The sequence below is a fragment of the Thunnus maccoyii genome, chromosome 10 (assembly GCF_910596095.1).
Source record: "Thunnus maccoyii chromosome 10, fThuMac1.1, whole genome shotgun sequence".
Classification (NCBI taxonomy): Eukaryota; Metazoa; Chordata; class Actinopteri; order Scombriformes; family Scombridae; genus Thunnus; species Thunnus maccoyii.
The window spans coordinates 18,305,498-18,548,046 of NC_056542.1; the positions used below are offsets into that span (position 1 = coordinate 18,305,498).

Below are 242,549 nucleotides of genomic sequence, written 5' to 3' on the forward strand. Positions count from 1 at the left end.
TTAACCTGCCAAATTTTTACCTTTAAGTTCGTTTTTAAACATAACCCTCACCTTAACCCTAACCTTAACCTCTGAGGAGACGTCTGAAACCTTTCAAAGACAAGGATCACATTTTTCCACCAGAAGGCAACAAGATAGACTTTGCTACGGATGTAAGGCTTATTTCTTGTGGCACAAAATGCGTTTAATGCAAGTTCTGTTGAGAAACTTTGGGCCTGTACCACACATGCGCTTTTTTGGAAGCTATTTTCATATATATAATCTATTTTTAAACGATTTTATCATTGAGTACATGGTAGGAATTAATTCCTCGTCTGTCAGTTGTGTTCAATATAGCTCCTCTGGCTATATATAGACCAATCTGGTCCACAAGTGGCGGAGTAATGTGAGTCATGCTGCACTTTTGTCAGGCATCAGTCCAGTTTGGCACCCAGGGACAAAAAAGACAATAGCCTTTAAAGATAGGCTTGGTTATCAATCTTATGTGGTTGCTATGTGTTTGTCTGGAACATAATTTTCAGGAGCATTACCGCATGCCATCTCGACTCAGGTGAAAACGTCATTATGCCCAAAAAATGTTTAATTGCGCGCCGGTTTGTCTGTTTTACGCGTAAAAGTTGATCAATGTCCATATGGTTCATTGTCACGTGTGCTTGAACTGAACCATCACATTCATGCAAATTTTACTTTTAAGACTAAACACATGGAGGATTGATCTTGTGCAATTCTAAAATGTTGGGATAAAAGCTAGAAAAATGGCCACATAGCTTGAATGAGGGTAATCGGCTGACATGTACGCAGTCACGACAAAACATGCGTTTAACATTTATTGTAAACATACAGGTGTTGTTTATAGGCTATGAATAATAAAAGTATTTGCCGAAGGGGCTGCAGCCTTTACATCGCCCGCTCTCTCTATGCAGTGCCCAATATAAACCCTTGGACACGGGCTATTTCCCACTCTACAATTCATTTTCATTTGTCATCGCTGCTGAGTAAGTGGGTGCATGTGTCACATATCACTAATCCTGTTATGCAGCCAATTTTTAAATTTAGTCCAAATCTACTTTTCATACTTCAAAGACTGCATTTGTCATCTGCCGGGAAGCATTAAGAGGCTGCGTAATATTTCATTCCGCCCAGGTGGTTTGCTGTTTGACTTCAGCGGGCAGGGTGTTGTTATATAACTGCTGTTTATTTGGCGATCAAATTTGTCTTACATAATATACTTTTCTTTTTGATTCCTATTTTTATTCCTTTGTGATTTTTTTTTTCAGTCATATAAGCTCAGCTCAGCCTTTAGGCCGAGGCTGCAGGAGTGGCCTAGTTTGTCACATTAAGCCTCCTTCGTCCAGGACGCTTCTCAAACAGCTTCATCCACAAACATTTGGATGTGTATTGTACACAAATGTGTATTAATACATTCATCTAAGTGAGGCAGCTTCATTGGGATCATGTTGATAATAAACATGTAGGCTGTAAACAAAAAGCCTTGACCTCCAGCCAGTTATCATAATAAGGAAAACTAATGCGCAAAAATATATTTCCATTAGCCCTTTAATTTCGTTTTCTTCTATGGATCAATTTTAGCCTTTAAGCTTAAAATTATAATTTAGCCGAATAAAATGTGTCGTGGATTAATGTCACTTTAAAAGGTGGGTTAATACTTTACTATAAAAAGTTAATTGTACTGACTTTACATTACCAAAACATTAAAAGACACGCATGTACATTACACTGACACAAGCACATGGAAGAGCTTCAGTTGAAATAAAGATAGAAATTCAAAAAAAAAAGTCCTCTGGCTCTGTGCCACAGTACCACCCTCTGGAGAAATACATGATATTTATTCAGTTTGTGCGGGGGAAAAAAGTCAAAAGCTCAACACATTGAAATATATTTATCCCAGTGGCGGCTGATATGGGTGTCAGGAGGCAGCTAAAGGGGATGTGAAAATAAAAACAGTCTTCTTGCTTTCACAGAATTTTTTTGTCGATACTTGAGGAGGAATGTGCTTCAACTTAACTGCCTGAGAAGCTGTGCGCCTTCTTCCTTTCCTGCTCCCTGAGTTGATTTCACAAGGAGACACTTTCTAATATTTTAGGCAAACGGTGCCACTTAATATGTCCAATTAAAGGGGAATGGGTAATATTTTACTGAATTAATTACACATGTATTCATATAACTAAATCATTTGAGTAATAATTGAAAAAGAAGCTATTTTTGTGCAGCACAAAAGCTCATCTAGTGTAAAAGGGGGGAGGGGGGGCTGTTTATTTACAAGGATTGCTGGTGTAAACAACGCCTTTACCAGCAGCAGAAAGCATTATCAACTCAAATATAGTTTGCCTGTGAATTTAAACAGCTGTAAATCAATAAAGCATTGTCAGCAGGTTTCAGTCCGGTGTTTTAAATGTGTTAATATTCCTATCATGGACAGCGCCTTTGAAGAAAAAAAAAGTTCCAGAGGAAACCAAACTGTGTGGCAAGAAAACAAGTTTGATATATCTTCAATTTTCTGGATTTTCTGATGACTTGAGAGAGAAAAACAAATTGATTTACTACTTATATTAAAGCGTATTTGTCTCGTGATTCTTTCAACACAATTTGTAAATGTTTATGTGAGGTTGGGATGAAGAAAAGCACATTTATTTATAAATGACTGAGAAATAGTGACCTGATTGGCTTCATTAATGGAGGTAATATGTCTTTAATTTTCCCTACACGTGTATGAGCCTCTATGTGGACTCTATGAAAGGTACACAAACAATCTGCTTACCAATGAGGTGAAGTGGATGAGGGGGAGTTTGTGTGTGTGTGTGTGTGTGTGTGTGTGTGTGTGTGTGTGTGTGTGTGTGTGTGTGTGTGTGTGTGTGTGTGTGTGTGGAGGAGAAGGAGGAAGAGGAAGGGGGCGAGGGGGGTTGCTTTTCCGGAAGCAGTGTGCTGTTGGGGGTGTTTACAGTTGAAGCTGTGGTTGTAAAATACAACCACTTAAAAACCTTAATTAAACTTTGATTCACAAATTCAATCTCGCATATGAATCTCAGGCTGTCGAACATTATGTAACCGAATCGTGAGAGGCAGCAGTTGTAATAGCTTGAAATGAATCACACATTAATCACAATACCTGTCTGTCTTCACTTTGACCTGCTCTGCTGTTATTTTCCATGCTATAATTGGCTAATTCAGTTCTGCGTGATCTTATAAAGCGGTGACAGCTCGGCTATATTAAGAATAACAATCGCCAATCGTGTTTGGCTTCAACAAATGTGAAAAAAGTCATTTAAAGAAGGGGAAAAAATCATTTAAAAAAGCTTTATTTGTATAGATAAAGGGGAAATTATTCTGCTGACATCATGTGAATGCCTACTCCGACCAATGGGGGGAGAGGGGGGGCACTTTGCCTTTAAGTTTATTTGATTCATCAATTAAGATTTGCGTCTTTGTCTGAAGTTCAATGAACAACGTTAAACACACACACACAAAATACACACACACACACACACACACACACACACACACACACACACACACACACACACACACACACACGCACACACACACAAAACACAAAAGCTACCAGTGAAAACACACATACAGAAGATATTTCATGATATAATTTTCAGTTTTGTGAAGCTTTAATTTCCTCAGACTGAGCCATTCTTCGTTAAGTTGTGTCATATATTGGCGCTTTCTTTGCATAATGTCAGTTTAAGAGACAGTTAACAAGAGTACAAATTTTCACTTATTATGATTATTAAATGATATTTATATATTTATATGCTGTTAGAACTATTATGGTGATCCACTCAGGCCTGCATAGGACATTTTTATAATGAGATGCATTAACTTGTTCGGCTGTTTGGGGGACCAGTTACACAGAATAACAGAAGGGTGAAAAGTGATCGACAGTTATTTCTAACGGGACTCTTTCTCAGTAAGGTAGAAGAATATTAACACCAACATGATCGCTATCATTCCCACCAAAAAAGTGGAAGAGTGAAAGCAATCAAAGTGCTTAGGAAACATTAAGAATGTCTTAAATGATGAAATTATCTGTCAGAGGCCCAACTTGGCCTCTCCAAGTGCTCTTGAGCAATAAACTTGTCTGCTCGTTTGCGAAACTATCCTGCCAGCATCTACATGTATGACAGAGTTGAGGGGTTGCTGCCTCTTACTGAGACAATTGTTCCCTTTTGAACGGTACAAACCCATCCTTCCGATCCAGCCAGACAGAGGAATTGAACTCGCAACCTGCCGGTTATTGTTTGGTTCTGGTATTCTGATATTTTTTGTTTGAAACAATTCTGTGAATGAATCCAATACGTTGATATCGCATGTGTCGATATTAATGTGCTCAATTGGATGCTGTTAACACCATAATACAATTATGATACAGTATTTCATAAATTATTAGGCGGAATATCATTACAGAAAACTAATGAGAAGAATTGTGTGTAATAGTCGAGGGATTGTTGGAAATGCGGCCTCTTAACCCAAAAAGTTATTTTTGTTTTAAAAAGGCTCTTTTTGGGGGCCTGTTTATATCTAACTCTTCTAAGCAGATTTTCTTTGTAAAATTCGAGTTTTTGGTTTCAAAATGTGACACCGTTTATTTTCAAAAATCCATTAGGCACTTTTTATCTTGAAGGACAAGTCACGTGTGGACTTGACGAATTTATGCAAATAGATGCACCTTTTACATGTTACAGACTTCGATTGAATTGGGATGAATTAATATCAGTATGAATAACAAAACAAGCATAAAAAAAAAAAAAAAATCTTACATTGCACTGTACAAAATACACCCAGTGTGCATTTTCATCAACCTAACTGTACCGCCCACCAGTCTAATGTTATCTTTTTGAGGATATAAGCATCAATGGAACATTAATTAAAATGAATGATCTGTCAGCTGACTTTCGATTCACGTTATGAACAAATAAAACGTAAATGCTGAATGAGATACATTATAGTAATAATAACAATAATGCCAATGGTGTTTAGCCTATGACGAAATAAATATAATCATCATCACCGTCATGCTCACAACGTTTCTGTTGTGCCATTATTTCAATAAAGTCTATTCAATTTAAATATCTTATTACTATAATACAAGCTATCCCTTTATTTTTGTTATAGTATCCTAAAGAACAGATAGAACTATAGAGATAAGGCTTTGAGTTCTGACCTTGATTGTATAAGTTGACATAATTGACACAAAAAAAGTAGGCTGGTAGATATAAATTAATAGGTATTTCTCTCTCTCTCTCTCTCTCTCACACACACACACACACACACACACACACACACACACACACACACACACACACACACACACACACACACACACACGCACACTCCACCCACACATTTTGAGCTTTTTTGAGAGGAGGGGCGGATACACAGGAAGATGCAGAGACAACAGTCTACGCTGTGCTGGCGGCGTTTCGCCACTAGATGGCGACATAAACTCTTAATGGTGGAAACACAGAGAGGTTTTGAGTTGGTTCCCTCCTACAGGCCTGTTGGCCTAAAAGCCTCCTGTGTCATCAGTTGAGGGAACATTTTGTAACCATTTGTAAATCACATTTACCATTAGAGGGACTGACAAAGACTATCCCCGTTCGATAAAGCATCCATGTCCAAATTGGACTAAAAAAAAAAGGTGAAATTAAAAAACTCCACAAGCTTACAACGCGTCTCTCAAACATTTATTGACAAGAAACTTCGGCTATTGCAGTCAAAAAAGGGAGAATATATAGAGTTGCAGTCTGATAGTATTTACACGTTTAAATATGTCTATGATTTCAGTATTTTTCTGCAAAATCCTGAATGACTGACAGACAGAAATTGCATAGGTGAGCCTGCTGACAGGCGAGTTACTCTGAGAAAAAACGCAGTGTTCAAAAAAAAAAAAAAAAAAAAAAAAAAAAAACAGTAATATGGACAAAGTGTGAGCCAACGAAATTGGCCCACAAAATTCAGACCAGTCTCATGTTTGATAACGTTTCATATGACACTTACAGGGCTGATTAAACAACTCTAAAAGCTTATTTTAAACGGATTGATTACATTTCTATAGGCAGGGATGTAGTGTAAACTTCCAAATTGTGGGATAGAGTTTATCTAACAATAAAAATCAATTGTGTATCTCTATGCACCAAAGACATGCGACGTAAACAAGGATTTTTAGATTTTCTTTGCTGAAAACATAATTCTCGATATACATTTTTTGGTTATTTCGTAATTATGTTTCACTCAGTCTGTTTGCTTTGTAATAATCACTAGCTGAAGGTGACAGTTTGGCCACCTTTCTGTTTCCCACTACATCACTGTCTAAAGATGAAAGCTGTCGTAACTGATTCCAGGAGCCTTGATTTCTGTTCTGGATTAAGTGGAATAAAAAAAAAACGCAGGGCTGCAAACAGTGCACAGGCCTCCGAGGCAGTATGTCTTATCTTTCGGTGAATATTATATGGAGATCATGCATCCCACGTAGAATCACCTTGGTCAACATGTTGCAAACCATTTCCGATCCTCTGTCAACAGGCCGCATCGACTGTTTCCAATTAAAATGTGAGGAAGGAGGAAATGTGTAGGTCAAATCAGAGCCACTCTGGCGACACAGAAACCGTTCATAATGTAATAAATTATAGCACAGTTTATATATGGATTTGAGGCGCATCCATGTCCGCCTTTTCTAAAACAGGAGTTTGTTTTAGCATCGTCAGTGCAGAGCTAACTGGAGCTCTTGAATTTATTGACGACTTTCTTCTCCTTAACGCGCCTGTTCTGAAACCAGATTGTCACTTGTCTCTCTGTCAGATTTGTCTGAGCGGATATTCTCCTCCTTTTGTCCTTGGTGATGAATTTATTGGTGGCGTACTCCCTTTCCAGTTCTTTGAGCTGCACCTTGGTGTATGGCACACGCTTCTTTCTCCCACGGCGGATAGAGTTGTCTCCACCAGATATAGTGTCTGTGGGGTGGGGAAAAAAAATAAAGCAACATCTTATCTTAATCAGCCTGTTTGCAATAGATTGAAAAAGAAATTTATTTAATTCTGTATTTTTTCCTTTTCATCTTTCACACGCATTATTTCAAATACAGCTGGAAAAGCAAAAATGATGACTTAGATTACGCAACACATGCACATATTATTGCAAGTTATTGCACCTCTCAATAAGCATCGCGTTTATATATGTTAATAAAACATATAAAATACCTTGTAACGAGGATTTCCACAGAGGATTCGACTGTGACTGCTCCTTGGTGCAGTAAACTTGGCCACTCCAACCATTGGTGATGGCCCATGGCTGGTAAGGCTCCATGGGCAACAGAGAGTCGTGTCTTGGCTCAGATGGAGCACTCAGGGCAGGGACGACAGGGACGTCTAAGTAGCTGGGCTGATAAGGTCCCGAGGAATAGCCTTGATAAAACGCAAATTCTTTCGCACGAGTCGAGAACTCCTCACCAGAGACCGATGAGTCCATGTATTTATCGCCATAACCAGAGGGCTGCGCGCAAGCCTTGACGCTGCCGTGTGACATCCTGCATGGGTAATAACTGCTGCCAAAATATCCATAGGGCAAAGATGCATTGGGCGAGCTCTGAGTGGCAGAACAGGGGCTGCATTGTTTGCCAGGCTCCCCCATGCCAGAGACTGGCACCTCACTAGCAGTGTAGGTGGTGCTCGGAGCCAGCGAGGTTGGATGCGCTAACAAATTCCTGCACTGGTTTGCAGCAAAATTGCCTCCAGTAAATCCCTCCATGTTCTTGCTTCTTTCATCCAAGTGGTTGTCGTAGAGAAACATCACCGGGTCAATCCAGTGCGAATGGAGGAGTAATGAAGCGGTCATAGCATGCCCTATACATCGAGACGACCAACTCTTTTTCAAAATCCCCTCGACTGAACAGAGACAGGGACTCCGGCAGAGTAACGATACCAACACGCCTGAGTACATAAAGATCGCAAGGTTATTGGCCGGGGCCAAACACGTGATATGCAAAGGAGATGATAAACGTCTGGACATCAGATAATGCAGATCAGGGCTGTATATTTGTGCAGATGCAATATACATCAGCATATCTATGTTTTTATACAAAGAACTCTTATGGGTATTTTTCCCTAAACTCAGTGATATTGGAATCTCTAGCTGGGTGAAACTGTGATGTGGAGACATATTTGACTATCATGTTTTGCTATCAGAACAGACTTGTTTGATGAAGTCTTTGATACATGTCGTGACAAAAACTAAAAGTGAATTATATGCATATTTTTAGAGCGGAATGAATGCGTAATTACGCGTGCCATTTCAGTTGTATATGCTCTCACTTTAAGGGTAAGGCAAAAAGGATTTCGGATATCTGGATTCAAAATAATTTGGGTTATATATTTTAAGAATGGACTTCTTTACGCGCTTTCAGTCAAAGGTGCAGACTTTAACTAAATGTATTATCGTGTGCTTAAATGATCTGGACTTATTGATTGGTTTTGGAATGAGGGTTTAAGCATTGTGGTTATGCGGGCAGGTTTAACAGAAAAATAAATACAGATACATCTATAATGGATGTTTTAAAAATAGATATTAGAACAACATTAATAAATTACATCATCTTAATTTGGCACTGCAACGTGTCAATGTAAATACAGGTTCACTGTCCGCAAAATACCAAAAAACATGACATATTTGGCTGCACTCTTCAACATACTGGTTAGACGCGGCTGGAGGCCAAGGTCAAGTTGAAAGTTGCAGTCTGGCCAAATAGGCACTTCACGCCAGGAAGCCCGAAGAGAAAACACCGCTAAATGGCAAGGAGGAAATTTCATCGCCAGACTGGTTGTTTTTTCAAGACAAACTAACCCTCAATTTGTTTTCTACATTTCTTTAATTCTTCCTCTCAGACTTCTGAGAATAAAACATGTTCAATCGACATTAAATGGACAAAATCAAAGACGAAGATGAATTATTGTATCTTGCTAATCGACTTAAAAAGTTAATTATAGGAAAATAAATCATTACACATCCTTTTATGTTTCTTCATTCTGCGTAAAATATCTCCATAGGTGGGCTCTTTGCAAGAGCGCAGATTAAACACAGTCCAAAACTGGGACACATTAAATGTATAAAAATAATCCTTTATGTGCGTGAGTCTGCGGTGCAAGAATGGAAATACAAACTGTTTACGGTTTAGCCTAAAAACTCTCTGTTGGCTGTGTTGCGATAGACTTGGTGGAATGAGGGTCCAATTTTGTATCAGACAAAATAGAGTTTTAACTTTCAGGATTTATTTTTGTTTTATATTTTAAGATGAGACCACAGACGCAGAGGAATGCATACCCACCAAAATCTGAGCACCTTTTTATTTTTAATAGAGTTTTCCCACCTTTTGAGGCTGTAAATCTTTATGGCCTTAGTTCATAGCTCGTAGGCAAGAGTGAGTAGTTGTCTACATTTCAGGAAAATAATGTTTTATGTTACTGAGGAGGTTTAGTGTCGGATTTTTGTTTTTAATGCATTGTCAGAATAACTGCCTTTTAGATAGACACATTTATTTTATCCAGAATATACTAAAGTGCATTTTCGATTAAATAAAAGTCTATACTTTCTTAAATGTTGCATGAACAGGAGCCACCTTGTTGCCACATTAGAAGGCGACTGCCTTTCTAAACTCTACATTAGCAGCTGAAAAGTCTTATAAGCAAGTTTAAAAGAAAATGCAAATAGAGAAAGTAATGAGGTGCTGATAAAGAAGAATTTCAATTAGGGCTGTAGAATATCTAGTCAAAACACACACACACACACACACACACGCAGTTGTCAGGCTCTTATCTGCATACACACAAATGACAATATTAAACTTTATGTCCTTGTTAACTTCGTGTCGATTTGTTTAAGAGTTACAGAGATTTTGTTGTGTGCAGTTACGGTGAATAACAACAATGTGGTGCATTTAACAATTGTGATTCAATTAATTATGATACTCAAGTTGCCTGATTTTCAAGACAGACGAAACGCACCTGACGTGAAATACAACCAAAAACACGATTACTTGTGCGTAAAAATATCCCACATTACCATATAAATAAAACTGTATTGTTGTTGTAATTAACTTCATCCTTTGAAGTTAAAGCGCTAAACAGACCAGGGTGAAATAAATATAAATAAACACAATTGCTGAGTCAGTTTTCATTATTGTATTTTGACGATGTATTGATTATTATATACTGCGAGAGTTACAGATTACAAGAGTGTCTGCTATGAGTAAAATTGCAACTATTTCACAGTTTTTTGTTTTGTTGGGAAAACTGGATTTCCACACACAAACTTGGCTTTAAAACGGTGAATATCGAAGCACCATCAAAACCACAAGCACAGGATAAATTACGACAGAGCATCAGCAGCCAACAAAAAGTTGATGTGACCCAATATGTTACATAAAAGTGCACATAAAACATAAAATAGATTTCATTACCATTAACGATGAATGTCGTTGAATGCAGTTTTATCTGAAGTGTTGAAGAGTGACGTGCGCGCTGCAGCAGATGATGTCAGGATGTGTGTATGTGTGTGTGTGTGTGTGTGTGTCATAGTCTGCTGGAGGCCTGAGACCAAAGTGCTGCTCTGTTTGCAGTACCTATCAACTAGATGACAACACAGCTCTTAGCCTATAGTGCTTAATGGACTTTTTATGTGTTTGTCTTGTGATCGCATGACCTATGGCACCTTGGCCCCTCAGTGGCTCTTGGTAAACCAGATCAGAAACATGCCGCCCTCTTGGTCTAGCCTAAGTGGGGATAGAAAATAAGTCCAGATCCCAAAAGTTACTAAATAGGGCGGGGGCAGAAAAATGCGACTTCGTTTCATAGTTGTGAAATAGGCATAAATTGAAAACTTTGTGGAGAAATTTCAAGCATCCGTTCCCGTCAAGAGGAGAAAAAGCTGATGCAGTTTTAAGATTAGCGACTCATTTAGAACAACGTGTGCAGTTTTTGGCCCTCATTTTTCTGCCCCGGCGCTTCGCATCCCGCCACTGCATCTGCTCTACAGTCAAGCTCCTCAGGGCAGATGTTTTTTTCAACGTTTTACCGAGACTACTGCATCAGTGGGGCACACCGTGCAAACTAGAACATTTGGGAGCTATTTAACTAACAGTATTAGTGCTCAGAGTCGTGGAAGAAAACTTGTGCAGTATGCGTCCACGCACAAGGCGTTTAGAATTTAAATTGCCATTTTCATCATGAAAGTCTGCATCTTTCTGCCTCTGTGTCTGAGGTTTGACTACAATTAAATGCAAATTTGTGGACTGCATAAATTGAGTTGAATCCACACAAAACTAATAACAAATACAGAATGTACTGCTACGAATGAGCTGTAATCATTGAATAAATATGCTGCTATTGTTTTCTTTTAAATTTCTGTTAATATTTCAGCCGAGCCAAATCCAGGGTGTGAATAGATGGTACATTCATTGTTAACCAAGTTTAAGACATCACAATTTGTCTTTATTTCCTAACAGGATATGATATGACACTCTTATCCCAAAGTAACATTTCTGATGTCAAGAGAAAAAACCCCAATGAACAGAAAAAAAAAACAGAAACATACAAAAAATGATCACAAACAATAGATAAATATGTGGAGACTAAACTGTTATTTGCAGCTGTTTAGCTTTGACAAACAGAGCTAATGAGTTGTCTGCTTAAAACCAACAATTCCCACCACATTCTTTGCATTTTATGTAGTAAGATCTGCAGAGCTGTCATTTCTCGACAGCCTGCTGATCTGTTGAACCCTCTTCGTAACTGACAAATCATTTTGCTTCTAAAACTGACCGGAGTGTTGTATTTTTAAAAGGCTACGTCACACAGGAAACATGATTTTCAAACAGGAGAGAAGTGCTCACATGATCTGTCACGCTGTGTTGGAGCTCTTGTGGCTTCATGTCTTTCACAACCTTGAAAAAAAAGACTGTCCTTGGGGCGAAAATGCACCCTAACTACACTATGTTAGTCCTGTGCAGGGCCAGGCCTGGCAAGGCTTTGGACGGGGTGGAGGCTGATATTACTGGCCCTCCTCCTCACGCAAGAACTGGAATACAGAGGAGAAATCTTTATTGGCATAACCGCGTGCACACATCATACGGTAGATCTGATGGGCCAAGGAGCCGAGAGGGACAGGAGTCTTTGTGTTGGTGGCTGTGTTCTGTGCGAGGCCTAGATCCTGAAAAAGAAAAGCAAACATACATTAGAGAAACCAACAAAACTGAAAATTTTACTGTAAAACCAAAACCACAAGTCCACACACACCGCAGAGAATTTTTCTTTATGTTGTAAGAACATCAGCTTTATTTCCTTTTAAGAGGGATGTAAACTACTTCTGGCGTGTCACCAAAGAGGTGTGACCTAACAGAGAAATTCATTTTTTTTCTCCCCCCAACAACGTAACTGAAGTCTCTGTTAGTGATGCATATATGAGACACAAATTCGTCCCTCGTACATATAGCATATGAACGACTACTTGCTTTAAGCAAAACATGACTGCATTTAAAAGATATATTTTTGGTCTAGAAAATTTGGGTCTAATACCAACATTTTATTTCTCTACATCAATAAAATTAAAATTAACTATTCTGGGAGTGAAATGTGTTTGTTTTTTTTTTTTTTGTTCCCATCCATGACGACATGGATCACAAGTACAAGCCTAAATGTCACATTATTGCGGAAACACTAATGCTCAAACTGAAATGTAGGCCCAGGAAATTAAGTCCTTTAAAGTGTAACGGGACATTAAACTGACCTTTGCCATCAGCTGAGTGCCAAAGCCTCCCTGGTAGTTATTTCCAGAGGGGACTCCCTCCATGACTCCAGGCACGGGGTTGTAGGTGTCACTAGACCAGCAACGGCCTGAACTCATGTTCAGGATCTGAGCCAACAGTTTTGGATCAAGACCGAGTCTGGGAGTGAAGACAAAGTTTGTATTACTTACAGAAAGTGTACTGCTGCTGTATCTACTGACATGATTTATAATCAGTTTCTTGTTATTTCTAACTACTGCAATAGAAAGTTTACCTAATTCCCAAGTTCATTGTCTCTGATGTTCCAATCATTCCGATGGCTAGGAGCATGTTGTTACAGATTTTAGCAGCCTGTACCAAGTTAAGAGAAAAATAATATTCAATAGCCTGAGCATCAGATGAAGTATGCATATTTTAGAAATATTAAATTCTTCATTTAGCATACAGTTAACTAGCAAGAACACACACTCACACAAAAACTACCTTTATACATGTAACTTATGAGTGAAAAAAACAAAACAAAAAGAAATATTTTTATCTGAATCTTCACATTTCATGGCCAATATGAAATATCTGCTCATACCTGTCCAGTTCCAACTTGACCACAGTACACCACATTAGCTCCCATGCAGCTGAGAAGTTCTTTGGCTGCAGTAAATTCTTCCTCTGCTCCTCCTACCATAAAAGTTAGCTTACCCGAACTGGCAGCACCCACACCTGGGAACGGGAAAATCATGGTTACATACAATGTATCCATATGTACGCAGACACTTATGATGGGTAAACAGTGAAAGAATGTCTCAAAGTTTAATCAAATGAAATTAAGTGAACAAAAGGCAAATTGAGGGCAATCAGATAAATTAGTGTTTTGTACCCAGACAACTGCCGTGTGGGTCCATATTGTCTCTCTCATTGTCCACAGAGACAAAGCTTTCTTTGGGACACTGAAGTGCATTACAACCAGAATACTGTCAGTGAAATACAATGCCGGAGATAATGAAATAAATATCAGTTTTATGTCAAAGAGTAGTCAGTTGGGTATGAAACATCTGTTAGTTAATACTGCCCAAGCAAAATCCAACAAATTTATTTTGAATTATTTTCGGACAAGTCTAATGGATGTTTAATACTTCAGAAATTGAAAAATGGGTCTGGGACCAACTCAGTGAATTTAAGGGACCTTTGAAGCTATTATCGTTACTAAGCACTTTTACAATGTGCTTCACATAAAAAGTAATACAAGTTAGAAAATGGAAATGCACACAAGGTCAAAAATAAATAAAAGCTTTAAAATAAATGATTCTAAAAGCTGTAATAAAACCCTCCAGAAAAACTAAGGTAATATATGATAAACGATCAAATGTATTAAAAGCAGGTCTTTAAGAGTATGTCTTTAAAAACGCATTTGAATCAGCACAATGAGCTAAATCGCCTGTTCTTGTGAGCCAGCGTTTAGTACTAACTGAAATGTAGAAAGACTGTGCTGGTGGAAACAGGTGGGAGTAGCAATTGTCAAGCTGAGAAATAACAGCCTGACCTGGCTTCAAAATTCATATAGAATAGCCGTAATTTAAAAAAAAAAAAAAAAAAAAATCAATTGAGATGTAAAAAAGCAAAATTTAAGAACTGAGTTAAGGGATAGGTTTACATTTTTTCAAGTCTGTCTTAAAACAATACTCATATGCCCATATAAACATTAAAATAGTTTTTAGTTGCTGAAATAGTTCCTCCTCAACATACTAGCTATGAAGAAACCCCTTTATAAAGTCTAACTGAAATTAAATTGCATTTTTTTTGTCTACTACAGCATATACATCTGCTTTGTGAATAACTTGTCCTGTGTCCTCCTTTGAGAAAGAAAAAATAAAAATAAAATCAGAAACCAAAAGTTCTTTGGTTCCATGATGGTCCCTAGTTTTGCATTAATTCAATGAAATACTGTTCCGTTATGTGTCTAAGACCGTGCACCACGAAGACCTAATACCCATACAGAAATCAAATCTTGCGTAAAGCAGTAACGTGGCACTCGTGGATGGTCGCATTGAGCCTGATAGCATCTGGCTACAAAACAAAAGAGACACAGACACTGAACACACTGTCTGCCCATGACTTGTAGCTACAACAGTTTGTTCACTTTGTCTCCTTTCCGGCAGCCTGCCAGCTACTGTCAATCAAACAACACATCCACACACCCCTCCAGCTGGCTGAGACAAAAAATTCTGATATTTCCACAAAGACCATTTCCCTTCAATTAAATAAAACAAAACTATTAGAAATATATTTTTAAAAAAACATGTTGACATTATTTTTGACTGCAAGGGTCTGGGAGGCAGACATCCTCTCTACATTTAAGGGTAGGTTAAAACTTTCCTTTTTGATAAAGCTTATAATTAGGGCCGGCCCAGGCTTGCCTTGAACCAGCCCCTAGTTATGCTGCTGTAGACCTAGACTGCCGGGGGACTTCCCATGATGCACTGAGCTCCTCTCTCCTCCTTTCCCTCTCCATCTGTATGCATTCATGTACCATTAATGCCTGTTACTAACTTGGCATCTTCCCCAGAGTTTTGTGCTTTCTCATCTCACAGGTGACCTTCAGTTGCGGACCGCTTGCTGTCCCCTTGGTCTAGCTTGACCCCCATTGTACTATTATTATTAGTCACATTTTTATTATTATTGTTATTGTCGTTGCTGTGCTTCTCTGTGTCTCTCTCCCCTTTCCCCCTTCCTGTTTCTCTCTCAACCCACCCGGTCAAGGCAGATGGCCGCCCACCTGGAGCCTGGTTCTGCTCGAGGTTTCTTCCTGTTAAAAGGGGAGTTTTTCCTTGCTGCTGTCGCCAAGTGCTTGCTCATGGGGGAATGTTGGGTCTCTGTAAATTAAAGAGTGCGGTCTAGACGTGCTCTATGTGAAAAGTGCCCTGAGATAACCTCTGCTGTGATTTGGCACTATATAAATAAAGTTGACTTGACTTGAAAGAAGGATGATTAAAGATGATTCCAATGGAAGAGTTGGGAGACAAAATTGATAGTCTCCGTTCTGTGTAAAACTACATTCTTAAGTTTTTCTAATTTATTCTAATATAAGGCTTCAAATGGATAATCATCCAAATGTAGGCTTTTAGTTCCAATATCCCCCTTTTTATTCTTGTCTCTGCACTGTAGTTCAACAAGGAAACAAAAGGGATGACACAAAGGGAATTTTGTCCTAAAAAGATTAACTTTGGATGATATCCAACTGATATGTCTAACTCAAAATGATGAAACTCCATATTAGCTTCAGCTGAATCTCAGAATGCATTTCTAGACAAGGACTGTGGATGTGGTCACCCATCAATTACATTGTCATTGCATGATTAAGGGATCTCTTGACAATCAATATAGAGATGAGGAATGATTACAGTAACCTAAAACTCTTTCAATGTACAGTACCAGTCAAAGGTTTAGACACACCTTCGGTATTAAGATAGACCTTTAAAAGGTCCAGTGTGCAGAATTTAGTGGCATCTAGTGGAAGGGACTTGGCAGGAATGGAATATAATATTCATAAGTATGTTTTAATTGGTGCATAATTCCATGAAAATAAAAATCGTTGTCTTTTTGTTACCTTAGAATGAGCCCTTTGTATATACACATAGGGAGCGAGTCCCCTTCCATGGAGCCCACCATGTTGCACCACCATGTTTCTAAAGTAGCCCAGAATGGACAAACCAAACACTGGCTCTAGAGGGCCTTCCACATTTTTCACAAGTTTTGCGGCCAGGCGTAGGATCTCCTACCCGCTTTGAAGGGGTGGGGGAGGGGAGGGGTATTCAGTTGGTTGCAATCTGCAACCTCACTGCTAGATGCCACTAAATCTTACACACCGGTCCTATAACATATTGAAGTTGACACTGAGATCTTGAGCCATTAACAATTACAATAGAGTCAGAGATGCAAGATGTTTCACAATATGATCAGTAGCTGTATCAGGATGGATGAACTGTTAACTTCTGATTTGATTACATTGTAGAAGGTTCACAGACATCCAGTCTGAGAAATATAACTTCTAGTCATCCAAATAACACTGAAAACTCTGTGTTTGTGGATGATGTGTCTAAGAGTTCACATATATCATAGATGGAAATTAAAGAAGTTAAGATTACGTTCATTGTGAGTGGTTAATTGCACATGTGGTTCAGTCTTTACTTAATACATTTTAACAACTCATTGTCATAGTATTGGAAAAAATATTATTTGATTATTTAATTTACTTAAATATGGACTAAGAATTGAGTCTCAATCTCATCCATTTTTAAAGCCAGTGAAAAGCAAGATACAGCATACCCTCACAGCAAAAACAGGAGCTGTAACAAATATCCAGTCCATAATTTGAAAAGCCAAAATGAGTATTTCTTTCTTGAGTGGTACAATTGTGCTGAGTCTGCTGAGGTCTGAAACCTGCCCTTTTTTTAAAATACTGAAACTGTTGGAAAGCAGGTTTGTGGATTTTCTCCAGTGAAAGCATTTCAAACACGCAACTGATAGTACTTTTGTTTGCAATCTAAGGAAGCACAGACAACTACCTGGAGAAGAAAAATTAATAATTTGTGTGAAAAGTTAGCCATTTGTTGTTCAGGAATGTCTTCTAGAAAAAAAATATGCAATCCTTTTCTGTCAGAGATGTCCCAAATACAACCCTCACCCAGAGAATTACTACACACACAAAACGACTTTTCTTAACACATATTTTTCTTCTCTACAATAAGAGTGTTATTTCTGTTATTTCAGAGCATTACTCAAGCCTTTAGTAAGGTAAGCCTTCCTGTCTGGGGAAAAATGAAAGATGGCAGTTATCTCATCTGGTCCTTACATTTTTTCACATGAAGGACACATGCTGACTCAATTATCCCCACCACCATGTGTGCTTTAATGTTTAAGCTTTAACCACACTGGATTAAACAGTCACTGCCATGCCACTCCACTTCATTTGATTTCTGTCTGAAAAAAAGAAAAGTTTCATTTAGGGGCTACAGCCTGGTGATTGACATCACGTATTAAAGTATGACATACACTTAAGTTTGCACTAGTTAAACTGCTGCCACCACACACACACACAGATTCAAGGCGGAAAGCTGAACGACTTTAATCCATGTGCACTACCACAGGACGGAAGCATATAAATCATTACTAATCTGGCCGTAAAATGGACCAACTTCAATTCAAAGAAAGTGGCTGTCTTGACGTTGACGAGGCCAAGTTCAAACAAACTGCGTTTCTGTGTGGACCCCCAAGAAAGTCAGAGAGGACACACTTTACAGCGACCAACATTTATGCAGTCAGAAGCTGCTTCCTGGTTGCTGTTGGTGCTCAAAGCGGCATAAGTGGCAACACTGGATTTGCCAACATAAGAAAAAGTGCTGAATTCTATGTTAAGTTCAACTTAATAATAACAACAGTATTTCTTATAAGTTTTTCTTATGTATTTTTTTGTTGGAATATGCTTCAAAGCATATCTGGGCTTCTATAACTCAGACCCATTGAACAGCCTGGCAGCAGTACAGAGAATTCCCTTCTCAAGTTTTAAGCCAGCCTCGACCTTCTAACCAGAGAAGGCCAAAGCCGGGGGAGGGAGCTCACAACTGTCTACTACTACTCTCATTCTGACGCTCCAAGCTAGCAATAGCAGCTGCTAGTAGATTTCGCTACAGCTTACTCACAGGCTAGCTAGTTCCCAATACCTGCATTAGTTGAATCAAAGAGCTCCATTATTTCCAGAAGAAAATCAATACATCAGGCGCATATGATCACAAGGATGCAAGTGAAGGGCTAGATGGAGTGCAAAGAGCAGGGAGAGGGAGGAGTGGCTCTAGAGTCTCATGCTAGTGCTAACTAGCTAAGTGCAATTTCTTAGCTTTAAAGTAGCTGGTGAGTACAGTGAATATGTCATAAGAGTTCATTCCCTGCATTGTATACATAAAATACACATCAGTACTTTAGGTAACACAAGGTTAATTGTTCAATCCAGCGTCTCAATACTGTAAAATTGGAGGGATGCTAGATTTGCTAGAACAACAATTTGCTGACCAGTAAATTAATGTTTTAATAGATATATACTTTTCAGGAAGGTTGAAAGTATAAATACAATTGCTATTTAATTGAATCTCAGTTCTGGTCACCCAATTTATATCAATGAGGTTTGACTAAATATTTTTAACACTTCCCTGTATGAGGCAATACAGATCACAGCACCTAAACCAAAACCTCAAAAATGTCCATAAAGTTGAATCAACACCCTTCTACGCAGTTTAAACAAAAATTGAACATTGTATACTTCATTAAGGGGGATTTATTGCCCGGGTGTTGCATTAGACTGCATTAGTTTTAGCTAGGCATACCTGAAAAAGGTAACAGAGTATGTACCTCTGGATTAGACAGTAAATTGTATATATAAACTATATTATAATCAAAAATATAAAATTCACCTCCTGACACAGGTGCATCCATAAAAACTGCTCCCATCTTCTCAGCAGCCGCAGCCATCTCTTTTGAAACAGCAGGGTCAATTGTGCTGGAGTCAATAAGTAGGGAGCCTTTCTTCACTTTTCTGTTAGGAAACATATTTAATGGTTAGTAGATTCTGTGATAACCATGTGAGTTTATTGTGCATATATTGAGAGAAACCAAAGTATACTTGAGAATGCCATTGGATCCAGTGTATGCTTCTATGACATTGGGACTAGAGGGAAGCATGGTGATAATGCGGTCTGCCTTGTCTGCTACCTCAGCAGGATTATCCACGATCTGAGAAAACACACAAAATCACAGGGTAAGAGGAAAACAAACAGGTAGAAACTGTTTAAAATTTTTAAAAAGTTTGTGTACATTTTACTGTCCCACCTGGGCACCCAGCTCTTGCACTTCCTTGCAGGACTCCGGGAACACATCAGTAGCAATAACTGGGTATCCGTGCTTCAACAAGTTCTTTGCCATTGGGTTTCCCATATTGCCCAGACCAATAAACCCCACCTGGGTCTTCGAGGCCATGGACCTTGTGGAGACTACAACATAATGGCCAAATGGACATTCATACACAGTTTTTTTATTTAGTATATAATCAAAATCAAACATTATCATCTGGTCCTATTAATGAAAAGCCTTGTTAAGATGCAATATCTTATCATGGCGAAGAGTGCTGTTCAAATTTCACGTAAATTAAGTGTGATCGCCCTTCAGTGACAAAGTCACCTGAGGTTATGGTACCAAGTCTTTTCTATGTTTACTTAAGTATGCCTTGATAACAGACCATTCTTTCATAACACAAGCAACCTTATTTTAATATAGATTCAAATAAATAAGTCATAGAAATAACTTTCATTCCTGGAGTTTATCTTCAAAGTAATAATAAAAAGACAAGATAATATATTTCATTCCTCTCAGAAGCTCCTCCAACTTCTGTTTAAGTGGCTACAAAGAGCCACCTCCCATCTTTCTACAAAGTGCATGGTGACTATTACATAATGTGCCTTGATAGAGTGGCACACAAGAGTATATGCTATCAGTTTTCACCCTTCAGCGTGTAGTACGAAGCTCTGACGAAAGACCCCCGACACGCATACAAGACAGACTTTTAAAAGAAAAAACTATTTAACTATTTGTTAACCGAACAGAAGCCCCTGCTGTAACGGCTAAACCCAGTCTGGCGAAAAATTAACTCAAACTTCTCTTCCAACATTTCCAGCAAAACTTGATGTTCGTGTAATAAAGAGCCTTCCAGCAACAATTTGAATTTTTGAAGTAAAGTGCAGCGGAGTGCACAATGCGTACATGGTCTCAGATTGTTCTCCTTACCAAATGCAAAGTCAACATTCTTGTAAAAGCTTCCAACTAGGTACCGAGACCCTCTTAACACAGCGGCCATGCTTCTTTCCTCTTGACCTTACGTATGACGTAGGAGTACGTAAATTAATGACAGCCCTTTCCTCCAATCAAATAATATTCCTGCGCAGTACGGCCTCCCAAATTCAGCCAATGAGCTGTGGGGGAGGGCCTAACATATTTCGTATCAGAAAATTTGTGAAATTTCCAGTGTGGATATTCAGGACTTTACTTTCTTAACAGTGATATGAATGTCTAAAGCTTACTGAACGATGATTTCTTTGTTTCTAGCAGGTTTTCTAAAAGCTTATCTTATCTTATCTGTCTTATTAACAGTGGTGGAAGAACTATTCAGATTACTTACCAAATCATAAGAAGCAATACTACGGTGTAAAAATATTTCGTTGCAAAGTCCTGAATTCAAAATGTAAAAGAACATAAGTATGATCACCAAAATGTAGCCTACTTTAAGAATAGAAAGCAAAAGTACTCGTTATGCATCAGTGTCATATTATTATATAGCCAGTTTTATCATTAAGTACTGAAGTTTATGTTTAAATGACATTTTACTGTTGTAGTTTGTCGTGATTGAGCCGATTTGAACTAATTTATGTAGCTGAATCTACAGTATAAATTGAAATTAAGTTAAGCTTTGTATGTAAAGTAACTAACTGAAGCTGTGATAAAAAATATATATAAAATAGAGTCAATTATATAATAAAAGAGTAAAAGTAAAATATTTCTCTCTAAAGTATATACTCAAATAAAGGATAATTACCTAAAAATTACAGTTTTTAATAAATTACACCATTAGTTTTCCAATAGAAGTTAATAATAAGATCTTTTTAATGTAAGTTGCATTGAAATTCTAATTGTAGTTCTATTCTAACACGTTTCATCGTCGAGTCTGTATTTGTTTTATATGTATAATTGTTTTATTCTTTGTTAAATTGTCTCGCCGTCAGACTTCAGATTGTTACATTGTTGCGTTTTTCGGACTGGTGGGATTCCCAGGCAGCAAGTCCCCTTTCCGGAAATGACGCAATGTTGTGATTATTCCAGGAAGACGGGAAAGCACTGAACTGCGTCAACAATTGTTTTCATGACACATTTGGATTCCAGCCGCTGTTGAACATGGCAATCGGGTATGTTTAAAGCTTATTATACAACTATGGCGAATAAAACAACTGTTGATGAAATTTCTATGTTTGACGTGTGTTTTAAAGGGTATCTCGAGAGACAGCGTTGCTAACTGTTTACGTTAGCTAACCTTGTCCTGCTCTGTTTTTCGTCGAGGACGTTGTATCAGTACTAATATAGCGTTCTATATTCAAGTATTTACACCTAAATATGTTTTGTTCAGTAGTTTTATACATTTCTTAGAAACTAACATCTCTTAATCTTATGGTTAAAGTGTAATTGTATATTTTAAAGTATGTAGCTAACGTTAGCCGGCTAGCTGCATAGCTAGATATGATCTCTGTTATCACACAAGGCCTCGCCTCGTAGTTTGTACTTGCCAGCTGACAATTTCAGCCACTAGCGTTAAGTTTAGCCTAATGTATATGCAGCGTTAAATATCAGTTTGACGACTTTTGATATTGCTAAGAATGGCAACCATATTCAGTGAGTTACGGATCATCACCGAAGGAAATATTTTGACTGTCACAGGCCCAGTGATGTCGGGGAATTTTTTTTATCAGCTCAGTCCCTAATGGAAAAGGAAAGTCCAACCTGAAGCAGAGCTCATATCAATCATGTGGTCCTCTTTTTAAGCAAAAGTCGGTCATGTCGAAACGAGTCTGTCTCTGATGTCAAATAAATTTGTGAATAAGGTGGAGCTGTGACAGTATTCAGCATTAATAGACAGGGATATAAAGTGGTCTAAAAATAAATTCAGATGTATTCTAATGCTATTTAAGTTAAAGCAAAGATATCATGCGGAACGATGTTTAAAATAATAGTGATTTTCATTCATTACAAGTTAAATTCCTAAAGTATCAGGTGTAAAGTGTGCTCACTGATGATGTTAGCTTCATCCTTGTTTACAAATTCATTTTTTATTACCTTGAAAGGTAATAAGGTGTGTAAGTAATGGAAAAAGTTTTATCTTTGTTCACAAATGTGTTTTCTTATTTCCTTAAAGGTAGCCTATATGGTAAAACTGGAAGAAGCCAGCATCAGAGATAAAAATAAATACAAATAAAAAATTGGCATGGGAACACCAAACCAAAATTAACAGTTATTGTTGAAATTAAACCACATATTTGCCTTTTCATAGAGAAAAACAAATTTTCCATGTTTGGGGAAATTTAATGAGTCAGAAAAGATTCCTACTTTCACCCAAATTTGAAGGATCCATCCAGTAGCCCCCAGTAGCACACTATCCAGTTCATCCAATGCATATGTATCAGTGTTTAACTCGGTTTTCAGGGGTCCCCGTCAACTTGTAAACTAGGAAAATATTGCATAACCATGTATGACTTCTGCAAACTCATCAGGTGGTCATTACTTCTTTGTTAATTCACCTGGAACATTGAAAATGTCACTGCAATGTGAAGAAAAATGATATGGGGTGTTACAGATAATTGGATGTAATTACCTTCAATTTGTTGCGTAGTTTGTCTTGTGTTTGCAGTGACAAACTCTGACTTATACTGTAAACTTGGGTATTATAGTACCTTGCCTAGGTTTATCACTGACAAAGAACCATTTTGTTCATCATCTGAAAGCAGCTTCCTGGTTGCAAACTTGGACATTTTTTGACTGTACGTCATGACAAGGACTGACAGATACCATGAGTCAGTTTTCCCTTTGTAGACAAGTTCTTTCAAAGCATTGCCTGTATTTTAGATATGTCATCTGCTCTTGTTGATTGATCAAAGAACCTTGGACCACAAAAAAACTGCCTGTTAGATATAAAATTGCTACTCATTTCCTGAACAAATTTATCTACACTAATCAAATTAACGGTGGTGTTACAGCATTTTGTCCATGAACTTGTACTGTCATTGCAAGTTATGCAAGTTTAAACAAAGGGAAACATATCTCATATGCAAACACCATATGGCACTGTTGATGTTTTCTTTCAATTTAACATAGAAATGTCCATTCACTGGTTCAGGCTGAAATGATTGACTCATAGGCCTGAGTTTCGATTTAGTGAGAAACCATGACAGATGGTAAAGGAACGGACTTCGTAATATGGGTGTGAATTGAACATTAGTCAACCTTTGTCCTTTAATAACAACCATATGTGCCATCTGAAAATCTAAACTTGGATATATATTTGAATATCAAATATTGTCAGCCTAAAACTGAGGACACGCTTTTCATATTAAAATGTATTTTATCAGCAAAGTATAGAAGTATGGTTTAAATATACAGTTAATTAATAGGATAACTAATAACTATGTAATTGAAGTCTCACTTGTCTATTGAAATAGCAAGTTTCGCTGAAGCATTAAACATTGGGTTGCTGCTTCAGTCACTCTAATTTATTGTAAAGAGTGGTATTTTAGATTTTTCTGTGGTTAAAGTTGTCTCTAATAGTATACCCTGTTGCTTTTCTTTTCCTGTATAGCCAGTGCTGAGTGATTTATGGCACTGTTCCTGGACGGGACTTTATTAGGCAACAACATGGACACATCAAACTTTGCCCACGTCATCTTCCAGAATGTAGGGAAGAGTTACCTGCCCCATGCTGCACTGGAGTGTCATTATACCCTGACGCAGTTCATTAAACCACATCCAAAGGACTGGGTTGGCATATTCAAGGTAAATAACCCTATTCAATGTATTATAAAAGCCTTTGAGTTAGGTATAAATTAATGTCGGTAGTCGTAGTATAAGTAGTAGTAAGTCTGTATTATCTAATGACTAGAGAATATTGTGTATGATGTATTACAAAATAAATCTCTAACATAATATATGATAGCTGCAGCCCCTCCCCCAACCTCCCCTCTGCCAAGCTCTTGGCAGAGGGGAATGGAGCTGCTTTTTGACCCCACCACACCACACACTTGAGTGTCCCACATGGATCTGGTTATAGGAGGACATTAAATCCAATACAGTGGCAGTAATTTATTTTAGCTTCATCTGTAGTGAAAGATAGATGTAGGCAGAGGCATATGGCTCCAGGCTTCTCTAGACCAACATGCTTTTTACTTCCCAGGAATGAATCAGGAGCTGGGATTAAATCAGACCGGATCACGAAAATCAGACTAATGGTTTTCTATTTGTTGTGTTCTGCTTGAATGTGCTTCTAGTATTAAGAGATTCTTTGTTGTTGTCATTACAGAATATGGCTATGTTAAACATTTGAGAGAAATTAATTGGCTGGCTGTTTTTGTTGCAACAATGTATTTCTACATTTGTTATAGCAAAAGCATACATGAAATTACTGAGGTTACCAGTTAAACCTGTACAGTTGAGAAAGAGGCTTTTCTAATATTCTGACCCCTTCTTTATGTATAGTATATATGACATTATATATATAGATAGATATAATGCAGTCCAGTACATCACCACCTCTAACTAAGGTCTCAAAATTTACGGTATCGTTTAATGCAGGGTTAATAACTGTTCTTGTTTTTAAACGAATATTCAAATAATATTTTATAACTATTGGACAGAGTAAGACACGTATAAATTGCAAGCACACACTTCATGACTGCACATTTTTTCATTGAGTGGAAGTCAGAAATAGACTTGTATCACTTCTTCTGCAGGCATAATGTAATGCCACTAAGTTAGCTCAGACAAAATGTAGCAATTTTGCCTAAAATGCCTAAGATTTAAACTGCTGATGTCCTTGTGACATTAATGAAATCCTTACATTTATTTAGTGTCTGGAAAAATTAGTATCCAGGAAACAGTGTTCGTGCTATTTCTAAAATGGATGTACACAGAGTTTTTTGGCTGAGCCTCGCTGAGAAATGAGGTCATGTTAGGCTACTGGAGGTGGATCAGGTAATGTCTGGAGGCTGTTGAAATACTGCATTCAGCACTCTTGTTGTAGCTGGATACCACCCCACATTGTGTTTAGCCTTAAGGAAGGCACCAACTGGCAGTATAGATCTTAAAATGACTAATTTCTCGAGCCTCTAAAACACATAGTTGAGATGGAAAAGGCTGAGTACAGGGTCATAAATTGTGTAAATGTTCCTGGCAGCGCTGACAGATGAGACGATCGGTGCCAAGTTCTCGTGTTTGCATGTGATACCTGGACACCCTGTGTATCAGTGTTAGCTTCTTTACTCACATTTAGTTGCTACTGGCTCCCAGTCAAAGAGAGTGGATTCCTCTACTGCTACTTCTGATCTGAATATAGTGCATGTTTCAGATATGCTTAGTTAAATGACACAGGTCAGACTATAAAATATCATACGGTTCAGTCAGCTGAAATGTGACTTGTCAGCGCAAATGTCAGTAAGTTGGTTCAACGAATTATAAGTTTGAAGAATCCTTACTAGATTGAAAAGGAATTAAATTTAATGAATGCTTTAACATGTCAGCCTAACATAATTTACAAATGTTTAAATTACACACTTTTACTTGGCACGTCAAACCTAAACCAAATATGCCACTGATGATAAATAGATGGGCGACAGATTCTTGCTCTTGTCACGTGGACAAAAGCAGCATTTGGTCCTTTGAAGTTGGAACATTTACCATACTGCGTGATGCGAGCTGTTCTAGGGTTCAAGGAGGAATGTTGTTGGCACAGGTTGTTAGAGTGGCCTAGGAGAAAGCAAACACAGCTTTATAATTAACCTGTCTCCGAGCACAGCCTCACTGTGTGATTCATGAACAACTCGCCCCTGAATTTATTCAGTCTGACTGGCACATGGACAATACATTACCTCCTGCCGCAACATTGCCACCGGCTTCTGTCAGCTTTCTGTAAAGTATGACTTGGTTGGAATGCTGTTGAAATTTCATGTTTAAACTAAATACATGTTGCTCTATGATCATCTTGTAACTGCTTGTATGCTTTCTGAGATTTTAGTCTCGCAGTGTGGCCGGTGTTACGGTTTAAGTCACCGGTCCTGTTTTTATTATGGTGGCTCTACAACGTCTCTCTCCTCCTTTTTATACACATTGTAGGCCAGTCGGCTGTAAGTGAAAGAGTTCCTCAGAGTTTTCACCCACCACCACCTCTGCAGCTCTAATGAGTGGACTGGTGAAGGCTAGCCTTCAGTAATGACACTCACTAACTAGGTGCATGTTTTAATTGCTTCCTGTTCTTTACTGCTGGAGGCTGGAACTGCACTGGTAACAATTGGGGGTTTTGGAGCACCAGGGCCTTCTATCTCTGGCTCTGATGAACACTCGCAGTATTGTAGCTGTAGGCTGTTTGTACACGGGTGAGAAAGTAAACTGCCCAGATAGTGAAAAAACACCTGCCTACATCAAAAGCAACATGTGTTGCAACAGTATATTTAAACATTATCAGTCTGCATGAATATTTAAAAGAGAATTTGCAAGTTTTCTAAGTTGCATCACAGTTTTAACTATGATTTGTGGCAGATTGCTCTTGATTTAGTCGGTTATGACTTGTTGTGGATGCATTCGTGTGCCTGAGCGTGCACACCGAAAGCCAGCCAGCTCGATGTGACTCTGATTTTGTTTGACAGTTTTATGGCAGCAGGCTGAAGTCATGGATGTATTTTCTGTTCTCCCCCCTCATCAGTCATCAGTTAACAACACATAAAATACGTATAATTACATTTTGGTTTTCATTTTCAAGTCGCCTATGTGTAAAATTTTCACCTATTTCCCTCTTCCTGTTAGAAGTGAGTTGTAGCTACATTTCCACGGTTAGGCTTGTTCATGACATGGGCCGGGCGACATGCAGATGGTGACCAGGAGTTGGAGTTGTTCACAGAAATTAATCCTCCTCTTAGAAAAAAAAGAAAATCACATTTGGCATGTTCTTACGCTATCATACCAACATATATTGAAAACTCTGTGATTACTGTAATAAACAAGTTTGAGATATTTTGGAAGTGGCACTGTGTGGATTCTAGGAAGTCTCCCTGTTAATCCTCCATTGTTATTATCTTACACTGATGTGGTGAGAGCGTCTGGTTGAATGGATTCCCCACAATGTCTCATAGGTTGGTTGGAGCACAGCGAGGGACTATTACACATTCTTGTGGTCGCCTCTCCCCGAGAGCTATGTGGAAGGCACCGCAGTCAACAGAACAGTGGTCTTTCAGGGTAAGATCATACCATAGTTTTATATAACTTTGACACCTTTTAATAACCGCATGCCACAGGGCCATTCAGAGGATTGTTAAAATCCATGAATAGAGTTAAATGAGAAACTTTCCGCACACATCTCTGTTCAGGTGTTAATGACATTTCAGTTTATGTATTTTTTTTTAATATTGTTTTTTTAGTACTTTATTATAAAGTAATGGAAAGTGACACAAAGGGGAGAGATACATGTCTTAATTGCTTTTTTTAAATTTAAAACCCACAATATCACAAATTCTTAGTGTTCACCTAGCTCACTTAGACACTACAGCACAACTTTTGTGTACTTAGTTCACAATCTTGGTACAAAGGTCTGTGTTTATCATTATGGATGAATATCTTTACCCTCACTCTTCTGTGCTACTATACTGAGTTCACTGGTTGTCATTCTTCCCCAGGATATTATGTACCCAATGACGACGGTGAGTTCTACCAGTTCTGTTATGTGACCCACAAAGGGGAGATCCGGGGAGCCAGCACTCCATTCCTGTTTCGTGCCAACAGCCCTTCAGAGGACGAGCTGCTGACAGTGGAGGATGAATGCAACTCTGACATCCTGGTGGTCACCACCAAAGCTGGCTTTCTTGAGGTACAGCATTCCTCAGCAGCTAATTTAATCTCTAAGCTCATACACTTTGACATGTACACAATGCTCAGCTGTGAAGAATATATATTATTTGAGCTCAATGGTGTACTTTGTTAGTAGATTATTAAGTGATTGGCCTAAACAGCTTGAACTATTTTTCTGCACAGCAAAAGATGGAAGAAGCCCAGAGAGAGAAAGACGAGCTGGTCACAAACATGGCTCTCCTGCAGCAAGAGAAAGAGCAGCTGGAAACAGAGAAGGAGAGCCTGCAGAAGGAGTGTGAGCAGGAAAAGGAGACTTGTGCCCAGCTGAGAAGGGAGAACCAAGTAAGCTGTGAATGAACTGAGTCAGCTTTTGAAGACAGTAGTGCCAGCAGTAAGGAGGGGAAAGTCATGTTTGTTGCTGCTTTACTGAATGAAACAAAAGAGCCTGTTCCTTTTTGTTTAGTTGTACTTAGTTCTTAATTGAACAACACACAGTGGCTAGTAATAAGTCATATTATTGTTTCTCTTTTCTACAGCTTGTAGTTCTTCCAAGGCCAATTTTACATTTGGCCAAATAGTCTCTTAGCACCCCCTAGCGAAGGACTGCGAATATGCAAAGCTATCCAAACTCGTGATCCACTAAGGGAATAAATCAGACTCTGACAGATATGAATGTCTGTATTATCAAAGTTGTAATTCAGTTTTTTATGGCATAACATTAAGTCTTAAAAGCAGTGTCAGTAATAATTCATTTTGCTGTCCTTTGCCATAAATCTGCTGGTTTTAAAACAGCTTTCAGATGAAAACATGATTACAGATTTTGTGGCTGTTAATTTTATGGTTATACTTTTATATGTTTTTTTTATGTGGTGTGAATATAAAGATTCCAAAATTCTGCCTATAAACAAACTGTAAAAAAATCATTTCCCTTTGCTTTTTTGATGTCATCTTTAACTCTCAAATCCTACCAACATATTTAAAATACAAGGACTACCGACCAGAGTAAACAAGAATAAACTACTATAAGAAACAACAGTCATAGCAAAATGTTAACTTATTTCTTCTCAAAACATTACGTTATGTAATTGTCACCTGAAAAGGAAAAAAAAGATTTCTTATTTAAGGAAAGTTAGTTAATTTCCACATTGTGTAAAATGAAAATATTTACTTTTCTTTAATACAAATTGCAGCTTCTATCCGGAGTACAATCTCTCCACAAAGTCTTCAAAATGACTGACAGAGTGCGTCCACCCGCCCTGATGGTGTGTGATACTTAAAATGGGGACCCATGGCAAACATGAACTCAATAAATAGTTCCGTCTATTAAAACTGCAAAGGGGGAATTGGTCGCTTTTGAATGGCGTCCCCCAGGACCACAATACATTGGTATTTTTAAAAAGCATTAATTAAAACAGAAAAAGAAAATGATATGGAGCCATCAGGAACAAATTGATTGATGGAATAAAGCACCTGTGAGATATGACAAGTATAGCAAGCATGACAGTAAACCTCTGGGGTCTGCGGGTACCCTAGCTGGTAGGATTAAGGTTCAAGTTTTAAAACCTTGCATAATGTTCATTTTTATTCAGACTATAACTTTTCTGCACACATTTTCTGCAAGCTTCAAAACAGACAGAATTTAAGAAGCTAGTATTTTTTGCCATTTCAGACATTAAACTCATCCAGACCTCTGTAGGTCTTGGTGCACTCTGATGTAATAATGCATATCAGATTTAAAAAAGCAAAAATAAAATAGCACCTGCAATACTAATGTGCACCATTCATACTTGAGTTAGATTGATGCACATCACCAAACAGAATCATTCCTCTTCAGTTTTTCACCTCTTTAGCATCTTGATAAGTCTATTTTTTTACTCCTCTGGTTCCCAACAGTATATTTTATTGTCTTCCAGGAGTTGCAGAATTCTGCCCAGGCCTTGCAGGAGGAGAAAGAGGAGGTTAAGATGAGGCTTGAGGAGGCCACAGCCAGGGTGTTACAGCTGGAAGAAGACTTGATTGGGGTCACCCAGAAGGGTCTACAAAAGGAAACTGAGCTGGACAGGTAAGTTCAGGATTTGAAGAGTGGTTGCAGATTCATTGAGTCGCTGGTCATGTTTTCATGCACAGAGATTTATGTTTTAACCTGGTTGCTTGAGACTTTGGGGTTATAACCAGGGTGAACTAATCAATTATTCCAAACATTGAATGTTAACGTAGATATTGTAAAGGCTGATACAGTGATGACTAACAATTTTTATGACCTGTTCTTTAGTCTGAAGGATAGAGTGAAGAAAGTTATGGCGGAGAAGGAGGCACTTGAATCTCATCTCAAGAATGAGAAAGATGAGAAGGAACTATACAAGGTAATGTACTAGTAGTATTAACACATTTCTTGTATTTATTTCCTTAAAAGAGTTACATTCTGATAATGTGGCTCCTTTTAATCTTAAAAAGTCTTGTGTCATCACTCAAAGATTAATAACAGCATAGGAATGGCTAGGTTCAGGTTTGTAGCAATAAGGAACTCTCATGTGACTCACATTTTCTCAACGGGTTGGTTGTCAGCTTGGGGGGTAATGGGGTTAGCAGTGGTTCAGTTACAGCATTTTTATAATATTAAATTCCCCAAAATTGGATGTCCAGTTCCTTGATGTTTCCTGTTTTTTTGTTTTTAACTTTTTACTCCTGTGATTACTTTGCATACTTTTGCCCAAACATGTAGTCTAAACAGGGCATGCCTTTTTCTGTCTTCCTTTGGTCCATCTGGTGTTTCTGTCTCTTTGTTGTGGTGGCACTGCACAGGAACTGGGAGTGCCACATATTTTACTGTCGCCACGGAAATTGCGTCAAACACCAATACCTAATTTAACTTTCACCATAACACTGGGGCTGTTGCGCCAGGAAAACTTTATGGGCCTATCTCAATCTCTGTTTTGTAAAGGGGGTCATGCAACATTTATTTTAATAGTCATATGCCCTTTGGTACATGATCGTGACTGGTGTTGTATAAATAATATATTTATTTTTATAACTTCTTCTGCGTGTGTGTGGCCATGTGTTTGCATCTGTGGGTGTGTGTACGCTAGATTCACCTGAAAAACCGGGAGCTGGAGAACACTAAGTTGAGTGCGGAGCTGCAGATGCTTAAGTCTGTGGATGTGAACAAGGAAAACACCATCGCTCAGTTTAAAGAGGAGGTGGGACGCTTGCAGGCGTGCCTCACTGAGAAGGAGAAACAGTACAGAGAGATCCTTGCCAAAGTTTCCCCCTTGGTACAAATATTTCGTTTTAAAGCTTAAGAGTCACAACACCTACATACTTTTGTCATATACAGTGTTGAATGTGATTAATCCGTAGAATATGAAATTATAACAATAGGGGAAAATCCTTGCCAGGCGGAAATGGAAACTTCATCTAAAACGTGTTTATTTCATGCAGGGAGATATGAAGGCTCTGAAGGAACAGCTGCGGCAGAAGGAGGAGCAGCTCCAGGCCAACCAGCAGCAGTCCTCTTTGTTGGCTGCTGAGTTGAGGGATGCCTCTAGCACCCGCGACCGCACCATGTCTGAACTGTACCACATGAAGCTGGAGGCCGATGCCCTCCGACAGGCCAAAACTGAAGCTCATGCCCAGTGTGTCCGCCTGGAACGCCTGGTAGAGCAGATGAAGGCAGATGCCAAGCAAGAAGCTGTAAGGATGATAACAAATCTGCATACCAAGCTTTATTAATATAATTAATTTTATATGAAACATTACATCACTATTGGACATATTTAATGTCACGGTAGGCAGAAGTAGGTCATGTGTGAGTGTAGAAAAACTCTAGTATCCTATGAACCAGAGAAGTAATGCACAAGTAGATAAAACAGCTGAATTCAAAGTTTTGATACTTGGTTACATGTACAAAATCACTTCTTGAATGATCAAATAGAAATGTTTGGCCATAAGTACAATGAAAGCGTGTATAATGAAATGATATCTCAAATAATAATAATAATTATATCCCAAATAACACATCCACAAGAGCCTTTTACTGATGGCAGACATATGCCAAGTTAACCAAGCTTTTACTGAGGAATCATTTGGTGGCACCCCTTTTGAAAACTGACACTTACAATTAAAGACTTTATCGATTAATCACTCACAATCACAAGGGAACTTACTGGTGATAACGATTATATTTCTATCTTTACAATTTAAAGGGGTCTTTGCATTTGGCCCGTTACTGTGTTTGGTGTCTGAACTTTTCTGATGTGATGTTACCAGGCCAAAGCAGAAGAAGAAGCTGCTGCAGACCCAGCTGTTTTAGCAGAGCTGCAGAGGGAAGTGGAGGACCTGAAGCTGCGTCTGCACATGGCTGCAGAACACTACAAGGAGAAATACAAAGAATGTCAGCGACTGCAAAAACAAGTGCTTAAACTCTCCGAACAGCAAGGGGTAGGTCCCACCAGATACCGGCCGACGTGCTACAGTACATACACACCCCCGACAAGTGAAAGACCAGAACTTGCGATAGATTAATACACCAGAATACGGATGTTTTGATAAGAATTACCTGTGAAGCACACATACTAATTCATCTTTATCAGCTTTCGATGTAACATTTACACATACACTTTTTAATATCTCTTTGTAAAATGAATACACTTTTAATTTAATTCGCAAAATCTCAGTCACTTACTTTTGTTATGTCATTTTTTTCTGCACTAATTCACAATTTCTTTCACTGTTTTTCTTATTATTACATTTACAACTAATTATCAATACTCAAATGAATTTTATTTCTTCCTTTCTATAGGATCAGAAGAGAAGCTCAGCACAAGAGGCCACCACAGTACCTGCATCTGTGAGTCCAGACACATCTGTACCAGGTACCCATGTTAAATTATACCAAATTTTAACATTTGACTTTATAATGGACTCTGAACTTTTGATATATTGGAGTGGAGTTGGGTTGTAAAGACATGATACATAAAAATCTGTATCCATATATTTTCAGTATTGTTTTTTCATGCTGTTCATACTGTAAACAAGTCATTTAGATTAATTTCTTAAACAGTTCTGCTATTCAAAAGATGAACTGAGAACAAAAAAACTTAGGTATACATTTTGTTGCTTTGCCTCAGCAAACTGTCTGACTTGCCTTCATTGTCTTCATAGGGAGTCCAGGTTCTGCTGATCCCATGCTGGAAGCCATCATCCAGGAGAAGCTCAAAGGCATCAGCAGAGAGGCGTCCGACAGGAACGATAAATACAGGAAATGCAAGCAGATGCTGATGGTAAGAACTGTATTTTTTTGCATCCTGTTACTGGTTCATGTGTCCCCAGATGAGATCTTGACAGCCTGTTATGAAGGACTCATGTAGTACAAAGGTATGATATGTGTGCTCTCTGCATTGCAAGATAGAGGAATCTGATGAAAAGTGGTTTGGTTGATTTCCATTTAGGAGGAGAAGGAGCGTAGCTGCATGTTTGCTGATGAGCTGGCCAAGACGGAGGTGAAATTTAAGGAGCAACTGAAGACCAATGAGAACCTGAAGCTGCAGTTGGCGTCAGAGGAAGACCGTTACAAGGTTGGTTCATCCTAAAGACCGTTGAGTGTTCGGACACTTAGCACAGCACTCAGGCTGCCTTTGGACACTTCCATGTTTTTAACCGCTTTGTATGGCTGGTCTAGCTCAAGGATCAAGCCTTTGATGATATCTCTCCCCTTGAACAGAGTCCTCTCTGACAGTGTTGTTTATGAGCAGGCCTATCTGTGAGACGACATTTTACTGCTGTTTATGTCAGGCTCTGGAGACGAGCTAAGCCCAGCTCGGAGGAGTCTTCTCCAGTTGCCTGGCTAATGCTGTGCTTGGCTCAGGTCAGGCGGATATTTGCTTAGTGTCTCAGAGGAATTCAAACAGGTTGTTTTGCTTTGAGCGGTATTGTACATAAATCAGTCCTCAGCAAAGGGAAGCATTTTATGGCTGAGATCAATTAATGTCATGCACTGAAGTCTGCGAGTATTTCAACAATGCATTTTTCAAGTCAGCAGCACATGTCAGATGATTGAGAATAGAAAACATGTCTTCATTCCTTTCTTGTTTGTTCTTTTTTTTTTTTTTACACCAGAGCCAGGTAGCAGAGAAGGGACGGGAGCTGAAGGAACTGAAGGACACACTAGCACTTGTTGTGAAAGAGAAGGAAAAACTGGAGGGGGTTAGTGACAGCTTTCATTTTCTCTTTTATAGACTTCTTCCACCCAGAAAATTCCCAGAAAAGTGCCATTCCCCTGCCATTTTCCTTCTCCCAATCTGGTCTGTGTTTAATATGCCTCTCTAATTGTAGAAGCAAAGTAAATGAGTTCTTGTTTTCCATTCCATTACTTTGGACCACAGCAAGGTCCTCTCTGACCTAAAATATTGCTTCGAGGTAATGCTGTTACAGCTAAGAGGAGCAGAATGACCCAATTTGAGGTTTAGACTGTAAATTAAATTGGCGTCTGCAACTAACATCAATAAAACACCCGAGTCCCGTTCCCTTTGAAAATGAGAAGAGTTTCTTTTTTAATGAAGGCGCTAATTAAACTGTGTGAGCAAGAGAAAAAGCAAGGAGTCACAGCTCAGGAGCTGCTGTGTGATTATGAGCAGTGATGCATTACTGGGATGCATAGAGATGTGGAGCTCCTTACTAAATACATTGATGCCCATGGTGGCATTTATTTTTTGCCTCTGGTCTTTGTTGTAAAAATAGTTTGAATTCTGCCATTGCTTCCCCAGGAGCTTCAGAAGGGCAGCAGCAGCAAGAAGGGGGATCAGGGGGGCAGTGAGAAAACCAGCATGGAGAATATCCAATCCAGTGTGCCTTTATTCCTGCAGTACCCTGTCCCTTACACCCCTGATGCCCCCACCCCTCTGCTGGTCTCTCAGAGCCCCAGCAAGCTGCATTTTGGGAACCCTTACTCCATCTCAGACTCAAAAGGTTGGTTTCCTTTTTCAGAAAATAACATATTCTGTTCTGTGTTTTTCAGAGAGTGTTTCAGAATCTGTCTATCCAGTAACAATTGCAGAAATTATTGATTTTTGTTTACAATAACTATGTCTCCCCATGCAGATGAGGCAGATGAGGAGTTCTCAGATGACCAGCTGCTTAGACTCCCCCCTGTGGGCCCGCCTTCTTGGGACAGCAATGTGGTGTGTATCCAACCCACCCGCAATCACAGCCGGCCAGAGGGCCCCGAGGAGTCCGAGGAAAAGCAAAACAACAATGTAAGCCTCACTCCCATGCTCAGTGTGCAGTTAAATACTTATGAACTGACTTCTTTTTTCTGAGTGTTTGTGGATTTTTAAAAAAAAAATGCTGTTCACCTTTCTTTTCAAGGGTAATACCAATGAACAGCCCACAGCAACTGAAACTCACAGCCCATTTGTGAACGATGGACAAACTGCCTTTTGCTTTGATCCCAGGTAACACACCCTCACTTGTTCCAACTCTCATAAATGCAGTCCAAGTTTGCTGCACCCTACAGTTTCTAAACCTGTGCATTGTAACATGTGTAAAGTGTTTGTTCTGCTGCACAGCCCCCTTTTGTCAGTATTAGTTGAGCAGCAGGCCACCCACGTCGCACTAGACAGATGCTCTTTATTAGCTTGTGCTCCTGGTTTGCCCACATCATCACTTGACTGCTTATTAACATTTGCTTTCTCTCCCTCTCTCTACCTTGTTTATCCTCTGTCTTCCCTATCCCGTGGGCAGCATGGACATGAAACGATGTCCACTGTGTGAGGTCATCTTCCCACCCAACTACGACCAGAGCAAGTTCGAGGAGCACGTGGAGAGCCACTGGAAAATCTGCCCCATGTGCAGTGAGCAGTTCCCGCTGGATTGCGACCAGAAGGTGTTCGAGAATCACGTGCTCACCCACTTCGACGGCCACACGCTCAACTTCGACTAGAGAAACGGAGAAATTAGCACATCCAGTCTGCCTACTTCCTGTCGCCACCGAAATAAATCACTCTGCACTCTTTTCTGCATGTAATGGTGTGAAGATCTTTAGGACTATAATGACTTTCGCTTTGTTACTTCAACTTAGAGAAACACTTTGAAGTGATGTGACATTTTAAAATGGCATTCTAATTCTGTGTATATCGCAGGGCTATGGGATCTGTTTGCAAATCAGAAGTTTTTTTTTTTTATAGGTGAAAGATTCATTTGGATTTGAACAAGTTATTTAGGGGGATAAGACTGTTGTACGTACATATGCTGACTTAAAATTGACTCGGCTATCACAGATCTGTTAGACTACAGGACGTAACGAATCAGGGAAAGAGATAAGTGTTTACCAAACTCACATTTGACCCCTACAACCAAATGCTTCCCCCTTAAACATCACTGTACAATTCATTCTTGCTCATTCTTTATAGACAGCAGCGTTGGTGCACTATATGCAGTCAGGGAGAAATCTTGTGTGATTACATCAAGACATGATTATACAGAATATCATCAGATCATCTATTTTAGAATAATTAAAGCCAATGATATTGTGAAAACCTTGATACTTTGTGTATGATATAGATTCGTTTTCTGTTAGGTTTCCATTGTTTTGACTTTGATTATTTAGTTGGGGTATTGTGTCAGAAACCTTAAAATCTTCATATCATGGACTAATCAGTGCATGCTGAGCTTCTGTTCAATTTCCCTCTTTTTGTTCTTTGCTTTTACAGTTCGTAAGTTATTTTATTCATAGATATGTTTCATTTGTTAAGTGAGTTTCATGTATCTAATATTAACTAATAAAGTCTGTTTGAAACTGAATTGTGTCCAAACACAGTTAATAAGACAGGAATCTTTAGGCACACATCAGAGGAATTTTTATTCTAAATGTAACAAAAGTTTACATGAAGCAGCTTTTTTGAAGAAATACAGTACATCACCATGAGTTTCTCCAAACAACCTCTGGTTTTGCCTCTACCTCATACACATTAAAGTATTGTTTGATTCTTTTTTTATTTCCAGAAACATATGAAAATATAATTTAATGCACTTAACACATAACAATACATTCACTGTACACTATATCAAAGACTTCACCTCCATACTGGCAGTACAATACTGTCACAATTCTCAATTGGTTTGTAGTTCCTTAACACTAACATCCATGCAGTGAAGATGTTATTTAATGGCTCACTGTTGATAAATCAGCTGTCTGGTGGCAACTTGAGATTCTGCGGTTCATTATTAATGATTCAACGTTTGCTCAACTGACATTACATTGTTATGGCACAGCAGGAGCCGAAGTGTGTCTCTTACAGCCTAACAGCACAACTGTGAGAATGCTTACAAGCCCCCTTTTTTCTTTTATCCATGACAAGGACAATCACATAGATTCACATGACCCGGGGAATAATGTCTGTATTCGGCTGACTTTGTCTGCACTTGTCAAAATAAAGCCATAGAAAGATCTGTACTGATTGGAATGGTTTACAATTCAAGGCAACTACATACAGAAATATAACAATACTGGAAACACTGGAGGTTTGGTGTACATCTTCCCTTGGTGCAATGTAGAACTTGCAAACTTTCTGCTCTGAAGGCCTTTTGCCTCGTTTCGGCAGCTACTGTACATACACCGGAAACGAGATATTGACTAAAATGTTTATTTGTTGGCAACTTGTTACAAAAAGTGCTTCAATTCCTCACTTGTAAAGTAGCAAGGAGAACTGCTTAAGTCTTCAGGAAAGTGACCGGGAGCATTAGGAACCCTGAGTTCCCATGATCCTTGGGTCAGAACACTTGGGCAGGATTGTGGTGCTGAAATGCTTGCAAACATCACCTGAGATCATCCTTTGGTGCTCACACACACGTGTTTGCAGTAAAACAAATGAGAAAAAAAAAGGTTTGGAATATTTGTGATATGAAAGGAAAATTCCAAAAACTGATTATTAACATTAAATCTGATTAAGAATCAAACATGTACATATTGTTTCAGGTTGGATTTCTGATGTAACACACTTTTTTTTTGTTTGTTTGTTTGCCTCTGTCGCATTTAAGCACTTAAATGAGACATTGTATTACAGCCATGGTAACGGTGCCTCCTTCCTCAAATAAAACATCCAAATCTTTCCTCAGTTTCGTCTGACTTCACACTGCCTTTAAAGCAGGACGTCCTACATGCTAGGCTACCTTGGTGTGGACCATTCTCTACTCTACGACATGCTGTCATCACCAACGAGCACCATGTGTCAAAAAATAAATTCAAATAGATATGATAGCTTGAATGTGCAAAATACAAAACTGTGAACTACATAATAAAGATTTAAAATTCTGAATAAAAATTAAGCACGAATAATAAAACATTTATAACATGCAAAATATGAAAAAATAGTGTCATAGCATAGTGGGATAAGAGAAAGAGAAAGAGAAGGACAGGGGTTGGAAGATGAAAGGAACAATGTGGGAGAAGAAACAGCCTTTGCTGGTGACGGTGGAGTTCAGATGATTGGGGAATGTCCTAAAGGAGAGTGCTGGTTGCTCACTCCATCTCTACTGCTGCATCTTGCGGATGATGTCAGTAGAGATGGGTGGGTGGAAGTTGATGGTGTGGTGGCGGAGACCCTGAGATGTTTTGTAGCTCTTCCCACACCGGCACTTGAAGGGTTTGCGCACCCTTATTTGGGTTCGGTGGCCGTTCTTGGCATGATACTTGATCCCGTTCACATTCTGTAATGAAGCAGAAAGTTTGAATAAGTGTGCAGTACTCTGGGCAGGTTTTCAGTTGTTTTTATCGTAGTAGCATTGGCTGAATTTCCCACAACTACACTGCATGGCCAAAAGTATGTGAACACTCAAACATTACAACCGTGTGATTGTTGAATATCTTATTCTACTGATAAGATCTGGCTCACAGCTGGTGTTCCAATTCATCCTACAAGTGTTTGATGTGGTTGAGTCATACACTGTATATGGGTCAAGTCAAGTTCTTCCACACCAAACTCAACAGACCTTGCTTTGTGCCCAGGGGCATTGTCTTGTTGTTTCATGAATTCCCTGAGATCTCAACAAAGGATTTGAAAGCACACTATCCAGTGTACTGCTTGCTGTAGCTTTAAAGGATTTTCAAGTCTGTCCTAAAACAACAGTCAGGTGCCTAAATGAACATTGAAACATGTTTTGCTCACTGTAATAATTCCTCCTGTTTATACTGGCCATTAGAAGATCCCCTCCTAATATGTTTATAATGTAAGTAATGGGAGACAAAATCCACAGTTCTTGTTTTGAGCGAAAATGTATTCTGAAGATAATATGAGGCTTCAGCTGTCTGAATTAGTCAAATAAAGTGAATATCTTCCACAGTTACAGTCTTTTTAGTAAAAAAAAAAATCCCTGTTTTCCAGTTTAGCTGCAGTGGAAGGATTGTAACAAGAAGAGAGCACTAAAATGACTGTAACTGAAAGAGTTGACTTGATTTGACTCATTTGACTGCATATTAGCTTCAAATAAACTTTTAAATACACTTTTTCATGGAAAGAGGGCTGCGGATTTTGTCCCCCATCACTTACATTCAAAGTTCATTATGAAGGGATCTCTTAATGGTGTGTATGAACAGGAGGATTACAGCAAGAATTACATGTGTCAATGTTCATTTGGTCACCTGACTCATGTTTTAGGATAGACTTGAAAAACTGTGAACTTTCATTTTAAGATCGAGTATGTTGATTGGGGTGTCCATATACTGTACATTTGGCCATGTAGTGTATCTCGTACATAACTTCAGAATAAAAAGAGGACCTCATTCAACATAATTCTGAGGAAAGGAGAAATAAAATGTGCTCTAGTTACAATCTAGTTCTGCCACTGAACAGATGCCTAGTGCTGCTGCTGCCTCAGACTAAGTCATCGCCTATAACCCTGTCATTCACGTCAGCAATGCAATTTTCTCAGGCTGCACATAATTTATCCCAAACCACACACACCAGATGTGAATGGAAAATCCAGTAAAACCCCGCATTATTGAAGTGGACTAGATGTATGCATTTATGTTGACATGCTGTAATGCTCAACTAAGAACCAATTTTCCATTGTCAAACACAGGATATCTTCTACTATTTTGATTTTACATCCTTATTTCTGTGAGCAGATAAAATTACATGTCTCACTTTGTTCATTGCAAATGTATCAAGTATTCATTCTGTCTCGGTGGACATGGTGAAAGTATCTCACAGTTACATTATGTTTAAACAAAGTGATTCTCAAACTTGGGGACTCCCTAAAACCCCTTCAAGGACTCCTGGGGGTCCCTGGACCCCATTTTGAGAACCACTGCAGTAATTAATCTAATAGGAAATGTTGAGTTAAACTAACCTTGTATCTCTTTTTACAGCCTGGGACAGGACAGGCAAATGGCTTCTCGTCTCCTCCGTTCATGCACATGGAGCTGAGGATGGACTCAGAGCTGATGGCGCTCTCTGTGGTCCACGACTCATCACTGTCTGACTCCTCAAAGTCTACCTCCTCTTCATCACACTCACTACCTGTGGGAGGTTGAAAGACAGACAAATGGTAAATGACTCAGTCTCAGGGCATGACCACCAGGGATGCAATCCTACCCACCAGTCTCCAAGAAGCTCTGATTTACGCACATTTCATGACTAATCTTTGGCAAGGAGATCCTGTCCTTTGGGTTTTGAGGATGACAAGCGTGAACCTTTCTCAACATGTGTTTCGGGGCAGTGTTCCCATGAACTCCATTTTACGTATGTTATGGTGCCCAAGTTTTGGGAAAAACTGAAATATGCCAATCCTGGGAAAGAATTTATTCATTTTATTGAGGTCTTGGGGTCAATCAGCTGCTGTTGTGTCATCACTTAATTAAAGATGTTATGCCGGAAGAGTAGCTACAAAACCACAAGAGCTAAAACATGACAGAACATTAAAAAACTGCATACTTTACAAAACAAGGGCATGACATTAAAATATTCCAAGGAAGCAACAAAAAAAACTTATTATATAATGTACACAAATTAGCTGGACTATGAGAACAGACCCTGATTCCCTGTAGCTTGGATTTGAGCTGTGTTAGAAATATGTTTCCTCAAGCCCAGCATTCATTTGCAGTTCCTCATAGTAGCAAACATTAAGACATGTATTGACTTTCACATCAACAAAGAAATGCACAATATCTGTGAAATGTTACCTACAATTTAACAATGAAATATCACACAATTCGGTACAAGGATCAGTATCAGGAAGATGAAGAGCTGTTTACAGACAATACACAATAATATCATTTCATTTCAGTCAGTAAAATACATGGATTTTAAGCCCTTAGATCTGAAAATATAATGAGTAAAGGGGTGAAAATTTGCCAAATGCAACATTCATTTCAGCTGTTACAGCTAAGACCAGTGCTTTTTTCACCATCTACAGTGAATGAGCCACCTGTTTCATGCTATATAAGCTTTTTCAGTACATTCAGGACATTTTTATGTGATTCTTACTTGATCCCTGAAGAGGACAATCACTCTTTGCTTCTGCCTTCATACTTTAAGACAGTCAGGACACTAGATGAGCTGTCTGGGATTCATATTTCCTTCAGCAGTGTGGATGTTTGCTCTTATGGTGTCTTGGAAATGAACCTCCAGACTGGAAAGTCAGTCTCCTTACACTCTCAGAGTGACACCACTCTGTTGCTGACCTTTGCTGAGTGTGTATTCCACTGCCACGAAATGCGTGGTGAGTGTGTCGAGAATGGTTACCTGTGGGCGTGCTGCTACGGAAGGAAGAGGAAGGGGTGATGGGTGGGGTAACTGGAGGGGTGAGGTTTCCACTGGTATGGCGAGGCGGAGTGGAAACACTGCTGCGAGACAGATTGCCTGTCAGAGACAGAGACAATTTGGGCTGCACCTTCTTCTTCAGAGTCTCGTGCTCTCGCCGTGCAGCATCTGTCATGAACCTGCAGCGTGGGATATGAAGCTGGTCAGGGTTTGAAAACTTTAAATGAAAAGCGGGGTCTGTCATAGATTTGACACATCACACTGTCTTGATGTTGCAAAAATTCTCCTATTGAAAATTTACTATTAAAAAACACATGCTTGGAAAAAAAACCAATCATTCCATTCCCATCAAAAAAACTTACACAAGGGTTTATGATGGATAGCAAAGTCTTTGGTAAATGCATATCATAAAAATTAAATGTTAACATAGACATTGTTAAAGCAGAAGTGGAATTAACAAATTAAGCGATAACCACATCAAGATGTGTTTATGAAGGCAGGGAGACAGCGGCAGACCTTCTTGTATACTGGCTTGTTGCATAAGGCTTTTAAAACTACTAGTCAAATCACCATATCAAAGACGACTGGGATGCACCCAGTGCAATAAAAAAAACCCAACTACCAAATACAGAGGCAATTCATCTAAGCAATCCACCAGATGACATCTGAAATCGCTGGTGGAGCCTCATACAAGCAAACACATTATAGGGCACAGTGGTTATACTCACTGATGTAGAGCACTTTTGTATAAATCTTTACAGGCCCAAAGACTAATAACGTTAATGCCATAATTATTTAAATGAATTTATGACATAGATTTAAATAAGAGCGAAATGTGCTGTTTTCTTGCTTTGATGATACCTTACAGTACATTTCTTTACCTGTTGATGTAGCTGAGGGCAACATATGTAGGCTGCTGCTGCTCCTGCTTCTCCAGCAGACGGGGGTCTGTGTCTGAGCACATGAGGGAGACAAAGGAGTGGAAGAGTTAGACACATACTGTGCGTATAAACAGTGGTACAATGCTCTACCATTAGAACAGAATAAAGACATGTCACATTACTAAATATCGAGAACATCAGTGTGCTCAGTTTTCTTTTTCTAGCATTCTTTGTCCCAGATCCCATCTTTCTCCGACAAACCAGAAGTTAGTGATGCAGTGACAAAGACATGTCAGACCCTTGAGCTCCTTGAGGCACATTTGTGATTTGTGATATTGGGATATATAAATAAAAATTTGACATGATCCCTCACCAGCTTCCCACCCACAAACTCTACTCTTCTTGTTTTCAAAGAAACACCTGCACTGGTGTTGGCAGCTTTCCCAGGACCCCTCAGGCACAGAGGAAAGGAACGGTGGTGCTTCCTCAGGAGGGTTTATTCATTTTGATGGGAATTTTATTATTTAAATATTAAAACTGGGTTAGAGATAATGAAACACACTGATCAATACAAACTTTTCAGGTAGGTTTTCAGTAAACAGACACCAGTAATACTCCTTACTTTAAACTTGAGAAAAAATAATTCAAACCTCTTGCACTGGATTACGATATGCTTCAGTTGAAGATTGCCACTGTACCTTTAATTTTTGCTGAATTGATACAAATTTGTGCCTTATACTATCAGAGGCTACTTTTGCACCTTTATGTACCTTAATGGTAGATAAAACAGGTCCACATCTGGTTGTCAGTACAAAAATGGTATCGTTTCTTATACTTCTATTTTTAAGTCTTGATGAAGAAGGCTGGACACATTATAATGACATTTCGCACTCTCCTACTTTAAAAACTTACATCAGTATGTCCCTGAGCAGTACACTTATCCCCCATCTGCTTCAGCTAAGCTGCTTGGTGGCAAACAGTAGCAGACTGTAGTAAAACTGGGTGAGTCCCAGGTATGAATGCTCATGAATGTGATGAGTTGTGCTGTGAAACAGCATGCATGCCAAATAGTTGAATAAAGGCTAATAAAAATTACTTGGTGAAAGTAATCAAAAAGGCAGGATATTGTGCAATATGCACTTCAATTAGTTCAAACATGATGTCATGCACCACTGTCTAGACTGAAGTCACTGTGGAGTAAAGGGCTGCTGGAGAACCTCCGCAATCTTCACACTGACACTGGTTACTGAACTTAAGTAAGGTTAAAGATGCAGTGTGTAGGATTTAGTGGCATCTAACAGTGAGGTTGCAGATTGCAACAAACTGAATCATTTCCCCCTTCCAAGCATGCAGGAGAATCTACAGTGGCCGCGAAACTCATGGAAATGTGAAAGGCCCTCTCTAGAGCCAGTGTTTGGTTTGTCCGTTCTGGGCTACTGTAGATACATGGCCGTGTAACATGGTGGGCTCCATGGAAGAGGACCTGCTCCCTATGTAGATATAAAGGGCTCATTCTAAGGTAACGAAAACACAACGATTCTTATTTTCAGGTGATTATACACTAATTAAAACATACTTATGAATATTATATTCCATTTCTGCCAAGTCCGTTCTGCCACCAAATTCTACACACTGCACCTTTAAGTTGAATTCATTGCCTTTGCACTCTTTGCTGTATGATTAGGCTACTTCCCTGTTTGTAACACTGTTGTTTTTAAAATAATATATAAATAACAAGAAAGTAACACATTGCATTTCTGAAAAACTGCTCTGCAAACACCACATTTCTCATACATGACACATAATGTGTTTTTTCATGCTGCGCTCCAGACATTCATCTTGTTCAGTGGTGCTAAATGTACAACAATCGCCAATCCCCACACCCTGAGGTGAGGCGGGCCTGACTTCAAACGCTCTTCCCACTGCCATCCATGTGGGAGAAGAGAGATGCCCCATAAAACAACATTGTCTACCACTTACCAGCTGAGCCTCCCTGTCTGCCTCTGACAGAGCTGTGAAAGACGGCTACCCCCATGTGGTTAAAAATATTGCTAGTTTCCATCCACAAGCTCATTTATAGACAGCCATTACACCTAAGGCTGTTTGTGGCATTAGATTATAAATTATGCAACGACCAATAACTAAAGTGCAGCCAAAACAAAACCTGTATATTCGGTGAGCAGTGAACATGAGTCCACTCCTGGTTGATGCAATTTAAAAACTACTAAGGCAATGACAAAACACATGGAAAAAGTGCATGCAACACCTTTGTGAGCTTGTAATAAAACCCTGAGTCATACACAATTATTACTTCCACAAGCGGTGTTGGGCTTTTACTCCTGTTGGTTTGTTTGTCTGGAACAAAAAAACCTAAAAATAGACTTGTTGGACAAAGACAATGTACCAACGACTAATTAGATTATGGTGTTGATCAAGATGAATATAGTGGAAACAGAAACTTGACTCCAAATCACCTAGTTATGTCTGCAGGGACATGACTAGGGTTAGGTATCAAACATCAATACTTTCTGAGCACCAAATGAAATTTGTCTGTACCGTCGATTATCAATAACTGTCAAGTATTGAAAGTTGGCATAAAATACCTTGTCATAGTCATGTTTACTTATGTTTTGTTGCTTTGATCAGAGATTTCTGAGCTAAATCAGGAAACAGCTCATTTTAAACTTTATTTTTGTTAAGTAAAGTTCTTGAATTGAGAAGTAAAAATGAAAATGAAATGGAAAGAAAAAAGATTTAGTAGAAAAACATGCTAATATTTTTGTAAAATAAGGTGTCCAAAAAAGTAGTAGTTTGCTCAGGTACTGGCACCAATATTGAAGAAATTCATATGGGTGTAATCAAGACATAAGTTACAAATTGGATATTTGAGGATATATTGTGTATTCTTACAATTCAGTCTGTTTCTGATCTGGTTATCACACAAAATTGGTCTCTCTAAGCTGTTTTTCATTCATTTAACTTCTCTTTGGGTGGAGCAAATCACTTTTTAACCGTTTGAAAGATACCAACGTGGTGTAGATTGAAAGTACAAACTCACACGTACACACATAACCATCCATAAAGGAAACACACAGCAGACTGCACTCTGTACACTACTGGCTTAATTCTGTCATGACGGAGGCGAAAGGTGATGTTGACCAGTTAAACTCAAAGGAAGCCACATTGAAGTGTACATGAGAAAGCACACATTTTAAAGGTCTAACAGTAATCTATGACAACAAACCAATGTCAGCCTTCCTTTAAGTAGACATGGGTTTGACAAGACACAGGGCATCATCCACTCAGTGCCTGAAGCCAAGCCGCTTGGTTGACGCTAAAAAAGTGGCAAAGTTTTATGACACTGGCAGGTAAGCTCTAAGAACAGCTCGAATCTCAGCGCCTAGAGACTCAGAAGGTTTCTCTTAAGGCCTCAATCGTAAGCAAGTGTTTCATTAACAGTGGATTTATCCCCTGTGAGAAGGATAGCACACCTCTCTCTATTCTCCAGCCAAAGTCGTGGAAACAGAGTAGGAAAGACACGTTCATAGCGGCAATATTCCCCTGCCAAAAGCCGGAGGTAGTGCAGAGACTATTTTGAGTGCTGTGTGTTGGTATGTGTGTGCGTGAGTGCATAAGAAAATCCCTCCTAAGATCCCTAATGAGCCTCCAGGAGTGGAATGGCAGCCTGCTCATGGACCGCTTAAACAGCAGTGGATCAATCTGTTCCAACACACTGTAAATCACACACACCTCAGGTGGGGACTAGGGAGAAGGAGGCCTGCAGGGGCCGGTTCCCCGCAGCCTCCGCTATTCTTTTGGGGCCACCAGCAGTCAAGGATCAGGGTGAAGGCGCCCCAAGTAGAGATGGGAACCCCTCTAATCAAACTTCACAGGTGGTCTACCTTGGTGGCCAAATATCAGAAACCTTCTGGGGAAAAAAAAGGGTCTTTATTTACTGTTCCTTGTTTCAGAGGCAAACAGTCACTTCCTATACGCCTAGGTGATTGTTTACATACATGGTGCAAAGTCAGGTGTGGACAAGCAGAACAGATGTAGTGTAATACATCTAATATGTTCTGTATATAACAATGCTACTAATTTTCTGATTTTCACTGATGTCTTAAGCACATATGAAGCAATGACTATCATTAGTGTCTATGTGTGAAACGTGTCTACGGGAGCTTATGCTGGCTGAGTGAGTGGCTGTAGTGTGCGAGTGTAACAGGGGACTATATTAGCCTCACAGTTTATAATGGAGGCATATGTTACACAAGCACAGAAAACATACATGATGCAATAACATGTTCTCATTAGGGCCCCTATGACGACCTGCAACAGGAAACCAAGGGACGATCACACAACAAACCTTCCTAAGGCAACGGGGGAAGTGACGCCTCCTGCCCTCTCATAACGCCCTCCACGACCCTCACACACACACACACACACACACACGCCCCAGACGCACAGCTCCCTCTCTCATTTCCACCATAGTCTGGCTCTCCCATCCACCCTCACGGCCAAATGCGCTGTGGGGTAGAGCAGAGTGGCGAGCATTATGGTGACATGTTTATGGTGGCTCTGAGCCGCAGGGGACATTACCAGGAGTGGTGGCACAGGTAATTCATTACGATGTGACCTCTAAGGAGGAAATGAAACGGAGTCAAGCTCCATGTGTAAGCTGTCTTTGCAGGTTGATAAAAAACAAAACAAAACATGATCCATCAAAAAATATGTGTAGTACAGGCAGCGATTTAAACATATACACATGCATTAATTCATACACATATCCACAAAGACACGTTTGTACGAACACACAGATAAACACATGGGAACATGTATAAAACACACACATTCATAGCTGCTCATTGTATACATATGGTGCTAAGGTTTCGGTGATTTTTAAACAAGTCTGCCATTCTTTTTAAGCTGACATTGGTGATATCCAATAGCCAATATTAGAATTTGTACAATACCAATACAGTATTTGGTTTATGTTTAAATTACAGGTACTCAGTGTGAATTTCTGGAAGGCTGGAAAAGCCCAGTGACACAAATAATAATTATTAGAAGTAGAAGAAGTAGTTATATGATCAGATCTGTAAGTCAGGGCCACACTTATTCACAAATAGAATTGGACCAATAAATAGGCAATAAATCAGCTAATTATATTGAAAGACAATAGCTTATTGCAGAAATATTGGTATCTGTGTTTATTTCGGTCGATAAATAACAGTACAGAAATGCCAAAGATATATTTGAGGTAATTTAGGAACAGCATCACTATCCAATAGTTTGTCCAGCAAAGAGCACTGGCAAGTTCATTAACTGTACAATGTAAATATTTTAGTCACAATACTTAAAAAAAATACATTTAAGTTATCTTTATTAAAAATGTTTTTGTAAAAAAAAAAAAAAGACTATTTTTTAAAATTTCAAAAATCAAATATCTAAAGGTGGGGGTGTTTAATACATTAGGCTTCTAAATGAAGATATAATATGTGAAACAATTCAAAAAGAAAAAATACTACTTTATATGTGCAGCTGTAGTAAGAGAGGAAACCTCAAACCAGCAGAATTGGAAATGACTGGAAAATATCTGATGATTAGCAACATCATCCTTTAAAGGACAGGTATGTAAGATTTAGTGGCATCTAGTGGTGAAGTTGTAGATTGCAACCAAATGAATACACTTCCCTTCCCTTCCCCCTCCAAACGTGCAGGAGAACCTACAGTAGCTGCGAAACTTGCGAAAAACGCAAAAAGTCCTCTCTAGAGCCAGTGGGATCCACTCCCCATGTAGATATAAAGGGCTCCTTCTAAGGTAATGAAAGCATGATTCTTATTTTCATGGGATTATACACTGATTAAAACCTACTTATGAATATTATATTCCATTTCTGCCAAGTCCGTTCCGCTAGATGCCACTAAATCTTACATACTGGTCCTATAAAGTAATAACTAAACTCTTAAAAGAACTTTTTTAAAAGAGGACAAAACTGGCACATTTGATCTGCATCAAACTACACCCCAATGATGTGTAATGTCAACATTGGTAGTACATTATTATCTCCTATGAGGAATGTTTTATCGAGTACAGCAGCCCCTCATCTCGCAGTCACTGCACAGGAACAGGAGCAGCGGTGTCGGGGGATGGGGAAATGTAATTAGGCCCACCAGGTGCACAGATCAGGGAACTAGTTACTGCTTTTCAAATTTATTACTTCCGCGCAGTTTTTGGGGGTGCATACCAAAATCTCCTAAATGAGCCTCCAGTGAGGATTGGCAACAAACAGACCCATTGTTACCGAGTCTGGACACTTCAGGCCATCGTTATGCCAGGCCCCGGTAGTACACACATGCACAGGTCTAAATAACACAGTCGCTATTTGCTTCTGGTCTATGGAGGCCTGGTCGCTCAGTGACAAAGTAAACATTTCATTGGCTTAGTGTGTGCAGTTTTTCATACCACACAAGAACACCAGACCATTGAGGAGATCTTTCAGTCTTAACAACACAACTTAGGCTCAGTGTTAAAATTTTCCTCTGGTTCCGCTGTTGTTTTCTGGGGCTCATTAGCATGTGCTCTCTTAAACTTTGCTGAATTTGTTGACAAAGGTCTAAGTGGACCACCCAACACTCATATCATCACCTTAAGTTGGCTGTCACGATGCTGGGATGTAAGAGGATGAAAAATAGCTGATTCATTATAAAATTTTTGAATCATAAATGTTAAGGGCTGGAAATTGATCTGTAACCGGATTTTATGTGATATCAGGTTCAATCTTAGCTTTCAGAAAAACAAATAACTGTTACTACACATTGCTCTCTGCATTAATGAGCATTTTAAATGAAAGATGAAGCTGGTCATCATCAACTGCAACCAATAAAATCTTGGAGTTTCTTCTAATACCCTCCTAAAAGTACAGTAATGTTTAAAAATACAATATACCGTATTCAAGTATAAGAACTAACTGTGAAACACTACAATACACTGTGCTGTTAAATGTGACTGGGAAGTGAGCTTTGGTCTTATAGTGCAGGCCGGCTCCCTTTACCAACAGCAGAGCAGCGCCACCTCTTGTTCACAGACCTGACCAGCAGGCCGGCTGGGGAAAACAGGCACAAGAATGTTTGCTTGTTTTCCAGGCGCCTAATTATAAAGGAGAACGTGCTTTAAGCAGCAGGCCACCAGATGAGGAGGAAGACAGGCCAAATCAAGCACTCTGTCTGTAATTATGCTTCACAGGCACTTGGCACAACGCGCAAGATTTCGCACTTCTCAGAGTGGGCACAGGCCAGCGGACAAAGGAGGGGGGCAGCAAAGTTTTTCCACTCTCAGCCAACTAATTGCCTCATTATACCCCAATAAGTCATTTGGAAGCATTTTTTTCTACAGCTAACACCTCGGACACATGCACAGCACACAATCAGAGGGCAGAGGATATTAAAGCCAGTCAAGCAACAAACAAGAACAACAGAGACAGCTGGGCCTTGTCAGCTTCAATAATAAGTGTCTGAAATATTAGATTGGGTAACAGATGCAGGAACTAACTCAGTGTCAAACTGTGAGGAGGGGAATTCACTTTCTAGACTATAAGCTTAGTTAAAAGACATAAAAACTTCAAGCACTTGGAGCTAAACATCTCTGCAAGACTAAAGTTGTAGTTTCTGACTGACTTTTTGTTAAGCTTTATTAAATACAGGGATAAAACAATATAGTATGGAGGATTGAAACAGACAATACAATGATAATAAATATATTTCTGTATATTGATTTTCTGTTTTAATTATGTGTCTATTTTATAACAAGTGATTCAAGGGAGCTAAATACATTGGCAATGTGGCACTAGACACACAAACACGAAGTTCTTATATAAACTCAATACTATTTAATTTTCATGTATCACTGAAGTAAATAAAAACATGATACATTATTTTCCAGATATAGCTAGAAATACTTTTCCACTTTTCACTTTCACACAGAGGTGAATTATTAGATCAGCATATACCTTTTACACACATCCGTTCACAGCTTCTCAGAAAGTTTAATGATAAAACAACTCAGACAAAGTTTTTATGTCCATCCATCATGACTGCCTAGTCATCACCCACTAGTAGTTAATGTTCTTGTTTAGCCTAACAAAAACTAGGGGTGGCACTGTTTGTGGTCAAGAGGACTGTTAGTGTCTTGGTTTAGCATATGAACTGGTGAAGTAAGACCAACTTTCATGTGGGATTTAATACCATATAAATACATTTAGATATAAATATAATACATTTTAATTATTTTAATGACCATGTTGCACCTGCACCATGTTGTCATATGAGAGTCACCAGTTACACCATTGAGCAACACAGTCTACAGTGACCTGCTCCAGAGGTATTTATTCCAACTAGTGACACATGTCTGTCTTTACAGGTTGTACTTTTTTCCAGATTTTCAGATGATCAGATATATTTTGGGATGGCCTGCCAGTGAACAAGAACTTCTTTTTAAGTGCTGCAACAATTTTAAATTGTGCATTATAGAAGCAATTGTTTCAATGAAGTTATAAAATAATGGCACACGTAGTAGATTGGTGATCAACACTGATGACATCATAAGTCTGGCCTATAACACAAGAGTGCATATTTAATTGACACACCAAAAAGCCCACTGCTGCTGAACAACCCATGCTTGCAAACAATTAGTGATGAATCAATGTGTTTTTTAAAGCCAACACCAATATCTGATATTTTTCCATAACAGCTGTGAAACAGACACCGTGGATTTTGTAAGTCTTATGACAACTGCAGCTGTAACAAGTTTGTCAGACACGCCTGTAATAATGCAATTACATGTGTAACTGTTGTGTTGCAATTTCACACTTGTGTTGGGTAACATACTCTTACTTTCAAATGATTATAAAAATGCAAATTCAACAACTGGCTACTAAATCATTGCACGCATATAGTACACTGTTTATGCAGATACCACTATGTAACTATCAACATAATGGACAACACTACACACCCCCTACACAACCTTCTGGTCAGACAACAATGTCTTCAATCGGAGGTTCCTTCAGCTCCACTGCAATAAGAACCAACACAGGAGGTCATTCCTGCCCAACGCAACAGTTATCTACAGTGGTTCCCCTCTGTGCCGGGAGGGAGACTCCTCCACTGAGTGGCAATGCACAATGTACATTTTACATTTAATTTGCACATTAATAAAATTTGTACCTTAAAGTTCTATTCTTAAAAGAGTACTTTTATGCTACTTATTCTGTTGCTTATTCAGTATAGAACTTTTACCTGTGTTTTTGTAAGCTACATGGGTTTTTTGTCATCTATATGATAGCTGCTGTAACACTGACATTTCCCTTTGGGGATAAATAGTCTATCTATCTATCTTTCCATCTACTACCAAAACAAAATAGTCTGTTCTACCATTAAAAAGTTGCAATAGCTGAACAGGATAAACTACATCATGCAAGTAGAGTGTTTGGTTGCATCCAAGCAGTGTCAGATCCCTGGTGGAAACTAACACTTCTTAAGTGATAAATAAAACATAACATAACAGTTATTTGCTTTTAAAAGTGAATACTTGCTTCCAGTAAGTAGTATAATATAACTAGTCTACAGTATGTTGTCAAGTGGATGGAAGCAAGCACATTATAATCAGTGTATCTTCACTGGCTCATGTTGACCACAAGTTAACTCGCGACGCTTCAGGGCAGCTCAGCGCGCGGGCCTCGCGCTGCAATAATGTTGCACGGGCGACCCGACGGGGCGTAAAGAAACAGTCTTCCTGTCGGGTGTTTCAGGGCTGGTGTTGCAGCGACCTAAACAGAGATACATCGTTTATACAGATCCACGGGTGTTGAACAGGAACTGCAGTGTCTACACAGAAACATGAACAGCCACCACACCTAGCAACAGGGTTGTCAGGACGCAGGAAGTAACTTGCTAGCTCGCTAACTTAGCCACTTCTGCTAGCTGCAAACCTCGGCCATTGCAGCCTGCGGCGCTCACTACTTGTCGGCTCTTACCGATGTGGTTATCCTCGATATGCACGATGAGCTCGGCCAGAGTGTCGAAGTGAAGTCCGCAGCCCCCGAACCTGCAAGCGTTGGAAAAGAAAGAAGCAGCGGCGATGCCTGTCATGGTCGCTGCTGCATTGGAAATGAGGGCAGGCGGCGGCAGCGGCAGCAGCAGCAGCGAGCAGCGGGGAAACAGCAGGCGGACAGCGGTGCGAACAGCTGGAGCGGCAGGGGCGGTGCGCGGTGACTTTTTCCGAGCTGCGTCAAAACAGCAGCTGGAGAGACACGACGAGATCGGAAGTAAAGAGGCATCGCCTTCATACGAAAAGTGTAAACTGTTTTTGATAAGATTGTATATAAGTATACACAGATTTGATCTAATAATTGTGAGTTGTATACACATAATCTTACATTTGCAATCAACAACTATTTTCATTATTGATTAATCCCAAAACCTCTTTAATAAACTATTTTTTTAGCTAAACATATACAAAATTCTACTTATACTAGGTTTAATTATAATAATGATTTTATTATTAAATAATGATTTTCTAGAGCCCAAAGTGGATTCTTACAATTGTTTTTTAAGGCAATTGTGGCCACGTACCTGCCTAAAAATCCATTTAAATTACCCCTGAACACTGCAACCACAACATATGACTAATCAATTGCCATCATTTAACTCAATGAAGTTTCACATTAATCTAATAACTAATCAATTAAAATGGTAAACCAACCAATCAATTAACTATTTCAGCACAAGTTACCTAAATATCACCACTCCAACTAATACTCATTAATTTTGTAACTTAGCAACCACTCTGTTAAGCTGCTTTTTGTATCACTCTGATTATAAAATATAGTTAATTAAATAATGTACATTAAAAAAAAAACATTTTTAAGTGATTGTATTGTCTCTCAATGTATATTCTCAATCAAAATAGTGAATTTATGAGATTGATAAGTGGATAGAAACCATAAAATGTGCTCCATTATGCTCCATAGTATTGAAAAGTAGAGCATTCATTAAAATCTCAGCCATTGCACAGTTTCCCTAAAGGCCACAGAGAAGGAAATCCAGTGCCTGATGCCAAAGTGAAGACAAAAAAAAAACAAAAAAACAACAAATTTCTACATCTAAATCTGTTTCCAGAATAAGATTGTTACTGATTTTAATTTGTAAAATTTTGAGGGGAAGTTGTTTTTTTATGTTGTTTTTTTTTTAGATTTTGTCTCACTTGACACAAGTACTGTGCAGTTTAGTACAGTGTTGACAGGATGGAGGAGAGAGAGGGAGGATCAGGAACTGATTGGCATCATCACTGCAAACTACCTGCTGAATCCTCTCATCTTTTTTGTTTCCTCTGTCATTCACACAACAGTCTAACAAACTCTAAAACTGGTGTTATTCTCAGTTCTGTCTAAATCTGGATTTGTGTCCACTTTTAGGCTACATTCACATTGAAATGATCTATTAATTATTTAGCTGATTATATGCAATCATCAGTAATTATTTTTTGCAGTTTTTTAAATGTTACTGATGTAGTTGTGGCATGAACTTGGAGACACGTGTCCATCAACAAGTAGATTAGAAAAATGTTGTGGCCACAGTGTGGCAGTGTTGGTCAGTAGATAAATGTGAGTCATGCTTGTTTCGTGTGTTCAGTTCAGGTTCAGTATCACTAAAATCTGTTAATCTATCATGAGTTGATGAAAGGTTAAATTTATCATTCAAACCGGCTGGAAATATTGATATTATGATATGATTATGATAGTCATCAAAAGTGGCCAATTTCTTTCATTTCTATTATACATGTAATGTATTTTCGATTTTCAAGGGTCACAGAAAATAAACAACCATGTGTTGTGAGCGCAGATTCCTCTCAAACTATGACTCAGAGCAGCAGATGTAAAATATTTAGTGTCACGTTAATTACAAAACTTTAACTTGTTCTGGTTTTTTTCATCTGCTTTCAGTGGAAAGGAGGGAGTGGGAGTGATGCACAACATATATGTATACAAATGCATATCACCGGTATGTAGGAGGTGAGTAATAATCTTTTGTACATCTATAAATATAGAATGCCTTTCTAGAGGTGCAGATCTGCTGCAAATGGGCCAGAACTCCATTATAAAAATACAAAATTACAGTAAGAAGATTTACGAACTTTAACTTTCTCCAGTTACTTTCTTTTTTGCATTTGTTGGCGTGGCTGTAACCTTGAGTCTGTGCCTGGTTATGCTGTAATGGGTCATCACTGGGCCCAGCCCATTTTAAGATCAGGCACCACAGTGAGGATAAAACTATTTTTCCAGTTATGCTTGACAACTCTGTGGGATATTACTTTGAAAGCATTACATCACACACAGCCCCTTGTTTGAGGAAGTTGATGGGTCTGTTTTAAATGCTGGCATCGCTATCAATTATTTATCAATGCTAGTTCTTGACGAGAGTAGCTGCAACTGATCATTACTCTTCAATTTGTTATAGCCCATAAACATAGATGAGGTAATAGATGCATTTGTGATTTCCAGCGCTAGAGATTTACTGAATAGACTGTTCAGTGTGGACACACACGCAGGCAAACTCACATTTCACAGCTGCTGGTAAGTGACTAAACCCCGTTGCCCTCTTTGAACTACCCAACAAGTTTGAGCTATCCAACAACTGAAATTCTCACTGTTAAATAGTTATAGGCACTCCCACATGCTACAGTAAAGAGAAGCAGCTGAATCCTTCTTTTATAATTTCTCTGATCCAATGTTTCCCTGGGCTTGTATTCAAATTCAAGCTGTCATTATGTTTATTTATACATTTTTAACACAGACATTAATAGAACAGAAGAATTAGTAGCTATAAAGCTGTTCTTACTATCCATGTATATAGCATGTTTCAAATCACAGTCTCAGAACATTTTCTATTTTGCACATCAGTATTATAAATATCCCTCTGCAATAATCTAGACAGATCACATACAGCAGCCTAGTTCAGATGTCAAAAGAGCGATGTATCTACCCACAAATAGTGAGCACACAACACATTATCCTGCACTGTTATAAATCTACAGAACCGTCACACAGGCAGCACCATTCACCAGCCACCTAATGTAAATGTTACAGGGTTGAGTGTTTGAGTGCGGCAATGTCACTGAGGTTATCTACTGGGAACCTCCCAGCATGTTTTGTTGAATTAGGCTCACAGTCCCACTAGAAGGCTCAACAGCAATGTTTTGGTGTTCCAGGATCCAAATCTCCTGCACTAGTGTTTTTTCAAACTTTGGACAGTTTTTACAAAGCTTTTTTTCTGGAGAATTAAAGTTATAAAGATATTAGGGGGTAACAAAAATATTAAACTGTTAAAGTACAAAAGCTAATTTTTATTGTTTAAACAAAGCATATACACAGTTCTCTGAGTTTATGTCAAAGTTAAATTCCAAATGATTTCTACAACCTCAAACAGAATATTTATGACTGTACCACTGTTTTGCAGTATAGCAATCAGAGCATGAAGAATTACTGAAACATCTCCAAGAACTAAAGACAAGTCCTTAGTTCTGACTCATGACGCAGTGTTTCCTGATCTCTAACTCAGTTAACACTTCCTACTCAGTACAGCCTCTTCAGCAATTCAGAAACCAAATTACATCAACTATAAGCAACAAGTCTTGGGGATTTCTGTGACTTGATAAATACTAGTCTAAGTCTATGTCAGACATTTTCTCAGCCACCCTACTCCACTGATAAGGGATGTTATAATAACAGTGACAGCCCCGCAGGTAAGTGGCTTGAAATTGCAGGATGATCAGTTCTTAAATTTGCAAAGAATCTTAATTAATTACCCAGAAAGTACTTTTTTTTTTTTTTGCTTAATTAACAAAGTCATTGAAGAACTAGATAACTTTATGCAACCAATGGACTTACATGTCTCTCTGAAGTCAGACTATCTTTGTGAGACCATATTGTTTCCCTTCTGCCACTAGCAAACACCAAATCAGGTTGCAAATCAGTTTTGATAAGATGTGTTGCCTCTGCTGAGTGAAACTTTTAATGAAATATAGAAGAAAGGATCGTGGCATATATCTTTTAGGAAAAACAAACTTGATGCCACTGTGAGTAATATTTGCTCTGAACTAGAATTTGATTCAAATTTACTAAAGTCACTTACCTTAAATTCAGAATTTCAGAATTTAGTTTTTATGTCTGTGTCTCTCTACTCCATCTGGAATGTAACTTTGCACTTTATACACATAAATAAAATTATTTGAAGTGACGATGGCAGAAAACAGAATGTACAGTCATATATGTAAATCTTACTAGCCTTGTCGAGGCACTGTAATGAGAAATGGCACGCAGCGTTACTGAAAGTCCAACACTAACATTTCCATCTCTGTAGGTGCAGTCATCTCTGCTCAAGGTATGGAAAAAGGAAACAAGACAGCTACTTTCAATTTCGGATGGTTGTATAAGTATTTTTGTAGATGTTTTTTTAATTTTTATTTTGTTTGTATGTTGTACTGTATGAAACTACAACATTTTTTTTCGGCATTTTGTTTAGCCTCCTGTCCCTTTTGTACCTGCTGCAACAAAGCATTCTCAGAGGTGCAAATCCTCCCAAGGTGATCTTACTCAAAAGCATTGCACAAAGGCATAATAATAAAAGGTTTAGTATAATATAGATCAAATCTGCTTTAGTGTGGGTCACTGACCCAAACTGTATCGGCTCTCTCCAACCTTAATAGTCTGCTCCTCTGGGAGCATAATGTTTGGATTGGTTGGGTAATATATTGGCAATAAAGAGACAAAAGGATGTCATAAACGTTGATTAAAGCTCTGGTTAAAAGACAGAGGCGGAGAAGCTCTGAGTTATGAGGGCTTTTCAGACTGCGTTATTGTTTCAGTGACAGAGCTCTTAGTGCGTCTAGTGGAGTGGTCGCAGGCCAGTGGTAAACATCCCTCAATGTGTGAGGAGTCATTAATCCCTGGAGCCAAAGATGGCTTCACTACCAGTGTCTGTGGCCCAAGAAATCACAGCCAGTTGGCACCAGCAGGTCACACAGAGTGTCAACATAAATGGTTTGTACTCCAAAGCCGTTTAAATCTCTTCTAATGTGCTGTAGCTAAGGCTCACATTTCAGAAAAGACTGTGTGGAGCAACTGTATGTTTCACACGTCTAATTTATTTGCATGTGCAGCTGTTAATGATGCATGGAAGGTGTCTGTTGGGTTATGGCCTTTTATGAAAGATTATTTTTGATAAGAGAGAGAGAACAAATAAGTACAAGTTAGATATCAGAAAAGAGGCAGATAGTAAAATTAACAAAGAAAACAAGCTGTTCAGGCCATGACAATAAAGTCTAATAGTACAGCTTTGATACTTTGAAATATGAAAACTGTCACCAAGGCTGGATTACCAACATGGAAAAGGGGACAGCTGCTCCAAACTATCCAGGCTTAATGTGTACCCAGTGGTTTGTGCTGCTTTAAATTTAACTAAAGCATAATATCGGGTGATATGATGAGGACTATACTGCTGTATTTTCAAATCAATCGTAAAAGAGGGTGCCATGTATCAAAATCTACTTTTAAGACCTCCATTATCTTCAGTTTTGTGCTGACAAATTTCATTTTTTTTCAATTAATGTGTTTGATCAAATTACCACACAGGAAATCTGGGGCCAGCTAATATCCCAGCGTAGAGAAAGTGCACACATTTGACAGAGAAAGGGATGATGGCTGTCCAGCGGTGGACATACATTCATCATAGCTTACCATTGCTTGAAACTCCCTCATGACATGAGCACCTTGGAGAGCAAGAGAAAAGGCAAATACTTTTTTTTCCTTGTATCTAATTAATCCAATAGACTTTTTTCACAGCAGACATTTGGACATGTCACAATAGGAAAAGCACAGGTATAAATGATAAAACTTAATGATGGTTGAATTCCATTTAACTTAAGTTTCACATACCTGGTGTTGTGCGTGCTGGACACACTGTCATGCTCTTACTAAGACACTTGATTAGAAAGGAGCCATCATTAATTTTATGAGTAACACATGTGCTTTTCCCCAAAGTGTCTGCTGTGAAAATTACTATTTTACAGGGAAGTTAGGTAAGAGTGGCTCATTTGTTTATTATCAAGCGGGGAGTATAAATAAAAAAGGTGCATTTTCTCATTAGCATGACTCAAAATTGGCGACTGACATTTCCAGTACGGTGCTCGAGGATTGTTTAAATGTTGAAAGTGATGACATGTGTGATTGAACTTTTCTCATTTCACACCCACACACAGTCTACTGATGTTGCTTTGCATATATAGGAGACAGTTTTCAGTCAGATTAGTCGGCACAGTGCAGTGCAGTTATTTGCATGGCTAATTGGTCAGATCTGGAGATCCAGTTTTTGCACCACACCCACTCCCGGGTCCGGCAGTGTCCGTCCATGCCTCGTGTGCGTGTATATGTGTTTGTGTGTGCGTGTGTGTGTGTGCGTGTGTCTGTGCATTTGCAAACTCCGCCCCGCTCGCGCCGCCTCCAAGCGGACCGCAATGATTTAGAAGTTCAGGAATCCCACGTGACGTCACCCGGGGGTGACGTTATGCTTCTCTAAATAGATCGTATTGTAATCTTTTCTCAGTCCAACGTGGTTTCTTCTGAGAGACTGCTTCACATTTTCTACACTTGTTTGGTAAGTTGAAAACCTTCTACGATCATTGCAGAGGACGGGTGCACGCGCCTTTGCAGGTTTGCTGGGTTTATTAAAAAAGCGATCCTTGTTACTTTTCTCCTCCTTTTTTTTCTCCCTCATGCAACAGCTTGTTTTGTTGTTCGCTCCAGTCTCGGGACAAGATGTTTTTTTTTCTCCTCTCTCACTCTCTCTCATTTTTAACTTATTGATGCATGCAGCTACAAGAGCAAAAAGTGTCATGGTACTTTTGTTAGAGTGGCTGCATTGTCATGTCACTTTGCTGTCGTTTGGCCTAATCTGTTGACTGTTGTTGAAGTTGAACGCGGAGTCAAGTGGCCGCTGCTGCTCGGTCTGTCAGGTAGCAGCGGAGGCAAGTCTGCAGGAATTCATCTATCTCAAGCTCCGACTGAACAACCACAGAAGCGGTTATTGCAAAGGATTTTCATTGCACTCCACAGCACTTGTTTATTTCCTCCAGTTTTTCTAACTTTCCCAAAGCTCCAAAGCTGGCTCTCCGCATCATTGTCATGCCTGTCCCATGTCGGGATACGCAGAGCCGGTGTGTGTGTGTGTTTATGTGTGTGTGTGTGTGTGTGTGTGTGTGTGTGTGTGTGTGTGTGTGTGTGTGTGTGTGTGTGTGTGTGTGTGTGTGTTTGTCCCGGCTGTGTTGCGGTTCACCAGTGATCGTCTGGAAAATGATAGCCCGGTGGTTTTTGCTGTCATGCCAGTTTAAAAGAAGGGACTGATGCCCCTGTTCACAAGAAATTTAAGGTCCCTTTTCTCTTGAACAGCAGTGTGACCAACATTACGTCATTCTGCAGGCCAGTCGATATCTGATTAACCGCTGAGATGTTGAGGGTTACTTTCAGGAGGGTTGTGCTGACGAGGCGCGCTTTGTGGCCGCGGCTTGAAACAAACACAACAAAGATGTTTTAATCATTTGATTAGTCTCCGCTGTCATTATGTTTATGTGGCACACTATCAATAACCACTTGTTTCCCCTGAACGCTGCTTTAGTGCTGATGAATTATTGTGTAGGCTTCCAGTTTTATTCCTTGTGTCCCTTTTAATTTGTCGCAATATTAATAGTCTAAGACATAATAATAATAAGAAGAGCTTTCAGTTTGATGATAATATTGTGGTTACTTAAAATAGACTTAAAAGGAGTTTTTTGGGGGAAAAAAGATAAAATTAGCAACTGTACTTCATTAGAATCAGGTGAATCTTTATAAAAGTATAGTTTGAGGAAAAAGCTGAAAATAGACGGAGCCTTGGCAAAAGTTTTTTTTTTAAATGATCTTTTCCTATAAGAAGTTAACAAATGCAACTTAAAATTTCCCTTAGAAATAAATAACTAATTATAATAAACCAGTGCTTCATTCGTTGACATCTTAAACAAATAAAGAAAAATAAGTAACAAATAATTAGATAAGATAAATAAATACAAAATAGAGAATTCTATAAAGTTACTGGTGCTACATCAAAGTTACTGGATAACTAGTATTATACGGTAACCTTGATGCAGATCTAATTCTTCCCATATTTCCCACAAGCATTCAGTTTGAATACGATCCAACTGCTCATTGCAGCAATGAAATGTGACCTGCAGAGAGTTTATTTGTTGATGGTTGTTGCATGTGCCCAAGGTGAAACATTCCTCTGGTAATGATTGCACTAATGTAAGGAGGAGGAAGAGGGGGGGGTGGGGGTGGGGGGAGTTCAAATGACAGTAATCATAACACCAATCACACAGGTCAATCAACAGTTCGGCTCATTTCATTGTAAACAAACATGTTGCATTCATGTTATGGTTTTGCAGTGAACATTTTGAATGCAAATACAAATTTAGACATCTCTCTTTTCAAGAAATTCTAAGACTAGAGCAACAGTAGCCCTGTGAGGTGACATTCTTGTATTTCTTATGAGTTTACATGTTGTGGAAAAGAGCAGTAATTGATAGCTATCGAGGTTTACGTTTCGACAGTCTCTCTGTCACGCATTCGGTTCAAGAGCAGGAGTTCAGGGCAGACACAGTCTAAGAGAGCCATGTTCCCTGCCTCAGGGATCGCTGTGATCCTACCTTGAACTTGTGCTGTCAAAGGCCCAGGCTATGGGGAGCTGGAGATTCCAATTGCTGCGCATGTTTGCGCTTGCTTTAACCCCATATGCCTTTGCACCCCAACCCCTCTTTTACTTACCATATTGTTTAAATTCTAATATGCGGTCTACCTGGAGAATTACTCCCCAGTTCCTCTTGAAATCGAACTCCGGAGCCCTAATCCTTCCCCTCGCTCACATCAGGATATAGTTAATGTAAAGTGTAACCAAATTTCCTCTGCTAAACTAAAACATCTATATCAAATGAGAACCAAGTGCCCCTTCCAAGGAAAGGGCGTTGAGTACTGATAATTGGAAGTGTGAAAGCTATTGGATATTTCACAGAAGGCGTTCACAGAATTAATGGTTAAAAGTTTTATGCCTCATATGGTTTGAATTTCCTAGTAAATGTGATGAAATGATCAAGTCCGATTTGAGAAACAGGACGGTAAAAGTTTAATTTCTGCATCTGTCCTAATAGTCATGGAAACACTTTGGCTCTTTTTTCAATGCTTTTTAGTGTTATCAGGGCTGGAGATTTATTGTAAAGTTTTAGATGAAGTGACTTATTTTACATGCGTTGAAGGAGAATGCAAGAAAATGACTGTGGCAACAAAAACTGTACAAAAAGCAAACTGCATTTGAGATGTGAATGGAGCTTAAAATGTTGATTCAAGGTGAAAAAGTTTATGGACTTTTGAAGCACGGTTCTAAATACTTTACATCATTGTCGGTCTAGTTTGGGCTCAGAGTTAGGACCAGCAATGTTAGCCATGTTTGTTGTGTCAAAGGAGACCAGGTGAGTTTTTAGGGGCCCTTTAGAGGAGACGAAGTGAACTGGTGACAGAAAGAGAGACCAGGGCTCATTTGCTCTCTGACAGAGAGACCCTGTCCAGACCCTGTTCTGCAGGCTCAGTCATGAAGTACAGCTTGTTAGGAAAACAGCACTGCTTAGCATAACACAATATTTGAGTGTTTTGACTGTGCTTGAGGAAATAGTCTGTACCCATGAAAAAGACACACATGTACATAGTGTATGAAGGTATTCATGTTCAACACGTGACACGCAGCGCTGACTTGAATTTCTGTTGCGTCTCAGTATTCGTGAATCGGTAGGTAAAGCAGTAATAAACGTTGTGTTGTGTGGAATTAATGAGAAATGTTGAACGTAATATAATTTCTGTAAATACTGTAGATGTTTCAGTCATCACCAAGAGCACACATGATAAATAACCGTTCACCTTTGCATCACATAATGCTGATGAATAAATTATTAGTCTATTATGATTAGTTATAATTAGCAGTATTGTTGTTGCATTCTCTACTAGCTACTTTATCTCCATTATCTTCTTTTCAACCTAACTTTGAGGTGTCAAAATAGAGATTCACAGTGCTTTTACATCAACTTTTCTAATGAATCCAGGCACCTTTTGAATTGACTGTAAAGGCTTAATTTATTTATTGGAATACAAAATGAGTATTTAGAATAACTAATTTACTTCTCTAATTGGTCCTTGGCCAACTGGGGCCCTCCCGTTTGGTGTTTGAATGTTCTTTACTTTTTTGCACGTCTCACACCAAAAGACATGTTCATATTTAAGAATATGCTTGTTACTATCGCTGGTTTGGAGCTGCTGTTGGTTCATAGCTGCTGTGCTGTAGCTGTTCTTAGAGGGGGATTAATAGAGACTACCCTAACTCTTCTCGTACTTAACATCCGTTAGGACATCTGTCAGAATGTAGTACTGGCATGAGGTGACTGCTTGCTTAGAGGTTGTTTGTCAGTGATAGTACAGTATACAGTACACGTCATTATACTAGACAATCAACAAGCAAAATATACGACACACACTGAGGCACAACAGCCAGCAGTAACCAAATATGATGTTAGAGACAAAACCAAGGGATTCAGTTAAAAGAATACTCAAATATATTTTATTTCCCTGTACTTTACTTTGCTGAGTATAATCAATATTTTCAACAAAACCCATTTTTAAAAAGTAATTTACTAAAATAAGCCAAACTTCTTAAATGCATCAGTGTTTAATGTTGTTTTAAAATGAACATCTTAATAAGAATTTTGCTTAAATTAAATGCAGTATTCAATTATTATAATAATCATTATTCAATTATTCAAAATGTAATGGAATGATTTAATTTAGGAAATCAAGGATTAAAGAATAAGTAATTTAAGAATCTGACCAAGCTTTACCAGCATTCAGTACTGGACAGCTTTATGTATTCTCAGTATTCAAAAAGTACACGGGTCCCTACCAGGAAACATCTCAATAATACTTTTTCCTCTTTAAAATTATGTAAATATATGTCTACTTTTTGTCTAAAGGTTTGAACACCAGTTGCTTTGGCTATCAGGAACAGAAACAATTATGCTAGCTGTAAAAGTTTATGATTAATATATTTAAATGTGAGTGAAGCATCATGCATGCATACATTAAATGCAGTGACTGATTAAAATGCACATCAAAGCCTTTAAATGGCACATCGTTGGCCTTGGTTTGATCTTGGGAAGCTGTTAAAATGCACCTGTCATTTCTGTTGTTTTTCTCACTGATGTCATGCCATAAATATAATCAGGGTGTTTTTTTGAATATTTTTAAGGTGAATGCAGAATGCATCCTTTGTGTGTATGTTTTGCTTTCTGTAAGAGAACGGACAGACAGGATAGTTTTCACAGAATTTGTAGGTTTGTCTTTTGGTTTCTGGATTTTACATTTTTTCAACAAATCACAGATACGAGACACCCCTCTCCTCTGGGGAAGTTTGTCCTCTCTTTCACTTTGAATCATCAGAGCATTTAAAATAATAAACGAAGCTATTGCATATTTGACATGATGCATGGCTATGGCTGAAGTGTAGTGAGCAATTATTTATAAAGCACACATTTGGCAGCAGTAGCAGGTAAACAAATATATTGTCCTTTTTATTTGTGGGTTTTAAAACTGTCTCTTGTGTTTAAAGCTATTTTTCAGAAAATAAAACTGCACCTCCTACCTATCCCTCATGCAGTGCTGCTCTACCACTGCTTCATTTTCTTGTTCTCACCATGAGATGTTCTCCAAATTCAGAACAGAATAACTGAGTTAAATCTTTAAATAATTGCTTTATGATTGAAACTTGAAAATATCACGGCGACTTTTAAAAACAGTTTTAGATGAGACTTTAATTCAACATTTAATTCATCTCACTATATAGGCAACTTAGAGAAATTGGGTGTTTTCACATGTAGTAGGCAGACCAGTGGTGACAATTAACATTTGATGACAGGTCTTTGATTAAGAATTTCAACTATTCTTATTGTTCCAACCCAAATTTAAGCTAAAATCCATCACAGTTGCCTCGGAGGTATATATGTACTTCTGTTGGCCAGGCAGAAATTAATGTTGAATGAGTTTAACAACATTGCTACAGTATAACAGTACATTGTTGTTGTTGTTGTTGTTAATATATGAATGGCTTTAGAGCAAGTTATAGTCTATTTGTGTAATAAAGTAAATAATAAAGTAAGTAATAAAAAGTGAAACTATTTAAGTATGTTGGAATGTTTAAATGCTTTACTAGTGCATGAAAGAAGTGTTTGTTTGTTTTTTTTGCTGAAGCGTCTGAATCCAGTGTCACTGAAAACACAAAACTTTAGCCGTTTCAGTGAATCCCAGAATACTGTAGTGTGAGAAAACTGAAACTGAAAATAATAACCGTGCAGCTGTTTCAGGTGCAATGGTAATTTTGGTCATGGGGGAAACAAAGAGTGTATTTTTCCTCTTGGATGCTGGTGGGGAAACTCAAGTCATTCACTTCCTCTCTTCACTTTCTGCTTTTTTGTTTGTTTGTTTGGTTTTTTTTGTAGTTTTATGAGAAGTTGACCAGAGTGATGAACTCAGACCAGGAAAGGCCGTTTGTGTGCAACGCTCCTGGCTGTTCTCAGGTGAGTGTGTCAAGAAGACAAAGCAATACCACTCAGTACGTGCGTTTCTGTGTGTGTGTGTGTGTCTGTGTGTGTGTGTGTGTGTGTGTGTGTGTGTGTATGTCTGTAATATGAAGAGGAGTACATTGGGGTGGCCTGAGGAGTAGGTTACTGCCTCACGCATCAGCGAGAAACAGAGGAGCATCGAACTGAGTGAAACACAAACTGTAAATAACGCTGTAGGTGTAAAAATAACTATAGAACAAAGTGCTCTTTGAAGTCAACACCAAAGCTGATGCTTTTTTAGAATGCAGTGTTTAAATGGATGCAATGTTTATATTGGAATAAGTGTATAGGTTCATTTTTAAGTTTCATAATGGATTAATAGAACATTTATTTTCCTTTGTACATATAATTGTTACAATGCTACTTTAAAAAAATCTCAACAGCGATTCCCCACCGAGGACCATCTGATGATACATCGACACAAACATGAGATGACCCTTAAGTTCCCCTCCATAAAGAATGACAACATGTTATCAGGTGAGTTGCGGCTACATCAATACAGATTCACCACTCACTACCTCAGCAGGGCTCATGGGGCGCTTGTAGTTCATTTGCAGGTGTGTGCCTCTGTGACTCATACTCAAGAGTACTTGTCTGTCATCAGAAAACCTTATGGCGTGTCTATACTAGTTGTTTACAGTAATGTAAATCATGTGACACACCTTTACCTTGCAGCTCAGCTATAATCAGTGCAAACCACTTAACGCACACTTCTGCAGGAAGAAAAGACGCTGACGTATGACTGAGGAAATTAGCATGTTAAGCTAAACATCTTGACATTTCTCCCCCTGTGATTTGCATTTCCCCATCGTCAGAGGTGTCTTTAGTTAGTTTTATCTTATTACAGAATGAGTGGGAGATGGTTTACAACAGTTTTATGGATGATGGCATGTATAAGTCATAGATGACATGCTGATCTGCATGTTAATCTACTGTTCAAAGCAACATCAATTTCTTAGACTGCGAGCTGCATATTCAAGTGTCAACCCAAGGCCAATCCATAAGTCTAGATATCCATCCCTAGAAATGGCCCTGTCACACTAGACAACAGTATGAACCTCTCTAGCCACACGGCTGAGATTGTATCTTCTTTATTATTTACACTCACTGGACAGCAGGATCGGATTTTCTAGGCCGGGTGTCCTTATTGCCTGTTGTCTGAGTTACAGCTCTGACCATTTCTCTTATTTGAGACCTTGAAGTCAAGATAAAACTGTCAGTAGTTATACTGTAAGTCAGTGGGGTCAGGACCCCCAAAAGGGCTCATGGGATGTATCAGGGTAGGACAAAATACTATGACATAAAGCTATATTTATTTTTCAGGCTTTCTCTAATCATTACTTTTTTTGTTGTGAATTACTATAAATTATTTTTATGAAAAAATCTGACAAGGGAAAATCATTCTTTGGTTAAGACCTACATCCTTTGATAAGGGGTTTCAAGTAGTCACTGCTTTTATTACATGATTAAAAAAGTTCAGGAAACACTGCTGTAAGTCATATTACTGTCAGCCACAGATGGTAAAATTCCCCTAGCTGTTACCAAAGTCACCAAGTTTAAAACATTTAGCACTGTAATTGCCGGCCTCATCTTTATCTGTTGTTGCTAATTTTTTCATTGACTCATAGGTGTTAGCCCCAACCAAAAAGTGACATTACTCGTGTTTTTATTTATAGAGCTTGAGTTACATTCTCAGCAAAATGGAAAAAAACCCTTAAACTGTATTTTGGGTACATAGGTCATCATGAAAGTTTGAGTCAATCCCCAGTCTAGCCAGAATGGATAAACACACCATGAAGTATGCTTTTAGCCTTTGAAACAAGCCTGATCCCAAAATCACCTTCAACTGTCTGAAACCTGATCTGTGTGCACCCCCCACAAAGTCAAGTTGAATACCACGGCTTGACGGAGCTCAACAAATGAGACCCCCACTCGGTAGGTGGGATCTGTACTTTATCAGCTGAAATGGGGCTGTCAAGAATAGTATCTTTCTCTCCCTAACTGTGTGGAAGTAATGCTTTCTTAAAATCATTGCAAATACATTTTATTTATGTATATTCTGTATTCTTAAGTCTTTATTTGGATCTCCATTAGCTTCCATAAAGTATTAGTTTTCATATAAACAAATAAAAATAAACAGCAAATTAAAATCACGCAAAATCAATGTAACAAGAAATGCGAAACAAACTAAACATAAATATCTTAAAAGAAGTGAAGAGATTTAGAAAGTTCAAGGATAAACAAAACAATTTGAAAAATAAAAAGAAGCTCAAAAAGAAAATAGAAAAGAATGAAAAAAGTCCCAGTCATCATGCAGTGTCATTTGTCCTTTATTTTATACGCTGCTCTATTCTTTTCTGCATAATCGTGGTGTACGTACAGCCTAACAAACAAGCAATAGTCTATATTCAAACTGGACTTGTTTGTTTTCCCTGATTTCCAGACCAGACGCCAACACCAACACGCTTCTTGAAGAACTGTGAGGAGGTGGGCTTGTTCAGTGAGCTGGACTGCTCCATTGAGCAAGAGTTTTGCAAGGCCCAGGAGGAAGAGGACAGTAAACAGGTACTGCAGGAATAGATATAACAAAGCCTCAGGCTGAAAAAACAAAAAAACAAAAACTGGAGGCAAACCTAAGCCACAGCCAGCCACAGGGGTTAGGTCAGGCGGTTAGGAGCTGCTCTCTGCTGCGATCATCAGTCATGTCACCAACAACATCCCACATGCAATGAGCTGATACACACTCTTTAAATAGATTCAAAACACCTAGACCTCATGTAACCACACAATTCTCACTTGATAAAAAGCGGATAACCACAGGTATGTATACACCTCTAATTATTTTGTCATATTTTCACCTTTTCACTATGTGTTGTATGTCCCACCCTTCTTTTGCCACAAAGCACACTGCACGCTCCCCAGTTCTCATTAGTCTTGTTGACAGTGACAGTCAGAGCTAGCAGGTGGAGCTTTGTCACCCACCACAGGTGAGGAGAAGAGAGATCAAGTTCTCCACCTGAAACTTCAAACAGCTCTCCAGCCATACACTCCGTGAGGGAGTCCTATTTCTTCCCAGACGTAAAAACAGACCCCTGAGACAACTTTTGTGGCAACAATAAAAGACCTGGCCAGACATTCACGCATGCAAAGAGAGTTGCAAAGCTTTGACATTTGACAAAAGACATGATCATTTATGCATTATAGATCTGCCCTGAGGCACCTTCACCTGAAACATGGGTACTAGTCAAATCACCACAAGACAGACTGCTTATCTAATGTCTGGAAAGATGTGCATGCATGCTGCAGCTAAGCTTGTCATCTGGGTGGTTTGGCTCTGGAGCTCGTCTGTGCTCAGGTCAGCCACGTCTAGCCTCCCCAGTCTGTGTGGTTTACGATGGGAGGCTCTGCTAAGTCAGCAGGAGGCGAGTCAGAGCAAGACTCTCGGGGAGTGAAGAGCACAACAGTAAGAGATAAGGAGGGAAATCATCGAAACTTCAGGAAAACAGCAATTGTCCCATTTTAACAAAACACATACACTATATCCACATGCAGACACTAATACAAATATGGAGGATTGATTGCTTTAGTTCTATAGATGATCGATGAATTTCCTCAAATATGTGTATTTTGCAGTCAGTACCTGATCTTGAATCCAGCGTCTGTCTGTATTCTTTTCTTTATATTTGCTCATTTCCTGTGGCTGTTTCACATTTGACTCATGCAAATCACTTCAAGTTGCTGTTTGTTTTATGCCAAGACATGTGAGTGAGGTTTGGAAATATGTTGTTCCTTGCGGCACTGGGTTATTTTTAAATGTACTGTATATGCCATTACATGTAACAGGAGGTAAAACAAACAAACTGTCCTGCTGGGTAAATAACAATAAGAAACCTGGTCTTCATTACCCTCCACTCAGGAGAAAATAGTTCCTCATTACTCATTCAAGATGGGTGTATGGAGCCCAAGGGCAAACAGTTATCTTGCTGGAGTTGTGCTGAAAATACAACTTCTTTGCAAGAACGTAACACTCTTGACAGATACCTAACTTTGTATACTCTGCTTTCTATTCTCTCTTCTCTTCCCCTTCCACTCTGCAGAACATCTCACTGCACGGCCAGGCAGGCCAAGGCCAGCACCAGCAGTCCCACTCACGAATGGGCAACCATGATACCAGCATAGTGATCCAGCAGGCCCTGCCTTCTCCTCAGTCCAGCTCCGTCATCACTCAGGCTCCATCCACTAACAGGCAGATAGGGTGAGTGGGCCACACAGCTGGAGATTTAAGTAGAGCACTGGCAAGATTTAGTTAATTAACAGTTGCAGAGAATATAGGTTTTATGAGAAAGGCAACACAAAGAGGGAAGAATACATTTTATATTTGCACCTCTTGCATTAAGTGAGTTTTTATTCTGTTACGAAGGCGTACAAACACTGTTAAGAACTGCTGACAGACTGAAAATTATCTACGAAGTGCAATGATTAGAGTGTATCCTCTCACCTCAAGTGCGACCCTGTTGTAGCGACAGCCTCAGGCTTGGCCTGGTCCCTTTGTGTCTGTGCCGATTGTCATCCCTCTGTAGTCTCTGAGGTAATGTCAGAGTTTTGTTACATTTGGACCAGTGTGTGTTGGGCTTGAGATTCATGTTTTGCTGTTCATTCAGTATTGTCCCACAGTAGAGCATGTAAAAGATGGTCCCAGAGGACAAGATGAGATCATTGTCAGCCGTGACTGCTTTTACAACGGTTTAGCATTTCATGCTCTAAAATAGTTCCTTTCAATGTATGGGAATGGCAGCCACAACCTTAGAGCTCTGTTTCTCTGATACATTTGCACTGCCATGCCACAGGTGTATAATAACAGCAGTCTGTATGGTGTGCTGCTTCATCATTTACCTGCAGTATTTAGTGGTCAAGGAATAGTTCATCATCAAGTTTAAAGCATTTTAAGTCATAATCAGTCTGCTGTCCTCAAGGTTTGTATGTTCATACTATATGTAGTGAGGCTGTGTGGGGCATTGATTGTATAAACTCTACCAACCTATCAGCATTTTGAAGGTATTGCCTTTCTTGAGATTGCCTCCCTCTACTGACATTTTGTCTTTATATATCAGTAACACAATCATTACCACATACAAACATATGTACAGACTTTTCTGCTCTTATCCTCATGAGGACCCTCCACTGACCTCTTTCACTCCTTGTCCCTTAACCCCAACCACCTTCAACCTCGTGCCAGGTCTTTGTCACTGTAAACCAGGCCTGTGGCGAGCAAGTGAGACACTGAGATGGCTCAGTGTTAGGCCTGCGTTGTGTCGAGGTTGTCTTGTGTAGATTTACAGCTAGAGGAGCTAGTGAATATTGGATGGGAGGCCCATCACTAAGCCTGACTGACACCCCGTCAGGCTCTTTGTCGAGGACAGGGATGAAATTTCATCCCCTTGGAGGAGCAGCAATCACTGCCAGTAACAGAGACTTTGCTGGGCCTGCTTCACCTCAGTTTACCTGTCATTAAAAACTCCTCACCTCGCTCAAGCACAGACTCACTACTTCACTTCCATTCACAGTCGTTTATGATCACAAATCCTTCACTGATTTGTTGAGAGACTGGTGGTTTTACAGCTTTCACAAACAGAAAAACACATCACTTGAAAATCAGACTTGGTATGCTATGTAGTGGTGGTTGACAGCCACAAAATGGCACTTAAACATAAAAAATGGTAATTATGACACATCATTTGAGGCATTCCCCCAGCAGAGGCCTGTATGTACTGAAACTGTAGAGGCGTCATTTGTTTATTGGGGTGGTGAGGTCCTAACACATGAATAGGAAGAGTAGATTCACACAAGAGAAAACTAATCTGGAAATGTTCACATCAGCAGGAAAATGGGTTGAGGAAACCCCTCCACAGAGGAGCAGGGCTTCCACAGGAAACCATTAGGGCTTACCAAAGGCTCCATGCACAGGGTCTCTCCACAGGAACTTCCTACACACAGAACAAGCCGGACACTTTACAGGCTAACTGTGCTCTGTCCAGCCTACTGAAGGTCAGATCAGTGGCTGTGATAACTCGCCTCTTGTACTATTAAGGTCCTATAATTGTAGCTGATATATTTTGGATTTTCCATGTCTTTGTGAAGACAAGCCAATCATGTAAAAGTAGTTGTTTTGAATCCATAGTGACATATTTATTGTGCAAATGTTTATACCTAATTTTATCCAAAATAACTTGACATGTTAGTGAGACAATAAAGAAACTGTTATACTCACCAACAATGGAAAGGTTTGTGTATGTAATCATTGCAAGCCTATGCTGTACAGCTTTTAATCTTTACACACTTTATGGAGCTCTGTGGAGAATATATCTCTGAATGAGAAGAAATCACCAAACAAAATCAGTTTAATCTCAGTTCCATCTGCTTCCTTGGTCTGTTCCTCAGCTCTGCTGAACGCACAGCGTGAGCATCCAATGAATTAGGATAACAAGTCATTTTCATTGCTCCACAATGTTTACTAAAGAGCTTTGAGGCTTGGAATCAATTAGGATTGGCTTTCCTCAAGTCCATTTACTTTAGGGTTGAGCTGGGCCTGCAGCTGTGAAACCTGAGGACCTCTCTCTCTCTCTCTTTTTCTCTCTTTCCTTCTGCTCTGAGTCCCTAAACAAGGTCTTTGGGGAACTACACTGACACAAACCAGTGTTAAAACCAGGCATATGAAACCAGCCAGCAGATCTTAATGTCACGGCTATCATTATCATACAAAGGGAAGCGGCGTCCAACAGATTTGAATGCTCTCTGCTTTTCAATTATAAACATCTGGCACTGAGTTATGTCAGAGTTAAATGTGTTGGACGTTACTAGTCAACCATGTGAGATACAACATTCTGTGGAAACCTCAACCTTTTGACTCGTAAGAGGAGATGTACGGGAATATGGGTGTGGGCACAAGGAACTAAAAATGACATTCCTCTATTCTGGCTCTTTAGAGAATTCCAGTCCAGTCGTTTCCATTACATAGCACAATCAACCTGAATGCAGCTGGGTTAAGTGAGGAGTGATTACAGTACAGATGTGGTATCTGATCATCAATTTATAATCATGCGGTATTTAAATACTTCTCTAAAATTTGGCTGTGTATAAAAACAGGTGCTTTTATTAAATTGAGGCACGTTCTTTAACAACTTCAATGCGTAACTCCTAAGAATGTTGAGGACTGTGTTAACCTAAAGGGTGTGATCCTCAAAACCACTTATGTGAGACGGTTTCAGTTTGTCACCATCTATCCTTGATCGTTTTGCTCAGTTATTCCCGGAGAGCGATTTCAAAATAGAACTACGTATCATTTTATTCTTGTACAAATGTGTCACAAACAGTTTCTCTTCAAAGTCGTCGGTCAGTAGTAGACTGTTGTCTTTTTTCTTTCTAAATGGAGGATTTATCTCTAAACTTACTCTAAAATCGGCTTGTGTTCCACCCAAACCTGTGGGCAAGCGTGCAGCTTGATGCGTGGCTGTCACATCACCCTGCACAGCTCTGAAGGAAGTCAATTTGTGGTTTTGTTTCCCATGCTGCTTAAAATGCACATTATTTTTCACACCTTAGAGCCACCAGCAACTTGTGGTCCTTGTTTTTGCCTTAAAAGGAAGTAGCACAAATAGATGTTGATGCCTTCTTAACAGCAAGGTTTCGTGCAAAACCCAAATGTAGAGCGACACGTTATCTGTGAAATTACTGTTTTCTCAAAAGGATTGGAGAAGACATGCTGATTGATCTGTGGACCACTAGGTACAAGATTTCACGTTTCATATTGATACCTACCACTCTTTGTCTTTCAAAGAATCGGTTTGACCAAGCACATTTACATGTCTTGTATCCTAATATAGACAGTGATCAACATAGAAGTCCATGATCTTTGCTTTCTCTCTCTCAGTTTACATATAGTACTTCAGATGTTACAGTGGTACAGATAGATTTGATGATTTAATTCCAGGATGCAATTAATATTACATTTTCATAGATTGCATAACACATTTTCCCATGCTTGTAATGAAACAAGTGTGCTCATAGTATTTCTCCACCCGTTGCGCCAGTGCCAGAACAAAGAAATTCTCTTCAACGGAGAGAGTTATGCACTTTTCATGTTTCCACGGACAAACTTTGACCTCATGAACTTCACAATTTAAACAAAACTTCCTTTATTATTGTTTATGATTAGATTGCATTCAGACAGCGGTGATAAGGAGAGAGGTCCGCCCTGAGTGCAGGAGCGCAGGACCTCTGCAAAATGCCTGAGGTGCCCTCATGCTCCAACTTGACAAATGCCCTTTTCCATAGACAAATATGGGCAACAGTCAACCATGTATAAATTGTAGGGGTAGTGCAGATAGAGCAGTACCAGGCAGAGAGAGCAGAAGAATAAATAAACAAAGCTACAGAAAAACAAAGGTATACAGTGCAATCAATTACAAAAAAGGAAAGAGAGAAAAAGAAAGACAAAATGCAGGATGTACATCTGACCTGAATTAAGATGAGCTCATTGTGTACTGCAGTGGGTTTAATAGTGCGTTTGTAGAGGAACGCCCAGACTCTGTTCCCTCTCATTCCAGCGGGGCTGTGTCATCCCTGCCCCGGGGCCACCACACATGCAGGCTCCTGCACAAGCAACTCACACACAGGGACATGCCTCACAGCTCTGGGGAGCGCAGGGATCACAGCGCAGGGAAGTGTGGAAAAGGGGGATCAGAGGTGGACAGAGGAGAGGAAGAAAGGGATCAGAGGTGGATGGAGGAGAGGAAGAGGGGGATAGAAGGTAGATGGAGGAGAGGAAATGAAGGATTGCGGAGGGTGGAGAAGAGAGGCATCAGATGTGGAGGACATGGTTTGATGGCTAGTCGGGTGCAGGAGAGGATAAGAGACTTGTCTGCACAAGAAAAGGAAAAGATAGATCATGTTTGGATGGGAGTATGGACAAATGGGATCAGAAGAATGAAGGTGTGGGGAAAAATGCGCTGAGATTATGAAAGGAAAGTGAAAACGGAAAACTGAATGAAAGACAGAGAGATGAGACTGACAGTTGAAGACAGGAATGAGGTGGCAGGATAAGAGGAAGAGAAGTTGGTTACGGAGGAGATGGACAAAAATGCTAATAAACAGTCAGGTTTTAGTGGGTGAAAGATGAAGTATCATTGAATGTGAAAGGGGCAGTACATGCCAAATGTTACAACGCTAGTCAGGTGCTGCAGATAGATGGCAGGTTAAGTTGTAGTAAGATGACACAGTTGTTGCTTATGAGTTTTTCTGATCCAGCAGTGATAGGAATGTACTGACATACTTTTTGCTTTCGTTGAAAATAAAAGACAACCCATCCTCATTGTCCTTAGCCAATGGCATATCATATTTAGTGAACAAATCCTGCAACACTAATTGGCATCAGACAAACATTCACCACCATTCCTCAACTGTGCCTTGGCATGGCTTTACTCAGCTTGAGGCTCCCTAATGAGAGGACACCCCATCCCAGATCCATCCCACCAACCCTTGGAGTGTAGCACCCTCCCAGCATCCATCCCTCCCCTGGCCCGCTAATAAAAGTCAGCCTGTGTCGTAACCCATTAGGGCTGATTTATTTGATCAGATTCGTATTATTTCCTCAGTCCAAACCCCATGGCACTCTCCTCCCACCAGTGATTAAAGGCAGTAAATCAGGGGCAGGTCCTGTGTAGTGTTTACTCAGAGAGCCAGGCAGCTGCAAGCTGTTTGAGGCCCTTGTTTCTCCCTCTGTTTACCTCCGTTCCCATGGCGACTGCACCACCGTCTCCCGAACGTCTGGAACTTGGCCCTGGGCTGTTTTGGTTACGTTCGAAAGTTTTTAGCTGCTGTGTCTACCCAGGGCTCGCAGTGACTTCACCCAGCAAGGAGTGAGCGCAGCGATGTTGGACGAGTCAAGGAGGGAAAGAGAGGGAAAAAGCAAGAGGAGGAGAGGAGGGAGGGACGAAATCTGAGGGTAGGCAGGCACAGGGTGGGGGGAGGGCGAAAAGCCAAGAGCATTACATCATTGCTGGAGCAGAGTCAGAAAGGGAAGGATATGAGTCAGTGGACTGACTGCACCCTGCACCTCTCTCTCTCGCTCTCTCTCTCTCCCTCTCTCCCTCTCTCTCTCTCTCTCTGTCTCCTCTTGGATGGCAGCCAAGCCCCTTGTGTTAAAGTCCCCCAGTACTCGAGCTGGAGTTGGGACTGTGGGGATTGGGACAGCAAAGCTTTGTGTATGTGCAGACTGCAGGATTTGTAGGTTAGAGCAAGCAAGTGTAGAGGGGCTTGAGTTGATGTGTGGGCACCCTGCGGGGTACAGAAGAGAGTTATAGAGGATTAGCAGGACAATGAACAGTTGTCAAATCTGCTCCATTGGGGAGAAAAATAGCAGTGTGAGGGGGGGATAACTCTGAGAAATATACTATGGAGCAAGAGATAAAAAGCAGAAGGAGGACTCAGGGATGGAAGAAGGTCTAGCAGTGATGTCATGGTGGAGTGAAGGTGGGCGGGGGTTGGAGGGATGGTGGTTCTGGGGCGGGGATTGTGGAGGAGAGCTGGGCTGAGAGCAAGGCACTCAGTAATGTGAGAGTGCAGGGTCAGGACTGCAGAGTGTCTACCTGCTCTCCCCCGGGGCCCACAGCCCAGGCTATTATCAATCCCCTCAGTGGAGCCACAGCCTGTCATTATTCACTCACATGCATACACACACACATGTTCACACACAACTCCAGCACATTCACACACTGGCACAGAAAGTGGAAGAGTAAAGAAAAAAAAAAAAAAAAAAGAAGAAACATGTTTTGTGAGACGTCAACGAAGAATGCTTTTATCGTATATATGGAAATTAGAAATCCTGCATCACAAGCTAAAGCTGAAATGATGCATTACAATGTATAAAGTATGTTGATACTTAGGACTGCAGCTAAAAATTATTTTGATTATTTGGTGTTAACTTAACTTAAAGGTTGGTTTATTCTTTTATGCATATGCATATACAAATTATAAAATATCTTTTCATGTACACAATGAAAATGTACATATTCAGAATGCGTAAGAAAAACCTCCACCCTGGAAGTGGCATTACGCCAGTTATTTCTTGTCTTTATCAGTACAGTCTGAGTTAATCCCCAGAGGAAGTGCTGTCAGATCTTACTTTGTTTTTTTACCTCCTGCTGGACAAGCAGGTTGTGTTTTTGGTGTGTGGGGTGGTGACGGATAGTGTTTGTCCTCCCCCTGCCTTGCTGCAAGTGAGCTTTGCTAACAGACAGACACAGCAGCACAACCTGTAGAGGCTTCAAAGGAGCCTTTCTTCTCTAGAAAGCAAGAGCCTGACCTGCCACAACCAGCGACCTGCTGTGTACTCACTTCTGCCGGGTTGACTTCCACAAGTGGCTCTGTGTTAGTGAATTTCATCGTCTTATCGTGAATGAGGACAGGCATAATGAAAAAGAGAGAGTTTATCTTTGTCCAGAGTTGCTAGTCATTCGGCTGCAGACTGATTTGACTTTTCTAGTGAGAATATCAGCATCTTTGGAGCTTTTAATTTGTCTGTTACCGTTAATCTTCAGGAAAGCTTCATGCACATGTTCTCGCTGTTTTCTGCAACACGTGACTTTATATGGTTACTTACAGTCACTTCCACTAACCATCTTTTTAGTTGGTCTGGCAATCTGCACCTAAAACCAAGTACATTCCCATAACTCTTCTTCTATGGCTCAAGTGTGAATTAAATCAGCATCATTAATCTACTACAGTTTATAGCGTGCACAAGGTTAGGATTGTCTTGGACATATAAATGTATGAATATATGCATGTATAACATACTGTATGTATAAATACACACAACAGCATTGTAATGCATTTAGTTGTATGCAAAATTAAGTGAAATATGCTAAATAAGCCACTTTTGAAACACTGTGAATGAGCCAATTTCAAGAGTTGTAGGCATAGATTTTACAGCATAGTGTTATGTTCAGTGAAAATGTATTACCCTGTGGTTTGAGGTAAAAAAAAGCATCAGAAAATCTCATTCTACATCTACACTGCGAAAAAAAAGAGCAGCTATGCAGGCAGTCATCATACTGAACTGATCCAGCAAAACAGTTTTTATCTACAAAATCAACAGCATGTCACAGCCACTGCCTTGTGACTGTTATTTCATCATCTTGAACGCTGGCAGAGGGAAACGGTGTTGATGTAGAGCACAGCTACACTGCATACCTCATTGTACTTTCATGACTTTTCCCATGTGGAAATGTTTGGATTCGCCGTGTTGCTCAGATGTCATATGTGCAGTTAAATGAGTGTGATTGTGATAAATTGGGATGTTAGACAGAAATGACACACAGTCAGGATGGTAATGGTTCTGTGTGTGCGGAGCAATCTAAAATGTCTGGAGCGTAAATGCACATATTTAAGGTCTGGACAAATACAGGTATTTATTCAGGTGGGGGAACATTTGCTCTGGTACACCCCCATTTGGCCATCACTCCTTCACCACTCACCATTACCGTAATCCAGGCTATGATGTGGTCAATTGATTACATTAACCCGTTGAACACAGCTAACCTTAATGCTTCTAGTTTGCACTAATTTCTAAATGCTCAAGGAAATGGAGCTTTATTGACTGATGAGAGGCAGCATTCATCCTGATGATACTGATAACTGGAGAATTATTGATTCTCCTGATACAAGGTTATTGAAGAATCATGTAGTGAACGCTGGTGATTTTTTTAGGCTGCGGGAACTGTATAGTTAATGTATGCTGTATGTTTGGGTGTTGCAGCACCCGCACAGCTGGGAGTCTGTGTTCTTACAAGCAGGGATTTGGTGGCAGTTGTATAAATGATGTCACCGTGCGCAGATGGAGCAGTCTGGGTGTTTGGATGGCTGTAGTCCTGAGCCAGTGATGGAGGCAGGACTGCTGTCAATAGTTTAAGCACAGCCTGGGCCTCATCTGTACATGTGATTTATTGATGTGGCCGTGAGTGTGGATAGGTCTGTCGGTCCGCACACACTTTTGTGGTCACCGAGGGAGATTTTCCCTACAGGGCTTCCACCGCTGTAGCGATTTCTAAATGCAATTCTCATCATGCACATCTCATGTGGTTGTTATGACAAATATTATTCATTCATCACCACAATCATCATTACTCATCCATTGTACTACATGAAGTGTACGCGTTTAAAGTGCATCCAAAAACTCCCAAGATGCCTCAACTTTCAACTGCGGCATGGATGCAGCAACCACATACTCTGTTTTCCATTGTGACTCTGTTGCAGCAGCAACATGTATAAACAAAAAAACAAAGTTGGGGAAAACATAAACTAAGCTAAATAGCACAAATGTGAAATTAATTGATGCATGAAATTACTTAAGATGCTAGAGTGATTTTCTTTTGCAACCTCACACAGAAAGAATTGTGATAGTCCACCAGTTCTCCTCCATTAGAGTAGCCTCTCCCACAGTCAGGGTGATAGAGCCTCTCCAGAGCTTTGTGAAGAATCACATTTTTCATTAGAAATGTTAAAAATGCTTTGGGTGCATTGTGTTCATAAATATAATGACTTTGGGGTATGTTCATTATATTTATGAACAAAACAATAATTATAATTGTTATATTTATTGATCAAGTTTATTTATGTACTACTTATTCTTCACTCTCATGACAACTGAGCAGACTATCTGCTGATGAATGCCATAAGATGAAAGCACCAGAAGAAATTGGTAGAAATTGGACTTTGAGTTTAAGACTTTTCTGTCAAGAAACAAATTTCAAGCATCAGTTTTGAACACATCTTATAAACAGTTTTAAATGTGCCTGTCAAATAGATTTTTGACATGTGTAACCACATACCATTAAATATGATTACAGCTATGTTATCCTGCATTATCAAGCAGTCATTATCTGTTATACACCAGTTATGGATGCATCATAGGAGAAATTATATGTAATTAGCGCCATAGAGGTGATAGTGGTAGTTTGGTTTGATGTTATATGACAAAACAAAGAAAATGACTCTTATATTATCTATAACACAGTGTGTGTTTGTGTGTGTGTGTGTGTGTCTCAGGCCTGTCCCCGGCTCGCTGTCCTCGCTGCTGCACCTACGAAACAGACAGAGACAGCCTCTGCCAGCCTCCATGCCTGGAACTCTGCCAGACCCAACCATGCCTGGCTCCTCCGCTGTGCTGATGCCCGTGAGTACACAACGAAGCACAGAGCACACTCAATCACTGGTGCACTCGCACATGCATGAGCAAAGCCACTTGCTCACACTCTCACATACAGTAAGTGACAACAGTGTAACATGTAGTCTGCACATAAACTATGTAGGGTTGCAGTTTGGGATGTGTTCTTTCACCATTAAAATGACTTACTACATTTTATGAAGGAAGTCGTCTCTTGTAGAAGTGAAAGATTTTACCTCTGGGTTGAGAATACAGACTTTATTGTAATTAAGCTAAAAAGATTTAGAGGACCCACATGAAACAGGGAATGATAACAACTCAGAGAAAGCTGCTCATATCAAGATTCTAATGATACAACATATGTTCTCATTGTAACACAAGACAGCCCGTGTTTATGGTATAAAAAAAGCCCTCCCATGTTTATTAAATTAAGAGCTAAGCCATTTTGGGGAAGATTGACGGCTCAGGAAAGGGGTGCAGGTTTGGGTGATATTTTTACACAAAACACACTTAGTGCAATTAAGGCTGTGTGTCAGGTTCTAGGCCTGATTCTCTGTGGACGGGGGAGGGGGGTGGAAAGGGGCCATTCCCCATGGAGATCCCCACACCACCCAGAGTTCAGCAGCTGGGAGGCCACAGCAGCTCACATACACACGTGTATGCATGCAGACGCTCACACAAAGGTTTCTTCTTTCCTGCATATACTGCTCAGCAAACACCGCTCACATCATCACCCCACGCAAGTGACCTCTCACCCCTGTCGGCTTACCCAGCTGATTTCCTCACCTTCAGCCAGGGGCACTTGAGGGACAAATGAGGACAGATTCTAATGAATTCATACAACTCACAACTCATATAACTTATTAAGACATCCTGCGTCAAGAGCGGCCGGGGTTTGGTGTTTTAGTCTGACTGACACTCATCACACTATCATCAAAAACTCACATACCCCTGTTGCACTGGCTTCCTGTGTTAAGTCCCCCCCGTGCTGGCTTCCTGTTTTGGGTCAGCTCCAGTTATCATCACACAGAGCTGTGCACAGGGCAGCCTGTCATGTGAAATCAGGCTCTCATGCTCTCTCATCTCATCTCCCATAGCTCACTGTGCAGGAGGATGAGTCTCATGCTTTTGTGCTAAATCTGTTTTTTTGTAAAAGCAGTGATAGTTTCACATCAAGACATGAAAATCCCCGTAAATAACATATGTCTAAAGAGTCAGTGTGTATTGACTCATCTTGTATGAAAAAGCTCTGTGGTATAGGAATAGTATGTCTATACATATGAATATCACTGTTCCCATTGTGTTGTAATCTTCAGATGGAGAGACAGATGTCCATGGGCTCCAATATGATGGGTATGCAAGGTCCCGCCCACAGCAGCTCCTGTTCTTCCACTCACATTCCCTCCATGCACTCAGAGGCCAAACTGGTGAGTATATATATGCATGTATTCACATGGATGCATACACATTTATGCACATGCATACACAAGTGTGCACGCACACACCAGCTCAAAGTGTTGCAACTCTCTTTTCCACTGGACTGTGCCAGCAAAGCTATACTCTTAGGTCTGTGTGGATTTCATCATTTGGTGTGTAATCAAAGCTGTGTCTGAACCTGCCAGTGCAGCACTGGAGACTGGCTAGAATAAAGGGCCCTTTATGTGGTTGTGGCTCGGCTGCCCACCGACTGCCTGATGTATATCTTAATGTACAGAACATGTTCTGTAGGTCCTACAACTTGTTAGCACTAGTTTAACACAGCAGGGAAAAAATCAAATGACCTCATCCTTCACAAAGCAGGCAGTTAGAGCAGTGGGAATGAGCCGAAGCTGAAAGTGGAGAGAGACAGAATGGAGACGGATTTTGAGAGTTAAGGAAGTGTAGAGGATTATTGAAAAAACAAAAAAACTGAAGAGAAAGAGACCTTCCACTCACTCCGACTTTGCATACTTGTACTGCTGTAATACTAATGCCAACGACCGACAGCATTCCTCTGATTAATGACAAATGCACAAACAGTTACACGCTTGGTGATATGAATTGATTAATACTGTAGCAACATGACCATCATCCAACCATTGTTTTCAAAATAAATAACTCTGAAAATGGAAAAAAATGCTCCGCAGAAATAAGAGCAAACTGTGTCATGACTTGGAAATCAAAAAAATCACAAACCATAATGAAAAGCATTTGCTGCTCTTCGTGTTTGGAAAGGTTCACTGATAGCTGAGTTTGCTGGAGAGAAACATCTTGTGGAGGGAGCGAGAGAGAGAAAGAGAGAGAGAGAGAGAGAGAGAGAGAGAGAGAGAGAGAGGAGGCAGCAGAGGTCATTAGAAGAGTTATTGCTCTGATAGAGGAGAGCGGGAGCATTCCCAGGGCATTTAATTCTCTCTCTTCCTCCTGCTCTCTCAAGATTGATCGTCTTTGTAGTCTTTTGAATCTCTTCAACTGTTCCTATGGTAACACGCTGGGGTAACACAATATTAGTGTATTAGGCTTATCTCTCCTCTGGCTGTTGTCCAGACACATCTTACCCTTTTTTTTTCTTCTCCTATCTATGTAATTGAATTGTAAATGCTCTGTTAGGCCTCCCATAAACATATGCAGTCATTAAATGGCTACAGGCCCCTCGACCATGCAACTTTCTGGTTAGTTGGCCATTCAGACACGAGGCACGGCAACCAAATGTGGATCAATTGAGATTCTGCTCCCTGATGTCTGAACGCGACTGATGGAATTTCACGATTGTGGACAGAAAGTGAGAGACTAATTGTGTTATCAGGGTGCGATCTCCAGCGTGGGTTTCATAAGCATAGACGTGGTCTCTAATGTCTGTAATATCCGCGCCCGGGCCGGGTCGATAAATACGGCCTCGCTATCGGATAACTGAGCCATGATCAGGCCCATGTGTCCCCTGCGACGTTCTCAATCCGGCTCTAATCTCATTACCCCAACCATGTTGACTTTCCGCCAATGGGAAATCTCCGCACTGTAACCCCACACCCCCGAGGCACGGACCTGGATGCACTCTTTCTGCTCAACGTTTACATTGTGAGAGAAGAGAAGGGAATTGAGTGGGACTTTGATAGACATAAAGGAAATAGATAGACAGACAGAGTGAGCAGGGAGTTGAAAAGTGAGATACGGTATTGATATTCTCAGACACCAAACAGCGGACGAGAGCATTGTTTGTGAGTGACTTGAAAGGGCTTTAGCTCATCCTAGTTTCCTGTGTCTCTCTACATGTGTGCATGTCTACATGTTTGCGCTTGCGATTGTTTGATATTTTGTAGTAACTAGAGGCCATAGTAGCAGGATTAACCCTCCCCTGCCAGAGAGAGTATACTGTGGGTCCAGAGCCTGGGCTAATGAAGGCTAATTGATTTTGTGGTGGGCCAGAGCAGCGTGGAGGCCTGTCTCTGGTGTAAATAGTTAATGAGCCAAAGGACTGCTGTGGCCCCTTGGGGACTCATATCTCGCTCTAAGCTCTCTGTTTGTGCTCTGTGGGCCGAAGACTGTATCTCTGCATCAGTGCCCATCTTTGTTCTCTTTTATCTCCTGATTTCTACTTAAGTGCCATCGTTTAAGTGGTACAGCAAAGCCCAGTGGTGTAATAACTGACTTGTATTTTTTCCCTTACTGCTTTTAGTTGGTTGTCTGGGAGTGTTGCTGAGATTGGAGTGTTTTATTAGTTTTGTTTTGTTTTTTTCTTGTGAAGCACTGGGTGCTCATGGTGCCGGGTGTGGTTGTGTTCTGTTCTGTTGTGGTCTGGGGAATAGAATGGTGCGTGTTGTGCGCTGGAGGTTGTGGGATAGTTGACCCTCGCAGCGTGGAGGAAACGCTGCAGAGAGGAGGCCAAGTTCCACAGCGTGCCGGCCAAAGCATTACGTCACTGCTCAGAGCCAGTTCTCCACAGGGCCTCGCGAACAGTCGCGCGTGCACACACACACACACACACACACACCCACACACTCACACACTCACACACTCACACTCACACACACACCCCGTCTGCTCCAACTCTGTGTCATTCTCTTTGCACGGTGTCACATAGTTAAACAGACACACATACTCATAGAGAGAGTCAGGTACTTCCAAACATGTGACAAGTAAGTATGCATATTTGGAGATGCACATATTGTATAAACACACTCACGTGTGTGTACATACGCCGTATTCTTCTCAATAAACTCTCCTGCTGAGATGGTTTGATATATTTGTTTGTATGGTGAAAGATATGCACTATCATTTCTCTTCTGTTACAAGCTCTTATCAAGCTGGCTCTAAATAACATCTGTGAGTGCCAACTATGGGACATGACTCAGCTCATGTCACTGGGACCCTTTTCAAAGCGGTGGACTTCGGCATTGTTTTTGTGTTCCTTTTAAATGAGCTCCATGCTTTCCACATCCCGCTTGCCTGCTAATTTCAGACAGCGGGGTCTTGAAATGGTTTTGTGCTGGTGCATGAAAATGTGTTATTTATTATCTCCCCATTATCTATTGTTTACATTGTAACTAAGGACAATAAATTTGTCACTAAGCATTGGTCTAGGTGCTGAGTTTTTTATGAGGTAAACAATACTATATGTTCCTTCATTGCAGCTCTCTTGGCTGTGGAGCTGGCACTAGATGGGTGGATGACATAATTCCTGGCATGTTCTAAATGTACTCCTTTTTACTTGAGGAGGGAAAAAAAAGCGGTGCGTCTCTTAAAGAAACATTTCATAGTACACAGGAGGGCCAATAATCAAAATGTTTCTAGCACACTAATGTATTTTTTTTGCATTTCATTTACACAACCCTTACAGTTCTAATGTTACAGTATAGTCACAGAATTGCAGCAGGCATTTGGGTTAATAGGTTTAAAGATTGCTAAGTTTTACCCTAAATAGTTAATAGTGAAAAACTTACATACATATTCTGTTCAGAAATGCCAAGAAAAGAGAACTTGTGAAGCAGCCACAGATGTGTCACTTTTCAACTCTGCTACGAGATGATTGATTGAACAGTTAGCTCAGTATGAAGTCATTTGTAAGCAGTTTAACCATTAGAGTACACGGCAACCCTATTACGTGTTCCATTCATTTTCTACCATCATAGTAGGGGAGCACCTCTGGCTAAACCTCTTGTTGTGAGGAGGAGCAGCAACACACACAATAGGAGTCTAACTCCAGGTTTTGTAAGCAACATCTGTATGAATGGTGGCATTGTCAGGGTATGATGTCATCGGAGAAGGACGGTGAGCTAAGAGCACAGCTGAATCTGTAGGCTGCTTCACTGAGCTCTAGATAATGTGTATGTGTACTCTATATGTTGGTGTGTGTGTGTGTGTGCTTATGGTTATGTGTGCAAATAGCTCACTTTCATTGGCATCGCATTGGCACCCTTACTGGTAATCATTGTCCTCAGAGTTAAAACACATTTGTGGACTAAGTGGCCTTAAACAAACCATGAAGTTAGAATTTGCACATAGTTTTTGATACAGATCTGTTATGTACATATGTGTGGTTAGTTAAGTAAACATGTGGATGTGGAAGTGTGATAAATAACAGTCAAATAGGGACACAGGACACAAGACACATGGCAAGATATACTGTAATACGGTGTTACTGAGAGAGAGTGGTCAATGTCAGTGACTTGGACTGCAAAGAAAGTTTTTCAGATGGCCAACATATGATTCTCCCCTTTGCCATAGAGGTGAGTGGATTTCAGCAGAGTGGAGCGCAGGACTGAGGAGCTGCTGGATCAATGTGTGTCTGCCAGTTTATCAGTGTTGGACACAGACCAGCGAGGGGCCCCTCTCTCACTGCCTCCTCTCTCACTGTGTTTGGTTTGTCTGAGCTAGAGACATATTGTTTAAAGTAATAGTCAAATGTAAATAGACATGTTGTGTTGTCTTCAAGATGATGCACCACTCGTTTGACAGGCTTTTTTGTTGCAATGATGAACAATGTGTTCAACCACAATTGCCTGTTACAGCTTAGTTGCTGTTCATACAAAACTGGGGTCTGCACCTGCTCAACCATGGGTTTATATGAGACGTTGTATAGATATTGAAGTATATACAGTTGGTGAGATTGCTGCATTTTTCAGAGTTGAGAGTGAACCTGACAAAAGGTGCAATTTATAAGATTTATTTTCTGTATTATTTAGCTGCTACTTAATACAACAGCTTACACCCTGTGATCATGCTTAAGTAACTCTGAGACTGGGATGAACAGAAGTTATGTTTGAGAAGTTATAACTAACCTGTAAGAATTCTGAAGTAACCGGATAATAATCATGTTGTTAATATAGAAAGCCATGTTCACTATTTTTAGATTAGCCAGTTCTTTGACACACTGTGTATACTGGTACATTTATATTTGAGTAGTTGCATGTGTGTGTGCACGTATGCATAAGCCTGTGTGTGTGACTGTGTGGATGGGGTTATGTACGAGGGTGGCAGTTGTGGCACAGAGTGTCGCATCTGTTTGTCTTTGGATGACTGCTTGTTGTTTTAGCTGTGCTGATGGGAGGTGTATGTGAAGGCCATTTGGTCATGGTTCAGGGCCTGTGAATGGGACGGGGCTCCGGCAGAGCCAAGCTTGGGTAAACCAGCTGCCATCACCACACGGGCCAGACTGGGTTGGTCCAGTGACCATGAGCCCCCCTGGAGCCTGAGCATTGAATGAGATACTCACCAGACTCCAAAATAACCACTCACACACTGGAGGGGTGATTGGATAAAGATCGTTGGGTCAGAGATTTTCAGTCTGATAAAGTTCAGTCAATATTGACCAGTTAGGTCACTATCAGATCTCTCAAACCATTTCATGCTTACAAGTAGGACCCACTTCTGTTTTCTTTTCTTCCTTTTTTCCCCCCAGCATGGTGATCAAAGTTGATAACTTCTTCTTTTTATACTTCTCCTTCTCTTTTAAAGGAGAATGGATTGCTTCTCAGTCATTTTGACATGTTGAAGCACAATGTGCTAGCTTAATCCAAATGTACATAAGCATGGCTTAAATATTTTTGTTACTACAAATGTAAGTATGTATGATATGACATACTCCTAATGAAGACTCCAAACAAAAGAGCTTTTTTATTATAAGTACACAGGCTACAATTTCCATATTTGCAGTAAGAAGCATGAAAGTTAAGAGTCCAGTGTCAGCCAAGAAATACACGAGCATTAGACACATGTTATTTTAACAATCTTTTAAATTATTTTTGATTCAAGTCGTCGCACTTCAAGTTACTTTTATTAACATCATGATGTATAACTTGCCTGTTGCCTATTGTCGTTTTTTAATGCCGCAAAAAGATATACAATATGTCAGTGTCTATTATTATGCACTCTGTTTTGGTCTGTCTCTCTCTGCCTTTGTTATTCTTAGGCATTCTCTGTATTCAGGATTGTGGCAGTGGGTGTAGTGATAACCATGTAGGCTGCACTGGAGCAGGGCTTTACAAGAGAGGGAACAGTGGGGATATACAGACTGGAGTCAGAGGCCCATCCATTAACTTGACAGGGTGGAGAAGCTGCCAAGAGTATGAGCGCATGCTTTGGAGCATGCTCTCTCAGTGGGCGTGTGTCTCGCTGCGCCCATACCGCCGGTTCCTCCGAGCACCACCAGAGCGCCTGGCCCTGGCAGAACAGCCAGTCTATGTCCATCTCCCCGTCTGCGTCTGGAACCACAGGGAGTCTCTGTTCGGGCCCAGCTCTGATCAGCTTGGCCCAGAACCCAAATGAGGAGAGAGGGGGCGACATTACAGCCCAGCTCCCATCAGACTGTCTGCCTTGCCGTTCCCTGAGGAAATCAGTTTAACAGTCCCCAGCTCTTGGCAAGCAGAGGGAGAGGGGGTGGAGGAACAGGGAAGAGGTGTGTGTGAGAGAGAGAGGAGGGGGGTGGATGTTACTGCCTCTCTGGGCGAGAGGGAAATCTAATAAAATTGAACTAATGGGGGTTTGGAGTTTTAGGGGACAGAGAGTGGGTTTTGCAGGCAGGCACTGGTGGGTAGTGGTGGAGATGAGGAGGATGGAATTAGATCCTCTGAGTGCTTGGCAAAGCACTCAGCAGAGCCAAACTCCTGCTTTCAACTGCAGATGGTGAACCCATGTCGGGTTTAGAGTGTGAGTTAGAGGGCCGAGGCCCACAAAAAATATTGCCAGGAAAGTTACAGCTATGATATATTATGCAATTAGAAATACTGCTCACATACACATGATCCTGAACTTGCTGCCATGCTGGTATAGTGTTAACAAAAGGCTGACAGAGACAGACGGAAGCTTTAATGCTTCACTTTGGACTTTAATGTGAAGTGTAAGATCTCCATTTGAAACTGTGATCTTTTTGCACTTAAACTATGACTCCACAGACTGGTTAAATCTTTCTAACCTGCTTTAAGGCGCCAGAGGGCCACAGGTCCCCTGATAGTACACTGCTCCACTTTTAAGGGGAATAAAAGTGCTCACCCTGACCTCACAGGGTTTGATTTACCCATCCTGAGGCAGGCGTGGTCTCTTCCCTTTGTACCTGCTCTGTGCTCTTGCTTTCTCCTCCCAGGGTTAATAGATATGAAGTCATCTGGCGAGGAGAAACCTGAGTGTGTTCTCAGGATGTGCCCAGAGCACTCACAGGGACATCACTCAAAGCCCCCCTGTTGCAGAGAGGAACCAGCCATTAATAAATATCATTAATGGGTGATCACCTGGTCTCCCTGAAACCACATAAATGGCCTTAAAAAAGGAGTGGAAGTCGAGAGGTCAGGGGGCAAAGGTCTGTGAGGAGATAGCTCCCCTCTGGGCAAAAGATGGCTGAATCAGGGATGGTGTTTTAACAATGGAAAATCAATAGGCTTACTGCTTTCAGTACACTGTCAGAATGTATGAAATGTAGTGTCAAATGCATGTGATTACAGAAATACAGGCTGCTAGTTTATAGATTTATCCAGGGTGAATCTGACCATGTCTTTATTATGTCATGGACTACTCATCTTCTTGTTTCTTTGCTATTTTTTCCCCATTTTTCAACAACAGCAGGGCAGACAGTGGCAGGACAGACTCTGTGCCATCCCATCTGTAAGTGCCCTGTACCGCCACAGGCTAACACCTGCACTGATTTAATGACTGTTTTCTGCGGCAGCCATGTTGCTGCAGGAGAAATGTATATGTATGTGTGTGTAATTAGAGATAAAAATGCACGTGGTGGTTAAGTTCTTGTGCTTAGCACAGTCTGGGGAAATACAACCATGTGTTAAAGAGGCATTAGGGAGCCTGATGAAGGTGTTTGAGAATCACAGCCTGCTCATCATCGCTCTGCTAACGTCCCTTAGTTGCGTCACTGTGGTTCTGGATACAAAGACTTAAGTTTTGGCCGAGGTGGCTTTAACTGAGCTGTGTCTCAACTCCAGACGGAGCAGTAGCAAGCACTTGCTTGCAGAGATAGCTGTGGGAATAAGCTTGTATCACGGTAAGCGCTTTCTCTTTTAAAAAAGTCTTTATTGCAGATAATTCTTAAAACTCTATTTGTGTGTGCTGATCTACCTACCACTTATTTGGGTTGTCTGTTTCTTTTCTCGCTGGATGTTCCTTTATCTTTTTTATCTGTTTGTTATGTGGGATAGGTTTTGCTAGAGATATGCTTTCTTGGTTGGAAAGCACATATCTAGCTTAATATTAATATTATACAATATTGTGTCGCATCACATTTTGTTGGGTGAGAATAATGGTGTAACTGTGTGCGTTGTGTTGGTCTTCTTATCTTATTGTGCGTGGTCCTTTTACTTTTCTTTTCAAGCCCCTGTCCCGTTCATAACCACCACCAGTGAGCATCCCCGCAGCTCTTTGACCTGCCTCTGTACTCTGACACTCTTGGGCCTCTTCGGATGCGGGCTAATTCAATTAATAAACAGATAGCACTGCACTGCCAGCTGGACGGCTCTCAGAGACACTGATAAATGAGCACTCGCTGTCTTGGGCTGATGGTGTGTGGGGAGGAGACACTAGAAGCCATCTAATCTCCCCCCACCCCTGGTCCCTCTTTCTCTCACTGCCCCACTTCACCTCCCTTTACCCTCTCTGTCCTTCTCCCTTGGCGCCTGGTTGGCAGGCAGCTCCAGCAACCCCAGATGAGCATCTTAACCGCACACAGACAGCGTCAGTAGGGCCACAGAAACACAGAGGTAGACAGGCAGCCAGCAGATTCCTCTGGCTTCTGTTCGTTCAGGTGATTGCCTGCTCTGTGACTGAGTGGCAGGAGATTGTCAAACTCTGATTGGTTTTCTCTTTCACAAGAAGGGTGGGCCTCACCTCTCTTCTTCAGCTGAAGGGAAGGTGTTTTGTGAGGGTTGTCAGCCTCAGAATTCATGCTGTGAATCATGGAAGATGTCCCTGTCAACACCGGTGACTATGATTGATATCTGTAAGCTCATTTAAATCCATTTTCTGTTTTAGTTGCATGTCAATTAGCTGTTTGTTATTTCTGCATTTTAATACTATGTCCAGATAGACATCCAGTACAAAAATGTTGTAAATACTGATAATTTATATTGTAGATAGTAACAGTATATTACAGCATAGTACACTTGTTACCCTCAGTAAGTCTCTTATGATTGTGATGCTGTGGACAGCTGCAAGCCTGAGGCCGCCCGCTGTGTGTTAGTGTAGACTGTAGTGGTATTTTAACCCCTGTCTGGCCACAAAGAGGAAGGGCTGTGGCCCCTGGGAGTTGTGCTGCTGAGGCAGTGGTCAAGGCGGTTTCCAGGGGGTTGACTGTGATCAGACAGAGATAAAGATTAAAAGAGTAAATTTAAAATAACATTGTTAATGAGGGACACCAGAAAAAAAACAAAATCATGTAGCTCTAGTAGTGTAGTATTCTGTCACTATGTCAGGCATCCCTTGGAATGACAAACAGAAACTTTACTCAGCCAAAACAGGCTTAGCAAGGTCATAATTTCACTGTGCCGGTTTCATGTGCAGCTCTCTGTATCACAGAAACACGCTGTATAGTGAAACCGTAGAAAAGACACCTAGACTCTTGAATATGCAGTAAATGCTTTGACATACATATACATAATTTGTAACGCAAACCAGTAAAGCATGGTCTTTTTTCACAGTCCCATTTCTGAAATGATTTAGTGGTCTGTGTCTCCACCCTCCTGATAAAAAGCTTTCCACTCATGGACAGTGTGAGAGAGGACTGGAGGGCTGATGTTGTGCTCTGGTCATGTCTACGCATTGTGATCCAGACCAGCTGGATGCCATTCCCTATGGGAATCATGAATGTGAAGGTTGTTAAAAGATATGGAGCCCTGGACACAGCGTGGACTTACTGACAGCAGCTGGAAGAAGGGGGAAGGGAGCGCAGCGAGGAAAAAGAACACTGGGAAAGAGAATAGAAAACTTTGTGGAATTCACAACAGTAGCTTTGAGATGAATGCCTTCGCTTTCAGTTTTGTTGCAAATGTTTTGCTCAAAGTAACCTAACCTAAAGAATTATAGACAGGATTTAAGTATTTCCTGAAAGCGTTCATGCACATTAGCAATGCTCTTTTTTACTAAAAAAAAAGTGCATTAATCAAAGTTTAACAGACTCAACACTCTCTCAACCTGTTATTCCTAAAAGCTGTTAACATGTAAATAAGTCATGAAAGGGTGCAAATATATATTTTTTTAGTATGTCTATGTTTGTTTGTGTACACCAGATGCAGCCTGAATACATATTTTGGCACTTGTATGTTTGGATTATGATTTTTTTACGATCTTGAGAGAGCCTCTCTCTGGTCTCGGTCCCAGGCCGCTCAGAGACACGGGCTCAGTCAGAGCTAAGTAGACCACACGGTTAAAGCAACAAACCTCATGCTGGGTCAACAGTGAGGGAGCAGTCTGAGGCTCACACCTTGTCAGAGAGCTCATCCTGTGGGCAGACATCCAAACACACACACACACACACACACACACATGCACAGAAAAGAGAGAGGCTATTAAGAATATGAAGAGGAAGGACTAGTGGGATGGGCAATCATGGAAGGTAAAGAGGGGGAATGACAGGACTGAAGGAGAGACAGAGGACAGCCTAAGTGGCTTTGATTTGTTCTCCTGACATATGGATTTATGAAGCCATTCATCATCTCATAGTCAGCATATGTAGCCGCTCTGTAACTGTTGATAATCAGCACACTGACAGATGAGAACATGCACAAATTTGTTAATATATATTAACAGAGAATGATGTTAAACGTCATGTTTCGTGACCATTTTGTCCACCCAGAGGCTGAAGGCTGCACTTTCACATCACCCGGGTGCCATCGCCAACGGAAACATGAACTCCATGGGCCACATGATGGAGATGATGTCATCGCGGCAGGAGCAAAGCGCCCACCATCACATGCACTCACACCCGCACCAGCACCTGCAAGCCCCTCCCCACGCGTACCAGCACCACGGCCATCATCACCACAACCAGGGCCACGGCCAGGGTGGACACCACCACCCGCAGGGACACAATCCCCATCACAACTCCCACAATCCCCACCTCCATCCTGGTCACCCACACCAGAGTTCACCGCACCCTCCAATGCACTCTGCTTCACAGGTAAGCAATGCATTTTCCCGTGAGAGTAGAAGCTTTTAGACAGCTTGAAGGCAAAGCCACAAGTTCAATAACACATTAACTACACTGCACATTAAAACCTCTCATATAGGTAGCTAGAAGCCATTGTGTATGTACCATGACTAAAATAAAGTGCTTTAGTAGCACTTTAGTTAGTTTTGACTTCAGCTATTAGCTATTAGTGGTTTGGTGCACAAGTAAAGCTGAAATGATGCTTCAAATTCACAGTAAGTCACTGGACAAACACATTTTCCCTCGTCGCAGCCATAATGCCAAGTAGTTTCCTGGCAACCGTCTCAAAGGTAATTTTTTCCTTTGAGGTTGGTCAGCTGCAGGTCAGTGTCGGAGGCCTGCCATGGAGGGAAAAGGTCGTGAGGAGGCCATAAAGTGGCCATTATAAAAGATGCCCAAGACTGTCTTTTGGAAACTGCTCCACGCCCTCCTTCACTGCCATTATGTGGCCACAACATGCTCCAGGTGCTGATGTTGAGTGGACAACCTTGGCTAATAGTCCTGGAACATCTTAGCTGTGAATATATTTGGTTTAATATTATGTAAAGGGGTGAAAGTATTGCTCACAGCATTGAAAATAACATGATGTGAGACACTTTGTCCTTGCATTATCTAAGGCTGAGCATTTTGGATGAAAAACTGTCCAACATCTTACTTGAAAGAAATGCAAGTCACTGTATGTTCCAAATGTGCCATTAAGGCATTAAGACAACACACACTGTATGCACAGCGGCCATTAAAGCAGCTTGTATTTTCCGTGGTTCTCATAAAAATGGTAATGATCTGAAGACTGAAAACATTTGGCCTTGCCAAGTATATGTCAAGATCTGTCAGTGCACGTACAGTTTTAGAAACGGGCCTTTTGACTGCGTCTGATGGTGTTAGTCTGAGTGGAAGTGGGCGGTGGAAAACTGCCTCCTGACACCTCTTTAACAAGGTGGGCAGGCTGGTGAATCAGCCCAGTCACTCACTCACTCAGTCACTCCTGACGCCCACTGCCCGGCACACAAGGCACGTGGCACGACCAGATGTTGTTTTTGGGGAAGTTGCCAGACATGCAATGGCTGCAGGTGGTAATGTATAGATGCTTGTTTAGAGGCAGAAGGCTTTGAGGGCAGTGAGGTGGTGACGGCAGACAGGTGGCTGGCTGTTTTCCAAGTGTTTCAGAATGGATACATGTCTGATTGGAGGGTGTCAGACAGACACTGTCTCATCAGAGAGCTCAGTGATGCTGATACCTTTTCCTCCGTGTTTCAGATGTCACCTGCAACCCAGCAGATGCAGCCCACGCAGACAATGCAGTCTCCACCCCCGAGCGGAGGACGACGCAGGCGAGTAGTGGACGAAGATCCGGACGAACGTCGGCGGAAGTTTCTGGAACGGAACAGAGCAGCAGCAACGAGATGCAGGCAGAAGAGAAAAGTATGGGTGATGTCATTAGAGAAGAAAGCTGAAGAGCTCACTCAGACCAACATGCAGCTTCAGGTACAAAATAACTTCAGGTGTGAAAAACAGTGATAAACATCCAAGCTTGAAATCTATGCACAATCCTCATTGCCACCTACAACAGTCAGCATGATTTTTTGTTTCAGTTCTTCATTTAGAGCTTCTTGATATTATATGATTTTGCAAGTCCAACACTGATGAAAAGCGTGTTTCTGTGTTTTCTTTTATTTCAGAATGAAGTGACCATGCTAAAGAACGAGGTGACCCAACTCAAGCAGCTTCTCCTCACACACAAGGACTGTCCCATCACCACTATGCAGAAAGAGTCCCAAGGTTACCTCAGTGAGTAGCTCAAACATAAACACAGACACACACACTTGGAAGTTTGACCAAACACACCCCATCATCCGTGTGCCTTAGTCCTGCAGCGCAGATAGCACTGCTGTGGAAATGCTTGCTAATTGTCTTGCCAGAGGAAAGATATAAACTGTACTGACTGAAGTGTGACGGACACACAGTTCCTGCCAAGACTCTTCGCTCCTACGTGCTGGTATCCAGCTCCCACGCTCGCTACAGGACTCTTCCTTTGACATATGGGTGTTGCACACCCTGGTAGCAGGTCTGGGCTGGGAGTTGGTAGTCTGAATCCCATATGAGACCTATTTTTCCATCCAACAGCACCTCGGCACTCAGAGGCTGCTGAGACTCAACGTGAGAAATATGTCACAGGCACAAACTCTCATGGATGTCCCAGGATCGCGCTGATTATTGGACTGCAGCACGGCTCAGCCACGCATGACATCAGAGCCCCACCCTTTGATACGGATACGAGTGACATTTCCATGTAATTAGGATAAGGCACCTCCCTGTGCGGCTTTAGCACAGGAAAATAAGGCTCACATCCCTGCTGGCTGAATGGTTCTTTTATAAAGAGGAGAGCCAACTCCCAGACTGGGCTGGGAGAGACTTTCATCGATGGGTCTAGCTTGTGTACAGATGTCACCTTCAATGTGTCCAGTGCTCATCAGGCGTGTTTACGGAGTTGAGTGATTCACTTTTCCATTTTTGTGTTATCCATTTATTTTGGGATGACAGGTGAGACGTCAGGTGTAAATTTAGTGTTTGGTTTGTTTGAAATTTATCTCTTTCTGCTAATAAAGCCACCCTTTTACAATAATGACATTTGGTCTGTGTTTATTTTGATATTTTAACTATCACACTGTATTTTGAAGCCAGCTTGAAGGTCGTAGCATTTACACTTACACATACACACACACACACACAAAGTCAAACATGTTGTCCATCCTCAGTGATGTCTCTTCTGTCTCCGCAGGTCCAGAGAGCAGTCCGGCGGGCAGTCCAGCGCCAGCATGCTCCCAGCAGCAGGTCATTCAGCACAACACCATCACCACCTCCACCACGACTGTAGGGGGCAGCAGTGTGCACGGGCAAGCCAACCACCGCACAGACATTAACCCCATCCACTAGGGACAAGAGAGACTATAACCCCAGTTGTAGCCCCAGCCACCCCTTCACTCCCCTGCTTTTCGAGGGTAACCAGCTGCACATGCTGCCCCCCCCTCCCTCCCCCCACTCCATCAAGAAAAACCTCAAAGGCCTGCGAGGCTGTTCTTTATACAGTAGCTACAGTATGTATTTTTATAGACCAACCCTATTAACGCATAAATGTTTTACGTTTTTTTTTTGTTTTTTTTTTAATCTGCTTTTTTGTGCTTTTAGCAGAGAGGGAGTTTTGCTAATCTCATGCTGCATTTGAGTGACTTTTTCTGTTGTGTAGTGGTACAAAAATGGACCACAGTGGTCATGGAACCAGAGGAAAGAGACATAAACCTCAGACTGTCATCTCTATAAGCAACTCTTACATCTCTGTATGCCCAATGGACTGAATAATGAGTCGAATCATTCTCTGTGTGTCACTGTGGACAGTATGTCGAGTGTCATACAAGGATTTTGTCATAGAAAACTCTGAGCGGGATGTTGCTGCCTTTAAGTTGTCTTCTGGAACCAAGTCAAACTGTCGCCATGATGTCTTGAAGACAAGAATATGCAAGCAGGTGTAATGATCCCTTTCTTTCCTGTATGACTGTTATCCCTGTCAGTGGTGTTCTTAAATAGTGTTATGAAATACAGCATGATGGTGAAAATCTGATCAAATGAAAGCAATACATCCCAGTATTGATCATCTACTGTATGCCCATGAAATGATCAGCATGGCCAAGCCGATCTGATCCTGAGGACATACGATGCTGTTACAGCTACAGAACTGTACACTGTGATACCAGTGAGGCAGCTGAGGAGTTGAAACAAACTCCTGCGCTCTCCAGGACCAACTGAAGCTTTAATTATTGAGGCCTCTTTTTGTGTGTTTGTGCGTCTGGATCCATGGTTTTTGGATTCAAATTCCAAATGAGTATAACATTTGATTGCGTGCATCTGCACAGTTTTGAGTGCGCATGTGCATATGTATAGTATGTGTTTTGCCTTCTTTCCTCTGCAGAACAAAGTTCGGCGGGTGCGTAAAGAAAGAAGAACAAAAAGAAAAATGTGTGAGACAGTGAGAAAAACCGACTTTTTTGACTGTAATTTCGTGACTGGCATAGTGTTTTAGGATTTCTAAAGAGGAGCGGTTTATGCCTGTGCTTTCCAAAACGTCACAATGTGCCTGAAGTTTTCTTAAAATGTTTTGTTGGCTTACTTTAAGCAACAGAATGCCACTTCTTTTGATCTCCTTAATCATCATCATCGCTATTACTTCAAACAATCAAATCCAGTTGATTCTCAAAGATTCGGGATACTATTGATAGTAGCTGTTATTGGTTTTGTCATTGTTGCATGTTAGGGCAAAACCAGCTGACCAAGGAGAAAAATCCCCTTTTTCCATTTGACCTCTTGACCTCTTGATCAATCTATCTTTCTCTCTTTCTCAGGCCTCCTCTGTATTTCAGATGGGTGATGGATGTACTTCCATCTCCTTTCCAGCCTTTGAAACTTCAGCCTTCATTGTTGACCAGAAATCCTCTTTCTTTCCTCTTTCTGACTAGGAATGTCAAAATTCATTAGCATGATGACCACAATGCACTGTGTTTTACAGTAGGATGGATGAAATACATCGCAGCGATCGCGGAGCTGTCTATGCACTTTTGTCCTCTGCTGTGCCAGAGGGTGGAATAGCCATATTAAGGTCCGAGTAATTCTCAGCGATCCCCCCCCCTCCCTTTTCACACACCAGCGAGAGACGTGTCTGTGTTTGGCTATATGGAGAGACTGTGCCTGGCATGCATCACATGTCTTTCGATAGAAGAAGCTCGTATTGTAGGATGAGGACCCAGCATCATTTAGTTTGTGCCCTTTTTATTCTGGGAAAAAAAAACAAATTCAGCTCAACTTCTGTCAAAGATGAAGAAAGCTTATACGTGAATTGAAAATGCTCTTTACTCATAATAGGTTATATCAAAGTTTTGTAGAGGCTTTCAGACTGTTTATGTCACATGTTAACCTTTGCGTCTGCGTGTGCAGGATAGTATGTGTGTTGATGATGATGTCTGTCTTGAAAAGGGCTTTGTTATACCAACCCTATGGAATAAAGCTTGCCTTATTTTTGGTTGTTTTTTTTAAAGCCACATCTTGACTATTAGACCATTCCAAATTAACCTCTTGCATGTGAAAATATGGTTATGACCTCAAAATACTTTCAACTGGAATCATTCGGAGGATGTTGCTATTTTAGAGTTAGATATGAGAGTCTCTAGTTTAATGTTTGACAGTGGATCCAGGTTGTGCTTTCAGAAAAAAAGACATTTGTTACTGTAATGGCAGACAAAGATGGAAGGACAGTGTGAGTGTGTCTGTGTGGATTTGTGTGAGAGGAGAACAATTCCTACACATTAATGATGTTATAATTGTATTATTTTAAATCTAAAACTATAAATATTGTACATAATGTCATTAATTTCTATAATCCTGTACATGTAATGCAACCACCTTTCTTTTTGAAGGGAGTCAATGTGTGGTACATGTGTAAATAATGTTTGCATAGCACTTGTTGCCTTTCGTTGTATGTCGAGGCTCATTTCAGCGCTTAAATACATTGTTTATATGTAATGAACTGATGAATCCATTCTTGCCTGCATAACTTTGTACATTTGTGTCTGTAATGACATTGTCTCCATTTTTTTGTTTTGTTTTGCATTTGTACAGATGTTAAAGTTATCACTGCAGTTACATTACGGTATGAAAATAAAGCACTTGTTCTGTAACATACAAACCAATAAGGTGATTTTAAATTTGAAATCTGGTGACGTCACAACAGTTATTTTTATGTGCAGATAATCTGAGTCCAAATAAAAATAAGGCAAGAGACATCAAGTATTTGCATAATTTGATACAAGAAAGAAAACTAATGTTCAAATCAAATGATCCACATTATTTCCCGACGCTCGTCCTTCAGACATTACTGCTCATTAAATAGTTAGATGCTTTAAAGGTTTAGAATACTCATTAATTATTGATCCGTCTAGACATCTTGATAGTTGTCTGATGACACAACTTGGCAGTTAACTTCAGTACACAAACATCTTTCTGGAAATCAGTCAAAATGCCAAATAACTGTACAAGACACTGCAGTGTGTTCAATTAACTTTAGCCACAACATTAAAATAAAGAACAAGCACTGTATTGTTGCAAGTTTTGAACATTTAATGTCGCAACATGCAAAGTTGTATCTATTTTTTCTTTGAAAATAGTGAAGTGGAAGAGTTTAATATTTAATAATATCCTGAGTTGTGATTAAACCTGACGGTATAACACTTTTAAAAGGCGCTAAATGACCGCAGCAGTTTTATGAAATGATGATCTTACAGTATTTTTGAGTTTGACATTGAGAAAGACATTTCTTTGGAGCACAGTGACCCCTGGTGTGCATTTAGTGGATTTACCAAACTTTCACAATGGATATCCCACTAAAAGGACAGAAGCTGCCATATCTGTAAAACACACTGCAACAAAGGTCATGTAGAAAAGGTTGTCAGACTGCAGTCTGCTCCAGACAGTAAGACACTTGTATTTAGAAAAAGGGTTTTATTTCAACTCAATTCTCTGGTTTCAAGGTATTTTCTTTACAGATCATCATCAAGCATTTACTTATTGAATCAAATATACATTTCCCCCCTCATACAATCCCAACTGAAACATGAAACGAATCAAAACATATCACAAGAACTTAAGGCCTGATAATCAGACTGTTTTCACTCCATTATTACCATATGAATTGCTGAAATGATCAGAGATGTGAGCAGCGATTTGAGAGGTCTTGAGGCAGGCCGAGACAACTTGTCATTTCATTTGCAGTGCATCAGAGAGAAATCCAAAGTCCTAAACCAAATGCCACTTCTGCTAAAAATGCTAAAAAAATAATCAATCAGCAGCAAAGATGTGTACCAAATGCAACAATGTGCTGATTTACATGTGCTGAGACAATCAACGGTCAATGATTGACAATATGCTCTTCAAAGTGGAGTTGGTATTTCAGTTGAAACATCATTTCATATCCAGCCCTTTGTTGAGAGAAATCTGTCGATCATATCAAAGGACCTTGCAGGTTGGTCGTAAGGCAGAATGTGTCCCCCTCCTCGGATGATGACCTGCGTGATGAGAGGACAGTTTTTAAAGCAGCTGTTTGAGGATTATCCTCACATTGTTTTAGCTGTACTGAATATCTGCTCACCTGGTAAAACTCCTGCACTTGTCTTACATATCCTGCCACCTCTGTGTCGCTGGGCTGAACCTTCCAGTGGAAGCGAGGGGCTTGTTTGTAATCAGCAGCCCCGCTCCAGTTGACAGTAGGCAGGAACCTCTCAGTCAAAGGAGCAGCTACAATTACATCCAGCTGACCACTGTAGATTAAGACCTGGACATACATAGGAGCAGCCCAAGCAAAGATAGATGGTTAGAGGGGGACATGCTACATGAGTCTCTTTATATGTATGCAAGAGAAATTTGCCATTCCTTTCCCATCAGGCATAGTTTTCAACCAGATATCTCAATGTCAATAATGTTCCTAATAGGGATTTCAAAAACATATTTACACACAAACTTTTGAGACAAGATCATTCACAATGGTGGATAGTTCAGCAGCGCTCACCCTATAGTTGTCCATCAGCACACCCAGCCACGGTTTGATGCTCTTCATGACATCCTGCAGGAGGTGCTTCTCCACCTCCGAGCCGTCATGGAACGTCAGGTTGCCCACATGGATGGCGCGTCGCACCGCCGGCAGAGTCACAAACTGGGAGAAGTACTCCTGGTCTTCAGGCTCCTGTGATGCACACACAAACAATAAGTAGCGGGTTGGTCACAGACTGTTTTAAGTAATAACTAGTTTATTTGTATATAATGTTAAGCACAATTGTTTCAGAGATGTCTAAAAAGCATGGATGGACAGGCATTTCTGTGAGTGTTTTCAAAGTACCTGGCATGTCATGTAGTTGAAGTAGTTGGTACAACCTGTAGCATTTTGGAAGAAGGAGGGATATGGTGCCACATCACCATTCAGCAAGCTATCGAAAACCTGAAGAGACATGAGTAAATGTCAAAAAAATCAACTGGTATAAAGTAGCCAGCGAACACTGATTTGGTGCTTTGCAGGTCAAAAGACAACTGGACTAAATGTGGTTACATATAACTGTTGTTTCATCAGAATCTGGTGGATTACTGTATTGTAACATTGCAACCCTTGAATCTGCTAACAATTATATTACAGTGTGTTCTAAACCATTTATTAAATGTTTGCATACTGCTTATGAATGCTAAATAGGGGGATTTAAAGTGAAGTGTTACCCTCTCCAACTTCACTCCCATTCAAGGTTATGAGCTGCAAGAAGTAGTACAACAGTTTAGCTCAGCTACATGTGCTCTTGACCTATTGCCCACCAAGTTGTTTAAAAGTGTTCTCAACTGTTTGGTTAATGATGTACTTGAAATTGTTAATATCTCTTCTCTCTGGAATCTTCCCCACAGCTCTCAAACATGCTATTGTTACACCACTGTTAAAGAAGAGCAATCTTGATCCATTTGTCCTAGAGAACTATAGACCAATCTCAAATCTACCATTCCTGGGGAAAATTCTTGAAAAGGTTGTATATCAACAATTACACATGTATCTGTCATATAACAATTTCTTTGATGTTTACCAGTCTGGTTTTAGAGTTAACCACAGTACAGAAACTGCCTTGGTTGGAGTTGTGAATGATCTTAAAATTAGCTCTGACAACTACAAAGTTACTGTCTTAGTACTTCTCGACCTCAGTGCAGCCTTTGATACGGTTGACCATGTGATACTTCTTAAGCGCCTTGAACACTGTTTAGGCCTTAGAGGCACTGTTCTTAACTGGCTTTCCTCTTACCTTACTGGTAGGTCTTTTTCTGTTGCTGTTGGTAACTCTGAATCAGATGTAGTCAGGGTTCCATATGGAGACCCTCAAGGGTCAATTCTTGGCCCTCACTGTTTATTTTGAATATGCTCCCACTTGGGTCCATCATTCAACAATACAACATATCATATCAGTCCGATGCTGACGACACACAGTTATACATATCTGTTTCTGCCAACCACCTTAACCCAGTGAATGATCTCATCCAGTGCATTACTGAAGTTAAACATTGGATGGCCAAAAATTTCTTGCAGTTAGATGAAGACAAAACAGAGATTTTTTTAGCAGGTCCGAAGGCTTTGAGGCACCAGATAAACTCTTTGTTAAATCCCCTATCAGTAAAACCCTGTGATAATGTCATAATCGTGGGTGTGATCTTGGACGCTGATCTTAACTTTCAGAAGCACATTTCCAGTATCTCTAAGACTGCTTTTTATCATCTTAGAAACATATCCAAAGTTAGATCTTTCCTGTCACAGTCTGATTCTGAAAAGTTGGTTCACGCATTCATTTCCAGTCAACTAGACTAGTGTAATGGACTCTTTGCTGGACTGGCAAAGCAAACACTTAATAAACTCCAGCTTATCCAGAATGCTGCAGCCAGAGTATTAACCAAAACCAGAAGGTGTGAACACATCACTCCTGTTTTAATCTCTCTTCACTGGCTCCCAGTAAAGCAAAGAATTGATTTTAAAATACTTCTTATTGTTTTTAAAGTTATGAACGGCCTAGCTCCCACCTACGTTGTTGACATGCTCTCCGAATACACACCAGATAGACCCTTGAGATCATCACATAAAGGTCTCCTCACCATACCTAGAATAAATACTAAGCTCATTATGGTCCTACTCTTCGGAATTCTCTACCACATGAACTCAGGTCTGTTACAACAGTGTCTTCCTTTAAAAGCAGACTAATAACAGATCTTTTTTCACAAGCTTTTAGTTAGGTTAATGGGTGAAACCTTCTTTTTTTAAAAAAATTTATACTGTCTTATATGTTTTTATTTATGTAACATCTTCTTATTTGATGTTTTATCTTATTTGTTTTATATATGTAATGTTAATGTAATATATTTGTTATGTATGATCTTTACTTGTTTTTAAGCACATTGAGTTTACGCTTGCCATATGAAATGTGCTATATAAATAAATTTGACTTGACTAATAACAAGAACAACTTCATTCAAAACTTTTGTTTGTTTCAGAAAAATATAACATGGAGATATAAGTGAAAATGGCAACAATTAGAAACTAGTGTACTTTGATAAATGGTGATAAATAACCCAACTTAGATTTTTTTATAACTCTTGGTAGCATCCAGCATCTCTTACCTGAAAAGCCTCCACCCACTTCTCCTGCTGGATGAGCTTCACCCCATAGTCTGTCTGCTGGACAACATACTCTCTTTGGAGTTCATCTATCATGCCTGTTTGGTACATGAACTCACCGTAACCACCCAGCATCTGAGAAGGAGAAAAGACCATAAAATATTGCATTTATCTCACATCTACACTGACATGATACTGTACACTACTATACCAGTAGTAGTTAAGCGTTCAAACAAATGAACAAAAGAGAGCAAGAGACTTATTAACTGACATGATGGTTAATACAAGACTTAACAGTAACCAGTTTAAATAATTGAAATGTCAGATTGTTTGGATGAGATGCAATGAAATGAAAGATGAGAAATTACATGATTTCTTTAGGGTCACATCCCACAAAACAACAAGTATAATCTGGGGAGCTGGGACATTCCTGTTCTAATAGATACGCACCAATTCTGGATCACAGAGCCCATCGCCTATGGCCATTCCCTTAAAGTTGATTTTCACCTTAGCAGTGGGGTTGTTTTTGTGGATGTAGTAAGAAATGGCAGGAACATATTTCCCTGCATAAGACTACAAACAGACAGAAAGGTTCACATGGATGAGGACTTCATCTTAACAAGGCTATTATAGTGTTGTATGTGAATCTTAGCATTTCTGTATAAAACTAGTATATGAGAATAAAACAGTTATTAAATACATCTAAGGGTCTTACGAGACACAAACGTCATCCTACCTGTTGTTACGTGTACAAGTTAAAAAAGCCACATGTGTAATGCTGCTTCTTACATTTTTAAGACAATATCAATTCGCAAAGATTACAAAGAAAACAAAAACTTGCCTCTCCAGTTGCATAGAACTCATTGGACTGATACTCAGGGAAGATTTGGAAGAATTGTGTTAAAGCACTTAAAAGAAAGATAGAAATAATAAAAGAGTTAGTATACACTCAAACATCAAACTTAAGTGACTCAATTACATTTGAGTTGGACAGCAGCATTTTACCTGTACAGATCTCTGCCAACGTCATCCTGGTTCTGAGCAAAACCTTTGTCATCATCAGTGAAGCTGAAACCGGTTCCAACCTGGAAAAATAAATATTCTCCCTCAAAGTCTTGTCTTGTAAATCATCATGCGTGTATGACAAGATGTCAGATAGGCTGAGAAACCTTATATGTGTCTCATGTAATTTGATGTAAACAACACTTACCGGATTGTCAATGTACAAAACGGAATATCTGGTTGTCCAAGCGTAATCCCTCAAACCGACTGCAAAGACAAAAAAGTTGAGCACGCAATGCTCCAACACAAACTATATAAAGGCACACTTTTATTAAACAGGGATTACAGTCCATCAGTTTCTACCTGTCATGTTCTTATAAACCACATACGGTCCATGTTCCACAAAGAGGCCGAACATGGAGGTGCCACCAGGCCCGCCTTGCAGCCACAGCAGGACTGGAGCTTTCTGTTGGGCTGGCTGTCGGTCAGAGAACACAAAGTTAAGATCTCAGCACCACCTTGTGGTGGTTTTGCTTTCTCGAAAAAGGTGAAAAAAAGAAAATGATGACACATTATTTGGGTACACCTGTGTTGGATACCATCTTACTATCCAGTGATATTGTACATAAGCCTAGTGAAGTGTTTATAGCTGAATATTAACATAACAATAAGGGAGTTTCCTTGCTTTAATACGATATGAAAACAAACTGGAGACACTCAGCACTGCCAATTGTTTGTATATTGGCTGCTTTAACACAGCAATTTCCCATATGGGATTAATTAAGTACTCTACTGATCAGGGCAAACATATTTGTTAAAAAAAATCCTTTGCTGTTGGCTCTGCACAGAAAATTATTCACATCACATCCTGCATCTCTGCATATTACAATTTTTTCTGAATGCTTAAACACTAACAGTGATTCTTGAAGCACCATTAACACTTGTAGCCAATACATTTACCAAGTGTGCCAAACTGAACGCACATTCTCTCAGTTTGTAATTTATTACAGTAACACACTCTACATTGTTGCACTATTTAGCCAATTGCCTTTCTAACATTGACACATGTGAAAACACTTTTAGATAATGAGTTCACTTACAAATCAGAGCTTGAGCATATAAATAGGCCAAAGGTAAACATCTGGTTTGGACAACAATGGAGGCCAATATTGGACAGAGAGAAAGAGGAGCGAGAACTAGAGGAGGATGAGGAGGTTAAGAAGTAAGAGGAGGAGGAGGAGGAGAAGGTAGAGAGGTGAAGTAGGAAGGAAGAGAAGAGAGGAAGGAAGTCAGTCAAACTGCTATGACATAAAAAGAAAATGTGTTTTTCATTAACACTATCAGTGCGTAGTTGGTGCTTCATGTGCTTGTTCAAATGATGGATCGTGTGTACTGTCTTGATGCAAAAACACTTTTTTAAACAAAAAAAAAAACAGTTTCAGGAGTTTTGCAAGAATAGTTTGCTTTTGCAAGAGATGTATAATGTTTTGCTGGTTTGAAGTAGGATTTTGTGGTTATTGTGTGGAGTTTTGCAAGAATAGCCTATAGTTTCAAAGATAGTGCCTAAGCAATCAGAAAAAAACTGTATTAAAACATTAACTCCTCTTTTTGTAGCTATCACAGAAAAGCACCTTCACACAAGATGAACTGGAAGAATGAAATAAAGTGACTTGGACTGAATGAAGAATTATCATTGAGGGAGATAAAAGGTACGATTTCTACAAAATGTCGTGCACTATAATGTGAAGCTAGGTGGAATTTAAAAAAAAAAAATCTTAAGGCTTCAAGATTGATCTTTCGTTTAATGTCATGGAAGTGTTGTGTGTCTTTACTACACTTCAGAATGAAATCCAGATATGAGACTTAGCTACTGATAGATTTAACAAAAAAAATGCCAAAAATAGCTTGGAAAATATTTACTTCTTGTTCAGACCTGGGTCAAAAACACCTCCTGTCATAGCTGACATTCCTGTAACTGCAGCTGACTAAATACACACGGTACAATTTCTTATCACATGTTGACTGAGGGACTAAAGAGCTGAGTTCCACATAAAAATGTCCATTTATTTCACAATGACTGTCTGCTGACTGTGACCTTCTCCCAAACTGCAGAACTGACAATTATGTGATTCTGTCTGGCAAACCCCTGATTTAGAGAAGTTAAAGCCTACCATCACTGCAGGGAAGAACCAAAAGAAGAGGTTGCTGTTGTATTTCTTGTTGACAGTGAGATACCCAGAATAACTCTTGACATTGGCACCTGGCAGATCTCCTACCAAACTGAGTTTCCTGGCTGGAACAAAAGACACAAACTGTAAACATACTACAAAATCCCGCAGACTTCTAAACGTAATCATTATGAAACTGAAGTATTATGGCGGTGTTCTGTATTGTGGTGTACTCATGCCTTCATCTACGGCGCCCTTCTCCACGTAAGGAGTGAGATAGAGAGGAGACCCGGGGTCGACTCCATTGAGGCCGCTGACACGGTGAGATTTTCGGCAGAAAAACGACGAGCAGCTCCTCGAGTGTGCAGAGTTCAGACAGGCCCACAGTAACAGGAGACCCAGTGTTTCCCTCCACAGCCTGCTAGTATTTACACAATACATATTAAACTACAGGTCCCGGTCAGTGGTGTGTGTGAACCTCAAACACCGCATGACACTCAGATTTCATCACAGCCCGATCACAAGCACCACTGATCTGACAGCAGCCGGAAGAAGCGAAAAAAAACCCAAAACAAACACATTTTAATTCTGTTAAAAACTCACCTCGTGTTCACCGCCGTCTCCATGGTAACATAAGAAATGTCAGCTTTCAGACAGCGAGATGTGTTTGCAAGTTGGTTGGGACTGTGTAGACTGAGTAGATAGTATGAACCATGGGGGGGAAGGCTAAGTCACATGATCAGCTCAGTGCGGATCATATGATACACAATGGATCACGTGATCGTTGTTGTGGCGATTTGGATTAACTTTCCCCTGAGCGGGGTCTTGCAGGAAACGAGTTGCCTGACACAGAAAGAAAGATGCTCTAGGTTATTTGGGCATAAATTACAAACTGCAAGACAACTAAATGGGAGTTTGGAAGCAGTTTTCAGACTAGTGAGCCATTTGGTATTAAACATATGTCTGCTTAGCATTTTGTGCATGGAATTTGATGTCACCTTTGATGTCTTGTAGGGATTTTGTAGGGATATTTGCTTTATTTGCTTTATGCTTCCCTTAGGTCATGCTATTAGCAAATTTGGAGATATATCCCATCACTGTTACACTGATGATATTCAGCTCTATCTCTCTTTTAAGCCTGATAACCCCAACAGACTGTCTGTGTTGCACAACTGTCTGACTGCCATGAAGGACTGGATGTCTACCAACTTTTTACATCTTAATACAGACAAGACAGAGGTTCTTATCATAGCCTCAGACAGCTATAACTCCCAGGGTTGTTCAGAGTATTGGATCCCTTTCCTCAGCTGTTTGGTCTAATTTAAGAAATCTCAGTGTTATATTAGATCATGCTATGCTATTCGATCAGTATATTGAATCATTGACAGGTATTTGTTTTTTCCGACTAAGAAATATCTCACTATTATTATTTTAATTCCCTTTTCACCTACATCAGCAAGTTATCTCTGAACCATCTACAAATGGTCCAGAATGCTGCTTCAAGGCTGTTAGCCAGGTCCAGCAGGACAACTCACATCACACCCAGTTTAAGTTCTTTACATTGGCTTCTCATCTGGTTAAGGATTCATTTTAAGGTTCTTGTTTTCATGTATAGAGCCCTGCATGAACCTTAGTGAATCTGTGACCTCTCTTAGGTCACTTAGATCTTCTGACCAGGGCCTACTGGCTGTCCCTTGCTCTGGACTAAAAACAAAAGGCGATCATGCCTTTGAAGTAGTGGCTCCAACACTATGGAACTCTCTCCCTTTAGACATATAGTCTGCGGCCTCTGTAGAAGCTTTTTAAAACCAACTGAAGACCTATCTTTTCAAATTAGCCTTTGTCTCACCTTAAAATGTCTAGTGAAGCCTATAAGTATGTTGAAAGGTAAGAGAAAATCATAATAGACAGAAGGTAAAAAGTGTTTAAGATGGTTTTATTGGTAACAGAGAGGGAAATGTCTAAAAATATATGACCAAAACTATAAATAATAATAATAATAAATATGAACAAAGGACATGAGAACTCATGCTCCTGTTTTCGCTTTTGGTAAAAGCGCCAACAGAGCCAGAGCAGGGCTGCTGCCCCTCCTAAAGCCAGGACAATGGCCAGCCTCTTCCACCAGCTTTGCTTTCCAGCTCATCTCGGACTCTGTCAAATTCTGGGATGCTCAAAAAGTACTTTGATCCATTAGAAGGTGGTTTAAGTTTGAGTGTGCCATCTATGTCCAGAACCAGCCAACCAATACCAGTAAGAGTTGTACCACCCTGGAAAAAGAGGGATTGGGATCAGTTTATGTTCATATTTGCCCTAGTGATTTGCAAAAAAATGCTTATGTTTCGTCAACTGAATATGAATTAATTATTATGTTATAAAATTTAGCAGAGTTAGTATTTCATCTAAAAACTGGCTTTGAGCATTTCCTCAGTCTCTAGTCGCCCTATTTAGTTCTGCCAACTGAAGAATTGTAAGAACCTTTCATGAGTTGTCTCCAACAACACTCCGGGCACCTGCAGAGGGCATATGACTTGTATGGTCTCATCAGATCCAACTAAAAAAAGGGCACTGTATTCACTCGTTGGTGTATTAGGTACTAAGTGTCCGTCCTGCAATAGGAAGATAGAGGAATAATAGGTCTTTTTAGTTTACACATATGATGATACAGTAACAAATATCAAATAAACTGGAACTTTGGGGTTACCTCATTGTGACACATGCATGTATAACCTCAGATTAGGCTACTATAAAGTTTGCATCACAAATTGGGGCTGTATATTTAAAAAGGCACAGGCATTTACCGGTCAATAAAGGATTTAATGCTACATTCATGTTGTAAGGGAGTTATTGTAATTAGTAGTTTCTGACTTGTAACTCCAAGTCACATCAAGTCGTAATTACAACTGAGAAACTTCTACATTTCAAAGTTCCAATATGTCCAAGGTTGCCTTCTGAAGCACTTTTATTACAGCCAACGTGCTTCATTCAAGGTAATTCGACCCAAATTTAATGGATTTAGTGTTATATTATAAATATAGTAAAAAATAGTGGCGCGCACAGCTCTAAGTCTTGAACAGAGTATCGGGTGCACGGTTGTAGCAAGGATGAAACAAACAAAACACCAGCACTCACAGATCTATCTTCTTATTATTTATTGTGGACAGAAACGGACACATTCCAGCCAGAAGCCATCATCAGCGGCACATGGAGTGGAAAAATCTGTCTCTTGCGAGTCCCTGAATTTTACAGAAGTATTTATGCACAACAGGCTTTCAGTAATACTACAGTGTTACTGTGCCATTTTATTGCCATTTAAATGTGAAATTTAGTAAATGACAATATAATCCAGGATATTTGATTTGAATAGTAAAGCTAGAAGGAAAACATTTTTGAATTGCAGCATAACAACTGGTCTTTAAAAATGGATCTCTTCAATGGCATGTCTGAAAAATGGCTCATCTCCACTGGTACAAAAGGATCACTATGCAAGGACTGTACTGATGAGATCTAAGTTACATCCAAAAAATGTATTTTTGTGTTTTTGATAATAAAAAGATTAAAAATAAATAAATAAAATAAGTCTACCCTTCTGGAAGATCTCCTTCTCTAATCTTGTAACAGCTGGTGGATGATGGCAACTATTGCCATTGCCAACCATTGACTGTATATAAAGGTTTATTATAAGTATATAAATATTTGTATAGACACAATGCTCCCGACAGATGCTGATTGGAAACCAGGATGACAAAAAGTTGAGACACTTCCTGTTACCGCTGAAGAGAGTGCAGTTTGTGCCAAAGCTTGCCGCTGTATTTATACCCGGCTACTTTCAAGTAAAATTATACATTGGACAGAAATACAATTTGCCCATGACATATAGAAAAAGGACACCCATCAACACTTGCTCATAACAGTTACTTTTTCTTTAGCAGTAGCAGCACATCTGTGTCGTTAGCTGGAGGCTAAAGGCTGCTTGTACTGAAGGCCGCAGCCCAGCAATAAGTTTCATATGCTCACTTCTTCTTGTAAAATACACATAACGTGCACATATATATGCACATATACGCACATAATCCAACTGCAAACCCCACTTACCATTAACCCCCTCTCAGTGAAATCCCAAATATCTCCCTGAGAGTTTTCCCCTGTTGTAATGGTACTCAAAATAGCCAAGATGGCGCCAGCTGCCTTCTTTCTCCTGCTCTTTAACTTACCTGGTCTGGCTCCTGCTGCTTCTGCTATTGCTCCTGCTCCTGTGCTGGTGTTTTTTGGTGAAACTTTCTGTCCATTTTGGCAAAAATACTCAAGTAAATATGCGACAGCGTTTGTTCTGTCACAGTGTACAGTGATAATTTGAGTATTACATGACAGGTTGTGACAGGCTGTCAGAGGTCAAAAATTACGTCAATCACAAAATAGGTTTATATGTGAGGACAGGGCCACCATCAGTGGCTCAGTTTTTTCAAAGTAACAGTGGGGGTTGTTTTTAGGAAGGTGTTGCTGAGCATAAGTTACAAATTGGAAGACAATCAAATGGGAATTTTGAAGCAGTTTTCAGACAAGTGAGCAATTTGGTATTTAACATATGTCCGTTCAGGATTTTGTGCATAAAATTTGATGTTACCTTTGATGTCTTGTAGAGATTTTGAACAAACTTACTTCACAATGTTATTAAAATTACCAGCCATCACATGTGCAACACACTTATTTATCTATTCACCACTTATGTGCAATACCACACCTGTGCATCAATGTGCAATATAATGTATATTTGTATATTTCTTTTGCATTTTATTATATTTCTCTCTTATTTTATTACTCTAATTGAAACTAGAGCTCGAAGAAGTCAATTTCCCCGCCTTCAATGTTGCCGTCTTCTGTGCTCCTGTGCATGTGACAATAAAACCTCCTCAGTCTCTTGAATGGAAAATTACAATATGAAGTTTTATCCCACATTGCAAAATGACAGTTACGCAACTTGAAATAAGTGAAGTGTAAGTGACAGCTCTCAAAACAAATAAATGATCTTTTTTCAACTTTAATTCACAGTTGTGTTTGTAGTTTAAGTTATATACACACTTAACATTATTTCCTGATAGTACAATGTTTTCTTACTTTAAACTAACTGCATAAAAAGGTCTACATACCACTATTATTAGGTAGTATGAAAACTGGGACACTACACAAGGGATTGCTGCCAGTAAAAAGCCAGTAAATACTGGAATTACATTCATCACAACTTCAGATGACAGTGGTATTTGCTGGATGTGAAAGAAGCTTTGTTAGCTTCAATAACTTCAGAGTTAATCTGCCCCCTGGTGGTCACAAATTCAGAACTGCAGCTTTAAAAATGCCAGCATGACCACTAAAATCTCTCCAAGCAGAGTGTAATCATTATAGGCTGTTTTTATTATTTAAGATGTTTTTCACTGCAGACATTTTGATTGTAATGGCAGAAAGGAGCACAGGTGTAACTTATTACATTAACGATGGCTCCGTCCCATAAAGCCAATACAGGAACTGCAGACATAAATGGATTCATGTTCATTCATATTCATGTCATTAATCATACTTGTGTGTTTCCTGCTTTGACGTGTCAAGAGGTTGGCAGCAGTGTGAAAGCTCAGGTGAGGAGGAAAAGGACTGCGACACCACTCATCCACTGCTTACAAAACCGGGTGAAAGATTAATATAAGTGGAAGTTGATTTCACGAAGTGTTTCTTGGTGTGCATTTTAGATATCATATATATATCCTGGTTGTATGTTTTGAGGCATTTTTGCCTTGATCTTGATGAGCCTCAGGTTTTCAAACTCTGCCTTGGTGCTGGCTCAACTCTTTTTGTTTTGTTCTATTTCTCAACATTTTATTTGCTTATAGGTTTAGTTGCGCACACTCCTGGAAACTGGCCAGTACAAACACACAGTCTTATTTGTTGGCCACCTGATCGAGCAGCTCCCTTGGAGCAGTTGGGGATTAACAACATTGCACAAGCAAACCGAGGTATTAGTTAGGGAGAAGGGAGTGTAGGTGTTTGACTGCCCTGCCCAGAATTAACCTATGACTCCAGGCATTAAACCTGAGACCATTTTTGGCACAAGCAAACTATTGGCTGAATGGCAGTTTTTCCTTGACTCTTCTACCTTGTTGCATTTCTTCCTTGGAGGGGAGAAATAGTTACAGCTCAGAGAAGTGCTCTGAAACCTGAGCATGTTGATAAACTGTTGTTACTGCAGGAAAATCTGAAAACATGTTAAGCCTTAGCTGCCGATACAAGGCCTCTTTGTTTGTTATGTATTGTTATTAATATTATTTTTATTATATTATTGTAATATTATTTTATAATTAATATTATTATATAATTATTTCATAATATTATTTTTTATAAAAGAACTGATATGTCAGGTGAACATTCTTACAGCAAGTAGAAGTGCACTTAAAGTCAAGTCAAATCAGAATATTGTTGCATCAAAAAACTAAAAGCATAAGAGACAACAGAAAAGGCCATTTTAATGTTGCATTTATTAATAACTCTGGTATTAAAAACAGAATATTTTATTTTACTTTTAAGATCTCTGTGGGCCTGAATTCTAAGTGTTTTAAGTTGTGTGTTCCTTAAGACTTTGCCTTAACAGAATAATAAAGAAGAGCTCTTGTAGTAAATTCTGTGTAGGACATGGTGTAGTGACCCCGTTGCCTATCAAAAAAGGCCACAACGGTTGCTGATTTTGTTTTGACACATGCAAAAATGATGAAATGTCCACTGTTTCCAACACAAAGGCAATTTATTACTTTTCCAAAACAGAGTACATTCAATTTTCTCTGTAATAAGTTAATTCCCCAAATATAGACAAAAGAAAACGTAATATTCATTCACAAACATTACCGCACGGTCAAAAAACTGTTCGCTTCTCTTAAGTCAGCAACACCTGTTCAAGTAACCCTTTGATTATATTAACCTCTGCCTAATTGACAGCAGCCCTGCTCTCCCAAGTGACAGGAGGTTTACCAAACAAAACAACAACAATGGCTCTTACACATGGTCATTTATTCAAAATCAACGTGTATTACAATACGTATCATATCGTGGCCTCTGTATCGTGATATGTTATGTATCGTGAGGTTGTAGGCAATACCCAGCCCTATAGTGATGAGTAAGACATACACTGGAGAAAGAAAGAGGCAGAAACTGGGAATTGGGTTTAAAACCCCTCTTCAAATTCTGTAGACATCCATCTTCTGTCTGTACTCTGTGAACCCTTTGAAAGGTGAGGTGAGAGAGCAGCCCCACCAGATGGCGCAATACGCATCTTCTGATTCATTCTGGATCATATCACTTAACATGACTTAACATGACATCTGATGAAAGATGCCATAGCTGGAACGGTGTGGTTCAGCCGGTTTGGCCTTTGTATGAATCTAATGTGTCCGTGCGTTTCAAGGGGAAAAAAAGTAACGCCTGTTTTGGATTTCGCACAGAACCTATAAGTCGTTTGTTTTGGGGCTGCTTTTGCCAGTCGAGATTGCTTTCATCTGGCAACCCTGCTCCAAACTTTCACTTTAAGAAGGCGCGTCTCTGCAGTGTAGTGTGTTTATTACAAGCCTTAAAGTGGCACATGGAAACCATAACTGATTTCTACATGGTACTATAGAATATCGACCTATATAGTCTGTCCGGCGTGAGGAAACGCTTTGGAGAAACTGATCCACGGAGCATATGTCCCTGTTGGTTGCCTTGACTATTTTTATCTGTGGCGGCGGCACCTCCAGCTCCTCAAGCCGAGGCGCACGGCAAAGCGAGGATCGACGGATTCAGACAGACTCGGGACGAAGCGAGACATGAAATAGTCACACCGGTGCAGCCGTCAGAGGTGAAGCACATTGGGACGTGAGTGAAATGGAGGCACCGCCGCCAGGGACGAGCTGCTGTGAGCGCACCTTGGCCAAACGGGAATAACCGCGAGCCGTGAAACGGGCTGGGATGGCAGCATCCAGTAACTCAAGCCTCTCAGGTTCATCTGTGTCCTCTGGTAAGAGTTCACATAACCCAGACTCTAACTAGACACCGAGACTAGTACTGAATAATGATAATAATTCAAATAATATCAATAATGAAAAGGCTTTATAATTTCATGTGTCTGTGTATTTGCTTGTATTTGACTTAAATCAAACTTTTTTAAAAGCCCTCCCTAACATACGCTCATCATATATACATCAGGAAATGTGACATCTGTTTATTTCTTTATCCGCACTTGCAAATTGAACATTAAACAAACATATTGTTAAAGTAGCCACCAGTGACTGCTGTGGTTCAGGATTAACGATAAATGGAAAGCATCCCCATCTGTTAACAGCTGCATGCAGCGGTGGAAAACATCAAGAGGGGGAAGGATGCCTTGTTTCGTGTGCAGAGGGATTGTAAGGTTGTGAGACGCAGCCAGTGTGACGTTGGGTTTTGGATGTTATCATTAGATTGCCAATCATCTCCATAATTTCCTCGTTGACTTTCCACTTGGCCGGCTTCAAGGATTATCTTTGGCATGTGTAGTCTACCATTTTCCAAAAAAACGCAGCACCAGGCTCTTTAGTGAAATTCCTTAATATGTTATAGCCCAGTGACATAATACAGTTGCATATACTGCTATAGTGTGCACAAAACTCCTATAAAAATCCTCCTACAGTTCAGCAATTAGCACCAATATATTTCAATTTCAGGGTTCAATTTTCCCCCGAAGAGAACAGAAAAATATGTCAGCAGCTGTTTAAACAAACCCAGAGTGATACAGTATAGCAGCTCCATGCTTGTTTCAGTTCTGTGTTGATAAAGCGTGTCATTCATGTTTGCTAGGGTATAAAGTACAAACTCCACTATCACAGCGCTGTTTGATCTGGAAGCCCCATCAACAACCAGACGCTTGTGTGTGTGTGTGTGTAGCCTATGTGTGTGTGAGAAAGAGAGAGACAGTGTGTGGGACGAGTAGGGAGAGGCTGTTTATAATACCAGGCTCAGCACTTTGGTTTTATGTTTGCTGTTTCCACCAATATTAGTCACATGTAGAAAATGTGCAGAGCTAGAGTACGTTTTCCCACCTTCCAGCATATTCAAACTTAGCACTTCATGGTTAAACTATAGGTTGATTACAGAGTAAGAACATAGTATATACAGTGTTTGTTGTACTTTCTTTCTCTCTCTGCTTCCCAACCACACCACACCACACCACACAGCGGAGTCACATTTCCCAAGGTACTGCCCAACGGGACGGACAGACAAGTTGTTCCAAGCTGATATAGCCTGCGGTAACCACATGTTTCACGAAGCATTATCTCATGTGTGCGTCTCAGAAAGCAGCAGATTGTACTGTTTGACCACTGCTGCTTTAAGAGGAAAGTCTTTTCTCTCTGTGGCAGTGGAGGGTTGTCATTACTGTTGGGCTCTCAATATAATTATCAGAGGTTACAAGCTGTGCTGCTGCCAGGGATGAAGTGGTTGTCACAAGGGTATTATTATTTTCATGCAGAGCTCTTTGGCAGTCAGACACAACATTTGAATAATCTTGTCTATGAGGCGCGCTGTATGACTCGAAAATGAATCTCGCTGCAAAATTTCTGCTCCATATTTGGTCGTCTATTCTGGCTGCAAAGAAAGTGCTGTTTCTGTAGTTATTTCAGCTGCTGCTAATGATTAGTCTTGTTTTGAGGCTGTTTTTGGGGGGAGAGTGTGTAATAAAGTTCATCCAACTTATCTGGGGGGACTAACGAAAGGCACTGAAGGCAGGTTTTTGTGCTGATTATGATGGTGATGATGGTAATAATATTGATGCATCTCCGCAAATAATTAAAACAACAAGGGCAGGAATGTGTAGACAGCGCTATATGCGCACAATCTTTAGCTACAGCCTTAAAACACAGGTGACAAATAATACATGTAACCTGTATTTTTGAGGGCAGTTCTAACTGCCCAAACTGAAGGGATTGCAACATGTTTGCAACATACCTCTTCCTTTCCCTGGAAAGAATAATTTCTGGCTACTCGTCTAGATCAGGGAGATCCCTACACATTCTTGGCATGGGTGGGCATAGAAGCATGTACTGTACCAGCAGCGCACCATTTGCCAGACGGCTCCAGGAAATAAAGCTTTGAAATTAAATTGAGGGATAGAGCATGAAAGTATGCCTTCTGCTCGAGGCCTTAAATGACAAAATTGGTCAGGGCGGCAGAATTACAGCCATGTATTACAGAGAGGCTGTCTGCTCAACACGATCCTGCGCATGTTTCTTGCAAACGCTGCTGTTCACCTCAAAGTCTTTCCACTACCTTCATTTCCCATCCTTCCCACCGTGAATCATGTAGGATTAGTGACAGGAGCACTGAGTGACTTAATGAAATTATTTGCATGTTTTGCAGCATCAGTGAGGGGGCAAGTTTGTCCCTCAGTGATTTAGATCTGGTTGTGGGTAGTATACGCCACTAATCAGTCCACTATTAATTACAAGAGTAGACTCTCTCAGACAAAAGGCAAGGCCAGAATCAAATTACAGAATTACGCTCTCCCTAATGTAAACTCACCTACAGTTTATGTAAACAGCACACAGTTTGACTAAGGGCGTCCAGTAGTAGCACACAAACACACTCCAGAGAGGCACCCTCATACCTGTCACATACTATCTGGTCAACACAAACACAGTGTTGAAATGCTTGTCTTGGACCAGGGTGAGACACAGATGGTTTCCCTGCTGCAGCTCTGCTGCATCCCACTGACAGGACAGTCAAGTATGTGTGTGTGTGTGTGTGTGTGTGTGTGTCTTTGCGTGAGGGTCTGCATGTGATGCTCAGATGTACTCCAGAATGTGTTTGTGTCTGTGTGTCATTTTGTGACTAAACCTAACATCTAGGTTACATTGAGCCTTTAAGATATACATTAAATTATAATTAATTAAATTATAATTTTGTGTTCATCGAATGGCCAACTCAAATCAGCCATGTTTAATCACATTTGTAACTTCACATGAAAATACTGAAGATGTAGGAAGGACTTGGGAGGAAAGGAATCCTCCTCTCAGGACAACCAAGTATTGGAAATTGGCAAATAAAAACGCATTGGCACATAAGTCTGTGTAGAGTCATCTAAATCATCCAAGTAGCATGATAGCATGATAGTAGCATAATCGATCTAACAGGAGTAACAGGACTTTTTTGTGAAGATGAAGGTATTTCACCCATTCCAAATAGCTTCTTTAGTTCTAGTAGAGCAGAAAAAAACACATAATAGAAACAGTAAAAATTCTGGGGTGAAATATTTGGTGGTCTTGCAGCACATCAATGCCATCATGGTTATTATCATCATCATAGCTTCATCAAGGTCATGTTAAGAATGATGCCTAGGGTCAGTGTCAGTATTCAGCAGCGCCTTCACAGTCACTCTGGACAGCAGAGAAGAGTAACAAAAGATGTTATTGCCTAGCACACTCATAACCTGAAATGAAAAAAATAAGTTTGGAGACGCACCAATACAAATAAAAGACCATAAACTCATTCACCCTCTGCCACTCAAACAGCCCCCCACAGATGAACAGGTGCTGGTCTTACTTTATTCTACACGAAGAAGACTCAAGTGTGTGAAGCTTTGAGGCTGACAAGGTGATCAGGTTTTCAGTTTGGATTTGAAGACGTCTGTTTTATACGTTTTTTCCTTTCAGCTGCTAGAGTAGATGCACGTCTTGCCAGCATCTCGCAAAGTACACAAGATATATGGTGCAGTGACAGCTGCGCAACTTGCAAGACTGCACTTCATGTGTTTGCAGACTCACACTGACATCTAGAATGAATTAGTAGCAAGTACTGGGAACACAGGATAGATGCTGTCACTTAAGTCCAGAATAAATTTTGCATTTCAACATATTGGCAGACGTTTTAAGTGAGCTTTGTGTGATTTTCATTGTTAAAACAACAGAAAACAACTCAAATGCACAAACAGCGATGAGGTTTCTGTGTCTGTGTTGTTAAAAGAGATGTAACCACTAATTACCTCCAGTCTATCCTGTTGGTGTAGTCTATCAAAAAAATAGTGTAAACACCTTTCCCTTTGGCACCATTCAAGTTGTTAGAGAGAGAAATCTCCGGGCTCACACTCAGAGAGCCTGTCTCACCGCAAATAAATATGCATTATGACATTTCCAGCCATGTAACGTTACTCTCACAAATACCAGATGCTCTTGTTTCTGCTGGTGTTTGTTGTTTTTGTGATTATTTGGATGTAGGGCCACAGCCGAATAGTAGCTTTTTAAGTCTAAATAAAACTTACTTGTTTTGTCACCTTTAAATAGAGCAGTTTTATGTACATCACACATCATACTATCTGGATAAATTAGATATATCTACACAGACACCTGCTTCTCTGGTGGCAGTTGCCTTTTTTCACTACAATGAGCCAAAATGATCCTGCATAAAATGTTCTTTATATGTGTTGTCAGCCATCTACCTATTACCATCTCTACACAGTTAAGTGTTTGATGTGCTGAAGTTGAGTTTTTTTTTTTGCATGTGCACAGACTCTAGAGCAGACGTTATCTCAGGGGATAAAAGTCGGGGCAAGCTTGATCTTTATTCATCACATATTCTCTTTGTCACATGAGCAAACACCCGCCGGTAATTATTTTATTGAATTCCTCTGACTGGTGAGTAATGGAGGGCACCACAATTAATAGCTGTTTCTACAGGGGGGAAGAGCCCGCTGGCTGCGCTAGAATTATAAATTTTCCCTGATCATAAGACAAACTCTGAGCTACTTAGAAATTCTTTTTGATGTTCTTTGGATTTCCGTGTGTGCTTATGTGCCTGTGTGTGCTCGCGGACGTATGTGTGTGTGTGTGTTGGTGTGTGTGTGTGTGCGTGTGTGAAGGTATAGTGTAGCCTAATGTATTTGCTCGTGCGTGAATGTTTGTACAAGTGTGTGCCAGTGTTTTCATCAGAATCAACCCTTAAGAGCTCCCTTTTTCTCAGCTGAAGCTGCTGCAGAATTCCAGACCGAAATGCTATTCGTCATTAAAAAGAATCAGATCGAAAAGAGAATATTTGGCAGCCAACCAGATGAAATCACATTCTTTATACAAGCCGCAGTGGAATAAATCTTTCAGACTGTTGCCCGTGTAATGCACAGCGACAAAGCCTCAATGTTAAAACAATACATTTTCCAAGGCAGTTTGGCCACACGTCTGCAAACGGAGCCTGAAGGCTGTTCAGTTGTATGTGAAGGCAAATATTCTGTGGAGGGTTTTAGCAAACAACATTTACCCTTAAAACATCCACCTCTCAGTTGAGCTGCCTCTTCATCATCCAGTTAATTAGTCAGTATCTGATCATATGCACCTATGTTTTGTTTCCCTTGTGATAAAGTCATTTCTTTCCAAAAGGAATCATTTTATAATGAGGAGCAATAATGAGCGTTTTTAGTATGTTTGATAATGTTGCAACCAACTTCCAATCAAGCTCCTGTTGTGGCAAGCAGAGAATAGAGAACAGCAACATCAATAGAGAGAACAGCATGAAGCAAATACAATAATTGCCAACTCTTAAAGTGTCATCAGTTAGATAGCCCAAAATAGCACAAGAATATATACAGAGACTTTAAGAGACGGTTAATGATACAGTTTTAACACTGATGCTATACATGAGTCACTTTTTTTGCTGTCTGTACCTCAGTATACACAACCAACAAGTGCTCACTGGTTTGCATCAAACAGATTCAGGTATGTTTCATTTCTTCCCCTCTGGCCAGAGGGGTGTGGTGCAGGTTTGCTGATGAGTGCAAAGGAATGTTTTAGATGAACAACATGTATCTTTTGGACCGATGTGATTCATTGTTCACACAGTCAGTTGAGGCTTTCAGCGGCGGGGCTGGCACTTTAATGAGAGATATTACACTAAACTTCTGAGAGCCCAAAGAATAATTTACTCTCATAGCAGCTGTTATGTGCATTTGGCATAAAGCATCATCAGTTTATCTGATAGCAACACGCCACCATGACTGATGTGATCGGGTTCACCCAGCCCATCTCACAGTGTGAGGCATACTGAACGTGCAGTAGATGTAGTGACTTTTAGATAAGCAGTTAAATCTTTCTGTATAAACCTGTTATGAAATCTCTGAATACTTTTAATAGCATTAAATTATTACTAGTAAGTTTCATTAATCAGGTATTTATAGAGCAAAAGGTTATTACTTCATATCTATATCCAGTGTAGGATTTTTTAACAAACGACAAAATAACTGCAATGCAAAAGCTGATGTTCTCTTCAAACTCATATGAATATAATATTTGTAAGAAAAACAGAATCATGAGTTTGAAGGTTTATTCTTGACCTCGGAAACAACAGCTTGACAAATACTTTTCAACACAAGCTCCTACTTATTTGCTGTTCATGAAACTTTCAACCACATCACGTGGCCTTCCTCAGCAGATGGAGTTGATCAGTGAGATGTGGTTTTTAAAAAAAAAAAAAAACTTCGGAAACAACAAGTAAGTTGGACCTGGAGTAGAGAAAGTTTTTGTCAACATCATTATTATATTATGCATAAAAATGTTTTACACCCTTTGTGTCATGACGAGTGCCAGGCATTTTATTACGTTACTGACAATTTAGTACAGCAGAAGTCCTAAAGTCTTTAGTTCACCCAGTGGGCACTACAGTAAATTATCAGCTGCTGCAGGGCATTCTGCGTCATCACCTCTCCTCTCATATCAAGCTAATATAACATCCATCAAATATTTCAGGAATGTTTTCATAATCATAAATCAGCCACCATATCCACTGCCTGTAATTTTGATCAGTGTGTTTGTAATCTTACCTCAGAGCAGAGATATGTTTTCGGGACCCCGCCGGTGGGCAATATAGATCAGGTGTGAGCCGACACAATGTTTAGCAAAACAAGCAGACATCTGTATTGATTGTCCTTGAAGCAGAGACACTGATTAGAAGTGTATTTACTGGAGCATCTCCAGCGGCAGCTGCACATTGTGAATCCATATTCATAATTATAACAGAGAGATAAACAATAGTGACATAACCATAGTGAAGGGCTCACAGTCAGTCCACTGGGAAAAGGATAGAAATGCAGATTTTAAATGAGAGAAAACAGGGCACAGTCTATTAACACCACAGTGAGTTCATTACAGAAACCTGCTTTGTTTTTGTGTTTTACAGACCCTGAGGATTACCAGCCGCCCATATGGAAGTCCTACTGTGAGTAATTAATCAATTTTCTATGTTGATTAGCAATGTTTAAACCTGACTTTGGCCTTTAGTGTGCGAAATGACAGCACGGTTATATTTGTGATCTATAAATAAGAAGGAGACATTTTTCCATACATGGAAAAATTGGGTTTTGGTGTTCATAGTACAATTAGATACGCTGCAGTTTCCAAAAAGCTCCACACACAAGCACAAAAGGCAGACAGAGACCCACTCGCCCACACAACACATTCACATACCCACAAACGCAAAGCGTCTCTCTCAGTAAAATAGGTTAATATCACCCAGGAAAATAAGATTTTTTTACCTGTAAAGAGGTTCAGCTAAAATGGAGTCCTCAAAACACCCACCTCATTATACAATGTTTTTGCCATGTGGGAGGAAATGGGTTGACTCCTCAGAATATATTTGATGGGTGTGTTAAAGCAGAGCACAAATCGTTTCTGCTGAAGAGCTAGACGAGTGAAAATGGAAACTGTGGCGGTCCTTAGAGTGATAACATTTTATTTAACCAATTACAGTTTATGGCTTTCATGTTTTCCAGTAATTAAATGTCTCCTCTGTATAATTTTCCAATAACGCTGTTTTTATGAAGTCTCCCATCTTCTCCTGAATTCTCTGGTTCTCTACTGAGGTATTTTTAGAGCTCACTGTGTCATAGGAATGGATGATGTCCAGATCTTGCTGGTTGGCTTAAGTCAGCCTGACAAAACATGAAAATTCACAGTCAGGAGTCTTCCTTCCCCTGCCTGTAGAAGCTGCTGCGGCGAGGACTTAGCTCAACCCCACACAGCAATTTCTTCGCTGTTGTACCGGCTGTTAGTAATGAGGACACACTGTCGTAGTCATCCATCCTCATCCACATCTTACAAGGTTATGCACTGCCAAGCTGGTATCCAAGATGAGTGCAGTACAGCACAAAACAGTAAAGACTGCTATTCTATTATTATTGCAGGGTTTTTATATAGGAAGTAGAAAGGAATTGTGGCATTATGTCAAAATAGAGATAAATGACTCCAGTTGCAGACACATGAAGGATTAAAAAATTGATTTGAAGAAAAAAAAAACACACACAAACACACAGTCACGTATTCTTGTTCTGTGGCAATATTTTCTTCTAGTTCTGGAAAGCAGCAGCAGTATTTTCCCTCTCTCACTTTTTAATCAGTAATTGTAAATGCGCTAATTCTGTGAGGCTGCTGGGGTGTTTGTGGTGATTACTCTGCCTCCTGCAAATCCCTCAATTCCATTTTCACTTTGCTTCACTGATTTCCTTCCATTTCTCCTAATACGTGCAGTGCGTCTAACAGAGAGGTAGAGTAGAGGGCTTTGATTTGCTGCACGTGTGTATTTCTGAGTGTAAGTATATGGGTTTTGCAGTCAAAAGGAACAGTGTGCACTTGTAAGTGCACATTAGGTACACACACAACAGGTCTTAATTCGCACAAATGGATTGCAGATATATGGCTCTCGTCGTGTAAAACACTGACTGCTTAGCCTTGCACACACAAGCTAATGGCTACTTTTGTACCTTGTTACCTTTGCACTGAGTCAGAGCAGTATTTTCAGTACAGGCCAGTGAATCAAAGCTGTTCTGCATCATTTAGTTAACTTCCTCTTAAGTGTGCATTGAGGGTGTTATTTTTGGACAGAAATCCATTATGTGTACGTAATTACAACTTACACTGAGCTGTGTGCAGAGCTCAAAAGGGCAGCAGGCCTTAATTAACATCCATGTGTTTCTCTAACAGTGTACCAGCTACAGCAGGAAGCCCCGAGACCAAAGAGGATCACATGTCCTCAGGAGGTCAGTATATCTGTAAATCTGTATAAAATAGGCTACTGTAACCGGCAGAATGATTAATGATTAGTTTCATATTTTCGATTTACCATTCTGTCTTTAAAATTTCAAATATAATATCAAATGTCAGTTCATCTTTGCTGTTTCCAAGGTTCAAACAGAGAAAATCTCTAATACTTCATATCAGAGAGCTGTATGCAGTTGAAATTAAATACACGAACCGCAGACACAAAAAGTCACATGAGAATCAACTATAAAGGTTCTGGTGGAACATGAAGCTGGAATATTCTCGTAACATACATGTAATGAGTGAGCACCATCCTGTGATGGTGTTCATTATGTTTTTATGATTGTCAAATGTCAAAAATAACTATTGGATATGTGGGAACCTCCTGCTGGCCCCATTTATATCTTCTTAAAAGCAAGAGGGTTTTTTTCCAGCCTTAAAACCAGTTTACCAGACTATTGCCCCACTATATCTGTCAAACTCATTTTTCACTCTCAGGTTTAAGCCTGGAAAACTGAGAAATGATTGAGCCTGGCAGCTGGAAGTCGGACCAATCAGTTGAATATGGAAAGTGAGCCGCTGCTTACTGAAACTTCCAAATGTCATGAACAACTACTGTAGGTGGTACTTATTTCAGTTAAACAGATCACCATGTCCAACACTCACCATGTCTTTTTAGTCTACTATGACACCAATAAACTAATTACAACATTTGTTTAGCAGCAACTGGTCAATTTGTTCATCAGTCATATGTAGGAAGGGTCTGTGCTGATGGATAGAACGGTCAATCATCTGATGTGTTCATAGCACCAAGTATAGCAACTGGATGCAAGAAGCAAGGGCACTTAAGAATTGCAGACAGTGTAGACTTCCCTCAGCTGAAGTTTCATCTGCTAATGGAACAAAGTTACTGCCCTAACTGAGAAAACTGTCAATCTCCAACTGTACAGCCTACCAGAAATGATGCATGTCCCATCCTATTTTGAGTCTTGCCACACTATGGGGAGCAAAGTGAATGTCTGGGACTGGCTATGTGAGGTTAATGGTGTTTTACATTTTACCAAAGTGTTCTCATAAATCAAATGTGATCATAACTGAATTTTACTGCACACACTATCATCTGCGATGACGTTTTTCACTGTCTTTGTATTGACAGAGGGTCTAAATGATGAACTTGTCCATTATTCAGTATTTTTCTTTCAAGTGAATATGTTAGTAGTGTTAAACATTGATAGTGCTCTAAAACATTAACGGAACAAAGCCAGAGAAAGTACTTTCATATGTACTTTATATGTTCATATCGAGTACAAGAATCAAAATCATTTTTTTAGCCATATATCCTGTACAACATTTGTAATGCAGACACATAACACACTCTGTTGTGACACAGTAAAATACTAAATATTAACACTTTACAGCTGGCAATCTGTCACCAGCTGTTTTCTTGCACTGCCTCTAATTCGTCTCCACACTCTGTGATTTGGCTTTATGGTTTGGTAGCCGTGAATATACGTGGGAGCACAGATGGAGATCATCTGTCCTGTGGTGGCGAGGCCTTTATCTTTCACACAGTAATTGCAAGAACAATTTGCAAAGCCGTTTAATTGAGCTTTCATATCATATCGCTCCAGCAAATATGTCTTCTCTGGTTTGCAGATGGAGAGCAGACCCAAATACTATGGCAGAGAGTGAGTGTAACTTAATTACTGTCCTCATTTTTATGCCTTTTCTCAAATATTACTGTGCAGAGAATGGTTTTATTTATCATTATTGCCTTGTATCAGATGTGGTTAGGGTTTAAGTGGGTGTATTTTATGTGTGTCTCTTTGCCCTGGTAGGATGTTGAGATTAAGAGCCTAAGTTTAACATCTAAAATGTAAATCTCTGTGTGTTTGAGGACAGACTATAACGGGAGGGTGAGTTATATCCCACTGTGTCGTTTTTCACAGATTTCATGGCGTGATCTCTCGAGAATATGCAGATGAGCTGCTTGGGGGAGCAGAGGGTTCATACCTCATCAGGGAGAGCCAAAGACAGCCAGGGTCTCACACCTTGGCCTTAAGGTACCAGCACTATCAGTATGCAGCACAGGATCTCTGAAAGGTCGGCCCGGTGCTCGCCTAGTCTCCTGCTTCTTCACTTTTACTCAGCCACTCAACCGATTCAACCTCTGCTTATCTCTCCTCCTCACTGTATTCACCTACATCCTTGTCTATGTGTCTCAATCTAGATTTGGACACCAGACCCTCAACTACAGACTGTTCTACGATGGGAAGCACTTTGTCGGGGAGAAGAGGTTCGAGTCGGTCCATGACCTCGTAACAGACGCCCTCATCACTCTCTACATCGAGACCAAGGCTGCAGAGTACATCGCCAAAATGACCACAAACCCTATCTACGAACACCTCGGCTACACCTCACTGCTCAAGGACAAGATGGTGCACAGGTTGAGCCGCGGACGCACAGAACCACGCAGGGTCACCTTCCAGAGGGATGAAAGGGTGAGGTTAATGCCTGCACATGTCACAAGTTCTATTAAGTGTACTTTTTTGGTGCACTGAAGGCGGTGTAATGAATAGGGAACCTGTTTGTCAACTGGAGGACCGGAGTTCAAGCGTCTACACTCACTCTTTGAGCAAGACACTACGTCATAGATGCTGTTGTGAAGCTGGCCTGCTCTTCATCCAGAGCTGAAATGATAAGAAAACGAATTGGTTAGGCAGAAATTTTTCAACAATTTTGATAATCAGTTACTTATTTTAATGATTTAACAAGCTAAAACGCCAAACATTTGCTGGTTACAGGTTATTAATTTGCCTTTCTCTCATTATTCAAAGTCTTCAGTAACCTACAATACTTTAAAAAGCTAGTCATAATAGGCCAGAATCATTTTATGATTAGGTGTTTTTATGTTTCTAAAGCAAGACATTTTATTTAGAAAAAAAAAATCTCAGTACATGCACACTGTGCTTTGGTACATGTCCTTGGGCACTTTAATAGACCCTGTATAATACCATGATTGTGATCTACTTCCATGCTGCTGAACATTTTTAGTACATTTCCAGTAAGATGAGAGTGTTTCTGAGAGGACACTTTGTCCTGTGAGTGAGATATACATTATCCCTCTGTAGCCCCTGGGTGTGTTCACCGCTGCCATGCTTCGTTGCCTCCTCTGAAAGGTAATGATGACCAAGGGGACTGGGACTTTGCTCTGCGTGCCACGCATATCAGACACGCTGATCTTGGGTGAGACAAATTGCACATTGTATTCATCGGCACTCGTGATGTTGTTGTCAGATAATAGTCTGCAAATAATTTACCAGTAAAGAACGAGGAAAGTCTGTTTTCTTTCTGGTGGAAGAATCTCAACTATCCCTCCACTAGGTGGCAATCTTAACTTGTATCCTCCTCCTTTTTGGGTTTGATGATGGTACTTAGATTCACACCAAGCCCCTCTTATTAACAGATGTGTTCTCTCAGCCTTCAAAGACATTTTATTTCATGAGCTGTATCCTTTATTTGTCTCTCAACATAAAGACAACAGTCATTGCTTTAGGGGTACTTTGTCTTCAAAATGTCAGCCCACAGTTTGTCATCTTGACAGTCAGTGCTTGACAGACACACGACAGCCCTGTCAGCAGGAACATCAGTTGCAGTATTATTAACAACATTCTTCAGTTTTGTCTCTGTAACTTGAGACACAGGCCATTAATGCAGCCATTTTTGACCTAATGGCCATCAATCAGTCAGTAGTCCATTGACTTACAGTGGTTTCTCAGTGCTACACATGCCACTATTAACCTCTAGGGAGCCTGTGAAACAGAGAAGTGCCCTCACAGACATGTAAACTAACTTATGTCTGCTTAACATACAATGCTTTATTTAAAAATACCAACCAGTGTTGCTCTCTGTTTGATTTGCAGCTATAATGTTTGAAATTTTATGGACTGCAAACTACATTAACCTGCCTTTGGCAAGTAAATCTGGAGCATGTCTCTAGCTAAATGTCAGACAGTCAGTTATCTAGGCGCTTTTGAATTTGTGACTTCATACTCTTCTGCCAAGTTTTGTACACAAGGATCTGAGTCAGAGACAGCTGTGATGATGGTAAGCTTTGTCAGGCAGCATTTGAAAACCACCTGCCAATCACTTCCAAAAGAGCGAGAGAAGGAAGAAAAAAGTTTTCTGTCTGCTTGAATATTATGCATCTGAGGAGCAGAGGCCTGGTCTGATGGCTCGAATCTGTAGTGGCCTTTTGAATTTCGTGTTTACCAATTACACCAGCCACGCCCTGAGGCATTAGCGGCACAGTGGCTTCACTGTAGAGTCAACATATGCATGTATTTACTCAGTGTCAGGTTGATACCTCCATATTGCCATGACTGCAACTACTTGTGTAATTAAAATGCTCAGAAGGTGAGAGGAGTACTTGACTTGACCCGTAGATCAAACTCCTGAGTGTTCTTCTCTTTGCATGTGTAGGAATTTGCTCAGTTGCCAGACCTCTTGCCACATTCCTCCTAACACTCACCACTCTGGTTGAATCGCAGCGGGGCGATCGACAGGCTGGTCAGATTGCATGCATTGGAAAGATTTCCGAAGAAATTGTTGTGTTTTTTGTTGGGATAATTACCTGTTCTACCCGGAAATAGCTGTTTTTGCATTTTTTCATAGCATGAAATTGTATAACAATGCAAAAACAGTTACTTACATCTTTCAGTTGTAAAATGTTAAACATCTCCACATGCAGTTTTGTAAGTTTGCTTTTTTTCCAGCCCCAAATACATGAAAATACTACAAATACAATTCTAGTGTTCCTATTGAAGACAAAAGTGTCAGTTTCTTCCACTTTTGAATAATGGGATATCTTCTGCCTGCTATACCCTTCACAGTGTGTCTATTTTTCTGCTTGTTAGAGATGTTGTTAGGGCTGTTTTGTTTAGGATGTGAGTATTTGCGTCCTGCTGTCTTACTGTGTCAATGCCCACTGTGCTTTTTTCCCATGATTCCAATAGTCACTCATAACAGAGTCCAATCAGCTGTGCCCTCACAAAGGCTCGCGGGAATAAAAGAGCCAAGCCAATGAAAAGAAAGCGGAGCTTGTTGTGTGACCACCTTTTGTGTCCTTTCTTCCACACTCTTCTTTAAGAGACAAGAAGCCATCTGCCTGCAGACAAAGAGCGCTGAACTCCCATCACCCTCCCTCCTACCTCGCAAGGCTAAAATATCTCTGAGTGGTCCATTCCTCATCTGTCCCCTCTGACTTAGCTGTAGAGCTGAATTGTATGGAATGGGATGGTATGTGTAGGTCTTTTCAAAGAATGTCAACCACAACGACAAATATCTTCACCTGTCCTGTCACTCATGCAGCTATCAGCCAGTTTACTGTTGCCCAGGACATCTGAGACAAAAAACACATAGCTGGTACACAAAAGGCCCACAGCAGTATTTTTACTTTGCTTCTGTGTCTGTCAGTCTGTAAGCTGCCAATCCTTTCATTTTATCTCAGCTTTGCAGTTGCCCTTTGGGGCTTTTCCTCTCCCCACCACTCTGCTTTCACTCCAGCTCTGTATCAACACAAATCCAATACTTACTGGCTTCCTGACCTTTATTCACTGTTTTATAAATCAGTTCAACCTTTGTGTGTGTGTTTGTGTGTGTGTTTGTGTGGAGTTTGCACTGCTGTCAGTGTCATGTTACTCTGTTCAGAGCTTGTTAATTAATTAGAAGACTGCCATGTGGTCCTGTTTACTGTTTGTGTGCAAAGTAGAGCTAATAGGGACAAATAAAGCATGAACATAGCAACAGCCCCCCACTGACAAAATACTTCATGGCTGCAGACGTGCAAATGAGCTTCCTATAGGATTTTACTTGGATTTGGGCACTTTGGGATTATTCCCTGTGTTAAGGATTATGGCAGTAATCCCTCCCAATCCAAGTCGATGGTCTGGCTCTGCTGGTCTTCTGAGACAACTGATTGTGATTGGCGGGAGTAGTCTGCAGTCAGAGTGTCTGGAGGAGCCCGTCTGGACATCAGTGTGGGGAATTCCACCAGCCGACTGACATAGCTGGAGGTCAAGATCTGTTTTTGAATTAGGAGGACATAGCTTCAGCTCTGTCAGGCCAAAGAATCTTGAGTTTGTCTCTGAGCAGGCCAGTGACCCGTTTAGGAGACCCAGCGCTGACTGAGAGAATTATCTCCAGTTAAGTGGAGTGTGTCCGGAAGGCAGTGTGCTAATGGGAGTGTGCTCTCCGTTGTAAAGAGGGCGTATGCACTATTGATCCTGCTTTACAGAGCTGTTGAGCTGTGTGAAGTGGTCCTGACAGCACCCGACCGCCCTCACTCTCAACCTTCTGGCCCCTCCCCATCAGGGACCCTGTTCTCTCTCGCTTTCCTTACTGGGCGTGTGAAAGAGGGCCATTGTGTGAGGCACACTCCTGCCGTCAGGCCGCCCACTACCGGTCCTGTTCCCCCTGCTCTTCTTGCTCACTGCTGCCACTGGATTCAGAGCAGATGCAGAGCCAACCCCGTGCAGGCTGTCATCAGTCGCCCTCCTGGGTCAGAGGGGAGTGGAGTGTAGCTGCTGCCTCTGCCCTGGGCTGTTGCCGGCAGCGTCTGCTGCACAGCGCCCACGTCTCCCCACCACACCTTTCACAAGAGGAGATGGAGAGTCTGTGGGAACCCGAGCAGTCGAGCATGGAAGCTGAAGAAAACCGAGGAGGTTTAGGAGGGGAGCTGATAACCCACAAGACTAAAAGACAAGAGAGGAAGCGACAGGAGCTGCTGGCTTTGGCTCTGGGAGTCAAACTGGGCAGCAAGGGAACACTTTTGTGGAAGCCTATTAAACTGTTGGCCTCCTGTCCACAGATTTCCTCACCTCTGGTGCGGCGGAGTGCCTTGAAAGACACACAGGAGAAGCAGTGCTCCTATGAGAAGATCCACAACTTTAAGGTGAGTTTCTTTTTTTAAAGTTTGGTCGCTTCAGCGCTGCTGTCCATAATTTATTACATCTTTGTTTGCATTTCTCCCTGAAAAATGAATACATTGTCAGCAGTTTTCTATTAGCTCTCACAGTTTTCTGCAATGACAAAACAATCCCTACTGATGTGGTTTTGCCTGCCTCAAACATTTGCTGTGTTGTTTTGATGAGAACACATACAGCTGACACCCATATGCACTGAGGGCAGCTAATGGATACACTGTACCACAACCCATTAACAGCCGAGCACATTGATTATCATTGATTTTAAAGCCCTTAGAGTCTTTTTTTTAGGCTGCTGAATTTTTAAAGCAGTTTTAGAGTTGAAACATGTTATACAATTGCCATTGCAAGTGCATAGTTCATTGTAGGAAGCAAGAGAGAGTTATGTCACAGAAAAAAAGAATTTAATATACAGGGATAGCTTGCCCCCAGGAACCTAAACATTCTTGCAATTGTATCTTGGGTTTCAGTTAACAGGCAGGTTATAAAGACCCCCAGCTTTTTGTATGCTACCCCTTTGAAAAAGAACAAAAACCTTTCTACTCACCACCTGCCATATGCCCACTTCACTCATCAGTCTCCTACTACCTATTGAAAGTGTGTGTGTGTGTGTGTGTGTGTGCTCACGTTCACTGCACACAGGTGTGTCTCCATTTGTCATCTCATCAGTGTTTTTAGGGTACCCAGTGGGTGTACATCTGTTATTTTGACTTGCAGGCTTGCCTCTTTGCTGGGCAGCATGTATCCGATTGCCCAGGAGCAGATGCCAGACACATTATAGTAAATCCCTTAATCTGCCTTGTATATACAAATGCTCTCATTTGGCGAGGGGGTCCCATCCACTGTAGCTTGGGATCACAAAGTAATCTCTGTCCAAACCATCAAAAGGGAAGTTCTCCTGTTTGGATTGGACATAGCAATGTCTTGCAATACTTGCTGTGTGTTTGTGTGTGTGTGTGTGTGTGTGTGTGTGTGTGTGTAACCGTGTCGACTCTATTTCCAGGTACATACCTTTCGAGGGCCGCACTGGTGCGAGTACTGTGCCAACTTCATGTGGGGCCTCATCGCCCAGGGTGTCCGCTGCTCAGGTAACTATATGCTCTGACCTCAAAATTGCATGTTTGATTACACAAAGAATGTCATGTAAGTCATGGATTACACAAGTAATGAACGATCTGATGTTTGAGTTGCATAATTTCTCTGAAAACGTTTTTTTTTTCCCCATTTGAATTGGTGGTTTGATTATGTCCCTTTTCATGGTTATTTAACATTTTCCTGTTATATCTGTGACAAACAAGTTGAGATGAGTCAGTGACTCATCAAAGCACATTCTTGAGAGAGAGACAGTGAGGCACAGATGCATTTATATAATCGAACTGCTGTCACTTGTTTTGCATCTTCTTCCTCTTGAGAATATTTAATTGCAGTCACACCAAAATCAAAGGGAACTTGTTGTTTTTACATGCTTTTTTCTAATTCCTTAACGCACTATGCAAGCGCCAGTATGCTGAGATCATTTATATCAAAATTTAAGTTATGTTTCTCTATCAACAGAAATCACTACAAATAAAACATGTAAATGTCTTAGCTATGATGAATGCAGGCCAAACACAGGTCAGATGTAGTTGTTGACCAAATATAGCAGCAGAACTAAGTGATTGATTGCGTATTAGTGTTCAGTGGGGTTTTCAAGACCTCCTTGGTCACAAGATTTGTTCACTGCACAGAAACAGTCCTGAAACTGATGCGCACATTGGTGGACTTTCTTGCTTTCTCCCTAAACAGAGTGTTTGTTGTTGAGACATTTGCCATGCTGATAAGCCAGAGGCAAACACTGGTATCATCAGACACCTCATGTGCTATGGGAAGCAGGAGAGACTTCTTTGTCCTCTTTCACTCTCTGTTTAGCCTCTATTTTTTTTTCTTATCTCCTTGTACACTCTCTCTGCGAGCTCTGACTGAGAGCGAGGACCCCAATCAACCGACCAGCGTTAACGTCGCTCAGGCAGTAAAAATGTCTTTGTGATGAACGATTTACCTCAGATACCCCCATCTTAAAGGGTAATTTCAGTATCTATCAACCTGGACCCTATTTTCCCACCATTTGGGGTCTTAGCGACTAATGGGGAATTGGTCCAGAATTGAGCGAGATCGCTTCAGCTGGCAGCTGCAAAACGGGCTGCAATGTAATCCTTGGGGGCAAGTGCGGCCGTCAGAGTACATCCACTGGACGAATTCCAAAGATTTTTGTCCCCATTAAAAGTACGGCTCCTTCTAAACCTTCACTTCAAGCTGTGCTGCCACACAAGCAGGCGTACTTCTCACACACACCCTGCTCTCACCTGCTGTCCAGCACACTCCATGTGACTAAAACAACAAGACACCCGCCCATGCTGACATGTTTGCTGTTATCTACCTTTGGCGCAGAACACTAGACTGCTGTCTGACAGTGCAGTTTATCACTGACTCTTGGAAACCTTTTCAAACTGCTGTCTTAAGCCTGCTGTGATGGTTGTGTTATCAGTCTGAAGCTAATCTCTCTCTCTCTCTCTCTCACTGTTTATCTCACTTTTGCTCCTCTAGATTGTGGGCTGAATGTACACAAACAGTGCTCCAAACTGGTTCCCAGCGACTGCCAGCCGGACCTGCGCAGGATAAAGAAAGTGTTTAGCTGTGACCTCACCACGCTTGTCAAGGCTCATAACACGACTAGACCCATGGTGGTGGACATGTGTATTCGAGAGATAGAGCTCAGAGGTAAAACGCAAATAATCAGTGACCACATTCAACCCCATTGGTCACTTCAGAGAAAAAAAGTACAATATGAAGTTTGTCCAAGCCAAACATTCAAATGTTCTGTCATTACTAATGATAAGGAATGTCATTGCACCATTTGTTAGACTCATTTTCTATGTCTACACAGCAGGGTGGGACCATTAGAGAAAAATGAGACAAGCTTCCGATGTTTTTGTTTCAGGTATGAAATCTGAAGGTCTCTACCGGGTGTCTGGCTTCTCAGAGCACATAGAGGACGTGAGGCTTGCCTTTGACCGAGGTTTGTTGACGTCAGATTTCTTTGCTCCGGGATCTATGTCTCTGAGGTTTTAGTTCACGGGTTCATCATTTGAAATAAGAAGCTTGTTTCAGCTGCAGGACAGCCTGAAATAGTACTTGCTATTACTATGTGACGTCCACAGTCACAATAAGCTCTTATTTATTTTCGAATCAGAGTATAAATGTACATGTTAGTCATGCATTTTCTACTTTTATCAACAGATGGTGAAAAGGCTGACATCAGTGCCAGTGCCTATGCAGACATCAACATCATTGCTGGTGCTTTGAAGCTCTACTTAAGAGACCTTCCCATTCCAGTCATTACGTTTGACTTGTACTCCAAATTTATTCAAGCCGCAAGTAAGAGCTCCTCCTCTCTGAGCTATTCCATGCCATTACTGTGTTACTGGTACTCTGCAGTGCTCTTATACTAATCATATTACTAACATAATGCAGAACTTCCAAATGCTGAATCCAGACTTGAGGGCATCCACGAGGGTTTGCTGCAGCTTCCCCCAGCTCACTATGAGACATTACGTTACCTGATGGCTCACCTCAAGAGGTCAGTTCCTACACACATATGTCATCAATATAAGAAATTGCAATTTTTTTGTTTATTTCATTGAAAGGGTAAGGCTGACAATATTGTATATTTTTTGTATTATCCAAATGAATATGTAAAGACCAAAATCAACCATGAATTGATCTTAATAACCAGTATTCTGTTATTCCATCGTCCCATAGAGGTCCATTGTTGTCCATTGTTGTCCAAAAACTAATACAATGAACATGTTATTTATTTTAAACCATCCTACTGCTGTACATATTAACAGCATGAAATATATTTAGAGATAGACTAACACATTGTTGGTTTTGGTCTTTTCATGGGTTTTTCATGGGAAATTATAGAATAATGATGGGAAATGATCTCAAAAGAAAAGCACATTCATTTATTCTAAAACATTTCACTGTTGTGTCACTTGTATTTTGCCTGATTCTATTCCCCTCACATACAAGTTATCTTCTTCTTATGTTTTTTTACAGGGTGACAATGTTCGAAAAGGACAATTTAATGAATGCTGAGAACCTGGGGATCGTCTTTGGTCCAACACTTATGCAGCCACCAGAGCAGAATGCCTTGGCAACCCTGAATGACATGAGGCAGCAGAAACTAGTGGTGCAGCTTATGATAGAGCATGAAGATGTCTTATTCTAAGGACTGAGGCATGCAGACCTTACAGCAGAAACAAAGGACAATTATTTATTCTGTCAAAGAGGAAATTCAAGCCACCTTGATGAAGTTTCAGAGTAGTTTGTAATCAAATTCAACTTGAAAAGCTTGTTTCTCGCATGACTGTTTTGGTTGAAGTTGGTTTAGTGTTGACATTGTCTTGTTACTGTAAGTTTTGGGGTTTTCATACTCAGCCAAGACCATCATTTTTATATAAGGAAAGTATGTTTAACTACCTACAGTGCTGTTTCCTCCTGTCTTTAATTTGAGGACTGTCACTACCTGGTGTAGACTCAGTCATGATGACAGCGCTGTGTATCGTCAATCGGTGAAGGTCTGGTGCTGTGTAAACCGAACCTCATAGCAGCAGCCAAGTTAACGTTCCCACATGACATGTGCATATTGTGGTTTCCGTGGGAACACTGGTTAAAATTTGAAATGTAACAATGTGGATCCTTTTCATTGTAGATAAAATCAGATCATGTGATGATCAGTATTTTCACTGTGTGTACTAAAAATGAAAGACGAGACAATTGGTCGCTCATGAAGCACTTTTTTGCAACATGTGTAAAGATTTATTTTGTATAGATGTTTATTTTTGTCTTTTATTCTGCATCATGTTCCTTTGTCACAATAATATATACTGTTGAGAATGATGTTTGTTAAATTGATGTCTAAATGCAAAACAGCTCACAATAGAAAAGAAAAGTCAGGAGAGCTGCAGTTTGTTGATCTACCATTTTCATTTTATGGTGAGGAATACACAGGTGGATTAAATTCTGGTCATTTTAATTCACATGTCATTTTGCCGCCTCTGCACGATATGAGAAAAGCTCTTCCATACACATGTTGGTTGCTAGTTTGGCAGCATTTCAGTTTACATGCTGTAATTTGGGATATTTTCAAGTAAAAACAATAGGATTTTGGCCCATTTTTTTCCTTCATGTATGCCAGTAACATCGCTTGGTGCAGCAGTAGTTGCCATCCACTTCACGGCGCCATAGAAGTTAAAGGTCATACTACAACTGTACCAAGCATGTTTCTTTCTCAGTTGGTTTTAATGTGATTAAGTTAATCCTTTTTACAAATCCATTTTATCAAAATGTATTTTTGTGATGGTTGCAATTAAAAAGTGTAATTTATCAAATGATGATTGATTAAAGGATGTAAGACTTCCATTTAAAATAGTGTGAACTATTGCAGTTTTTCAAAATGTTGCTCCACAGTTTACTCAGCGATTTAACATGATCTTACCACACCTTGATGGATGTGTGAGTGGTTCAAGCAGAAGAAATGCCCTGTGCAAGTGATGATTGCTAGTAGCCTGAAGCACGGTGAATCACAAGTACGTGATTAAAACCTTTTTTTCTTGTGACAGCTGTTGCCATATCCTTGCCAAAGATTTTTTTTTTTTTACCAAGAATGTCTTATCTGTTATCTCTATCTCTGTTTTAGCATATAACCTTCCCACTCGTCCAGTTTCACCTGTAGGTGTGGTCAGTAGTGTGGAATTTTGGCAGATACTTTATGAACTGCAGTCGTGAGAAAAACAGAGATGTTCTTTGTGAGAGGACACATAGTTGCACCAGTGTTTGGATTCTATCTTCCTGCTTCAATGGTTAGTATTAAATGTGTCAGAAGTTTATGAGCTGGAGCTTATCAGCCTACATAAAAATGTAATTTGAGCAGGAAAAGATTGCAACACAATGATGCTATCCCTATTCACCTCCAATATTTCTCTAGTAAGAAAACTGTCATGGGATTAGTTACAGTTTAAGTAAGTGACTGAAAATAAACAAGCAACCAATAAAATTTGAGCACACCTATTGCTCATTTATCGTTGTGCAATTTTGACAATTTCCATGCTCTTTCAGTGGAACTGCTGTGATATTATCTGTCTTAAAGTGGGTTTAAATCTCACCTGCATCCTGGTTGTACTGATGCTTGTTGACAGCCTTTTCTGTCAGGGGGAACATAACATTCGGGTGGCAAGATTGCATCTTCCTTTATCTCAATTGCATCATCTAACAACCTCTTTTTTGAGTCAACTGAAATTGAGAAGCTTATATCTTCTGTCAAGATTCACTCAACCAATGTTCAGCCAAAATCTTGCAATGCTTTAATTCGCATGGTTTAAAGAAAAGAGAAGACTGTGGAGAGCACTGACAGCTAACCCACATTTCAGTGACATCTTGGATCCATAAAACATTGTGCTTGCTGCATAGCTGATTCCTGATGGATCATTGAGTCATGAGTTACTTTTGCACTGCATGTTATATACTTATACTCAATCTGACATATATAGCCTGTGATTGCCCATATTATCAGTACTTTGCTGTTGTTTTATGTCTATTTATTACCACCAACATGTCTAGCAAGTCTTTATTTTTACAAAAAGTACAATCCTGAGAACCAATTTAGTAATACATGATTTCATCTGGAGTCACTTCTCGTTACTTAATGGAAAAAAAAAAAAAAAAAACAGGAGGTAGATGTTTGTTTGGACTCACATGATGTTTGACATACAGTGAGTGTAACTTGAGAGTCAAAGGGTCATGATGATGTCATGATGATGAGGGTTTTTCCCCTTCTGTTAAATAACTCGAGTTTCAACTCTAACACTTTGTTGCCTGTTCACGATTCATGTGGATTCTGTTTTAGATAGTATTTCTCCACTGCAAAATGGATATTTAGGATATCACTAAGGGAAAATGATTGTTGCTGAAAGCAATTATGGGTGAACTGCAAAATATGAAGAAAGAATTTAAATGTAATTCAATCAAGGCACAACATGCCTGTTTTAATATTTCTCATATTTTGAAAGTCATCATTGCAAGTGATTAAACCCCTATCACGCATACTGTATAGCAACTTCCCCATAATTCCAAAAAATGGTATGTGACTGTACTCTCATTTTAATCATTTGAGATGCCAGTGGAAACAGAAAGAGGGAGATAGGGAGATGACACAAATACAGTATCAAGGACAAGAGTGCCCTCTAGTGATTAATGAAGACATGCACAGAAAAAAATCCACACCCACATTAATTGTTTAGATAACTAACAAGTTCTATTTGTTTAAAAAAAACATTTATTTCATGAAATCGACTGACCAAATATTCCAATACTGTAGTCTAAATACATCTGTGGTGACATTATCAGTGCATGTAGAATGGAGACATGAATATATTAGGGATCTTACAAAACGGAGGTAATATATCCAAGTTAAATCATAAATAAGACAATGTTGTTGAAAAAGCAGTTTAGAAAACAAGATCCATGTAAAACTGACCAGTAACTAATTGACCTGTCATTGTCATTCACTGCTTTGGAGGAAATGAATGGCACAAACATTGTAGGTAGTTGAAAACAGATGAAATCATTCCTTTAAAGTTCATCATGTTGGTAGGTGAATTCCCTGGTTGATATGAAACCATCTTCATCCTCATCCTCATTTTTGAAGATATCATCTATCATTGCTTCATGTTCTGTGTCGTTGGGTGAGTATCCATGTTTCTCATACTCCTTCTTTAAGTACTCTTTCACCTGTGGTGCATACAGAATAATGGCATTCACAAATAGCAATACAATATATAATATATATATATATATATATATATATATATATATATATATATATATATATATATATATATATATATATATATATATATATATATATATATATATCAGCATATATACAGCAGCTTGAAAAGACTTTCACACCTCCTGTCTGGAGAGTTTCCAGTCATCATTGAGATCCATCTCCCGGAAAGTTTCATGTGACCTGGGACCATTTCGGATCTCCATGAGCTCAATGTCGAAAATTAGGGTACTGCCTGGAGGGATCTGGCCTGTAAACAAAGAAAAAATGTAAATCATCAAAGAGACACAGGTATGTGATGATGGAAGAGAGACAGAGACATTACCCTCCCCTTTCTGGAATACAAATTTTACCTTTTCCTTCCTTGCCATATGCCAGAGATGGAGGGACAGTCAGTTTTCGGTGCTCTCCTGTGCACATGTTCTGCAGACCCTTATCCCAGCCCTTGATCACCTCTCGGATCCCAAGTGTGAACCATACTGGATTTTTATCCCCATGCTTGCGGCTGCCAAGAGTCACAAAGATCCATCACAGTGTTCTTTGAGGAAAAAAAAGTCCAGTACACATAGACTTGATATCACAAATATGCACAATAAGGGTCCACTATTTGCCACCTAACTGTAAGAAGAGGTGTCAAGTGTTAATGTTGAGTTCTGAATGCACAATGGCACAGACAGTGATAAAGTGTGGGCTGCAGCATGGTGTAGTCCATTAGCTATATATCGATTTTTACAACTATAACAAGCAGTGACCCTAATGTGACTTTTCATTAACAGGGAAGATTGTGACAAAATTGCACAGCCATACATGCAACATTATTAGTTTCTTGCTGCACATTACCTGGAATGAAACATGGTGCCATTACTCTCCAAGTATCCCTCGTAATGTACAAGAAGCATATCTCCATATTTTGTCTTACGGTAACACATAAAGGGTTTTTGTATAACTTCAATTTTGACTTCTGGCTCAGGTAGTTTCCCCCCGGTTGCAAACGCAAACAGCGATGGCAGTATCGAACAAATAGAAAAAAAGATCATTTTGATAAACAATAGTTCTCGTATTCACAAAATTTGCTTATAAAAGCCAATTTAAACCATCCTCTGAAAAAAGCAGTGGCCAAAATAAATGCAACAGGATTGGCAACTACGTGGCAGCCAACTTCTGCAATGAACGCAACCACTGTTCAGCTATGTGCCCTCCTCCCTCTATAATTGGATAGATTCATTTAAGCCCCGCCTCCTATTGGTGTTCTCTTATTTCATTGGTTTATCTATCAGTCAATCGCCGCAATCCACACCCACAATACTTAATTCCTCCTGACGTAAGTGGGCGGGACCTCGTTAGCTGCTCTCGCGATTCACGAAAAACTTTACACACTTTTATCTACGTAGCTGGAATGTAAACGGTAGACGTTACTCTACACATCACACTCGGGGCCCGATGGAGTCGCTGGAATCAGCTGTGCATCATATCTGGCTATGATAAACGAGTAATGAACGGCAAAAACACTTAATTAAACAATGGAGGGAATGCTGTATAAGTGGACCAATTACATAAGCGGTACGTTATTCCCACAATCGTTAAATGATTTCGGTTATAGCTCTCGTTTTTTAGGCAGCTAGCTAGCATGACAACGTCATACATAGCACACTTGTGTTGAGCTAACAGCAGCTTTCGTCTATTGGAGTTTATGCACCGCTACAAATGAACTAACATCTCATTTACTCTCCTAGCTAAATAACGAATTGAAAATTAACCTTATTCATGAAGTATTAATACGTAGCGCTAGCTAAATCTGCTAGTTCCCACCATCTGTCATTATAATCTGATTTAACGACTGATTAGTTGTTGCTAATATAGCGTAAGTCTCTCCAAGTTCATGAAGCTGACTAACTTGTAAACAAATTTACAGTATTGAGAAACAAAGTCATGTATTAAAGGTTATAGCGATTATCTACATTTTTAAATATCCTTTTCAGGTTGGCAACCTCGTTGGTTTGTGCTAGATGGAGGAACTTTGTCTTACTATGACTCTCAAGAAGATGCCTGGAAAGGTTGCAAGGGCAGCATTAAAATTTCAGTTTGTGAAATACAAGGTCGGTATAACCCACTTTATTCTTTGTGCTTTGTTTCGTGGTGCAAATCTTTAATATTCTAGTACCTTTTGGAAAAAAAACACATGTAGTCCTGACAAGCATCTCTCCTTGTCTGCTGCTGTGTTTTAGTTCATTCCTCTGACTCGACACGAGTGGACCTGACCATACCTGGAGAGCAGTACTTTTACCTCAGAGCCATTAATGCAGCAGAGAGGCAAAAATGGCTGGTGGCACTGGGAACAGCCAAAGCTTGCCTTACAGACAACCGAACTAAGAGAGAAAAAGGTAAATGGATGCCATTACATCCAAATCTGACATAGTAGAGAATTCACTTATATAGCTAGTATTTTCTATAAAGTAATCTTTGCAGAGCTTTCCAAACTTTGTCTAATTGGTTGTTTGTATGTATTTCTATTACAGAACTCCAAGAGAACACAGAGGCGCTGAAAACTAAGATGTCAGAACTCAGATTGTACTGTGACCTTCTTCTCCAACAAGTAAACAAGATCAAGGAGAATGATGAGCTAGGAGACACAGCGGAGGTAAGGTTAAGGTTCGGATGAGCTGATGAAATAAGAGAAGCTGCTGTTGGTGTGAAACTGCAGTACAGGGTAGCCTATTTGCAACTACAGAGACATCAAATTGCTGTGTGCTTACCCTGGCAAATAGACCAGACATTTACTGTCAGGCAGCAAATGTTAACACAAGTACGTTTTTAAAAAAGCTTGACTTTGTAGATTTTAGCACACTATTCAACTACACTCTGATCTTTCTCTTTGCTTTTGCACAACAGTGGTTTCAGCTGTCAGACCAATTGGGATATGTGTCAGTGTTAGCAAATGTGTATGTTTGTGTGCCCTTTTCAGACAGGCATAGACACTGGAAACATGGTGAAATCTACATGCACCACTTTCCTTAAGACTCTAGAGGAATGCATGCAGATAGCGAATCGTACTTTCAGTACGGATATGGCAACACAGAGTCCACCAGGATCTCCCCCAGTAGCAGCCATTAAACCTCAGAAGGTACATTTCTCTCAACTCCTCTGTTTCTGATTAGATAATGCAATAACAAGTTATAATATAACAAGTCTTGGATTGTTCTAATCCTCTGATGTCTTTTTTTCTTCAACAGATTAAACCTGTCAATCAGTTAAATCAGAACCTTGGAGAAAAGTAGGTATTTTGTGCTGTTATATAATTATGTTGTCTTACTGCCTCTGTATTGATCATTAATTGTCAAAGTAGCACTTTGCAAAGTGAGACACAAATTAAATACCCTTGCAGAAGTTTACTGCTGATATGATGATACTCTGTAATTAATGTGTTCTTAATTTATGTTACATTTCTGTGGCATTAGGCGAAGTTCCCTATAAGATTTGCCCAAAACATGTGTATCCAAAGTTTTAGAATTAACATTGTACACTCAAATGTATTCTAGATGGAGAGATTTGTCTGAAACCACAGGAGAAGCAATTGCACATGACAACCAGAGCCTAGACTCTGGAGCAGAGGGGCCAGATGAACCAGACAGACCGGAACACCATCCCTCCCCATCAGGTAAGTCAGGTGTCCCAACCACTTACTTTACATGCTACACAGTTCCCTGAACTGAAAACCATTACTGCGTTCCATAAAGGGACGACCACACCGCACAAATGGGGCCTGGTTGTTGTGTGTGTATCATCTGAACTGATGTGGATAGATTATTTCCTTTTAGTGAGTGGACAGTGATGGATGTCCAGTTACGTTATTGCATTTCCCTTAGCAGTACCAAAGCCGTTATACAGGGGCAGCTGCTGCTGGCGATGGGAAATAAGTCTAGTCTTTTTCAACCTGTTATGGATTATATACTATACCATTATAAATACAAAAATACAGTATTTAAATGACTACACATTGAAAAACATAGTTTAAGGGAAACTTCCTACAGTATATGTTTTTTTTTTTAGTTGAAATATGCCCCAAAGCATAATATGGAGAGGTGTCATAAATGTTGTCATGACCCAGACTCATTGAACAGACTGGCAGCAGTACAGAGATATTACCTTTTCAATTTTTTAAGCGAGCCTCACTTTCTAACCAATCAAAAGAGGCCAAAGTGAGGGGTGGAAGCTCACGACTGTCAATCAATTTGTGAACGCACTTCTTGCATACTACTCCTCTCATACCAACCCTCCAACCTAACATTAGCTGTTGGAAGGTGTCGCTATCATTTCCTGAACTGTGCTGATGAGGTAGATTCAGGTAAACGCTATTATCCTGTATTGATTTGTCTTATTAAATCTGCAGGAATAACAAATTGGGAGAAGACAATTAAAATGCAGATTATTCCAAAGGGACTCTTAACTCAATATTTTTACAGTACTTTCAAGGAAAAGGCAATATCAACTCAAAATAATAAGCTCAGAGTTGTAGGACATTTTTAATGACACTTTGTCTGTTTGTGATTAAAATGTTATCCACTATTTTCTGTATGTGTCAATAAAACCCCAGAAATAGTCCTGAAAAATATGACAACATTATGTCAACATTTCACAATGCAGTGTTGTACAACATTAAATCACTGCTGGGTGTGGTCACAAGTGAAACCAATCACACTTTACCACACCCAACTGTGACCCAGAGGTCAGTGTAGAGGTCAGTTTGTTGTACAATTTCACTGAAACACAAAATAAAGGATGAGCTTGAGGTTTGAGTCAGTGTATCCTGCCAGCAATTAAAGACAATGAGTCTACATTGATAGTTGTGTAGTCACCAAAGTGCTGCTTTCACAATTTGCTACACCCAGTCTGATGAAAAGTGATACTGGCTCAACCTGGGCCATTTATCTGTTAACTTGCATTGTACATGTCTCTGTCTGCTGTATCATACAGACATTGATGCAGCCAATGGCAACAGCTCAGTCCAGGAGGAGCAGGTTGATCCTTCCCTACACACTACCCAGAATACCTCTGAGACTAAACACTACGACCAACCGGCAGAGGGGGATGAGGAGAACGACACTGATGATCAAAAGGACACAAAACAAGAGCAGAAGCACAAAGTGGACCAAAGTGAAGAGCACGACAACAATAGCGAAGAAGAGAACGCTGTCCAGCCCCAGCAGCAACAGGAAGCTGTTCCAGACCAAGACGAGCAAGATGAGCAAGATGAGCAATATGAGCAAGACGAGGTTCAGCATGAAGGAGAGACGTCCAGAGATTCAACAGAGCCAGAAGACACAGAGCAGGTGGAAACTTTCTTCAGCACAATGAGTCACAGGTATGAAAATGCTACTCAGGAAGGCCACATCCTTTAGGATACATTAGTTCCTGAATGATCAGCTGTGATATTTCACCAGTAAAGTATTAGGACAAACCAATCTAAGCTATATGTAGTAATTGTGTCTTTGAGGCACTGCACTTCTGCTGCATCTTTTTGACTATACTGCACAGTTACTTACGTTGTGAAAATTTATATGAACTGTACCCATGTTGCACAGAATAAATGACTAATAGTAGGTTTTAAACATTTTAACTGAATCCATTTCAAGATGTCATGATAAGTGTTTTATATTAGTGTGTTCTCTCTTGATCACATGACACAGAGAGGCCCTCATCTGATATTTTGGGTTTGTAAAACTTTCTTGTTAACATTTCACTCTGTATGTTAAAAGTGTACTTTCTGTTTGAGAGTGTTACTGAACAAACGACTAGCGTGCGAATGATCAGTACTGTAATATTCAGTTTTGAGGAAAATAGTATTATTATAATGGAGGAAATTATTGTCTCTTTTAACCAGTATTCAACTGCAAGATGAGGACTAATTTTTGCAGCTGTTTTTTTTAAAATTGACGGGACAGTTTTAGAACGTTAACAGCAGTCTGTTAAGTTGTACACTAAAGTAGCAGAATAGTCTCAGGTATTGTCAGGCATAGAAGTGCATGACACTCTGTGTGAATCATTTCTCTGGCTTGGTTTTGATGTTTGTACCCTTTTCTTTTTTCTGTTTGATTTGATCAAATAAAAGTTGAAATGGTGTACATCCCTCTAATACACAGTATTCTTCTGTTTGAATCTGTTTCACTTTTTTTTAGATTTAGTGATTTAAGACTGGACGACGACAATGGTATCCCCACACAAGAGTTTTTGGACTCATGCTATGCAATAGTGCCTGTATTAGGTAGGCCAGTCACTTTCAGTCTCTCCTCATCTCAATCTGCCACTCTGTTCGTTTTTCTCATGATACCTGTCCTCATCAACTTTAATAAGGAAACCTGAAACTATTCTGAAACTTTCTTTCCTTTTTCTGTCATTTCTGCATGTTCTGTTACTCACGTGGTCTGCCATTGATGAGGTGATAGCTTTCTATCTTGGCTTCATAAACTTGTTTTCTTTTTCTTCCTTTTCCTTCTGCACTTGTATTTTTTCAGTGCTTTTGTTTATTCTTTATGGCTCAATTGTATGACGAAATTTTGAATTTCGATTTCAATCCTTGTGACTGTGGCTTGTGTGTGTCTGTGTGTCTGTCTGTCCGTCTGTCTGTCTGTCCATCTGTACTGCACATTTACAGAGTACTACATGTCCATGCAGATGGTAACTCAATCAGTTCAGTCAGTGTAATGTCATGCCTTTTGTTACCAATTTTTGCAGGAATTGTCAGTCCATTCACAAAAAAAGTAATGATAGACAAGTGATGCAAGCCAATGACACGCTAGAGCTTAAGCAGAGCAGTTTAAATGGAATCCATTATGCTTTTCCTTATTTTCAGTCATATGTATAATGTTACTATATCAGATGTTCATATTAAAGGTGGCCAAAGTGTCAAATAATGAGGTAAACCTATGTAAAAGTAATCCTTGTGAGCAAAAAGCACCAGCTTCGGACTGCTCTGAACGCTCGGTTTCTAACAGTTTTTTCTACTTTCAGCCCAAGCCGATGTTTGCACATGACAGATTTCTTTATATGGTCATCTGCTCCATGCACAGCGCGCAAGTTCACTGTTCCACTCCACTAACGTAATGGCGTTTTTCCATTGTTTTGGGGGTAATGACGCTGAGGCTTGACTCTATGACACAGCAGGGCAAAGTAAAATAAGTAGTTAACCTGTTGGAGGTGTGCTGGTCGTCTGCAGCTCGTCATCAAACATCATTATCGCTTGTACTATTCCTCCCTCACGTTCTAACTGATCTGCTGAACAAAGAGCTAAATATCTCCATATGTTGTTGTGACGAATGGTTTTTAGCGCCGCAAACGAAGCTCTGCTAATTCAGTGAGGAACATGTTTCATTTCCTATAAATTCTTCATAATGAAAGTTATTTAATGATTTAAAAGCTTTTAATTTGAAGCAGTAAAGCAGGAAATGTTGGGTTTGCATCGCTGGTAACTTAACACGACTCTGATACGGCTGCCCCTTGGGAGGTTTCCGGAAAGCTGACTGATCAGAACAGAGTGGGCTTATAGAGAGGGGGGCCTTAAAGAGACAGGAGCTAAGACTGCCTGTTAGAGACAGAGGCTGAACTGAGGAGCTGCATAAAGGGCCAGTATAAGATAAATAAGGAGTATTTTGAACTGTGAATCATGTTCACAGTTTTCTCGTTGTGTCCAAAAATAAAAATATAGAACTGGAAATGAGCATAATAGGTCTCCTTTAAGCCAAGTCAGCTGGGAATGTTTTTTATTTTATGCCTGCAGTGTGGAACTTTAACATATAAATGAACGTTTGTTACATTAATGTCCTTGCCAAACGAGTTCACACAATGCTTAGTCAGCATTGTGTGAACTCTCTGAATTTCACAGTATACCAGAGTTTTTAATCTGGTGGCAGGTTTGACATTCCTGTGCTGGCTGGATGAATGCATACTGCACGTGCTCTATGGACAGAGCACGCACACAAGGGACTTCTGCTGGCTGAGCTGGCTAACTTCTGGTTAGCTCTCTGCTAACTTTAATGGGGAATAATTTAATCGTGCGGCTCTTGTAGACTTTCCAAATGTTATCAGACCGAATGGATCAAATTCTGATAGTGAAACGAGTCATTTCGCAGGGGTTGTGTGACGCACAAAACAATTTCTCCACTGTTTTACAGCCGCGGCAGTAGCGACGGAGAAGGCTACGGCAGAGCCTGTGACATAAGCATGTGTGGACAGTGTTTTTGTAATTACTCTTCTTGCCAGAAGGGGGAGACAAAAATCTCATACTCCAGCTTTAAGGGTTTATTTTCACACATATAAACTGGCCAGGTATTAGCCTATTTCTCTACATGGGTCCTGAACATATTGAGAGTAAGTGTTCTGTCAAAAAGTTAAATTAATCAAAAAAGAATTTAGGAATATCTACAATATAAAAGATTAAGCCTGCTCACCTTGCTTTGTGTTCAAAACTTTGCAGCCCATGTTGATGACAGTCTTTCCCATCATATCTTGACACAGATCCAGATACCTGTGATAACTGTGTGTGATATGTTTTACTTATGTAAACATGTAGTGTGAGCTTTTGATGGCTGCAATGCAAAACCAATCTGTGAAATCTTTAATCTTTGTCAGGCATCATACTTTCAGAATTACTTAGGATTTTAGGTAATCTAGTGTGTCATAAGCCTATATTATTTCCCCATCATTGTTAAATCTACAGTGAGGAGATTAAATTCTCCTCTTAACTTGTTACACAGTGTTTTGTTACTTCCTTCATCATTGCTTAAAAACCTCATGGGCAGCTGCATTTTTCATCATCGACTATTAATAGTCACAACATTGCAGTCTTTTAAAATAAGACACAAAACTGAAAATCTGCTCTTCATAAAGAACAAAGAAATGATCATAGATTTTTTTCTTCTCAGACAAGCTGGGGTCCACAGTGTTTGCACCAGTTAAAATGGATTTTGTTGGAAATATCAAGGTAAGTGGACCTGTTAGAATACTTACTGTTCAACAAATTATCATTTGATTTAGAGCCAAAGTTGTTTGACAGAAGTGGCTATGAATCTTGTGTTGAACATGTCACAATGTGACAAATTCGCTGATGTGTCATGTCATTTAAGCTCTTCAAAACTATCCTGCAATTTTTTAAGAAAAGAACTGGCCCTATTAGAATATACTGAGCTGTGAAAATGTATAATTCCCCTTTTTTGTCATTAGTTGTTAAAAATTAGAAAATAGTAGGTGGAAGAGTAGGATCTGAATGTTTTTTAAGATATGTGTTACTATATCAACTCGTCCCTTATCCCTGTAGAAAATTCAGCAGAAGCTGATGTCAGACCCCGACAGTTTTCCCACACTACAGTCCATCGTGCTGCATGAAGTTCAGGCAGACGTCACCCAGGTGCGCAACTCTGCCACTGAGGCCCTGCTGTGGCTCAGGCGAGGCCTGAAGTTCCTCAAGGAGTTTCTGTCAGAAATCAACGCAGGAGAACAAGACATCCAGGGTGCCCTCAGTGAGTTTGACCTTGACAATGCAAAGTCGGACACGCACAAATCAATTTACTTGTCATCTGATGAACTATCTGATCTGTCTTTTCTTTCACTCAGACAATGCCTATGGAAAGACTCTTCGACAGTACCATGGATGGGTTGTGCGAGGTGTATTTGCTGTGGGTATTTGCTGTGTGTGTATTTTTATCTTAGGGTTAGGGGTAGTTTCATACATGCTTAGTGTGACCACTTTTTTTTTCTCCTACAGTTGGCACTGAGAGCTGCCCCATCTTATCAAAGTTTCGCTGCTGCTTTAGTGTCCAGAGAAGGTGACGAGCTGAAGAGCGGCTTCAAAAGCGGCATGCACAGGGACCTGGATGTGTACCTGCCTGCTATGCAGAAGCAGCTGGCCATCCTTGATGCCCTGTATGAAGAATACAACCTGGAGTCTGACGAGGTGGTGTGAAACTTGCACAAAGAGATGATTGGCAGTCATGGAAGGACAAAAAAGAAAAACCTGAATGAAGGGATAGAGTAACGGCGAGCTGCTGAAGGAAGGTGCCAGATGCCGGGTGCATCTTGTGTACAAAGTAGTGTGAGCATGTCATGTGTCGGTGTGACGTGTTTCCAGTGGTTCTTAAACTCTACGACAGTAGAGGGTCTAGGTTTGAACAAGTTATGAATGTCTGTATTTAGGAGCCCAAAAAGGGCAAAGCAAACATTAACAATTAATACATTATGGTTTAATGAAATGTAGTTTCTGGGTTTTGTTAAAAAGACCATTGACATTTTAGGGGTATGAAGCCCTGTTATGCAGACTCCAACCATAATGACTCATGGTAACATTTGTTTCTGGTGCACATTTTGTCGCTGTCTTGTGGATTTTTATGTATTGTATGTGTTTTAAGGTAACCACAGAGTATTTGGCTCTAGTAACTTCCCTGAGAGATGATTTGTTGTCCCTCTTGAACTGATTAGAATGCAAAGTAATTTTTAATCAGAACTGTCCCGTTTCTTCTGATTCATTAAATAGGGACACACTTGCAACTGACACAAAGCACTATTTTGACAAAAACAATGTCAGATTGTTACATGGCCTAGTCTCTTGCCCTAAGCAGGTGATGGATTTGCATACCGGGCTAACTTTTAGTATAACAAGCAAACCCTTTATCTTGCACTGACTGTTAAAGTTAAGTGAAGATTATGATCAATGTCGCTTATTTTGTTTTGTTTGTTTCATTCCTTGAAATTTGAATCTCAATTCTGCAGTTTGACAATGTATTGTTTTGTTTTACATCATTGACTTTCAATGGGACCAAAAAGGAAGTGTCATATGAATGGCTTTAGCCTATGCTGCCTACAGTACCACAACACAGGAAAATTGAACAATACAGTGTGGCTGTTAAAGTACTGACAACTGCTGAATATTTATGTGGACATCTTCTGCACAAACCTATGCATAGTATGCATTTTCACAATGTCTATTTATTATGTCTTAAGTTATAAAGTTCTCATTAATGTCATTGGGGTCATTTCAGTCCAACTTTCATGTGTGTGTATGTTTGGGTATTTGTATCCATAGAGCATGTTTGATTGCATGGTTAAGTAACATGGGCCAAGGCCTTGAATTAACCGACTTAATTATTTAATTAATCCTAAAGAGGATTGATTCTGAAAGTTATAACCCATTGCTTCTCCTTCATCTGTGTACTGATAATGAACAGCAAGTGTAACTGTCTCCTCTACAGATCTCAGCATTTTTCACCATCTCATCCATGCACTGTTCTACATATACTTGAGTGTTGTTACCAGCCGTACTTAATATTTTATGATGTCTCTTCAAAAATTTAAAAATGAGTGGTAGGACTCCACTTCCCAGGCCAGGTTAAAGTTTGGCCATAGATTTCACTGAGCCATTCAAACAAAGCAGGAACATCCTCATAGGGCTTTTTTACCAAGACATACCACATAGTATTTTTTACCTTTTATTCCAAGTATTGTTTTGAGTTTTCAGGAATGCTTACAGCACATTCTTGTACAATAAATAAGTCATTTGCAGCAGCTTTACATCAGCGATGTGCAATAGGCTGATTTCCTGTTGCAGATGAATTTCAATATTAATCCTGAGAATATGCTATTGTAATATTGAAAACATTTGATTTGATTTTTTTCTATGAATGTATATAAGATGCTATCTGATTTTTACTTAATAAATATAATTAAGTTGTCTTAGTTTGTGTCCAATCTTTCTTGTGTTGTGTGCATGTTATGTCATGAGTATATAGAGGCAGACTGAATATGTATTTGTATGTATTTACTACTTAACTCAGGTGACTAAACTGATTCTGTTTAGTATCTAATCCGCCCCCCTTTCAATGACCCTCACTTTTTATTTCATTTTTTAACCAAAGAAATCAATGAGTACGCAAAAATAGTAACTGTACAGGTGTTCCACAGTAGTTTGTCTAAACAACAGTGGCACAAAGCACTTTTGCATACCCTATTTGTGTGTGTTAAATGATTGTTTTGCATGTGCAGTAGTGTGTGTCCCCTGCCATGAGCACAGTACCCTGCGTGCCAACCATTCCTGCCTATAGGTCAGGGATTTTCACTTGGCTTGGACCAACAGCTGGGTCCCCGCCTGCTTCCTGTCCTTGTGGCCTCCTTTACATTGCCCCTTGTGCCACAGCTGTAATGCTACACCGCCTTTTGTTGGAAAAAGTGTTTGATTTCAGTTCGCTGTGTTATTGGTTGGGAGAGCTCAAAATAGATCCTGCTTCCTACAGCTGTGTGAGTAGTGTCATCAAGAGTGGGAAAATTACTTATAAAATGTTGAGGACAAATAGCGTAGTAGCTCATAAATTAATTTGTTTGAGGTTCCTAAACTCCATAAATAATAAACTTTACATGGGGGACTCTTCTCTGTGCAGAGCCGATCTTTTTATTTTGGACTCTGGAGATTCAGGCTGAGCACTGCATCTCCAGTGACATTTAGTGCTGAACAGAGACATCTGTGGTACAAATCTGATTGGCCTGGTTGGGGGAATGCACATGATGGGATAAATATGCCAAGGTAAGCTTTTACTCGGGCATCTTAGCAGACAGATTGTCCTGATGTGATTTAGACAAGAAATAGGGCATGCTAATAGAGTTATACGGTCGCATCCAGCCTCAAACATCTCTGCTGTGACACTGGCCGGCTGCCCAAATCTGTATCTCTGTGCCTCATCTCCGGGGCACAGACTGAACTCTGAGGGGCCTCATCGAGACAGAATGAAAAGCTGAAAAGCCATTGCCATGTCTGAGCAAACAGCGAGAGTTCACTGTGTGGTCTGTTTACTATGTAGTCTAACACAGCACTTTGCAAGGGGTTGCTGACAGCATCCCCCCCCCCCCCCCCCCCCCCCCCCCCCCCCCTCCCCCCCCCCCCTCCTTGATGGATATCTTTTTTTTTTACAGTGAAAGCCTTGCTCTGAAAGAACATCAATAGCATCTCTATCACTGCCTATTGGCTTTTTGCACAGCCTCCAATCACTGTCACCGCTTGCTTACTGACAGACCAGAAGCAAAGCTGCTGACAAACCCCTGAGCAAAGTTTAAAGCTGCATGCGTAAGATAGAAAATACAGCTTTGAATGATTTAAATTCCCATTTTTATTTTCACTTCCTTTTTTAAAATTGTCCACAACTACTGTATAAATCATATCAGAATAATCAAACAGAATGATCTTTCACTATCCCAGTCACAGTGCATACTATGTTTTATAAAGCCTTACAGTACGTTACCACATGCATGGTATGTTTCAGCATTGTTGTGCATACACAGTACAAGATACAGCACAGCAGCACAGGCCACAGACAAGAACATTCAACATGGTTTTTCCAAAAAGTATTTCAGCTTTGTGCATGGCACAGTTCATCACTATCATATAAGGTGTGTCACACATACTGTACAGTACTACAACTCTGAGCAGAGCAAGGCTGACATTTCTTAAGACACCTGCTATGCTGATGAATGCAATGATGATTTACAAAACAATGTTTGACAGAGTGGAAGCATCTCACACTCAATGGCACATTATCACAAGCATGCGGACACAATATAGTAACAGTCTTTATCTTTCAATTCCTTGTTTGTACATCTGCAATCAAAGAAGAATCACTTTATAACACTTGACTATGTCTAAGTATGGCTAAGAAAAGGTCTCCCTTGGCACTGCGACTCATACAGTAGCTTATGGAAAATGTCAGCTTATAATCGGCACATTCATTTTCACCATTGGTGCCCAAGACAGAGCGGACTACATCTACACTGTTAAGTTTACTGTTGAGTTTCTCTGTTGCTGTTTACTGTAAGACAGAAAGACTGGATAAAGAGGTATTATAGTAAATACAGTAATGACCATAGAACAGACTGGAATTGAATTCCTCCCCCCCATTTAGCAGCTACAGACTATTCCAGCCTTTCCTGTGCAGTGAGAAAATTAAGAACATAACAGTTTCAAGCCTTCACATACAGTATATTTAGTTTCTCATTGAAGCACAGGGAAGGAACGTGATGGTGCCTAAAGGAACCGCACATTGTTGATGCGGTTAAAGCTTTTGTTTGAGTTACCTGTGTGCTCTCGGCGTACAGTCGCTGTCATTTAAATTTGCAAAGAGAGTAGTCGGAGGATGCCTGTGAAACGTGCCGTGTGGAGCAACATTACCTGTTGGTTCCTGAGAGGTTTTCGGATAGATGAAGTTGAATCTGAATGTCCCTGTCAAGTACAGTACCACCACAAGCCAAGTCAGACACTGAAGTTTCACAGGACCTGTGAGAAGTGTGGCCTCCTGAAATATTAGCGGTGCATAATTCATGCATTATATCCACCTCTATCTCCATCCCTTGCTTTAATATTGATCATACTACATCCCTGGTTTTACAACTGAAATCGTTGATGTGAGATTGGGAGTACACAGTACGGACTTTGTCGTGGCAATAATGAGTAAAGTGATAGGTTACATGCTTGGATAGTGACAGCTGCTTTCATGGTCTTAGTAATCCCAGCCTCATGCAAATGCTGTGCACTGTCACTCACGCTGCAGTAGAATACCTGGGACCATGGCTCTGCATGTCCTACTGGCTCTTTTTCTCAACAGTAACTGGGTCAAGATTAATAAGCCTCTGGCCCGGCTACTGCTCTTCTGCAACATCTCCAACTGGCACTTAATTAAGTCTCTGCATGGCTGTCAAACAACCGTTGCATCCAGAAGCTGATTCCAGTCCAATCGGGCATGGTGAGGAGGCCAGTCTTAAGTCCAGCTTTGTTAAGACAGAGTGCAGTTGTCCTGTGTATTTCCTAAGTGTAGGTGAAGGTTTTCCCCTTCAACTGACCGACTCTTGCTATAACTCCGGGGATCTACGTGGCATCTTAGCAGCAGTACAGAGGAGTTATATATATGTTTTGGTTTTCTTTCATCATAGAATCATTGGCTGCCTCTTCCTCCAGAGTCTCTTGCTTGTGGCATTATTATTATTTTTTTTTGCATGAAAGTATTCCCATTATGTGTATAGCAAATAACACACAAAGGATCCCGCTGCACTGTCCAGGTTCCTCCTCAAGTGAAGTACTTGCAGTTTGTGGAGTCAATAACACAGTATGGTGTGCACTTGAGGTGACCATATGACCTGCAAATAATACGAGAAAAACCCGTAGGTCAGTATAACATGCCAACAAAACACCTATGTTTTCATGCAGCAAAGTGTTTTGACCACATGTAGTTGTGTACTGTGCTTACCCTGGAAGATATGAATTACATGTCTGGTATCCAAAGTCTTTTCCATCACACTCCTCAGCCCCCTCATAGCGATATCCGTCTCCACAGTAGGCGTGTTTACACTCTGTGGTAAGAAGGAGACAGGAGGGGCAGAGGGGTCATGTTATATGTGCACAGCAAAGTACAACTGAGGAGGCTATTATAGATCACATGAGCACATGACTTACTGACACAGCCGTCGGTGACGACTCTGTTTCTGTCATCACACTCCTCTCCATTAGTAATCTGCACTATCCCATCACCACAGTAACCTTCCTCGTCTGGTGCGTTTTCCATGGACTGGAACGGAGTCAGCTGGAATGGAAAAGTCTTTTACAGAGTTTAATAAACTTTAGCAAAAAGGAAAAAGTGCTTGAAATGTCAACAAGTGTAAAAAAAAAGATAAAAAATTTAATTTTGCTGCTTTCAATGATACCTGAATTGGCAGCCAGCCATCAATGTCTTTGAAATAGAGAGATCTCTGGTCTTTGCGGAATGCAAGAGCGTTATCTGTGTGAAGGCGCTCCAGTTCTTCCTCATTGCTCACCACGAATATCTGAATGACAGGGTGAAGTGAAAATGCTATGTCAAAAGGGACATTTACTGTCATGTTTTCAATATTTTAGTGCATTTGAAATGATAAGGTTCAGTCCTAGTGGGTGCAATTTTGAAATATTGAGCATCAAAATTTAATATCCCAGCCGGCAACATGTGACTCCAAGCAATATTCATCTCCCCAGTTGGCGTACTTCTTTTATCTTTCAATATTTTCTTTCTTTAAATATTTAACTAAAAGGTTACTTAAAATTCCCAAGTGGAAATAACATCTAGTTGCATATCAAAGTTCATTCATACATTTTGATAAAAAGTCATAACAATTAAAATGTGATGTAGATTCATGTTTTCAGGGATGTGTCAAATCATTCAGTTTTTGAACGTATGGACCCCCTGATTAAATTAAAGATAATGGAAAATGTTGTATGTAAGTTTTCAGTTTTGGCTGTACTCATCCCTCACCGCTGGTACTTTAGGATAGCTTCCTCTGGAGGGATGATCTTCAAATTGAGAATTACTGAAAGTGCCGCAGCTACACTTTCCAGGCGGCCCAGGTGGACCACGTGCACCCTTTGTTCCAACCATGTAAAGTCCTAAATTTACAAAGAGAGAAAAGTGATTGTTGTATAAAAAAGACTCCAAATGATAAACCAGAAGCTACATGGTAAGAGTATTGCAGGCTTAATGAGCTAAAGGAAAGTGTTGCTGAGTGTCAGGCTACAGTAGCTGATATAAATACCATATGCCGTCTTTGATTCGTCTATCAAGAGGCTAACACAATCAACTTAATTCATGCAGAAACTTGATCAAGATAACAAAGGTCACTTTAATTAAGTGGTGACATAATATTTGTAAAACTGTAGGGAGCCTCGCCATCTGTAAATCCATTTTAGCTGCATGGTGTCATGATGGGAGCATCTCGTCTCATGTTAGGAGATTAGATTTCTCTGGTGCTAAATAAGACAACCGGTGTTACCTCTTACACCGCTCTTAAGTGTGCCTCCTTTTGCTGACAGGGGTGTTTGCTACTCCTCACACTGGCAGCACAGCATTGCACACACTCTCCAAGAACACAGAATGTGCAGAGCCACACACAAACCAATCCCCCACAAAGTGGATATAAATTCAGTCAGCGTTTGATTCAGTAAGAGTTTTAAATCTAATCTGTTGGGGTTTCTGCTTTGTTGGAGGAGGTAGAAGTTTGCACCTGTGGCAGGTGAACCAGGAGGACCAGGATGGCCAGGAGGTCCCTGTGGGCCTGCAGGTCCCATAGGACCTAGACTGCCCGGGTCTCCTTTCATTCCCTGAGACACAAACAAAAAAATAAACCAGGTGGTTACACATGTAAAACATTTCTTTACAACAATAAAGTCTCAGAGATCAATGCAATGGGACCTTTTCAGCACAGAAAATGATTTTTTGAATGCACATAAATTATATTTTGAAGAGAGTAATATTACAGTATTAACACACAAATAATAATCAAATTTGAGCAAACAAATCTATCAAACCACTGGACACTTGCTCACAGTGTCTCTTTTGCTCTCTGTGCACTCTCAAGTTTCCCTGCACGCTTGCGGTTATTTCTCTACAAAATGTCTTCAAAAAATCTTTTTCTGTGCACAAAATGTCCCATCGCACACTCTTGAGGTACATATGTAATTCCATACATTATTTCCACATAGTAATGCAGCCAGAGTGTCACATGCCCACAAATACCTGTTTGCCTCTCTTCCCTGGTCGGCCAGTGGGTCCTCTGTTTCCTGAGATCCCAGGTTCTCCTTTTGGACCCATTTCACCCTGCACAAAACACATCAAATCAACTGAACATTCAACAGCACTGCATTCATCTGTAAGATTTTAAAAGTTGTAATTCTAGGGAATTCAAAACTGTGTTGCTCACTTTCTGTCCAAGCATTCCTGGGAAACCCATTGCACCCTGTGGATAAAGGACATTATATGTAAGTAAATTAATGTATGACGTGTGCTGCTATTTCAATGTTTGCAACTATAGATACTGATAAAATCTGCTCACCTTGTCTCCTTTCATGCCACCCTCACCACGAACACCTTGTGAGCCCTAACGGAGCAAATTACAGTTTAGATTCAACAGAAAAGATGTTAGTCAGCAAATTTCAATGTATTTTGCACTTTATAATCATTACTAAACTGGTCACATACCTTTTCACCTTTATATCCAGATAAACCCTGTAATCAAAGATGAAAAATAAAACATCCATGGTGAAACAAGCTACTGTGAAGTTGAGATAATCCAAGATGAATTCATATGCGGATCATACCCGTGGCCCAATTGGTCCTCTGGCTCCAGGCAAGCCCATCAGCCCTGAGTCACCTTTCTCACCCTGACACAGAAGAAAACATTAATAAGACAAAAATAGTGTTTCAACATATTCTCCCATCTAAAATAAGAATTTATGACTTTCAGTTTGACCATACGCAGGATCTGATGGAATATTCTCCTGTGATATTTCAATATTTTCTATATAGAAAAGCTTGGTTGCATGTTACATAACACAGTATTTAATTGAACAAAGTGAAGTAATATATACACTCATCTATGCTCCTTCTTATTGGCACTTACAGCTCTCATGTTATATATCATAACATCTACATGATGAGATCTGACTTACTCACTTTGGGCCCACTTGGTCCTGGCCATCCAGCTGGTCCCTGCTTCCCAGGAAGTCCAGGAGGACCTGTGCGACCCTATAACAGGAGACATAAATTTTATGACACACAGAAACACCTTATAAAACTCAATAAAGCCTAAAGTAGCAGTTAATTATTTATAAAATCAGGGCATTATAAAAAGTGCTGCAAGAAGAGATGTGCAAATGCAACTCAATAACAGCGCTTGTTATGCCTGCGAGGTAAAAAAGAGAAACCTAAGTGCAGGATTTGCTGCATAAGCTGACAGACTGCTTGCTACAGTATTTATCAGACACTAGTACCACTGCACATGTAGGGGAAGAATGACTTTAACGAGCACTGTCACTTTGCTCTATTTAATTAAATGATGGGCTGTATATAGAACAGGAGACCGTGCTTGTGGGAAATAAAATGATTTATGACCTGGCTGAACCACTAAGCTAAATTGCACTGCAGTGCTGCGAAGCTGCTCAGTCAGGCCACCAGCAAGTGAAACTCTCCCACTGGGCCACTTTCACTGCTCGACCACAGCAACTGATCATTTGGGAGATCACTTCTCTTCCGCCAGACCTGATCAAACACTGTGTGCGGTCTGCTTTCAATAAAGTTACCGTTCTAATAGAGAAGAGAGGCATGATGCTGGATGTCTTTGAGGGATCGATGGGAAGGCAGACGCTCCCCCCCTCTGTGAGAGAAGACCAACAGTATGTCAACTCCCTCTGCCATCAAAATAACCCATCTCAGAAGCTCTGCATCCCTTGCATCCTGTCAGTGTGTCTGTGCTGTCTCCTGTCAAGGTTGTACTTGCTCACACAACCAGGCACTGGCAGTGCTCTGAGTTACAGCTAGCGAGCAGGCGGAGGCATTGTATCTCATTTTTGAGTAAATCCACTTAGTGGCAATATGGAGTGATTAATGGAGACTCTCACCTTTTGCCCAGGTCTTCCGATTTCTCCCTGACAACAGGATGTGAAGGAGGGACAAGGACATTGGGCATTTAATACATTTCCAGCAAGCATCTTTCAGTCTTGAGCAACAGGTCAATTAAACTTAAGCTTACAAAAATAATGAACACATTAATTAAATAGGACACTGCTTACCTTTTCTCCCTTAGGTCCTTCTATACCAGGCAATCCAGGTGGACCCTGGTAAACATAAAAAACAATAAGTATGCTCATAAATCACAGATATATCAGTCTAAATTGGTTTTATTGTCCACAGTATCCCACCAGAAAGTCATGTCTGCTTCTGGAAGTACACAGCTGCAGTTTCAATTAGCTAAGGGCTGAGTGGCCACTATTGATTTACAAAGTACCTTGTGGGTCTCTCTTGATAAACTGAAACACTGCTGCAGCCCGGCTGGTGCTGTAATAGCCCAAGATGGGCAAACACAACAATCGCTTGATCATGACAAGTAAATCTGCTTGTCACTCATGAAATTTTGGGCAAACAGCAGAGGAGGTTGGGTTTAAAACTATCTATTAAACCAAAATGTCTTTATACCTTTCATTGCCACACAAACACAGGGACACATGGTTGTGTTGGTAATCCCTGGAATTTACGCGACCCAGTGCGCCTTTCCAGGCAGACAACTCTTCGGACAGTTTCTGAGAATGACGTGTGGCGCACTGGCAGGCAGTGGAAAAAGGCTATTTGTGTCTCAGCTAAATGTAGAGCGTTAATGGGCTGCTGTGTTGCATGGGCCAGAGAAATCCCCATCTCCTGCTCAGAAGGAACTCTCAAGTTGGAGAGGAGATGGAAGTAGTGTGTTGCTGGAGCACTAATTCTTAACACCTTAAAACTATGCAAACACCAACATGAATTAGAGACAGCCTGTGATGCAGCCATACTGACAGTGAATCCTATTTAAGTCAACTTGTGGCAAGGGCTTTGAATAATGACAATGCCGTGGTGCTGGATTTATAATATATGATTAATGCTGGGATAAAAGTGGATCACATACCTGAGGTCCAATGGGACCAGCAGGCCCAGGGGGGCCTTGGACACAGGCACCTTTGTCCTCATGGCCCGGCTCTGATCGACCTCCATAAATGCCTTCATTCTGTAAAATGAAATTAAAAATAAAATAATATTTTTTTTTACACCATTGATAAATGCTCATTAGATAGAAGAAGAATGACACGTATCCTATAAGAAGATAATGGGACACTGACTTTTTACTTTGTGGATAAAGTTTTGAAGTTAATATCAGAATTTCATCCCAACCTCATCATAAAAAAAACGCAAAGCAAAAGGACTTGTTAAGCCATTTCTTCCTGCAAACATACTCCACCCTCTGGAGTATTTTAACGGTCTCATTCAGGGGTTAAAAGACAGTAAGTGAGGGGCTGCTTGGATATCACCCAAGGACATATCAACAGTCAGATATTCCACAATAGAAAGTCACATGACTTTAACTCACATGAGTGTGGCGGCGCCAAAGTGAAGGGGGTGGAGGAAACAGCGGGGGTGGAGGCAGACTCAGTAAACAGCATGGGTTGAATCTCCTCTGCTGCTCCTGGGATCTGAGAGCTGTGCAAAGTGTGCAGGCGGCCAGTCGCACAGGAAGTGATGCCAAGTGTCAAAATTAGAAGAGTCGGAAGAGGTCATGATTATGAGTTGTCTTAACTTCTGCAAAAACATATCTGAATCCTCACCTCTTCAACAAAATGATAAGAGGAGTGCTTGACTCATGACACATGAGCATGCATGTGCAACTTGGGTACAACATCTCATACATACAGTACAAATGGGACAAGTGAAAAAGGTTAGAACATGCAGGAGCAGCATAAGCGACAGGGAAACAGGTGCAAACTATCAAATCATGACACCCGTCCGGCAGAGTTCCTAGAGCTGGACACAGATATGAAGTGCCTGTGCCTCTCACTGTAGGACTGGAGCTGGTCTCTCTATTTATAGTGGCATTTCCAGTCTACCTCATGGGCGACAAGAAGATAAAAACAGGTGTAATTTACAAGGATAGTGGCCTCATTATAAAGCCTAAAACTATCTTTTAATCCATGCTTTTGCACCCCAACTCCTTCAACACATATGCATGCATAGTAATGTATGTACAGCTGGCACACAGACACACCTACATATACACACAGACACACAGACACAAAAAGACTCAGGATTACAATATCCTTACCTGCTGGGAATGGAATAAAGCTGTCCGGAATAGAAGACTGAGCCAGGCCATAATGAAACCACAGTGGCAGATACAGTCCAAGTGTTAGAAGAGTCATGCTGCTCCAGATAGTTGCCTGACTTTATTTTTGAGCCACAGCAGTCCTCACACGCTGCCTTTCTCTCTCCCTCTCTCCTCACTGTCCTCTTCCTCTGCTCCCCTCCCTCTCTGCTCGCTCTGCTCTGTCTCCTTTACGCCCTCAGAAGAGGGTATGCCGACCAATGCCCATTAAATCTTTCCTCCGCATCAGTGTGCGCTAAAATTACAGGAGACAGCCCGCCAGCTGCTTCGGGTGCCAATATTAGATTTCTACTACTGCAGGGGGTGCCTTTGTTGTTTCCACTCCTCTCAAAGGGAGACTTATCACTGGCTAACCCACAGTGGGCTTTTCTGCAAAAGCTTTAAATGGGATTTTGCATGAAGGTGTCAGTGCATTCGCACATCCTGACACAACTGTGTGTGTATTGATTAGTACATCTTGTTTATGCTATGCATCCCTCTGTGCATTGTGGTATCCATTTACTCCAGGTCAAATTGGTTTTATTGCCCAGACTGTCCCACTAAATTAATTGTCTGCTTTTCCAAGGAGGATCTTTAAGGGATGCGAGAGCTGTAAATATGTCTGGAAATACAGACTATATCATTTCTCAACAGCGCTTCAACTGTAGTGATATGAAAAATTCTATATTTTGTATAGACTATAGATACACAAGTTAAAAAAAACACACACACACCATTTTACTCTGCAAGCGTTTACACTGTGAGAAAATCATGCAACTCAATGGGAAGTAATACACTCACTAATTTATGTGGATATTACGTAAGGTTATTATTTCTGCTAGAAATCCTTTACCCATGTGTTTTAAGACAATCCTGAGAGGGTTTAATTTTAAAGATGGTGTTTTACGCAAATAAAAAAAACATCTGAGCAAAACTGGATTTCAACACCAAATTGGCCATTAGTCAACATTTATACTGTCCCAGTATTTTAATAATTTGCACTGGATCCTTCAGCATGATGGATGGTTTAATTAGCCATATTGTGTGTTAATCATGCTGCCTATTAGATTTATCATGTGGCAGAAAAAAACCCACTACTGGACATAAAGCAATAATCTTCATTGTATGATGTGTAAAAATGTTTTATTGCAGAATTATTTTGTTGATTATAATACTACTGTGCAGTAAGAATCATTGAAAAATAGTTATTTCATAAAAACAATCACAAAACGAAAGCAGCTTTTATATTTCCGAGTTTGAGTTTCCTGTGGAAAACCATCGCTGCGGTTTTGATAATGTGGCAAACGAAGGAGGAAGCGGATCTCTCTCTTTCAATCTAAAGGTTGGAGCGGGTCAGCCATGGAAATTCCTAGAAATACAGATAAAACATCATTATATTGGACCTCCTTTGATGATGGACCCATTTCCTGACAGCTATGAATGACAGTCAGAGACAAACAATAAGAGCGGCACGCCTCCAATGAACAAGCCGTTCTGCTGGCCACAGAGTGCACGGCCATTGGAGCCCAGCACCATGGATACTGTACTCAATACAACCTTCAAACATGTCTGCGAAGGGTTGCGTGGATACATTCAACATAAACACAGAGGGCCATGCTTTCTAATTATGGGGACCCTGAAATAGAAAGGTCAGGTTGGTGTGAGGTGGAGGGATTGTGAGTGGAATACAACAGTTCTGCGGTGCACCTGGAGTGTATGGATTACTGTGCAGTAAGGCATGTCAGTCACGTAGCCCTATAAGGATGAGATGAGAGTCAAGTAAACACCAAGCTGTTTACTGCTCTACACTTCATCGCGAACCGAAATGCTGCTCCTTTTAACTACGCCTGGTTTTACTGCTGTGACTGTCAAAGTCATTCACTTGTCCATCTCCTTTTTGTTTTACTTCCATTGTTTTACTTCCAGGTAAAATCCGCAGACTTGCCAACTTTTGTTTTATGTACTGCCGTTTGTCTGTGGTGCTCGCTGCAGCCTGCAGGGATTGTAAATTGCGAGGGAGTAAAATGCACAAAGATCTCAATCACCACTAATGATATGACCAATGCCAAGTTCTTGACCCTATAATCTCGACTCTCTGGAAGTCTGCAATAAGTGTGCTTTGGGCCCAGTGTGGATGTGATGAGTTGTGGATTTGGGCAGCCTTAGGCCCTGATGATTTCTCCTGTACGTGGCCATAAAGTTTGCAAATCTGTAAGTGCACAGAGATCTGGAAGTCTGAAGGTGAAGCTGTCTTTCCATTAGTCCACTTGGCTTTTTTGTGGTCATGAAAGACAGAAAACCCACAATATTTATCCTTTGGAGACGCAATGGCTCCTAACCAATAAGAACTTAATTAGGAGCATTTGTTCAGATTACATTTACATTAATGTGCCTTCTCCAAGTAAAGTCCCAGCCACAAAGACAGCATCCACTAGGGAGTGTTTCTACAAGATAATTTCCTGTAGAAGCAATCTAGATCAATAACTGAACAATTACAACAATAGTACTACAACAGTTACTGTACCTGCTGTTTTCTGTCTGAGGAAGGGTCGATAAGCACGTTCAGGAGACTGGGTCTCTTCCAGTCACTCAAGCTAAGCTGTAAGGCACTACGCAGCTCCTCCACCGTCCTCACCAGAAACCCTTGACCTCCAAACGCAGACATGATCTCATCATAGCGTGCCTCGGGTAGGAGGGTCACAGGTGGAGCTCTGACAAGCAATACAATGACATAAGATAAGTTTTATGAAATCATATCACAACTGATAAAGTGGAAGAAATCATGACAGTCATCATGACGTTTTGATCATTGACTCACATAGTGGCCAGATCTCCCATTTTTGCCATTTCTTTCCATGTCTCAGGATCCACTCCGCTGTATATACCATTATTATTGACCACAATGATGACTACAGGTAGATTATACCTGTTAAAAAAACAGACAGAATGTAATGAAGTTGTACTAGAGGGTTAAAGTACATATATTATATAGAAAAAGAGGAATCAAACCTACCTGCACATGGTTTCAACCTCCATGCCAGAAAACCCAAATGCACTGTCTCCTTCCACGCAGACTATCCTTCTGCCTTTATTCTCGCTCCTCTCCACAGCGGCTGCTGCTATAGCAAAACCAAGGCCTACTCCCATTGTTCCAAATGTGCCTGCATCCAACCTGCATATAATCAGGATTAGCTAACCACAGTCTACTAAAAATGTACAAAGACTTACAGTCTTACCACTTAAAGTCAAATACCAGTCTAATGCAGTTAAACAATTGTCAACACTGGCTTTATATGATAGGATTGTAGTGAGAAAATGCACATTTGCTGTGTTTTGAAGAAACACAGCAAATGTGCTGTGTTGATCATGTGAGAAAGATCACCAGTTTGGGTAGCAAGGCTGGCTTGAAGTTGAGTACCTGCTTGAATTCACTCATCTCTCTGCAGACTAAAAGTCTGCATTTTTACAGAAAGCATTTCTATTTTTGCAGGAAATGGCACAATTGTTTGCTATTGGATGAGCCTGAATTTAGTTCCCAGCCTTGTTCATATTTCTGCCGGTCATTTCACCAAAGGTAATTTTGCAAAGTGGGCACAAATATTACAGTACAAGCTCAACCTTTTCATTTAAAGCAGAGCTTCTTTCAGTTTATGTGTGATTGTGTGATATGTGTGATGTGGTGATACCATATCTGTCTGATATTGCCAAATTCAGGAGAGCATTTGGGGAGAGGCATGAACACATACACAAGGCTCATTTGTCATTCACAGTGATGACAACCCAGCAGGGTGTTGGAATGTGGTACATTTTTTAAAGGGACACTCCTCAATTTGTATCCAAAAACATTTTGGTTTGGTTTGAAACTCATTTGCGTTACTCCGGCCCCCAACATTATCACTGTATGAGGCTCCTGAGTTTGTGCTCTTTTCTTCTACTAATCGCCCTACTGCACACACAGTCGTTTGTGTTCTCAAGAGTGCATCTTTAATCTCTGCTTCAATGAGACTTTGCCTTGCCTGTGTCGAGGTAGGTAGTTGTTCAACATAGTGCGTCCTATGTCCATAGTATTTGCCCCCTCGCTGACAATGATGCAGTCACGTGGCAGCAACTGGGAGATGTGGTGAAACACTGTGTAGTAGTTCATAGGCAGTGTTGACTGCTGAAGAGCGAGCGCCTGTAGAGAGAAAAAAGGCAAAAATCTTGTGAATACTTGAATAATAAAAAAAAGATACATCTAAATGCTTCAAATACATTATGTTACAATTTCATTTGGTAGACGCTTTTATCCAAAGCAACTTACATGTGAGAGTAAAAGGTGCAGTGTGTAGGATTTAGTGGCATCTAGCGGTGAGGTTGCAGATTGCAACAAACTGAATATCCCCCCCTCCACCATCCCCTTTCAAGCGTGTAGGAGAACCTATGGTGGCCTCTCACGAAAATCATAAAAGGCCCTCTCTAGAACCAGTGTTTGGTTTATCTGTTCTGGGTCACTGTAGAAACATGGAGGTGCAACATGGTGGGCTCTGTGGAAGAGGACCCACTATGTAGATATAAAGGGCTCATTCTAATTCTTATACTCAGGCAATTATATACTAAGTAAAACATACTTATAAATATTATATTCAATTTCTGCCAAGTCTTTTCTGCTAGATGCCACTAAATTCTACACACACCTCTAATACAACACAAACAAGGATCTAGTCAGGAGACAACAACACGAGTAAGTGCCATAAAGCTAAGTTCAGGTCTGATAGGACGTAGGTGCTAACAGGCAGTGTAGAGGCAATGTATAGAAGCAGATATATATATATATATTTTTTAAGTCCATCAGGTGTGGAGGTGTTTGCGAAAGAGCTGGGTGTTTAGCTTTTTCTTAAATTATCACATTGTTATCATCAGTTCGAGTAACCACATACAATATCAAACTGGAGGCTTTTCATAAAGGAGTCCAAACGCACCCTTGATATTTTCGCATTGGCAGCAGCTTTCTCCTTCAATGTGCTCCACCACTCTGTCTCAGAGGGATACTTCCAGCCATCTTTACAGACACACTCCAGGAGCTGAAGGACAAAGAAAAAAAAACAATCACCAATTTTCACAAACATGAGCTTTTCTTTAAAAGTACATCTTAAAATCACATCAGGATCTTATAACACATACCACATGGAGAGAGATTAATCAAATATGTGAGATTTTGTGAGCAAACTGAGTTGCTGTTATTGTACCTGAGTGACAATAGCACTGATGTCTCCCAGAAGAGCAACAGCAGGCCTCACATTGTTCCCCATCTCCTCAGCACAAAGGTCAACCTGCACACAGTGTGTTGTGTTATTAGAGCACAGTAGTAGCAACAGTGAATCACAGTGCAGGAAAAACTGCACCACAATGACAAGATTAAGGTTTTCCCACAGCACTAAAAATAGATATGATACACACGATAAGCTTTATGGCAATGAGGTGGCATTCATATCATTTTAGAGAGCCCTTAAGACTGACTCTCCACAAGTCAAACTTGGCTTGGCCATTTCCATACCTGGATGACCTTGACATCAGGATCAAATCTAGGTGGCAGACCAAAATGCAGGATCCAGTTCAGCCGGGCTCCAAGAAGAAGCACAACGTCAGCCTGGAGAAGAGCTCTTCATATCAGGAACAACACAGGAGCAGGTGGGTCGCATTGGGTTGAGATAGAGGGTGAAAAACAAACAAACAAAAAAAATTAATAATCTACATAATGTTGTCAAACAAAACGTAACTCCATATATACATCAAGTGTATGTAGATACTGGGAAATTATTTAGTACACCTACTGTACATATCTAGATAAAATCAACAGTTAAAATATAGAAATATTATTTTTATAAGTAATACAGAATATTTTACTTACTTTTTAAGATTATTTAACTGTAGATAGTACTGTATATTATGACAATTTTGGCGAAGAGATAAATGTTCTGCAAATGTTTTGCTTCTGACTCATGTTTAAATTGAAAGAGAGGCCGACCGTGAGCGGGCAGCAGCCACACAGTTGGGGTGATCATCAGGCAAAACTCCTTTGCCCATGGGGGTGGGCAGAAACGGCAGGCGGCTCATTTCCACAAACTCCTTCAGAGCAGTTTCTGCTTGGCCATAGGCTGCTCCTGTTGGGCGCAACACCATGCATATCATCATAACTTACCCACAGCGCCGCTCTGATTCACCAGTGACGGAGGAAGTTTAAGGTTTATTTCACAAGGTAATTCAAAGACACCTGATATTACCTTTGCCAATGATGACAAGAGGTCTTTTAGCTGCTTTTAAGACAGCGATGGCTTCTGTGATTGCACTGTGGTCAGCCAAACTGATAGGAGGAGGTGAACAACAGGACACAACTCTGCAGGAGAAACACAATTCTTTGAATCTGTAACCAGAGGAGTGATACCACACAAGGAAAAAAAAAATCTACCCACTCTGGTAGCGTAAGTGACAACAAACCTGACTTTGCTTCTGTCCACTTTTTCATTGACCATGTCCCCTGCAATGTCCACATAACAAGCACCTGGACGTCCATAAATGCTTGTGCGAACAGCCTGTGAGCAACGAAACACTATCGTCACAACAGTCAGTCAAACTAATAATATCAAACTGTGATAAAGGAAGAGAGACTAATAAAAGGCCAGACAGACAATGTAATATTAGGCTGATATGTTACCTTCTCTATCACTGAAGGGATGGCTTCCAGACTGCTCGGTCTAGCAGAGAATTTGCTATACAGGCGACATGCTTCCACCTGGGAAAAAAAAAAGATAACAGTGTCACTTTAATGAAGCATCTTCAGGCAAAAATCCATATGGATGCATGCATTACCTGAGGAAACTCCTGAAAGGCTCCTGCTGTTTCTTGGTTTTGATCTGAGGATCCCCCAATAACAACCACTGGCCTGTGCAAAGGCAACACACACTTCATAAACCACATGACAACAGGTGCCATGTTAAAACTATATAGACTGTAAAAAGCCATCAACATCAGTCTGTTTTAGAGTCATACCAGCAGTTCATGTTAGCATTGGCCATTCCACCCAGAGCATGAATGAGTCCAGGTCCAGACACCACCAAGCAGGCACCTGGTCTGGATACAGATAACCACAGGAGACAGCAACATGTAAGATACAAGCTGACACACCGGCTGCTCTGAATATTCGGATCACTAACTCAGTCTTACCTCCCAGTGAGGTATCCAATGGCAGATGCTGCATAACATGCCTGTTGTGTGACAGGTTTTATTTTAACACATTAAATCAATGCATTACAAGTGCAGGTAAACAGCAGTTTAACAGAATATCTGAGTTTTTTACCGCTTGTTCGTTGCGCATTCCCACATATTTGATCCCTGCAGCCTGAGCAGCCATGGCCACCTCAATGATAGGAACACCAACGATCCCAAACATGTACTCCACTCTCTGCAGGGACAGAAATGTACCCTTTAACACAGTGGTTCTCACACCTTTTCATATCAAAGACCCTCAAACTGATACGTAATAGGCCATGAACCTGCAACTGATAAGATTTTGTGCCAGGGAAGATATTTGATGTTAGGTATGATTAAGTCCAGAGTTGTCAGCAGGGGAGATAACAGGAGGAGAGAGTGAAAACCACGATTAGTCATTCTTATACATTCTCTCATCGTTCTAACTGCTACTGAATAAAATATTTGTGAAATAAATCTGTCCCCCATTTTGCTAGGGACCCCTTGGAACCCCCTCAAGGACCCTTGGGGACCCCCAGACCCCACTTTGAGAAGCACTGATTTAACAAACCTACACATAGCTATGAGGGTCCTTTGAAGAATAGCAACTGTTAATATTATGCATTGTAAAACAGTACTAAACTTCACAGAGCAGCAGATGAACTTTGACACACTTTTGAAAGCAACTGCGTGGTTACAGTTATTTGTTAATGCATAATACAGCTGCTTAGTTAACTTATATTTCATAAAACTTCGCTGTCTTTATGTTTTTAAACGGACTTAACTTACCTGAGTTTTAAGAGACTCAGCAATTAGCTGAGCTCCTGTCACTTCGTCCATGTTTGTCCAGAGACAGCGAACTGTTACACTGCTTAGTGTTTACAGAGCAACAAGGGCACACTGTCATAAAATGCTGCAACTATTGACCACATGAACTAGTTCTTGGCTGTTGTTTGCAACAATCCTCTGTCTTCCTCTGAACCCGCCCCGTTCCTATTACTTCCGGGTTCTAAACCAATAACGGGAGGCATTTTTTCCTTTTAGGATTGCGATGAAAAGACCCGCCCTGCTCTGCCTCTGATTGGCTAATACTCGTAGGGGTAAGACTGTCAGGGTCAGAGCCAATCAGAGGCAGCGTAGGGGCGCTGTGATTGGATGAACGACGTTTCAGGTTCATTAAATATTCCTGACTTGCCTTTGCCATCTTCATATGAAGGCTAACTTGATGCTGGAGTGCCCATACTTTACTTAATGCAGATACAATTGTGCTCAACAAATGGTAATTGCACATCAATGTTAAGTAAAAATGAGTTGCTCATGCAATTCTATCCATAATAATCATATACATAAACGTTCAAATGTTAGTATGATCTCACATTTAAAACATCCTATACACCCCTTGTCCACCCACACTGGTATTTTCACTCATTCTGCCTGATTACACTTGCATGATTTATCACACATCCAAAGAAAAACTTTTTATAGTCAAATATCATATACTTGCAAAAAGACTTTAATTTTTTTAATTAATTTTATTCTGCATGGAAAAGTTTACACTTTGATCATTCTTATTGGTTCATATAGTTTTGGTGATCTCATGTTTATTGTTTATTTGGATCCCCATTAGTTGTTACCAAGGCAATAGCTACTTTTGGGGTCCACTAATTACAACTTCAACCTGAGCAGGAGTCTTATTAGCCAAAATAAGTGAAAACACCTGTGTGTGTGAGCACAGCCTTTAATCATATTTGTTTCATCTTGTGCAATCCTGAGCTTTATTGTGCGATTTTAGAAATAGTGAGGTCATAGTTGGTGTTTCAAGGCATTCTCCCCACTGCCAGGAACAACATTCTGGTGGATTAATTTATTTATTAGTTTAGTAGGCCTAAAATAAAAATAAAAAGTACTGAGGACATGATCTCAGTGTCATCAGTGGTAACTGTGATCCTGTCTGTTACCACACTTAATATTTCATCCTTTATAAGTTATTATTTATTACTTATATGGGTTTTCAAATATTGAAATATAAGTTTTATTAAATATATACATAACCAAGTAAATAAATAAAAACAAATTTTACAAATAGGTTTTAGAGAGTTACTGGGCTTTTGTTTAAATCATCAGTTTTGGAAGAGAGCACATCAGTGCATCACAACTCAAAGATTGACAGTAACTCAGAGAAATTCATAAGTATGAAAAAAAGTGTCATATTGTTGGCCCCATATCACTCTACAGACTGTACTATACTGACTTAACAATGATGATTACTTTAATTTTTGGGAAAATGCCTTGCTGAGGTTAAAATAATTATCTTTACAGAACTGCCCTGGCCAAGGCTGCACCTAGAACTTAAAAAACATTAAAAGCACACTTATAAATTAATAAATCAAGGATCAAAAGGAAAATATAAAATTGCTAAATATTAGAAGGTACTATTAAAAAGTTATAAAAATTACCTATTTTATTATTTACATCTGTGCTTTTCCTACAGTTTTCTGCAAAAAAGGCTTCAAGTGTGTGATATATTTAACAGATTGAAAGGCAATACTCCATAAAAGGACTCGTGTTCATTATTAAATAACTCATTTCTTTATTACTCATAAAATATACAGCAATCTCAGTACTGAAAGAATTCATTGGAGATTTGAATTCACAGTCATAATTTCTATATACATGGTAGTTTCATTCCTCTTCAAGAAAAAGCAAGGAAAAGAAGGAAAAACCTTTTCCATTCTACTGAATCTAGCAAATGTATTGTACATATTTCCAGTTAAAAGGATTTTTTCAACAGAGAAAACTGGGTAATTTTGACTCTATGGTGATATTGAGTGGTTTCTTTTTTTAAGTTAAAGCAAGCAAAACCTGTCAACAAACACTGACTAATAAAAGCAAAAAAAATATATCATTCAAACAAAGAAAATCAAACGCTGTCCTATCATTGGTTTACAGTGTTTCTCCTCACAAAGCTGAGCCTCGGATACCTCAGTATTGGATCAGTGCTTCTTACAAATGTTTCATTACTTACCTAGTACGCATCACTGTACTTTCACAGCTGCCTCTACAAACCCATATCTTCTCAGTAACTAATGAAGGCACAAAATGAACACATAAATAGGAACCGAAAGTACACAAATAATTTATTCTTGAAAGACTAAACCGCAATGGACAGGTCAATACACAAAGGTAAGGGTGATCAACTTAAAAATAACCCAGTACACATATCAAATATTTTTAAATTATCCAGGTAAGTAAATCTGATTTTTTTTTTCTAGAGGATAAGTTGACATGAACATGGATATTTTAAAATTTTGATCTCAAAAAAATAAATGATTCTCCACCTGTATGACGTACAGACTTGAAGGACAAGTGCATTCTGATGGATGTAGTGTGCGGATATCAACCTTCTCTAAGTTCTCACAAAAATGTCAAAAATTGGAAACTGGCTGCTCCCCCAAAAACTGAAAATTCTCAATCTCATTCACACAGTTAAAACTGGGTTAAAATGCATCCACGTCTTTTGGTCCCTGTCGGTTTAGCTTTCTGTGAAGTGCTACCATTCCTCTTCAGCATGTTATTGCCGTACAAAGGTTGCTGTCCACCCAACAAGTACAGTTTTTAGCACTCAAGAAGTCAGTGTTGGTAAAACAACGGTTACTGAGGTCCAGTATCAGCTGCAAGGACACCTGGGATCGGGATGGGTATGGGCCAGCCTGCTGCACCTCCTCCCTCTCTTACTCTCCGGTGGTGGGGTTGGGGGTGGTAGGGGTGTGGGGTGGGGGACTCTTAAGGCTCGTCTCTTCTTCTGCCCTCCCAAGCTGACAGTGGGTGATTTTTAAGACACAGGGTGTGTGTTTTAACGCATTTCTCGCTTCCTCCTGTCCTTCAGTACGTCTCTGAATCCGAGTCGTTGAGCTCCTCGTCTTTGTAAAAGCCGTCGTGATGGCTGATGTTGTTGAAGCTGCAGTAGGAGCTGTGCTCGCCGCGCAGCGCGGGCAGGCTATCGAAGGTGACGCTCTTGGAGGGGCTGGTGGTGTAGTGGTTAATGGCACTGAAAGGGAGGGTGGGTGCCGGGGTGCAGGGGGACACAGGCATCATGGTGGCCAGGATCAGGGCTAGGCAGTCTGCCACATCTTTGTTGGGGGCACAAGCCAAGGCCGGTGTGTAACCTGAAGCAATGACAATACACCACTGTTTATTCTGAAAAAAGTGATACACGCTTCATGTTTCTAGCATCAGTTCTTTAAGTGATTTACTATTAATTAACAATCCTGCAATGTGCCTGTACATTGAGAGCTGAGTGACTGAATTTGCAGTCACTTTGTTACTGATGTTTGTGAAAGAGTTAAAGTAGTAACAGCTAGTGACAGTTATCTACTAAGTAACAGAGTAAGAATGAGACTCTTGGGGCACACACTTCAAATTTAGTTTTTCGCTGTATCTTAAACATACTCACTATAGATTCTCTTTAATCCAATGAGCCTGAGAGTTTCTCAAAGATCAGTATTAGACCTAACCAAGGCATATTTTAAATGACGACTATTACCTAATCAAATTCTAATCTGTTGTTTTTTCTCATAGTGTGGCTGTCATGTTTCCCAAATAAACTTTAGTACCCATTAATTTTAGATCCTATAGTATCCATTAAATTAATATTTTGCACTTCCCAAGATTTGGCAAAAGCCCAAAACACATGAAAAAGTTATAGTATACAGTAAAAAAAAAAAAATTATCATGAATTTACCGTTTTCATCGACTGCAAGTACACTGGCTCCTTTTGCAAGCAGCTCTTGCACCACCACAGTCAGACCATTTCTTGCAGCCACATGTAGAGGCCTTAAAAGAAAGAATCAAACATGGATGTGCTGACAGGCAAATCAATATTTGTATCTCTGCATTAATAATTCAAATCCCCACAGTAAACACAATACACTCTATTCAATCACACCAACGCAGCAAGAGACAAGAAACAATGTAATACAAGAGATACATACGTCTGTAAGGCGGCGTTAGTGGCATTAATGAGATTTCTGTCTGCAATCTTCTCCAATATCAACAAGGCACTGGTTTCATGTCCCTGTAGAATACAAGTCCGGTATGATATGTATCAATAACAAGCAAATAGCCTTAAAACATACGATAAATACACACTGTTCATAATATTTCAACCTATACTTGCAGAATATACTGCATATTAGCTGCTGTAATGAAACAGTGCCACCTAATGGTCATACACACCTTACTGCAGGCGAGATGAAGTGCAGTGTTCTTCACTGCATCCTGCAGAGTGAGATCTGCTTTTGCACTGCTCACCAGCAGCTCTAATAATGAGAATGATAAGGTAGAATGCAGAAAAAAAGAAAGACGTTAATTCAATCCCACACTGATTATTGCATCCTTCAGTGATATTTTCTATCTTGATTTAAGTAGAGAGGTATTCATACCGACAGCGTTGGTCTGGCCATTCTCAGCAGCCATCATGAGTGAGGTCTTCCCCGCGGTGTCGACACTGTTGACCTGAGCATTGTGGCTGAGCAGCAGCTGGAGACACTCCACATGGTCAGTGAAGGCTGCTGCATGCAGGGGGGTCCTGCACAAATGACGTGAGAACAAGGCTTGTTTTTAATCATTCAGTAATTCACTCATGATACGAACCTCATTTGCTCAGTATCAGGTGTGTTACAAAACTCAAGGCTGACATTAATGTTGCACTTGCTTTAATATGACTGTATATACCTGTTTTTACTGTCTTTGGTATTGACAATGGCAGGGCCTAGAGTGTCTATCAGCATCTCGGCAGCACCTTCGTTGTCATGAATCCTTGAGAACGGAAAAGAGCACAATTAATTAATATGTTACAGGTTCTGTCCTCACATGCAGTGATCTAAAAAGAAAACAACACAATGTCTTACACAGCACAGTGGAGAGGGCTGAATGAATTGCCTTCGGCCTTGTGAAAAACCTCTTGTTCCAGCAAAACCTCCACACATGTATCGTGACCTGCAGGAGAGAAGCATCAGCCAGTGCTCACAATCAGGGCTTAACAAGCATTTTTCCATATCAGCATGTGGCAAAATTTAAACAATGGGTGAATAAAGAAATGTACAAGCATGAAATATGAAATATAAAGTTGTGCATGCCTTTTTAAAAAAAAATCTATACTTGCACAAGTGCTCCTTTTACTTTCTTGGCAGCATGCCTGTATTTACTATAAAAGCATTCATTACTAAACATCAGATGTACATTTCCATAACTATAACGATCGTTTCTTTAAGAGGTTTCCAAACTCTCATCTCTGTACCATTGTAGCAGGCCCAGTGCAGTGGGGTGTAGCCTTGGTTGTCTGTTAAGACAGGGAGTGTTTCCACTGATTGGGCAGCATGCAGCAGGCCTCCCAGTACCCCAATGTGTCCACATGCTGCTGCCAGGTGGACCGGCGTGCGCCCTTTACAGTCCCGCACCAGGAAGTTGGCGCTGTGCTGAAGCAAGGCCTCCACACATTCCTCGTGACCAGTCACAGCCTGAGACCAGACGAGAACAGATATGAGCGTTATGACTGATGACCGATCACACCCTGACAAATGATGGATTTTAAATGCTTTGATGACAGCTGACCAATGTAATGGATTTTTATTCACTCCACAGGAAGAGAGGGAAGGTTTGTGTTTATGGTTATGAGTAGGGCTGCAAAAATAAAAATACAAAAACTATATTTATAACATTCATAGAAACTCCTCTAATCTAAGTACAATTGTAGAAGTACATGTAAAGGGGGTAGTGAAAAAATACTAATAAAAAAACCCCAAATCCAAACATTTACACTATTACATTACACAAAACTATGCAAGGTAGGGTTTGAACAAGTTTGGTACTGGTAGTGAAATCTGCGCATAAGGTAGGGTACCAATATAGAAAATGTAATACCAAATTACATATATATAGTATATGTCAGTGTATGCAACAGTGGTACACTCACTCCTCTATGCAGGGCCGTCCTGCCCCACTTGTCTTTGGCTTCTACATTGGCTCCCTTATTAAGCAGAGAATACACACAATCTGTGTGTCCACTCAGGACCGACAGCATCAGAGGGGTTCTGAGAGGGAACAGACATGATCAATTCACAACATCTTATGATTACAAAACAAAATAATAAAAAAAAAAAATCACAACATATACTTACTGTCCATTCCCATCTTGAATGTCTACTGCGCTTTGAAGATCAGCATTTCCAATCAGCAAACGCAAACATTCTGAATGACCGTTAGTAGCTACAAGGAATTAATGAACATCATTAATTTCAGCATCATTCAGTGAGTTTACAAATCCAAATGCACAAAAGCAAGTCCAGGTCCATACCTGCAGCGTGGATGGGGGTTCGCTTCAAGGTGAAGTCTTTGACCAGGATGGAGGCTCCCTGGTTGATTAGGACGTCCACACACTCCACATGGCCCTTAAATGCAGCCAGGTCCAGAGGTGTGCGCCCTTGGCTGTTTCTCACATCTAGATCCAGCAGAGACTGCACCAGAACCTCCATAGCTTGGTGGTGACCATGGTATGCCTGAAAAATGAATTCACCGTGAATAAATGACCATAAGATAAAGCTAAGAATAATAACATGTATTCCTCTCATGCCAGCAAGTGTTACTTACAGCAAGGTGCAGGGGGCTGACGGGGGCTCTGACATCAGAGTCATTCAGGATGTCTGTCCCTGAGGTTTCCATTAGCTGAACAAACCAGGTAAACAAGTTAGAACCTACTTCAGATATAAGCTCAGTACGACATATATACAAGACACTGTGGCTTACTCTATGCAACTACAAATTCCACTCACCACATCTAGAGGGGTTTCACTTGCAATCTAAAAAAAAAAAATTGGGGAAAATCAGCTATGGATTTAACCTCATTACAATAAAGCAATACAGAAACACAAAGATGATGGAAGCCATATGGCATGCACTCTGGCAAGTGAAGTTCTCACCAGCTCCAGGCAGAGGCGATGTCCATATGCGGAGGCGTAGTGCACAGCATTGTAGCCCTGATTGTCCCGGATCCCTGGATTTGCATCATTTCGCAGTAAATATTCCAGGCACCTGTAGACACAACAAAGAGGCTGTAGTCAACCAAACAACATCTTCTTTCAAGTCTTCAGTTGTTACTCAGCATAATCAATAAGTGAGCTTTTATATCATGAAAACCCTCAAGCATCACCCGCTTTCCACAAAGCAACCACCTCTTTTCTGAAACTGAATGTTTAAAGTATTACTGACTTTCCGTCTGTGTCAGAGGCAGCAGCGTAGTGGAGAGGAGTGCATCCCCGTTCGTCTAGGTCATTGACACTGGCTCCAGAGCCCACCAGAGCAAACAGGCACTGGTAGTTACAGTTGGCAGCGGCGTAGTGCAGAGGGGTCCTGGAAAAGCACACATAGTTCAGTTCACTGTTCAAACTGGACTGACAGACTCTTAGAGCACAGTCTTGATCCACATGGGCCATTAAATGCTACAAACCTGCCAAAGCTGTCCTTTCTATTAAAGTCTGCCCCCGTGTTGAGAAGGAGATTGAGACATTCCAGGTTTCTGAGAAGATTTAAAAGATGATAAAGTGATCAATATGATGATATTCTTACTGTTATCAGTCATGAACTCTCTTGTAATTAAATATAATATTCAGCTGTCCTCAACTCACCCTCCAGCAGCTGCAGCATGTAAACAGGTCCTTCCAAAGTCATCAGGAGTATCTATATCAAAGCCTGCATCACAATAAAGGATTATGAGCATGATCCATCACCAGTGTTTCCCTTTTAATTGTATAGGCCTGGCAGGCTGCCAGGCTAACAAGAATCCCCGCCAGGCCAAAAAAAATCTTTTTTTAATGCCAAAAATAACACCAAGAATCCATTCATTTGGAAATCAATAGTGTTTGGGGACCTCTCAGTGCAGCGCTGTTCTGTAATGTGAGTCAACCTCTGTGTTGTTGCCTGGGAAACTCTTTAAGGAACAGGGCAGTGCATAATGTGTGCGCATACCGAGTGTGTGGTTGAGTGGGTGCGAGCGGCAGAAAAGTGACAGTGAATGCGAGTGGAGCAGAGGAAAAGGTTAGCAGTAAGTTGTCAGTCTGGCAGTAAATGTACTGTACAGGCTACAGTGTGTCAGTTAATAAATGCTGCAGCTTCTCAAGACCAAGAAAAGTAACGTCTGTCGTTTCCCCAACTGCGGGAAAAGTGAAGAGGGTTAGCTCCAAAGTTAGCAACAATGGGTTAGCCTAACCTGAAGACGCTCAGAGAGACAGAGAATATTTACATACTGTAAATGAGCTTGTGCAGTTAAGTGACAAACATTGTAAAGAACTGAGCTGCTCACCCGAAGACAGGAGCTTTCTGCAACAGTCTGAGAATCCACTGAGAGCAGCCAAATGCAGTGGGAACATACCGTGGACCCCTCGTCTGAAAAAGACACATCAGGTTAATTTGGCCAGTATCACCCAACTACTGACACCTCTGTATATTGAAACTCATACTGGTGCTAATCAGAGGCTAGGCCCGCCTTTTTTACATAGAGTTGCATCAATTAGTCGGTAGGCAGAAAATTAATCAGCAACTATTCCGATAATCGAATAAGCGTTTTAGTCAATTTATAAGCAAGAAAGACAAATATTTACTGATTGCAGTTTGTCAAATATGATGATTTGATGGTTTTCTGGATCATACATGATGATAAACTGAAAACCCTGGATTTTGGACTATTGATTTGACAAAACAGGACATTTAAGATGTCACACTATGCGCTCTTTGAAAAAAACAAACAAACAAACAAACAAACAAAAAAAAAGGCATTTATCATTATTTTCTGAAATGTTATAGACAAAATGATAAATTGAAAAAATAATGGTCAGATCAATGATGAAAATAGTCCTTAGTTGCAGCCCTATTTTCATGTCAAAGGTTTCTTTGGGAGTGTTTTTCCTTATCTCAATCATCAAAAGAAAGAGGGCGCTGCACACTGTACTAATTGTAAAGCCCTTTGAGGCAAACTTGTGATTTGGGGCTACATAAATAAAACTGACTTGACTTAACCACAGAATCTTCTGTATCAGTTACATGACAGTCAATACTTGTCTGCTCTTGATAGATTTAAACATGCAGCTCAACCATAATTTGTTGAATGTGTTGAAACGACAATCAAGCTCACTCACTTAGCTGTGTCAGCTCTGTTAGTAATGAGGGTGTTGATGAGGAGCTCGTGTCCGTATCGAGCTGCAATGTGCAGTGGTGTATTTCCGTTCTTATCTTCACAGTCAATCTCAGCACCTTCAGGAAAAAAAAAAAAAAAAAACACAAAACAAAACAAAGCAAGCACTTAGTCTGATTAACACTGAGAAGCGGTTTTAGCTTTACTGTCTGGTGTGAGACATCAATGAGGCCACGTATTTAGAGGAGCTCACCGTTCTCAATGATTGCTTGAGACCTTGAAAACCTCCCGTGGATCGCTGTCATGTGGAGGGGCGTCTTACCATCTTTACTCTGGAGAGAAACAGAGACACACTGGTATCGTTTTGGAGGTTATTACTATGGCTTCAGCTATAAAACTTTAATAAACAGGCTAAGGATTTGAATGAAACAACCAAATGCTATAAAACACCGTTTGACATTCTGACATCTTTTTTACTGTAAGAAAAAAAGCACACTAAGTATGAATCACATGCTAGCAACAAGTTTGACTGTTTAAACAGATGACTAAAAGAATTTCTCTCTACACGTAGTCTTTGTGACTCTTGTAGTACCATCAACACTAGTGTGATTATTTTTCAATAATGTAGCTGTGTCTGGAAAAGGAGTGCCAATTATTGAGTAACAGCTTTCCCATATCAAGGGGCGCAATCTTTTTCTAAGTAATCAGCGTTGAGAGGCGACATTCTGGTTTTTACTCACCTTGATGTTGACATCTGCCCCGTTGCAGACTAGCAGCTCCAGACAGAGCGCCCCGTGGCGAGAGGCGGCGGTAAAATGGAGAGGTGCGAAGCCCTTCTCGTTCACCTGGTTCACGTTAGCCCCGCACTCTATGAGCTCGTTCACCACCACGTCCTGTCCATTGTAGCAGGCCACATGGAGGGGTGTGTTGCCGTACGCGTTGGGCTCATTGATCTGGACAGCAAGATGAACAGCGTGTAGTTATGTACTTTTCATGCGCTACTAAAAGAAATGTTTCTAAACTCTTCAAATCCTAAATCAGGATACACAGTCGGGATGTTGTTGCATTTCATGGTCAGAGGAAAGGATCTAGCAGTGTCTGCAGTGTAATGACAGTACAACTGTGGGTGGAACTCACATCCACCCCCAAGTCCAGGAGGTATTTGACAACACTGATCATTCCACTGGAGGCTGCTGCATGTAGCGGTGTATACGATTTCTTATCTTTGCAGGCCACCTCGGCCCCATGAGAGGCCAGCAGCTTCACCACTTCTATGTGCCCTGAAGACAAAAAGAGAACGATTTAATTACATGAACATGCCATCAAGATATCATCTAGTATTTCATTTCGTCATATATGAATGCACTGGGCAGTATTCCTTCAACAGACTGGATTTTAAAGCTTATCGGTACATGCTACATGATCACAGTGATATCTTCAATGTTGGCTCATGTTTTTAATGTTTTCTAAATGCTGATGATACTTTCTGGAATAATTCACTGAATGAAATATGTATCTCCCTCCAAAATAACCACTGATACCTTAAAAATAATTTAAATGGGCAGTATTGCTTTTTCAACCCAGTCCTGGAAACTTTCACTGACCACAAGATGACAGGAGCTCTCAAAGTGACAAGGAAAAATGAATAATATTACATAAAATTGCTGTGGTTGATTTATTACCCATGTAGGCTGCCCAGTGGATTGCACGGCGGTCCTTCTTGTCAAAGGCATTGATGTTGGCTCCTCTAGAGAGTAAGAGCCTCACCATCTAATAGCAGCAACAGACGGGGGAAAAAAAGCAATCAGAGATGATGTGGAGGGCAGTTGTAAACCCAAGTATCAAGGCATGACGGTTTTGTCATGCCTTGATACTTGGGTTAATGTACTGATCCTCTGCTCTACACCACAAACAAGGATACAGATTATTTCGATTTGATCTAATCTCATGAATTAGCTGAGCTTTCATGAAGCCCAAAGTAAATTCTCTTTTAAATTACGGACCAAATGTGGTTTGAAAAACAGTTTGGCATTTATTTTGCATACAGTTCAACACAGGTAAACAAGACACAAAGACACTAAGCATTAAACTGTCCAGTTCCACAGTGTGCCGTTACTGTATATGTCATGTTATCAAGGCTACAAAAATGTGCCCCCACCTCAGTATTTATTGCGCATCTTACTAGAAAATTCCTGCTTTACCACAAGTTTGCATGAACAGTTTCGTTGCTCTTGGTTTGCATTCATGCTTGATTAGACAAGGCAGTTCCACCCATAACATATCTAACACATGTGAGTTTATGATATACGCACCGGACATAAAGGGTAATTTGCATGCAAGCATGTGATTGGACAAGCACTGAAACCTAGTGTCCTTGAGTGTGTGGCCACAATTTATGACTGACAGCCTCCAGTGTTATCTGGAAAAAGTGTTATTTTTTATAAACAAGCCCTGACTAGTTCATTGGAAGGCAGCTTTATTGTTTGTTGAGGTGCAGCTTTTTCAGCTTAGGGTTGGATTTGTGCAACTGACTCTCAGATCAAAATAGCTGATTATTTTCACCCACCAAAAATTTACTTTACAGTAATACAACAGCACTAAAAAAAAAACCTTTGCCAAAAATAAACAAAGAGAGACAACCAATACTATGAGGAAGGAACAGCACTATGTGGTAATACTTGATGCTGTGGTTATTGTGGCTGCCACATATGGAGATGTTGACAGTTTCACCTCACACTTCTTTAACCGGCAAAAAACATAACCATTGTTCAGTTCCTTATTGAAATGTTACATACAATGCCCATTGTGTTTACACATTTATGAGGCAAGCAGAGACACTTCCTGTCAGCAAGTGGAGAAGATCAGGAGCTTATACTTATAGCCTTGTAAACACAACCAACATTAAGCCTGGCTAGTCTGATGGCTTGCCAATAAAAACTTTGTGCATGTGGCACATGCTCTCTGGAGAGGAGAATAAAACTCCCCCGTCAATATGATATGAGTGATACTGAAGTGGTTAAAGTTTTAAAACACAAGACACCACAGACTTTACAGCCACTCACCCTTAAAAGTTAGAACACGTTTTGTTTCTTAAGCAATTAATATTTAAATGCGCTGCCTTTTCTATCCATTGAGCTACAACAATATCAATACAAAAGGGATTAAAGTGCTTCTTCGACTACAGCTCACAGCCGAATCAAACAATACTATAAACCTGATATTACCTCCAGGTGACCGCTGAAGGCTGCATGGTGCAGCGCGGTCCGGCCAGCTCTGTCTGACACATTCACATTACTGAGCAGTGGGACGAGCGCTTCAGCGCAGCGGACAGCCTTATTGGCTGCGGCAATGTGAAGCGGCGTCTGCCAGTTCTTATCTCGGGCATTTACGTCTGCAGAGTGTTTCAGCAATACTTGAACAGCCTCCTGTAAGAAGACATGACACATGTTGGTTTTTAATTTTACACTGTTTCCTTTTTTTTAAAAAAAAAAAACAGTGCACATCAGTGTGTGTGTGATAGAGAATCGTAGAGACGTTCACATACCTCACTGCAGGAGGCCACAGCCCGGTGCAGAGGAGTGAGCCACTTGTTATCTTTGGCATTTACTCTGGCACCTACAAATTAGAGGACAATGGCTGTCAGACTATTTAAGGTCATACGTTTTCTTGACGTCTGGTACAACATTTGTAACACAATAAATTCAGCCTTTTGGACAGCTATGGGGAAACTGTTCTCCAATTCTATATCTATATCTGTTAAAGCATAAATCAGAAACAGACTGGAAAGGAGGCGTGTAGAGGTTTATGCCAATATTGAATGCAGATGCTCCATCTGGCGACAGAAACATAAAAACATTCCACTGAGTTTCACATTTGAGAAATGTCATTGTTGTCGAGAACGGGTTAACACTGGTAATGATTCTCTGTTTTCAAAAAGCAGAAATGAGAAACCAGTATGTCGAGATATCAGAAGAAAGGTGTTGCCTAAAGTGATTATAAGTTAAGTAGATTCAAAAGACATGAAGACTTGCAGAACTTGCCACATCAGTCATAGAATAAACATCTCACTTACTTAAACAAACCATAATGGTGACACTAGTTACACAGTTACATAATTTCCGCTCTTTCCTGTGAAATTAACAACTAACATAACATTTTGAAGATTCTCTCCTGATGCTTGAAACACTCATCATCATTTCTATACTGTTACATTACAGCAACATTTGTTTCCTAAACCATTCGGCTTTCAAGTTGAGCTGGATAGACTGTTAGATGTCTGAACATTTAATGTTTAGGGATGAATACTAAGTTGTAAGAGCTCTACACTACATTAATTTGGTTGTGTTTACCTTCAACAGCTTCTTTACATAAATTCTCTTCTGGAGGAAAAAAACATACCTGAAAGAATCAGCAGCTCTATAATTTCTGCATCTCCGAGATAGGCAGCAGCATGCAATGGAGTTCGCTTCTCATTGTCCTGTAATGAGCAAACAGAAGGACACAACTGTGATTAAAAGCAAACAAAAGACTTTGTACTTCCGTTTTAACCTTGTATTCCTTCTCTGCTTTATAGAGGCTAATATAATCCTGACCTGTAGTGACATTAAACACTTTTATCTTTACTATTTGTGACAGTATATTAGTAGAAGGGAAAAATAACCAGTGAACATTAACAGCCCCACAGTCATAATCCATGGCAAAAAGTGGGTTAAACACAAATTCAGTTACTTGAAAAGCTTTCCGGGGAAACACAAGCAAGTACAAACCAGCCTTATTTTGAAGCAAACACCCCCACCAAAGCAGTAATGGTGAGGAATGCAATAAAACAAGCAGTGCCAGAGCACGCAGTGGGAACTGTAAAAACCAAACCATGTGCTGTTTTGTACTCAGCAACTGTTGAGAGAGTTGTATGACGCTTTTGAAGGACAATTATACATCTGAGGTTTTTAAATTCTGTGTTGTTGTTGTTGTAATTTTAAAATAGAATAATATGAGGAAACAGATGTGGAGATTGGTTACAGTCTTTTGGGAATTACCTGTGCATTCACATCCTCTTTTTTGAATATGAGTGCGCGTACTTCATCAGGATCCACATTGAAAATAGCTTTCAGCAAAGCAGGCTGTAAAAGAGAGAAGAGAGCGTGTCAACATCGACTGACATGCAAACACTTGTGCAGAAGTGCATAATAATTACAGAGAGAGTATTTGATTTCAGAGAACAGCGACCCACGAGTGAAAACTTTTGATTGTAAAACTTGAAAGGCCGAGTTTGAGAATACAATACTCATTCAGACCTTGGAGGTTTGAGTGACTTCGGGATCCTCGTCCTCAAGAACCACAATACACACAAGACTCATTTGCTCAACGATCACACTGTCAACCCAATCATGTTTTGGCTACTAAAAAATCCCCAAATATTCTGCTCCCTGGAGAGTAACAGGGAGCAGGCTGCTATACATATTCAAATGTACATTGTAAAAAAAACGGTGACACATATCAGACGATGTTGGAGGCTGACGGTCTGGATTGATATTGCTGAGCAGCCAATTTTGTTTACAGTCAGTTGACAGGCCAGAAAAGTGTATCCATCCCATGGCACTGAGAGAAATATCACAATCCTTGGATGAATACGAGTCCGGTTACGTGCTCCAGAGGAGAGATGCCAATGTTGCTGATGTTTTAACAATACTGTCCATCTTTTCTTTTTTATCCTGATAGAATTTATGCTTCAGCAAGACCAGCTCTCTGCTGTGACTGTCTATATCTTCAACAGAGGCAGACAAAAAGAAAAAAGAACAATGTCCAGAGCTGATTCCCCGTTAAAAAACATCCAACGTGACAGGTTGGATGAGAGGTGAAGCAAGGTTTTAAAAGTTAAACTGAAGTAAATTAGACAATGGTTGAAATTCTTCACAAAGACTGACTCAAGGATCTTGCTTCCTGCCCTGGCTTCTTAAAAAGTAGTGAAAGTTGGCTCCACCCTTCTTAGGGGTGTATACACAGAGAAGGAACAATGTTACTGTGCGTTCTACATGTGCATGATTACCAGATATGCGGAAAAGACTAAATAAATCGTAACACGTTTCTTCATTTCTAGGATATAATGGTATTTACAGTAATGATATTTGGCTTTTGTAAATGAAAAAAGAAAAAGAAAAAGAAAAAAGGGGGGTTTTGGGGGATCAGAGTAACAACCATGTTTTTAAGACATGTAACTGAAACCACATTAAAGATTTAATATAAGTATTTAACCATGTGCCGGTAGCTGAAGTTATTCATTGTGACACTGTTGCAGAATCTTGGCAACACTTCCTGTAAGATAAGACTCTCTGACAACACGTGCAATGTCTCTGAATAGTGTGTTGGAACTGGAAACCAAAAAATGCTCCAGCACAGCAGACTTAAAACTTGACCAAACGCCTACAACATCAGGTCCATCTAGCTCTCTACATGAGTCACTTGTTGGTAAAGTGTAATTTTTCCATAAAAAAAAAAACACACACAAAAGGTTTGAATCCCTAAGTGAGCCAATTCGAAATTACTATTTTATCTTTCATGCAGGACAGCGTTCTCCTCCACTAAGTACTGAGCTGCAGATCGTCACCACTTATGGTTGGTTACGCTTGTTTCATTCTATAACACATACGGTCAACTTCATAGTCACATTTGTGTCATCAACCTCTGTTACATCCCTATGACTCATCAAATTTTTTTGGGAAACCACTGAATGCCACGATCATCAGTCACAGACAGTAAAATGTAAGCGTGTGCTCATGAACCCTCGTGTGTCATGTTAAGCCAGATCAACACTGCAGCTCTCCTCTATCTGATCCACCATAACACCAGCAGAGAGTCTTTGATCAGGCCGTTTTCCACCGCCTGTGGGAGGAGGCTGGCATGGATGGGGAGAACAGTGAGGGCAGGGGATCCCATCCAGAGGCTGCAACTGGTTACCCATGAAAGACCCAGATGGAACATTCCTGGCTTCCACAAAAACTTAACTCTTCCCTGACTTTAGACAAGTTTCCTAAAAAAAAAAACAAATTAAGCCTCAAATAAAGCCGTTTCCACTAATGATATCTGAGAAATTTGATGATGCTTAAATGTTGTGTGTCAGGTCAGATAGCCTATATCTTGCTTTAAATACACATGAACTATCATAACCTTTGAATGAGCAATGTGCACCCCTGTATCCAAAATAAAACGTAAGATGAAGAAGCAGGAGGGTCGAGTCTGTTGAGAGCCTGCAGGTTTTAAAATCACCTGCTGTAATGTTGAGCTGGGATGAAAGCCTGCATTATCTTGGCACTTTGTGCAACACAGTTACCTTTATAGATCTTCTAAGGAAAAAGCAGCAAAGAGTAAAAAGACAAATCCTGAATGCGCCTCATGTTTGAGCGGAAACAACAGCACTGACCAACTATTTAACTGCAACAGCCCATCTCTCTGCATGCAATCATTTCCAGGAGCTGGAGTTTTTCTTGCTTACAGTCATGATGATGTATGTAGAGCAGAGACATTTGTTCATTAAGACTTCATCCCTCATTGAACCCACCAGGCTGCCCAGCTAGCTAATTAGCTAATGAGCCATGCAGATTATATGACCTCATGTACAAAAGACATCTAGATTATATGGCATAATTTGAGCCTCATACTTTACCGTATGAAACAGCATCAGCTAGCCTATGTTTGGATCCTTCTTGTCTCTGTGCTGCTTCCAAATAGGTTTCAATGGCTAACAACCACATTATTATCCATTATCATTCACAAGGGACTTTAGACTGTTAAGCTTTATGAAAGTTTACTGAGGAGCCAAGTACTTTCAATTTAAGCTGACAGAAATCATTTTTACTGTACGTCCTATATGCATTAAACTCAACTTTTCTGCCACAAGGTCTAAAACAAACTATCAAACACTGTAAGCACTTGAAATAAAAATATATTGTAATCAATTTGCCACAGAGAATAATACTGCAGTTTCAATACCATTCAAGGTGCACATGGTGGCATGGGTAAGATTATTACCCTTTGAAGCATGCTGGAAAGCAACAGGACATGATAAGCTATGTCCTTGTACAAATTTGAGCCGCATGACGCATTTCAGCGGATGGATTGATGCTCAGTAAGTATTCAGGCTAAGCAAGAATTACCAGACTACCATTACCAGCTAGTATCTTAAGAGTCTTTTTTCAAAAACAAGAGACCATTATCTCATTCTGTAATGCCCATGAATATCTGCAGGGCACAATGGAGGTTAGAATGACTGGGGGTAGATTCAGGGTAACAAGTAGGGCACTTGTGCATCTTACACGGTCTCATTTTGACGATTTCTGAAAAGGAAGGACAAATCTGCATTTTGTTTTCAGTTCTGCAGCCCTGCACGACTGATGTAGGAGATTTTCTATGCTTCTCTAGCTGCACGACTGTGCACCTCCTCTCTCCTCATACAAGCCAGCCTAGTTAATACCATCACCATGGAGACGGCTCTTTGGCAACTCCACCGGCTCACAGGAGCCCAGGCACACGATCATTCAAGCACACACACAATGAAAGACACATGCAAATATGTTACAAGAATAGCAGGCATGTGCAAAACACGCAGTCCTTAAATGATAACAGAAAGCTATTTTTGTTTTCACAAGTAGATGACAAGTGTTTAATACAGTTAGATGACACACGTCTAATCCTGTCACACTGCCAGTCACCTCATACATTTATTATAACCATTACACAGCTGTTAAACTGCATGTATTCCATTCATATAATAGATATAAATAACATTAGGTAAACAACTTTGTAGACTGTGTCTGACAGGCACGGTTGAATTATTGGGGATTATATATATTGGGGCAATACTAAAAGATTATGATCGAGGACACAACTTATCTATACAGCTGTTATAAACCTGCTGTGAAAAATAAACGTGGAAAATTACTAAATATCAACAGGGCTTCTGGTAGATCCTCACTGTCACAACACAGTGGTGCTATTCACACAAGGTTAACCATGTAGTTAGGTGAATTGGCGCATACAAACTACATCATTACTAATGTGTTTACATGTTATCCATCACAAAACCTCCCCAGCTGAGCAAGCTAACATCATGCATGTCACAAACGTCCAGTTGTCAGAGTAACGTCACAGTCAACAGATCGCATGGGTTGTTATGGTAATCACCTCACATTACATTGCAGAGATTTAGTGGCTATTACTAAATCATACGATCACTTGGTAGCGACAACTCAAACCAAGTTTTGTACTATTTTGTCACAATACGCTAAACAGTCACTTACCCAACTGATCTGATCTGTCTGAACTGCATTTCTCGCAGGCTCTGGCTAATTGCTGGCAGATAAACAGTAACATTAGCTGGTTACAACTCAACAACCCGCTTGAGCATGTGTCTCAATGTAAATGTGAAGCCCTATAAAAAACTGACTCCAAATGTGATTCACCCGACAAGTACACTGTATCTAACTTGCACTTCATATGCGACAATTAAATATCTAGATTCACGCTTCAGGGAAATGCTTCCGTTTCGGAGAATAACGTTAGCTGGAGAGACGTTCCGCTGGCAAATGTTGAAACTGGGGATGCTAGCTCACGTTAGCCAGCCAACATTAGCTTGGACCTGGATCCGCTTTTGACACAATGATCACTTACCTGGTCTCGAATTTTGAGAACCACCATATTTCTGGGAGTTTAGCTGTTCTCATGCAGATTCATGAAAGGGATATTTGTCTTTCTCCTCCCGAACAGCTCTCCCGTTGGTCTGATGGAGGCCTAGCGTGTTCGCTAGCTTAGCAATCTTGCTAGCTTCCTAACCTGATGGCATGAAAGTAGAAGAGTAGCGGAAACTCCATAACATTGCCGCCACCATACGCCACCTCGCAAAAAGAAGCGATTCAATTGGCCAAACGCGCTCTACGTGTCAGTAAGGAAGCTATTGGTTGGTTGTTGCTAACAGCGCTCTGTGAGACGCACTGTGTTGAATATTGCATTGCTCACTACGCTCCTCATAATATATGTCGACATTTTTTTTTGAATAATCTTAAATTATTTATCCAGCATGGAATTAGTTATATTTTGTAGTTTGAATAAATATGTCCGTTTGGTCGGCTTTTCTGTTGTTTTATTTTTAAACTTAAGCTTTTACTAAATCCAGATAAGACTAATTGCATGCTCTTCACCAGATCTCAAATTAAAAAAATCCACTTAAGTATTACTATTAGTACATTAAAAAAGTTCCATTTTATAAGTACATGGGTACCTGGTCAGATTAAAAATGATCATTTAAAACTCATGTTGAGGAACTGAATAAAAAGCTTAAGTTAAAATTAGGTTTCTTTCACAGAAACAAGCAGTGCCTCTCTTTTAGCAGTAGGTTGCAGATTGTACAGGCATCATTTTCATCAGTGCTTGACTATGCAGATGTAGTTTACATGCATGAAGCTGCTCATACCTGCAAACCCCTTGATGCTGTGTATTACTTAAAATTTATTTAAGGTGACAGTTTTAGATCCCATCATTGTATCCCCTATGAGAAGGTAGGGTGGCCATCACTTACCACTCGAAGGGAACAACACTGTCTTGTTTTTATTTATAAAGCCATCCTAAATAAACTACCATTTTATTTATCATCACTTATAAGACCCAGAAATATGGGATACCATACCCGTTCACAAGAATGTATTACCTTGGATATCCCTGATCTGAATACAAAACCAGGAAAAACTGCATTCACCTGTTATGTTCCTCATAGGTGGAATAAGTGTTATACAATAAATGCTCCTGTTTTTTTTAATGTGTCTGTTTTATCCCTGTGTAATGTACTTATATTACTGTCATTTTCTTTTTGTTCTTTTGTAAGTAATTTGTCTTGTGTTTGTGTTGTATTTATGATTGTTGGTTTTACACTTTTTTTTACACTTTTTGTTATATGACTTGTTTGGTTGTGTACTTGCAGAACACCACTGTAAATGAGTGATGCTCTCAACTGGTTTCCTCTGAGTAACTAAATGTATCTATCTATTCATTTACACCATCTTGAAGTTGTGAAAAGTGTTATCGATGCTACCATCTGCCGCTGAGCAACTAATGCAGCCTTGTAGAGGGTTAAATGTTAATCAGGAACAATATTCTCTCAGGAATAGTTTCTCCAGACAGACGGTCATCTGCTCTGCTGACACAAACAATAAACATGCTACATAATTAATAGGCCTCATAGAAGCTGTACTGTAAATCAGTTTTGTGCAAACAGAAATTACAAGCTGAAAAAGTAATACCTTGAATAAATACAATATTTGCCACAGAACAACCCCCCGACCCCCACCCCACCCTCATCATGTCTAGAAAAGGGGAGCTGATGAGGTAAATAATGGACTTCTGCACCCACAGTGATTGTGCTGCACAAGCAATTCTGTGAAAAGTGATGCACATGCACAGCCTATAAACTCTGCACCTTTTAAATACTCTTCTGTCTGCTGACTTATATGCTCTTAGACATATCCTTTGGGCATATTCATTGCAAGATAACATGAAAGTATATAGTATATACGTGTCCTGGAGCTGAATGATTATCTCTGTAATTGTTATTGGGTTTTAAAAGCTAACTGTGTTTTGGTCCTGCAACCTAACAACAAAATGTGGTGGAATATGGCCCTCTAGTGACTTACCCTTCAACTACAAGCAGACTTTGAAAGTAGCTGATGTAATTTAATTTGAATGGACGCTTAAATACAATATGTAAATGCTTATTAACTTAAAGCCCAAGTGTCAGTATCAGAGCTTATTTTTATGTCGAGACAAGAAGAATTTGAGAGGATTTTTGACTTCAGTGAATAATGCAACTTCTGTAATCCCTGTGATAAAATAAAAAAAACAATTGCATTAACTTACACCAACTTGTTAGTGATTTCACTTCGGTGTAATATAATAAACTTGTTCCCTCTTAACAAGAATCTGTTGCATTAATAAGGATCCAAATAAGGGTGTCCTTCAATGTTTGAATTTCTCATGGGATGTTATGGCCACAACAGCTGATGACGTGGGACAGTAATTTCCTCTGTACAGTGAAAATACCACAGACAGGTCTGGCGGGGATGATTTCATGGAAGATAGCCAAAAGGATTGGACACAAACCCTTCTGTTGATGGTGCACTCAATGACTCAATGGTTGTGTCATGGACACAGACCCAGTACATTTAGATCCCAAAGTCCACAGAGCAGCAATTCAGGACTGGAAGAGCTGCTGTTATACATTACTAGTGGAAGAAATGTGTATAAACTACTGTAGTTAGTTATTTGTTTTTTGTTTTACAGCTATTCCATTGTAACACTTTAGTGTAGATATGAAACAAAAACAATGTTAGTGTAGAATAATAAGTGTAGAATGTGAATGTGAATGTGACAGTATTAATAAACTAAGAGCACTGACATTGGTGCAGATTCTCTTTCTGATGAATATTTGATGTTTATTATAAACCTTTATGCCACTTACCTATGTAAACAAGTTAGCCCTAAATGACTACTGTAACTCATTCATCAGCCTGGCTGCTATCTGTCTCAAGTTGTCAAGGCAAAGAGATGATTACTTGCCACCGAGTGGCATCTGTCTTATTCCAAAATAAAAAAAGCAGTACAGGAAAGTAGTACATTTTTTGTGAGTGAGGGAGGTAGCAGGGGTCCTGTGAAAGAATGTGGGTTTATGCTCACCAGGCAACTTTCCAGGGTAGTCTCACATTTCAAGGCGTTGGACACAAAGAGAGGGGAGAGGGAAAAGGTTGTAGCAGCTATGCTGATGATTTTGGGTGTAGGTTGGTCGCTTGCTGGGGGTAATCCTCCTGGATCTGTCCCTAAGCCTCCTGAAGGCCGCAGTAACCCCAGCAGGAATACTTTCTCACTGGGGAGGCTGTGGTGGAGGAGGGTTCCCACAAATTGAATTAAGAAGAGGAGAAACTGCGGACAAAGGAGTAAATCCATAAATGAAGAAAACAGATGCCTGCACACATACCCCCACCCGTCTCTCTAAAACTGCACCCTGACCCTGTGTTTACACCCTTCTTGTTTACAGGACCCTGTGTGTGTGAGAGAAACAGGGAGAGAAAATGAGTGAGAGAAAGACAAATAACACGTACAGTAAAGCACCCTCTGCTCTTTCTGTAGGAGCTTTTTGAAGGTTTCGTTCAAATCTTAAAAAATTTTTCATGTAAACAACATTTTTAGTTCTTTGCAGGACAAAAAATTCAAAGCTCCAATTTTCAGGTCCTCCCATCTCCTACTGAAACAGAATAATGTAGCAAGATTAATAGAAATAATGAAAATTGCCAGACAGAGGAGCACACATTAAAATATGCGCCTATGGCATTTATGCGCTCTTCATGAAAAAGTCACATGTTGGAAAGTCACATGCTTTTACATACATTCATTATTGGGGTTGACAGTGTTATTTTTATCCAAACTGGCAAAAAATTGATCCCAGAATTTGTAAAAATCTACACTAGAGCCAGTTTGGTTTTCTCTCTTATTGTAGTGAGGAAGCACACAAATCCACTTCTTTAAGATTAATCTTTTGTCTGAAACCATACCCAGCATAAGGGTTTCTTGTACAGCATAAGTCAACATGAACAGCATGTATTCTCCAACATGTGTCTCAGTTCTAGATATGAGAGAACCATGGGAAGATGTCTTCCCAACACTCAGCCAAGTTGGAACAAGCTTTAAAAAATGAGTGCAATTACTCTTCCTTACATTTACATCTGTCACAGAGATATGAAATTGAAAGTTTTTTAAAAAAAGGTTTGGGGCCAGTTGTTTAACTGCAATAGTTGATAAAGTGCCACCACAGCAAATACGATACAGTATGCTGACAGTAAGACGTCTACATATCTATGGAGACTGCAAATTCTTTTGGGTGGATGAACCAACACCTCATGCTGAGAAATGACACGGTCCTTAGCATTCAGGTGCCAGCTGTGAGGGTCCTGCTTAGGGAAGAGACGACGACAGTGACACGCATTCAGGATCATGCCTCAGATACGCTGATGTTCGGATGTGCCCCTGTCTCAGCCGTCACAATGAAGAATGGCAAACAGCTGGACAGTCGAGGTCCCAGGATGAAAGTGGTGTCATCGACTGGGTCAATCCCAGCTGCTGTGGGACAGTGGCAGTGGGAAGAGTGAGAATAGAATACCAGCTCACCATTTTACACCACTGCTCCTGGAGTGCTGATGTAGAGCCAGGCCACTTGATTAGCAGATCCAAATCCCTATCCAATATGGTCCTTTAAGCCCATAAAAATGCATAAATAAAAATAAGACACGGCTGATTTCAAGCAGCATGAGTGAACAAGGCCAAACTGGATGGAGACACATCCAAACATCTAAACACATTGTGATGTTTGATGAGCAGTGATGTATGAAACAGGTGTAAAGAGAGGAGAGAGGTGCTTTGTTCCACTCCTAAAGGGAAGACATTTGTCCACTGGGCCAAACAGTAAACCAAAAAGAGGTAGCAAAGAATGCTTTGAAGTGACAAATAAAAATGTGAGACTGCGGACAGCTGTAGATTTATGACGATGACAAATCTGCATATAATCTGTGCTAATCACATAGGCCTTGCTTCTGGTTGAGATAAAAGCATCTCCCCTTTTCACCAAAATTCCTGCCAGTGGGTAGTTATGTAGCCAAAACAGTGGGAAAGGGCTCAGTTGGTAGGTTCACAGCTTACTGTTGCCTCTTGGCTTTGAAATGAGTGACCAAGTGCAATGACAAGCAGTTGCAGTTTCTTTCCCAACTCTTGATAACTGGCATTACAAACTATCTGTGCACATGTTGAAACACAGGACATCTAAGATTACATTTACTGGTCAATTGACATTTCATAGATTATTGTCGTTGCACAGCAGCAACTGATGTGACATGGCTGTGCCTGTCCCGGTCCAAGTCCCAGGTGAGTTTAGAGACAATTATAAACAGTCATATGAATTAGAGTAATGTGGGACAATTTTTGCAATTGGCACTTCAGCAGTATATTTCAATATGATCCCAATACATTATATCCACAATATCATCCAATACCATTCTGAAAGGTGTTTTCTAATCATATTAGAAAAGAGAATGCAGATATCACATTTGGAGAAGGAATGGCAAATATAAAAATGTTCCTTGTGCAAAATTTTCTCAGGTTATGAGCCTTTCTTAATGTGGGACAGTTTAGGCTGAAATGTAAGAATGGTCTAAATCACCTTAATTCATAAAATGCATGTATACTAATAATAATCCTTAACATTAAATGATTTGATGAGGCTACTAGTTATGGTTATATCTGTAGTCTCAATTCAATTTTCAGTTATTCCATTTATTTATTTTTTCTATCTATCTATCTATCTAGCCATCTATCTATCTATGGCATCACATGTGTGAAGACATGTGATTTCAATTACATGACACCCCAGGTTTAATTTGACAGCAGTCTGATTCATGAGCATTTGTTAGAAGAAGAGATGGATTTGCATTTGAGCTCAGGTGTCCCACGTTACACTACTGCACCCTAGATGGCACTGTTTCCATTTTAATGACCTTTTTGTGGACTAGTAGACGCTACAGGTGCTATTTTTAGGAGATGAGTCACTGCAAACTGTAGTCTGTACATGCAGCTGTCATAGCATTCACATTTTGGAATTTTATTTGATGCAAAACATGTAATAGCCTTTTCACAAACAGTAAGCTACACTGGAGCTATTTAAAAATAATAATAAAAAAATGTAAGAATAGAGTTTAAGACACATTATAAACCTATTTCTTTGTAACACGTTTGTTTTGTCTCAGATCTAGAGGTTCAGGAATTTACGAAAAAGATAGTAGGCTACCAGTGCAAGTTAGTTTACGACAGCTCTTTCTTGCAATGAGAGGTGATTGATCATGCTGCAGACTTGTGCACCTGTTGCAGACAAGCAGTGGTCGGAACTGCCCTCGTCACCATCTCAGAGATTATCAGAGGGCAGTTGAGCAGACACAGTGCTCTGTCTGCCACTGCCTTGGCGGGGATTTTATATCGTCCCTTCTGTCGACCAAGTGAGGCTATTTATAGTTCAGACGTCATACAGCCACAGACACCGATCACATCCAACACGTCCTCCAATCTAAACATAGCAGTACACCCCCAGACCCTCAACCCTGTACTCAAGGTAGAAAATTAAAGCTGGAGTGCGGGACTTTTGTCTCCCCCTTCTGGCAGAGAGAGTAATTACAAAAACACTGTCGACATGTCGTATTCTCGTATTCTACTCCGTCACTACTTTTGGCAAAAACAAACAAAAACAAAAAAAAAAGCTGCTGAAAAAGGTGGATAAATTGTTTTGAGCGTCACACAACGCCGCAAAATGACTCGTTTCACTATCAGAGTTTGGTCCATTCGATCTCATGACATTTGGAAAGTCTAGAAGGGCCGCACGATTAAACTATTTTATCCCCATTCAAGTTAACGGAGGGCTAACCGGAAGTTAGCCACTCGGTCTCTGGTGCTCAAGCTCCGCCCGTAGAGCGTGCACAGTATGCATTCATCCGGCTAGCGCGGGAATGTCGCCACTAACTCAGTATACTGAGAAATACTGGGGAGAGATTTACGTGAACAGCGTTAAGTGAAGTCGTGTGGCAAGGGCCTGAATGTAAAGGACGTTCAGTTAGTCAAGTTCCGCACTGCAGGTTTAACATTTCCACTTCGGTCTTGAAGTATGTGAGTTGAACAAATTCGATATGATATGACTGCAAAACTAAATCCAAAGGTTAAAAATTATATTGTTAATGCTATGCTGCTTAAGTTAGGAATGAATTCTGTCAGCATAACTTCCGTTTAAAAAAAAAAAAAAACAACAACAAAAAACGGCAGTTATCACCTATATAGGTATATACGGGTAAAAAGCCCAAAGTTGGACTGTAATTAATAGTTATACAAGAATAATTACATGTTTTTCCCTCCAAGCTTTGCACTACCTAAGCTATATGTTTTGAACAGAAGCTAGAGACAAAACACTTTGCTAACGCCTAGCTTAATTAAGTGTAAAGCCTGCCTATTAATATTTTAACTAACGGTTGGCTCAGCAGTCACAGGTGGTCGTTGTGTAATCGATTCACATTGTGACTCTGCCAACTGTCCGTTTTATAACAAGCATGACATTCTCCACTCAACCACAGAGCTGGAAAAGGGTTTATTGCTAAAGTACTGACAGACCTTATCATCACTGCTTTCGCAGACTGTTCCAATATGTAGGCTATTGTAGTGCAGACTGACATCTAGTTATAAATAGACTGTTGCTTACGAATGTATGATCTCACCAAACGTGGTGAAAATGAAGGATTTGACTCAGAAACTCATCAATTTGCTGGGCTGCATCGTACAGTATACACATTGAGTTTTTTATTTCTATTATTTAATTAAAAAAATTAAAGTCAGAAATTGAATAGGATGTCAAAATCTCTTGGGACTGTTAGTGTCTGATGTATAAAAATAATTATGCTACATAGACTAATATAAATACCTGTACAAACACCTTTTTTACCTGATCATGTTTATTGAGGTTTATAATAAATGTCTCTCGTATATTTACACAATTGTAGGGGCTACTGTTACAAAGTGGTGGAAGAATAGAAGTCTTAACAGCGAAGTGGAGCCTACTGAGTATCAAAAGTAAATGCACTCATAATGCAGAATAGCACTGTCAGTGTTATATTATTGGATTATTGGATCATTATTATTGATGCATTAACATGTAATCAGTACTTTAATGTAGTTGTTCAAGGTGGAGCTAATGTTAACTGCATTATATGTTGTTGTGTTGTTTATAAAGTGCATCATATTTTGTAAACAGAACCCATGTTTTGTAAAAACTAAGAAGTAAGTACAAAAAATTATAGCTCTTTTAATAAAAAAAATCCCCAGAAATGTTGTGGATGACAAGTGTAAAGAAGCATGAAATGGAAATATTATAGTAAAGTATTCTAAAGTTGTACCTAAACTCTGCACTTAAGTAAATGTACTCAGTTATTTTCCACCACGGATAAGATCTTAAACTTTATTTTGTCCACACCATATTTTGTTCTGCACTATTTCATATCCTATGTACCATATTCATTTTTAATTAGTACTTACATTCTACTACTTACTGCACTGCACATACTTTTTACTTTCCGTTTCTACTCCTGTTTTTCTTTTTTTTTTTTTTTTTTTTTTTTACAGATACTGAAGAATCAAAATTGCAAACACAAACAGAGCAAAACATGAACATGCTGGAGTAGAGCTGAGTCAGAAGTAAGTTGCTTGTTTGTCCTTTTTAGATGCCAGTAAATTAAAGTTAATTGACAGTGCAGCTGTTGCAATGAGGGTTATTTTTTATGTTAGTTTGGTTCTCGGTTGTTTTGCTGGACACTCTGTCACTCCAACAAAAACTTTTTACAGATGTGTTGCATTTGAAATGGCTCATGTTTGATGGCTTTCGTGACTGGTGCTCTTTCCACAGGTGTCGTATTGTGACAGCATTTCAATCTTCTTCGAGCAAGGTAATAGGAAAACACAAGAACCACAGACCCTCCAGTGTACACATGACATTTTCACTTAGACAGTGACACAAGAAAAACACAACTCATACTTGACATAAAAGCCTTCCACAGCCACTCCAAATGACCCTTCAGTCATCTTTCCATTTCAGAATATTTATGATATTTTTACATTAGACTTGTTCTTGGCAGGTTAATGCTCACAGATGTCTGCACTGCTCAGATGGCTTGAGGGGGCAGGTACCATCTGAGCTGTGTCAGGGAGAGAGTCATTTTAACAGCACCTTACACTTAGCCTAACACATAATTTGATAGTACCAATGAATGTGTTAATGAGACAAAATGTTTTTGATAGAACAAATCTTGGCAGGCATCTGTGAATTATTCACTGGACCTGATACTGTAAGTTAGCATGTTCAGCTATACAATTGCCAAGCAGAATTCACATAAGCAGCATGTTGCATGACATCCCTGCTGGGTACTGCATGTTAACTATAGTGACTTCTATGGTCTTAAACTTGGCATCTGGCAGATACTATTAGTAAAAATATTCTATAAACACTGCAGAATAATCATTTAGCTACTAGCAGAGATGACATAAGAAGTGAGACTGAGCTTGTTTATCAAAGTGGAGAGAATACAATGCCCTTTTCTTTTTTTTTTTTCGCAACTAAAGTGATGAAAGCGATGAATTACGCTTTGTCATTGTGGATTTATTTCCTGTGTTTGTGAGCCATCCTTGACTGACTGTGACTGTGTGAAGGCAGTCTTTATGTCACGCAGCAGGAATTGAAGTTCCAATAGAGACAAAGAATGCTGTGATGTTTTGTGCCGGGTGACAGAAACTATGACATGAAACGATGATTGAGCCAATCTTCTGCCTCAAGTGGGCTAAAAGAAAAAACTGGAATTGCAGGGAATTCACAATTGTAAACTTGTGTGTATATTTGTGTGAGAGTGTATGGGTGTTTGCACAGGTGTGCCAGTGTTACAATATGTTAAAACATAGATAGATGTCAGTCGGTAGTATAGGGAAAGGATAATTACTTTGTGAGAGATACGCTATATCTAAATAATAATATTATCAGTACATAGTTGTTTAGGATATTAGTTCATACTAGATTCTCCTTTCTTTTTAGATGTGTAGACATGCTTTCCTTTCTAGTGTAAAGCTACAGCCTCAAGGTTCTCTCACTTATTCATTTCTTTATAGCGCATGAAAAGTGTTTAACAGCACAGCAGAGATAGAATGTACTGGCCTCAAAATATGTCATAACTCAACAAGGCAATTATTTTATGAAGAGTTTGCATTTGTTGAACACACCAGTCCTTTATAGCTCACACTAAAAACATGTTATGACTCTTGACATTTATATTTTATATAACACATCATCTGATGTGACTTTATAATTTCCTTGAGCTTATAGAACTCTTAAAGGTTACACTGAGAGACAATATGGACATTAATAAGAGTCCAAAATCTCATAATAGGCTACATGTGATGACATACAGTGTACAAACAGAGCAATTACAAGTAAGTCATCATGCTCAAAAGACTCATAAAGCCAAAGTCATTATGGATTATAGCCTATTATGACATTTTTTGAAACATTTAGGATGTCCGTCTAACATCTAATTGCAATGTTTTTATGTTGCTTGCATGAAACTCTTATTACAGTAAAACCAGCAATGAACATGGAGCACTGGGAGGTACTTAGATTATAGTTGTAGGTCAGTGCGTTTCCATGATAGGTAAAAATCTGTTTGCTTTTGTGTTGTCATGATCTGTCATGATCCACATATTTTTGGGAAGGGGGGAATTTGTGTTATCCTTTATGATCCAAAAGACTTTAAAAAACAGCTTTGGTAATTAGTACCGAGGACCCAGTGCCAGTCAGCATAATGTGTTCTTTAGCTGGATTTCACACTTGGAAATAAGCTCTCATTCTATCCATCATCTGGCTTGTAAAATGACAGATGAATAATCATTATATAATTCCACCAGTGGTTTCTGTTACAGAAACACCAAGATCTTAGTCTTAAACATTCATCTCTCAGCTTTATGTTAGCCATGCTCGTTGATATCCTTAAACTATTTTTTGTGTGGTCCAGGGTCTATTATTGGCTCTTGCTGTAAGTGTTTTCTGTTCCATAACAAGATGAATCCCCAAAGTGGCATTAGGTTACCAGGCAACAGTGTACACTGCACTGCTTGATTATAATTTTCTTTGTATAGTTATGAAGTTTAATTGTAAGTGACTACATGGCAGTCGGCCAAAATTAACCACTGTTAACAGAGCCTGCAGAGCCTGATGTATGTCAGGAGGCGTAGAGGCTAGCAGACTATATTTGGCTGCTATGTTCCCTTCAAAGAGACGAGTTCTAGGTCTGGACTTGACATTTCCCTTAGACTGGAAAAAATGGGTTTGGGTCAGTGAGTTTTTGAGGGAGGAGGGGTGTTGTTGATGCCCAGAGGACGGTGCTGGTCTCTGTTCTGCAGTGGCTCATTGTTATGTTCTCTTCATCTGTACAGTACAGGAAGCTTAAATGACAAGATGAAACTAGCAATTATATGTGTTGAGATACAACGTGGTCTTTATAACAATGGGCATCATTGCTGTAATACTCACAAGATACCCATACGAACAGTACAGCTTGTCATCATCAGGTAAAAACTTTGTGCACATCCCTCTAAGTTTGGTGATTTTTAGGTCCGTACATTTTCTCAGCTTTGAGAAAATTCTCTACCTTCTTAGGCTCATATAACCCCTGTAAAACTAGCAATTCAAAAAGCAAAGTATATTATAGTCAATAACTTAAAATAAGGCTGTTATTCTTAGTTACTGAGTAGGTAACATGTTAGAGGTAAATGATTATGACAAATTACGACATGACAGGAAGGTACAGCAGCAGCACACTGTCAGTCTATGAAAGGAGAGGTTTGCTGATTTGGCAATGACACAACATATTCATGTGACTGTTAGAAATCCGTTAACAGCTCAGCTAAGATCAATTAATCTGTCTAGGAGTCAATACAACTTTTTACTTTATGTTGTCCCAAAGTTCTGTTTGATTAGTCTCTTCTGTGTGTGCTGAGGTTAAGCAGAAGCATGTGGATTGAAGTTCTGGGTTTTATCTCAGCATGTTGTCATAAAAAAGAAATGGAGAGCCATGTTCACAGCTTTATTTGTTTTGCTGTTTTTGGCTGCTGCCGCAGTGGAAGTAAGAGAGTGACTTGTATAGCAGACATTGTGCAGACAATCTGAATATAATCTGAATGTAATCCAGGTGCCACAGAACTATTCTGACTTAAATCAGTTTTTCCTCATTCACACTGTTGTTTTATTTTAGAGTTACAACAGCAACTTTATTAAATACAGTTGCATACACAGAAAACATTTTAACCAGTCCTCAAACCAGCACGATGTATCTGACAAATACAATTCGACTTCTTTTTCAATGTCATCTCTCTACAAAACATTCAGCTCTCCCGCAGGGTGAAAAAGTCAGAGGGGTTCCCACAGTGTAGAGTTGTGGCTGAGGCTGTTGGTGCATAAAATAGTAGGTTGTGGTGAATGTGTGAGGAATATTTTTATCTCTATATAGATAGCAGTCAGAGGAGAGCCGTGGCCCAGAGGAGGAATCTGGCTCCTGTTGCAGAGTTGGTGGGTTTAGTCTGGTGTTCTCAGTGTTGTTCATCTGGCCCCACTGTAGACCCCTGGGCTCTCTGGGGGGATGTACTTCCATTTGTTTTTTCTTCCTGTCCAAATGGAGTTGGAGAGATGAATCATTCATGTCTTTGAGAGGCCTTTTGTGTGGATGAATAATGGGCAGATTTAAGGCTCCTGCCTCAAGTGTTTAAGATTAATATGCGCTGCTTTTTGTCAGTGTACTGTTTTTTTTCTATAATGCATATGCTTTGTTTATTTCTTCTTTTTTTATTCTTTAGTTTAAGTGAACACAGAGATTTTTTAAGGCTTGCTCTTTTTCACAATTTATGTTTTTTTATCTTGCCTATCTACTTATACTTATCTGCTTAACTGTCTGTCAGTGCGCCGATTGACAGGCGCCGCGGTGAGCGCCGCCGCCCTAACTTGATCCTGGTCTGTCAAACCTGCATGGTGAAATCAGTGAAGGTGATAAATGAGCTGTGCTTTGGAGTTCTTGGTATGCCCAACATGACGGCCAGATTGTCACTAAACTGTCATAGGGTGGGGCCGTTTTCCTTGATGGCAGAAACAGACAAACCTCAGACTTCACAGGCCCATTAGTTGTCACTCCATGCCATCCCATCATCCTCTGGGGGATGGACCGGACTGCACTACCATGCGTCATGCTAAACATCTCTTTGTTGTTACCTTTCATCTGTGGGTACCTGCCACCTCTCCCAGCCCATCCTGTGAGTTATGGGACTGCAGGAGGTCATGGCCGCAACCCCTCCCCACTTGGCGTGAAATGTGCAGAACAAACTGATCCAGGAATTACACAGAGATTGGACACACTGGCTGGGTATCTAAGAGCAGAGTCCTCATAAAGGTCTCTGTGGCCAGATAGGTGTGAAAGGGTTACCAGCCCATCTGTTACCAAAACAGAAAATTTTGGCCCCTTTGAGGTGAGAACCTTAGAGCATTCTCTAAATTCTCCCTTTTAGCTTTGAGTAGCATTATCTCAGTAAAGCTGCTGACAAATGGAGGCATGAAAGGGAAAGCCACATCATGTTCTCTTTAAAACAGAAAAATGACAGTCATCTGGAAAAGGGAGTTTTAGTCATGGCCTTCAGTTGTTTTTGAGAGCGCATACTGTAATAACATCACTAAATGACATCTTTTATCAATGAGCAGACCAAAAAAAAGAATGATGATGTGGATATTTGAAGGCTTTTTTCTCTCTCGCTTATTAGCTCTATTTTGTGATTTTAAAGGTAGGAATCTCCATCCTTTGTAGTAATCATTCAAGTTCTCAACTTCATGACATCTTTTGATATTTTGTGATAACTGAAGCTGCAACGATGAGTCATCTAATTGATAGGTTGATTGGCAGGCAGTTCATCTGCATCTATTTTGATAATTGATTAATCATTCATTTTTCAATCAAATATGCTTTATATAACTTTTGATAGTTCCAGCTTTTCAAATGTGAAGATTTGATGCTTGTCTTTGTCATTTATTATAGTTTTGGATTGTTGGTCAAATACAACAAGAACTACAACAGACATTTTTCACTTTTTTCTGACATTTTATAGACAAAAATGATAATGAGTGAAAAATAATGAATTTTTGTGCTGCTAATTTCTACATGTTTTATAAAAGAGACAGCCAAAGCTTGTTAGACCCTGTGTTATTGAAGGGACTGGGTCGAAAAGTCAGTTTGGTTACTGGATCTGAGATGAAAGGAAGAGGTCAGGAACGCTGCTGCCACTCCCAAACACAGCATGGTGGCATTGCTATGTGAATATGTGTGTGCATATCTATGCATGGGTGTGTGTGTTTATCTGTGCGTGTATATTTGTTTGCAGATTTTTATGTTTTTATTTGTATTCCTACAGTATCTATGCTCTTAGTCAACCTCTTTGCTGTCAGTGTACGTGCAGCCTTTCCTCCTATTTGTCCAGTACGCTGGCACAATGTTTGTTGTGCATCAGAGTATTTGTCTTCCTGGTCCTTGGCAGTTTAGTGCACTACATTTTTGTTCCTGTTCTTAATCAACCTGCAGGGTGCACTGTTGCAGAAGGATCCACCAGGGGTTTTACCCCGCTTGGACAGTGTCCCACAATTACAAGTCCTGTAACTAATTACATCTACTCTTTCCAGTCTCAATCAAGCTGATGGAATTCACAAATAACAGAATAAACTGTCAGACAAATAGACAGTAAGGGAAATTTGTAATATCTTTGTTATTACAACCCATGCAATGACACAAACCACACCACAACATATATACGTGTGATACAAAAGTGACAATAAAAGTGATTTGACAAATCTTAAAGACAGACAGAAAGAGACACAAAGATTTAGTGGAAAAACAGCATAAGACTTTCATCAGTGGTGGAAGCAACTGTAGCACTACTATTGTTTTCCCACCAAACAAGTGAGGCGACCCCCTGAACCATGCCTTTGCCTCTCAAGGGAGAGAGGAGCTGTTCAACATGTTTAGTCACTCTCATAGGAATTGCAAAAGTAGAACATTGTCTTTACAATTTACTTGGGAGTTTGTGTAACCTAAGCAAGTAACTTCCACTGCAAAAAAACCCCAAACCCAAAAAACCCATTAGGGAGAATTTTTAACTATGGTGGAAAAATGTATATGAATATGATTCTGTAATAAGATACAGAATCTCAAGGTCACCCAAAGCGTTTAAAAATACCTCTGGAACCCCTCCAGGTTTATGCATATAGAGCACAGACATTAACATTGTAACAGAGATGGCGGGTGCACTAGTGGGACATTTCCCGGTATGTATAGTGCTACCTTAATAATCAGAGGAAGAGCTATTTTTCTGAGGTATTGTTGCATCCAAGACCTTTGAGACGCTGCAGGAGGAGAGAATTGTGACTGTACAGTGGTCAAGCAGAGAAGTGGTGGCGTAGGTGGAAGTGGCTTGGACAATAAGCGTCAGCCCACCCTTCCCATAGTAAACTTGATTTCCTGCTGCATTTTTTTTTTTAAGACAGACCTTTAAAATCTATGAATGGAGTTTTGTTTGTCTCTTTAAAGGTCATTGACAAATCCAGAATAGCAGTCAAGTGGTAAGCGTAGCCAATTATTTAAAAACTCGCATTCATATTTTTATGTTTTTGGGTTTTTTCCTTGATAAGTGTGCTTAAGAAATATAGGTCACTGAAGTGAGATTCATTCTCTTAAAAGGAAATCTGGAACCTGGGTGAAAACTTCCTGTACTTTTTCAGTGACTGAAATAACAAAGCTGGTATTTTGCCAAAAGACAAACAAGACTGATAAAATGTGTTTTCTCAAAGGCTGTGGTGATAACAAAAATATATATTTTGTTATCATATTAAGATAATAGCTCCAAGGCACTTGGGAGGGATGATGCTATGATAATCCCCTCATAAACGGGCTAGACTAGCAGGATGTGGATTGGAAGAATGCTTCTGAACAGGGAACCTTTGTTTTTATTAATCCCTCAGGGAATTTTTAAGGTCAGCTAAGCTTGGCTGGATTCCATCACAGTCACATGTGTCTGTTTGGGCCTGTGTGTTTGTATGATACAGATGAGTCGTTTGACGTCTGCAGGCATTTCAGTGATGCAATGATTCTGCATGCTGTGGCTTCAGGCAGCAAACTTTCTCCAAAATCTTGCTCCCTGGCTAATCGCTTGCTAAAATGACAGCTGACATTAAGAATGATCTTTCGAAGGCTCTAATCGATACTAAGCCGTTCAGCATTAGAATATCATTAGAGAATCAATAGTTTGTGCTGTTTTTAAGAAGGTGCTGGGCAAGGAGACAAAGTGGAACATAAAGTGGGCTTGTCATGATTGAATGTAGGGTGGAAGTTGTACAACAACAACATGGTCAATTTAATACAAACAGTGGATCAATGGTTTCCAGCAGTGATGAGCACATTGATCAGTAAAATTACGGAGCGCTGCCCTATGTTTCCAGTGTGCCTTTGTGCTCCACATCTATTTTTAGAGAGCCTATGGCAGCAGATGAAGGCACGGCATCAGGGACCTATTCAAAGTTAGAAAGTAAACTGACCTCAAGGTCAGTACACAATAAGTGGATGCTTTGAAATTGCTTCGAAATAGAGTTTTTCTCTTGTTGGGATTGTGTTATGGTTCAGTCAGTCTTTCACATCTCAAGATGGAGGTTTCACAGCAGATGAATGAAGATTTTTCCTGAAAGCCTTTTTGCTTTTGAGAATATACATTGATTCATCTCTCTCTTTGAATAGTACCATCTCTGTGTTTTTTATGTTTGATGTCTCTCAAAAATGAGGAACTGGGCTGGGCTCCATTTAACTGTGTTATTCTTAGCGGCATTGCCAAACTTTGCTGGCAATGTTTCAAGATTAAGCACCAAACATGACTGCCTTTAAATGCTTTTTCATGTTATTTGATCCAACCTGTTAAGTGCATTCTATATCACCCTGAAAGTACCACAGGAAATACCACAGGACGCCAGACAGAGTAACCCAATAAAAGCAAGAGCGCCCAAATCATTAGTGGGGAAACACGCTCACATAACACATCCAGATGTACAGGCTAATTGGATTTTACCATCAAATCAACAGTTGTAGTGCCTTTGTGCTTTTATGAGACTGACCGCAAGGTAAAGGGAAAATGGGCTGTTTGAAGTGACAAAACTTTACCCATGGCTTTTAGCAGGTAGGATTGCTGAGCTTGGTAGCTAACGGAGCATGCTGTGACTAGGGCAGAGAGAGCCATGGCTTCACTCCCCAAAATGGTCTAGGAACTCTTCCACACTTAGCAATGGTGACTCATGAAGGGCTGATGTAAGTAAGATGGCGGGCATTGAGGTAATTGGTGTGGAGAGTTAATTTCCCTCCTGTGTCAGGGCTGCCCTCAGAGCTGTGGGGTGTCCACTAGAGAGAAGAAGCTCAGGGGATGGAGGAGGGGGGCGGCATGGTTACGTCAGAAGTTGCTGTTAGTATACAGACCCTCTCTTGGGAGGGACATCCCCTCTGACGGGAGAAATCAGCACCTGACAATGATTACATCCGCTGCAGTCCTCCCAAGGTGGCATGATGAAACTCTGCATCCACACAGGTAGGCAGGAAGACGAGCAATAAGCAGGAAGTCAGAGAAATTATTTTTTTTTAAATCAAAACAGATTCTACTAAACGTATTGATTACGGTAATATAAGATTCACTCTGTGATCCATTTATTTTACAATAGACAACTCCCCCCTGGGATACACGGGGGCTTTGAAGTTCAGAGAACACGGAACAACAAAACATGGTTGACTCATTCCCTCCCACACGGGGATCATCCGCTATTAAGGGGAACAAACGTTTTCTAACCGGATCAAATTAGTTATAAGGAGCAGTGTTTGTCCACCCATTATATCTGTTGCAACACTTAAGTTCAGCTCCCTTCCTTCTCCAGTCTGCTTCCCTGCTGGGTTTCATCATGCACACTGTGTCACAAGGCAGCAGCGCTATGGTGATTAAGCCACAGAACTTGGGAGTTGATTTGGAACTGGTACAGTAATTGTGGTAATGTGAGTAGGCTTATTTGGTTGAAAAATACAAGTCCCCAGGTTATGACCAGGTTCTCTAAATAGAACAGAAAGACTGAGGTATCGTAGCGGGAAGTAGCTCTTTGTTTTTATTTCTAGTACCAATAGGTAATTTAAATGGACTTAGTTGGAGAAAACAACATAATGTTGATGTGTGTATGGATGCGTGTGTATGTGTGTATGTATATTGACATCCCTTGCTCTTTGAAACAGGCTATAATGGCCTTTCATTTAAATTTGGAAAGTGCTGGGGGCACTTCACTGGTCTGACCCACTTGTTCCCTCATCTCTAATATTCCCCCACTCCATGTCGGTGCTCTAATGTCAAAACACACACACACACACACACAAAATGACACACGCACACATGAAGTTTGTGTTTGATAATGAGGGAGGTGACAGACAGTCAAGCCTCGGCCCCGGAGAGCAGAGCAGAGCGGCTCTCCAGCAGGGACGCTGACGTTCACACTTAAATGCTTTAATAGGACTAAAGTAGACAAAGGCCGCCAGTGACGCAGTAGGAGCTATAATGGGCTTGCCACATTGCAGGTTTACTGGACCCTGCCTATTGGACAGAGCTATTTCCAATCCCACAATCCCTCATCAGCCTCAGGAAGCTAGTTATAAATAAAAAGTGTAGGTTAATCGCTGCTAACATGTCCCACTGAAATGTCTTTATTTTTAGGAGCAGTAGGGCAGGTTGACCGATGTTTTCCAACATGATACTGAGAACTGATTATTCACCTCTATTCCTTGTAAAGGCGCAAAGAAATTAGTGTCATTCCTTGTCCTTACGTTACCCACATTTAACCAAAAAAATCAATGTATGCAGTGCAGAACATTCTCTAAACAACCAAGTGAACAAGTGAAAAAAAAACCCAATAAATAACTCTATTATAATAATATAATTAATATAATAATAACTGATATGAATGATCAGAACTGAATGGCAAAAATAGTCCCTATGTTTGCAGCATTTTATTGGGCAATAGTGGAAAATCACAGTAACAGGAACATTGCAAAATGTGTTTTGACCTACTCATTCAAGGATTTCACAGCATGATGACATATAAATAGGGATTCCTTTGTCACGATAATTGTCATTCATGTGACAGCCTTACTTCCCCTTTTGATCAATTATGCCTCGGCCTATGTTGAGGTCAGCCTACAGGGTCAGAGCTTTCCTGGTCTGACAGATACTGTGACAGATGGAGTTCTAGGTTTTTACGTTGGACTTGAAGGCTTGTTATCTCTCACACCATCCTTATCCAGCTTGAATGCCAAACTACCTCACGAAAACCAGGAGTTTGCTAAATCTCTTAACACTAAAATGTGTCACCAAAGGGAGATTCGAGTAACCACTTTTAAAATAGACTTTCCACGATGTTCTATGACTATTTTATAAAGTAAACAAAGATGACAAAAAAGATTAAGATGTTTAATTTGAGTTTTGAGATAACCAAGAAGTGGGAAGGAATTAAAAATAAATATACGCATAATCCCCTAGTTGCCTCCTTTTCTAAATAATCAAGCTACTCAACATATATCATGCATTAGCCTGAGAGTTGTTTTATGTCTGGGGCGAGCCTGCAAGCTGTGCATTTCCTTCTTGGCTTCTTCGCTGTGCTGTGATAAAAGGATTGAGGGGTTAAATGTTTGTCCAGCTGAAACAACACAGTAAAACTCCTTCTCTGTGTCTCTGTAGCCGAGTCGTCAGAGCTCAGGACCTAAAAATAGCTGCGCTGGCTCCACGCCCCTGGCTGGGGGACAGGTCAAATTATGAAGGAAGATGAAAAATTTAAAGGCACAGGCTGCTTGGCCACAAACCCAGCCCTGCATCAGTGGTCAGATAGAACATTTGACTTGACTTTTATGGGATGGAGTCAGATTATATTAACTACGGATCTTGACTGGTTTGGGATGTAATATTAATTGAAAAAATCCTACTGTATAGCTACTTGATGCTCAAAATTCTGTCATTTTTTTTAAACTCATGTATTCATGTTTTTAAGACATATATGCGTACTGCAGTGTTTTGTTTGTATTTTTCTCATATCCCCCATCATACAGTAGCAAGTCTATTTCAATGAAGTGAGGTGTGTAATCCTCTTCTTGTCCGGTCTGGTGTTCTTGACACAGTTTGGGAGGTTTATGTAATTGTGATCATACTGTTACGGCATCTTACAGTTGGCTTCCTTGGCTTGCTGAAAGCATGCTTCCTGAGTAGCAGCACTGCCCTGGATACACACTGAACCCCACACATACACTGAGCTAATGCTGTGAGGTTACACTCGGAGTCTTAAATGAACACAGTGTTCATTTGGCGTCCCGCTTGACCTAACACATCTTGTTGGGTATTTGTCACACATACAGATTTTAACTAAATGCTATTGCATTTGTGTTTGGTTGTGCACAGTTTCCCCAAATACATATATTTTTATGTGTTGTGAATCACATGAAAGACAAGTCGCGGTTTTACAAAACCTTTAACAAAGACTGCACAGAGGGGAGGTTTACATGTACCTCTTTTAGATACATCAAGGTAAAAATGGATCTTTCTGCTCGTGTACCTGAGAGAACAAAATGAAGACATAAATAGAGAGACTGAGAGAGACTGGTTCAACAAATCAGAAAAGAGAGAGAGAGAGAGAGGAATCAAGCCTCCATCTGCAGAGAGGGAGTCAGGAGACATGCCTTCTGGCAGGAGCTGAAGAAGACAGCTGTGTTTGGTGTGGTATTTTTAAACGCATCAATGCTGCTCCAATCCCCGCGCCTCGCCTGACCTATTTTTAGCCAGGGCTGGCCATTGTTCTATTTCTGTCACCTGTGGGCCACGCAGTTGTTGATTCACATGCAAATGAAGCTTGCTCCCTCCCTGGCTGGCATTACTGCCTCAGCGAGGTGCTCAGTACACAGTGCACGGCTTTCCTAGCAACTCAGCTTACATTTTTCTCTGCTCAGACGCTTTTCCGAGAAGAGAAAAAGCTACAGACTGGAGAGAAATAGGGAGAGAGGCAGATAAGGAAAAAAAAAAAGAAGCTAGGTTTGCCATCTTCTCCTAACACTGTGTTAGTGTTTGGACTAGACTGAAGCAGGGCACCGGGAGAGTGTGGCAGCCCTGCAGACAGAGTGTGCAGTTTGTGTTATTGCTCTACAGTGAGAGTGGTTTCTCAGAGGAGGAGGCAGAGGAAGGGAGAGAGTTGCCTGTTGTCGTGGTCTCTCCCCTGAGTGGCTGAGGGGTGGCTCTTGGTGACAGGAAACGCAAGGCTTGCGATGAGACCTGAGCGCTGAGTGGAGTATGCTGCAGACGATTTACGAGGGCGAGTCAAGTTTCTCCACAACAGAAGGGCGCGTTGGACACCAGCAGTTCCCCAACCAGAGCAAGATGCACAACGTGAACAACTCAGGTGATCACACAGCCCGGTGTTTCTACTCCTCTTGAGGAATCTCAGCTTTCAACCTTCTTTTTTTCCCCTTTTTGCATTCCAGTCTCTGTCTTTCTCTCTATCGCTGAAGCTTTTCCTATTTCTCCCACTCTCTTCTCATCCTCTCTGCCTGTCTCTCACACGTTCACTCTCTCCCTCTCTCACATACTCTCAACTCTTTGCGCTCCCCCGGTCTCTCATTCTGTGTGAAAAGAGAACTCAAAGCTTCTCAGCACAGCAACGTGGTAGGATCAGGCACTTCTTCCTGAATCAAGGTAATTACTCTTGTGATGACATATGCTGCTTTATAATTTGTGTTTCTCAGTGGGATTGTTACCTTAATCTATGTTTAAGAAAAAAGGCTTCTAATGGGTAAAAAGTGCTGCTGATCATGACATACTGTATTTTCAACACTGTTAACACGTTTCCTCATTTTAGTGTTCAGTAGAAAAACGTTAACACTATGCTCTAGTTGCCTGAAATGAGTCACTGTGAACATGAAAGGGATGTTGTGTTTTGCTAGCTTCCATGTCAGCGTGCACTTTTCAGGGAACAGGAAAAACTGTGACAGAAATACTGAGGGGACAACTGAAAGGTTTCTCTCAGGATATTTACCACAGACATTGACTGTTCTATTTTTGACCTGTGAATTGAATTTAGGAGTACATGGCTGACATCAGTATGAGTAACGTCTATTCACTGTATTGACTCAAGATGAGTCACCTTATTTGCTTTGATTTTTTTTTTAGCATGTGGCTATTGATAAAATGTGAAAATTGTCGTAGGAAATTAGTTGGAAGGAAGAGTACTGGGCAACACTTGGTTCTGTGAAAACATTGTCATGTGAGTTGCTTGGAAGCATGTATAATGACAAAGTGCAGATTGATGCATCTGAGGTCTTCGTTTACTCAGAAATGTGTTATGACCTGTAAGTTGTTAGATAATCTAGAATCAGCAAACAGCAAGGAGCAACAACATGCTGTCGACTAATTGAATCTGATTGTTTAATGTAAATTTAGATTATTTTTTTTACATTCAGTCAACTCAGTATTTGTGGTGTAAAAGATGAGTAAAAAAAACCCCAAAAAACACAGCCGAAAGTCTGACTTCAGGCAAGCAAAACTGGTGAGTGAAAACACGCAGAGGCAGTGGGCTAAACGTGAGGAGATTTAAAAATAAGACAGCAGGATGACAGGGGGATGACACATTCCATCTCTGTCAATAGAGCAGGTTATTTGACTATTAGGCTACAAGAGCTCCGTCTTAGAGGCCTGTGAGCCAAACAACAGATATACCGAGCGCCTGAATTCAGGCTCCTTGCTTATTCTGTGGGTCAGCTATTCTTAGGTGAGTTATTTTCAGCTTATGGCATTAGCCTGCTAAGATTAGGCGTCTGTGCGTTATCATTCCATCTTGGCATGCTCCTGATATAACAGTGGTTTGGAACAGATATTTATAGAGAATTCTGTCATTTGCCTGTTTAATTTGTTCTTTCCACTTTATTGTAAATCACTTGACAGTGACTAACATTATCTGTCTAAAAATGCAACTCTGGGATGCTTTTGTACAAGTTCACTGTGTGTCACGTTTGTGTTGTTGGTAGAGCAGACACGTTCGCTTTAATAGAGACTTGAGGATGTTTTAGGATTATGAATACACTGTCATGATTATTGTTTGAGAAGGGATCCTTGTGTCAGCTGAATTAGTGGTTAGTGAATAGGTTGCTAAAGCAAACTTTGTGACATTTTATATGATATTCTCTGCTGTTACATTTCAAGTGGCTCATGAAAATAAAGGGCATAATCCTGTTTTTATTTTGATTAGTGTCCGTAACATCAAAGTTCTGATAAAAAACAGTACTCAGATGGGCTCTCTACCCAGGGAAAACTAATTAGTTCCCCCTGAGTGCATGATATCATGTAAAATATCATGCAAGCTCTCTTCAATAGGAACCTTTCAGACAATAACAATGCTCCACCTTTCAAGTCCTCTTGTCTGTATCCTGTATCTATTCAGGTTGTCTCATGTTTGAAGTGCTCACAGCTAAAGAGCATGCAACAATAATTTTGATTCAGTAATGATAAACAATTACTCATATAAAAATGATGTAACGTATTATTTAAAACCATTGGTAATGGTAATTTTTTAGTTGCTTTTTATATTTTGTCCCTTTGTCTTAATGTGCATCATATAGAAAGCACAGTTTAAAGCTTGTTTTTTTCAGGATCTTGGATGCTTTTCTTCTAGTTGGAAGGGTTGCTATGGCTCAAGGCATTTAGACTATTGACTCTTGGTGATTGATTTATTAGGCATTTCATTGACTGTAGCGTCTACAGTCCGTAGAGAGTAGGATAATGATAGTCTTTACAGAGGAACTTGCTAATTATCACCTACAATATCCTGCATTTTCTGCTTTATTTTTGCTCGAATGAAGATTTAGTAGATGTCGTTTTGTGTGTTGCTGTTTGTGTGAGACGGTTTGGCATGACGGCAGGACAGGAGACGACTGGACTCCTGGCTCCCCTCAGCGAAAGGGCCCTTGGTGGCTCAGCTCAGCTCTCTTTGTTAGCAGATAGCCTGCAAGCCACAGCCCTGGCTCAGCTGCAAGGACGAGCCTGAGTCTTAAAAATAAAGACCTGTTTCCTGCTTTAGACATGCCAGCTGCTCAAAATAACAAGGCACTTAATGAGAGATCCAGCACCACATTGCAGTCCCAAGCATCAGCTTATTTTTGCCCTCAAACATCTTCTGTATCTCTGGTTCTATTTATACTCTCAGACAGGGAATTTAGATCAGTAACCATCTCTACTAAATGCATCCAGCATACAATATGTTTAAAGTGTAAACACAAAGTGTGCCATTACATATATAGCCAAAACGGGTATTTCAGTAATAAAATATACACTAAAGATGATCTATGGTCAGTATCACATTGGGTTAAGATGCTCTAAACATTTTTTATACACACTAATGTGATTCGCTGGAGCACCAGTGGAGCAGCGGGTGCTCCAGTACTAAACACCCACAACACTTCAAATTGTGGTGATGTTTTTGGGGTTGTACAAATCTTAATTTGCCAAAAAGCAGTTATAAATGAAAACTGGTGAAAAGCAACAACCTGTAAACATATGTAACATCATATTTATATAGTAATTACACACATTATTATAACATTTGTTTGAGGCAAAAGATTTGAGATTAGTGAGAAGATAAATGTATTTGATTTTTAACATTCATAATCCAAGTGTTGCTTTTAAATTTCTTGCAAAGCTGTAACAACTATATTTGCATCTTGTAATGAATTAATTCTGAATTTTTCAGGAGAAACTTTTCTTCTCATAGTACATGTGCACTATGTGATATTGTAATTACTTAAAAAGTAATTCTACTGAGCTTAAATGTGTAGACAGATATTTATGTCAATAATTTTTAATAACAAGTGAATTTTTTTCATCAGCACTTACCTATCAACACGAAAAACAACGTGTTTGGTGTATTAAAGAATATTATTCATTTGCATATAACTCTGTGATAATGTGTCTGTGAAGCAAATTTTTTCCCCATTAAATCTGAATATTATTAGCCTTATTCAGTGATGCCAAAGGGCACCTGTAGGTGCAAGCTAATTTGTTAAAGTGTAAGAATAGCTGCACCCTTTATATTCATGTTTACAATATTAATAACTCTGTTCTCGTGGTAGTTGTCAGTTTAAGTGCTAGCATGATTAAAAAGGGCGAAATTCAGAATTCAAGGTGTAAAGTCCAACATTAGTCTTAGCGTAACTAAGTAGTGACTAATGTTGATAAAGTTTTACTCTATGTATCTATATGTTTTAGACTTTACATATAATAGTAACGTCACTGATGATGTGTGTCTGGTCTCTCTCCGGGGTGGGAAGCCTGGTAATGTGGCCTGTGGCAAAAAAGACAGTCATCCAACATCTCAAATTAAGGCTGTGATTGTCACTCTAACCACCACCAAAGCTAATGAGAGGCAGATCGGTTATAGAAATAAACACTTTGGGGACACTGGCTGTGCTCGCTGCAGTGGGAGTGTGGTCACAGGCCATAAGTCACCCTATCCCCTCTTGGCAGGCCCTCCACAGGGAGGAATTTGGGCATGGGGCAGGGTGCTTGTCGCTCCCTTGTGCTAAAAACAAATTTGGGACCTGTCATTCATAAATCTCTTGTTTACCAGTGCCTAGAGACACTTCTGTGCACTTCCACCAATCAGGAGGCACCTCACTTTCACCCGAAAAAAGAGCATTCATATCAAGGGTCATGATCGCTGATGGCACTATTGGACCACTGAACCTAAAAGTGGCAGGCTCTTCTATGTGAGTGATCATTTTCAAAAGTGACCCGAAAGTTACATAAATGCAACACTGCGCTTTTATTTTTGCCTGTGTTAAATTGAGCAGGCGGCCTCACAACTGTGACAGTCTTTCACACATTGTCTATATTAAGACCCTGCTCAGAAAAGCATTTTTATTTAGCCCTAGTTACTGGTGGTTCCGTATTCTCCTCTGCCGAAGGAGTATTTTTGTATTACAGAAACAGCAGATTTCAGCTTCGAGTAGTTTCAGGGTGCATTTCACTTAAATATATTAACTGTAAAATTGTAGCAGTGAATATATAGTTCTAATGTATTCTGTGGTTGGGTAAAGTACATAAACAGATGCACATTTTGACATTTTTTCTGTTCTACAATCAGCACAGAGATTAATGTTAATTATGAGGAAGGAACGTTGTAAATTATACATTAGGTAGAGGCTTCTGCTGAGCTGGAACCATGCCTACCTACCTTTAGGACTTCATTATGTTCCCTCAACATTGTCATTCCATCCAGCGTTAGTCTTGCCAACACAGTGGACGGTGAGTGGACAAGAATAGAACAGGCACATGAGGCTGTTGTGGTTTCCTCAAGGGCCATTTCATACAGCCTCGGTTATCAAAGGTGGCTTAAGCTTTCACACCCCCCACCCCCCCCCCCCACCCCCCCCCCCCTCCTGTTAAACCACTATCTGAGATTTTTTTGATTGAGGCTCAGCTTGATGTGCTGATCAAAGTGGAGATCCTTAATGCCAGTCAGAGTGAGGGTACAGAATGAAATATGAGATTAATTAGATATCACAGTGGTGAATTCTCCCAGGCAGCAGGTGTTTTTTTGTTGCTATATTTAGGTCCATTAGGCAAAAGTAGCACTAAGGCTGTTTGACTCTCTGAGCCCTTCAATGGTTCACAGGTTCACGGCTGCCCCTGGAACAGTGCCTGCTACAAAAGAGTCCTTTGTCAAGTACTTACAAGCTAAGATTAATATTCCCTGTCAGTAGAGAAGGGTCTGTGCTACAGGTGCCTGTTCTCTGTGCTTGCCCTCCTCCGTCATTTGATTGGAGCTGTTTTTAGAACACAGAGAGAAAAATTATAGCACAGGAGTCCCCTCTAGCTGTCTTCACTCTTTGAATGTGTTTTAAGACAAGTTATCACTTAGCCACTGAATCTCTACAGACTGTGTGTGTGTGTGTGTGTGTGTGTTTGTGTGTGTGTTGTGTATGTGTGTGTTGGAGGGTTCTGTAATGCTTTCTCTCCGTCTCTCTCTGCTGGGGACTCCATTCTTATATAAGAGCTGAAAAGCTGATATAATAGTCAACATGTCACATTGCCACTGTAGGCAGGAGATGACATGCAGTGAGACTCGATATCTGCAGGATGGGGAGACATAATTACGTCGCCAGCGTTGCCATGACAGCGGCAAGTTAGGGTGGTGGATACTAGGGTGTGGGGGTTGTCACAGACCAGGATTGCGCCACTTGCTTTTATGTTTCTATTTATAATCATCACCGCCGCATACACATGGAATGGTGGCAATGAAAAACAGGCTACATGACAAAACAAATGGGCTCCAGTGTGCTTCACAGCATCAGTGAACAGGAGGGCATTGCTTCTTAATTGATGGCTACTGTAGACTGACACTGCTTCTTTTTGGCAGGTTTAAACTCTTTTTTTTATTGGTATGTTATTGTAGTTTATGAGGATAAATGTACTTGTTGTGTGCAACACAAGATTATTTATGTGAATGTAAAAAATGTAGTGTGTCAGTTTTCTCGCATGCTTCCACTGAACAGGTGGCGTAATAACATTGCCTGTATTTGTTCCCTCAAATGTGACCCTTGAGAAGATTAAGGCAATGAATGCACTCAATAAATCTCCCTCCAGCCACTGGAATTTTAAGTAGGTTTGAATATTTCTCTGGTCTCAAAATGGAAGAGACATTATACAGTCTGGACAATGTGCACCCTTCCTTGAATGTCACATCATGATCAGCATAACTAACAGGCAATTTTTTCTAAGAACTGGACATTTTTATTAAATCACTGGTCAAATATAGGCCTAAATGTCCATTCTTTATTTAATATATAAAATTGGTTCAAAGGTGTGATTCTGTTTACAATTACTGCTTACTGTAGCTAGCTTATACAGCAGTTTGAGTGAAACAACACAGGGATAAAAATGATAAAGAAAAACATTGTACAATCACTGATCATCCTCTATGGAATAGAGAGACGAAGTAGCCCTGTCTTCTATGTTCTTAACTGGCAATCGATTTTCTCTGTGGAACAGGCTATTTATAGAGCTTGGAGACCAAAGGGATGCCCTCTCACTTTGTATCTGGCAATTACTCTAGTTGTCAAAGACAAATGCATTTCTTACCGATGCACATATTGCAGTGTCTGCACTCAGTAACAAAGATGGAAAGACTTCTGGTGGACTTCCGGTAATGATGGCAGAGTGAAAGCTGTGTGTCTCTCCAACCCCACAAGATAATAATAATAAAAAAAAAAGAGATGGTGTTTTGACTTATCTCCATTTGCCTTCATGTCTTAACCTGTGTCGGGGTATGAATTTATGTTCAGGTGCAATGATGTAAAAGACAACTCTAACAAGTAAGAAGCGCACAAACAATCAATTGGTTGCACCCATCTCCCCAATGGCTTAAGTGGGAGAAATAAAACACCTGATGGTCGAAATGAAGGACTCGCTCGAAAGAGATCCAGGATTTCAGGATGGATTTCCAAGCATTTGGAGCCAAGACTGAAAAAGACATTAAGACAATTATGCAACAGATGACAGAATTACACCTTGATGTAGAAAAAATGAGCGACAGACTGGAACAGGTTGAGCGCCGGGTCACTGAGATACATGATACTGAAATACTGCACCATAAATCGATTAAAAATCTGGTGAACAAAGTTTTGGAGATGGAAGTACGCACTGAATACCAGGAAAACAAGTCCAGGCAAAACAACGTGCATATATTCAACATACCAGAGAAAAGTGAAGGCAACAATATGACAGCCTTCCTCAAAAAACTGGAGACTTTATCATCATCAGAGCGCACCGCATGTACAGAGAAGGCAAAGATCATACCAGACTGATAATTGTTGCCTTTTTGAACTTTGAAACAAAGAAGCAAATACTTCATGCTGCATGGGGGAAGAAGGAATTAACCTATAATGGTATGCATATTTTCTTTGATCATGACTTCACCTTTAAAGTGAAACAACAGAGAGCCTTGTACAGACCTATGAGAGAACAACTCAAGGCCAAGAATATAAAATCTCACATCTTGGCCTCGGCCAAATTGAAGGTTTTCAGTGAAGATGGGACCTCGCAGGCATTTAGAAATCCACAAGCTGCGGTAAAGGCTCTCGAGGAGCTGGGACTGCTACATGTCAAGACACACAGATCGTGGAACGGGACACCAACCAGCGACAACAATGGGAAGTGGACAAGGACCAACAGATCAGTCAAAAAATTCTTTAGTGCAAGAGGCAGAGAAGAATCTCAGACTATGTGAGTGAAAGCAATTGTGCAAATGTTTACATGTTTTCTTATTGCAATTAAAATTGTATTGGCTCAGGATGAAACACTCTCCTGATTTTCTCCCTGTTTTGTTGCTGTTTGTATGGGCTGAATGGCTGTTACATTTTTTGTTTTCTTCCTCTTAATTTTTAGCTTTAACTCATGTTTGCCTGCCTCTTGTTCCCAAGATATCAAAATGTATTATTGGTGACTGCTTAAGATCTGATCATGCTATTGTAACAATTCATTGAACATCCTTGGGGCTGTGGCTACTGGAAATTCAATCCATCACTTTTACAGTTCACTATGTTTATTGAAAAAAAAATAAAGGATTTAATTTATAAGAATTCTTTGAAAATCATGAAAATTCATCCGACCCACACAACGTCTGGGAGTCCTTTAAGTGTGCATTTAGAGCACATGCCATCAAGATGTGATCACGGAAACCAAAAAAAAAAAAAAAAATTGATAAAGGAGAGGAGTTTAATGGACGATATAAATGAACTGAAAAAAAATGCTGGATGAAATGCAACTGCCCTCCTTAGAAACGGCTTATTTAATGAAAAAATAAACAACTGGAACTGGAGAATTTGTACTCTGGGCGTATAAATGGTATCATCAATAGATCTTGTGCCACTTGGATGGAAAAAGGGGAGAAGTGCACTGCTCATTTTATAAGATTAAATCGAAGCAATTTGGGCAAGCAAAACATGAACTTGTGTACAACAAATGGTGTTATACTTACATCTCCACAGGAAATATTGTGTGAGGAGGTGGATTATTTCAAAGCTTTATTTTCTTTTGAGAAGGAGCCAGAGTCTCTCGCCAGCTCTGATATTGAATTATTTTTTCCGCTAAACTATGATCAGTCACTTTCAGCACTTCAGCAATTAAGTTGTGAAGGTGAAATTTTGGAAAGAGAGTTACTGGATGCAATTAATTCTTTCTCTGGTAAATCACTAGGGATTGATGGCATTCTTATTGAGGTTTATAAGACTTTTTTCACAGAAATTAAAAAAAACCTCTGATGGCATTTTTAACTACTCTCACTCAGGTAATATCATCAGACACAGAAAGAGGACATCATCACATTACTCCTAAAGCAAGATCCACAGGAGCCTTACAAAGATCCTGTATGTATGAAACATTGGAGAGCACTGACACTGCTCTGCTGTGATACTTGTATCCTCTCTAAATATATTGCATTGAGAATAAAAAGAATTATTGGTGATATAATAAGATATGATCAAACAGGTTTCATTCAGTGCGCTTTATTAGTGATAACATGCAGCATCTTCTTGATACTATAGACTATTATGAAAATTGACAGAAATCTGGACTTTTATTTATTGCTGACTTTGAAAAGGCATTTGATAAACTAATATGGGATTTCATCCAAAAAGCTCTTCAGTTTTTTAATTTTGGGGAAACCCTCATAAAATGGTGGTATAACCAACCAACCAGCAAAATAGTAAATAATAATATTTATCTAATAGTTTCACCATGTCTAGAGGTGTATGTCAGGGGTGTCTGCTGTCTCTGTAGTTGTTTTTACGATGCATTGAAATTTTTGCTATTAGAATTAGAAATAATTCATGCATCACAGGTTTAAAACCAAATGGGATAGAGACAAAAACATTATATGCAGATGATGCAAAAATTTTTCTGCAGCCTGAGAAATCTTCACTATGAGATGCCCTTATACTTGATATTCATTTGGAATATCTGGATTAAAGCCAAGCTTTGGTAAATGCACCATTATGAGAATAGTACCATTGAGAGGTACAGATTTCGACCTACAGTGCCCAGCTACAATCAAGTGGAGTAACGGCTCGGTATATGTTTTGGGAATTCATACTCCAGATAATCCAAAAGATCTAGTTAAGATACATTACGAACAAAAAATTGAGAAAATTGAAAAAGTTTCACAATCTTTGGGAGGGAAAATACTGGTTTAATGAGGAAAGATCACATTGATTAATACTCTCGTAATTCCTCAGTTCATTTTGGCCTATCTCTTAATAGCACTTTCAGAGGCATCCTTCTTTAAATGTTTTGAACAAAAAATGTTTAAGTTCCTTTGGAATAATAAGCCTGACAAGATTAAAAGGCAATACATATATAATTCATATGAAAAAATATTGCAAAATATTGGATTATCTTCTGTGTACTTTTGACATCAAATTGTTCCCCTTTTTTCTCTTAAAATCTCACCATTTTTAAGGGATCCTTTTAACATTCATTTTATTTTGTCTTTTATTTTTATTTACTTTTTTCCTTTTTTCCAATTGCTTTTTTGTGAGGTTATATTGTCATGTTATCATATTATCACATGTGTTATGTGTATCATTTGCCTGTATTAAATAATAATAATAAAAAGATGGAAATATCACAGAACTATGAATTCACAAACACATGCTGGTTCCAGGCTTGCAAACTACTTTGCTTTAAATCATTTATGGTTAGAAGGAATATCTGCATGATGTTCTGGTAGCGACAAGGAGAAGAACTCCTTTTATTTATTTATCAAACAGTGGGAAGATAGGATTTATGTAAATACTTTAAATGACCACTTCCAACATTTCGTGCCAAATGTCCATTGAGTCTGCTATACAGCTGCTCCCAGTAGACTCTACGCTGACGGATGTGATCCAGTGTTTGTTTATAGAAACTATTATAATTGTAGGTTTCTGAGGATCGCTGGAGAGAAAGCTGTACTCCTCATTTCTGACCCTTCTCCTTCCCTCCCTCTCGTTCTTTCCCTCTAATTCTTAAAACGTGTCCCTTTTTTAAAAGCCTAATTTTCCTCTCCTGCTCTCTTGACAGTATGTGATAATAATATGTTATATACATTCACCTGTGGTTGCATTATTGGAATTGATAAAATTATAGGTGCTTTTTGGATATGACTAATCTCTTTCTCTCTTTTATTCTCTCTGCTTCTCCTCTGCGGCCCACAGTGGACATTAAACCAGACGTGCCATTGGCTGTGGAGCCCTTATCTCCGCTGGACCTGCGCACAGATCTGAGGATGGTGGGGCCAGGCTCGGACCCAGGACTGTGGGAGAGGCAGCTGCAGCAGGAGCTGCTCCTCATTCAGAAGCAGCAGCAGATCCAGAAGCAGCTACTAATCAGCGAGTTCCAGAAGCAGCATGAGAAGTTGACCCGTCAGCACCAGGCTCAGCTCCAGGAGCACCTCAAGGTCAGTATTGCACCACACAGTTGTATGGAGGACAGCAGTGGCACAGCACAGTACCACAGTGAACAAAACAGCAGAGCACAACACAGCATGGCATAGTGCAGATCAGTAGAAAACATTATAACTCAGAACAAGAGTGCAGAGTGCAGAAAGTAAGAAACAACTCAGCAAGACAGGGTGTTGAGCAATACATCACAGCACAGTGTGAGTTTTCTTTCCACAGATGAGTACTGAATAGTCCATCACAGCAAAACAGAAACTGCAGAAGTACACAGACACCAGTCATTTTAAAAATATATTTATCAGTGTGTTCTCTTCATGCTGACTTGAGGCCCGCATGTTTCTCAGCTCCAGCAGGAGCTCCAGGCCATGAAACAGCAGCAGGAACTCGCAGAGAAGGAGCGCCGTCTGGAGCAGCAGCAGCAGCAGCAGCAGCAGAACCAGCAGGAGAAGGAGCAGGAGAGGCATCGGCGAGAGCAGCATGTTTCCAGCCTGAGCCTCAGGGGCAAGGAGCGCTCCCGAGAGAGTAAGAGCTCGACACCGCCATCATCACCATTACCATCAGGGGTGGAATTTGTGATTTTGAGGGCCCCAGGCAAAAGCACGCATGGGGCCCCCAGATCATAACCCTCAACCTTTTCAATCATTTTTTAATGCATTACCTTAGAGTGAGGCCTGAGCAAAATATGCATATAACAGCAGGATAGGAATGGTTTACTGTAGCTGAATGGCTACTGGCTGAGAAAATACTCAGTCACTCAATATATTCACACTGGGTCATGTACATGTTTTGCTATCATCATTATTACTATTTATAATATTCAGATGTCCTGGCTCTAAAGATTAGTTGGCACAACAGTTGCTAAACTTGAGCTTTTTGAGCTTCACAACAGTGGAAATAATGCTAAGACCAAAGAACTGCATGGAAAGTTTTCAACTCATGTGGCAGCCTATATTAGTAAAGTAGTTATTTGGTTTCTGGTTGCAAGGGCTCAGACAGACACCCACCTTGGCCTGTTGTTAAATTGTTTGTCTCAGTTAGCTGTTGTGACAATAATAGCCCTAGGTCTCTTCCCGGGCTCTAACAACAAAACACAGAGACAAAAACAAAGTAAAAGTGTTTATGAGATATAAACTAAAACTATTAGCCTGGCTAGATACCACTTGGGGTACATGGTGAATTATGTTATTTTATCCAGTGTGGGTGTCATCCCTTGTTACGAAATCTAATGTTCCTTTTAGATAACATTGCACAATACAGTGGTGAAGAAATCAGATTAAAAAGTTCATGTACTTACTCCAAAGGACAATTTAATTTTGTATTTCTGGCAATTAGAAACAAGGTTTTTTAAGTATTAGATTTATAGTAACTGTGCTAGAGGTTTCCTAGTCTAGAGAGTGGAAATTACTTAATTCATCATATAAAATAGAAGATGCCAATGATTTGAATATGATTGTGTTGCTGATGATGAAATGGTACTTAACCAGTATATATAAGTGATGACATAAGGTTGGCCGGTGCCATTTAAGCTTAAAATTTAGGAGAAAATGTCTTTCAACAGCATGATGAAAATAGCTTCAGATATAGTATATCATTTCTGTTTTTACCTTATAGCTAATAATAGACAAGATTTATGACTTTGTCAGGTCAGGTAATTTGAAACTGTGCCCTGCAACTGTAACCCTCCAATAGGAAAGAACATCCCTCTGCAGTATCACTTCAACAGCTTGAAACTAATATTGTGCTCTTAGACCACTAGGGGGAGATCTTCCTACATAAGTTGTGGCTGCTCTGGAAGATAAAGTAAACTCAATCAGCAAAAATAAAAGAGAAAAAACTCAATTTATGTACTTTAGGGGTAGTTTTAGGTAAATGTGATACAGCAAAATCAGTAAAGAGGCTGGAAGTTTCAAGAGTGTAACATTTAGATTTGTAATAATTCTTATGCCATAATAGTGTATATCATGAGTCATAGCCCTAGGGTAACCCCAATTCTTGTGATTCCGTCTTTTGGTCTCACAGGTGCAGTGGCCAGTACTGAGGTGAAGCAGAAACTCCAAGAGTTTCTGTTAAGCAAATCAGCAAAGGACCCTGCCAGCAACGGAGTCAATCACTCTTTCATCCACCACCCAAAACTCTGGTACACGTAAGTACAACCTATTGTTTTAACCTGCCAGAAGGGCATACAAATACTATATTTAAATCACATAATTTATATCATGATATCATATTGCACTCTCTTAAATTTAATGGCTTCTTGTGTGATCAGGTCCTCTCACCATACATCTCTGGACCAAAGCTCTCCACCTCTGGGCGGCACATCCCCCACCTGCCAGTATACTCTGCCATCACCCATAGAGAGCAAGGACGACTTCCCCTTGAGGAAGACAGGTTTGCTAATTTGCACGCACGCACACACACAACGCAGACATAAAAATGCAAACACACATACATGCATACATAAATCTACATCAACACGCAGCTAGTTAAATAGATTTCATTGTGAGTGTTGAGATGTTGCCTTCAATAAGTAATTTTCTATTTGCTATGCTGGCTTATTAATACAGTGACTCTTGTTGACCCACGTCAATCAAGAGGTCGGTGTACCCACAGAGTATTTCCTGAGGTTGCTGATGACCTGCTAATAACATGAGTTAGGCTCATTATGACCCCTACACCCCCTCCTCATTCCTCCAGGGCTCACCACAAAACTTTCATAAGGGTTGACGCATGCCAGAAAAGTAACTTAAACCTTCCTCACTTTTATTTGGATTATTCTAAAACGTATAGCAGCACAGAGCACAGTTTAATTGTATGTTTTCACTTCACCTTTAAATTTGAATTACTGTTATTTGTACTGAAATTACCTTGCCATTATTTAAAAGGAACCATATTTGTCCCTATGTTACAATAATAAACCACGTTCCAAGGCCTCTTTGAACTGTTTAGTAGTAAATGGGAGAATTAAAGCGGATTAATTTCTCCTGAGTTATGGGCTTTAAAAACTGTTTTGAAAGGACACAGGTTCCCACCAAAAAGCAGCTCAGGTTTGTTGGTTTAAAGTTAGAGGAACCCTTTGGGGATGGCTGTATAAATAAGAATAACTCCTGGTCTCTTGGTTTGCACGAGCACAAGAGCTCGCCAGGGTAAAAACTTCATAATTCCGCAATGAGGTCACCAAATTATGTTCTTTTCCCCTTTGTGTCTCTTTTAATTACACTGGAAAACAATTATACTTGTTGAGTTATTTAACTTAAAACCTGTCATGTTGTGTATATATACAATTTAGAGATCAAAGATCAAAGAATTATATCCTCAAAAATAATGTTGCTACATGGCAAGAATAAATATTAGAAATGCATGAAAGCTTTAAGAGCTTTTATTTATTGTAATTCTAGTTGAATCATACCAACCTCAGAACAGAGAAATACCTCCTATAAATATATATTTACATGCCTTTAGATCCACAAAATAAGGGATTGCCTCACAAGTGCAATAATGAGTTGAAGACAGTTTTCTAAAACAATATGAGAGACTGTTTATGGCAGCATTGTTTGCCTTTCAACGTGAATGCAAAAAGGCAAGTTGAAACAAATAACTGGAAGATAAAATTTCAGTCTCTCTGCTGCTCAAACATGACAGTTTTATTCTTTCATTCATGGTTAAATCATCCCCTCATTTATGTGCCCGACTCTTGCACTGATAAAACTACTTCGTGCTCTTTGGATTCCTGAATCTATATGTGGTCATTTCCTGCTCAGGCCTTCCTCCCCCACTTCCTGTCTGTCTTCATTAAAGTCCTCTGAGAGCTTGGCACGCGAAGGGGATACACAAAGGTAGTGTTGTTCCCTCAAGCCACCGGCTGTCACTGATAGCTGATTGGCAGGTGTTGCCGAGTTAGGACTGGCACAGGCAGGATGAACCTCAACAAGACTGTTTGTTTAAGCAAAGATAGCTCTCTCAAAACAAAGTGGAGATGACTCCAATGCTCCATGTTGACTCCCCACTGCTTCATTTTACACTATCTTTTTTTCTGGTTTAGGTTCACAATGAGGTTTATGAGTGATCTACATTTTGTATGGTCCATTTTAAAACTTATATATGACATTTATGTTTCAATGGACAGCCCATGAAATATGAATTTTATTCAAATAAGCTTAATGTATGTACATTTCTCCCCCTGGGAACCCAGTAAAAGCTTGTTTTTTCTCATTACAAGAACAGGTTTTTCAAAAACCTGAGACAAATTTTTAATTCAAATTCAGCTTTCATCATGTTAAGCACACTATTTATTACGTACAAGTAGAGGACATAATAGTAAAACCTGCCGATCTACAACAACTATGAACTAATAGGTACTGAAACCTTTAAAGAAAGAATCTGTGCTTTGATCTCTATCATTAGGTGTCCTATTAATAGTTACATGATCCTTAAAAACAGGATAGCCGTGATGCCCTCTGCTTTATTTCACTCATCCAAAAAAAATAGTTTAAAGAATTTCACGTGATTTACTTGTTTACTTGGGTGTATATCCTCTTTGTTTCACTTCCAGGGACTAGAATAGACCAGACTGAGGGCACGCGATAGTCTGTAGCAAGAATAGTTGCAGCTTAGCAGTAAGAGGTGCAACACCCTCTCAGGTCTTGACCCAGTTACCAAATGTGTGAATTCAGCAGGTGCAAGAAAGATTTTCAAAAATAATCCTACAAAGGTAAATCTGTAAAGCCCAAAGCATATTAAAGTTTGCGTGTAAATTCCCCATGATAGAAATGTTTTATATCAGAAGCATTAATTTAACTTGCTGATTTTACAACATGGAATATGTGAAATCTCTAACATTAACAAAGTTTATTGATACTGTTGCAATGCTAACGGAGCAGCAAGTCAAGTCAGTTTTATTTATATAGCACCAAATCACAACAAAAGTTATCTCATGACACTTTTCATATAGAGCAGTTACTCTTTAAACCACTGATACTGATACAACCAAGGATAATATTCTTTTCAGCATCAATTTACACAGGAATGTCAGGCAAAATGTGTAGTAGACCTCTTTTTGTACATAACCACACAGCCATCTGTCCACGTCCAGGCTGTAATGGATGCAGACACTCACAGTGACAGCGGAGTTAAAATTCTGATTAAGTGGAGATAGTATAACACATTCACCTGCAAAGCCACTAGCTCTGCGCCACCACTTTCAAATGTAATAAGGTGATTGATTTATGACTCAGGTGTATTACAGGCATCCTGTATGTTTTCTGAGAAGCAGAAGTGACCCAGGTGTTTTGAGTTTATATGCTTTATATACGGCTGCCATCATTGCCTCCTGTTGCACTGTGCACCAGGGCATTTTTTTTCCACGGAGACCAGGGAGAAAGTGTTTGTTCCCGTGCTGCTGTCTGGCGTTCCCGTGGCGACCAATTGGGATGCGTTGCTTGGTGGCAGCAGTGTGTAAAAATAGAAAGCAATCAAGGCAGCAGGGCGTGAAGCAGATTCATACGACTCCCAACAGCGTTTTCTCTCCATTTATCTCTCCTACCTCTTTTCTTCCTCCCTCGCTCGCTTTCATTCTACCTCACACCCACAGGATTAGAGGTCTGTGCCACGTATTAGGGAAGAAGGTTTTGCTGCTTTTGACAAAAGCCAGAAATAGCAGCATCTGGCCCTCTCTCCTAGCTATGCCCTCATCACCGCTCCCTCTCCTCCTCCCTGCAGCGCTCCCGCGTCATAGCCCCACTTCCCTATGTATAGCTGTATGTTGTACACATTTTTAATTATTGATCAGAGCTAAATAATTGAAACAGGTTGGTTATTGTGTAACAGAAGGTTTACATAACTTCAATGCCGCTTTGTGCCCTGGCTTTCAGTCAGAAGACCAGCTTATCTGTTCTGCTTGCTTATTTGAGTGTGTAAAGCTAAAGGGTTGATGGGAAGTCCATATGAGTTCGTGTTGACCCAGTGAGCCACTGTCACTGGGACGAGACGGGAGCACGACTCAACAGTCAGACACAAAAGTGTTTACTTGCATTCACATAACTGATGCTCACATTATTCAAAATTAATTCCTCACCCAGATTCAACTTCCAGTATTTTTTCTGTGTTATATAATTTTTCCATCTTCACTTCTGTGCCACGCACTTTTTTTTCAGACTAGTTTTAGTGATACTGTCTTTTTATCAGAGGTTGGCAGGGCTCTAACTACTATTTAAGACTCAAAGGTCATGTCCTCATTATTAATTGAAAAGGCCTTTTTATTTTTTCATTTTAAAGTGACAATTTAGCAGGGAATAAATGATCTGTAATATTTTCTTTAGCCATTTTGTAGCATTATCATAATACAGTACGTTCTCAGTTAAATTACCAAGTTAAAGATAAATAGCACAAAATCTCCATATCCCGCTTCACCCTACTGTACCTCTGTGGAGTCATTTGACCTCATTATTTTGTAAGTTCCTTGTCATGCCCCCTGATTTGTAGTTTAGAAACAATGGCATAAGCAAATAAACAAGGGTCAAATAGGACTTTATTGCACAATGACTGTATTTCTCAATTTGTTCTTCTTTCAAATTCAATTTTTATCAAACTTGGCTTTGTTTTGGCACCATTGTTAAAATACTTTAGGAATGGCAGTCATCAGTTGTGTGTAACAGTGTCAGTGTGAAGCAGGGCGTTCCTGCACACAGCGTCCATGCTCAGTAAATCCACCCTGGTTAAGTAGAGGTTTAAAAATAATTCAATAATCTAAAGTGAAACAAAAGGCCATTTTTTGACAAATGCCTTTAAATCCATCATTAATACCAGTTGAAAAGTTTGAAAGCAATATGTCTATTGTGAAAAATATTACATCAGCGTTTCTGTCAACACTGATGGACTGGATTTGTAAGTCTGGATCAGTTCAGGCCAAGCTGTGTGTGAGTATGTGTGACTTAGGAGTGTGTTCAGACTGTGTATTTGGGTATCTCTGTTTTGCATTAGGAGGAGGGGGCGGTGGGAGAGCCTGAAACATCTGCCATGTTTTTGTGTTAGTTTAACTGTTGCTACTGTATCAGACTGTGGTCACCAGGGCGGCAGGTAGCGGACTATTTCACTTAGAGCCTGTGTGTTGCTCAACCTAATTTAGTCCAGATGAGGTGGAAATGGGCCCAATCCTGACTCATTTAATTTATCTGAAACCTGCTCTGAATTTCACTGGGACTGAAATTGTTACATGTTGAAGTGTGACAATATTTCATATTTTTTACACTGATTTATAGTCTCTCTTTATTTCTTCTAGTTTTCTTCTTTCTCTTATTTTATGAATCGTACTAATTTCTTTGATAATGTTCATCATTACACTCAGGCTGTAAAAAATCATATTCTTTGACTCTTTAAAAATAGTCATAGTACATTCACATGATCATATAATGTATATAAATGATGGGCCTTCCTTATCATCCTGAGACTTACAGAAAAAAAAAAAAAATCTGTTCCTTATGTTTTAGCCTCTGAGCCAAACCTGAAGGTACGATCCAGACTGAAACAGAAGGTAGCAGAGAGGAGAAGCAGCCCAATGCTCAAGAGAAGAGAGGGCAACATCATGACTCCTTACAAGAAGAGGGCCCTGGAGCTAATGGGTATGTACAGTCAGCTATGGGTTGAAAAATATCTTTTTCTGAGAAGCATTATTCCTGTTACAACATGTGATGCAGACTGTCTACGTCTTATCGTCTGGTGTTTAAAATGTTCTCAGAAAACCATTCGCGTCTATATCTTGGGGTTATTATCACATAGCAGCATAATAATCAGCAATTTTGCATCACAGTAGCATATAATGATCGTTCCTTTTATGTATTGTATTCAGGTAGCCATGACCAAACACATTAAACAGTTGACAAGCTGCAGGAGTTATTCCAAGCCTCTGTGTATGCGTGTTGCGTATAGAGTGTGAGCATACATACTGTGTCTAACTCCTTGATGTTCCGTAGACTCGACGCCCACTAACAGTGCCCCTGGCTCTGGCCCCAGCTCTCCCATAGGGGCCTCCAGTGCCTTGGGGGCTGAAAATGGACCCTCCTCTCTGCCTACTACCACAAAAACTGAGGTATGTGTGTAAATCGTCAGCACTGCTATTGATTTGCCAAAAAAATATGAAAAAAGCTGACTGCTGATGTTGCTTTCCATGCAAATCATGTGAATATTAAAAAATATAATTTCATGTTAGGGCACAAAAAGCCTGCTTGCCTTTCTGCTTGCAGCTATAAAAACAGCCAGTTGTCTTCTGTCTGTTACACTACAGTGAAAATGGCTGTCCGCACTTAGATTAAAGAGGCACAGCTTGACCCACATGTCTGATTCTCCCAAGTTTGCTTGCCTAAAGATGACATATTATGCAGAACAATAGAAGCACTGTATGAGTGTTAAAGTGCTGAACACAAACAATACCGCAACAACAACAGACATTTAAACACTGTGCATTTTTCTGTCCAGCGTTTTTCTTCCAGATGTTCTGTACAATCAGTTTTGTGTTTGAAGAAAAAAGTAAGGTTGCCGTTGGCCTGTCATTGTATTTCTGTCATTGACCTGGCTGCACGCCTGTTCTGAGTTGTTCTGAGGCGTTTCCCAATAGATTCATGGCTGAGTTACTGTCCAGAGCTCCCCTTGGACCGAACTCACAAAGCAGACCATTATAGCGGGTGGCAGATATGACACATCTCTGAACAATCTTAGCAGAACAGCTGTGTTTTCCTTAACCATCGCTGTTTACTCTCCCAGGGACCTCCAGTGACACAGAGAAGGGAGAGACGCCCTGACATCAGGCTGAAGGTTGGGGCTTAGGGAGACAGACGAACTGTGGAGTTTAATTGATATCCCAGGCACTGGTAGCCAAAGACACCCACATGCTAACAACATAAACACACAGGATTGCTATTGTATCGGCCCAAGCCGAGGCTCTCATAAAAGTCATTGGTGGACTCTGGGGCTGCCCGTAGACCTCATGCCTGTTGCAAAAGCAAGGCGTGTTTGTGCAACGTTACATTAGGTATCCTTTTTCAGAGGGAACGGGTCCCTCGGGTCAAATATGGGCCGGATATCCACATACAGGTCACTGAGTACTGGTAGGGGTTGGAAGGATAAACATGGCTGTTCCAAAACCACATGCTGGTCCGCTGCTCTGCTGGGTACAGGAAGTATGCCCCAGTGCTGATGTTCTCTGAGAGAGTAGCCTGAGGGTGGGGACCGGAGGAGTAGGAACAGACATTGGGGCTGACTGGGGACTTAAGTACTGAGGGTGGAGCGGTAGATTTAGAGGTTTGCAATGTTTTATAACAGCTGAACGTATCATTCTCACCGGTGCCATTCTGTGAAGCTGCAGGAGACATTTTCTGCCTGCCACTCCTTCATATCATCATCATAAAAACCCTTCCGTTTTAGCAAGGAGGGCTGTTGATTGTCATAGTGCATTAATGTTTATGCCACTGTTCTTGTTGCCTTTTTAAATTGTCCATGGTAGGATTTTGAAATCTATCACCTCCTCCTAAATCTCTTTTGCTTCATTCCTGTGTGTTTGATGTAGAGATGGCCTTCACAGCCGAGATTATTCCGACCTGAGGGCTCCGTGTCGATGCTGAGTTTATACACATCTCCCTCCTTACCTAACATCTCCTTGGGGCTTTCAACTGCATCCTCACCCATCAGTGTAAGTAAAAATGTTTCTGAGATCTTTAGATAACCAGTTCACTGGTTCAGTGATGGTAAGTCTTGCAACTCAGTCTATAAGCATCAGTGGCTGTCTGGGCTCTCTGTATGGACCACAGGTCATTGACCTGTGGCCCCAAATGATTTTATCGCCCTTAGATAAATATTGTTCTGCAGTGTCTTGTGTCAAGCATGCTGTTATCTTCCTCTATTACCTCATTTATCACAGCTTTTAAAAAGTCCAAGTCCACTCAAGTACAGCTCCTGATAACACAGCACATGATATATCATCTTTTAGCTCTCTGGCACATTCCAAAGAGGCCTGTTCATCAGCTGCTTAGACCAACCATTGATGGTCTCTGATATAGAGTATAATCACTGATTTGTAACTACAAGAACTATTTTCATTCACAAAAAACAGCTGGTATTATTTAATTTGGTTGTGATTATGACAAATGTTTATACATGACTACAAATCCCAATCCACAGCATGTGTAGTTTGAATTGAAGAGTAACCATTAGTTCATGATTTATGTCTTCACCTCTCAGGCCGCCATGGGGTTGAAGGACAGATCAACAGAAATCAAGCATGGGCTGCCTGGGCACCTCCTGGGTCCTGTGCCCCTGCAGACGGGCTTGGAGTCTAAAGTGAGCCCCAGTCACCAGGCTCTCCTTCAACACCTCCTCCAGAAGGAGCAGATGAGGCAGCAGAAGATGCTCTCCTCTGGTAAGACTGTGTTACTTGATGTCAAATATTACACTACGTTATGTTGCACTGCATTACATATCGGTATACTTTAAATTGAACTCATTGATCATATGACTTTACAGGAAACCTAACATGAGTTTTGATTTTTTTTTTTTTTTTTGTCAAGGCCCGAGCTCTATGTCATCCCACCCTCAGTCCCCTCTGGCCATGAAGGATCGCCCCTCCAGCAGTCGCCCTAAACTACCAAAACACCGGCCCTTGAACAGGACCCAGTCGGCGCCGCTGCCTCAGAACACACTGGCCCAACTTGTCATCCAGCAGCAACACCAGCACTTCCTGGAGAAACAGAAACAGTACCAGCAGCAGATCCATATAAATAAGGTATTGTGCTGTTCATCAATATTCAAATCACTAGGGAGGATTTTGACTTTCACATTGCTTTTTGCTGCATTTTGCATTCCTTTTTAGGTCTCGTGAGGTCTTATTTTACTGCGGGGAGTCTGATTTAATCATTGTAAGCACACAAATGCAAATCTATTTTTAACCTTTTGTAAAAGCATTTGTGGAAGCTCAAGTTTACAGACCTGGGCCGTAGTCTGTTCTTCCCTGGAATCCTGGTGTTATTTCTGCAAAGAAAAGAACTTCTGCCTGACTTCAAATGGGGAAGAAATGCTTCCCCTGCACTAATTCTGTTATCATAGCTTAAGGCATCAGTGCTGTTCACATGCTAACTCTGTGAAATTCAATTCAGCTAAGTTCAAATGAAGGAAGAGTGCCCAGAATACATTTTGTTCCTCTGTGGCAATATTTGTGTTTCTGTAAGCTGGCCGAGGTGACCTCGCTATACACAGAGTGTAATTATTCTGGTGAGGGACGTGTGTGAGGTGGCAGACACTGTGAAAGGCAGCATTGTGTAAGCTCACATACTGATGTGTCCCAATGCTGGGCCCTCAAAAGAGCCATGGGAACCATAGAGCAACCTTTACCTAGAAGTAATAAAAAGCACCATAAGCAGTTATGGAGCTGTACAGTACAGATGTACAGCTTTTAACAGTTTGAGTCCCTTTGCAACACTAAAAATAACTATCGTTTCACTGCCATTCAGCTGATATTAGTATTAATATCAGTTATAAGTAGTCTGTGAAGTAGGTTTGATTTGAAAAGAGCTTTGGAATAATAGCGACATCTTGTCTACCGACACGTGCCTGATCACTCAGGCCAATGAGATCGCAAGTAAAGCCTCTTTAAGTGGAGGTTATAAATGGCCACTAATCAGGGATGAGCCCTCAGTGTTTATTGAGAGGGATCTCCGAAACATTGCCCTAATTAATTTCCTAGCAGAGGCTTGTCTGTGGTTGTTTTTGTAAATGTCCTTCAGTGCCTGCAACAGTAGGGGGCACTAACGGAAATTTACAAGAGCTTAGGGATTTTAGGAAGAGGTATGAACAGTGTTTACTAATGTCGAGCTAAAGAGTCTTATTCCAATAGCTGAAGGGATATTTATATAAGGGCCTACATTCTGTAGACAATAATGTTGTTGGTTACCAGCTGTCAAGGGAAGGCGCTTTCAGGTGCTGGTCTTGGAGCCCTCTTGTGGTGGAGTAATAATATCATGGCATCATTACAGTAGCTCTGATTTAGCAAAGCTGCAAGACAGTGAAACATCCTTTTGCTTAGAGTTTCCTCATCAGGCACGAGTCTGTTTTTGGTAAACAACAAATATTTAAACAACCAATTTTCACCATCACCTCCATGAAAATCTAGTTTTTATTGTTTCCTGACTTGTTTCTAATGAGGCAAAACTGTTTTGGTGTTTCACTGTCATTGACATTCAATTTCAGGTGCACCTGTTAATCAGTGTGGAAAATCAATACTGTATTTGTATAACATGTTTGATGGAAGTAGTAACAAACATATATATGGTTAAAATCAGTGTGTGCATTGGCCAGCTTCAGAGTGAAGTTTGACATGTTTTTGGTACAGTTTGTTGCTTGTAGAGAACCTTCTGGTGTAGTTGGATGCAGCAGAGTGATATATCCTCTCAATGTCTTCTTTAGGTAGCCTATAGAATAACAGGCTCTCTACACTGCATACCCTGGCTCCAGTGTTTGCATAAAATAACCACAATTTATAAAATTTGCAGGAAAAAAAAACACGATTTACCACAGACAAGTCCATGTATATTTTGAACAGTGTTTTCTAAAAATAAACCATGAGTGACACTATTCCACTTACCAAGGGCAGCCACCATAGTGAATGTTTATGAACTCACATAAATCTTACTTATATTACCACATAAAGGCGGAACAATGACTAATCTGCTTCCACTCCAAAACCTCCAAAAAATGTAGTTAACCACAGCCAATAGCCAGACACTTCAGTTCAGTTTGACATTTGCCTTTGTCACATTATTAAAACTATAATAACTACATTAGATACAGCTGTTTGCAATTGCCAATATAACAGTTGCATTTAATAAACTAATATCCTGCATAATATAAATGTCAGTTTACTAACCAACTCCACAGGAAGAAGTTTATTTTTAAACACAGTGTCAGACTGGATTTGTCAACATGCAAATGCTTATGACTTGTGAAGCCTGAATGTTCCATCACACAATATAGTGTGTCTGTTTTCCATCTATTTAATAGTTATTGCTGATTTTGATGTTCTAAAATTAGGGTTTATGCATAAGACAGCCTGATAATGTACCCAAGATTGATAACATGCTTGTGAGGAGTTAAAAAGCACTGATATATTAGATATTTAGATAATATTATCTAATATTTTAGAGCTCAGGTGGTATGCTTATTACTCAAGTTACAGAGCTGATTAAAATTCTTACATGGGTAGCTGAATTCAAGGGTGGCACTATTTTCTTTATTCTTTTTTTATTGTTTGACATCCTAATAGTTTGAACAGGCACAGGAGAGCTGAAACATTGTTTTTTTTAAGTAAAATACATTTTTCCTCTGTTCTTTGAATGTATTTACATACTTGTCGCTTCTAGTGTACAAGTTAGAAAGCACAACTATTTATTTTATGTTTTTGCACTGCTAGAAGTGTGATGTGATTGTTACAGTAAAGATCACTGGCGCAGGATATCATCATTAATATGGAGCATGAATGTGTTTTGCAGCTGTTATCCAAGTCCATTGAGCAGTTACGTCAGCCCAACGCACACCTGCAGGAATCAGAGGAAGAGCAGGAGGAGCAACACAGAGAGCTGATGGAGAGCATGCAGGAGGACAGGCTGCCCCCTGGAGGAGTCATCCGGAAGCACACGCTCAGCAGTAGCAGCAGCAGCGGCTCGAACGGCGAGCTGCCCGACGCTCACTACGGGGTCATCAAGGTCAAGGAGGAGCCAGCTGATAGTGAGGATGAGGCTCTGACCAATCAGAGCCTAGAGTCAGAGCAGAGCAGCTATCTTCACCAGGTCAAAGGGAGGCTGGTGATAAGAGCCATGATCTGAGAAAGGGAAGAGGATGAGATCACACACTCCAACATTCGCAGATAAACTAATCTCTACAAACATGTGCATCTACATCAGTTTACACACACACAAACACACACACACACACATGCACACACACAGCAGCTATTGCACAGTAGGCCGACTCTCCCTGTCACAGCATTTGACCCTTTTCACTCAGCTGCAGCCTCACTCATCCCACACTCTAAGACTCTCTGTTTGTGATCTTTGTGTAGTGATCTCTGTAAATTATGTATGTTACACTTTTGTGTATATAATATGAAGACAATTTAGACCGTTCTTTTTAAGAGCTGCTTTGGTCGTCGCAAGTCTGCTCAACTGACAAAAACTTATATGTACATATACTGTGGATTTAGCAACAAAGATGATTTCTAGAGGAAAGGTTGAACAGGTGTACAGCTTTGAAGAGCCAACTTATGTTCCCCGTATGTACATTCTTGCCACAGAAATATTTGAATGCCCTTCTATCCACTGAAAATGATCATGAAGTCTTTACAGTGTGTTAAAGAATTAAAAAAAACACTACATACTCCGTTGCTCTGGAAAATCTGTGATGATGTTCCATGTTAAGTGGACTGAAATAATGAACATCTGTCTTAGAGAGAATGTATACTTAAATCCTAACAGAGGACGCTCCCATAGGGCGGACTTTTGCGAAGGGAGTGATATTGCCATTGGAATATGGTCCGCTGCTCATATTGCAATTTAAAGGATAAAGCACTAAATCCCTGCTTGGGTGTGCAGGCATCTCCCAACATATCCCGAGTCTCCATGTCTCTTTCTCTCTCTCTCTCTCTCTCTCCCTCTCTCTCTCTCTCCCTCTCTCCCTCTCTCTCTCTCTCTCTCTCTCTCTCTCTCTCTCTCAGAGCAGTCCCAGAGCCAGGACCCTGTGTTAAGCCGAGCTCTCCTCCCTCTCTCCCTCTGGGTCCAAATCAAAGCTCGGCCGGGTTCCTGCCCAGCTTTCAGCAGAGGAGTCAGACAGAGGGAAAGAGAGAGAGAGAGAGAGGGCCGGGCAGGAAATGCCTTCTAGAAGCCAGGAGTTGGAGTGATTCATGTGTGCAGGAATGTTGAGAGAGGAGGACCTAGGGTTGGAGGAGTCCAAGGGGCCAGGCTTGAGAATTGATTTACTGTCAAGGCGAATTACAAAGTGAGTGGGGATATGGTTAAGGGAGTCCTTTATAAAGGGAATCGCTTCCTTCGTATTCCCTAGTGGCATGCTTACCTCAACATGCAGGTTTGATGTAACTTCAATAAAAAACCCTGGACGGGACCTTGCTTCTTCTTCTTTCTTTTTTTTTTTTTTTTGTTTTTTTTTTTGTTTTTTTGAGCCTGTTTTCCCCTGAAAGTGCCCATTGCGACATGTATAGTCTGTCTTAAAGTGATCAATCAAATGTATTGCATAGCCGTAAACCTTCCTGTTTCATTTGTACCGTCGACTAAATGTAAAAATGCTAGTACGAGATTCTGTGTTTGGATTCATGTGAAAATCAAAGCTGTCTGTCTTATACTGTACATTCAGATTGTCCGGTTTTAATGTTTTAGTGTAAGTAAACACAATCAGAACAATGTGAGTCTTGTTCTCTTGCTCCTTTGATTTGGTTGTAACGAGAACCCCTTTGCTGCCAGTGGGGGGGTGGGGGTTGGGGGTGGAGTGGGGGTCCTGTGGTCTGTTCATAGCAGTTTGCATTTCTTCTCTTTTTTTGCCTTGTGTGATAAACCTTTCTTTTTTAAAATAAAGTTAATTTACCTCTGAAGTTCTTTGCATTTTGGAGATCATTTATACACATTTCCATCTCATTATGAGGTTGTGTGCGCGGGAAAGAAAGAAAGCAAAGCACACCGTACATCATTTCAAAACTTTCTGTCATATATTTTAATTCACAAATTACATTCTTGATCATTTTCATCTTTCCAAATGGACTGCCTAAATCATTAGCCCGGCCTGCTTTTCCCACACTATGCCCTATAACCGAGCTCTTTATTTTCAGGGGATCTATGTAACCCTTTAAAGGGAGCTTAAGAGGCTTTCAAAACATTTCTTTGATGTGAGCAAGCAAGGCTTCTTGTGGCAGTATTAGAGCAGTCAAGATAAGGTGAGCTGTGAGCGAGTGATATATGACTTGTGCGGATATTTTCAAACCAAGCTTAAGCAATTTCACAGCAAGCTTAGTTCATGGGACTGGCTTGATATGCTATACACGCAATGATGAGCCTGAAAAAGTTCACTCGCAGTCTAATGTTCTCTCTGCAAAACACCACTCTGAGAACTCTTTAAAATGACAATAGTGCTATGATTATTTGAGTTATGATTATGGAAAGTTAAGTTAAATAAGTTATATTATGCAGAACAATACATTTTATTCAAACAGGCACACTCTTTCATTAAACTTTCATGAGAGCTCCTAAAGTATTTTCACAAAGGTGTCGAATTACTTCACATTAGGAAGTATTTGAGTTAAATTAGACACTGACTCTTTCTTAAGTAGATTCCATCCGTCTTGGGCTTCAGGCTCTTGTGATTTTAAATGAGCTGTTACAAAAAGCAGAAAAAATAATGAAGCCCAAATCCATCCGCACTGGACCTCACCAGCTGCCCACAGAACCAGTTGTAAAAGCAAACAAGCATTTTAAAGGTGTAAGGAAGTAAGGAAGACATAAGCTTACCTGTTTCCTCTAAATGGATTAGACACTCAGTGAGGTCTGAATTTTTATAACCCGCAGTGCTATAAAAATTAGGCATTTGGATGCAGTGTGTGCACGTACAGACGTGCATAAAAATGTGTGATTGATGATGGTAATGATGAGTTTGCAAAGGAATTGAAATTGCTTTATTTCTAATGCATGAGGATCGACAAGAAAACACATTCCTACACTCAAAAAGCCAGCCAAATCATGAAATAATGTCTCAATGATCAGAAATACTTGAGTGAAAATAGCACAATCAGAGTAAAATGCCCCTAAGCCTCATATTGCTGACACTTAAACCCTCAAGTTTATGTATTCATACCACATGGACTAGACCTAATAGATCAAACCACTTGCATTAAGATTTATTTCTAGTGCCATGACTTTATTTATGATTCATCATCACCTTTGCAAGAAAGTCTTCATAGTTGAGAATGATGCAGCTCCCAGTAAATAAATAACGTTTTATGCAAGAGAATTCAAGTACATGGCCCTTTACTAATTTCAGTTAGGTCTCCAACTAATGAACCTCTACTACAACAAGGTCCTTTTGTGTACATCATTCCAGCCATCTGATTTATATTAAAGACTCAAAGTCAATCTAATTAATTGCTACTGATGGCTGGTAACTAAAAAGAAAAAGATGAAATGGATATCTGGGTCCCCAGGACCATGAGGCTGTAGATCCCCAGACTGGTCAAATAACATACCTGCGAAACTTAGGCTGTCACTTCTGCATTACTCATTACGACCTAAACTAAGGAGAGTAAATAGCACAAAATGAGAGTTGTCTATTTTTGCTTGCTTGTTATTGTTGCTGTTCAGTATTGGCATCATCTCTTATTGTTTCCTCTTGCTGTATTTATTGTCTCTATTACATCGTTGATCACATGCTTTCCGATATAGAATTACCTAAAATGGCACTTATTTTGGGTTAGGATTTAAACTATTACCTTGTCTTATTGTCTTTTGAGGTAGATATTCACAATTACTACAGCCTCAAACACTCTACATTCAGACTTGATGAAGCAGCATACATAAAGATAGTCTGTTTGCATCATCTGAGCTGCTAGAAACATCATACCAAATGAGTGAAGGCCTAGACCAGTAGACTTCTGTTAAACCAGATACAGGGCACTGCTGGACAGACACCTTTATGCTCACAGAGGGCTCATCACTTCCTTTCCAGTATATATACCTGTAGACAGGAACATTCAGTTATCATCTGATGTGCTTGGAAGGTCAGATATTTGAAGATTTAGCCCTAGCAGAGATGACATAACCTCTGTCCCCTTTTGCACATATCCCTCATCAGGGTCCACATTAGCCTGAACAGATAGTGGCAGTTGCAGAGGATAAATTGTGGTCAGCTATTCATTGTGATGAGATTAATTTGATCACCGACAGGCTTATTAAGATAAAAGAATTCTCTGCTCATTATTAATTATCAACATCATCATCAGGTCACCTGATGACTACCACCAGCAGTGATCTAGAGAGATATGGCCAAGAGGTAATCAATCAACAGCTTCCAAAAGGCCAAATCAGAAAGCAGCACACTCATTTAGCTGTTTTTATCTCCCAAACTATCTAGAATCAGATCCGATTTCCGCAGCTCTGGGACAAGACACAAGAAAAAAAAAAGCTTCTAACTGTTGCTTAAAATTGCCAGCTGCAATGACATGCACCTTTTAGAGATGCAGAACCATCCTGCAAACACCAGGGATCCTGAAAATCCAGCTTTCTCTGGAGATCCATAATTACTGGATGGACTCTTATACTGTCTTTTTCTTGCTGCATTTGCATTCCTATATGTTCAAGGTATTCATGAAGTTATGGCAGGATGTACAGGACATACATAAATTGCGTAGAGTTTGGTGAGGGGTTGCTGTGGTGCACAAAAAGACAATTGTACTGATGATAATTGCTAGTCAGGTGCTGTGTGAAGCACATACCTAAATGAAACCTCAATGAAAGGAGCAGATTTAACCTGCTGCCCATAAGTCTGTACTTAGTCCACCCCATACCCTGGAGTCACTTGTTTCTTCTTCTGGAGATGCACTCAAATTTGTTCTCATTATAGAATCAGGCTAAAGATACCACCCATACAGGGTTGATATGTAGGTGATGATGTGAGGCTAAGGTAGTTAGGCAGCCTAGTTAGACTGTAATCTTCTGTAGACTAGTAGTAATAGTTTGAAGTGCTGCCACCAGACATAAAGGGCAGAAGATGTTATTTGGCACTAGAAAATTTTTAAGTGATGTTAATGAAGCAGGTCAGCAGGCAGTATGTGCAAGAAAGGTGATGTTTATTAACAAAAATATTAATGAAATACAGTTAAAAATGAACTCTGGGAAATTCAACAAAAATAACCTGCTTAGCTGAAGCAAAGAACAAACAAATAAAATCTGCAGCCTGACAGCATGCTGCCACCTACTCTCTTCCCTGCTCCATCTCAACAAACCAGTGAGCCTTTTACCTTCTCAGCCTCACCTAACTGGAACGTACCATCTACTCAGGTTACCACAGGGTGAGTAAGGAGCTTTATTTATATAACACATTTCGAGAGCAGAGATGTCACAAAGTGCTTCACAGAGGAAATAAAGCATAGACATACATATAGACATAAAAAACAATAAAACACAGAAATAGATAGAAAAATACACAAAGTTTAAACAAATGTGTCTTGAGCTGCTGGTGTCCACAGATCTTAAGTCCAAAGGGAGAGAGTTCCAAAGTTTAGGAGCCACAATCTCAAACACACAGTCTCTATTAGTTTTAAGCCTAGATCATGGAACAACCAGCAAACCCTGATCAGAGGACCTCAGAGACCTGCTGGTGACATAGCGCTGCAGTAGATTTCTAATGTAGGCAGGTGCCTGACCATGCAGAGCTCTTAAAGTGATCATAAGAACTTTTAGTTGGATTCTAAATTTGATGGGGAGCCAGTGAAGAGCAATCAGAATCGGTGTCACATGAGACCTTTTGGAGGACCTGCTCAAGAGTTTAGCAGCGGCATTTTGGACCACTTGTAAACGATCAAGGGATGTTTTGCTGAGGCAGGTGAAAAGGGAGTTACAGCAGTCACAACGGGATGATATAAAAGCATGAGTTAACATTTCCACCTCTGCTTGAGACATAATGGGGCCTGAGCTTTGCAATGTTTCTCAGTTGGAAAAAACAAGAGTGAATCAGAAACTTGACATGTCGGTTGAGACTCAGAGATTGTTTAATAGTGACACCTAGATTTCTTATGGAGAATTTAACCAACAAGGTAAGAAGACCCAAGACCATCCCCTATATTAAAGATAAGACTAGGAGGGACAGGAATAAGAATTTCTGTTTTGTCTGCATTTAGCTGCAAGAAATTGTCTGCCATCCAGTTTTTTTATTTTAAACTGACAATTTAGCTATGTTTTGAGGTTTAAATAAGACATTGTGGGTGAGCTACAACACTGACGTAGAATTTCTCTCCTACTGCTGACAATCACAATTTCCTATGGTTACACACACACAGCCATGAGTGCACCAAATTACAAAGAATGACATTTACTACAGAACAGTTTTATCCTTCCCACCTCAACTTGACAGAGCCTAGTGACTCACTGCTTAGTGCAGCCAATGATGCACACCTGTTGTCACTATCACTGACTAAGCAGATGATCTGCCCACAATCACAAAACTAAAAAAAACCCATCACAGCAAGACTGAAGCCCTTTAACAAAATATCACATTATGAAACAGACACCACCCAAATGAAACCTGTATTCCATCATTTGTGTACCATGACTATAAATTTACAGAAACATCGGACTGAAATTAGTGATTTAACACAAAAAACATTACTAATAGTATTGTTTGGTGCCAGGGCCTAGTGAAAAGTCTGAGGAGCAACCTTTTCACATAAGAGAACAACTTAAGGGTGTGGAGGCTTCATGTCCACCTGGCATCCCTGGTCATCCTGACCAAGCAAAGCCAAACTAGGCTTCGCCAGATAACACAGAACCTATGTGGAAACTTTCCTCACTTTCCTCAACTTTCTCTCACACTGTTGGCCAATTGAGTACATGCCACTAAATACATAGAGTTCCCCTCTAGATTTGGATACCTTTCAGTTGGTGAGAGAAACACACACACACACACACCTTTGCTGATGACCTTGCTCAGCTGGAGCAAAGAAAAAAGACTGGGATTGCCTGTTATGTATTTTTTGATCCCAATGTTCTCAACCCAACTCATCAGATCACAAACCGGAAAATCAATTCCCTCAACGACGAGTCCACAGCATGATTCTGGGAAACTCCCCTGATGTTTCTGTAGGCTAACAGGCTCTGTTACCATGATTGCACAATTTCATGACTGACATGGACTATACAATCCTAAAACCCTCCTAAATCCCACTCTATTGAAGTGGCCTGTTTTAGTTCTTTTTTAGTGTCAGCAGATCAAAAAAACACTTGGTGATTTGCTGCAGCCTTTGAGATATGTTAGCACTCATTTCATGAGTATATCAGAGTCTAAAACAAATGAGTCTGTGGTGAAAATCTAATGGATCAGTGTATGAACACTATGTTGAAGATACCAAGATTATTTTGCACCATTGAACATATAATTCCTCTGAAAATTATCTGCTGAAGACCCACAGAATTGAATTTATTTGCAACAGGTTGATAAATTTGTCAGTGTTTCCATTGTTAAAGCATGGACGCTGAATGAGAATAAAGCAGGTACAGATGATTGATGGACCTTTACTCATCTACAGTAGCTTGCTAACACAGTTTTCAGGTTGTGAGTTACAGTTGGTACATTTTGAAGGAATCCAGGAAGTCTCTCTTCTAATTCTATTTCTATTGACAGGTTTATATTGATTATATGATGACCTAAAAAAAATAACACCTTGGCCTATCCTCTCTACACCTCGTGTATAATTTCTATCAACCATGTGTATTGGTGGGGGTCCAAATCTACTAGGAAGGATTTGTTTGATGTTATGCTATCACTGCAGTGCCTAATGATAGGTCAAAACATCATTAAACATGAATACTGGGTTTCATGCTCAACCACTGAGAGTTTGACATATATGTGTTTACCTCATAAGTTGAACTAAATGAGGAACCCATTTGCTCGATGAACCTCTACTATTTCAAATCCTGCCCACCAAAGTTGAAGATGACAGAGGGCTAGAACAGCACATAAAGGAAATTTTCCAGCTTTCTCGTGTGCATGTCAAGATTTGTATGAATCTGGCATCTAGTAGTACAACGTGGTGTTTTTCTTTCCATGTGCTGTTAACCATGCTCGAGGTGTAGGACAGCGCAGTGCTGGCGGCAAAAGGAGGAGAGTGTTTTGCGCCCTGGTGTGAAAAAGTGCACCTCAAAAAAGAAAGGAGAAAAAAAAGGACTGATGTCAGATGGGTGTGCAGTCGACTCATTTCTGTTGGATTCTTTTGCGGCCTGTGATGTCTGCGAGGCCAAATTTTTTTTCTTTGATGGCTTGTGTGCCTGTCGTTTCACATTAAATCATAGATAAATACATTTAAAACTGCTTTTAAAATATATAAACTGAATCTATTCAGTCAACACTTTACAGCATTTTATATTTATCAATGTAATATATGTTGTCTCATTTAATACCACCTGTAATCTCCTCACAAGAAACAAACTGACCCAGGGGAGACAACATTTTTTTTTAAAACAGCATCCTTTCAAGAGCAGTGGAAGAATTCCACTTCTTCTCCTGTTGTCTCTTGAGATGAAACATTGATGACCCAACATAGATAGTGTTTATATTATTGTCAGTCTCCCTGACTGGTGTCATCCATACTGTTATCTTAGCCTTTCAAAGATTAATATACCTTTTCAAGTTTAATGAGATAAGAGACCTGGGGGAGTTCTCCCCCTGCTGTGTTCAAAGACCATCCGGCCTTAGGAGCTGCTTTATCTCAGCCACTGATTGACCTGGCTGATAGGTGATACTGAGGAACCACAGTGACCCAGGGAAGTGGCCTCTCCACTCAGGGAAAAGGACTGGCAAACTTGGCCTCTCCTGTCTGCGAGAATCCCATCAGTGGGGCTCCGGCGTCCCTGGGATGCCGTCTCCTCTCTTTGATTCTTGTGACCAGGCACTTTTACGTGCCTGCCTCCACCCTCACACCAGCCAGTCCATAGCCCATAAAGCAAGTCTGCGACTCTCCAAATAGTTGGACAGGACGTGTTTGTAAGTGTTGCCTGAATGCACCGCCGGCAGAATGACACCCCGAGGGCTCGTAAGACTTGTGATTTTTTTCTCCAAGCCCATGCCAAGAGACCATTTTGAATTCCAGCTCAGTTCTTCTAAAATTTTGCCATTTGTGGCTTGTGACCACGGACCACTGGGGTTTGTCTTGTGATCTACACGGCATGGCAAATGATATGTGATAACTGAGGACATAATCATAAGGGAAATGCAAAAAGCCAATAATAATAGCCTGAGTGAAACTCCACATAATAACCTCTCTCTTCAAAGAAAAGTTGTTCTTGAAAAATATTCAGGTCAACATCAAAATCTAACCTCCA

The 242,549-nt window shown here is 40.1% G+C and overlaps 13 protein-coding genes and 1 long non-coding RNA gene across 33 annotated transcripts; 5 read left to right on the forward strand and 9 right to left on the reverse strand.

The window, feature by feature from the left end:
- Positions 1 to 6,692: 6,692 nt before the first annotated feature.
- hoxa13b (homeobox A13b) lies at positions 6,693 to 7,860 on the reverse strand. Its single transcript, XM_042424650.1, has 2 exons — positions 7,227 to 7,860; positions 6,693 to 6,980 (listed from the first exon to the last, which is right to left on the reverse strand). Exons 1-2 carry the CDS (start codon positions 7,858 to 7,860, stop codon positions 6,742 to 6,744), a joined length of 873 nt encoding a protein of 290 aa, XP_042280584.1. The 3' UTR covers positions 6,693 to 6,741.
- Positions 7,861 to 10,188: 2,328 nt separating this feature from the next.
- Positions 10,189 to 20,731, reverse strand: hibadhb (3-hydroxyisobutyrate dehydrogenase b). The gene is made up of 8 exons (XM_042425100.1): positions 20,624 to 20,731; positions 19,673 to 19,833; positions 19,467 to 19,576; positions 19,258 to 19,379; positions 13,383 to 13,516; positions 13,074 to 13,150; positions 12,802 to 12,958; positions 10,189 to 12,225 (listed from the first exon to the last, which is right to left on the reverse strand). The coding sequence occupies exons 1-8, from the start codon at positions 20,691 to 20,693 to the stop codon at positions 12,067 to 12,069; spliced, it is 990 nt and encodes a 329-aa protein (XP_042281034.1). The 5' UTR covers positions 20,694 to 20,731; the 3' UTR covers positions 10,189 to 12,066.
- Positions 20,732 to 21,685: 954 nt separating this feature from the next.
- Positions 21,686 to 37,279, forward strand: tax1bp1b (Tax1 (human T-cell leukemia virus type I) binding protein 1b). 2 transcript variants are annotated; one of them, XM_042422854.1, is made up of 18 exons: positions 21,686 to 21,795; positions 24,234 to 24,427; positions 27,772 to 27,874; positions 28,312 to 28,502; positions 28,667 to 28,825; positions 30,397 to 30,545; positions 30,756 to 30,846; positions 31,570 to 31,755; positions 31,922 to 32,173; positions 32,750 to 32,920; positions 33,282 to 33,354; positions 33,644 to 33,762; positions 33,931 to 34,056; positions 34,598 to 34,684; positions 35,245 to 35,446; positions 35,579 to 35,733; positions 35,846 to 35,931; positions 36,221 to 37,279. In XM_042422854.1, exons 2-18 carry the CDS (start codon positions 24,251 to 24,253, stop codon positions 36,417 to 36,419), a joined length of 2,526 nt encoding a protein of 841 aa, XP_042278788.1. In that variant the 5' UTR covers positions 21,686 to 21,795; positions 24,234 to 24,250; the 3' UTR covers positions 36,420 to 37,279. The 2 variants fall into 2 exon arrangements, with proteins under 2 accessions (XP_042278788.1, XP_042278789.1); XM_042422855.1 differs by lacking the exon at positions 31,570 to 31,755.
- Positions 37,280 to 37,310: 31 nt separating this feature from the next.
- On the reverse strand, positions 37,311 to 53,352 carry jazf1b (JAZF zinc finger 1b). The gene is made up of 5 exons (XM_042422861.1): positions 53,153 to 53,352; positions 43,119 to 43,191; positions 42,220 to 42,416; positions 40,826 to 40,995; positions 37,311 to 39,184 (listed from the first exon to the last, which is right to left on the reverse strand). Exons 1-5 carry the CDS (start codon positions 53,265 to 53,267, stop codon positions 39,008 to 39,010), a joined length of 732 nt encoding a protein of 243 aa, XP_042278795.1. The 5' UTR covers positions 53,268 to 53,352; the 3' UTR covers positions 37,311 to 39,007.
- An 11-nt stretch (positions 53,353 to 53,363) lies between these two features.
- On the forward strand, positions 53,364 to 98,540 carry creb5b (cAMP responsive element binding protein 5b). 4 transcript variants are annotated; one of them, XM_042422857.1, is made up of 12 exons: positions 53,364 to 53,443; positions 55,121 to 55,189; positions 65,791 to 65,868; positions 66,297 to 66,390; positions 68,357 to 68,478; positions 70,011 to 70,168; positions 80,014 to 80,140; positions 81,448 to 81,558; positions 92,391 to 92,714; positions 94,002 to 94,229; positions 94,424 to 94,532; positions 94,869 to 95,482. In XM_042422857.1, the coding sequence occupies exons 3-12, from the start codon at positions 65,815 to 65,817 to the stop codon at positions 95,036 to 95,038; spliced, it is 1,497 nt and encodes a 498-aa protein (XP_042278791.1). In that variant the 5' UTR covers positions 53,364 to 53,443; positions 55,121 to 55,189; positions 65,791 to 65,814; the 3' UTR covers positions 95,039 to 95,482. The 4 variants fall into 4 exon arrangements, with proteins under 4 accessions (XP_042278791.1, XP_042278794.1, XP_042278790.1 ...); XM_042422860.1 differs by lacking the exon at positions 94,869 to 95,482 and adding an exon at positions 95,524 to 98,540 and having other exon boundaries at positions 53,387 to 53,473; XM_042422856.1 differs by having other exon boundaries at positions 53,387 to 53,473.
- Positions 98,541 to 99,267: 727 nt separating this feature from the next.
- On the reverse strand, positions 99,268 to 106,885 carry cpvl (carboxypeptidase vitellogenic like). Of its 2 annotated transcripts, none has more exons than XM_042425223.1 (13): positions 106,742 to 106,885; positions 106,378 to 106,556; positions 106,142 to 106,263; positions 104,334 to 104,448; positions 104,179 to 104,237; positions 103,974 to 104,053; positions 103,810 to 103,876; positions 103,419 to 103,541; positions 102,972 to 103,103; positions 100,678 to 100,776; positions 100,351 to 100,524; positions 99,934 to 100,116; positions 99,268 to 99,850 (listed from the first exon to the last, which is right to left on the reverse strand). In XM_042425223.1, exons 1-13 carry the CDS (start codon positions 106,762 to 106,764, stop codon positions 99,752 to 99,754), a joined length of 1,455 nt encoding a protein of 484 aa, XP_042281157.1. In that variant the 5' UTR covers positions 106,765 to 106,885; the 3' UTR covers positions 99,268 to 99,751. The 2 variants fall into 2 exon arrangements, with proteins under 2 accessions (XP_042281157.1, XP_042281156.1); XM_042425222.1 differs by having other exon boundaries at positions 106,378 to 106,559; positions 106,742 to 106,884.
- Positions 106,886 to 108,096: 1,211 nt separating this feature from the next.
- On the reverse strand, positions 108,097 to 110,493 carry LOC121906359. The gene is made up of 3 exons (XR_006098609.1): positions 110,350 to 110,493; positions 108,614 to 108,744; positions 108,097 to 108,405 (listed from the first exon to the last, which is right to left on the reverse strand). It is a non-coding gene; the product is annotated as an uncharacterized LOC121906359 (long non-coding RNA).
- A 2,552-nt stretch (positions 110,494 to 113,045) lies between these two features.
- On the forward strand, positions 113,046 to 135,116 carry chn2 (chimerin 2). Its single transcript, XM_042425062.1, has 13 exons — positions 113,046 to 114,164; positions 121,337 to 121,375; positions 123,136 to 123,191; positions 124,849 to 124,880; positions 125,142 to 125,255; positions 125,423 to 125,693; positions 130,061 to 130,144; positions 131,179 to 131,263; positions 132,759 to 132,932; positions 133,153 to 133,230; positions 133,452 to 133,589; positions 133,686 to 133,791; positions 134,274 to 135,116. The coding sequence occupies exons 1-13, from the start codon at positions 114,116 to 114,118 to the stop codon at positions 134,443 to 134,445; spliced, it is 1,398 nt and encodes a 465-aa protein (XP_042280996.1). The 5' UTR covers positions 113,046 to 114,115; the 3' UTR covers positions 134,446 to 135,116.
- Positions 135,117 to 137,502: 2,386 nt separating this feature from the next.
- fkbp14 (FKBP prolyl isomerase 14) lies at positions 137,503 to 139,247 on the reverse strand. Its single transcript, XM_042424401.1, has 4 exons — positions 138,904 to 139,247; positions 138,417 to 138,568; positions 138,186 to 138,313; positions 137,503 to 138,005 (listed from the first exon to the last, which is right to left on the reverse strand). The coding sequence occupies exons 1-4, from the start codon at positions 139,098 to 139,100 to the stop codon at positions 137,847 to 137,849; spliced, it is 636 nt and encodes a 211-aa protein (XP_042280335.1). The 5' UTR covers positions 139,101 to 139,247; the 3' UTR covers positions 137,503 to 137,846.
- Positions 139,248 to 139,403: 156 nt separating this feature from the next.
- Positions 139,404 to 149,781, forward strand: plekha8 (pleckstrin homology domain containing, family A (phosphoinositide binding specific) member 8). The gene is made up of 13 exons (XM_042424400.1): positions 139,404 to 139,623; positions 140,043 to 140,159; positions 140,289 to 140,444; positions 140,580 to 140,701; positions 141,026 to 141,184; positions 141,294 to 141,334; positions 141,600 to 141,718; positions 143,035 to 143,422; positions 144,237 to 144,322; positions 146,979 to 147,037; positions 147,371 to 147,572; positions 147,667 to 147,728; positions 147,818 to 149,781. The coding sequence occupies exons 1-13, from the start codon at positions 139,584 to 139,586 to the stop codon at positions 148,013 to 148,015; spliced, it is 1,749 nt and encodes a 582-aa protein (XP_042280334.1). The 5' UTR covers positions 139,404 to 139,583; the 3' UTR covers positions 148,016 to 149,781.
- A 1,510-nt stretch (positions 149,782 to 151,291) lies between these two features.
- Positions 151,292 to 160,771, reverse strand: colq (collagen-like tail subunit (single strand of homotrimer) of asymmetric acetylcholinesterase). 2 transcript variants are annotated; one of them, XM_042424750.1, is made up of 17 exons: positions 159,724 to 160,771; positions 158,995 to 159,104; positions 158,536 to 158,634; positions 157,673 to 157,717; positions 157,502 to 157,528; positions 156,558 to 156,629; positions 156,203 to 156,265; positions 156,084 to 156,110; positions 155,938 to 155,982; positions 155,806 to 155,841; positions 155,622 to 155,702; positions 155,110 to 155,206; positions 154,365 to 154,495; positions 153,784 to 153,903; positions 153,536 to 153,662; positions 153,330 to 153,432; positions 151,292 to 153,219 (listed from the first exon to the last, which is right to left on the reverse strand). In XM_042424750.1, exons 1-17 carry the CDS (start codon positions 159,818 to 159,820, stop codon positions 153,150 to 153,152), a joined length of 1,350 nt encoding a protein of 449 aa, XP_042280684.1. In that variant the 5' UTR covers positions 159,821 to 160,771; the 3' UTR covers positions 151,292 to 153,149. The 2 variants fall into 2 exon arrangements, with proteins under 2 accessions (XP_042280684.1, XP_042280682.1); XM_042424748.1 differs by having other exon boundaries at positions 153,536 to 153,677; positions 159,724 to 160,425.
- A 155-nt stretch (positions 160,772 to 160,926) lies between these two features.
- Positions 160,927 to 167,973, reverse strand: hacl1 (2-hydroxyacyl-CoA lyase 1). The gene is made up of 17 exons (XM_042424747.1): positions 167,776 to 167,973; positions 167,096 to 167,200; positions 166,963 to 167,003; positions 166,789 to 166,869; positions 166,609 to 166,681; positions 166,454 to 166,531; positions 166,237 to 166,331; positions 166,023 to 166,135; positions 165,767 to 165,902; positions 165,296 to 165,401; positions 164,988 to 165,071; positions 164,721 to 164,822; positions 163,779 to 163,936; positions 162,776 to 162,934; positions 162,581 to 162,688; positions 162,287 to 162,473; positions 160,927 to 161,131 (listed from the first exon to the last, which is right to left on the reverse strand). Exons 1-17 carry the CDS (start codon positions 167,824 to 167,826, stop codon positions 161,099 to 161,101), a joined length of 1,710 nt encoding a protein of 569 aa, XP_042280681.1. The 5' UTR covers positions 167,827 to 167,973; the 3' UTR covers positions 160,927 to 161,098.
- A 2,125-nt stretch (positions 167,974 to 170,098) lies between these two features.
- ankrd28b (ankyrin repeat domain 28b) lies at positions 170,099 to 190,075 on the reverse strand. 2 transcript variants are annotated; one of them, XM_042422741.1, is made up of 28 exons: positions 189,884 to 190,075; positions 182,206 to 182,289; positions 181,568 to 181,646; positions 180,714 to 180,784; positions 180,394 to 180,594; positions 178,852 to 178,939; positions 178,307 to 178,449; positions 177,910 to 178,122; positions 177,423 to 177,501; positions 177,174 to 177,288; positions 176,342 to 176,424; positions 175,668 to 175,731; positions 175,490 to 175,558; positions 175,252 to 175,392; positions 174,963 to 175,074; positions 174,816 to 174,842; positions 174,634 to 174,708; positions 174,341 to 174,542; positions 174,165 to 174,252; positions 173,960 to 174,077; positions 173,285 to 173,504; positions 172,896 to 172,983; positions 172,720 to 172,803; positions 172,428 to 172,573; positions 172,222 to 172,304; positions 171,978 to 172,060; positions 171,728 to 171,819; positions 170,099 to 171,152 (listed from the first exon to the last, which is right to left on the reverse strand). In XM_042422741.1, the coding sequence occupies exons 6-28, from the start codon at positions 178,937 to 178,939 to the stop codon at positions 170,869 to 170,871; spliced, it is 2,697 nt and encodes an 898-aa protein (XP_042278675.1). In that variant the 5' UTR covers positions 180,394 to 180,594; positions 180,714 to 180,784; positions 181,568 to 181,646; positions 182,206 to 182,289; positions 189,884 to 190,075; the 3' UTR covers positions 170,099 to 170,868. The 2 variants fall into 2 exon arrangements, with proteins under 2 accessions (XP_042278675.1, XP_042278676.1); XM_042422742.1 differs by lacking the exon at positions 189,884 to 190,075 and adding an exon at positions 186,833 to 187,124.
- A 113-nt stretch (positions 190,076 to 190,188) lies between these two features.
- On the forward strand, positions 190,189 to 234,932 carry hdac9b (histone deacetylase 9b). Of its 13 annotated transcripts, none has more exons than XM_042422747.1 (15): positions 190,189 to 193,512; positions 194,785 to 194,854; positions 195,404 to 195,475; positions 195,684 to 195,723; positions 208,100 to 208,349; positions 219,190 to 219,431; positions 219,777 to 219,954; positions 221,443 to 221,575; positions 221,699 to 221,820; positions 226,914 to 227,045; positions 227,397 to 227,512; positions 228,986 to 229,108; positions 229,657 to 229,834; positions 229,983 to 230,197; positions 232,956 to 234,932. In XM_042422747.1, exons 5-15 carry the CDS (start codon positions 208,241 to 208,243, stop codon positions 233,286 to 233,288), a joined length of 1,881 nt encoding a protein of 626 aa, XP_042278681.1. In that variant the 5' UTR covers positions 190,189 to 193,512; positions 194,785 to 194,854; positions 195,404 to 195,475; positions 195,684 to 195,723; positions 208,100 to 208,240; the 3' UTR covers positions 233,289 to 234,932. The 13 variants fall into 13 exon arrangements, with proteins under 13 accessions (XP_042278681.1, XP_042278677.1, XP_042278687.1 ...); XM_042422743.1 differs by lacking the exon at positions 190,189 to 193,512 and adding an exon at positions 193,522 to 193,903; XM_042422753.1 differs by lacking the exon at positions 190,189 to 193,512 and adding an exon at positions 193,522 to 193,903 and having other exon boundaries at positions 221,452 to 221,575.
- Positions 234,933 to 242,549: the final 7,617 nt, after the last annotated feature.

Bases quoted from the DNA above. Each gene is read 5' to 3' on its own strand.
- jazf1b (XM_042422861.1), bottom strand. From the start codon at position 53,267: ATGACAGGCATCGCCGCTGCTTCTTTCTTTTCCAACGCTTGCAGGTTC. The intron at 43,192-53,152 runs GTAAGAGCCGAC...TCATGTGCTCAG, and splicing joins TATCGAGGATAACCACATCG to ACACAGACCCCCGTCTGCTG. The intron at 42,417-43,118 runs GTAAAGAAATGT...CCCACGCTGCAG, and splicing joins GCCCTCAGCTACATCAACAG to GTTCATGACAGATGCTGCAC.
- creb5b (XM_042422857.1), top strand. From the start codon at position 65,815: ATGAACTCAGACCAGGAAAGGCCGTTTGTGTGCAACGCTCCTGGCTGT. The intron at 68,479-70,010 runs GTACTGCAGGAA...TCCACTCTGCAG, and splicing joins AGGAAGAGGACAGTAAACAG to AACATCTCACTGCACGGCCA. The intron at 94,533-94,868 runs GTGAGTAGCTCA...TCCATCCAACAG, and splicing joins AGAGTCCCAAGGTTACCTCA to CACCTCGGCACTCAGAGGCT.
- hacl1 (XM_042424747.1), bottom strand. From the start codon at position 167,826: ATGGACGAAGTGACAGGAGCTCAGCTAATTGCTGAGTCTCTTAAAACT. The intron at 167,004-167,095 runs GTAAAAAACTCA...GTCACACAACAG, and splicing joins GAATGCGCAACGAACAAGCG to GCATGTTATGCAGCATCTGC. The intron at 165,072-165,295 runs GTATGGAAATGG...CACTGTGTGCAG, and splicing joins CTGATGTCAAGGTCATCCAG to GTTGACCTTTGTGCTGAGGA.
- chn2 (XM_042425062.1), top strand. From the start codon at position 114,116: ATGGCAGCATCCAGTAACTCAAGCCTCTCAGGTTCATCTGTGTCCTCT. The intron at 114,165-121,336 runs GTAAGAGTTCAC...TGTGTTTTACAG, and splicing joins AGGTTCATCTGTGTCCTCTG to ACCCTGAGGATTACCAGCCG. The intron at 132,933-133,152 runs GTAAAACGCAAA...TTTTTGTTTCAG, and splicing joins TCGAGAGATAGAGCTCAGAG to GTATGAAATCTGAAGGTCTC.
- fkbp14 (XM_042424401.1), bottom strand. From the start codon at position 139,100: ATGATCTTTTTTTCTATTTGTTCGATACTGCCATCGCTGTTTGCGTTT. The intron at 138,569-138,903 runs GTAATGTGCAGC...GACTCTTGGCAG, and splicing joins GGCACCATGTTTCATTCCAG to CCGCAAGCATGGGGATAAAA. The intron at 138,006-138,185 runs GTGTGAAAGTCT...TATGCACCACAG, and splicing joins GGAAACTCTCCAGACAGGAG to GTGAAAGAGTACTTAAAGAA.
- ankrd28b (XM_042422742.1), bottom strand. From the start codon at position 186,859: ATGGTGGTTCTCAAAATTCGAGACCAG. The intron at 175,559-175,667 runs GTGAGTTGAGGA...AAATCTTCTCAG, and splicing joins CATGCTGCAGCTGCTGGAGG to AAACCTGGAATGTCTCAATC. The intron at 172,574-172,719 runs GTATATACAGTC...TCATTTGTGCAG, and splicing joins ACCAAAGACAGTAAAAACAG to GACCCCCCTGCATGCAGCAG.
- hdac9b (XM_042422747.1), top strand. From the start codon at position 208,241: ATGCTGCAGACGATTTACGAGGGCGAGTCAAGTTTCTCCACAACAGAA. The intron at 229,109-229,656 runs GTAAGTAAAAAT...TTCACCTCTCAG, and splicing joins CTGCATCCTCACCCATCAGT to GCCGCCATGGGGTTGAAGGA. The intron at 230,198-232,955 runs GTATTGTGCTGT...TGTGTTTTGCAG, and splicing joins AGCAGATCCATATAAATAAG to CTGTTATCCAAGTCCATTGA.
- hibadhb (XM_042425100.1), bottom strand. From the start codon at position 20,693: ATGGCCGCTGTGTTAAGAGGGTCTCGGTACCTAGTTGGAAGCTTTTAC. The intron at 19,834-20,623 runs GTAAGGAGAACA...ATTATGTTGTAG, and splicing joins GAATGTTGACTTTGCATTTG to TCTCCACAAGGTCCATGGCC. The intron at 19,577-19,672 runs GTGGGACAGTAA...GTGTTTTCTCAG, and splicing joins TGCAAGAGCTGGGTGCCCAG to ATCGTGGATAATCCTGCTGA.
- tax1bp1b (XM_042422854.1), top strand. From the start codon at position 24,251: ATGGCACTGTTCCTGGACGGGACTTTATTAGGCAACAACATGGACACA. The intron at 31,756-31,921 runs GTACAAATATTT...TATTTCATGCAG, and splicing joins TTGCCAAAGTTTCCCCCTTG to GGAGATATGAAGGCTCTGAA. The intron at 33,763-33,930 runs GTAAGAACTGTA...ATTTCCATTTAG, and splicing joins AATGCAAGCAGATGCTGATG to GAGGAGAAGGAGCGTAGCTG.
- colq (XM_042424748.1), bottom strand. From the start codon at position 159,820: ATGACTCTTCTAACACTTGGACTGTATCTGCCACTGTGGTTTCATTAT. The intron at 156,630-157,501 runs GTGAGAGTCTCC...CTCCTGTTATAG, and splicing joins TCGGAAGACCTGGGCAAAAG to GGTCGCACAGGTCCTCCTGG. The intron at 155,207-155,621 runs GTATTTGTGGGC...TTTGTGTCTCAG, and splicing joins CAGGGAAGAGAGGCAAACAG to GGAATGAAAGGAGACCCGGG.
- hoxa13b (XM_042424650.1), bottom strand. From the start codon at position 7,860: ATGACCGCTTCATTACTCCTCCATTCGCACTGGATTGACCCGGTGATG. The intron at 6,981-7,226 runs GTATTTTATATG...CCCACCCCACAG, and splicing joins GTGGAAATCCTCGTTACAAG to ACACTATATCTGGTGGAGAC.
- plekha8 (XM_042424400.1), top strand. From the start codon at position 139,584: ATGGAGGGAATGCTGTATAAGTGGACCAATTACATAAGCG. The intron at 139,624-140,042 runs GTACGTTATTCC...TATCCTTTTCAG, and splicing joins GTGGACCAATTACATAAGCG to GTTGGCAACCTCGTTGGTTT. The intron at 147,729-147,817 runs GTGGGTATTTGC...TTTCTCCTACAG, and splicing joins TTGTGCGAGGTGTATTTGCT to TTGGCACTGAGAGCTGCCCC.
- cpvl (XM_042425222.1), bottom strand. From the start codon at position 106,764: ATGGAGACGGCGGTGAACACGAG. The intron at 104,238-104,333 runs GTAGAAACTGAT...TTGTCTTTGCAG, and splicing joins GGTTTATAAGAACATGACAG to TCGGTTTGAGGGATTACGCT. The intron at 100,777-102,971 runs GTAAGAGATGCT...ATGTCTCTTCAG, and splicing joins AGTGGGTGGAGGCTTTTCAG to GTTTTCGATAGCTTGCTGAA.